Source organism: Narcine bancroftii, chromosome 3, assembly GCF_036971445.1.
Source record: "Narcine bancroftii isolate sNarBan1 chromosome 3, sNarBan1.hap1, whole genome shotgun sequence".
Lineage (NCBI taxonomy): Eukaryota > Metazoa > Chordata > Chondrichthyes > Torpediniformes > Narcinidae > Narcine > Narcine bancroftii.
This window is the reverse complement of record NC_091471.1, coordinates 239660490-239904282: the sequence shown is the minus strand read 5'-3', so window position 1 is coordinate 239904282 and position 243793 is coordinate 239660490. Positions and strand designations below refer to the sequence as shown.

Genomic DNA, 243793 nt, shown 5'->3' with positions numbered 1-243793 from the left:
GTTCATCGACACCCCGGCTGCCTGTCGCTTCTGCGGCCGGGACGAGACAGTGTACCACACGTATGTGGAGTGCGAGAGATTGCAGCCCCATGCTCCTGATCTATGGCCGCATCTGTTCATTCCCTCACCCCTCTATCCTCCCCCTCCATCATGTGCACCACACAAGTTAGCCTTTCCTGGACCTCCATGCAATGCTGCTTGGAATGGAAGGGAACGTGGAACTCTGGCAGAACTATGGTCAGGGGCTTCCCAAACACAGTGCAGATGCATTTAGCATCACAAGCCTCGCATCAGCCTAACCCGAACCCAAAACCCTAACCCAAACCCAAAACCATAACCCAAACCCTAATCCAGTGGTTTTCAACCTTTTTCTTTCCACTCACATCCCACTTTAAGTATTCCCTTCTAGATCCAATTGTCACTGAAATATTTTGCTTGAGAAAAATGGTCATTGATCCATTTCCTTTGGAGTTCTGAAACGTCCATTAGGTATGATTAAAACCCAGTGGTTTTCAAACTTTTTATTTTCGCTCACATACCACCTTAAGCAATCCCTTACCAATCACGGAGCACTAATGGCATAGGGATTACGTAAAGTGGGATGTGAGTGGAAAGAAAAAGGTTGAGAACCCTAACCTGAACCCAAACCTGAAAACATAACCCATAACCCGAACCACAACTTGAACCTTAAACTATAACCCTAACCTGAACTCCAACCCTCTGAACCCTAATTAAACCCTACTTTGACCCTGAACCCCAACCCCAACCCTCATCCTAACCCAAATCCCAACCCCCACCACACCCCTAACCTCAACCCCAACCCCCTAAGATGGGAATGACCATCTACCAGAAACATAGGATGGAAGCGTAGGGCCGGGTCTACACCTTCCCCAATTACACCCCTCGCCAAGGAGGGAGGGCAGAACCCCACCCACTGAAGATCAGAATTAAAGTATCCCACTGAACAGAGAGTAGAAACATCTGGATACATAACAACCACGGGGAGAGGAGGAAGGCAATGATTCCATTAAGAGGCAGGAATGGGTCCAGGGTAATGAAAGCCTGGGCCAACAGAAAGAGGCAGTTTCCAGCGACACGGAACCGCTGAGATGGGAGACAAGTAGCACAAGGGGGATAATTAACCTGCTCCCCGCACATTGACAACCTAACTCTCCCCCAACCCAAACCCTGATCCTGATCCTGACCCTAAACCCAACCCCAACCCAACCTCAACCCTGGCTACTAACCCAACCCCAACCCTAATCCTAACCTTAAACCTAATCCCAACCCTAATCTCAACCCCCAACCTGACCCTCACTCATTTCCAGAGGTCCAGGTCTCCAATAGCTCAGTGGTTAGAGGACTGGTCTTGTAAACCAGGGGCCGCGAGTTTGTTCCTCGCTGGGGCCTCATTTCTGTGAGGGGCACTGGACAAATTTGGCGACTCTGTCTTCCTTGCGGTGGACAAAGTTAACGAATTTTATGTGTGCTACATTCTAAATGTAGTATTATGTGACACTAATGGAACCTTTACCTTTCTGGGAGAAAGATTGTCCTCCCAGTCCTGTATGCTGCAGGAAGGAAGTTTGACCATGCTCCCCGCCTTAGGGAGGAGTCATGGACATCACATCACACCATCGACAGGCCAGCCGGGCTCTCATTAACACGAGGAATGCTGGAAAGAATCCTTTCTCTAATTCTCCACAAAAATCAACTCCCATTGCCTGGCAACCAGAATGTTGCAGGCCTGGATTTTCTTGGTGGCTCAACAGAAAGGAATTAATTTTCTGGATCATTCTTCAGTCTAAGGGGCAGGCCTGGGGGTGTGGGAGAGCAGCCAGTTAGTTAATGGGGAGGACGGGACTCGTAGTGGAGAGGAAGAGGTTGAGATCAGTAACGGCTGTGGGGGGAGGGTAGCAGTAACAAATCATTCAACTGCAGAGGGTGTCAAGAAAAGATTAGTAAAGATGCTTCCAGGATTAGAGGGCTTGACGCACGAGGAGAGGCGGGGACCTCTTCTCCCTGTTAACAGAAGGCGGGTGAGCTTAGCGAAGTTTACAAAATCATGAAGGGTACAGATCAGGTGAACAGTTAGTTTCCAAAGAAACACCTTCTAATTTAAGACTCTTCCCCAGAGCAGAGGAGTCTAAAATTAGAGGGCATAGGTTTAATTTGAGAGGGGAGAGGTTTAAGTGGGGACCTGAGGGGCAAATGTTTCACACCGAGGGAGGCAGATTCATAGGACGTGGTAGAGGTGGGCAAATTATGACACTTCAAAGGCATTTGGACTGTCGCGATGGATGGGAAAAGTTATAGCAGTGGTTCTCAACCTTCTTTTCCACCCACATACCACCTTAAATACAATGGTATTCCAGTTCCTTTCTCCACTTAGCCGAGACTCCTACCCCACTTCTTGCAGTCCTCCACCTACCATCTCCCACTCTCACCATCCCCCTCCTTCCCCTTTTGTTCAGACGTATCTCATGTTTCCCTACATCTTGATAAAGGGCTCAGGCCTGAAACATTGGTGATGTATCTTCACCTTTGCTACATAAACACACTGTTTAACATGCTGAGTTTCTCCAGCATTTGTGTTTTTTCACCTTAAATACAGTAATCCCTTAGCAACTTACTCATTGGAATTTAGAAGAATGGGAGGGGATCTTATAGAAACATGCAAAATTATGAAAGACATAGAGGTAGATGTTTTTTTCCACTGGTGGGAGAGACCAGAACTAGGGGGCATTGGCTCAAGGTTCAGGGAAGTAGATTCAGGATGGAGGTGAAGAGGTACTGTTCTTCCCAGAGGGTGGTGAAGATGGTCCCCGACATTTGTTCGAGTTCCGTTCTGACCGACTGATCGGATCTCGAAATGGACGTAAATCAGACGCATGTTACTCTGGGCTGACACGTTCTTAAACTGGAGCTGCAGCACTTGGTTGGTTCATGGCCCAGCTCGCCAGGCACTGGAAAGACCCTTTGTCCACCCCCCACCGGCACCTGGACGGCACTCACCTTCTCCACCTCGAATATATTTGGCGGCAGTGGGGTCTCGGTGCCCACCCAGCTCGTGGCCACTCTCATGTTAGTTCGTTAAAATAAACAGTCCCTGGATCTCCAGGACCTGACTTTAAAAAAAATTATACTGGATGGGACCACCTGTATATTTAAGACAAGGTTGGATAGATTTTTACATAGTAGGGGAATTAAGGGATATGGGGAAAATGTGAAGATGAGCCGATCATCAGATCAGCCATGATCTCATTGACTGGCGTAGCAGGCTCAATGGGCTGAATGGCCAACTCCTGCTCCTGTTTCTGATGTTCAAAGGCAGTAGTGTTTTACTAGTGCTGTGTGGTGGTTGTGGGGAGAGTTTTAGTAATGAAGGGGTTTTGTTTTTGGTGGTGATCGGCAGGGAGAAGGCTCCAAGAAGAGCGAAGGCTCGCAGCCATGGAGAGAAGGGTCGAATGGTCTTCGATCCATTGAGGAGTTGCAAAGTAACATTTAGTAATGGTGTCCCCAGATTTATTTTAATGTTTCTTTCCTTGTTCCTCGGATCGACAGACTTTACCCCACCCATCTGTGTCCCCTTCCCCACCCATCTACCCCCTGCCCCCTTTCACACCCATTCTGCCGTCTTCCCCTCCCTACCCACTCCCCTCTGCCCTCACCATCTATTCTCTGGCCCATCCCCACTCCACTCCTCTGCTCTCCCCCACTCAACCCCTTTCACCATGCCCCCTCCTCACCCATCTACCCCCCTCTGTTCTGTGCCCTCTTCCGCTCTACCCTCTCCGCTCTGCCCCTTCCCTTTGCTCCTTCCCCACCCTATACATTTCCTCCACCCTATCCCACATGTCTCCCCTCGCATGCTTACAACTGATGGGGCTTTGGCAGACAGGAATCTTTGTCTAGGGACCACAAGGAGGGGTGACTTTCTCTCCATGCAGATGAACACTGTTCCAAAACCCCCCTGATGACTCGTGGGAGTCTGCGGACGCTGGAATCTGGGGCAGCAAACAATCTGCTCAAGGAAGCAGTGGGATAAATGTTTGACCCTTCGCCAAAACTCTTTCCCTTGTCCAGGAGCACCATTGTTCATTACAACCCCCACCCCCACTGTTCAGACGTTTAAGGACTTACTTTTGCACTTTATGGGTTTGTTCTCTCAATTTGTTTATCTTTATTTATTTACATGGTTTTTTTTGGCACTGCCACTAAGTGGTAATTATGCATGGCCCGCAGGAGAAAAGAATCTCAGGGTTGTCAGGTATTGTGATCAGAGTCAGTGCAGAACAAATCTAATCAGGGGCACTAGGGTAAGTGTGGGGAAGGGCACAATAACTCATTTGGGAGAGGACATAGGCCACGAATAGCACCACCCCGGATCTGTGACAATAAATCTGAAATCAATGGATAGACTGCGCCCTCCCTGGGTCTGCTAGCTTCACTTGCAGGCTCATCCCACCCCACTCCCGAGGAGTGGGCTGGAGTAGGGGGGCTTGCCTGAGTGATTGTGAACCAAAAGCCACATCACAAAGGTACATCTCTGGCAGCTATTCACCGTCGCCATGGAAACTGCCAGATTTTGTCCTGGCCTCACTAGACTTTCAATCAAGTACCTCACAGCTGCAGAAAAGATTTTGAGCCCCACTGAATTCCCCTCTGTTCTGGGTCATTGTCCCAACCTACGGGTTTCAAATACCACCCGGCAGGGCTGATAGAGGAAGCAGGTCAATTCATAATTACTCCTCTTCTCCTTCCTTAATCTATCTCAGGGTTAGCTCAACCCTCACCTACCACTCCTGCCCCAAACTGTCCAAAACCCACCAGCCTGAATCTTGAGGCAATGTCCCTGCATTCTTGCCTCACCTTCCAGTCGATCTGGGCCTCCGCTGCTGACCAGATAGCTGTTCCAGATCACGGAACCTGTGCTGATGGCAGCCTGAGGGGGTTGCAAGCTCCAGCGAAGCAGAGGGTACCAGGAAATGTGGACACCACCCCCTGTTTGAGAAGGAGAAGCAGAGACGACCCACCGGACGGTGACCAGCGCGGGGCTTTGCACCTGAAGAACACACAGGTGGCGACTCGAGGGGAGGAACCCAGGCCGGCGGCGACTTACAGTCAAAGGGCTCGCACCCTGCTGCAGGCTGCTGGAGACTGGCTTGAGGGATTGGAGCTGGAATGCAAGAGGGTTGCGAGGGCGCTGAAAGTTTCCTAATCGTGTCGGACATTCGGGTCCGGAGCTTGGGTGGTCGATGGATCGTACAGGAGTCAGTGTGGCTGCAGAGGTGAATCCACAGACACTCAATGACTCCGGGGAAACTCTCTTTGCTTATCAGTCTCTGACTGTAAGGGGAGTCGGCCAATTTCTGTCGATGGTAAATCTTTGTCTGCAATTTTGTGTAACATGACAATAAAAGAAATCTGGAATCTTCATTCAGAAGCTCTGCTATTGAGACTACATTTCCTGCCTCCTGAAAGAATATGACCTCCTTGGTTTAACCTCAGAGTGTGAGACACAAGAGCCGTTCCCCCCACCCAACCCCCTCAAGACTCCATCCCTCTGCCATCACCAGGTTCAAGGCCAGTTGGAGCAACAGGCTGTTCTATGGCACCCTGCTCCCCCAGCTGGTGAGAGCTAAGAACTCAAATCAAGATTTAATGCTGGCTTCAGCTGTTGGGACATTGGCAATTACCCTCTCCAAAACCTGAGTCTCTCCTCCATCTCTCACCCCAAAAAAATCCGTGATATTCCGTGTTCAATGAAACAATCGGGAGCCAGCAATAATTCCTTTTAGCTATATTGCAATATGGGACTACAAAACTCTGATAGATATTTCTGTAAAAAGGATAATACAATACACCAAGGAAGGGTCTTGGCATCCAGAGCAAAACACCAAAGCTGGTAACATCAAGAATACAACAGGTTATGAGTAGAAGATAAAACAGAGCAGCTGCAAAGATGTCTGTAAATATCAGTGTAGGAATAAATCCATTATATTTGGTTTATATATTGGGGAAAGTGCCAAGGTGATGGGGCTGGTGTCCAACTGCGTAAGGTGCAACTCTTGACACTCTCTTGTTCTTTAACACTGGGCCCAAAGTCAAAATGGTCTCTCCACTTCCTCAAGCCCTTTAAATATTATTTAAAAAACTGTCTTAAATTAAGCTTTTTGTAATTGCTAAACCATGTGGTGAGAATGGGGTTTTGTGTGCTGGCTTTCCAGTTCCCAACCCTCCTGAATTAAAATGGAAATTGGATCCCAATGCACTCATCCCCTTCTCTCCCCCTCGCCTTTGAACATCTCCAAGCTACAAGCTGATGCAAATGGATCTCTCGTGGCTCTGTTCACCCCCAACTGTGGGCGGTATGGCGGGCATAGCGGTTTGCGTAACACCGTTCCAACGCCAGTGATTGGGACCGGGCTTCGAATCCCGCGCTGTCTGTAAGAAGACTGTACGTTCTCTCCGCGTCTGCGTGGGTTTCCTCCGGGGGCTCTGGTTTCCTCCCACCCTTCTTCCCATGTACGGGGGGGGGGGTGGGGGGGTGTAGGTTAATTGGGTGGTGTGGGGTTGTGCGCCGAAAGGGCCTGTTACCATGCTGTATGTATAAATTTAAATCAACCCCCTAACAACAGTGAAATTACTTGCTCCCCACCTACACGGCCTTTTAGTTTCCGAACAGACAGGCATTAGACCTGAGGGATATCCTGATATTTCAGCAGGTTGATCCATAGATTTCAGTCAGCGGGAGACCCCCCTCACCTCTGTTTGGGTACTCAGTTGGTCTACGCTGCCAGATTTATTATTGGTTTTTGACCTCCCTCTAAACCCTGATTTGGAAGTGATATCAAGCAGATTCATGATGAACCTGGTTTTGAATGGGAGTTGGGGTTGGGGGATGGTGAAGAAGAGCGCCTGTGAATCATCTTCATTATCAGCTGTGCATTGGTCATTCCAGCCGTTCCTTCATGGCTGCTTGTGAATCTGGCCAAGAAGGATGCGAGAGGATTTCTTGGACCCACTACACAGGCCTCGGCCATCTCCAAGCTGGGCAGCTCCAGGTGGACTGACGCACCTTGAAATGGAAGTGACAGGCTCTGGCTCACTGACTGATGGGGTCAGATGCAGCTCTCAATGTCGTGGAGTGACCCAGTGTGAGGGACTGGTCAACTGAGAAGGGAGGAAGGAAGAAAGGTGGGGAAGTTGGGTGGACCCAAAGGGAGTGGGAAAGGAGGGAAGGTGAGAGGAGGGAGGGTAGGGATGGAGGGACATGAGGAGGAAGGGAGGGGGGGGAGTGGAAGCCACTGTATGAATCCATCCAATCAGTTTGAAGACTGGCTATGTTCGAAGCAGAGTTCTTTAAACTCCTTCATATGAAAGCTGACAGAAGGACGACGAGATTGTCATGCAGGGCTGCAGCCAGACAGCGTGATGGACAGGTTTCCTTTCCACGTGCCTCTTCGTTCCGGCCTCATGTCTGGGAGTGTTGCGTTTACAGCGGCGCTCTGTTCCCCTGCGGGTTTAATGAGCACAGGTTGCGGTTGCCACAGTGACGAGTGCGCCCACGGGCCATGCCCGCCTGGAGAGCGAGCCCTCGAGCACATGCTGCTAGTTCTCCAGCGGTGAAGGCAGCTGGAGCTGCAATGGGGTGGCGTGCGGACCTAGAGATGAGCTTCAGGTGAGGAAGGAGGTGGCAGAGGCTGCGAGGGGACTGGTGGACCCTGTGAAAAAGAGAGGTGGGACACCATTACCGAATGCCCAGTACTCATTCAGCCGAACGCACAAGTGCTCCAGGAACTCAGCAAGTTACACATGGAGAGGAACAGGCAGTTAACGTTTCAGGTCTGAGCCTTTGTGTGACAACGCCTTGACAGCACAGCGTTTGGGAATGGACTGGGGTTCGAATCCCTCACTGTCTGTAAGGAATTTGTACATTCTCCCCGTGTCTGCGTGGGGTTTCCCTAGGGGCTCTGGTTTCCTCCCACCATTCAGAAATGTAATGGGGGTTATAGATTAATTGGGTGTAATTGGGTGGCGCGTGGGCCGAAATGGTCTGTAACTGTGCTGTATGTCTACATTTAAAATATGCACGGTGTATAAAACTTCCCCAAGTCTGGCACTGACCGTCGACAGATTACTGCCCCAATAGTCCTTTACCAACCATCTCATTGACCAGTGGAGTTAAGCATACTACTACGCAACATTAGCTATTCATTTCAAGTAATGGCAGAATACTGTCAATTACCGAACATAATATAACCATATAACAATTATAGTATGGAAATAGGCCATATCGGCCCTTCTAGTCCGCACCGATTTAAGTGAAACTCCACTAGTCCCACCTACCTGCTCCCTGTCCATAACCCTCCAACCCCCTCACATCCATGCACTCATCCTTCTTCTTTCTTTGGCTTGGCTTCGCGGACGAAGATTTATGGAGGGGGTAAAAGTCCACGTCAGCTGCAGGCTCGTTTGTGGCTGACAAGTCTGATGCGGGACAGGCAGACACGGTTGCAGCGGCTGCAGGGGAAAATTGGTTGGTTGGGGTTGGGTGTTGGGTTTTTCCTCCTTTGCCTTTTGTCAGTGAGGTGGGCTCTGCGGTCTTCTTCAAAGGAGGTTGCTGCCCGCCAAACTGTGAGGCGCCAAGATGCACGGTTTGAGGCGATATCAGCCCACTGCCGGTGGTCAATGTGGCAGGCACCAAGAGATTTCTTTAGGCAGTCCTTGTACCTTTTCTTTGGTGCACCTCTGTCACAGTGGCCTCCTCTTAAATGACAAAATTGACCCTGCTGCAACCACCTCTTCCGGAAGGTAATTCCACTAAGCCACCACTCTCTGAGTGAAGAAGTTTCCTCTTATGTTATTTCAAAAGTTCTGCCCCTTAACCCTTAACTTATGACCCCTCATTCCAATCTCACCTGCCCTCAAGGGGAAGAGCCTATTCACATCTACTCTGTCTATCCCCTTCTTAATTTTATATACCTCTATCAAATCCCCCCTCAACCTTCTATGCTCCAATGAAGAAAGACCCAATATACTTAATCTTTCTCCATATTCTAGATATTGCAATCCAGGCAACATTTGAGTAAATCTTCTCTGCACCCTCTCTACCTTATTGATAACTGTGCACAGTATCCCCGCCGGTGTAACGTAAATACTAGTGAGGCGCTGGTTCTTTGCAGGAACAAACATGGTGTTGAGCATAATTTTACCATTTACTTGATTCACTATATTTAAAAAAAATTAATAATTTTGTTTAGACATACAGCACGGTAACAGGCCCTTTTGACCCACGAGCCCATGCTGCCCAATTGTATCAATTGACCCACAAACCCCGGTGCGTTTCGAAGGGTGGAAGGAAACTGGAGCCCTCAAAGAAAAGCCCACCCAGACATGGGAAGAATGTACAAACTCCTTTCAGACAGCGGTGGATCCGAAGACCAGTCCCGATCGCTGGCGCTGTAGCAGTGTTACGCTAACCGCTACGCCAGATTACCTAGCAAAGGTTTAAATTTTAATCTAAAGGTTTAAAGGATTAATGTTCACCCTGAGAGGGGCTGCTGCTGTTTCCAAGAAACCCTGTCAGGTGTTGCAAATGGTGACTGGTGTATGCTGTTAGCTTCGTTAGCTTGGTAGGTTAGACCGGTTTATAATACATTTTTATTTTTTTTAATTGTGGCGTTACACCACTAGCTGACTGCAGGATATCAAGGTTCAGGTTTTATACGTGTTGTATAACATGACCCTGGTTATGGGTAACGTTTTTATATGTGGACATATACAGTAAAAAACCTACCAGCCCATCAACCTGTGCCACCCAAATGCACCAATTAACCTCCACCTTACAACGTGGGAGGAAACCCACACAGATGCAGGGAGAACGTACAAACTCCTTATAGACAGTGGCGGACTCAGAACCAGGTCGCTGGCGCTGTCATCGCGTCACACTAACCGTGCCCCCCCCCCCCCCCTTCTTCAGGTAACACCAGTTTAGGAACCCCGGAGAGAAAAGCAGCCAGGAAAATGTTTGAGAGGCTAAGTTTGGGGAAGACATCAGGGTTTTTTTTTAACCCAGAGAGTAGGTGCCTGGAAAGCTTTGCTGTGGATGGTGGTGGAGGCTGGAACATTGGGGGCATCTAAAAGACACATGGATGGAAGAAAAATAGAGGGTTACGGGGTAGGGCGGGTTTAGTTTTTTTTTAGGAATATATGGATCAACATAACATTGAGGGCCGAAGGGCCTGTACTGTGCTGTAGTGTTCTAAGTTAAACATCTCCAAAAGGGTCCTTCCCTGAATCACTGACTGGCCCAGTTCTCTCTGTGGATGCTGCCTGACATACTTCCTCGCTGCTTACATGGGATGCTAAAGAGTTTGGGTCTGTGTGCTTTGGAGTCTAGAAAAATGAACGATGACCCCTAATGAGAAATAGTAGAGACTCAAGGGGCATGATGAGAGGGTAGGCTGCGGGCTGCTGGAGACTTGAAGTGCAAGGATTCACACCAGGTGGCGGGTTCATGAGAACCTGGTATCAGAACCGGGAATTCGCAAGGATGCTGAGGGCTTCCGACAGGACCTACACACTGAAGGTTTCCTGATCGTGTCAGAGGTTCACGTCTGGGCTCGGGTTGCCGGTGATTTGGACTGAAGGCTACAGGAGTGTTGGAGATGAAGCCATGGACACTTAGTGACTCTTGCGTTAGGGGCCGGGGGGGCGGTGGGGATCCTCTTTTGCTTCTCTTTCTCTAACAGTAAGGGACGCCAGGCAATGCAAAAGCTAATGGTGAATCTTTGGGCAGACTAAAGGATATTTTGTGTAATATTTCATTTCCTTTTTATTACATGACAATAAATAGTACTTGATGGGAGAATCTGGAAGGAGGCAGTCATTTTGGTGCATAGGAGGATGATAAATTGCTAGAACTCTCGAACCCAGAGACTGAGGAGACCTGACCATTAGAAGTAGTTAAGATGGAGACAGGCAGCATTGTGAAAGATTGGGGAACTGAGGGCTTTGAGGAACTGATAAAGAAGGAGTTTTAAGGCATTTGGGAAGGAGAGATTAGAGCATCAGATGCTTAGTTAATTTTTAAAAAATATTCAGACATATAGCATAGTAACAGGCCCTTCCGGACCACGAGCCCATGCCACCAAAATACTCCAATTGCCCTACAACCTGGGTGCATTTTGAAGGGTGGGAGGGAACTGGAGCACCCGGAGGAAACCCATCCAGACATGGGGAGATCGTACAGACAGAAGTGGATTCTAACCCGGGTCGCTGTAATGGCGTTGTGCCAACCGCTCTGCTAACCATAGAAACATAGAAACATAGAAGATAGGAGCAGGAGTAGGTCATTCGACCCTTTGAGCCTGCTCCGCCATTCAACGAGATCATGGCTGATCTTAAAGTTCAGTACCCCGTCCCCGCCTTCTCTCCATGCCGCCCCAAATGCGTGAATATTCCGAATATTTAAATATTCTGCCAGATCTGCAGAAAAAAGAATCTCAGGGTTGTATGTAGTGTCATGTATGTACTCTGGCAATAAATTGGAACTTTGATAGATCATGGACAAGGAGAGCCAAAGGGCCCTTTTCCTATTTCTTCTACTGTGCTGTTATCATTCAATTTAAACTCGCGAAGGATAAGGGACAGCCTGAATGTGGTTTATAATGTTGTGATAGTACAGATCTATCACCAATGTACATAGTGTATATAGTTACTGTATCTAGACTGTGCTTACAGCGATTGGCTGAGAGCTAAGCCACACCTATTGTCTGGGCCTTAAAGGGTTGTGTCCCTAGCCAGGTCGGATCATTCCGGACTGGTCGGCCACCTGTGAAGAGCTCCTGTCTTTTGCTAATAAAAGCCTTGGTTTGGATCAACAAGTCTTTGGTTCTTTCGACGAGCTCTACAAATGTTATGAGGGCGATGCACTGCATAGTTAGTAAAAATCTTTTCACATGATGTAAGATCAGATAGAATGAGTCTTTAAGAATGTTTTCACATGGGAAGTGGTTGGAATCTGGAACATGCAGGCTGAAGAGGTGGTGGAGGCAGACACTCCCAGTCCCAGAATCACAAGGACACAGAGGGCTGCAGACTAAATGTGAGTGAATGGGACGGTAGGCACATGGTGAGTGCCGGGCCATTATTGGTGTTTGAACAGATACAACCCAGAAAACGGTTGGCTCCCAAAATGAGTTACGTGACAAAGAGTTAAATGTTTTCTGAGGGACAAAAATTGGCCAAAATAACCCTCTTCTGTTTTATAAGACATTGGGGAGGCCAAATTTGGAGATTTGTGTGCAGTTTTGCTCACCTAACTGTAGGAAAGGTATCTATAAGATAGAAAGAGGGCAGAGAAGATTGACTAGGACGTTGTCTGAACTTCAGGAACTGAGTTACAGGGAAAGGTTAAACAGTTTAGGATTTTATTCCCTGGAGCATAAAAGAATGAGGGAAGATTTGATAAGAGGAATTTAAAATTATAACCATATAACCATATAACAATTACAGTATGGAAACAAGCCATTAGGAGGGGGAGACAGAGTGAATGTAGGTCAGCTTTTTTCCACTGAGGGTCGGTGAGATACAAACCAGAGGACATAGGTTAAGGGTGAAAAGATAAAGTCGAGGGGGATGTTCTTCACACAGAGAGGGGTTGGGGTGTGGAACGAGCTGCCAGCTGAAGTGATGAATTTTCACATTTAAGAATTTGGACCAGGATCATTTTCTGCACCAGTTGTAGCTGATGCTGCAAAAATTGAACAGATTGAAATCAGAATGATCAGATCAATGTTTTAGATGTGGCGTCAAGACAGGAGCCTTTGTGCACGTGACCTGGACAGGTGAGGCCCATTTTGGTGGAGCTGGGTCAAGTCCTAGGAAAAATCGTGGGCAAGAATTCCCGCAGGACCCTGAGTTGTTCCTGTTGGGAAAGATTATGGACATAAGACTTACAATGAATCCAAATTCAATTTGTGATAATCGCATTGGCAGTGGCCAGGAAATGGATAGCGGTTTCCTGGATATCGGACTCCTGCCTGAGCGTCAGGCGTAGGAGCACGGAAATGCAAAGCCGTGTTCCCCTGGAGAAAATCACAAAACTTGAGGAAAACAATATGACACTTTCAAAAAAATTTGTCAAATATTTAAATTTCATGAGAGCACAACTGTAGATAGACCGTTGTATCTCGCCACCCCACCTTGTCTGCCTACTCCTTGGAGGGGGGGGAAATGAGGGGGGGGAAACTCATCCCGACCAGGTAAAGTCAAGAAAATGAAACAGCCTGACCGCCGTGCTGTGATAAACTCATAAAATCCTGATGTATGATTTGTCTCTTTGCTGTGAATGACTTCAGTGTCCTGTGTAATTGTGATCAGTTAAACATCTAGTGTTGAATTTGGGGGTTGGGGAGGAAGGGAGATAAAAAGATCTTCCACTCTGCAGAAAGTATATAAAATGGACAATTGTAAATTGTCGTCAATACCGACCATGTTAACATTGATACTGATAATGTTGATAACTGTGTTCGAGACTGAAAAATCATAAATAAAGTATTAAAAAAAAAGAATTTGGACAGGAACATGGATGGGAGAGATATGGAGGGCTGTGGACTGGGTGCAGGTCAGTGGGACTAGGCAAAGACTAAAAGGGCCAAAGGGCCTGTTTCTGTGCTGTAATATTCTATGGTTCCTCTAAATAATGGTGGTGAATCTGTGGAATTTGTTCCCACAGGCACTTGTGGAGGCCAGGTCATTAGATGTATTTAAAGCAGAGATTAATAGATATCTGAATAGTCCAGACATCAAAGGTTATGGGGGGCAAGGCCGGGGAGTGGGGAAAATGAATCAGCTCATCTTTAAATGGCGGGCAGACTCGATGGGCTGAGGAGCTCCTTGTGGAGTTGGCCAAGAGGACAGATGGGACCTCAGCTTCTCAGCTCATCGGAAAGGGCAGTGCCTGCAGCAACTGGTAGATTGTGGGTTCAAATCCTGACTGGAAGACAAGAGCGCAGGGTGAAAAATTGAGATGCGAGGTGGGGGAGAGTGAGATAGAGAGACAAATGAAAAGCTGGGAGCAGGTCCAAAATGTTGAATTTGTGGAGGAGGAAATGAACAACAATTTGGGATTTTAAAGTGTGGTTCTGCACCCACATTAAGCATCACTCACTGAGAGAGTGACGCTTGTCACGTACAATTGCTCGAGTTGGAAATGGGCTGAGGCACTGGGAACATTATTAACAAACAGAAATAGACGAAGGAGGTGGGTGTTTGTTGCTTGTTTCTCTGCCTGTGGAAGGTTTGGGAATGGGTGGAGGAGATAGATACTCACAGGGGACGGGCTGGAAGCCTTGGAACAATTCAGATGATCATGGAGCAAGGTAACGATGTTCCTCTGTCCAGCTTCAAGTGCGATGGAGAGAGCTGTGCTGCCATCCTGGATAGGGTCCAATGGAACAGCATCAGAACACTCATGGCCCCCCATCACTAATATACACCTGCCCACATATGCACAGAGGCTGCCCAGTGTACACACCAGCTGCTTGTATGATGTTTTGTATACCCAACAACACTGAAATGCTGGAGGAACTCAGCAGGTCTTGCAGCATCCATAGGAGGTAAACATAGGACAGTACAGCACAGTATAGGCCTTTTGGCCCACAATATTGTGCCAACCTTTAGACCCTGCCTCCCACATAACTCTCCACTTTAAACTCCTCCATGTACTTGTCCAATAGTCTCTTGAAATTTGCCAATGTACCTGCCTCCACCACTGACCCAGGTCGTGAATTCCACATACCATCCACTCTGGGTAAAAAAAAACTTCCTCTAATTTAATATAATTCCTTATATTTCCCACCCATTACCTTAAATCCGTGCCCTCTTGTATTGAGCAGTAGTGCCCTGGGAAGGATGTGCAGGCCGTCCCCTCTATCTTTTCCTCTAATATCTTGTACACCTCTATCATGTCTTCTCTCATCCTCCTTTTCTCCAAAGAGTAAAGCTCTGGCTCCCTTAATCTCTGCTCAGAATGCACACTCTCTAAACCAGGTGGCATCCTGGTCAATCTCCTCTGCAACCTTTCTAACGCTTCCACGCCTTTCCTATAATGAGTCGACCAGAATGGGACACTGAACTCCAAGTGGGGTCTAACCAGAGTTTTGGAGAGCTGCGTCACTACCTCACAGCTCTTAAACTCAATCCCTCATCCTATGAAAGCTAACACCCCATAAATTGTCTTATCTACCCTGTCTATCTGGGATGCAACGTTCAGGGATCTGTGGACATAGACCCTCTGCTCTCCCACACTGCCATTAACTTTGTTCTCTGCCTTGGAGTTTGTCCTTCCAAAGTGCACTACCTCACACTTCTCTGGATTGAACTCCATCTGCCATTTCTCTGCCCAGCTCTGCATCCTATCTGCAATCTTCTACAATACTCCACGTTATCCACAACATCACCAACCTTTGGGTCGTCAAAACTTACCAATCTACCCCCTCAAAGATATGCAACTGATGTTTCGGGCCTGAGCCCTTCTTCAAGGTAAGAACTTCTTCAGGGTGGGTATCTCCCGAAACGCCGGTTATATATTTTTAATTACTTGGGGGGCTGTGAGACTTGTTGAGTTGCTCCACCATTTCTGTGTTTTTACTACAATCACAGTGTCTGCAGACTTTCACATTTTACTACTCACCGGGTGTAAACCCATTGCAGCTATGCCATGTACACATCATCTGTATAACCACTGTAGGTATACCATGTATCCACCATCTGTATAATGCACACAGCTCTCTGTATAGATACTGTACTTGCACTATGTTTATTTTCTTTTTCTTTGGCTTGGCTTCGCAGACGAAGATTTATGGAGGGGTAATGTCCACGTCAGCTGCAGGCTCGTTTGTGGCTGACAAGTCCGATGCGGGACAGGCAGACACGGTTGCAGCGGTTGCAAAGGAAAATTGGTTGGTTGGGGTTGGGTGTTGGGTTTTTCCTCCTTTGTCTTTTGTCAGTGAGGTGGGCTCTGCGGTCTTCTTCAAAGGAGGTTGCTGCTAGCCGAACTGTGAGGCGCCAAGATGCACGATTTGAGGCGATATCAGCCCACTGGCGGTGGTCAATGTGGCAGGCACCAAGAGATTTCTTTAGGCACAAGGACTGCCTCTTCTTTGGTGCACCTCTGTCTTGGTGGCCAGTGGAGAGCTCGCCATATAACACGATCTTGGGAAGGCGATGGTCCTCCATTCTGGAGACGTGACCTACCCAGCGCAGTTTGATCTTCAGGAGCGTGGATTCGATGCTGTCGGCCTCTGCCATCTCGAGTACTTCGATGTTGGAGATGAAATCGCTCCAATGAATGTTGAGGATGGAGCGGAGACAACGCTGGTGAAAGCGTTCTAGGAGCCGTAGGTGATGCCGGTAGAGGACCCATGATTCGGAGCCGAACAGGAGTGTGGGTATGACAACGGCTCTGTATACGCTAATCTTTGTGAGGTTTTTCAGTTTATCTCGGCTGCACCATTTCATTGGATGGAAGGATCGACAACGAGATAGACAACAGACTACATAAAAGAGTCTGGAAAAACAACTAACAGCACTATGTACACATCATCTGTATACCCACAGTGGCTGTTGAATGTGCACACCATCTGTATGCAACTCATCACTTGCGGGTGTCACTTACTGCATCCAATGTGGCTTTCTCTACATCGGAGAGACTGGACGCAGACTGGGAGATCGCTGTTCTGAGCACCTTTGCTCTGTCCATATCAATGACAGGGACATCGCAGGGACCAACCACTTCAATTTTGCACCCCACTCCCACGTTGACATATCTTCCGAGGCCTCGTGCATGGTCAAACTACGGCCACCATAAATTGGAGGAGCAACACCTAGTTTACCATCTGGGCCACTCTCCAACCGGATGGCATTAACATTGACTTCTCTGGTGTCTGCTAGCCTACTCTCCATTCTCCCTCCCTTCTCACCCCTTCTGTCTTCTTTCCTCCACTCTCCACCTCCTTCTCTCTCCATTCACAGTGCCATTCCCCCTCTCCCTGATCCACCTTGCTGTGGGGCTGCGCTACCCACGCTGCTCCTTCTCCACCATTTTGCTCGGGACCCTTCCTACACTTTTCTCAGATGAAGGGCTCAAGCCTGAAATATCAGTTATGTATCTTTATCTTTGCTATATAACATACCTCCTGAGTTTCTCCAGCGTTGTGCACCTACTGCACCTCTACAATGTAAGCACTATCACCCTGGGAGAAGCCGTTCCTCTGCATCTTGGCATAAAATGTACTCCCGAATCATGAGGCCATGGGTCCTAGTTTGAGTCTCACCTTCCAGTGGAAACACCTCCCTGCTTCTATTTTATTTATTCATTTCATATTTGTATATGTCTCTATAAGATCTTACCTTCTCCATCTGAACTTCAACGAGTATAGTCCCAAGCTGCTCAATCCATTAAATTTAAAAGGGCCTTTACAGCGCCAGTGATTGGGACCAGGGTTCGAATCCCATGCTGTCTGTAAAGAGCTTGTATGTTCTCCCCATGTCTGAATGGGTTTTCTTCGGGGGCTCCAGTTTCCTCCCACTGTTCGAAACATACCGGGGCGTAGGATAATAAGGTGTAAATTGCGGGGCTGAAATGGCCTGTTTCCGTTCTTTATGTCTGAATTATTTTTTAAAAGATTTAGACATACAGCTTGGTAACTGGCCCTTTCGCCCCACGAGTCCGTGCCACCCAATTACATCCGATTGACCTACAACTCCCAGTACATTCAAACGGTGGGAAGAAACTGGAGCACCCGTTGGAATCCCATACAGACACGGGGAGGATATACAAACTCCTTACAGACAGTGTGGGTTTTGAACCACGATCTCGATCACTGGTGCAGAAACAGCACGGCACTGACCACTATACTAACCGAGCCCTCCTTCCCTCTCCGTTCCTGCACCTCTTCATCTCTTCACCAGGTTTCTGGAGTCAACCAGTACTACCAGTACAACGTTTCTCAGCCAGGAGCGTGACTTGCCGACAAGCAGTTTTACACCATCCAGGTCTAAGCTGTCCACTGGACAGGCATCCCACACACTAGCTGTTCCCTCCCACTGCTGCTGGTGTGCGGTTGGCTGCAGTGAGTGATGGCCACAACTTCCACTGTGGTGACCAATGTTCCCTCTAATTTTTAGTCATCAGTGTGCACAAAAATCTTATGTTGTGCAACTTTTTTTTCTTGACAAAAGTTTGTGCGCACTGAATGCTTGTGCAAATGTAAACTTGAACCTGTTTCAAGATCATTTTGGCACAGCTTCTCATGTCTAATCAAACTGTATTGGAAACAGTTAGCAAAGAGATTATTTTCAGTAAGTCTAATTATTAATTACTACATTATTTTAGATAACTTACCTTTTGTGTGCACGTTAATTTCCTTCGTGTGCTGGTGTGTGTGCGGGCACAGCTTCGAGGGAACAGCGGTGGTGTCTCACCCAGGCTACTCCCCAAACCAACCCAAACACAGGCCACATGCACATTGGAGCACCACCGACACTGGTTCCCCTCCCCGACGGGGTAACACATCACGAGCTCTTGATCGCTGCTGTGTCTGACCCTTGGAACTCCCTCCCCCTCCCTCCCGATGGAATTCATCAGGACGGAGTGAATCATGAAAGTCTGAAGACGCTGTGATTGTAGCATAAACACACCAAAAAAAAATTGCTGGAGGAACTCAGCCAGTCTCGCAGTATCTGTATGAGGTGAAGCCATATTGCCAATGTTTCGGGCCTGAGCCCTTCCTCAAGGGATAAGCAAAGAACAGCAAAGTCAGAATAGAAACAAAGCTGACTGGCTGAGTCCAGACCAACTAAAGATGTCATTAGATATGTCTGCAGATACCGTGACTCAGCGGGTCAAACTGGCTCCTTTATATGGGTTCTGTACCTTTATATAAAGGACACTGTTTGACCCGCTGAGTTTCTCCAGCATTTCGTGTTTTTAATTGGATATGATAAGGGGAGACGTGAGTGTTGATTTAGTCGGAGCAAAAGGAGACAGAAGGAAAAGGGAGAGAGGCAGAGCTGGGGGAAGTGGGGTGGTTTAAGAAACATCTAGGAATGAAGGTGGTCAAACAAGGTTTGGGCAATAAACGGACTCATGCTCGGACAGCGGTTCTCAAAATTTTTCCTTCCACTCACAGACCTCCTTAAGTAATCCCTACGCTATAGGTTCCCTTGCATAATCATGAACTCAACATTTTTTTTATTTTAAATTTTTTTATTTTTCACACTATGAACCGTATTAACCAAAATACACACAAACATTTCCCTCTTGAATATACACAGTGTCATTTTCTCCCCTTTTTCCTGCCTCCCTCTTTCCCTACCCACTAAACGTTCATAATCATGAACTCAACATTGACTACAGTCTCAGCTCAAAGACGGAGCCTTCACTGAAGGAGAACAGGAGAACAACTGCAATTCGGAGGGTCAGCGATCATGATGGATGGAGAGACGTGATTGCCCGCGCCGAGCGACAGGGCACCTGAAATGAAGTGCCATAGATGCTCTGATTAGTAAGATATTACTTAAGGTGATGAGTGGACAGAAAAAGTTTGAAAACCACTGTTTTAATCGTACTTAATTGACTCGTTATGTGCACAGTTTCAGAACTCCAAAGGAAATGGGCCAATGGCAATTTTTCTCAAGCCAAATATTTCAGTAACAATTGGGTCCAGAGCAGTGATTCTCAACCTTCCCTTCCCACTCACATCCCATCTTAAACAATCCCTTACTAATCACAGAGCACCGATGGCATAAGGATTACTTAAAGTGGGATGTGAGTGGAAAGAGAAAGGTTGAGATCCACTGGGCTAGGATTTAGTTCGAGGTCCTCGGCTTCCTGAGGGCAAGGATCTCACATCAGCAGAGACCCGAGTCGAGCTGAAGAACAGCCTTTACTCACTCACATTGTCTGCCAGATTGACATCGCAGCCTGGCATTGCCAGCAGGAGCTTGACGATCTCTGTGTGGCCATGCTCACAAGCGCACATCAGGGCTGTCGACCCATCGTCGTCTTGGATACTGACGTCTGCTCCACACACCAGCAGGGCCTTGACCATCTCTGTCCGTCCATGGCTGACCGCCAGCATCAGTGCTGTCTGACCCGCCTGCCCGAGGGAAGGAAGACAAAACGACACGCCGTTAACCCCTTGTGCTTAGGGCGGGACTGTGAGGGAATCCCACGACAGGTCGCTTTGTGCCACAGGCTCCTCAACTGAGCATGTGCACCCAGGGTCCACTGCACAGATTCTGCGACAGCCCCCAAGGCTGCCGGGACCGCTGTAATGGCAGTGCTGCTCCTGGTGTGGACCCATGGGGAGCAGGGAGCGGAGATGCAGTGTTTTCCTTCAGGGTCCAACCGCCCAGGCCATCTCTGTACAGGCTTTAAATGGCCTGTTAATGGAGGCAGCTGTGATTTTCCGTGATACTCAAGATGACGGCACATATGATCGGCAGAGGCTATGAGGGGTTACAGACTCCGGGCGAGTGGAGGGCTGGCCAGGGCACCAGAAAAAGGGGAGGGACGCCCCCCCCCCCATTTGAGAGAGAGAAGCAGAGGAAATGACTCATGGGACAGTGACCAAAGCAGCGGGACAGTGAGGTTTTCTGCTGCTGAACAACACACAAGCAGTGGGCTGTTGGCAGCTCGAGGCAAAATACTTGTGCAGCCTGTGGGCTGCTGGTGACTGTGGTTGAGGGATTCACACCAGGTGGCGGATGGTTGGAGGCTGGTTGAAGGGTACCAGGTATCAGAAGGGATGCGAGGGAGTGCCAAGGCGCTGAAGGGTTTCTGATCGCATCAGAGGTTCGGATCTGGAGCTCGGGCTGTTGATGATTTGGACTGGACTCTGAGTGGTTACGGGGGCTGAGGGAGCGCTGGAGGTGAATCCACGGACCCGCGGTGACTCTCTTTTGCTTCTCGTTCTCTGACTGTAAGATGTGCCTCAGGCCATTTCTGCCATGGCAAATCTGTCAACCCTACGGCAGACGAGAGCAAATTCTATAGCATATTGCGCACTGTTTTTATTACACGACAATAAAGGAATCTTTAATCTTTAATCTGCCTTTTGATCAAGTTCGAGTTCAACTTCATTATCATCTGATCACCAAACTTTTCTCTGAACCACAGTGTACCCACAACACATCTATCCCTCTTCACCCTGGGAATAAGGGAGAATGTGAAAGACTATCCACTTACCAACGACCCTCCTCTATCTCCACCCCATCCAGGATAAAGCAGCCCACGTGATTTATATTCCACCCACCATCTTACACTCTCCTCCATCCACCACTGGAATTCTCTTCTGCCCTTGAGCTAGGTCCCAGATGATCCACATCATCATTCAACCTGCCTTGTTTCTACTTCTCTCAATCCCCTCACACAACAGTTCCTGGCCTCTGTACCACATGCTGCTTAATCCCCTCCCGTACAACTGAGTTCTAATTTCAATTCTTGATCCTCTCACCCTCTCCCTCTCCTCACCTTTTCATTCTGTTCTTCATCTCCATGTCATGAGAAGAATTAATTCCTCCACATGTTTACAGCTGACAGAATATCACTCCCTCTCTCAGTGACCATCAATGTTCAGAGATGGTATTTGATAAGGACTTTGATAATTAAGGGCATGGGAAGTGTGTGTGTGTTTTTGTGTGTGTGTGTAATAAGGACTTGAAAATTAAGGGCATGGGAACTCGTGTGTGTGTGTGTGTGTGTGTGTGTGTGTGTGTGTGTGTGTGTGTGTGTGTGTGTGTGTGTGTGTGTGTGTGTGTGTGTGTGTGTGTGTGCACGCCTGTGTGTATGCATGTGATTTTTATAGAGGTTTATAAAATCACGACAAGCTTAGATGAGGCTCTTTCCCCAGGGTAGGTGAGTCAAAATCAGGAGATTTAAAGTGAGAGGGGGAAAAAATTAAAAAAGGAGAAAAAACCGACAGTCCGCAGACACTGTGGTTGGAGTAAAAACACGATGCTGGAGAAACTCAGCAGGTCAAATGAAGGCAAATGGGACCAGGTCAGGAAGCCACCTTAACTGGTTGAGCCAAAGGGCCTGTCACCCTGCTATGTAGATCCATGATTTCCGATTGATCTCCCTTTAACTAGATCACGACCAGATCTACCTCCTGCTGCTACTTCATACCTGTCCTGTGATTCCAAGTTTAGTTTAACAACAAACTACATGATGTCTCCGCTCAGACCTGCCAGAAGTTCCAAAAGCTCGAAATATAAAATTGTCCATTTGAAAGCGGGACTTAGCTGGGTAATTCAGCAGCTAATAAGGACCCTGCAAGTAAATAATGGTGGGGTGCACTCCAGTTCATTTATCAAGTACAACCCGATGAAACAGTGTTCCCAGGTTCTCAGTGCAACACTCTGAAAACACACATAGAGAGAAACGATATTTATGCACAAATATTAAAATAAATAAATATTATTGTTAAATAAATAGTAGAGTCTCGGAGGGTCAGTGTGAGCAGGTCATTCAGCATTGTCTCTGCCCATGGGGAGAAGCTGTTCCTCAGCCTGGTGGTACTGGCTCTGATCCTCCTGTATCTCTTTCACGACGGGAACAGCTGAAAGATGCTGTTTGCGGGGGTAGAAGGGGTCCTCAATGATTTGGCGAGCCCTCTTCAGACAACAATCCCAGTACATCCCATCAATGGAGGGGGGGGGGGAAGGAAGACCCCAGTGATCCCTCTCTGTTGAACTTATGGCATTTCTTTGAGGTAATGGTCTTCCACCTGCTTCAACAGGCCATACCAGGCCCTAATTTAATGTCCTACAGAGGCCCATGGTAGATGGAGTGGACCAGACATGTTGAGGGGCTTCCAGGTTTTTGGATCTGAGGGAGGGGGATTTGGTTGACCTCTGACCAGGGGGGTATTTATGCAAAACAGCACCTATGGCAAGGGCGGCCAATGCGTCAAAATGAACAGTGAAAAGGAGGTCTCGCGAGAGCTGGCCTTGGTGGCCCCCGTGCTTAGAGAGAACAGTAGGATGAGGAAGGGTGACTGGAGCATAGAAGAAACGGGTGTGTGTTCCTTGTTCATCTGGGATGGTGGCAGCGGTGGGGGTGGGGGCACGCACTGGCTCAGTGGCGCCCCCTTAAAGTGGCGCCAAGGGCATGTGACATGCCTAGATATGCCCTTGCCATGACCTACCTGGCTAGCTTTAGCATTGACGTTGCCAAGGCGAAAGAGTTGCATTGCAGTCTGCATGTCGCTGTCAGACTGCAGAGCAGCGAGCGATGCCAGCATGATGGCAGTGTAACCGGCCTTGTTCTGCTTGTCCAAATTGCAGGTGCCTAGGACAGACATGAACAAAGCACAGGTCAAGCACATAACCCTCGACAGAAGGTCTCCTGTACCACAAGGTTCAACGAACCGCCATTACACTGGGAGATTTTATGGATTTTGGGCTGCTGGTCAAGAAAATCACCTCAAAATTTTCCTATCATGTAGTGTTTTTTTAGATAAAATCAATTTTTGTGATTTCCTGTCATATTTTAAGTCTATTTCACACATATAAAACCATGAAGTGCAAAATGTCATTGAAAATCCATTTTCTGCATTCGCATTTGGACATCTTCCCTGCTGATCTTGGTGAAGTCAGTGATGAACACAGTGAAAGGTTTCACCAGGACATTGCGACCGTGGAAAAGTAGGATCAGGGTGACTGGAATCCATTAAGATGGCCGACTATTGTTGGGCACTGACACGAGAGGCATCAGATGTCAAGTACAAACAAAAATCAGCGGTAAAACATTTTGAGGTCGGTTGAACTGACGCAACATGTCAGCGTCGTAATGCGAATAAACATGCTAAATTCAATCAAAGTTGAATTAATGTTTCTCCAAATTTCTATGTGATCTGAAGTGATCTTTGTGTTCTGCTTGAAGTTGTCTAACATAATCCCCATTTTTCTTTCAGGAAGCAAACCTGAAAAACTTTGTTGTCCCATGTAATTTCTTTGCAGAAAAGGATGTGGTTATCTACACAAAGGAAGGACCTTCTGCTACCTCAGGACATTCCATCAGGGACCTGCAGCATCATCGTCAGAGTGACAGAGCCACTGCCTCACCACACCAGAGAACCTGGTTCGATCCTAATGCATGGTGTTCTCCCATCGAGTTTACCCTGGGGGCTCTGGTTTCCTCTTGCATCCCAATGACTTGCCAACAGAAGGGCAGAATCAAGGAAGAGGTAATGAGAATGTGGGGAAAATGAGCAGTTAGTGTTGAGGTTAGCGCAAAGCTATTACAGCGCCGGGCTCGAATCTGGCGCTGTGTGTGTATGGAACTTGTATGTTCTCCTCGTGACTGCGTGGGTTTTCTCCAGGAAACATGACGCTGGAGAAACTCAGCAGGTAAAACAACGTTCTTTATGTAGCAAAGATACAGAACCGACGTTTTGGGTTTCAGCCCTTCATCAAGGTATGAGAAATGTAGAGTGGAGGGGAGGGTCAGGAGGTGGAGCACAGTCCCACAGTCAGGAGGTAATAGGTGGATAAGGAAAGGAGGGCACAGCAGGGGAAGGGGGAATAGGGAAGGGATCGCAAGTTCATTTGGAGGAATTTGGGCAGCACAAGTTTAAATGGCCGGAAGTGGCTTCTACCGTGTGGTAAATAAATTTTAAAAATTAAACTGGTTAGGAACAGGATTAGTGTAAAAATGGGAGTAGCTGGTTGGCAGGGACTCAGTGGGATGTAGGGCCTGTTTCCATGCTTGATAATTTGTCCAGTTCCAAGGTTCACCTGCTCTTCCCCCTCAGTTGAGAAACAGCGAGGTGACGGGAGTAATAAGTCCACAGACACCTTGTCTGAAGTACAAACATTTTTTTTTTAAATTTTTTTATTTTTCACACTATAAACCACATTGATCAAGATACATACATTTTTCTTTTCAAATATATACAGTGTCGTTTTCTCACCCCCTCCCTCTTCCCATCCCACCCTTCCTACCTCCCCTCCCATTCATTTAAAGTACAGAATCTAAGATACATTAAACCCGTCAAACAATGTTGTCACGCAATAAAAATAAACAAGAAATTCCACTGAGTCAATTCTTTTCATTTCCTTCTCCTTCTGTCATTTTAGGTGGTAGATGTCCCCGGTAGGTTTTCTCTATTATGTTTCATGTATGGCTCCCATATTTGTTCAAATATTGTAATATTATTTCTTAAATTATATGTTATTTTTTCTAATGGAATACATTTATTCATTTCTATATACCATTGTTGTATTCTCAAGTTATCTTCTAATTTCCAGGCTGACATAATACATTTTTTTGTTACAGCTAGGGCTATCCTAACAAATCTTTTTTGTGCACCATCCAAATCAAGTCCAAATTCTTTGTTTTTTATGTTACTTGGGAGGAAGATCTCTGGGTTTTTTGGTATATTGCTTTTTGTGATTTTATTTAATATCTGGTTTAGATCTCCCCAAAATTTTTTCACTTTCTCACACGTCCAGATTGCATGAATTGTTGTTCCCATTTCCTTTTTACAACGAAAACATCTGTCAGATACTGTTGGGTCCCATTTATTTAACTTTTGAGGTGTAACGTATAGCCAGTGTATCCAGTTATATTGTATCATACGTAACCTCGTGTTTATTGTATTTCTCATAGTTCCAGAGCATAACTTCTCCCATGTTTCCTTCTTTATCTTTATGTTTAAATCTTGTTCCCATTTTTGTTTAGTTTTACCATTTGTTTCCTCATTCTCCTTTTCTTGCAGTTTAATATACATATTTGTTATAAATTTTTTGATTATCATTGTGTCTGTAATCACATATTCAAAATTACTTCCCTCTGGTAACCTCAGACTGCTTCCCAATTTGTCCTTCAAGTAGGATTTCAATTGGTAGTATGCCAACACTGTATCGTGAGTTATATTATATTTATCCTTCATTTGTTCAAAGGATAGTAATTTATTTCCTGAAAAGCAATTTTCTATTCTTTTGATCCCTTTTTTCTCCCATTCTCTAAAGGAAAGGTTATCTATTGTAAAAAGGATTAGCTGATTTTGCGTCAGTATTAGTTTTGGTAATTGGTAATTTGTTTTATTCCTTTCTACATGAATCTTCTTCCAAATATTGAGCAGATGTTGTAATACTGGAGAATTCCTACGTTGTACCAATTTTTCATCCCATTTATATAATATATGTTTAGGTATCTTCTCCCCTATTTTATCTAGTTCTAATCTAGTCCAATCTGACTTTTACCTTGTTTGATAAAAATCTGATAGGTATCTTAATTGTGTGGCTCTATAATAATTTTTAAAGTTTGGCAGTTGTAAGCCTCCTTGTTTATACCATTCTGTTAATTTATCTAGTGCTATCCTCGGTTTCCCCCCTTTCCATAAAAATTTCCTTATTATTTTCTTTAACTCCTTGAAGAATTTCTCCGTCAAGTGTATTGGCAATGCCTGAAATAGGTATTGTATCCTTGGGAAAATGTTCATTTTAATACAGTTTATCCTTCCTATTAGTGTTAGTGGTAAGTCTTTCCAATGCTCTAAGTCGTCCTGTAATTTTTTTCATTAGTGGATAATAATTGAGTTTATATAGATGGCCGAGGTTTTTATTTATTTGTATACCTAGGTATCGTATTGCTTGCATTTGCCATCTGAATGGTGATTCTTTCTTAAATTTTGAGAAATCCGCATTATTCATTGGCATTGCTTCACTTTTATTTGCATTAATCTTGTAACCCGACACTTCTCCATATTCCTTCAATTTCTTATGTAATTCTTTTATTGATATTTCTGGTTCTGTTAAGTATACTATAATGTCATCTGCAAATAAACTGATTTTATATTCCTTGTCTTTTTATCCCTTTTATTTTATTTTCTGTTCTTATCAATTCTGCTAGTGGTTCTATAGCTAACGCAAACAATAAGGGTGATAGTGGGCATCCCTGTCTTGTTGATCTGCTTAAGTTAAATTGCTTTGATATATATCCATTTACTGTCACTTTCGCCAATGGCCCCTTATATAATGCTTTAATCCAATTAATATACTTCTCTGGTAAAATGAATTTTTGTAATACTTTAAATAAATAATTCCATTCTACTCTGTCAAAGGCCTTCTCTGCGTCTAAAGCAACTGTTACTGTTGGAGCTTTATTCCCTTCTACTACATGAATTAAGTTAATAAATTTACAAATATTGTCTGTTGTTCGTCTTTTTTTAATAAATCCAGTTTGGTCTAGATTTACCATTTTTGGTACATAGTCAGCTAATCTGTTTGCTAATAGTTTAGCTATTATCTTATAATCTGTGTTAAGTAAAGATATTGGTCTATATGACGCTGGTGCGAGTGGATCTTTCCCTGTCTTTGGTATTACTGTAATTATTGCTGTTTTCCATGAATCTGGTAAGCTTTGTGTTTTATCAATCTGGTTGATTACTTCCAGGAGGGGAGGAATTAATAAATCTTTAAATGTTTTATAGAATTCTATTGGGAATCCATCCTCTCCTGGTGTTTTATTATTTGGTAGTTTTTTTATTATCTCTTGTATTTCTACTATTTCAAATGGTTCTGTTAATTTATTTTGTTCCTCTATTTGTAATTTTGGTAGTTCAATTTTAGTTAAAAATTCATCTATTTTGTCTTCTTTCCCTTTGTTTTCAGTTTGGTATAATTGTTCGTAGAATTCTCTGAAGTTTTCATTCATCTCCGTTGGATTATATGTGATTTGTTTGTCTTTTTTCCTTGATGCCAATACCATTCTCTTAGTTTGTTCTGTCTTAAGCTGCCATGCTAGAATTTTGTGCGTTTTTTCTCCTAGTTCATAATATTTCTGTTTTGTCTTCATTATGTTCTTCTCCACCTTATATGTTTGTAGTGTTTCATATTTTATTTTTTTATCTGCCAATTCTCTTCTTTTAATTGTGTCTTCCTTCATTGCTAATTCTTTTTCTATATTTACTATTTCCCTTTCCAACTGCTCTGTTTCCTGATTGTAGTCCTTCTTCATCTTGGTTACATAACTTATTATTTGCCCTCTGATGAACGCTTTCATTGCGTCCCATAGTATAAACTTATCTTCCACTGATTCCGTATTTATTTCAAAGTACATTTTAATTTGTCTTTCAATGAATTCTCTAAAATCCTGCCTTTTAAGTAGCATGGAGTTTAATCTCCATCTATACATTCTTGGAGGGATGTCCTCTAACTCTATTGTCAATATCAAGGGTGAATGGTCCGATAATATTCTAGCTTTATATTCTGTTTTTCTTACTCTGTCTTGCATATGAGCTGATAACAGAAATAGGTCTATTCTTGAGTATGTTTTATGTCCACCCAAATAATATGAATATTCCTTTTCCTTTGGGTGTTGATTCCTCCATATATCTAAAAGTTGCATTTCTTGCATAGATTTAATTATAAATTTGGTAACTTTGTTCTTTCTGTTAATTTTTTTCCCAGTTTTATCCATGTTTGAATCCAAATTAAGGTTGAAAACCCCTCCTATTAGTATGTTCCCTTGCGTATCTGCTATCTTCAAAAAAATATCTTGCATAAAATTTTGATCTTTTTCGTTAGGTGAATATACATTGAGTAAATTCCAAAACTCCGAATATATCTGACATTTTATCATTACATATCTCCCTGCTGGATCTATTATTTCCTCTTCTATTTTAATTGGTACATTTTTATTGATTAATATAGCTACTCCTCTAGGTTTTGAATTATATGACACTGCTGATACATGTCCTACCCAATCTCTCTTTAATTTCTTGTGCTCTATTTCAGTTAAATGTTTCTTGCACGAATGCTATATCAATTTTTTCTTTTTTCAGTAAATTTAGCAGTTTTTTCCTTTTGATTTGGTTATGTATTCCATTAATATTTAAAGTCATATAGTTCAACATAGCCATTTCATACTTTGTTTATCTTTCCTTTCCGTTTCCTCATCATCACCTTTACTTCTTATCCATTTCTGCTTTCTTGTTTTGAACACTTTATAAGACAACATTTCTAAAACATCAAACATTTCCATTATTCTCCTATCTAAAATTTCTTTAACCCCACTATCCCCTCCCCTTCCTGAGTTACCCTTTATCCCTTGTCGGGCAACCACATCTCCCCTCTCCATTTGGATTTGCGAATTCACTCGCAAGCCTCAACTGATTTCGCAGTGACCGTAACTCCTTTCCACCCAGCCCCCCCAGAAAAGTTTTCAATTTTCATATATAACAAAGGTCACTCTCTTAATTCCCTCCTTACTTCCTCTCTTCCCTTTCATTCCCTTATTAATTCTTATCTATACTCTATATATTTTCCTTTAAATACGGATACACTCATGTACACACATATATACATTCACACACACACACACACATATACATATATATATATATATACCCCCATATACACACAGGAGGTGTGTATAGTTCGTGGTCATTTTTACTCTTGTTACATGTCTTCATCTCTCTGCCTGTTTTGTAGTTGTTCTGCAAATTTTCGTGCTTCCTCCGGATCCGAGAATAGTCTGTTTTGCTGCCCTGGAATAACTATTTTAAGTACCGCTGGGTACTTTAGCATAAATTTATATCCTTTTTTCCATAGGATCGTTTTTGCTGTATTAAACTCCTTTCTCTTCTTCAGGAGTTCAAAACTTATGTCTGGATAGAAAAATTTTTTTTGACCTTTGTATTCCAGTGGCTTTTTGTCTTCTCTTATTTTCTTCATTGCTTTCTCCAATATTTTCTCTTGTTGTATATCTTAAGAATTTTACTAAAATGGATCTTGGTTTTTGTTGTGGCTGTGCTTTCGGGGCTAATGTTCTATGTGCCCTTTCTATTTCCATTTCTTCCTGTAATTCTGGTCTTCCTAGGACCCTGAGGATCCAATCTTTTATAAATTCTCTCATATTCTTGCCTTCTTCATCTTCCTTAAGGCCCACTATCTTTATATTATTTCTTCTATTATAATTTTCCATTATATCTATCTTCTGAGCTAACAGCTCTTGTGTCTCTTTAACTTTTTTATTAGATTCTTCTAATTTCTTTTTTAAGTCCTCTACTTCCATTTCTACGGCTGTTTCTCGTTCTTCCACCTTGTCTACTCTTTTTCCTATATCTGACATGACCATCTCTAATCTATTCATTTCTTCTTCTGCACTTTTAATTCTTCTTTTTATTTCACTAAATTCTTGTAATTGCCATTCTTTTACTGATTCCATATATTCTTTAAAAAAATATCCATTGTCTTGCCTTTCCCTTCTTCTTCCATTTCTCTATGTTCTTCTTCTTCTTCCTCTGGGTTGGTCATCTGTTGTTTCCTTGTTTTCTTTTTACTCTCTTCTTTCTTGTTCTCTTTATTTTCTATGTTCTCTTCCTGTTGTTGTGTTGCAGCTGTCATCCTCAGCTGAGGAGATCGACTCCTCAGCTGGTCCCCCCTCCCGTCAGTGTTTTTTTTTCATGCGCATCGCGCATGCGCGACTCCTCGCCCATGCGCGGTTGCGCTCTTTTACTTGGCTCCGCGAGCCATTTTTGTAGTCCCGAGCTTGGGACTTCAACTGACCTTAGGGAGCGGGCTTCTCTCTCTGCGGCGGGCCTCCTCGGACAGGTAAGGCCTTCACCTTCTTCTTCCGACGTTCTTTCTTCTTTTCTTCTTCCCGTTACTTTCGACTTTTCTTTCTTCGCTGCCATTTTCTTCCCACCTTTACTTTCACTTTGTTTTAATTTTTATGTTTGTGCCTTTGTGTTTTGTGTGTTTTTTTTAAACTTTTCCTGAGAGGGCTGGAGTTCCCTGACCGGCCACTACTCCATCACGTGACTCCCCCCCCGAATACAAACATGATGTTGGAGAAACTCAGAAAGACACACAGTGTCCTTTATAGAGCTAAGACAAAAGTACAGAACCGACGCTTTGGGCTTGAGCTCTTCATCAAGGTTAGGACAAAATGTCAGCAGGTGCCCGAACAAAAGAGTAGGGAAGGAGGGGACAGCAGCGATCAAGGGGAAGAGGGGTTGCTGGGTGAATGGAGGGGGATGTGGGGGAAGGAGAACTGGAAAGAGGAAGAGAAGGAGGAGGGGGTTAGTAGAAACCGGAAAAATTGATGTTGATGTCATCTGGTTGGAGAGGGCCCAGACAGGAAATTGGATGTTGCGGGTGGTCTTGGTGGGACAGTACTTAAGGCTATGGATAGACACATGAGTGTGACACTGAATTGAAATGGTTGGTTTCTGGGAGGTCCCTGTCACTGGTGCGGACAGAGCGAAGGTGCTCAGTGAGGCGATCTCCCAGTCTGCGCCCAGTCTCTCTGACATAGATAAGGCCACAAAGTGAGCAGCAAGTGTAGTAAATCAATCCTGCAGATACACAACTGAAATGCTGCTTCACTTGAAAGGCCTGTTTGGGACCCTGGACCGTGGTGAGGGAGGAGATGTGGGCACAAGTGTGACACCTCCTGTGGCCACAGGGGAAGGTGCCCAGGTTGTGGGGAGCATAGGTGGGAAGGGATAAGTGCATGAGGGAGTCTTGGAGAGAGCACTCCCTACAGAAGGCAGAGAGAGGAAGGGAAGGGAAGGTGTGTCTGATGGTGGGATCTTGTTGTAAGTGCTGTAAATTCCAGAGGATGATGTGCTGGATGCAGAGGCTGGTGGGGAGGTAGGTGAGGATGAGTGGGACTCTATGTTTGTTGCATCTGGGGGCAGATGAACGGGAAATTGAGGAGATGCGAGTGAGGGCTGAGTTGATGGTAGTGGAGGGGAAGCCACGTTTGTGGAATAAGGCAGACATTTCAGAAGATCTGGACTGGAAGACCTCATCTAGAGATGGAGAAATTGAGAAAAGGGGAGAGAATCCTTGCAGGAGACAAGGTGTGAGGAAGTGGAATCAAGGTAGTAGTGAGATTTAGAGGATTTATAAGCTTACCTCCAGAGATGGAGACGGACCAGGTGAGTTTGAGATCAAGGTGGAAATTGAAGGAGGAGTCACGTGATGGAGTAGTGGCCGGACGGTGAACTCCAGCCCTCTCCAGAAAAGTCGGAAAAAACAAAGGAAAACACAAAGGCACAAAAATAAAAATTAAAGAAAAGTGAATATAAAGGTGGAAAGAAGATGGCGACGAAAAAAGAAAAATCGAAATCAACGGTAAGAAGAGAGGAAGAGAAGACAACGGAAGAAGAAGGAGAAGGCCTTACCAGTTCGAAGAGGCCCACGGTGGAGAGAGAAACCCGCTCCCTCAGGTCGGTAGAAAGTGGACTACAAAAATGGCTCACTGAGCCGAGTAAAAGTGCGCAACCGCGCATGAGCGAGGAGTCGCGCATGCGCGATGCGCATGCAAAAAAACACACCGACGGGAGAGGTGACCAGCTGGGGAGTCGATCTCCACAGCCGGCAATGACAGCTGCAGCAAGAGGAGAACACAGAAGACAACGAAAACAAGAAAGAAGAGAATAAAAGGGCAACAAAGAAACAACAGATGGCCAACCCAGAGGAAGAAGAAGAGGAAGAGGAAGAGTACAGTGAAATAGAAGAAGAAGGGAAAGGCAAGATAAAGGATATACTTTCTCTTATTAAAGAATACATGGAGTCATTTAAAGAATGGCAAGCGCAAGAATTTAATGATTTAAGAAGAAGAATAAACAATACAGAAGAGAAAATGAATAAAATAGATATGACCTTAACAGAAATGGGAAAGAGAATGGACAAGATGGAAGAGCGGGAAGCAGCAGTAGAAATGGAGGTAGAGGACTTAAAAAAGAAATTAGAGGAATCTAATAAAAAAAGTTATAGAGACACAAGAACTGTTAGCTCAGAAAATAGATATAATGGAAAATTATAACAGAAGAAATAACATAAAGATAGTGGGCCTTAAGGAAGATGAAGAAGGCAAGAATATGAGAGAGTTTATAAAAGATTGGATCCCCAGGATCCTAGGATGTCCAGAACTACAGCAAGATATGGAAATAGAAAGGGCACATAGAGCATTGGCCTTTAAACCACAACCACAACAAAGGCCAAGATCTATTTTAGTAAAATTCCTAAGATATACTACAAGAGAAAAGGTACTGGAGAAGACAATGGAAAAAGTAAGAGAGGGCAACAAGCCACTGGAGTACAAAGGGCAAAAAATCTTCATTTATCCAGATATAAGTTTTGAACTCCTAAAGAAGAGAAAGGAGTTCAATACAGCAAAGGCAATTTTATGGAAGAAAGGGTATAAATTTATACTAAAGCATCCAGCGGTATTGAAAATATTTATTCCAGGACAACAAAACAGACTATTCTCAGATCCAGAGGAAGCACGAAAATTTGCAGAACAATTACAAAATAGACTGAGGGATGAAGACGTGTAACGAGAGTACAAAAGACTGAGAACTAAAAAGACACATAAGTTTTGAACTCCTGAAGAGGAGAAAGGAGTTCAATACATCGAAAACGATCTTATGGAAAAAAAAACTATTCTCGGATCCAGAGGAAGCAAGGAAATTTGCAGAACAACTACAAAACAACCAGAGAGATGAAGATATGTAATAAGAGTAAAAATGACCACAATTTATATGTATGTGGGTAAAGAGGTATATGTGTGTATATGTATAATGTGCATACATGAATGTATCCGTATTTAGAGGAAAATATAGATAGTATGGACAAGAATTAATAACGGGAAGGAAATGGAATAGAGGGAATAAGGAGGGATCTAAAAGAGTGACCTTTGTTACATATGAAAAGTGAAATCTTTTCTGGGGGGGCTGGGTGGGGAGGAGTTGCGGTCATTGCAAAATCAGCTGACGCTTGCGAGTGTATTCGCAAATCCAAATGGAGAGGGGAGATGTGGTTGTCCGACAAGGGATAAAGGACAACTCAGGAGGGGAAGGGGAGATTGGAGCTAAAGAAGTTTTAAATAGGAGAATAAGGAAAATGTTTGATGTTTTAGGAATGTTGTCTTATAAAGGGGTCAAAACAAGAAAGCAGAAATGGATAAGAAGGAAAGGTAATGATGGAGAAACGGAAAGGGAAGATAAACAAAGTATAAAATGGCTACGTTGAACTATATGACTTTAAATATTAATGGAATACATAACCAAATTAAAAGGAAGAAACTGCTAAATTTACTGAAAAAAGAAAAAATTGATATAGCATTTGTGCAAGAAACACATTTAACTGAATTGGAGCACAAGAAATTAAAGAGAGATTGGGTAGGACACGTAACAGCAGCATCGTATAATTCAAAAGCAAGAGGAGTAGCTATATTAATTAGTAAAAATGTGCCATTTAAAATAGAAGAGGAAATAATAGATCCAGCAGGGAGATATGTAATGATAAAATGTCAGATATATTTGGAGTTTTGGAATCTACTCAATGTATATTCACCTAACGAAGAAGATCAAAAGTTTATGCAAGATATCTTTTTGAAGGTAGCAGATACGCAAGGGAACATATTAATAGAAATATGGACAAAACTGGGAAAAAAATTAACAGAAAGAACAAAGTAACCAAATTTATAATTAAATCGATGGAAGAAATGCAACTTTTGGATATATGGAGGAAACAACACCCAAAGGAAAAGGAATATTCATATTACTCGGCTAGACATAAAACATACTCAAGAATAGATCTATTTTTGTTATCAGCTCGTATGCAAGATAGAGTAAGAAAAACAGAATATAAAGCTAGAATACTGTCGGACCATTCACCCTTAATATTGACAGTAAAGTTAGAAGACATCCCTCCAAGAATGTATAGATGGAGATTAAACCCCATGTTACTTAAAAGGCAGGATTTTAGAGAATTTATTGAAAAACAAATAAAAATGTATTTTGAAATAAATACGGAATCAGTGGAAGATAAGTTTATACTATGGGATGCAATGAAAGCGTTCATTAGAGGGCAAATAATAAGTTATGTAACCAAGATGAAGAAGGACTATAATCAGGAAACAGAGCAGTTGGAAAGGGAAATAGTAAATATAGAAAAAGAATTAGCAATGAAGGAAGATACAAATAAAAGAAGAGAATTGGCAGATAAAAAAATAAAATATGAAACACTACAAACATATAAGGTGGAGAAGAACATAATGAAGACAAAACAGAAATATTATGAACTAGGTGAAAAAACGCACAAAATCCTAGCATGGCAGCTTAAGACAGAACAAGCTAAGAAAATGGTATTGGCATCAAGGAAAAAAGACAAACAAATTACATATAATCCAAAAGAAATTATGGAAAACTTTAGAGAATTCTATGAACAATTATACCGAACTGAAAACGAAGGGAAAGAAGGGAAAATAGATGAATTTCTGACTAAAATTGAACTACCAAAACTACAAATAGAGGAACAAAATAAATTAACAGAGCCATTTGGAATAGTAGAAATACAAGAGATAATAAAAAAATTACCAAATAATAAGACACCAGGAGAGGATGGATTCCCAATAGAATTCTACAAAACATTTAAAGACTTATTAATTCCGCACCTCCTGGAAGTAATCAACCAGATTGATAAAACACAAAGCTTACCAGATTCATGTAAAACAGCAATAATTACAGTAATACTAAAGCAAGGGAAAGATCCACTCTTACCAGCGTCATATAGACCAATATCTTTACTTAACACAGATTATAAGATAATAGCTAAACTATTAGCAAACAGATTAGCAGAGTATGTACCGAAAATGGTAAATTTAGACCAAACTGGATTTATCAAAAAAAGATGCACAACAGACAATATTTGTAAATTTATTAACTTAATTCATGCAGTAGAAGGGAATAAAGCAACTACAGTAGCAGTTGCTTTAGACGCAGAGAAGGCCTTTGACAGAGTAGAATGGAATTATTTGTTCAAAGTATTGCAAAAATTCAGTTTACCGGAGAAGTATATTAATTGGATTAAAGCATTATATAAGGGACCATTAGCGAAAGTGACAGTAAATGGACATGTATCAAAGCAATTTAACTTAAGCAGGTCAACACGGCAGGGATGCCCACTATCACCTTTATAGTTTGCGTTAGCTATAGAACCACTATCAGAATTGATAAGAACAGATAATAATATAAAAGGAATAAAAATAAAAGACAAGGAATATAAAATCAGTTTATTTGCGGATGATGTTATAGTGTACTTAACAGAACCAGAACTATCAATAAAAGAATTATATAAGAAATTGAAGGAATATGGAGAAGTGTCGGGTTACAAGATAAATGTAAATAAAAGTGAAGCAATGCCTATGAATAATGCGGATTTCTCAAAATTTAAGAAGGAATAACAATTTAGATGGCAAATGCAAGCAATAAGATACCTAGGTGTACAAATAAACAAAAATCTCGGCCAACTATATAAACTCAATTATTATCCACTAATGAAAAAATTACAGGACGATTTAGAACATTGGAAAGATTTACCACTAACACTAATAGGAAGGATAAACTGTATTAAAATGAACATTTTTCCAAGGATATTATACTTATTTCAGGCATTGCCAATACAACTGACAGAGAAATTCTTCAAGGAGTTAAAGAAAATAATAAGGAAATTTTTATGGAGAGGGGGGAAACCGAGGATAGCACTAGATAAATTAACAGAATGATATAAACAAGGAGGCTTACAACTGCCAAACTTTAAAAATTATTATAGAGCCACACAATTAAGATACCTATCAGATTTTTATCAAACAAGGGAAAAGCCAGATTGGACGAGATTAGAATTAGATAAAATAGGGGAAAAGATACCTGAACACATATTATATAAATGGGATGAAAAATTGGTACAACATAGAAGTTCTCCAGTATTACATCATCTCCTCAATATTTGGAAGAAGATTCATGTAGAAAGAAATAAAACAAATTATCAATTACCAAAACTAATATTGATGCAAAACAAGTTACTCCCTTTTACAATAGATAACCTTTCCTTTAGAGAATTGGAAAAAAAAGGGATTAAAAGAATAGAAAATTGTTTTTCAGGAAATAGATTCTTATCCTTTGAACAAATGAAAAATAACTACAATATAACTCAAGATACAGCGCTGGCATATTACCAATTGAGATCCTACTTGAAGGATAAATAAGGAAGCAGCTTGAGTTTGCCAGAGGGAAGTAACCTTGAATATGTGATTACAGATACAATGATAATCAAAATATTTATAACAAATATGTATATTAAACTGCAAGAAAAGGAGAATGAGGAAACAAATGGTAAAACTAAACAAAAATGGGAACAAGATTTAAATATAAAGATAAAAAAGGAAACATGGGAGAAGTTATGCTCCGGAACGATGAGAAATACAATAAATACGAGATTACGTATGATACAATATAACTGGATACACAGGCTATACATTACACCTCAAAAGTTAAATAAATGGGACCCAACAGTATCTGATAGACGTTTTCGATGTAAAAAAGAAATGGGAACAACAATTCATGCAATCTGGACATGTGAGAAAGTAGAAAAATTTTGGGAAGATCTAAATCAGATATTAAATAAAATAACAAAAAACAATATAGCAAAGAATCCAGAGATCTTCCTCCTAAGTAACATAAAAAACAAAGAATTTGGAATTGATTTGGAGGATGCACAAAAAAGATTTGTTAAGATAGCTCTAGCCGTAGCAAAAAAATGTATTATGTCAACCTGGAAATTGGAAGATAATTTGAAAATACAACAATGGTATATAGAAATGAATAAATGTATTCCATTAGAAAAAATAACATATAGTTTAAGAAATAATATTGAAATATTCGAACAAGTATGGGAGCCTTACATTAAATACAATAGCGAAAACCTACCGGGAACAAACATTACCTAAGTTGATGGAAGGAGAAGAAAAGAAAAGAATGGACTCAGTAGAATTTCTGGTGTATTTTTGTTGAATGACAACATTGTCTGACTGAATTAATGCAACCTAGATTGTATACCTAAAATGGATGAGAGGTGGGGGGGGGGGTGGGGGGGTGGCTTGGGAGGAGGGAGGTGGGGGGAGAAAAAGTCACTGTAAATGTGTGAAAAAGAAAAAGTGTATATCATGGCTATTGTGATTTATGGTGTGAAAAATAAAAAAATTTTAAAAAAAAGAAATAATATTGAAATATTCGAACAAATATGGGAGCCTTACATTAAATACAATAGCGAAAACCTACCGGGGACAATCATTACCTAAGTTAACGGAAGGAAAAGGAAATGAAAAGAATGGACTCAGTAGAATTTCTGGTGTATTTTTATTGAATGACAACATTGTCTGACTGGTTTAATGTATCCTAGATTGTATACCTTAAATGGACGGGAGGGGGGAGGTAGGGAGGGTGGGATGGGAGGAGGGAGGGGGGGGGGAGAAAATGGCACTGTATATGTGTGAAAAGGAAAATGTGTGTACCATGGTTAATGTGATTTATGGTGTGAAAAATAAAAAAAATAAAAAAAATAAAGGTGGAAATTGACCATAAAGTGAATGAAATTGACAAGCTCATTGTGGGTGCATGAGGCAGCCTCGAAGTAGACATCGATATAGCAGGGGAAGAGTTGGGGGTCTTCCCTGCATAGGTTTGCAGCATTAATTACTCCACAAAGCCCACAAACAGGCAGACGTCGATGGGACCCATGCGGGGACCCACGGCTACTCCTTTGATTTGGGGGAAGTGAGACGTTAAAAGAGTTGTTTAAAGTGAGGACAAGTGCTGCCAGGAGGAGGAGAGTAGTGGTGGAGGGTGACTGGTCGGGTCTCTGGTTCAGGAAGAAGCGAAGTGCTGTAAGACCTTCAATGTAGGGGATGGATGTGTAAAGGGATCGGACATCCACCCTGAACATGAGGCGGTCCGGTTCATGGAATCTGAAGTAATTGAGTAGATGGCGGGCATATGAAATGTTGTGGCTGTCGGTGGGGAGAGATTGGATCAGGGGAGAAAAGATTGAGTCAAGGTAAGATGAAACTAGCTCGGTGGAACATGAGCTGAGAGAAACAATGGGTTCGCCTGGATGGTTGGCTTTTGGGTAAAAGGTAGAGACAAGCAATGTGAGGATGGGAGACAATGCAGGTGAAGGGGAGGGAATGACCAGAAGTGATGAGGTTGGAAATGGTGTTGGAGGCAGTGGCTTGATGCGGCCTGGTGGGGCCTTGTGGTAGATAGGAGGAGGTGTCTGTGAGATGTCAACTGGCCCCAGCACCACCTTTGTTGATGGGTTTGATGGTGAGGTTGAGGGCAGAGTGTTCTGATAAGGTGAGGTTGGAATATGAGGTGGTAAAGTTAAGATGGTTGATGTCTTGGTGGCAGTTGGAAATAAAAAGGACCAGAGCCGGCAGCTGGCCAGGATGAGGTGTCCGGGAGAAGGAAGAAGGCGTGAAGTGGGAGAAAGGGTCTTGGATGGGGGGGGGGGGGGGTGGAATAGAAGTGAGCCAAGAAACGGGGAAGAAGAGTTTGGTGTCGCAGCATGCTAATGACTGACTGCTCTGTCCCACGGACGGGAAGGTCAGAGGGGGTTGTAGGCCAAGCAGGGGTCAGGTGTTGTGGAGGGTGTTGGGGGGGATTTGGAGGTTTGGGGAGGTTGGAGGGTGAAGACAGAATGGGGGGGAGGTCAGAGGTGGAGAGTTGGAGGGGGGAGGGAAGGGTTGGGGAGGTCGGGGGGAGGAGGTGGGGGTGTTGGGTAGGTGAAGAGAGTACCTGTGTCCAGCAACAACCTGACGATTGGGAAGTTGGAGTGAGAGACGGTGTAGTGAAGGGCCGTGTTCCCGTTCCCGTCCGCCATGTTAACTATCAGCTCCAGTAAATTTGGAGACATTGCCTTGAACACAGCCAGGTACTGGCGGACCATCTCCGGATCTGCTGTCTTTGGGCTGGACACCAAAAGCCACTCCTGTTGCACCGTGAGGTAGCTCACCCTCTGCGGGGTATTTAAAGAATATTTCATTAGAAACAGATGACACTGTAACGGCACACCAGCCAAACTGCCCAGGTTGTCACTTGCTGCATCCCATGCTAGCACCCCCAGCCAACAAGTCCATACGAGGAGTTGCAGACTCCGGGAGAGCAGAAAACTTAGAGGAGGTGACCCTACAGGATGGTGAGCACATCAGCGGACCAACAAGGGGCTCAGACCCACATAGGGTGCGGGCGACTTGCGGTCGGGGGACCTGCTGCATGGGCTGCTGGGGGCCGGCTCATGGGAACCAGGAAATGGAGTCGGGATTCAAAAGGGCGCTAAGGGCAAGAAGGGCTCCCGAAGGGCCTCGGGCACTGGAGGCTTCCTGACCGTGTAGGAGGTTTGGATCTGGAGCTCGGGTGGCTGATGGATCAAACAGAAGTCTGTGTGGTAGCAGAGGCTGTGGGTGTGCTGCAGGGGAACACTTCACAACTCTCTCTTTTGCTTCTCTCACTCTTGTACCGTAAGGGGTGCCAGGCAATTCTAATGGCGACTCTTACGGCAGGCAGAAGGCAATTTCCTGTAATATTACATGTTCTGTACTATTACATAACAATAAAGTAATCAGAACACAACTCTATGGCATGGAAATAGGCCCGTCAGCCCATCCATTCCATTCTGACCACATTAGTCCACTTTGTCTGCTTTAGGCCCATTAACCCTTTCTTTTCTATGCACCTGTCTACTTGTTATAATTGTACCCACCTCCAGTTTGTTCCACACACCCACCACTTCTGCGTGAAGAAGGTCCCCCTCATCTTAAACCTATGCCCTCTGGATTTAGATGTCCTTATCCTGGGCAAAAGATTATGTCTATTTAATATATTCGTGCCACTTGTGATGTTATAAACCTCCATAAGCACCCCGCGAACCACCCCCCCCCACCTCAACCCCAGCCTCTGATGCTCCAGGGAGAAAAGTCCCAGCTTATTCAGCCTCTCCTTATAATTCATCTTGTGGCATGTTTAGTGCTACACTCTTGCAGCGTCAGTGACACAGGTTTGAATCCTGCACTGTCTGTAAGGAGTTTGTACGTTCTCCCTGTGTCTGCGTCGGTTTCCCCCAGAGGGCTCAGGTTTCCTCCCACCGTTCAAGACGTACTGGGAATTGTAGGAGAATTGGGTGTAACGGGGTGACACGGGCTTGTGGGCTGGAAGGGCCTGTTACATTTAAACAATGAAAGGATTATAAGAAAGGAAGCAAAGAAGGAGAAAAGGGCACATCAGGGACAGAGAGTGGTCGAGGCTTCACCAGGGTAGCTGCTTCCCCCACCCCCATACATCCAGCTGCCTGCTCAAGGTCAAGTTCATTATCAACTGACTACATATATGACCAAACAAGCCAGCGTTTCTCCTGACCACGGCAAATACACGCACGCACGCTCGCGTACACACACACACATACACATAGACACACACACATGCACACACACACACACACACACACACACACGCGCGTGCACACAGAGAGTCACACACACATGCGTGCACACACAGACACACACGCACACACATGCGTACATGTGCATGCACTCACGCACACACATGCATACGTGCACGCACACACTTGTACACACATACTCGGACACACATGTGCACACAAACAACACATAACAAACACATGTTCTTCAAGCTATAATAATATTAAATAAATATATTATTTTGGAATAAATCAGGAGCCTGAAGATGGGTACCCAGTGGCACAAAAACAGCTTCTTCCCCTCCGCCATCAGATTCCTGAAGAGACAATGAACCCCAGACACGGCCTCACTTTCGATTCTGCTGCACGGATTTATTCATTTCTTAAATGTGATTGTGCTATTTTGCACTTGTAATGCCCCCACAAAACAACCCCGGTCTGATTTCTCGACTGTTGATTGAGTTGAAGGATTTAACAGAGATTTAGTAGAAATGTTTGAAAATCAGAAGGGGGTAATATATGGAAGAGTTCAGGGAGTGGCAGAGATGCAATAGCAACTGTTAGATGGAAATTTGAAATATGCACAAACAATTCTGCAGGACGTAGGGAAGAAATGAGAATTGTGGACTAAATGGATGCTTTGAAGGGATATGATGGGACAAAGGGTCTTGCTTCACACTGGCATGCTGGTAACCAGCTGCCTCTCACGTTGTTTTGGTGACTATAAAATAATCCGATCCTCGAGATTTGCAGAGGAGGGAGACAGATTGTGAACTCCCTGCTTGGATGTCACATCAGCAAGAGGGGAGATTGACAAACAGAGAGAGAGCATACCACATCCTTGTTCGTGAAGCCATCTGGATCATTCAGGTGTTTCTGCAGAGTTACACAAGCCGACACCAAGCCTTCAGTCAGCTCAAACCTGAAAGCAAGATTGTCGCAGGTGAGTCTGCACCAACACACACTTTGAAACATAACAGGTGTTTTGGGATAACCTGTTCACTTTTACCTTTTATCCCCAGGCCTCTCGTTTTGGGTAAGTTTTTTTCTTTATAAAAATAAATGTATTAAAAAGAATGAACAAAACCCAAGTGAAAGGTTGTCCTTGTTTAAGATGCTCACCACTGTGGTGCCCACAGGTTCTGGAAGTCATTCGGCGAACTGGCAAACACCTTCACCAGGGATCCTTGGGCATGAAGGGGCCACTGATGGGCCTGGACTATCTGTGCTATGGGAACGTTTGATGGAGTGACGTAGATGGACTTTATTCTGCACTGCCCTGGGAGTGTGCAGAGGTAGGAATATTCTATATCAAACCTAACTTTTCCCTAAGACTTTCTTTTGTTCATATGTGCCTGGGTGTGGGCAGCTGCATGTATGTGTAAGAGCTTGTGAAAGAGCACAGGGATGTGTGTGTGTGTGTGTGTGTGTGTGTGTGTGTGTGTGTGTGTGTGTGTGTGTGTGTGTGTGTGTGTGTGTGTGTGTGTGTGTGTGTGTGTGTGTGTGTGCATGTGAGTTTTTAGTTTTTTTTGCTTTGTTTTAAAGTAATAACAAAACGTTAAATTAAAATGTTGCCTTGTTCCAGGACAGAACAGAATCCAGATGCAGATCTGGGAGTGGGTGATGGGACAGCATTGACACTTTATTCTGTATGCGCTGACTCTGCCCGGGGGGTGGGGGGAGGGAGGGTTTCTCCGACAGCACAGAGGCACCTTTACTCTACTTAGGACAGCACAGTTGTCCACCAGCTAACGGTCTTACCTCATCAGTCCAGTGGCTGGGGTTCAGCCCTTAACACTATTACTGCCCGTGTGGAGTTTGCACACTCCCCCCCTCCGATGCTCCGCTTCCTTCCGACATCCCATAAGATGTGTTAAATGGCCACAATGTATAAGAGGGTGGCGAGGAAATCGGAGAGGGAAATGATGAGTGTTTTGGAAATAGTGGATTCCAAACAGTGGCAGAATGGGATAGGATCATTCTGAGGGCAAACGTAGACACTATGGAATCATAGAACATTACAGCATAGAGGCCCTTCAGCCTTTCTGTGCCAAACTATCATTCTGCCAAGTCCCACTGACCTATACCTAGTCCTTCGCCCTCTATACCCCTCCCGTCCATGTTCCCGTCCTAATCTTTCACGATTGAGCCCACATTCACCATTTCAGCTTGTTCCACACAAGGGGATGCTTGACCTTCTTTTACGTTGCAAAGGAATGTTCTGTTTGGCTTGAGAGTGGGAGTTAGAGGTTAATCCCATGTCTAAACCAGTGAGAGGCTGAAGGTCACAATGGCAGTGGGGTATTGCTGACTCAAACTGAGGAAGTCACGCAGGCTGTGGGCAGCTGGGGGCTGGCTCGAGACTGGCTGAAGGGGGTACCAAGTATCAAAGCTGGGATGCGAGGGGGTGCTGAAGGGATCCTGATTGTGTTGGAGGTTCTGTTCTGGGCTCATTTGCCGATGCTTTGGACTGGACTCTCTGTGGCTGCGGGGGTCTGTGGGAGCACTGGAGGTGAATCCACGGACACTCAGTGACTCTGGGGGGGGGACTCTCTTTTGCTTCTCTTTCTCTGACGGTAAGAGACACGTCAGGCAATTTCTGCCGATGGTGAATCTGTCCGTCCTACTAATTTGGTGTAATATTGTACTATCTTTATTACTTGACAGTAAAGGAATCTTCAGTCTTAAACCTTGCTGTAACCAACCTGGGAATGTGTTTAATAAAAGATAATGCGTTTACCTTCTGCAAAGAGAAGATGAGATTAAGAAGGAGAATTTGTTTACGTACGTGTGGCCATCTGCTTTCTGCTCCAGGTTCACTATTTTGTGGGGTACAGTTGTCTCTGGCTGGTCTTGTCCTGCTTTGACCTTTGCTCCCATTTCTCTCTCTGTTCTCTGCTCCGTTCCCTTCACACACACCTTGCTGCTTACATTCGGCACTTGCTTCTCTTCTTCAGACCCCGGCGTGTTCTGTGCCACAGTCCGTGGGCTCTCAGCTCCCCACGTGCCTTCCGCTGGAGCCCGTGAGTCCTCAGCTTCCTGAGCAGGCTCTGCTCCAGACCCGGGCTCCTGCCCGGCCTGCCTAGGAGTGGCCTTGCTCTCTCCTTTCTCCGCCAGGTCTCCCGGAAGCTTCTCGCTGGCCTCGTGGTAATCGCTCTCGGTACTCTCACCATCTGACTCGCTCGATAAGCTCTCTGAACTGGATTCTTCAGAAGACGTTGACTCGTATCTGCAGGAAGGAAATGGACACTTGGAGACATCTTCTCAGCTGACGCTCCCCTTTGGGGTCCATGGTAAAACTCACTGCAGCCTAGAATCCCCACCTACCCAACCTGAGACCAACTGCATCAGAGCCTGGTATGGGGATACCAATACTCCCGAGTGTAAATTCCTGCAAAAGGTAGTGGATATCACAGGCAAAATCCTCCACACCATCGAGAACTTGTTCAGGGAACACTGCCATTGGAGAGCAGCAGCAATTATCAAGGATCCACACCACCCAGGAGACGCTCTGTTCTCGCTGCTGCCATCAGGAAAGAGGTGTAGGGGCAACAAGACTTGAACCCACCAGGTTCAGGAACAGCTGCTCCCCCTCCACCATCAGACTCCTCACTGACAAATTCAATCAGGGACTCATTTAAAGACTCTGACTTATGCACTTTATTGATTTTGTTTCCTCTCTGTATTGGTGTGGTGGTACACCACCAGCCTACAGCAGGGGGCAACCTCTGTACCTACAGGAGTGTAAGGGGACAGGACAACACCTGGCTGGCTGTCAATCAGTCGGCCTGAATGGATCAAGCCCCACCTGGTCGGGTGTCAATCACCCTCCGGGATATAAGCCTGCGCCGGCCTCCTGAGGCTTCACTCAGGGTTGCTGCAGCCACAGCCAGCCTGGCTCTGTGGAAGTCTTTGTGGATTAAAGCCTGTTGTACAGTCTTTACCTTGTGTGTGCCTGATTCTGTCTTACAGCGCACCACAATTGGACAGTTAGTTTACATTTATTTATTTGTTTAAATGTGTACGTTGTGCAGTTTTATTTTTGTACTTTCAATAAGTGATAATTCTACCTCGTCCACAGGGAATGGAATCTCAGGGTTGCATGTGATGACATGAACATACACTATGTTCTCTGACAATAAATCTGAAATCAGATTCCAATTCAGGGAGAATTTTGTGAAAGGTACATTTTTAGTGACAGAAATTTGGATCTGGGAATCTTGACCACGGAGTGTACCGGCAGTGCATGGGCCCTGGGTACTCACCCCCCATTCACGCCAATAAACTGGAGGCTCTTCTTCGTCGGGGGGCTATCGGAACTCGCTCCGCTCTCCTTCTTTTTCATGATGGACTTCAGCTGTGCTCCCTGTGGAGAAACTGGGAAAGGAAAATCCCTCACCTTGGAGTGCACCGTGATGGCCACACAGCGCGGCACAAACCGAACAACCAAGCAGTGCACTTGCGCCTCCCCAATTCTATCAACTCTTTGTAAAGTGCTGTCTGATTCATCTCTCTCCACAGACCTTCACCGCATCCCAATTATCTCCTCCTTTAACAAATGTAGTTCCCTTTTGAATGTTAAAATGGCTGAAACAACATTATCTTATTTACAGCCTGATAAACACTTGAAGAAAATGGAAAATGCAGAAGGACACAGCTCACCAGGGCAGAAACGACGGCAAGTAAAACAGTTAATGTTTGGGTCAAAGGTCCTTCAGCAGAATTTACTGATTATCAGAATTAATGTGATTTGTGGAAGATCCATCCATCTACAAGCATGGATTGTTTATATTCTCTACATTTTCTTCTGGGTTTATTCGTTCTTCTTTTCCATAAGCTATGGAGAGGTGGTCTTGCTCCAATCGACCATGACCTCTATGCACTGGTCTCCTCCCACTATCTCAACCTCTGCACCCCAAGAGTAATGAAGGTAAAGGGTTACCTGGTCGTGTCGAATCCTCCAATGATGCATCGGGATCTCCCCGTCTGACCAAATCCAGGCTCCCAGCCTCTGGGTGCTGGTCCTGGGCTTGCACTGTCTTCTGGGGACCCGGCTCCACACCACTCCCAACATTGGAGGCCGGATCAGCCTGAGGTGCCTCAGTGTGTTGAAAGGATTGAATGGAGGAGACAGCTGTGTGATCTTCTACAGAGGCTGCAAGCAGAAACATTAAAAAGTGAGGGTCCCGCCTCTTGACTAGGTTCCAGAACCACCACATTGCAATTTGTTCCTTGAATACAGAGTGTTAATGGTTCACTTTCCTTATTGCTCTAAAAGTCTAACAGGGAATGTTTGATTACACTGGACAATAAAGATTTTGCCTCCTGAACACTTTTGGGTGTATTTTATGGATTTTGGGCTATGGATTGCAAAAATCTTAAAATTTTTCTCACATGTATCTTTTTTTTAGATATAACCTATTTTTGTGATTTCCAGTCATATTTTGCGTCTACTTCAAGCAGACAAAACTATGAAGTGCAACGTGTCATTGAAAATTCATTTTCTGCATTCGCACATGGACGTCTTCCCTGCTGATCTTGGTGCCGTCAGTGATGGACAAGGTGAAAGGTTTCACCAGGACATTGTGACCGTGGAAAAGTGGGATCAGGGCAACTGGAATCCATCAATGCCGGCCAACTATTGTTGGACACAGACATGAGAGGCATCAGATGCCGAGTACAAAAGAAAATCAGCGGCAAAACTAACACAATGTGCCAGCTTCATGATGCGATTAAATATGCTAAATTTAATGAAAGTTAATTTAATGTTTCTCCAACTTCCTATGTGATACAGCAAATCTGAAATTATCTTTGTGTTCAGCTTGAAGTCGTCCATCATAATCCCCGATTGTTTTTTCAGGAAGCAAACTTCCTGAAAAAAGTTGTTGTCCAGTGTTACGAAGTTTCTGGAACTTAACACTGCTGTCCCTGACCCAGGGTAGTGTTTGTATTTCATACCTTTTTGAAGACCTTTATATCTGGGAATAAAACATTGAGAAAGAATCTTTATTCTCATGTAAAAGTCAGAGTTATACTCATGTAAAAGTCAGAGTTTATACTCATGTAAAAGTCAGAGTTCAAATTTTTAATGTTATATTTATGGGGTTGACTGTTACACGGATACTACTTTTGAGGGGTTGAAATTCACACTAACACATTTCAGATGAATCAGCTGAGCTGCTATCCATAGCTGCGTTTACCTCTGTAAATGGTCGGCACACCAAGACTGCGTTAACGTACCATAATTTTAAGTTAACAAGTACGCCTTAAGAGATACTGTTCTTATATGAAGTACTGTAAATGCATATCGGCCTAGCTTATCGTATATAAGGGGAAAGTGTGAGGAGGAACATGAGGGGGAAATTTCTTCACCCAGAGAGTGGTGGGAGTGTGGAATGAGCTGCCAGCTGATGTGGTAAATACAGACTCAATTTTAACATTTAAGAAGAATATGGACAGGCACATGGATGGGAGGGGTATGGAGGATTGGGAGATCTAGGTGCAGGTCAGTGGGACTAGGCAGAAAAATGGTTCAGCACAAACTAGAAGAGCTGAGGGGCCTGTCGTGTTCTGTGGTCTACCAGCAGCTCCACTCTGCTGCCCCTCTCTCAGTTCTAGACACAACCAGCTGTGTCTTTATTCTGACGCCTTCCTGTTCTTTGCTTTATGTAGCAAAGATAAAGATACAGAAGCAACATTTCGGGCTTGAGCCCTTCATCAACGTATGAGCAAAATGTCGGCAGGTGCCTGAAGGAATGTCAGCAGGTCAAACAGTGCACTTTATATAGCGAAGAGAAAGATACATCACCAACATCAAGACTCAAGCTCAAATAATTGGTTCTCTTATCTTCATCTTGGCTACATAAAGGACACTGATTGACCTGTTGATTTCTCTAGCATCGTGTTTTTACTTCAATCACGGGGTCTGCAGACTTTCATATTTTACTCTTTGCATTTCCTACCTGTGACCGTTTACATCTGCAAATGGAAAACAAACAAAAGGTTGTGTTAAGGTTTTGTAATTTTTTGGTAGTTATGGTATTAACTATCCATTCAGGGATAGAGTAATTATAGTGAAGAAAATTCCAGATTTTTTGGCCAAAAAATAGTGGGTCGACTTATACACGCCTATACACGGTAGCCTTTGTTTTATCACCCCAGGGGTTGTTTGATTGGACAATTAGAGGGATCTTTGCTCCGTATATACTCTGTCACGGCCCTGGGTTTGCACCGAGGCAACTTCCTTCTGTATCTAATGCACATTGGCCTGGGATCTCGTCAGATTTACAGCCTAGTTTTGATCTTTGACCACCTGAGTGCTGCCAGCCTGTGGTCGGTGGAAATTTGGAAATTACTGAGGTGTTCCATGCCATACATGGTGTACCTCAGTAGGGAGGGGGTGGAGGCAAGAAACTTTCACCCATGAGTCTGGATTGGATTTGTGATCTCTGGCAATCTGAGGACCATCAGCTCCGTCCCCTTCATGTTCCCATTTAATGGGAGGGTCAGAATTGATTCCAGATGAGTTCACGCTCAGTCTAAACTTGTAATTCCACAAATAAAACCACTTCCTATTCAGTTTCATCTCAGAGAATTCCTGCCCTGATAAAATCTGGTCAGTTAGGTCCTTGGGACAGCTGCATTGCTCAACGTCCAGCTGTTCAATCAATCCTGCATTCTTCTCACAGGCAAAGCGACATTGGATTCTGACGTCTGGGGTTTAAATGTTTTGGGGGAATGCAGGGCAGGAGGAAGGACCCGAGAGAGGAATGTGAGGAGTTGGGGGGGGGGGACGTGGGGCAGGATGCACTGAGGACAGTGCAGCAGGCACTGCCTCCTGTCGGAAGGACCTCTGGACCTCAGGTTCCCAGCTCCATTTGCGCACTTGGCCCTCGCATTCTCCTCAGCCTGTGGTGGGGGTGTGGAACGAGCTGCCAGCTGAAGTGGTGAATGCAGGCTCAATTTTAACATTGAAGAAGAATTTGGACAGGTACGTGGATGGGAGGGGTATAACGTTGGACAGGTAGGTACGTGGCCCACATAGTTGTGCCAACCTATATATACCTAAAAAAAATGAAACCCACCTACCTCATAACCCCCTATTTTCCTTTCATCCATGTGCCTGTCTAAGTTAATGCCCCTATTGTTTCAGTCTCCATCATCACTGCCAAGGCATTCCAGGCACTCACTTCACTGAGCAGAAAATCTTACCCCTGAAGTCTCCCCTAAACTCCCCTCCCTTCACTTTGTACAGATGTCCTCTGGAGTTTGGTACTCCCACCCTGGGAAACAGGTCCACCCTATCTATGCCTCTCATAATCCTGTAGACCTCTATTAAGTCACCTCTCATCGTTCTTCACTCGAAAGAGAGGGGTGTCTAAATCTAGGAGGCATCACTCTTGAGTGAGAGGGAGGATGCTTACAGAAGCTAAGTAGCCTCAGGCCTGGTCAGTACTTGGAGGGGACACCAGGTGCTGTAGGTTTCTGTGAGGGGCGCTGGACAAAGTGACGACTCTCTGTCGGCCTTACGGTAGAAAATGTTAAAGAATTTCATGTAGGTTACATTCAAAATGTAGTATTATGTGACAATAATGGAACCTGTACCTTTAACTTTGTTTAAAGTGGATCTGAAGGGTAAACTTTTCACCAAGAGAGTGTACGGAATGATCTGCCAGAGGACATGGCGGAGGTATAAACAATAATAACATATATGAGCCATTTGGACAGGTACCTTAATGAACAGAGCATAGAGGGAAATGGAATTAATGTAAGAAAGTGGGATTAGTAGAGATCAGCATTGTGTTCTATGGAGGGCTATGGACTGGGTGCAGGTCAGTGGGTCTGGGCAAAAAAGGTTCAGCACAGAATAGAAGGGTCAAAGGGACCTGTTTCTGTGCCGTAATGTTCTATGGGTCTCTGATGGAGTGCTTCAGAGGGCATGGAAAATCAAAAGTGGCATATCTCCACCTTGGGATCTGGGAGGTGTTGCCAAGGTGGATGGGAACAGAAAAACACTCTGCTGCAGGTCAAAGACAGTAGTGGGGGAAGGATCAACACTTTGGGACCGAAATCTTCACTGATGTTCCTGGATCAGGTAACGTCAGGTTATTTAATTTTAATTTAGACAAACAACACGGTAACAGGCTATTTCAGCCCACGAGCCCATACACCCAATTGCACCCAATTGGCCTACAACTCCCTGAACATTTTGAAGGGTGAGAGGAAACTGGAGCCCCCAGGAAAAACCCATGCAGACACGGGAAGAACGTACAAACTCCTGATAGACAGCGCCGGATTCGACCCGGGTCGTTAGTGCTGTAACGCCGTTGTGCTAACCGTGCAGCCTATGTAGAGAGAGGAGGAGTGTGAGATTGCTTGTATTGTGTGGGCATGGACTGATGGGCTGAGCGTCCTCCCCCAGGCTGTGACGTTGCTGTGATTCTGTGGGTGGGGTGTGCTTGGAGCTGCCTCCCTCTCACCAGTACCTTGTGTGAGCTGCCCCACAGCTTCCCGTAACTCTGCCCCGCTGGGTCCCGCCTTCATCCGCCTTGTGCTCTTCGCCGTGGTCATCACCGAGGTCACCTCCTCACACGTGGATGCCAGCGTGGTCACGATGGTGCAAGTCACCAGCTTGGCTGGCACCTCCTTAAAAGGGGTGTCACGGGTGGTGGGGCCCACCCTCTCCTCACCCACCACCCCTTCCCCTCCGTTCCGCTCGCTGCTACCCTCTTTATTTGCGGAGGGTGCCGTGGCTAGGCTGGGGTGGCAAATACTGCTGTGGGCCACGGCTGGGGAGGTGTCCACTTTTGAGCAGGGGATATCCCTCTTCCGGCTTGGATCCCTGCACGCCCACTCGCCGGGAAGACGACCGAACCGCACATCCGCAGATCGCTGTGGCCCCAGCTCTGGGGAGTGATGCGGAAGATCATCTCCCCCCTTGCCAACTGTCCCATCGGGGGGTGGAGGAGCCGGCGGCCCCACCCCAGTAACGTCCGCCTGCTGTCCCTTGTCGGCTGTGGGCCTCATCTTCCTCTGCTGGGTGACCTCCAGCTCTCGCGTGGCTTCCCACAGCTGCCTCTCCAGCATGGAGATCTTCTTGGTGAGGAGCTCGGCCACATGGCGATGGTGTTCCACATCCTGCTGGAGGGAGGATGGGGTGATGCCCAGGTCCTTTTCGTTCACCCAGATACCCACGCTCCTGATGCCAGCTGCACCACTCTTTGAGCCCTCCTCACTTCCGGTACTCCCCAGCCTGGAGTCTCTCCTGCCAGCGATATCTCGTGTCAGTTTCTTCAGTGTCGGACTCAAGGGCGACTCTGCTCTGCTTTGCTGAGAACCTTCATCGGGCATGTCGATAAACAGCTCTCCCTTGGGCTTGAGCGACCTCTGGGTGCCGAAGCCCTGGCTGTATCCCAGGAACTTCTGGCTCTTCAGCTGAACGCTGAGCTGCCGCTTCTCCTCCTGGAGCACGGAGATCTTCACTTGGAGCACTGGGACGATCTTCACCTGGTCCTCCAGCTCCCGCAGCCTACGGAGTGCCGCGGCCATCTGCTCCCGGATATTGTGCAGGTGGGCGGGGTTGGCGGCGGAAGGCGTGGCCACACCAGAACTCAGCGGGGTGAACTGGCCGGACGGGGCGCTCTGCGAGCCATTGTAGGACGGGAGCCTGTGCAGTGCCGTGCCAGCCAGTGAGCTGGTGGAACCTGCTGCGCTGCTGTGCAGGCTGCCCAGGCTGGTGTACCGCGGCCTCCTGCCCTCCCCGCTGCCCATTGGTTCCTCCTCCAGCCTCCTCCTGGTCTCCAGCAGAGTTTTCTCCACCCGCGCATTGTAGCCTCCCGCCAGCAGCGGGGGAGGCCTGTTGTAGCTGCATGTGGGCGTGTAGGAGCTGCGACCGCAGTAGGAGAAGGATGAATGCCTGCTGTCACCACTGGCATTGGAGCAGAGGGATTCGGTGGATGTCCACCAGGAGCCGGTGTAGCTGCAGCCCCTTGGCCTGCGGTGGATGTGCACCTTCTTAATCGTGTTCCCCTTCTCGATGTCATCCACGTACTTCACAAAGTCCAGGTCCAGGTGGAAGCCATAGGGAGTTTCCACAGAGTACGGCACATTCTGGTCTTTACCCTTCACCTCTGAACCAGCCGTGAGATCAACGTTACCTGGAAGGTCAAACGAGAGATCAATGGGTTATAATGGATGACAGGCAGAGGGGCCTTTCCGAATGTGCTACTGGGTGCTGTGCCACAGGAAAAATGTGGTTGGGCTGGAGAGGGTGCAGAGGACATTCTCTATGATGTTGGAAATCACAGGGGAGACAGCCAACACTGGAATAAACAATCTGCTGGAGGAAGGCAGCAGGTCATTCGTGGGAGGAAAAAGAATGTTTCAATTGGAGCCCTTCATCAAACCACAAAATTTAATTTTAAATTTAGACACACATCACGGTAACAGGGCCTTCCAGACCACAAGCCCATGCCGCCCATATGTATCAATTAACCTACACTTCCCGTACATTGTTAATTGTTCCACCATAGATCATTACTGCACAGAAATAGGCCCTACTGTCCTTCTAGTCTGCCTAGTCCTGCTGACCTGCACCATCCATATCAGTCCTTACCCCTCTCATCTAGGTACCTGTGCAAATTTTTTAGAATGTTAAAATTGGTCTTGCATTCACCACTTCAGCTGGCAACTCGTTCCACACCCCCCATCATCATCAACAAGGATGTAGGTGAGTAATCAGGGGAGACCGGAGACTAAAAGGTTGAGGGGTGACATTTTGGGAAATAGTAGGAGTTTTTCCCTTTTTAGGGGTGGATTAGTTTCAGGTGAGAGGTTGGAGGTTTAAGCGGAGATATCGGTGGGGGGGGGGGGTGGTGTCTGTTCATAGAGAGAGTCTGCGGTACACTGTCTAATGTGGAGTCGGAGGCAGATAGGGAGGGTTTAGAATTTTATTAGGTTTTTTTTGGACGACACACATCATAGGCCGAAGGGCCTGTTCTGTGCCGTAATGTTCTACACTCATCTAAACAAGTCCTTGAATTGCCGAGGTATTGAAGGTGGATAAAAGGCATTGGTGTGGATGGCTGCATGGGGTGGCAGAGAAACAGTGGGCTGAAGGGCCGCCTTTGTGCTGTACAGCTCCATGACTGCAGTGCACCTTCATTTGTAAACCACATGTGAGAGCAGAACTCATGTTTGGAGGCAAATTAAACCAAGCAGGGTTTTAAATTAGAATATTAACTTGGCATCAGGGGTACTGACTGTCCTGTTCTATAGTTAGCTCTGGGAACACTTCACAACAATGTGTTCTAATATATATATTCAGAGAGAATTCCCACGCATTAGTGAAATGGTGGGAGGGGGAACAATCCTTTTCATCTACAGTATACCCTGTGCCAGGGAGCAACCATTTCATGCACACAGGAAGGGAACAGTCCTTAACATAGAACACTACAGCACAATACAGACCCTTCGGCCCTCGTTGTGCTGAACTATATATTCAAACTAAAAAAACCCTTCCTACCTCATAACACTCTATTTAAGTGATTCATAAATGCCCCTAATGTTCCAGCCTCCACCACCACCCCAGGCAAGGCATTCCAGGCCTCCGCAACTCTCTAAATAAAAAGAACTTACCCCTGATGTATTCCCTAAACTTTCCTCCTTTCATTTTGTTCAGACGTCCTCTGGGGTTTGCTTCCCCCGCCCTGGGAAACAGGCGCTGGCTGTCCACCTTATCTATGCCTCTCAGAATCTTGTCGACCTCTATAAAGTCTCCTCTCATCCTTCTTTGCTCCAAAGTGAAAAGTCTCAGCTCTGCTAACCTTCTCTCATAAGACTTGTTTTCCAATCTTGGTAAATCTCCTCCGCGCCCCCCTCTCTCTCCACAGTTTCCACATCCTTCCTGTAATGAGGGTGACCAGTCTTTCAGTGGTCACATGGTGTTGCTGGGATATTGAGTTTTGTAACATTTTTGTTAGACTTCATCTAATGTATGATGGATTGAGCTATGCTCTCAACTCTCTGAAGTCCATAAATTGACCTGAATGGACCCAGCAAAGCCAAAAATTTGATTACTTTCATATTATTTTTCAGGATCTGGGTGTGTACCTGGGTGGTGGGACATTCACTGTCCGTCCCCAATTGCTCTTGAGTAGGTGGAGATCAGTGACCTGATTTGCTGCACTTTTGCCAATGAGGCGCGTGGACAAGGTGGGTGGGTGCAGGCTTCTGCCAATGAGGCGCATGGACAGGGTAGGTGGGCGCAGGCTTCTGCCAATGAGGTGCGTGGACAGGTTGGGTGGGCGCAGACTCCTTCCAGCGGTATGGGAGCCTAAAAATCGAGGGAAGCTGAGGGAATAGTTTTCCTTCTTGCCTTCGATGAGAGGGAAATAATTTTAGTTGAGGCGAAAGCGAAATGTTTCAAGTAGACTTGTGGGGAATTTGAGGAGATCTGAGATGTCACCAACGACTCTTGCAAATTTCTGCAGGGGAGAGTGTGGAGAGTGTCCTGTCTGGTTGCATCACTGCCTGGTGCCAATGCACAGAACAGGAACAGGTTACAGAGCATTGTTAACTTGGCCAGCATCATCACGGGCTTCAGTCTCCTCTCCATCAAGGACCCCCACCACCCAGGCCACGCTCCTCTTCACTCTACTACCATCGGGAAGGAGGTACAGGAGCCTGAAGACGAGCACTCAGTGGCACAAGGCCAGCTTCTTCCCCTCCGCCATCAGGTTCCTGAACGGACAATGAACCACAGATTAAACCTCATTTTCTCTTCTCTTATTTTTAAAATGTAATTTATAGCAATATTTGCACCTGTGATCTGCCCAAAGCAACGAGTTTCATGACATGTTCATGACTGTAAGTTCTGATTGAGACATTCTGATTCTGAGATTTGAGAGGTAAGTTCTGAACAGGTACATGAATAGGAAACTAATGGGCTAAAGGCAGGGAAATGGGATGAAGATAGTTAGCATCTTACTAGAATTGGGAAGTTGGGCTGAAGGACCTTTTTCCATGTGAGATAACTCTGTACAATAACATGGCAAATTATGGGCAGCACAGTTAGCTCAACGCTGTTACAGCGCCAATGACCAGGGTTTGTACATCCTCCCCACGTCTGTGTGGGTTTTCCCTGGGTCTCCTGTTTTCGCCCACCCTTCAAACCATATCGGGGATTGTAGGTCAATTGCAGCACTGTCTCGTGGGTCAGAAGGTCCTGTTACCGCGATGTACGTCTAAAATAAAATTGTGCCAGGCTGGTAAAGTGTGGTACTGGGTTTAAGCTCTCTTTGTTCAGGGAACATTGTAGGGGAGGGGAGGGAGTCACCTGTAACTCCAGCAGTGAGTTTAATTGATTTAGACGTACCAGGGTAGTTAGTTTTCATCTGAAGCACTTCTGCCATCTTGGCCTCTGATCTTCTGTCAGTCACTCCGAGATCGGCTGATCACAAAGCGATTCTGTGGGCGAGAAGAGCAAGTCAGAGTGGTGCAGAGACTGGACAGGATAGGACCATTGGGCTGTTTTGTTCCATAGTTTAGTTGCAGCTCAGTTCTCTGCAGGTACTGGAGTCAAATTTTAAATGTAAATTTAGACACAGCATGGTAACAGGCCATTTCACTCCACGAGCCCATGCCACCCATTTACACCTTACAACTCCCTGGACATTTTGAACAGTGGGAGGAAACAGGAGTTCCCTGGGGAAAACCCACGCAGGCACAGGGAGAACGTACAAATTCCTTACAGTGTGCAGGATTCGAACCCTGGTCCCGATCGTCAGCAATGTAACAGCATTGGGCTAACTACCACGCTAACCCTGCCGCCTTCTTCTTCTCAGAGTTTATTTCTCAGTGCACGACCCACCGCCACATCATTTAAGGTACTGCTTCCACTGGAGAACTAAAGGTGTGCTGCATGGTTGGGGGGTGCCTACTTTCACCTGGGCCATTTGCCCTGCCTTGTCTCGCAGGTACACATTAAAGACCATAGCCACAGTCATCCCTGATACCTTGACAAATATTTAACCCTCAATCAATGTCACCAAGGCAGATGGTCTGGTGATCACCACACTTTCACTTGTGGGCTCTCCCCTTGTACAAAATGGTGTTAACATTCCTATCAAGGACCTGCGCCTCACTGTCTTCCCTAAAATCTCACCTCTAGCCTTCTTCAGCACCACCCAGATCACAGAATCTGTGGTGTCAACAAACTGCCTCATCTTCTCCCTATTAAGTTAACTCAATTCCACCGATTATTAACCCGTTTGACTCCGGCCATTTTTAACCTTTCATAATACTGGGTCCGTGGGTAAACTACAGGGTGAACAGCTTGTGGCTGGGTATAAAACCAATCCCGGAGAACGGGAACATGGAGTCCAAAGGGTTAAGCCTCAGGAACTCGCTTCCCCTTTACCTTTTCTGTTAACATCCCTCATGATTTTAAACGACTAAATATCTCAACTGTCTTCTCTGCCCCAGGAACAACAGCCTTTTGGTACTGCAACCTGGGTTCAATCTTGACCTTGAGTGATGTCCGTGTGGAGTTTTCCCATTCTCCTTAAGGTTTACTGGGCGGCACCAGTTTCCTCCCACATCCCAAGGACCTGAGGTGTGGGGGGGGGGGGTGGTGTGGGGAGGTGGATGGGTTAGGTGACCATTGCAAACTGCCCCTCAAGTAAGTGAGCAGAAGGATATGGGGCCAATTGATGGGAATGTGGGGAGAACTGTAGGATTGGTATTGATCAATGGTTCTTCATTCCCCCCACCCCCCCCAACTCACATATTACCCAAGGTAATCCCTTGCTAACCACAGAGCACCTACGGCATCCTATGCTACTGATGTTTCGGGCCTGAGCCCTTCTTCAGGGCATGAGTATGAGTAAAAGCTAGGGAGGTAAGAAGAAGGGGCAGGGAGTGGGGTGCAGACCAACAGGCCAAAGGTGTCCAACAGGCTATGGACAGAACAAGACAGGATAGGTGATCAGGGGAGAAGGGTGCAGAGATGGAGAAAAGGAGACTTCCAGCTCTGAATGAGGCAACACATCATAGAGAGTCAAGTTCGGCCTGAAACATTTCTGGTCAATGTTACATATATAACCATCTAACCATTAACGGAGCGGAAACAGGCCATGTTGGCCTTTCGAGTCCACACCGGTTCACTGATTTTGTGCGCCCTCTTCAGGCATTGGTCCCGGTAGATCTTCACTCAATAACGATCAATGCTAATTACTCAAACTTTTGCCGTAGGTGCTCTGTAAGGGATTACTTAGGGTGGTGTGTGAGTGGGAAGAAGAAAGGTTGAGAACCACTGACTTTTGGACAGGATTATGGGAGTATGTGATTTAAGCAAAGAAACATTTCTTCAGGAGACCCAGTTTAGCCTCAGGTGCAAGGAGCTTCCTCAAAAGCTAAGGATAAATTAATTGATCTCTAAGCTTCATCTACATCATGTCACTCAAGTCTCCAGACAGGGACAGAATGGGTTATACACAGAATAAGGATCTGTCTGGGTTAAATGTCCTTTGGAGCTCGACGGCATATCATGGCTGTTACAGCGCCAAAGTTTGGTTGTGTTGGTCCAAGGTGGGTAAAATTTGCAATGTTCTACAGGTGGAGAGCATTCTGTCTGGTAACATCACTGTCTGGGCGGACATGCCGATGCACAGGGTAGAAAAAGGCTGCAGAGGGTTGTGAACTTGGCCAGCCACATCACGTAACCAGTCTTCACTCCATCAAGAACATCTGCAAGGAAGCAGCCTCTATCCTCAAGGACCCCTACCACCCAGGCCATGCCCTCTTCACCCTGCTGCCATTGGGGAAAAGGTCCAGGAGCCTGAAGATGAGCACTCAGCGGCACAAGGACAGCTTCTTCCCCTCCGCCATCAGATTCCTGAATGGACAATGAACCCCAGACACGGCCTCACTTTCTCTTCCTTTTGTATTAATTTATTTATTTTATAAAATAATTTCTAGCAATGTTTGCTCTGTGACGCTGCTGCAAAACAACACATTTTGTGACTTATTCGTGACAATAAATTCTGATTCTGAAATAGTCTTGTCTCTTTCCAGTTCTGGTTATCCCCAGCAGAGGACAGCATTTATTCAGCCCTGCGAATTTCATATGGGATTGGATTTCCGAAACATTTAGGATGTTGATGGAATTCTTCTCTGCCAGTTAATTGTTTCAGTCGGGGCGGGATACCTCAGGAGAATGGGGTTCTGCATGAGGAATGGCCTGCACTAATATTCATTGACCATTTTGAATTAGCCCTGAATTCAGTCAGTTTGGAGTGTGATCAGGAGTTGAGCATTTTGGTGGTTCTGGAGGGACAAAGAAGGAGTGAACGATGAGGTTTTTACCATCTAGCAGATTCACACTGTTACTGACAGAAAGCATTTCATTCCAATAGGAGCTGGAATCCACGCCAACAGCACACTTAAAGACTCATCCTATCCCAGTCACAGTCTCTTTGCCCTCCTCCCATTGGGAAGGAGGTGTGTGATTCAGAGCCAGTGTCTTCCTGCCATTATCAGACTTCTGAACAAACCTCGCTCTGTTTTAACTGACCTCCCTTGGTAACTGTGTTTAAAACTGCTGTACTATGTATGAGATGACTAGCTGAACTGTCTACAAAACAAACTTTTTCACTGCACAGATTTCAGATTTATTGTCAGAGAATATACATGACATCACACAAAATGATGAGATTTATTTTCCTACGGGCATGGCAGAATTACCACTTATTGGTAGTACAAAAAAATGTACACATGTAAATAAATAATGAATGTAAACAAATTGTGCAATACAGAGAGAATAAAAAAATCAAAGTGTACAAGTAAGAGTCCTTAAATAGTTTCCCTGATTGAGTTTGTCGTTGAGGGGTCTGATGCTGGAGGGGGAGTAGCTGTTCCTGAACCTGCTGGTGCGAGTCTTGTGGCCCCTACACCTCTTTCCTGATGACAGCAGCGAGAACAGAGCGTGTGCTGGGTGGTGGGGATCCCTGACGATCGCTGCTGCTCTCTGACGGCAGTGTTCCCGATGGTGGGGAGGGTTTTGCCTGTGATGCCCTGGGCTGTGTCCACTACCATTTGCAGGGCTTTACGCTCGGGGGATATTGGTGTCCCCAGACCAGAGAGTGATGCAGCCGGTCAGCACACTGTACATCTATAGAAATTTGCCAGAGTTTCTGATGTTATGCTAAACCCCTACAAATTACTGAGAAAGTATCTAGGTGACAATAGACTTGAACCCGAGAAGAAAGTTATTCACCGGGGGTGGAGGGGAAGAGGAGAGAATATGGAACTCCCCTTTTGGGAATGTTTAATGTATTTAATGATGGGTGCTTTTAAATTGAAGGGAATAGATTTAGTTTAGGACAGAGGAGGTTTGAATGGAGCATAAATACTAGCATGGACTGATCGGGCCAAATGGCCTTTTCTGTGCCGTTTATCTGAAGTGACCTGTTTTTGGTTTGATCCATCTGCCAACTGCTATGTTGTGATCCAGTCTTTCATCCCCAGAATTATCCTCCAGCCCATTGAATTCTGCAATTCAATGCAAGTAAACGTGCCTATCTTCCCACCTGAAGAACACACAGGCTGCTGGTGCCTCGAGGCGAGGTACCCAGGCAGGCTAAGGGCTGCTGGTGACTGTAGACAAGGGACATATCATGTTGCAGACCACTGGAGACTGACTAGAGATTGGCTGGAGGGGTACCAGGTATTGGGACCGGGATGTGAGAGGGTGCCGAAGGTGCTGAAGGGTTCCCGATCGTCTCAGAGGTTCGGATCAGGATCTTGGGTTGATGGCTTGGACTGGACAATGTGTGGCTGTGGAGGCTGTGGAAGTGATGGAGGCGAATCTACGGGCACTCAGTGAGGGGGAGGGTGGGGGGAGGAAATCTCTTTTGCTTCTCTTTCTCTGACTATAAGAGGTGCCAGGTAATTTATGCTGATGGCAAATCTGTATACCTTACAGCAGACTAAAGCTAATTTTGTGTAAGATTACATTGTTTTATCGCATGACAGTAAAAGAATCTTAAATCTCTGCAAGAAACAATCCTATTCTTCTGGGGACAGTCGACATTTTAATTTGAGACCCTTCATCTGAATCAATACTATGGATTTTCCAACGATTTGAGAGAAATCGCTCTTTAATTGGTTGAACAAGAAAGTCTGCAGAAGCTTGCCCGTGATTGAAAGTTAATACACAAAGGTGCTGGAGAAATTCAGCAGGTCATGCAGCGTTCTTTACCGCAAAGATACATAACCAACGTTTCAGGCCTGAGACCTTCGTCAAGGTACAAACATAAAGCAGGAAGGGTGGGAGGAGGGGCAGGGAGGAGCTCAGGCAGGTGGTCGTAGGCAGATGATGGTGGGAGGGCAGAAGAGAAAAAAGCTGAGGTGATAAAAAGGGAGGGGGTAGTGGTAAATGGAGAAGGAAGGGGGTGGAGAGCTGAAGGAAAGGAGACAGAGGGCTGAGAGAGAGAGAGATGGAAACCGGAGGTTGATGTTAATGCTGTCTAATTGGGAGTGCCCAAATGGAATATTAGGTGTTAATTAGCTCAGATTGTAGATTTGTAGGGTGAGTTTGCAAGACACCCAACATTTCGCACACAGTCTAAGAAAGAGACATTTTTGTCTTGTTTAACCCTTTCTGACAGAAACCTCCCCGAGTTGCTCTAATCCCTGAGCAACGTCACTTCTTCCATTAAACACCTGACCGAGTGAGTTTGATAACCTGCTGCTGTAATGTTCACAATCAGATTTATTGCCAGAGAACATACATGCAACCCTGAGGTTGCTTCTTCCTATGGGTAGTGCAAAAAATAAACTGTACTCAGTGCAAAACATGCAAACAAACAGAGAACTGTAAATAGACTGACTGTGCAATACAGAGAGAACAAAAAGAGGACTAGAGGATAGTATTTGGGTGCTCCTTCCTCCCATCCATTCCCCAGTTTTCCTGCTGGTTGCTGGTCTGGACGTGAGCAGCAACTCGTGCCACCAAAGATCTGCGCCAGTTTTGTGTGCCTGACATTCTTTGGTGGAAGTTTTTTAATTTCAGTTTTTACAGAAGAGAAAGGATTCAGAAACACTGGAAAAGGACAACAAAAAGATTCAGAATCAGAATTTATTGTCTTGAACATTTGCGCATTAGAGATGCAAAAATTGCATGGTTAACAACATAAATAAATGAGTGTAAAAGAAGAGAAGGTGAGGCAGTGTCTGTGGTTCATTGTCCGTTCAGAAATCTGACGGCGGAGGGGAAGGAACTGTTTCTGTGCCACTGGGTGCTCGTCTTCAGGCTCCTGTATCTGATGACATCTGGAAGAAAAGGGCATGGCCTGGGTGATGGGGATCCTTGATGACAGAGGCTGCTTTCTGGAGACATAGCCTCTTGTAGATTTTTAAATTTTCTTTACATTTAGACAAATGGCATGGTATGCGAGCCCGCGCCGCCCAATTACACAGACATACGAGCCCGCGCCACCCAATTACACAGACATAAGAGCCCGTGTTGCACAATTACACAGACTTACGAGCCCACACTACCCAATTACACAGATATACGAGCCCACATCGCCCAATTACACAGACATACGAGCCCGCGTCGCACAATTACACAGACATTCGAGCCCACATCGCACAATTACACAGACATATGAGCCCACACTACCTAATTACACAGACATATGAGCCCACACTACCTAATTACACAGACATACAAGCCCACACTGTCCAATTACACAGACATACGAGCCCGCGCTAACCAATTACATAGACATACGAGCCCACGTCGCCCAATTACACAGACATGCAAGTCCGATCTGCCCAATTACACAGACATACGAGCCCGTGCCACCCAATTACACAGAGATATGAGCCCACAATGCCCAATTACACAGACATACAAGCTCGTGCCACCCAATTACACATGTTATATGTGCCTACATCGCCCAATTACACAGACATATGAGCCTGCGTCGCCCAATTACACAGACATGCAAGTCCGAGCTGCCCAATTACACAGACATATGAGCCCATGCTACCCAATTACACAGACATACGAGCCCGTGCCACCCAATTACACAGAGATATGAGCCCACAATGCCCAATTACACAGACATACAAGCTCGTGCCACCCAATTACACATGTTATATGTGCCTACATCGCCCAATTACACAGACATATGAGCCTGCGTCGCCCAATTACACAGACATACGAGCCCAAGCTGCCCAATTACTAGACATATGAGCCCACGCTGCCCAATTACACAAACGTACGAGCCCACACCACCCAATTACACAGACATACGAGCCCATGCCACTCAGTTACACAGACATACGAGCCCACACTGCCTAATTACACAGACATACGAGCCCGCGCTACCCAATTACATAGACATATGAGCCTGGATCGCCCAATTACACAGACATACGAGCCCGTGCCACCCAATTACACCCAATTGACCTACAACCTCTGGTACGAGCACCCAGTGGAAACCCACATAGAAATGGTGAGAACGTACAAACTCCTTACAGACAGCGCGGGATTTGAACCCTGGTCCCTATCATAGTACTGTAACAGCATTGTGATAACCACTACACCAACCATGCCACCTGTTCTTAATGATGTCCTTAATGGAGGGAAGACTGCTGCCCGTGATGTCGCTGGCCAATTTCACAACGCTGTAGCCTTTGGCTTGTACAAGGCTTAACCCAGAGCAATAAAAACTCTGACATGCTGGAGGAGCTCAGCCGGTCTATTCAGTATCTAAAGGAGACAAAGATATATTGCTGACGATTCAGGCCTGAGCCTTTCTTCAAGGAAAAATAAGCAGGATGTATCAGAATTTACAGTTGATCTCAGTCTGGCAGTGCATGAGACCACGGACAGATATGTTGGCAAGGGAATGAGATGGGAATTGAAATGGGTGGCCACTGGGAGATCCTCGCTATTGTGGCGGATTGAGCCGAGGTGCTCAACAAAGTGATCACCCAGTCACCCAGTCTGTGCCCAGTCTCAGACCTTGTTTTGCTTTATCAAAGAGGATCATGGGTCAGAGTGTCACCGTACAGTTCTGTGAGAATGGTGTGACCGATTTCAAATAAACTTTCACACCATCAGTTCAAGGCAAATGCCAGAGGAAATGGCGCCACAGGGGAGTCCCTTCAGATCAGAGGAGAAAGGGTTTATTATTAACTGAGTAAGGGAACATGCAAAATGTTTCTTGGCCTGGGGAATACACTTTGCACAAATTGTCTGCTCATGGAGATGTTGGGTGGCTCCCGCCCATGGAATTCCCAGACTGTGGAAGGGGACATTACAGAAGTAGCATAGCTGTCATCAGCGATGACACACAGCAGACTGCAGACGCTGGATTCTGGAGCAACAAACCAGCTGCAGGAGGATCTCGGCCTGTCAGGCAGTGTCAGGGAGAGAAAGAATGCTTTGGTTTTCAGGTTCCAATCTACTATCATTCAATTATACGAGAACAACCGCGTTCTCTGGTCCTCGGTGCAAACCACGCAGACACACAACCAGACATAACACACATACAGACAAACAATGCAGGACAAGTATTTTACCAATACAAATAAATGTAGTTTTGTACAAATGAGACCCTCGGATAGCTAGTCTGAGTGGTTCCTTTGGTCGTTCAGCTCGAGGGAAGAAGCTGTTCCTTAGCCTGGTGGTGCTGGCTCTGATCCTCCTGTACCTCTTCCCCGACGGAATCAGCTGAATGATGCTGTGTGAAAGGTGGAAGGGGTCCTCTATGATTTTGCATGGTCTCTTCAGACATTGATCCCGGCAGACCATGTTGATGGGGGGGGGGGTGGGGGAGGGAGACCCTAGTGACCCTCTCTACCACTCTTATGATCTTATGGATAGACCTCTGATCCATTTCTCTGCAGCTACCATACCCACACTGTGATGCAGCCGGCCAGGATGCTCTCCATGGAGCTCCTGTAGAAGGGTGGCATGATGGTGCCGGTAGCCTTGCCGCTTCAGTCTTTTCAGGAAGTGCAGTTGCTGTCGTGCCTTCCTGACAAGTAAGGAGATGTTGAATGTCCACATTAGGTCACTGGTTAAGTGAACTCCAAGGAACTTGGTTCTCTCCACTCTCTCCACCACAGAGTTGTTGAGACATGTAGTGGAGGGTGGTCGTTCCTGGTGCTCCTGAATCCACCACCATCTCCTTCGTCTTGTCCACATTGAGACCCAGATTTGAAGCCTTCATCAAGACTGATTATCCTGATGGCCTGAGGTAGGATTCAGACCTGAATCACTGACCATTCTTTATCTGCCGCTCGAGCTGCCGAGTTCCTCCAGCAGATTGTTTATTGGCTGTAGTAAATGCATGGTAACTGCCTGGTGCTATGGGTGGGGATGCTGAGAAAATGAATTTACCACGAGGTTGTTCATGTTTCCACACCATATTCACACAGACATTGTGGTGTCAGGAACCCAACCACGACAATCCTGGGCTTGTGAGATTTAACCACCCCAGAAGCTGCTAGGATGTACCCATAACTTGCAGGACATTGGATCAATTTATATGGAAAAGACTGATGTCCTGGCAACTGAACAATGATCACGGCACCACTGAATGTGGAACAATGCCAGAACTTAATGGGTCAGTGTAGTGCTTAGGGCCAGATGACATGGAGTGCCTAAGACAGATAGGCACCTTCGTGATGAGCGAGGTCCTGTGGAGGTGAATGTACAGGCCTGAGCAGGTCACTGTCTGAGTTTTACTGACTGCTCATTCATTTTGCCAAGGGTCATAACCATTGGTGTTGTGGGGGTCACTGAGCTGGCCAGAGGCCATTGCTTGTTTCTAGATCAGGTGCAACTGGAACTATGAAAGATATTTTGGATTTTCATTTAGCCTTCAGCCAGATTAGATCAACGAGAAACCACGGAGCTGAGTATCACTACATGCAGATGGTGCTCGTTCGATCGACAGAGCCCACACTGGCTCACATTGGTGCATGCACAGACACACAGACACACACTGAAATGATACACTTCCACACACACCACACAGGCATGTGCGCATGTGCACTCGTGCCCATACGTATACATACACACACACACCCACACACCCCCACACCTACACCCACATGCACCCCCACCTACACCACCACCCCACACCAACCCCCACACACACCCCTACACACACACCACCCCCCCCCACACACACACACACACACACACACACACACACACACACACACACACACACACACACACACACACACACACACACACACACACACACCATGCGGCTAGAGCAGAAGACATAACAAAACCACTGTCACCTCCATGCCCTGCGATCGTTGGAGGATAGTTTCAGCTGCTCCTCTATCCTGGCTGAGAGACAGAGACTGATCTGCTGCCCTCTCCCACACTGTGCCACCCTCTATTGCAGACACTGAATGCCTTACTGCAAATGGGTCTGACATTCCGCGTCATGTGACAATGTTTACAGTTTTGGATTTAAAGTAGACTGAAGCTTCTGCTTTTCTCCCTCCAAAGACCACACACTGCTGCCTTTGTTTGATCCCGGTCTCAGTCACCCTTTGTCCTCTTTTCCATAATCCTCAGCTGATTTGTTTTTTCTCTTTCTCCCATGTTCTTTATTTTTAAACATACAGCACAGAAACAGGCCCTTCAAGCCCGTTCCGCCCAATTACACCACCCCCCCACCCCGGTCCATTTTGAATGGTGGGAGGAAACCGGAGCCCTTGGAGGAAATCCACGCAGACACAGGGAGAGAGTACAAACTCCTTACACAGAGCACAGGATTCAAACCTGGGTCGTTGGCGCTGTAACCCCTAATGTAAAATGGGGTTAACCAGGCAATTAGTGCCCCAGTTACATGGCAGTTAGAAACGGTCTGACCCTATCAGAATCCAACCTCAGAGGTAGCTGTGGAGCCCAGTTGAACTTACTCAGATGATTGGAAAATGAAAATGACCGACCCACTTATTCCGGTGACGTCAGCACTTGTGTGCGTGCGTCACCGGGCAGCCAGCATCCGAACATCTGGCAGTACTTCCGGTGAGTACGCGACACGTCATTGCAGGGGGCAAGATCCCCCCTAAAATGCTGGGTTGATGATTTAATGGGTCGATTCCCCCCCCACAGTGTTTCCAGCACCTTTACCCCAGTTATCGCAACTGGGTCCCAGGAGGGCTGCAGTTTAAAAGATGCTGGGGTTGCGCTGACCTCTACACAAATTATACCACCCTGCTCTCCTTCTGATTTCACTGGGGGATGGTTCCTTTCTCCCCAAACCATGTCACTTCACTGGAGCCCCCTGGAGCCTCGATAATAGTCCAGAGCTGGACAGAATGCCAGTTATTCCCACCCTCGGATATTTCCCTATATCCCTCAACCTTTATCTTTTTAGAAAGGTACATCTTCTATTGTACATAGATATCATTAGTTCAATTCTAAAGGACTCCTTCCACTTGAAAAGAGAGATAAAAATCAACCCCATTACTGACTCTGGATACAAGTGACATCAGTCACACAAATGACACAAATCCACATGTTCCCACCAACTTCCCATGGATTCAATTACTCACCCCTACACTGGGGGTAATCAACGGCAGCCAACTGACCTCCCGCGGGAGCAAACGCACAGAGTTGGAGGAAGAATGGACAAACTCCACACCTGGAGGGATGGGGAGGTCAGGAGCGAAGATATCAATAAGATAGAAAGAGTGCTGAGAAGATTTACTCGGATGTTGCCCGGGCTTCATGAACTGAATTACAGGGAAAGGTTAAACAGGTTACCCTGGAGGGTAGAAGAATGAGGGGAGATTTGATGGAGGTATTTAAGATTATGAGGGGGACAGAGTAAATGTAGGTTGGCTTTTTCCACTGAGGACAGGTGAGATCCAAACTAGAGGACATGGGCTAAGGGTGAAAGGGGAAATGTTTAGGGGGAAGTTCTTCCCACAGAAAGTGGTAGGAGTGTGGAACAAGCTGCCAGCTGAAATGATGAATACGGGCTCAGTTTTCACATTTAAGAAGAGTTTGGACTAGTACATGGATGGGAGGGATATTAGCTGGATGCAGGTCAGTGGGACTAGGCAAAAAATAAATGGTTCAGCACAGACTAGAAGGGCCGAAGGGGACTGTATGGTCAACCAGCAGCTCCAATCTGCAGTCCCTTTTTCAGTTCTGGACTCAATCCCCCCCACCCCTCCCCCAGCCAGTCTTGACTTTATTCTGACCCCCTTCCTTTCTTATTCCTTGAGGAAGGGCCCAGGCATGAAACATCAATGATATATCCTTACCTCCTGTGGACGCTGCAAGACCAGTTGGGTTCCCTCCAGCATTCACTGTGTGTTTTTACTACAATCACAGTCTCTGCAGACGTCAGTGTTTCACTCACTTCAGTCAGAGTCTCACAGCATGGAGACTGTCCTTCAACCTCACTGGTCCACGTTGACCAAGGTACCTTCCTAACCTCGTCCTACCTCCCTGTATTCATCCCGTTCCTTCTAAACTTTCCCTGATAATGCTTCGGCCTAAATATCATTTAAACATTACACTTGTTCTTGCCTCCCACACTTTCCAGCACCAGAAACCTTCAACAACTCTGGTGGAGAGAGTGGAGAGAACCAAGTTCCTTGGAATTCACTTAACCAGTGAACTATCATGGACACTCAACATCTCCTCACTTGTCAGGAAGGCGACTGCACTGAGATGACTTGCAGTGGGGGTACCGGCTGCCACCATGTCAACCATCCACAGGAACTCTATGGGGAGCATCCTGGCCAGCTACATCGCAGGGCAGTACGGTTACTGAAGCATTCAGCATTCCTGGTGGGGGGTGGGGGGGGGGGGGAATCAGTAGAAAGAAAAAGGGAAATTGCAAAGATCTGCTGTTAGGTGAAATGATGCAGTTGCCGTGACTACAGATGCGATAGCTGGGCTGAATGGCCAATGTCTGTGCTACCTACAGTAAAAATCCCCATTATCTGGCACCTAGGGTATTACAGATGCCAGATATGTGAATTTTCCAGTTGCATTATATACACTAACAATTCCTAACCTGAATTAAGAATAAATAGTTTAAAAGACAAAAGTCAGTACAAAATGCAAAATAATTTGAAAAAAAATCAGCATTATAGTCCTTAATTATATAAAGTTCACTTTAATCAGGCCTAATTTCCATAACTTACAAAATGTAAATTTAAATTCGAACACAGATCGCTGGCGCTGTAAAAGCGTTGCGCTAACTGTTCCTTCATCACAATTAACCCCCCACCCCCGCACCAAAGTTTACAGATAAAGCCTTACTAATATACTTAACACTAATAAAGATTATTAGTCAGGGATAGAGAGACGGTTTGGGAAAGTCGCCCCAGTAGTTCCCAAACCGGCTCTTTATCCTGGCCGCCGCCATTTTATTCAAATACAACTTTATTCAAACAACTGCTGTGGGCAGGGCACAACCGGGGCACTCCGCTGGCTCCCATCTTCACCAAGTGGTCGTGTGATGCTTCAGGGAATATTTACTTTTACAATTTCAACTTTTTAAAAAACTTTTATTTAAATTGTTATTAATTTGACATTTATCTGATTATTCATCTATTTATTTATTTGCTCAATTTCTTTTGCTGGTTACTTGAAGTTTGGATACTGGGGATTTTATTGTATTCAATAAAATTGCATTTCAGTCACAAGGTTTAAATTCAAACAGCCAGACTCAGCACTTGCATTGGCAAACAAACCGGGAACACAGTGGAGATGCAGTGGAAAAAGCTGTCAGTCTTTCCAGCATTAAACCCTGCACATGTTTCTCATTTAATCCAGTTAAACAAAATGACTCATGACCAAGTTGCAGTCAGGAGGATGTGAGGAAATAACCCTCTCGGGGCGGGCGGGGAAGGGGAGGGAGGGGCAGCCTTTATTCACAGCCCTCTTGCTGTCCACTGGAATCAGGAGAACGTCACAAAACCCAATACAGAGGAGGGGTCCCAGCAAGAACGTTGACTGACAGCACTCATTCAGACACCCAGTCTGCCTGGGGTGGGGTAGGAGGTGCTGCTGTGTGGATGTCCAGTTATATTACGAGTCCTTTTCTGTCAAATCCCTAGGCCAGTGGTTCTCAACTTTTCTTTCCCACTCATATCTTTTCTTTCTTTGGCTTGGCTTCGCGGACGAAGATTTATGGAGGGGGTAAATGTCCACGTCAGCTGCAGGCTCGTTTGTGGCTGACAAGTCCGATGCGGGACAGGCAGACACGGTTGCAGCGGTTGCAGGGGAAAATTGGTTGGTTGGGGTTGGGTTTTCCCTCCTTTGCCTTTTGTCAGTGAGGTGGGCTCTGCGGTCTTCTTCAAAGGAGGTTGCTGCCCGCCAAACTGTGAGGCGCCAAGATGCACGGTTTGAAGCGATATCAGCCCACTGGCGGTGGTCAATGTGGCAGGCACCAAGAGATTTCTTTAGGCAGTCCTTGTACCTTTTCTTTGGTGCACCTCTGTCACGGTGGCCAGTGGAGAGCTCGCCATATAACACGATCTTGGGAAGGCGATGGTCCTCCATTCTGGAGACGTGACCCACCCAGTGCAGCTGGATCTTCAGCAGCGTGGACTCGATGCTGTCGACCTCTGCCATCTCGAGTACTTCGACGTTAGGGATGAAAGCGCTCCAATGAATGTTGAGGATGGAGCGGAGACAACGCTGGTGGAAGTGTTCTAGGAGCCGTAGGTGATGCCGGTAGAGGACCCATGATTCGGAGCCGAACAGGAGTGTGGGTATGACAACGGCTCTGTATACTCTTATCTTTGTGAGGTTTTTCAGTTGGTTGTTTTTCCAGACTCTTTTCTGTAATTTTCCAAAGGCGCTATTTGCCTTAGCGAGTCTGTTGTCTATCTCGTTGTCGATCCTTGCATCTGATGAAATGGTGCAGCCGAGATAGGTAAACTGGTTGACCGTTTTGAGTTTTGTGTGCCCGATGGAGATGTGGGGGGGCTGGTAGTCATGGTGGGGAGCTGGCTGATGGAGGACCTCAGTTTTCTTCAGGCTGACTTCCAGGCCAAATAGTTTGGCAGTTTCCGCAAAACAGGAGGTCAAGCGCTGAAGAGCTGGCTCTCAATGGGCAACTAAAGCGGCATCGTCTGCAAAGAGTAGTTCACAGACAAGTTTCTCTTGTGACTTGGTGTGAGCTTGCAGGCGCCTCAGATTGAAGAGACTGCCATCCGTGCGGTACCGGATGTAAACAGCGTCTTCATTGTTGAGGTCTTTCATGGCTTGGTTCAGCATCATGCTGAAGAAGATTGAAAAGAGGGTTGGTGCGAGAACACAGCCTTGCTTCACGCCATTGTTAATGGAGAAGGGTTCAGAGAGCTCATTGCTGTATCTGACCCGACATTGGGCATCCTATCTCTATGTGCTCTGTGGTTGGTTGGGTGGTGGGGGGGGGGGGGGGATCTCTTAGTAATAAGAGATTGCTTAAAATAGTAAGTGATTAAGCTCTTTTATAGAGGGGAAAAAAGGTGAATGTGGAGACAGATTCTCCATCTTTCCATTGTTACACTGACCTCCATAAAAGATCTGAAAGCAGATGGACTGCTGGAATACGCTTCATCTCCCATCTGCCTGGGGGGGTGGGGGGTAGACTCAGAGGTGGAAAGTAGTTGCTCCTCTTCCTCCATTAAATGGATTCCACTGGAAAGGGGAGGACTGAAGACATCCCGATGACACTGTCAGCCCTGCCACCCAAGCTCGAATTTTAAAAAATTAGAGGCAATTATGTTGCCTAAAATGGCTTGCATTCTTGCCTGCTCTGCTTGCCATTGTTGAGTAGAGGCTGCTTTCCCTTCCCTTTCATGTCATTGTGGGAGGCGGCACTACTGCCCCACTCGCCCACCCACCCCCCCCCCCCCCCCCCCCCAGTTCTGGAAGCTGGCTCCCAACTCAGCTATGCATAAAGGGACCACGGGATTCGCCTTAGAGTTTGTCAGCATAAAAGGTAAAATCAGTTTTTTTTTAACTTGAGACGCCTATAATGCGGGGTTTCAGCCTAAAAAAGACCTCGTGGAAAAGATAAAGGCTGAGAACTGCCCTCATATCTCTTCAGTTGCTTGACTTGTTAATCAAAAAGGTGGGGAAGCAATGTAGCCCCCAGCTGCCATGGCGATCGATCCCTCTTGGTCCCTGAAGCCCCCAGCGTGCGAGCAATACCATGACTGGTGTACGACAAAGTGAGGCAGCATTTGCAAAAGCACCTCAGCGTGAGCGAACTGCAGAGGCTTTGGGAATACACAGTCTCAGAAGCACACCTACGGGTCTCAACACAAACAACCCAGAATGCCCATAGACGTGTGACAAAGTGTGTTCCTCACACTTAGGAAGGATAACTCCCGCACCCGCCCCGCCCCCCGCCCCCACCAACAAATGACATGTGGTAAGAATACAGAAACAGCCGCAGAAATAAAAGCATCAGAACCCCGGAAACTCGAGGAAACACCAGCTCTTTGAAATAGAGAGGCTGTCACGCAGGCACATTCCATAATGTGAAGCATCAGAAATACAGACATGGACAACCTTCTAGAACCTTTACGCATCACTCTCCCACCTTCACCAAGTTATTACAGTTGTGTGCGCCTCTGTTCTGCACCTCCTTAGCAGCTGGAACACCAGAGGGGTGGTAATGTTGCATGGGTTCAGGATGCAACAATCCCATATATATATATATAAAAGACAAAGCTGCAGTGGTGATGACCCCATTTCCTTCTGCAAAAGCTTGTCCTTCCCTTGTTTGATAAATCATGCCAGACAACCTCAGATTATGCCTGTGTGTGCAACCTCACTGAGCTCTGAGTCACTGCTTCGGAGAGCCTGAGTCACTTTTAAAAAAAAAACCAAGTCTAAATTGTCTCCTGAAATCCTTGCAGAGGGGGCTTGGCAATTACTCGTGGCAACGCCACTTCCTTCTGTCCCTGAGGGCTGTGTCTGAAACAGCTCAGCCGGCGACGTCCCTTTTGCCATCCTGCCCATTTGTAGAAGTTGTAGGAACCACATCCCATGCCTGGACTTTGCGTGATTCCCCCCCCCCCCCCACCCGCCCCACCACTTCGTCACTTCATACCCTGATGAAGGGCTCAAGCCCAAAACGTTGGTGATGTAACTTTATCTTGGCTGTATAAAAGACCAGCTGAAATTCTCCAGTGTTGTGATTTTACTTCAACCACAGTTTGCACTCTTTCGTGTTTTACTCCTGAGTGGGTTAATACAAGCATGGGTAGACAACTTGGCCAGCATGGACAAGTTGGGCCAAATGGCCTGTTTCCATGCGGTAAAACTCTATGACTCTAAAACAGCCATTCTCAACGTTCTTTTTTTTGGCTATAGCCTTAGGAATTTGCTTAGTGGGGCCCTCCCTTCCCTGTGAAGCAGTCAAGTTTAGTTGGTTTCTTCTGTACTTCTCTCCTAAAGACTACATTAAAAAAAATTTAAAATATTTTATTACTTCAGTCCCTGGCCCTTCCTTAAATGTGCTGTGACTTCCAGGGGGAATGGTACAACCCAGTGAGGATGGCTGCTCTAGAAGACCAGAACTTTAGAAATAAGATACCTCAGATCCGGACTCAAAAGACAGAATCGTAGGAAACACAGACTCTTAAAAGATGTTGCCTCAAAACACACAGGTCCTGTGATTACAGATGTGCCGTGGTTGATCACTGATGGGGCAACGTCACTGATTGAATCAATTCTGGCAAGGCAGAGTCCACCGTGGGATAGAGCTCAAGGGCATCATTAAATTTAAATTTAAAAAAATTAAGCTTAGACAGACAGAAAAAGGCCATTTCGGCCCATGAGTCCATGCCGCCCAATTTACACCAATTAAACTAAATCCCCAGTACGTTTTATGTTTTGAATGGTGGGAGAAAAACCTGTGCAGATATGGGGGGGTGGGGGAACGTTCAGCATAGGATTCGAACCCTGGTCCTGATCGCTGCCGCTCTAAAGGCATTGCGTGAATCGCTGCGCCCACCGTGCCGCCCCTTTCGGGTGACCTCTTAGTCCATGGCCTTGACCGCAGTGTTGGCTTCTATCCGGAACTGATGAAACATTGATTATCGTGGCCTCAATCTCTCTCCACAGCCCACCAACCCACTTGCTTCCAGCGCCATGCTGTGTACCCCACCTGAAATAATTAAGGCTGGAGGCTTTTCTATCCATTAACAGAGAGCTTTGGACCCCCGACTGGTCTTCTCTCACTCGATACTGTGTATCTTTGGGGATGAGACTGCGTTTCTCCCTTTGTGGGCCTGAGACAACAACGTCATCTTCACTTGATGAATGTTGGAGCTTCTGAGAGGGCTGTTGGACTGGAATCATTTTTCCTTCCACAAGATGCCAAAAATACATCACAGCCATCAACGATGTTGAGCCTCATTTCTTGGCAGCTGCCTGCAAGTCCATGTTTCACTGCTTTACAGTAACATGTTAGGAATGCAGACCTTGCAACACCAGCTTCGTCAGGGAGTCTGTTATTCCACCTTTGCCTCAAAACACCAACCCGCAGAAATGTAAACCTCAAGCTCTTGAAAATGCAGTTCTCCTGAAAAGTACTTTCAAAATCAAGTCCCTGAGAAAAGTGGCCTTAAACTCACAGAACTTTCCCCATGCAATGCTACAAACACCCTGGGCACCTCAAAATGAACCTTCAATCATTAGGAATTGCTCTAGCATGCAATCTGTTTGCATTTTCAATCATCCTCTTAACATATCTAATCTCTTTTTAAGACCTGGTAATTTGCAAGTCTTTATACTGGAAATTAACAGGATATGATTCAAAAATAATATCAACTTAGTTCCTTAGATTTAGTACTCCAGGTTCCCTGAAAATTTCTTGAAATATATATTCATTTAGCCTTCTTTATAATGAAATTTCTCTCTGAATTACAAAGGTGGATTCTCCACAGGATCTGGGGAACATTATGGATGTGGGTTTTAAACTGTCCAAGTACCAAATTCGGTTTGTGAAGGTCACCTTGTCGGTTTAGCGGTCACGTGGAAGTCAGACTCCCAACTAAATATTACACGATGGAATACGGAGACGCAGAGTTGCATTCCCCTGGAGAGAAGCATGTACAGTTTAAGGAGGAAATCTGGCACCTTCTTTAGGGTGCCATTGGTCTGCAGATATAATTCTACCCCTTCTGCATAAAGGAAAGGCAAAATTCTGTGCCAGTTGTGGAATGATTGAAATCAATGAAGTGGGTCGTGGCGCAGATGATGGGCTCGTGTATTTTGTTTCTTATCTTTTATTTTAGGTTGTTTTGAGTTTTTCTTCAGTTCATTTGAGAGTTTGTGATTTTACCGATAATTGTTTTTTTTTGGTATTTTTTTAATTTGTATCATCTTTTTCTTATACTATTAGGGTATGGAGGGAGGGGGGGGGGGTGAAAGCAGTCTCTGAATGCTAGATACCATTCTTGAGAGGGATGTTTGGATTTGTGTGTGTCTTTGAAAAGCCAAGTATTGAAAACAAGACATTCTCTCTGTGAATCTCATACTGTAAGGGGCACCGACCGGGCAATACTCATGGCGATGGTGAAAAGACAGAAGGTGCTAGAGGAACTCAGTCAGCCTCACAGCGTCCATAGCAGGCAAAGCGAGGTTTCGGGCCTGAGGCCTTCCTCAAGGTGTGAGCAAAAACGCAGGTGGGCGCTTGTATTAAAAGGCTGCGGAGAAGGGAAGAACAGGCGGGTAGGGGTACGGAATAAAAGGTGTTCATTGGATGTAGATGGGAAGATAGGAGAGAGTGATGGTGACCCTTTGTCTGTTTATGGCATATGAAAGGAAATGCTGTGTAATATTAAATTTTCTGTTTTATTACATGATAATTAAAAATTCTTGAATCTCGTCACAGATGCAATTCATAGTCAAACAGTCCCTTCAGTGTATTGAGTCTGCAATGACCATCAATCACCAAACTAACTATCCTGCTCTGATCCCATTCTGGTCTCCCCACTCTCCCCTTTACTTGCTGTGAATGCTGCCTCAAACCCACACTCCAGGGATGATTTACAGGAGCCAATGAACCTACCAGCTGGGAGGCGGGAGGACACTAGATCACCCTCTTGAAACAACAAACAATCTGCTGGAGAAACTCAGCGGATCAAGAGGCGTCGAGGGAGAAACAGGAAATGTCAAGGAGCTCTCAGAATCCACAGGAGTCCCAGGGAGAAGGTGAAAAGTCCAGACACTCAGCAACTGAGATCAGCATCAAATCCAGGTCACTGGAACAGCCAGGCATGTAATGGCCATTTCTGTTAATAATGTGGACAAATTCATTTATGGAAGAGGTAAGTGGTGGATATCCAGAGAAAATGATGGTGGTGGATGCAGTTATGTTGATTAAGAGGTGTTTGACCATGACCATCAGACATAGGAGAAGAAAAAGGTCATTCAGCCCATCGAGTCTGCCCCACCATTTAATCATGAACTAAACCATTTCTTCATCCAGCCCCACTGGCCAGCCTTCTCCCCGTAACCTTAAATGCTCTGGCTAATCAAGAACCTCTCAATCCCTGCCTTAATGACCCGGCATCGACAACTGCCTGTGGCAACACATTCCACAGATTTACCCTCTGGCTGAAGAAATTCCTCTGCATCTCCATCCTAAGTGGACACCCTTCAATCCTAAGGATATGCCCTCTTGTCCTCGACTCTCCCGCAGTGGGAAACAACAGTTCTACATCTACTCTGTATGGATAGGGGCTTGGACAGGTGTAATAGACAAGAATGTGTGGATTTAGTACTGGAGTGAAAACAGTCAGAGACAGTGACTTGGGAGAAACACGAAAGACTGAAGACATGGTGACTGAAGTAAAAACACAATACTTTATGTAGCAAAGATAAAGATACATAACCAACCTTTCGGGCTCAGTGAAGTGATCACCCAGTTTTTGTTCAGTCTCTCCGATGTAGAAAAGGCCATACCGGGAGCACCGGATACAGCAGCTTTACACAGACTGGGAGATCTCTTCACTGAGCACCTCCGCTCTGCCCGCATTAGTGACAGGAATCTCCAAGTGGCCGACTGCTTCAATTCTGCGTCCCACTCTCACCCTGACGTGTCTGCCCATGGTCTCATGTACTGTCAAACCAAGGCTACCCATAAATTGGAGGAACAACACCTAATTTTCTGTCTGGGCCCTCTTCCACCGGATGACATTAACATCGACTTTTCCAGTTCCTGCTGGGCCACTCCCCATTCTCTCTCTTCCCCATCCCCCTGTCTCCTTTCCTCCACCCCCTTCTCTCTCCATTCACAGAGCCATCCCCCCCTCCCCCTGTTTGCTGCTGTGCCCTCCCTCATAGATAACTACCTATTACCTCCTGCCTGTGGGACCGTGCTCCTCCCCTTGCCCCTCCCCCCACTTTTTTTTCAGGAACCTGCCGACATTTTGCTCACACCTTGATGAAGGCCTCAACCCTGAAATGTTGGTTCTGCATCTTTATCTTTGCTGAGTTTCTCCAGCGTCGTGTTTTCACTTAAGACGGTGACTTGGATTGAGCATTTGGTTCTGCAAATTCCAGTGACTTGAGCTTTTATAACGAGGTAGAAAGGGCTGTGATAATTCCACTGGGACTTAATCCAGCAGCAACATGGGGAAGTGGTCTGGCCAATTTGCATTGTATCTAGTGAGAGAGGGTCTGGCTCGGTTACAGGGAAAGCCTGCAGGATATTTGCAGATAATTCAATGTTCGGATCTGCGCCTGCATTTGAAGCCATGTTTGCTATCGGTGAATATAATTTGTTTGACATTTTCCTCTGCATGGAATGTACAGTGAGGCCCATGTGTGCAATCAGATGAAGGGCCAGGAGAACAGTCCGGAAAGGAGAGGCCTAGTGCTCGAGGATTTATTTCCTGTATCAATTCCCCTGGGGACCTTTCAACCCTGTGAATTAAAAACAAGAGGAGAAACTTTCCAAAAAAAACCTATTTTTAAAATGAAACCCTGCTCTTTCATTGGATGTTCTTGAAATAAGTACCAAGAATCAAGCACGTCTCACTTGAAGAGACGGTCAGCTCTGATAGCACACTTTACATTTCTTCTTCCTTTTCCAATTGAACCACACAATAAGTGTTTTTTCTCTCCATCTGAAATATTTTTAGAACAAATAAACAAAAGTGCAAAACATTTTCTGTGACGCATCAGTTTTTCTTCTGAGTTTGTTCCTTTTCCATTTCTCCACTTCCGGGGTAACCCAACCCTCCTGTGCGAACAGCAGGTCAGCAGCCAGTGCATCATTCTCCCCACCTCAGCTCTCTGCATGCATGAAGAGGCGAGGTCTGGGCTGCACAGTCGGTGGCGGCTCGACAGCTGAGAAGTGGCAGGCAGGAGGCCGCACAGCTTGCCACTCGGTCTCGCGGATCAGGTGGTTCCCTGGGTTCTGAGCCGGAGAAACGGATATCGACTGCCTTGGTTGGGGTGGGAGATGTAAACCAGGTCACTACCTGCTGATTTCCTTGCCAAGCAAGCATCTCAATGTCTGAGACATAGCGTTTTACATAATTGAAACATGTCCTGTGGTTCATTTGGCCAAGTTGTTGACCCATTTATAAACATTCAGATTTTGGATTTATTGTCAGAATTGTTTGGCTACATTTACAACCTGAGATACATTTTGTCCATTTTACGCTAAAACTATTTATATACCTAAAAACGTGATACTAGAGAAACTCAGCAGGTCAAGCAGTGTCCTTTATATAGCAAAGATAAAGATGCAGAACCAACGTTTCAGGCCACAGTCCTTCATCAAAGTATGACATTTGACGTGTGACACATACCTGTCTAAATGTCCTTTACCTTTTGTAAATATACCCACCTCTACCATATCCTCCGACAACTCATTCTACAGAGCCACCACTCCCTTTTAAATCTTTCCCCTCTGCAGTGCAAACTACAAAGGCTGTACCACAGGCTTTAATTAGCTTAAAACTGGATCCATGTGCTCGACTGCCTACCCAAGGGCCAGTGGGAGCCTTTATATGGGGCCGTTGATTGGCAGAGAGTAGGTGGACACATTCTCCCAGGTTACCTCCCTGCAGGTACAATGGGGTGCCCCCTGCAGTAGGCAGGCAGGAATGCGGACAGGCGCAGGCGGTCCCACACAGTCCAGTGGTTGTATCACCACACCCCTCTCATCTTAAAGGTGTGCCCTCTAGTTTTAGATGACCCTACTCTAGGAAAGTGACTGTGACCATTTATAAGATCACCTCCTCAGTCTCCTATGCTTGAGAACAAAATCTCAGCTTTCCAGCCTCTCCTTGTAACTCTAATCCTCCAGACCCAGTAACTTCCCAGTGAATCTTTTTTTTTAACATCCTTTCCAGCCTAAATTACATCACTCCTCCAGCTGGGAGACCAGAACTGCGTACAATACTCCAAGTGTAGTCTCGCAAAAAGTCTCTGCCACAGATCGGAGGTGAACAGTACGACAATTGGTGCATCAATTTGCAGGTGCCCGTGCTGAGAGAGGTTCTGGCAGGAAGCCTTCCATTGCCCAAGCAGTGTTGTGGGATTGTTCATGAGACCCTCAGTTTAATGCAGGCTCTGCTTGAAAGATGGGACCTCCTGTGGTTCTGCATGACCTCAGCTGAGTACTGGAGCTGTCAGGCTGGATTAGACAGCTCAAGTCTGAGGAGTGAACCTTTACCCTTCAGACACTGACATGGCGATGCAGCAAGCCAAGGATGAGAATGCTCCAGAGTTTGTCAGGTGCCCAACTCGTCTGCTGCTGGCTAGGTAGCTGTCTGGACCCTGTCCTTCTTGGGCTCAAGTCAAGTTTATTGTCATCTGATTGTACAAGTACAACCCGATGAAATAGGGTTCTCCGGTCCTCGGTGCAAAACACGCAGACACACAACCAGACATCACACACATACAGACAAACAATATACATGCAGGACGAGTATTCACAGGAATAAATATTGTTTCATAAATATGAGCGACTCCAGTGTGAGCAGTTCCTTTGGTCGTTTAGCATTCTCCATGCCTGTGGGAAGAAGCTGTTCGTCAGCCTGGTGGTGCTGGCTCTGATCCTCCTGGATCTCTTCCCCGACGGGAGCAGCTGAAAGATGCTATGTGCGGGGGGTGGGGGGGGGGTGGTAGAAGGGGTCCTCAACGATTTTGCACACCCTGTTCAGACAATGATCCTGGTAGATCACTTCGATGGAGGGGAGGGAGACCCCAGTGATCCTCTCTGCCACCTGTGGATAGACCTCCAATCCCATACTCCACAGCAATCATATGGCACTGTGATGCCGCCAGCCAGGACACTTTCAATAAAGTTCCTGTAGAACGTTGACAGAGTGGTCGGCCGGTAGCCTAAAGCGCAGCGGGCACCCACACACACACACACAAATGCGTCCTTCTGATCACCCCACGATGGGAAGGAAGTGGAGGCTTTGGAAAGGGTGTAGACGAGATATGCCAGGGTAGTGCTTGGATTATACGGTATGAGCTAAGAAAAGTTGGACAAGCCTGGGTTGTTTCCTCTGGAGCTGGAGGCTGACGGAGAGCTGGTAGAAGGTTATAATGTTATGGAAGGCACGGAGACGGTAGACAGTCAGAATCTTTCTCCCAGGGTAAAAACACCAAATATTGGAAGAGGTGTATAAATGAGAGGGGGAAGGTTTAAAGCAGATGAGCGGGGCAGGTAGTTTTACACTGAGGGGGGTAGGTTCCTGGGATAGACTGCTGGGGTCGTGGTTGAACCAGATAGAACGGGAGACTTTTCAATGAACATGGGACAAAGGGCTTATCCCTGGGATGTAACGGTCTGTGTTCTGCTGAAGAAGAGAGGGGGGAATGGGTCTTGACATTTTCTGTACCACACAGAGAAAGATGCAGATAACCCCTCAACCCAAAGATGGACGCTTTCACCATTCTTCAAGGACACTGGCTGCTCCGTCCGTGATTGGCACCTTGTAGCAGGACCTGTGGGAATGCAGGAGAAAAGCACATTCCCTTTTTTTTATGTCTGGGGTCAGCAAGCCAGCTGTCATTAATAGGGAGTTGGCAGAGTCGAGTGGATCAAAATTACCCAGGATCACCGTATATGGAATTAATTTTCAGAGAAAACAAACAAAACATTTTTCTCAGCCCTGGGCAGGATCATTTCCTCGCAGAACCAGTGCGCAGAGAGAGAGGCACCAGACTGATCCATCCAGTATGTCAGGAGTAAATAAAAGAACCCTTCAGGTGGAATCCAACTGAGAATCATTGTTGCGGGGAGTACAATCCTGGTCTACACAATGCCCGTTCCCACAACACACCAACTCTTCCACGAAACATCTCCCCCTCCATCAAATATATTCTTCCTTTGGCAAGGAGAACAAACCTTGATACAACATTCTGCTAACGTCTCACCAAACCCCTGCGTAATTGCAATTTGATTCCAGCCCTTAAATCTTCACAAATTAAAATTCCAACATCTTTTTCAACTTCCTAATCGCTTGCCTTGCCTGTGTCTTGTAAACAATGCCCCGACGCTCCTTTGAAATAAAAAGCATCGATGCTGATCAGGATTGAAGTCCAACAAAGGCCTTTCAACATGAATCGTGAACTCTGTTTCTCTTTCCACAGAAGCTACCTGATCTGATGGGTATTTCTGGCATTTGCTGTTTGATGTCAGATTTCCAGCATCTGCGTGTTTCCCATAGGGCTGCATGATCACCAGCTGCACAGTCCCAATCTGCCACGGAATACACAGCATTTCTGGATAGTTTTGAACTTTTCCACATTACATTCAATCTCTCAAGTTCCTGCCAGAACACCAGGTTAGTCCACATCTGTTTAAAGCTCGGCTCTGTCCGCCATTGTAGCGTGGATCTCCTTGAGGCTACCCATTTCAACTCCCTGCCCCATTACTGACTTGTCTGTCCATGGTCTCATGCACTGCCAGACTGAAACCACCTGTAAATTGGAGGAACTACATCTCAACTTCTGACTGGGCCCCCTCCAACTGGATGGCATTAAAATAAACTTCTCTGTATCCATTAAACCACCACCCCCTCTTCTTCCCCTATTACCTTTCCCCAGCTCTCTCTCTCTCTCAGCCCTTTTTCCAGAGCCAAAATCAATTCTCACCTTTCCTGTTATCATATCCAAATAACACCTTTTGCTGGTCTGGACCCCTATCCCTGCCAGTTTTTTTTCTGATGCCTTCCTGTTCTTTGCATCTTCCTTGAAGAAGGGCTCAGGCCCGAAGCGTCGGTGATGTATTCTTTGCGTCCTATGGACACTGCGAGACCGGCTGAGTTCCTCACTTAAAGCGACTTTAGGTCCTCCTTCCTGCTAACCCACCCCCTGGGTTTGGAGCTGAAAATAACATTCAGTTCCCTTCAGGCAAATTAGTAACATGGTGAATCGGTTCTGTTAATATGTTTATATTAAAGGTAAAAAGTTAAGGTTTCATTATTGCCACATAGTACAGGTACTACATTTCGAATGTAACCTACATGAAATTCTTTAACTTTTGTCTACCGTGAGCCAGACAGAGTTGCCACTTTGTCCAGCGCCCCTCACAGAAACCTACAGCACCTGGTGTCCCCTCCAAGTACTGACCAGTCCTGAGCCTATTTAGCTTCTGAGATCAGACAATATTCAGGCTATTAGGTGCTACTATATGGGATTCAAACTCTGCTACCCCACTACCCCACAATGGGTTTTGAGAGGGTGCTGAGGCAGAAAAGGTTCCCAAAGGACCTAATGATATCGCATATAACCCTGAGATTCTTTCTCTACAGGCCAGGCAGAATTACCACTTATTGGTAGTGCAAAAAAAACCTGTACATAACTTACACATGTAAACAAACTGCGTGATACAGAGAGAAAAAAACAATAATAAAGTGCACAAGTAAGAGTCCTTAAATGGGTCCCTGATTGAGTTTGTTGTTGAGGAATCTGACGGTGGAGGGGAAGCAACTGTTCCTGAACTTGGTGGTGCGAGTCTCATGGCACCGATACCTCTTTCCTGATGGCAGCAGTGAGAACAGAGCGTGTGCTGAGTGATGTGGATCCTCGATAATTGCTGCAGCTCTCCGACGGCAGCGTTCCCCGTAGATGTTCTCGATGGTGGGGAGGGTTTTGCCTGTGATGTCCTGGACTGTGTCCACTTCCTTTTGCAGGGATTTACACTCAGGAGAATGGGTGTTTCCCAGACCAGACTGGTATGTCCAGTGCATTTTAAGTTTACTACTCTCCAAAGGGACAATTTTAGAATAAGTAGAAGTTTGGAAGATGATCATTCTAATAGCCAATGTCTGTGATGCAGATCTTTGGATTTATTGGTTTTGAAAAATTCTCGCCTTCTCTAGTATATTTCTCTACTGATATTTACTCCCCTCATTTCCTCATTCTTCCCGCATCCTTGCTTCTCCAGCATTTCTTGTCAGTTTCTTATGCTCTGTTGTAAATGTCTCTGTCAAAAATGGACCAACGTTTGGACTTGAAGGTTTGTGTCCTTTATAAATGATTATAGAAGCCCCCTACAATCCATTTTCATGTTTCTCATGAGTTTTTCACATTTTCTTACTTTCCTCCATCGATTTCTTTGCTGAGCTCTAAACTGACTTCAATTTTCCGGCCTCTTTCTGTTTCTGCCACCTTCATTAGGGGTGCCACGGTTGGTGTAGCAGTCAGCACCCACAGTCGGGGCCAGAGTTCGAATCCCGCGTTGTACGAGTTTGTATATTCTCCCGTGTCCGAGTGGGTTTTCCCCAGGGGGCTCCCACCGATCGAAACGTTCCGGGGTGGGGGGTGTACGTCAATTGGGCATAACCGGCCGGCACAGACTCATGGGCCAAAAGGGCCTGTAACTGTGCTGTACGTCTAAAAAAAAACCTGCTTCTCGATTTAATGCTGTCCTTAATTTCTCCTGACAGATGTAGATGGATTACATTTCCTGCTGGATTTTGTGCCTAATTTCCAAATATTGTACAATTTCTCTAAATGCTTGTCCCTCAAAGCTTTCTAGTTTCTTTTGTAAGGTTTAAGGCTCTAGTTGCAGATTGAACTACAGCAGTTTCAAGTCAAGGTTAAAAAAAATCTATTAAATTACAGTCACTCTTTTCTAAAGGCTCTTTTGTTACATTATCCAATATCTACTCTTCATCACTGCACAATACTAGATCTAAAACAGGCTTACCAAAGTTAGATCCTCAACATGTTGATTAACTTACATATACTCCATAAACTTATCCTACACGTTATCACCACTGACTTGTCCAGTATGATTCTAGATGACTGAATTCTCCATTAAGTTACATTAACGATCTGGAAGAGGGGACAGGGTATACTGTATGATGACACTAAATTGAGTGGAAAAGCAAATTGTGCAGGGGATACGGAAAGTTTGCAGAGATATAGATAGGTTAAGTGACCGGGCAAGGGTCTGGCAGATGGAGTATAATGCTGGTAAACGTGAGGAAGAAAACGGGAAGATCAGATTATGTTTTAAATGGTAAGCGAATGCAACGTGTTGCCGAGCAGAAAGACCTGGGAGGGATTGTGCATGAATCACAAAAGGTTGGTTTGCAGCTGCAGCAGGTTATCAAGAATGTTGGCCTGCATTGGTAGAGGGATTGAGTTTAGGAGGAGGGAGATTCTGCTGCAACTGTACAAGGTCCTGGTGAGACCACATCTGGAGAACTGCCTGCAGTTCTGGTCTCCGTACTTGAGGAAGGATGTACTGGCTTTCGAGGGGGTGCAGAGGAGGTTCACCAGGTTGATTCCAGAGATGAGGAGGTTGGCTTATGAGGAGAGATTAAGTCATCTGGGACTGTACTCACTTGAATTTAGAAGAATGAGAGGGGATCTCATAGAAACATATAACATTATGAAAGGCATAGATAAGTTGTTTCCATTGGTGGGGGAGGCCAGACTAGGGGACATAGCCTCAAGATCCAGGGGAGTAGACTTAGGATGGAGATGAGGAGGAACTGCTTTTCCCAGAGGGAAGCAGTGGAGGCGACCTCAGTAAATATGTTTAAGACAAGGTTGGATAGATTTTTACACAGTAGAGAATTAAGGGATATGGGGAAAAGACAGGCTGGTGGAGATGAGCTCATCATCAGATTAGCCATGATCTCATTGAATGGCAGAACAGGCTCGACGGGCCAACTCCTGCTCCTTTATCTTCTGTTCTAAGCCACGACCAATGTCACAACTATGGGAAAACACAGGATTCTGTTGGCACTGGGGGTTAAGTGAAAAAACACACAAATGCTGGAGAAACTCAGCAGGTCAAACAGTGCCTCTATGTAGCAACGGTGAAGATACATCAGCAATGTTTTGGGCTCAAGCCTTTGCTACATAAAGGCACCGTTTGACTTGCTGAGTTTCTCCAGCAGTTGTGTGTGTTTTTCAATGTCACAAATATGATTTGGAGAGCAACAAAGTCATGGAATTGTACATCACAGGACCTGGCCCCATGGCCCACAATCCCCATGCCAACATTTTTGCATATCTACTAATTTGGCTGCATCAGAGTCACATTCTCTGTTGGCCTGCCACTTGCTTTGCCCAAAGTGATTCTAATTCTGCCCGATGACCTGCCCAAGCCCTACTCAGGACTGATCTTGCTGTTTATTTCCTTGGTCCTTTTTTTGTGACCAATATTGTGCTTCCTGCTTTGGTTACGCTGCAGCCCATTTTCCACATTGGCAAATAGATCACATTTATAGCTACTCATTTTGGTAATTTATAGTGAAACTATGTGGTGTGAAATTAGTCATGCAGTCATTTATAGGACAGAGCCATGAACCACAAGTTCTTGTGACCAAACATATGAATCGAAAATCCTTAAAAACTACCTCAAAGTCATCACTTGTCAAAATATGTTTCCCAACCAGTTCCCCACAGAGGCACCCACAGATGCAAAGCGTCACAGAACTGTAACACCATATATTCCTGTATAATAGTTGAGTTTTTGGACCAATTTTTCAGGTTAAACTTGGAGGGGAGGGGGTGGTGGGGACTTTTACATGGGTCACATGTTTGACCACGGTACCTGTGTCGTTCAAGGGGTCGGAACCTCAGACGGCCGGGTGGTAAGTCCACGATCGGGCGTCGGGAGCTCAGAAGGGTGGGCATTCAGGGCCAAAAATAAAGGGCGAGGAGTCGGGTTTTACATGGGTCATAAAAAATTTTTTTTCTGGGCCAAAAAAGGGGCGGGGGTTGACTATTACACAGTATCAATGAGTATATATGGTGAATTGGACATGATACATTCCGTATAAGTACATGGGGTCCAGTCTTCCAGTTTTGAACTCCTTTTTCTACTGGCCCCCTGTCCCAGGAATTAACTGGGAATTTACTGGGACGGGATCCAGTGGAAAAGGAACACTGTCCAAATGTCAGCGTCAAATGACAGCATTTGATGCCAGGGATTGATGGCCTTGACCCCTAGTCATATCCTCGACACCAGTTGACACTGGCGGGCCGATAAAACCAGTGGTAAAAAGGACAGCAGAATGACTCCTGCTTCCAGTTGAAGGTCGATTCTGTGATCCCTGGGGATGAGTCTGTTCAGTGGACAAGTAATTAGCGTCCTGGTTAAAGGTGGCCCAGTGGAAACGGCAGAAAGGGCTTCCCATCCTGGGACACTGCACGGCCAATGAACTGGGATGCCTGTGGTAAAAGGGCTTTAGTGGAGGGCTCCAGCCCAAAACGTGGACTGTTCTTTCTCTTCTATGGACACTCCTCAACCTGTTGAGTTTCTACAGCAGCTTGTGTTTAGAACATTACAGCACAGAACAATTTAAACCTTCTCTATCTCACACCCAGAACACTCAATTTTCCTAAGTCCATGTGCCTAAGTCTTTTAAATGTCCCGATTGTACCAGCCTCCAACACCACCCCTGGTGATGCATTCCATACACCCACCACCCTCTGAGTAAAAAACATACCCATGATGTCTCCCCTAAACTTTCCTCCCCTCACCTTATACAGATGTCCTCCACTATGACCCCGTTGTTACCCTTACGACATTGAAACCACCCTCTTACCTGAAAAGTAACACAACCTACAGGCAGCATAGAAACATAGAAACATAGGTGCAGGAGTAGGCCATTTGGCCCTTCAATATGATCATGGCTGATCAGTACCCGGTTCCGTCCTTCTCCCCATACCCCCTGATCCTCTTCACTACAAGGGCCAAATCTAACACACTCTTAAATATTGACAAGGAACCAGCCTCAACTACTTCCTGTGGCAAAGAATTCCACAGATCCACTACCCTCTGGGAGAAGAAATATTTCCTCATCTCAGCCCTAAAAAGCTTCGCTCTTATCCTTAAACTGTGACCCCCTGGTTCTGGTTTTTCCCAGCATTGGAAACAACCTACCTGCATCTAGTCTGTCTAAACACTTAAGAATTTTATATGTTTCTATAAGATCCCCCCCTCAATCTTCTAAATTCCAGAGAATACAAGCCTAGTCAATCCATCCTTTCTTCATATGCAAGTCCTTCCATCCCTGGTATCAGTCTAGTGAATCTTCTCTGCACACACTCCATGGCAAGGATGTCCTTCCTCAGATAAGAAGATCCAAAATTGCACGCAGTACTCTAGATGTGGTCTCACCAAGGCCCTGTACGGCTGCGGCAGCCCTCCAGCATGTTCAGGTATTCTGCCACCAGTCCTGCAGAGTGCACCAGACATTGAGCCACCTCGGCATGGTTAATCTGTTCCAATTGTTTCCCTGACATATTCTGTAACCAGATCAGGCGCAAATCCGGTGATGTCTGGTCACCTGGGGCATTTCTGCACATGAGCATCAGATTCTGGCGCCTGTGGTCTCCTTGAGTGTCTCCATGATACCAAACAGCTCCGCGTGCTCTCCTTCCATGCCTTGCGGGAGAGAGAGTGGAGGAGAGGGTGGCGGGAGAACAGGAAATAAAAAGGGAGAGCCCCTTTGCTTCACCAGTCCCTCTCTCCTCCCTCCCTTTCCCCCTCTCTCCCCATCGCCCCACCAGTCCCTCTCGTCTCCCTTCCTTTCCCCCCTCTCCCCATCGCTCCACCAGTCCTTCTCTCCTCTCTCCCCATCGCTCCACCAGTCCCTCTCTCCTCCCTCCCTTCCTCCCTCTCTCCCCATCGCCCCACCAATCCCTCTCTCCTCCCTTCCTTTCCTCCTCTCTCCCCATTGCTCCACCAGTCCCTCTCTCCTCCCTCCCTTCCCCCCCTCTCTCTACTTCCTCCAAGGGGTGCAGTGCTCATTTTCTTAGGTGTTGGAGCTCACCAAAAAGGGCCTTGGTGGCCCCCATGTTGTATTTGAGAGTGAACAGAAGAAGGTCGTGGAAGACAGGTACCTTGTTTGTCCAGAAAAGTGCTCAGCGGGGCTGCCCAATGGGGTGCCAGAGTGGTGCTCTGGAGAATTCCAGCAGCATTCCACCCCCCCCCGCTTCCTCCCCGCTCTACCCTTCCCTCTGTCTTCCCCTCCCCTTTCTTTCCTTCCCTGACCCCTCTTTCTGACCTACCTTCCCTCCTTTATTTACCTCCCTCCTTCCTTCCCACAACCTCACTCCCTCTCTCCAGGCCTCAACCCTATAAGCCATGTCACAAAAAAAATTGTTAGTATTATATGTCGAGGCCAGATTGGTGTAAGGGGCAACATAAATTCCAAGAGACAGCCTTTATTTTGGTTGAATCCCAGATAATCTGAAGGATCTGTTGTGAGGGCTGGTTACAGCCTTGTTCCTGTTTCAGTCGGCTGGTTAATTACTGTGCCATTCCTTTGCCGACATGCCTGTCCACGGTCTCATGCACTTCCTGGCTGAGACCACCCACAAATTGGAGGAACAATTCCTCATTTTCCGTCTGGGCTCCCTCCAACCGGACGGCATTCACATCCAATTCTCTGGCTTTTGTTAAACCTCCACTACACCTCCCTCCACCACCCCTTCTTCTTTCCCCCAGTTCTGGGGGTCTCTCTCTCTCTCTCTCTCTCTCTCTTCTCTTTGCCCTCTGCCTCTTCTCACAGAACCAGAATCAATTTTCACCTCTCCTCTTATCATATTCAATGAACACCTCTTGTTGGTCTAGACTCCTCCCGCTGGGCAGACTTCAGTCTTTATTCCCATGCCTTCCTGTTTTTGGCTCATTGAAGAAGGGCTCAGGCCTGAAATGTCAGTAATGTATCTTTACCTTCTGTGGACGCTGTGACCCTGCTGAGTTCCTCCAGATCTCAATCACAGTGTCTGCAGACTCTCATCACTCTGTGAGCCTAGAATCCAGGGACATTGGATCAACTTCCCTCCGACAACCTGAGATACCCAGGAAAACAAACTGATGAACAGGAATCCTTTGTAATAAGCGAGTCATTTAAGAATGAAGCCTCAACCCAGATAGAACCAGTCTCTGTCAAGGGGTTGGAATGGGGTATCATACTTAGTGAAAACAAATAAAACCCATTAAAATTATATTTAGAGCTTCAATATAAGGCAATATTTCCAGTGACTGAGTTACAGAGGGTTACAACGTTGACCCATCTCCTAAGGTTCTCCTGGTGACACTCTAACCAACTCAACAAGGGCGAGGAGCTCTTTTCTCTCCAGGGAGCTGAGTTGTACAGCATTAGTGGCCTCCTTTTCACCCCAGGATTCATGTTTGTAACCACAGATTCTGGATTGGATTCCTGAAGATTGGAGGGTGGCTAACCTAACCCCACTTTTTTAAGAAGGGAGGGAGAGAGCAGGCGGGGAATTATAGACCAGTTAGCCTGACATCGGTTGTGGGGAAAATGATAGAGTCAGTTATTAAAGATATGGTTGCAGTAATGATATCAGCGGACAGAGGCAGCATGGTTTTACCAAGGAAATTCATGTCTGATGAAACTTATAGAATTTTTTGAGGATGTAAGGGAGAACCAATGGGTGGGGGATATCTGGACTTTCGGAAGGCTTTTGATGAGGTCCTCCACCAGAGATTAAAGTACAAACTTAAAGCTCACGGTGCAGGAGGGATGGTATTGAGGGGGATAGAGAATTGACAGACAGGAAGCAAAGAGAAGGAATAAAGGGGTTATTTTCTAAATGGCAGCCAGTGAATAGTGGGGGACCACAAGGCTCAGTCCTGGGACCGCAGTTATTTACAATATATCTCAATGATTTAGATGAGGGAATAGAAAGCAGCATTTCCAAGTTTGCAGATGACATGAAGCTGGGTGGCAGGGTTAGCTGTGTAGAGGATGCAGGGTGAGATGGATAGGTTAAGTAAGTGGGCATGGCAGATCCAATATAATGTGGAAAAATGTGAGGCTATCCACTTTGGAGCCCAGAACAGGAGAGAAGATTATTCCCTAAATGGGGTCCAATTAGGAAAAGGAGAGATGGAGTGAGACCTGGGTGTCGCTGTGCATCAGTCATTGAAAGTGGGTATTCAGGTCCAGCAGGTAGTGAGGAAAGTGAATGGTCTGTGGGCATTCAAAGCATGAGGATTCAAGTATAGGAGCAGAGAGGTTCTACTGCAGCCGTACAGGCCCTTGGTGACACCACACCCGGAGTACTGTGTACAGTTTTGGTCTCCTTATCTGAGGAAAGACATCCTGGCCATAGAGGGAATGCAAAGAAGGTTCACTAGACTGATACCAGGGATGGCAGGACTTGCATATGAAGAAAGGCTGGAACAACTAGGCTTATACTCGCTGGAATTTAGAAGATTGAGGGCGGGGGGATCTTATAGAAACATATAAAATTCTTCAGTGATTGGACAGGCCAGATGCAGAAAGGTTGTTCCCAATATTGGGGAAAACCAGAACCAGGGGCCACAGTTTAAGGATAAGGGGGAAGTTTTTTAGGACTGAGATGAGAAAAAAAAAATTCTTTTAGAGAGGGGTGAATCTGCGGAATTCTTTGCTAAAGGAAGTAGTTGAACCAAGTTCCTTATCTATATTTAAGTGGGAGTTAGATTTGACCCTTGTGGCGAAGGGGATCAGGGAGCATGGGGAGATACTGGGGACTGAGCAGATGTTCAGCCATGATCAAAGTGAATGGCGGTGTAGGCTTGAAGAGCCAAATGGCCAATTCTTACACCTATTTTCTATGTTTCTGTATTGTTGTAGTTACAGTAAAAGTCCTAAAATCCAGACTGGCCGGTGATTGGGTCGGTCCAGACTGTCAGATTCTCACACAATGTACGCACGCATGCTTGCACGCAAGCACACACGCACTCACTATACGCACACATGCATGCACGCAGGCACATGAAAGCTGAGAGTTGTTGAGAAGTGCGGATTCTTGGGTGGTCCAGATTTCAGCTGAGTGGTTTCGAGAAGTCCAGATTTGTCTGAATTTCTGGTGCCCGGATTATTGAACTTTTACTGTATGAAATGCTAGTGTGTCGTTAAGAACCATGTGCATCATGTAGTTTCATCTTAGAAAATAATGTGATAAGAAATAAGAGCAGCATGGTCTATGTAGCGGTTAGTGCAACACTGTTACAGTGCCAACGACCCGGGTTCGAATCCCATGCTGTCTGTATGGAGTTTGTATGATTTTTTTAAAGAACGCAGCACGGTAACAGGTCCTTTCTGCCCACGAGCCTGTGGCGCCCAATTACCCCCAATTAACCTACAAACCCCAGTACATTTTGAACAGTGGGAGGAAGCCAGAACCCCAGGAGGAAAATCCATGCAGACACGGGGCGAACTTACAAACTCCTTACAGACAGGGTCGCTGGTGCTGTAACAGTGCAGTGCTAACCACTATACCAACCGTGCTGCCCCCCGTAACACACCTCAATGCCCCCCCTCCCCACAGGACTCTGCTCAAAGCTTCTGGGTCCCCCTCCCTGTGAAGCGGCCAGGTTTTGCTTTCTCCTGCATACCTCTCCTTCCAACTGCAATGTATGTTACACGAGGTGAAAATAAAACAAAAGTGCTGTGGGCCCTGGTGGGGGGAGGGGGGGAATGTGGGGTCTTGTAGGGCCCCGGTCAAGAATGGCTGCTCTGGAGAGTAAAATCCTGACTCCCTAATCTCTTGTTGGACTGTCCTGGTAACCAATCGCGTGAACCTTTGTTGCTCTTCCTACATTACAAGGAAACATTTATACTTTCCATAAAGGCGGTTTTGTTGGTAGCTCCCGTTCTTCTCATTTAACAGAAGCTCTGACAGCCACAGACTATAAACATATTGAATGGGCTCAAACATGGTTTGATGCTGGGAAGCCTGGATTCAGCCCCTAATGACTAATTGCTCTGGACTTTCTCGTCTTATTCACACAGTTACTTCCTGTTTCTCCATATTGGACCTCCCAACATATGGGTGCAGACAGGGCTGGCAATGTTTTCTTGGTACAGTGAACAGAACTTCTCCAAGCCCTCTGATGTAAAATGTTCAATTTTTAACATTTTTTAATGTAGACAACACAGCACGGTAACAGGCCCTTTCGGCCCACGAGCCCGTGTCGCCTAATTCACCCAGTACATTTTGAAGCACCTGTTGGAAACCCACACAGACTGGTGGGGGGGGAGAACGTCCAAACTCCTTATAGACAGGGTCGCTGGCGCTGTAACAGCGTTGCACTAACTGTGCTGCCCATGTAGGGAACTTGGAGAATTAAAGCAGTCTCACCTCCCAGCAGGTGGAATTTTTTTTTTATGAACTCAAGATGATAGACAAATGCAAGAAATCTCAGACACTGGGATCGTGAGCAACCGGAAATCAGAGGGTCTGAGTGGATCAGGAAGAGTCCATAGACCCGTGGACAGTCAGTCAACTGTTTTGTGCCAAGACCCTTCTTTAGACTATGGGCTCAGAGAAGGCATAAAATGGGCCATCTCCCCTCACGTTCCCTCGCCAAACTTTCTCTCTTTGTTTCTTGAAAGAAATTCCAGACATTCTTCATGCTGAAATATTGAGGTTTCGTACTGGCTGGGAGAATCCCTGACTCCCACCCAATTGTCCCGTGAAGCATCATTCAGCATCAATGTGGGAGTCCAGCTGCAGAACAATGTTTAAGTGCGACCTTCAACCTCAGAGAATGGGGACATTATTGCAAGCAGATGTTAAATGTAAATGAGGCTCCTGGCTTGTTGGCAACGTGCTAGATGGCTAAAGTAGTTCGGTTACTGAGTTTATTACATTTCTACTCACTCTGAAAAAAGATCGAGGAAGCAGCTTGGTCCTAGAGACGATATTTACCTGACCAACAAACACACTGCATCCAACAGTGGGCTGGCACGGTTCGTGTAGCAGTTAGTGCCACAGTGCCAATGACCGGAGATCGAATCCAGCGCTGTCTGTGAGGTGTTTGTACGTTCTCCCCGCGTCTGCGTGGGTTTCAACCGGGGGCCCTGGTTTCCTCCCACCCTTCAAAAGCGAACCAGGAAGATTGTAGGTCAATGGGGTGTAATTGGACAGCACGGGCTTGTGGGTCGGAAGGGTCTGTAACCGTGCAGTGTGTCTAAATTTAAAAAAATTTTGAAGAATGTTAAAACAGGAGGAAATGATTGTGACTTTCTCTGCCACCCATTCCCTAATGTCTGTGCCATCACTATCGCCAGCACTCACAAAAAAAAATTTGGAGTTTTTAAAGTATTTTTTCCCTGTTACCAATAAAGAGTTTGGCCTTGAATTCTGCTGGTGACCAACAACTTTGTTCATAACGCTCGTGTATGCTAGATCCACAGGGCTGCGGTGTAGTGGCAGAGAGGTTTGTTCCTCTGGACACACCCATCTCTCTCCCTCTCTCTCAGTCTGTCCATCTCTCTCTCCCTCTCTCTCTCTCAGTCTGTCCATCTCTCTTCCCCTTCCCTCTTTCTCTCCCTCAGTCTGTCCATCTCTCTCTCCCTCTCTCTTCCTCTCTCTCTCAGTCTGTCCATCCCCCTTCTCTCTTTCTCTCCCTCAGTCTGTCCATCTCTCTTTCTCCCTCCTCTTTCTCTGCCATCTCCCATTTTTCATTTTTATTTCAGACTTTACAAATAGCTCTCTCTGCCGATCTGTTGTCTCAGAAAGAATTGGACTCCAGTAAACAGTAAAATCGGGCTGACTTGACTGAAATATTTCAGGTTGCGTTCAAGTTGATGTCAGTTATTTTAAAGTGTAGATATATTGAGGATGTGATCACTTATGGGGATAGTAAAATTACAGATGATAAATGATGGGCTTTAATAAATCTAGTTGAGGAGGAACTGGGATGGGAAGAATGTGCCTCTACTGAGATGGGCCAAAGTGAACGATTTAAAATAAACACATGAGAGGTAAAGTAAATAAATGAAGACCATGTGAGATGGAAAGGAGTGGGAAGAGCGTTGTGTGGAGCACACGTACCAACACAGTCCAGGCATTTACAAATTAGCCAATAACCCTGCTTGCGATCTTACTCTGTCTTCCATCATTATTATTTTGAACATAAATCTCATTCATTCCGATAACTTGCTCAGTAGGATCTCAAACAGTGAGACCCATTCATTCCCAAACCCTCTTCCATCCATAAATCTCCCAATTCCCTATTTTTTTTCCGGATCATTTCACTCTGGCTGCTGTCAACCTTGGCTGGTCAGGTGGGCTTGGGCAGTCCCAGGTCTGAAAGCTTGTCAGGCATTTACAACAGGGGCAATAGCAGGTCAACACTGAGAAGGAGCAACTGCTGGAGGAACTCAAGGTTCAAGGTTCCTTTTATTGTCACGTAATAATACCTAAAAATGTAACATACATGATATATTAGGGTTTGGATATACATTGTATATTGGAGTTTGAGGAGATTTGGCTCTTGCAAACTTCTACAGGTGAACCGTGGAGACCATTCTGGCTGGTTGCATCACTGCCTGGTACAGAGGTGCCAACCCTCAGGACAAGAAAAGGCTACAAAATTGTAAACTCGACCTGCAACGTCACGGGGACCAGACTTCACTCCAGCAAGGACATCTACAAGAGGCGGCGTCTTAAAAAAGCAGCCTCTATCCTCAAGGAACTCCACCACCCAGGCCGTGCCCTCTTCACTCTGCTACCATCGGGAAGGAGGTTCAGGAGACAAACGCCAAACGGTACAAAATCAGCTTCTTCCCCTCCGCCATCAAATTCCTGAATGGGCAATGAACCACAGACACGGCCTCACTTTACCTCTTCTTTTGCACTAATTTATTTATTTTTAAAATGTAATTTATAGCAATTTTTGCCCCTGTGATCCTGCTGCAAAACAACAAATTTTGTGACACATGTTCTTGACAATAAATTCTGATATACTTCTACATTATCCTGCTGTACGACAAAGGGTCTCCACGAGCATCGCCCCTAACAGTACAAGAGACAGAAGTAAAAGGAGAGTCCCTTCAGAGATGCTGAGTGTCCACAGATTTGCCTCTTGGCCCTCCTGCAGACCCTGCAGCCACACAGACACCCTGGCCGAACCATCGACCACCCAAGCCCCAGATCCCAACTTTCATCACGATCGGGAAGCCTTGGGCGCCTGAGGCCCTTCAGGGTGGGTTGGGCAGCACTGCTGGGGAAAAGGACATTTCCAGTTGGATCCCTCCATCAACACTGAGATAGTTATTTTCAGCCAAGTATCTTTGGTTTTATTATTTATTAATTTCTCAGATCAGGGAATGAATGACAAGGTCAATGCTTTAATTTGATGTTGCAGGCCGAGTTTAGAATTCTGTAGCCTTTTCCTGTCCTGAGTATTGGAACCAGGCAGTGATGCAACTGGTCAGAATGCTCTCCACGGTTCACCTATTTAATTTACAGCATGGTAGAAGCCAATTCCAGCCATTTAAACCAGTGCCGCCCAATTGCATCCAAATTAACCTACAGCCCTTCTTATTTTGGAGGGTGGGAGGAAACCCCTCAAACACGGCGAGAACGTACAACCTCCTTAAAGACAGCGCCAGATTCAAACCCAGCTGCTGGCTCTGTAATAGCATCACGCTAATTGTTAGCCAAGCCTAAGAACAGACCACCAGTGGCATTCAGGAGGCTTTGTAGGTACATGTGAAGGTGCAGGGAGGGATGTGGATCGCTTGCAAGCCACAGGGATTTGGTTTCATGTTTGGGACAGAAGTCTTGAGCTGATGGGCCTGTTTCTGCGTTGTTCCGTGCTCTAGCTTCCCACGGTCTCAGTCAGCAGCTAAGGGTGAACTGCAGTGGCGGGTTCAGAGTGACATATTGGTAGGCTCTGCGAAAGGGTAGTCGTGAATCATACAAGTGGATCATTTTATAGCCATTATTATAATAACTGGCACGGTTAGCGTAACAGAAAGCACCACATTATTGTAGAGTGAGTGGCCCGGGTTCGAATCCCGCGCTGTAAGGAGTTTGCACGTTCTCCTCGTGTCTGCGTGGGTTTCCTCTGGGGGGGCTCCGGTTTATTCCCACAAACCAAAGGCTTATGAGGTTAATAGGTTAGTTGGTCACATGGGCATATTTGAGTGGAACGGGTTTGTGGGCCAGAAGGGCCCGTTTCCATGCAGATTAAAAGCAGATTAAAAGCCGCTTTAGTTGCCCATTCAGAGCCAGCTCTTCAGCGCTTGACGTCCTGTTTTGCAGAAACTGCCAAAATGTTTGGCCTGGAAGTCAGCCTGAAGAAAACTGAGGTCCTCCATCAGCCAGCTCCCCACCATGACTACCAGCACCCCCACATCTCCATCGGGCACACGAAACTCAAAACGGTCAACCAGTTTACCTATCTTGGCTGCACCATTTCATCGGATGCAAGGATCGACAACGAGATAGACAACAGACTTGCCAAGGCAAATAGCGCCTTTGGAAGACTACAGAAAAGAGTCTGGAAAAACAACCAACTGAAAAATCTCACAAAGATTAGCGTATACAGAGCCGTTGTCATACCCACACTCCTGTTCGGCTCTGAATCATGGGTCCTCTACCGGCATCACATACGGCTCCAAGAACGCTTCCACCAGCGTTGTCTCCGCTCCATCCTCACCATTCATTGGAGCGACTTCATCACCAACATCGAAGTACTCGAGATGGCAGAGGCCGACAGCATCTAATCCACGCTGCTGAAGATCAAACTGTGCTGGGTAGGTCACGTCTCCAGAATGGAGGACCATCGCCTTCCCAAGATCGTGTTATATGGTGAGCTCTCCACTGGCCACCGTGACAGAGGTGTACCAAAGAAGAGGTACAAGGAATGCCTAAAGAAATCTCTTGGTGCCTGCCACATTGATCACCGCCAGTGGGCTGATATCGCCTCAATCCGTGCATCTTGGCAACTCACAGTTCGGCGGGCAGCAACCTCCTTTGAAGAAGACCGCAGAGCCCACCTCACTGACAAAAGACAAAGGAGGAAAAACCCAACACCCAACCTCAACCAACCAATTTTCCCTTGCAACCGTTGCAACCGTGTCTGCCTGTCCCGCATCGGACTTGTCAGCCACAAACGAGCCTGCAGCTGACATGGACATTACCCCTCCATAAATCTTCGTCCGCGAAGCCAAGCCAAAGAAGAAAAGCAAAATGGGAATTCCACAGATGTCAAAGTGTGGATTTGAACTCAGTCGCAGGATGACTCCAGTAATTTAACCATTCTACCAAGCCCTGGTATGTAATGTGGAGAAGCAGAATTAGGGAGCAGGAATGAAAAGTAAATTCCTATTCTTGAATGCTCCACAGAGCTTCTCGGAGTGGGTGGGTTGGCTGACCTGCTGAGTCCTCCAGCCACAGTGCATTGTGGCTGCAACACTATGTGTGGGAGCCATGACCTGTTCCCATGGCAACAACCCCTTCTCCCACCTCCTCATTTATTGTCATCTTCAGGGTTTCTTTTAAATTGTCCTGACTTGGACATACTGTTCTTGTTGCTTCATGACAAAGGAGCTGGCTGCAGACTTCTAGAAGAGGCTCCCCGGACACATCAGCAGAGATGGATACACAGCTTGATGTCTCTCTCCATCTGACAGAGGTTTGGATCTGGTGGAAACCATCCTGGTTCATCCTCATCGATGCAATGTCCTAAAAAGTGCACCAGCACCAAGTCCCTTGGAGTCCACTTAACTAGTGACCATCTCCTCACTTGTCAGGAAGCCGCAACAGTGACTGCATTTCCTGAGAAGACTGAAGTGGGCAAGGCTACCAGCCACCGTCATGCCAACCTTCACAGGAGCTCTATCAAGAGCGTCCTGGCCGGCTGCATCACCATGTGGGTGCGGTTGCTGCAGAGAAATGGATCGGAGGTCAATCCACAGGACCCTAAGAGTGGTAGAGATGGTCACTGGGGTCTCCCTTCCCTCCATCAACATGATCCACCAGGATCATTGTCTGAACAGAGTGCGCAAAATCATTGAGGACCCCTTCCACTCCACACACAGCATCTTTCAGCTGCTCCCGTCGGGGAAGAGATCCAGGAGGATCAGAGCCAGCACCACCAGGCTGAGGAATAGCTTCTTCCCACAGGCAGTGAGAATGCTAAACGACCAAAGGAACTGATCATACTGACCCTCCAAGACTCTCATGTTTATTTATTTATTTGTATCTATGAATACTCGCCCTGCATATGTATATGTGTGGTGTATATCTGCGAGTTTTACACTGAGGACTGGAGAACGCTGTTTCATCGGGCTGTACTTGTGCAATCAGATGACAATCAACTTGATTTGACTCCGTCCTCAGAAGCCTGGGAAGTTTGGCCTGTCACCCGCATCCCTTAACAACTTTTGCACATGCACCGTTCAAAGTATCCTGTCAGGGCGCATCACTGCGTGGCACAGGAACTGCCCCCGCAACAACACAGGAAACTGCATGCCACCGCACCCCCCCCCCCCCCCACCACCCCACTCCGCTCCATCTACACTTCCTGCTGCCTTGGCAAAACAGCCAACATATTAAAAGACTCGCCCCACCCTGGCCACTCTCTCTGTATCAACTCTCTCACCTGGAAGAAAATTCCTGAGTGTGAGGTCACACACGGCCAGCTTCAAGGAAAGTTCTCTTTTTGCTGTTCTTAGGCTCCTGAATGAACCTCATCACATGATGCTGCCCTTGCTCGGACCCAACTGATTTCTTGCCGTAACCCTGCACTTTGTGCTGAGGTTTTTTTTTACTTGCTATAGCTGGACTGCTTGCAAAACAAACATTCTCACGGCACCTTGGTGTATTTGACCATATGTCTGAACTCAAACTTGAATTGGGGAGAAGAGAGAGTTGGATCCAAATCCTGGAATATCCCTTTTTAATACCATTATCTTTGTGCCCGTGATGGTGGTCCATGACTGTAACCAAAGTCCAACAAAACCTTCAAAGACTCATTAAACATGAAAATGCGCCGAAACTGTGATTGTAGTAGAAATGCTGGAAGAACTCAGCCAATTCCAGGAGGTAAAGATAGATATTCTCGCTTATTCCTTGTGGAAGGGCTCAGGCACGAAATGTTGGTGATATATCTTTACCTCACATGGGCGTTGTGAGACCAGTTAGGTTCCTCCAGCATCTCTGTATATTTTTACTTCAAATACAAGAACCAGTTAATGGTTAGTGACGGAGGCTGAAAGATTTGGGGAGGTGACAGAGATGGAGAGGGATTTGGAAACAAGCATGTTAATTCAGTGCTGTCAACATACACTGTCATTGACAAACTTGAGTTATGTAAATCCGCTGACCTAATATTTACTATTTCCACTCCCCCCCTCCCCCCACAGTAAAGCTCATGCCCTGACCCTTCAATGTTTGTACTGCGTATCTACCAGAGATGGGATCGAGCAGGGAGTTCCTTCACAGCAGATTCCAGCTTTAAATATCCTGCCAACGTGCAAGCAGGCAACAAAAAGACCATTATGCAGCAAGAGCCCAACAGCTGGAACAACTAAGCTCAGGAAAGACATGGGAACAACATTTCGGGAGATTGATGCAGTCTGCTCTGCTGAGTGTTTATCGATGAATGGGATGGGAGGCCAGTGATTGCAGGGTCAGCTCCCAGGAACTGGCCCTCCACTCACCCCCCTGGGATCTTCCTATTCCACTCCACCAGGGCAACTTTTACAAAACAACCTTAACACATTGCTTCCTGCTCCTGACGACGGAGCAACTCGTGGAACTAAAGCAAACTGCTTCTGCAATAGTCGCTTTGCAGGCAGCGCGTTGGTGCAGCAGTTAGCGCAATGCTATTACAGCGCCAGCAACCCGGGTTCGAATCCTACGCTGTCTGTAAGGAGTTTGTATGTTCTCCCTGTGGCTTTGTGGGTTTTTCCCAGAGGCTCCAGTTTCCTCCAAGCCTTCAAAACATACTGGGAGGGGGGGGGGGGGTGTCAATGGGGTGTCATTGGCCGAAAGGGCCTGTTACGGAGCTGTATGCCCAAATTCAAATATGAAAATAAATCTATGATATGAGCTACAGAAGATGTATAATCCCAAAGGAACTTTACAATACAGACACACGTGCAACACACACACACAGATACACACAAACACATGCAGACATAAACTTAAATTTTAAATTTGTGCCCTGACTCCTGACTGCACTCAAGTTCAAGTTTATTAAAATCTGATTGTACCTGACAGTGTTCTCCAGTCCTCAGTGCAAAAACATGCAAACACACATTCAGACGTTACACACAAATGATGCATATGCAGAATGGATATACATATATAAACTAAATAAATTCTGTTTAAAAAATAGTAAGGTCTCGGAGGGTTGGGATCAGCAGTTTGTCAGTTGTTCAACAGTCTCAGTGCCCGTGGGAAGAAGCTGTTCCTCAGCCTGGTGGTGCTGGCTCTGATCCTCCTGAATATCTCTTCCCCAAAGGGAGCAGCTGAAAGATGCTACGTGCAGGGTAGAAGGGATCCTCAATGATTTTGCACGCCCTCTTCAGACAATGATCCCGGTAGATCGCGTCGATGGGGGATGGGGGATGGAGGAGAGAGACCATTAATCCTCTCTGCCGCTCTTATGATCCTGTCGATTGACCTCTGATCCATTTCTCTGAACAACCGTACCAAACTGTGTTGCAGCCGGCCAGGACGCTCTCGATAGAGCTCCTATAGAAGGTTGACATGATGGTGGCCGGTGGCCTTGCCCACTTCAGGAAGTGCAGTCACTGTTGCGCCTTCCTGACAAGTGAGGAGATGTTGACTGTCCACGATAGGTCATGTGTTCTCAGCCAGACTCCAGTGCCCAGCTCTGATGGATCCCACTCCTCTCTGATGTTTACCCAGCCTTCTGTACACCCCAATGTAACTAGTGCCTAGCCATCTCTGCATTCATCTCGATGCCCATGGTTTCGCGGTTATGCTCAGGAAAGAGTGAAACAAATGTCCCTGCAGGGAGAAAGAGGGAGGACCGCTGCTGTCAGAGGACCCCCACCACTCAGCACACGCTCTGTTCTCGCTGATGCCATCAGGAAAGAGGTATCGGTGCCACAAGACTCTATCCACCAGGTTCAGGAACTGCTGCTCCCCCTCCACCATCAGACACTTCAACAACAAACTCAATCAGGGACTCATTTACGGACTCTCACTTGTGCACTTGATTGATTTTCTTTCTCTATGTATGGCACAATCAGTTTGTTTACATTCGTTATCAGTTTACATGTGTACATTGTGTACAGTTTTTTTTGCACTACTAGTAAGTGGTAATTTTGCCTCGCCCACAGGAAAAGAATCTCAGGGTTGTATGTGATATCATATACCTACTCTGGCAATAAATCTGAACTTTGAACTTTAAATGATCCTCTTTCTCAAAGAAGCTCCAATTTATTGATCAAATCTGCAGAAGATATTCAGAGATTGGTTCCAGCCAGATACAGTCATGTAAGAATGATAATGATATCCTGAGATTGGGGGTGGGGGGTGGGGGGGAGGTCAAAGCTCTAGGGAGGAGAGAGGTAGATGGCTAATGTCCCTTTTTTTGTACATTCATGGGGTTGGTTATCCCTCAGCTTTGCCTTCAGGCTCAAAATGTTCACATTACAGCCAAACCTCACAATAATAAAGAACGGAGTTTAAGTGCCAGTGTGATTCTGGAGTTTCTCTACATGGACTGGAACACTCCCTGAATGAAATGTTTTGGAAAGGAAATGTAATGGGAAGTGGCTTGGAAGAAAGAAAAGATCTTCCATGAAGCTTTTCACATTCTTGGAATATCCTTCAACACTTGGCAGACAAAGATATGAAATCAAGTCCCCTTATTTCATGGTTTGAGATGCTCCCTCCCTCCTCCTCCCTCCACATCCCCCACCGTCGATGTGATCTACTAGGATCACTGTATGAAGACTGCAGGCAAAATCATTGCAGACCCTTCCACCCTGCACACGGCATCTTTCAGCTGCTCCCGTCGGGGAAGAGATACAGGAGGATCAGAGCCAGCACCACCAGGCTGAGGAACAGCTTCTTCCCACGGGCAGTGAGAATGCTAAGTGACCAAAGGAACTGCTCACACTGACCCTCCGAGACTCTCATTTTCACCAAACAATATTCATTTATATTTATGAATACTTGTCCTGCATGTGTATTGTTTGCCTGCATGTATGTTTATATCTGGATGTGTATATATGAATACTTGTCCTGCATGTGTATTGTTTGCCTGTATGTATGTTTATGTCTGGATGTGTATATATGAATACTTATCCTGCATGTGTATTGTTTGCCTGTATGTATGTTTATGTCTGGATGTGTATATATGAATACTTGTCCTGCATGTGTATTGTTTGCCTGCATGTATGTTTATATCTGGATGTGTATATATGAATACTTGTCCTGCATGTGTATTGTTTGCCTGTATGTATGTTTATGTCTGGATGTGTATATATGAATACTTATCCTGCATGTGTATTGTTTGCCTGTATGTATGTTTATGTCTGGATGTGTATATATGAATACTTGTCCTGCATGTGTATTGTTTGCCTGTATGTATGTTTATGTCTGGATGTGTGTCTGCGTGTTTTCCACTGATTACCAGAGAACGCCGTTTCGTCAGGTTGTACTTGTATAATCAGATGACAATAAACTCGACTTATTGTTGTAAAGTGAGACCCTCTGAACAATGAGCTAATCATCAGGTCATCTCCTTTCAGTGATGTGGTTTGGAGTGGAGGAGGTCGACAGGCCACCTGATATGTGGTAAACAGAATCCTAAAGGAGAGTAGATGGAGCAGATACTCCGATGGTGGGAGGGCTCTGACACTTTCATTCGAGAGGCAGGCGGTTCAGAGTGGGGTGGTGGTCTGAAAGGGATAGTTTCTATACTGGTTGGGATCTGAAATGGCTTTGCTGTCCAAGGAGGAGTCAGACACTCTCATAACATTCAGCAAGTAGCTAGACAGCACTCGAGTTGCCACAGTGGAGATAGTTAAGATTCAAGATTCAATTTATTGTCATGTAATAGACAGAGTAATGTTACACGAAATTTGTTTTCGTCTGCTGTAAGGCAGAAATTGCCTGAAGCACCTCTTACGGTTGGAGAAAGAAGCAAAAGAGAGCTCCCCCCACCCCTAGTGTCACCGAGTGTCTGTGGATTCCTGGAGAAAGTGCGTCATTTCCCTGTTCCTAACACCATCCCAGTGAATCGGCATCAAATCAAGTCAGAAATGCTGGAGGAACTTAGCCAGACTCCTTAGGAGGTAAAGATACATTCCCAATGTTTCGGGCCTGAGCCCTTCCTCAAGGTGTGGGTAAAAAACAGGCAGGTGTCTGTATTAAAAGACTGGTGAGACGGGAATAATGGGAGAGGGGAGGAGGACAGACCAGCAGACAAGAGGTGGTTATAAGAGGAATGGTGAGAATTGAAAGGTTGGCAGAGGGTTGCTGGGGTACAGGAGAGAAAGGGGATAAGGGAAGAGAGTGAGAGACCACTTGATGAAAGGAAACAAAGGGAAAGATGGGTGGAGGAGTCTAACAAAAACTGGGCAACCTACTGTTGATTGCCATCCAGTTGGAGAGATGAGGTGTTGTTCCTCCAATTTGCGGGTGGTCTCAGTCTGGCAGAGCACGAGACCATGGACAGGCACATCAGCAAGGGAATGGGATGGGGAACCGAAGTCAATATTGGGGGAATGTTTCACTAAGATAGAGTTAGATAGGTTTACGCATATAGAGGAATTTACAAAGGAACGGCAGGTAGGTGGAGCTGAATCCTGGGGCTCGAAGGGCCTGTGGCTGACTCCTGCAGCACGGTTAGTGTAGCGGTTAGTGTGTTGACACTACAGTGCCAGCGACCAAGATTCGAATCCGGCGCTGTCTGTAAGGAGCTTGCACCCTTTCCCCAAGTCTGCGTGGGTTTCCTCCCACTTTGCAGAGGGTAAAGGGTCTTTAGGTTAATTGGGTGTATTTGCCTTGTGTCTCAATTGAATTTCATTTTAAGTTTCTTAAGTTCTGGCACTGTTCAGACTCTGTGACGATGATGCCTTCCCCGACCTTCTGACCACTTTATAACCACTCTCGGAGCAATCGAATACCATCTCCTTTGTTCGGAGAGCTGCCAGTCGGACGTACAGCTTTCATGCTGGATTTTGGCAGAATCAGTTCTTCAAGGCGGAACTCAAGGGAAGGAGATCAAGTGAGATTCAGCAATGGGCGACAGTTGACCTGTGCACTTGGAATGCTGTCGGGATGCCTACAGCACACCCAGCAGCTCAGCGCATGACCCTAATGTGGCATGGAAAACCCGAACCACACTGCACCCAATTCATTTTGAAGTTGCAGAAAACAGGGCAATCAAAACACACACAGCAAGATCCCACAACCAGCATTGGGTGTGACCAATACCCTGCTTTGGCATTGTCAGTTGTGGGAAAATATAGGTGAGATGTGAACATCCCTGTCTCACTTTATAGGCTAGTATTTTATTGATTGATATAACAGGACAGGAAAAAAATCTCCAGAGGGTTGTTAACACGGTCTGTGACATCATGGCACCAAACTTCACTCCATCGAGGACATCTACAAGAGGCGGTGCCTTAGGAAGCAGCCTCTATCCTCAAGGACCCCCCGCCACTCAGGCTGTGCCCTCTTCCCTCTGATACCATTGGGAAGGAGGTACAGGAGACTGAAGAGGAGCTCTCAGCGGGACAGCTTCTTCCCCTCTGCCATCACATTCCTGAATGATTAATGAGACTCTGCCTCACTTTCTCCTATTTTTTGTACTATTGTGGTGGCGCACTAGCTCAGGGCGAACCGGCCCCGCTTGAAATGCCATGTGGCGGGGCAGCCCTGGAAAGATGGTGCCGTTGGGGGTATCTCCCCCCAGTCGAATCACCCGCGTGGGACACACGCCAAATTAAAATAAAGCAGTCTTTAAGGGCAGCGTTGGCTCAGTCACTCTGTGTGAGATTACATCACAGAAGCCGCCTGGGGCGCGCGCCACGCGGGAAATTCGACTGGGGAAGATACCCCCGATGGCGCCATCTTTCCAGGGCTGCCCTGCCACATGGCGTTACAAGCGGGGCCAGTTCGCCCTGAGCAAATGCGCCACCACATTATTTTATTTATTTTGAAATTTAATTTATAACAGTATTTGCACTGTAGTTGTAAAACAACGAAGTTTATAACGTGTTCATGACAATAAATTCTGATTCTGGTTCTGTCTCCAACACATCCATTTAAGGGGCAGGTAGGACCCACTATTTTGACCGTCCATGATGTAAATTTAGGTAACGGGCCCTTTTGGCCCATGAGCCCGCGCCACCCAATTACAGCCATCCAGGTCATTTTGAAGGGTGGGAGGAAACTAGAGTTCCTGGAGGAAACCCACACAGATACGAGGAGGATGTACAAACTCCTTACAGACAGCGCGGGATTCGAACCCCAGTCCCAATCGTTGGCGCTGTAACTGCTACACCAGCCGTGCCACCCAATGTCAGCAAAAAGTTTCCCTTTAATTCCCTGTTGTATAATTTATTATTGTATACACAAATACCATGCACTAATGCATTGACATTTCGCAGCGACACAGGTCATACAGAAGGGAATAGGCCTTTCAGCCCAACTTGTCCATGCCCACCAACTTGCCATTCTGGGCTAGTCCCATGCCTGGATCAGTTCTTCCCTGTGTAACAGTAAACATGTCAGGAGATGTCATCTCCTTCTCCAAGCTCTGCCACATGATGCGATGGAGGAGAGCCCACTCCCCTTGATGTCAGGAATCGAAATGAACCATCATCTCAGACACCACGATGGCTCTAATCATCGCAGCCTGCCGTTTCAGTAATTGCCACCTTCCCAGACGTTCAAGTGCAAGTCATTTCTTCTTGTAGCACTTCCCTCCCCATCCACTGCCAGCTCCACGATTATGTTTACTGACAAAATAATCAGTCCTTCAGCTCGCTGGGCCGCAGCTAGAGCTCTGTGTACGGTGCTGGCCACCACATTACAGGGAGAAGGGGACTACGCAGAAGTGGGCACCGAATAGAATAACAAAGATGCTGCCAGGATTAGCTCGGGAAGGGAAGCTGGGGCTGTTATCCTTGGAAAAGAGAAGGCCGCGGGGTGACTTAATTGAGGCTTATAGAATTACGAGCTGAAATAGAGTAAATAAGTGGGGCAGGTTGGCTTGAGGAGAGAGGCAGGCAGCAGTGATTTAAGATAAGGGTGGGACAGTTAACATAGCGGACAGCGCAATGGTATTACAGTGCCGGCGACACGGGCTCGAATCCTGCTCTGTCTGTAAGGCATCTGTACTTTCTCCCTGTGACCTGCGAGGGTTTTCTCCAGATGCTCCGGTTTCCTGCCACCCTCCAAAAACGTCCAGGGGTTGGTACGTTAATTGGGCGCCATGGGTTTCATGGGCAGGAAGGGCCTTCTACGGTACTGGGTCTTTTAAATGTTATAAAGGTACTCAGCTCTGCTACTCCCTCTGGCAGCTCGTCCCAAAACCCACCACCCTTTGTGTGAAAACGGGCCTCTTCAGCTCCATTCTCAATCTTTTCCCTCTCCACAAAATAGGCCATTCAGGCCATCGAGTCTGCCCCGCCATTTAATCATGAGCTGATCCATTTCCCCACTCAGCCCCACTGTCCGGCCTTCTCCCCATCATCTTTGATGTCCTAGCTAATCAAGAACCTGTCAATCTCTGCTTTAAACACACCCAATGACCCGGCCTCCACACTGCCCGTGCCAACAAATTCCACAGATTCACTGCCCTCTGGCTGAAGAAATTCCTCTGCACTGTCGTTCTAAGCGGACAATGTTCAATCCTGAAGTCTTGTCCTAGATTCTCCCACCATGAAAACAACCTTTCTACATCCATATCTTTCAACATTCGAAATGTTTCAATGAGATCCCCCCTCATTCTCCTAAATTCCAATGAATTCAGGCAAAGAGCCGTCAAACACTCCTCATGTGACAACCCTGACCATTTTCCCTCTAGTTTTAGATTCCCCACCCTGAGAAACAGATTGACAATTTATCTTATCTGTGCCCCTCATGATTTTAAGTCCTCTTCATCCTCTTACCCTCCAGGAAGAAAAGCCTCCGCATATCCAGTCTCTCATCACCAAATACAAGAGCTGATTGTTGCCTTCAGGAAGGGAAAGCTAGAAATGAATGGTCCAGTGATCTTCAGGGATCAGAGGTGGAGAGGGTGAGCAAATTTAACATCTTGGGAGTCACTATCTGGGAGGATCTTTCATGGACCCAACACATTAATGGTATCGTGAAGAAAGCACGTCAGCAACTCTACTCCCTCAGGAGTTTGTGGAGGTTTGATATGACATCAGAAACTCTGGCAGATTTCTACAGATGTGTGGTGCCTGCATCGCAGTCTGGTACAGGGACACCAATACCTCTGAGCGTAAAGCCCTGCAAAAAGTAGAGGTCACAGTCCGGGACATCACAGGCAAAACCCTCCCCATCATCGAGAACGTCAACAGGGAACACTGCTGATGGAGAGCAGCAGCAATCATCAAGGATCCACACCACCCAGCACATGTTCTGTTCTCATTACTACCATCAGGGAAGAGGTATAGGGGCCACAAGACTCACACCACCAGGTTCAGGAATAGCTGCTCCCTCTCCACTGTCAGACTCCTCAACAACAAACTCAATCAGGGACTCATTTAAGGACTCTTACTTGTGCACTTTAGTTTTTACTCGGTTTATTTACATTTCTTTATTTCTTTACATGTGTACATTGACTCAAGTTTGTTTTGCACTGCCAATAAGTGGTAATTCTGCCTGACCCGCAGGAAAAAAGAATCTCAGGGTTGTATGTGATGTCATGACAATAAATGCGAAATCTTTAGAATTCAAGCCTTCCAGTCCCAGTGACATTCTTGTGAATCTTATCTCCACCTTTACAGCTTCATATCTTTCCTATAGCTGGCTGGCCAGGATGCACCCAATACTCCATGTGGTATCAGTAGAGCACAATGTTAGTTTTTTTTAAAAATTGCAACATGGCAGATAGTGATTCTACCCATTTAAACCCATGCCAGTTGACCTACAACCACCTGTACGTTTTGAATGGTGGGAGGAAACCAGAACACCCAGAGAAAACACACACAGGTCATGGGGAGAAGGTACAAACTCCAGTTAGACAACGCTGGATTCAAACCCGGGTCACTCTAATAGTGTCACACTAACCGCTACACTAACCGTGCACGGAGAACTGGAGGAGCCAGGAAAGGCAGGACCAGGGAGCACTTTAGCAGTGCCACATTGGGGAGTATTCGGCAGGATCAAGTGGGAAGCTGACCTATTAAAACCAGCCAGATATCTTCTCCGTCCTGTGACTAATCTCTACGCTTGTGCAGGCAGCAAGTAGATTTGCCAAATCTCAAGCCTATGTGTACATACCTGGAACACGCAATCATGGGATCCGGTGTCCGAATGGGTGGGAGGTGAGACCATTCCGACGGGGATTTGGGGAACGTAGCCCTTGTAGTCAGTCAGTGAGGCTCCCTTACTCATTTTCCATGGTTTACGGATTCGAAACAAAGCAGCAACTCGCACCAAATGACCAGGCTTCAGCGGAGTTACAAGCAGAGTGCAGGGAAGACACCAAAGTGCTGGGCAGAGCCTGGGGAAATGTGTGCGGAAAGCACTCTGCTCCCGTGGCGCTCTCCCTCCAGCTAGGAGGATTTAAGTTCTCTGGCAAAGACACCAGTGCGAGATGCCAGACCCAGTAACCCTTCGTATGAGGAAGCACCTTTTGGCTGAGGGATGGGTCTGACAAAAAGTGCACACAATCATGAGGGGCATGGTGGATATGACTTCTGAAAATGAGGTTGCTCAGCAGCATGTGAAAGATCCCGTCTGAGAAAACTTGCTTCAGAGTCAATAGTTAACCCCTCAATCATCTTAATCGAGGTCTACAAGAATCTGAGAGGCATAAATCAGGTGGATGGCCAGTGCCTGTTTCCCAGGGTGGGAGTAGCAAACACCAGAGGACGTCTTTACAAACTAAAGGTGGGGGGGGGGGGGAAGTCTAGGGGAGACATCATGGGTAGGTTTTTACCCAGAGAGTAGTAGGTGCCTGGAATTCCTTGCCGGGGTGGGGGGGGGGGGGTGGTGGTGGTGGAGACTGGAATATTAGGGGCATTTAAGAGACTCTTTGACAGGCACACGGATGGAAGAAAAATAGAGGGTTACAGGGTAGGGAGCATTTAGTATATTTTTGGTAGGAATATATGGGTTGGCACAACATCGAGGGTCGAAGGGCCTGCACTGTGTTGTAATGTTCTACGAGTCCTTTCAAAAGCAAACATTTGCAGATGCTAGAATTCTGAAATAAAGGCAGAAGGTGTCCAAAATCGGCAGCAAGCAGTCTGCGTCTGTAGAGGGAGGAATGAGTTCAAGGTCCAAGTCAGTGTTCCTTTGTGACCGCTCTTCTTCTGATTCTGCATTGTGGCATTGCTAGCGGAGGAGGGGGCCTCAGAGAGCCCCTGCAAACGAGCTTCAATCACGACCTCTGCCGCTGCCTGTGCAGAGTTTGCACGTTCTCCCTCTGACCACAGCAAGTTGTGCCAATGAATAGGAGAATTGAGGGTGGGGGCTGGGTGCAGGAGTTGATGTAAAATGGGTTGGGGAGTGCGTGAGTGTTGGGAGAGCTCAATGTTCAGTACAGACTCCTTTCCAAAGGGCCGGTTTTGGTGCTGTATCATTCTCCAATTTCAAGTACACACCCCAACTCCCACATGATTCCTTCTCTCTCCTTCCAATCTACCCAGATCCTCTCACATGGCTCCATTCTCCTCAACCTCCCTTCCCAACCCCCAGCCCACTACCCAGTTCCATTCCCCTTCCTCACATGGCACCTGTCCGACACTCATACTATCCGCCTGATCCCATCTTCCCACCACACCTCCCTTAGCTGCTTCGACTCGGCAAACCTCTGCCTTGTCCACCCTTGTTAACCGCAGCCCACATCACCCTCCTCTCCCCCCTTCTCTTCGTCACCTGGCTCCACCTGCCCATCAACCCCTCCTCATCTTCATCCACCTATCACATCAGCTCTCCCCTCTTATACCACTATTTCTTCTCTACACTCAGTGCTGGTGGGGGGGGGGGGGGGGCGGGGCTCAAGTCAAACAATGATGTACAGATGCTGCTTGAACGTGAGAATGTAAGAAATCGGAGCAGGAGTCAGCCATTCGGCCCTTCGACCCTGCTCTGTTAATCAATGCGATCATGGCCGATCTAATGATCAGCTCGTCTCCACCTCCCTGCCTTTTCCCCATATCCCTTAATTCCCCAACTATGTAAAAATCTATCCCACCTTGTCCTAAATATATTTACTGAGGTCACCTCCACTGCTTCAATGGGCAACAAAATCCACAGATTCACCAATCTCTGGGAAAAACATTTCCTCCTCATCTCCGTCCTAAATCTACTCCCCTGAATATTGAGGCTATGCCCCCGAGTTCTGGACTCCCCCACCAATGGAACAACTTACCTACCTCTAACTTATCTACGGCTTTCCTAATTTTATTCGTTTCTATAAGATCCCCTCTCATTCTTCCAAATTCCAGTGAGTACCGCCCCAGGTGACTCAATCTCTCCTCATAGGCCAACCCCCTCATCTCTGGAATCAACCCAGTGAACTTCCTCTGCTCCATCTCCAAAGCCAGTCCATCCTTCCTCAAGAAAGAGTGGCATGGTTAGCACCATGCTGGAACATCGCCAGTGACAGAGGTTCAAATCCTGCCCTGTCAGTAAGTCTGGGTGGGTTTCCTCCAGGGGCTCTGGTATCCTCCCGCCCTTTCAAAATGTGCCAGAGATTGAAGGTCAATTGGGTGCAATTGGGCAGCACAGGCTCGTGGGCTGGAAGGGCCTGTTACCATGCTGTGTTAAGGAGACCAGTACTGCACATGGCCTCACCAGCACCTTGTACAATTGCAACATAGCCTCCCTGCTCTTAAACTCAATCCCTGACCCACTAGGTTCCTCCAATTTTTTTGCTCCAGGTTCCAGAATTCGCAGTCTCCTGTGTCCCCTCAACATTGACTGAGTCTCTCTCTCCATAGATGCTGCCTGACCGATTGGGTTCATTCAATTCTGACCCAGAATTCCAACACAAAGCTCAAACATCCCAAAGAATATTACTGAACCTTACAATCAACACTGCAAACCACACAGGCAGCTGTGGACCACCCATAACCGCCTCCCATTGCTTCTGGCAGATGAACAGGAATTCACACAAACACTTACAGGATGTTGGGAGACCAGGAACAGTTTGGAGATTGAGACAGACAAGATGAATGCCAGAGTCGATTAGCATTGGAAGCCTGAGATGATTTGTGGTCTTTCAAGGATTAATACTCAGTGCTCTTCTCATCCTGGAACCCAAGGATCACTTAGTCATTGCTGGCAGTTTCTTCAAGTGCTGACCACTCTCAAAAATATATTCCAAACAGCATCATGGTTGAAAGAGCCACAATGTTAAACTCACTCAAATTCTCTCGAAAACCTCACGCCCTTCAGTGTAACCAACATCCCACTCCCCTCACTGTAAAACCATGACGCACCCCACAACCCTCACTGTAACCCTAACACACTCCACAATGTAACCCTGATGCAACCCACACCCCTCACTGTAACCCAGACACACTCCACACCCCACATTGTAACCCAGATACACCCCTCACTGTAACCCTGATACACCCCTCACTGTAACCCTGATACACCCCACACTGTAACCCCGACACACCCCACACTGTAACCCCGACACACCCCACACCGTAACCCTGATACACCCCTCACCCCACATTGTAACCCTGACACACCCCACACTGTAACCCTGATGCACCCCTCAGCCCACACTGCAACCCTTGTGGTAACATCCGACCCTTTTCACTGTGTTATGGCCAAATCTGCAACTCTGTCTAAAACACCGCACACCCTTCATTGTGAAACGGCCAAGCCCCTTCACCAAAGCATTAAACACTAACATGTTTCTCAGTTACACAGTCAAAAACATCCCACACAGGCCACTTCTGGGTAACAAGCGTTTTTTCTGGCGCCCAGAATCGATTTTGTCCGTAAGTTGAAAAATACGGGATTACAGGATCCTCCACATTATGGTAACAAACAACATCCAAAACACCAGACTGTTGATTAAGAATGGAGCGAGAGAGTAAACCACATCAGTCATTTGTAAGTACGTCAGGCTCTTGAATTTAATAATAATATGGGAGCTCACTCAGGTGTGGAGGGCTTTCGTAACCAAGGGACCTCACCGTGAAACATCCCACGTCCTTCATTCTGATAACTGTTGATGGAATTCACATCCCCCAGTAATACTCTCTTATAACCCCCTAACTCCCACCCCCCCCAACAGCCCGTACTGTAACAGACCACCCATTGCAACATTCGACGATGACGTCCTCATTGTCATTCCCTGATCTGCTCCAGGATTCAAACCCTGCTCCTGAGACAACGTCACAGGCTGTGGAAGGTCTAGTGTATTCGCCTCTGATGACACAGAAACAGTACGAAATCCTACACTGGCCCCATGTTTCCTCAGAATTAGTGGTTGGCAAAGCTTTCATACCTTAAGAAGGGTGATGTTATCCAGTTGCTGTCGGTTTAGTGAGGGCAGTGTTGCAGTGCCCTGTGCAAATGAATTAAAGATGTGCTGTAGCAGAAAGACAACTGCTTTGTAATCCACCTCTGCCATCGCTTCTTCTGAACGATACAAACCCTTCCTTGACAGGAGTTAGTGGCGGGAGGAGATGGGAGGAACAGCAGGGAGGGAAAAGCACTTCACTGCGAGCAAGTGAATGACATCCCAGGCCCACACACATACATTTGGTGTTAATTAAATGGTTTTTACGGGGCACATGCAGCTCACGTGGGCTGCTCCTTCAGTGATACCCATTGTGTACACTGCATACCACAAGCCTACAAAGACACCAGGGAAGCCACTAACATACAGACACAAGCTGATGGATGTGTCCTTTGGTGCCAGGTCTCTCCCACTTCTTATGTGGAGGTTGCATTGATAAACAAGAGGACGTGGAAAATGTTGATTACAAGATGCCTTTATTGTCGTGTAATAATACAGAACTTAATATTACAGGAAATTGCCTTCTGCCTGCTGTAAGGCAGACAAAGAGAGCCCCATCAGTGCCCCTTATGGAGTCCCTTCAGAGTCACTGAGTGTCCATGGATTCGCCTCCAGTCTTCCTGCAGCTGCATGGACCCAACCTCCAGATCCAAACAGCCCGCTGGGCTCGGAGGCGAAGAACCCGCGCAGGGTCTGGGTGGCTGAAGACTGGCTTGAGACCAAAGGGGTACCGTATCGGAACCGGGATGTGAGAGGGGACTGGAGGCTTCCTGACCAGGTTGGTGGTGCGCATCTGCAGCTCGGCTGACCGATGGTTTGGACTGAAGGCCGTGCGGCTGCAGGATCCCTGGCGGCGAATCCACGGGCACTCAGTGACCGGGGGGGAGGACTCGCTTCTGTTTCACCTTTTCTGACTGTAAGGGGCGCTGGGCAATTTTTTTGCTGATGGCGAATCTTTGCCTGCCTTACAGTCAAAATTTTGTGTAGTATCACATTTTCTGTTTTATTACGTGACAATAAAAGAATCTTGAATCAACACAAGGTCCACGGCACATCAACAAATGAGGTGAAACAAGAAGCAAGAAAGTCTGACATCAACTTCACTTTCTGTTCAACCCCCCTCCCCATCTATCCCTATAATGTCTTTCACACCAGCACCTTATCCTAGAAATTAACAGCCAATATACCAGTTAAAGGGCCAGTGTGAACGCTTGCCAATCAGTACATCAAAATCACCCAGGGGATGGACCGCCTAGAGAGGGTGTATCATCCCCAGGGTCTTGTGATGATTAGCCCAGTGTGAAAGGGTCATGGTCTATCCAGGGACAAAGTAGTGATGTGCTGAGGACGTTTTTGCGTGACTGCAGGAACGTGAAGGAAACAAAAGGTTAAAAAGGTATAAACTTTGAATTCAGTTTACTAAATCCTGATCAATGGATTATGATCTTATATTTGAACATAATTAATCATGTCTAATTATAATATAATTAAGCTTTATGAACAGCACAGTACGAGCCCTTCAGCCTGTTATTGTGGAAAAGTCACAGCAGGGATAACATACGCATGTACATGCGCACACGCACATGTACGCGCTCACACACACACACACAATGAAGTGGGTACATACAACAATCAAGGATAGATAGATAGACAGAGGGAAGGGAAAGAAGGGAAAGAGAGATCAGGAGCACATGCAATAGCAGACCTGCCCTTGCAGAATTCCATGCGGCAGAGAAAGGGCCGTATGCACGGAACATTCATAGAGGAGTTTCTCTGCCACACGGAATCCTGGGAGGCCAGAAGAGAGAAAAACAGAACTGAGGAGGCTGGGGGGGGGGTGGGGGAAGGAGGAAAGGAGACAGCGGGAGGGGGAAATGGAGAGAGACAGGAAAGGGGCCTAACAGAAACCGAAGAAGTCGATATTAATGCCATCTGGTTGGAAAGGACCCAGGCAGAATTTTAGTTGTTGTTCCTCCAATTTGGCAATGTATGGGGACATAGACCAACAGGTCGGTACAGGAACACAGTGTGGAATTGAAATGGTTGACCATCCACAATATGGAGGAATATGTAGAAGGATTAACCAAACAAAAATGAAAACAGAAAATACTAGAAACACTCAGCCAGTCAGGCTGCATCTGTGGATGGAGAAATGGAATGCAATTCCTGATTTCTGGAACGTTAGTTGTGTCTTCAATAGTGAAAAGATTCTGTGCAAAATCCTGTGTGTGTAATTCATCTGTTTTCCCCTCACTTTCCAGGATCAATTTCCAAGGGTCATTTACCAAGGGCCGGAGTTAGATCACTGGGCCAGTTTGTTGTGCATTATAACAAGCTCCAATCACAAGGTCTCTCCCCACCCATCATCGGCCCCAGTTACTTGCGTTTATGCAGCACCATGCCACCTTGCCAAACATATTTCACACCACAAATGCTCTTTTGTTTTGGAGATAACGTTATGTACTGAAAGACGACACTTTGGTGAAAGCGGAAATGTTAGCAGGCACCCAGCGTCCACCATATTCTCACGCGGGATCCCCACAAGATCTGAGAAGGAGAGTTGGTGTTCATTCTAACCACAGGCCCTCTTATTTTAAATGCCTTTCGGCCCTCAAGTCCAATTTATACCCAATTAACCTACAATGCCCGGTATGCTTTGAACAATGGAAGGAAACCGGAGCCCCCGGGAAAACCCACTCAGACATGGGGAGAGTGTACAAACTCCTTACAGACAGCATGGGATTTGAACCCCGGACCCGATCTCTGGCACTGTAACAGCGTCGGTCTAACCTCTATATTAACTGTGCTGCCCTGCTAATTTATTTTCCAGACTCTATTTACAACACTTTCAGCTTTTAATTTGATTAATTCCTTTTCAGATGGTGCAGAATGAGGCCACGTTCACCCACATTGCAGAATCTCAATTCCTAGCTCTCACTCTCAGCCTTGTGGTTTTCAACACAACAGATCTTCTTTGATCTGGAGCAGCCTTCTGCAGTGTGCTCCTGAACCCCACTAAGTCTGAAACAAATTCCTCCACTCTCCACTAATCCTTCAACCAATTAACTTAAATATTTGCCCCCTGGTTATTGACCTCTCTACTAAGGGAAACAGATCCTTCCTCTCCCTCTAACTGGGCCTCGCATAACTTTGTACACCTCGATTAAATTTTCTTTCAGCCTCCCTTGTTTTTAAGGACACAACCTTAATCCAACTGATCATTCCTTATCAGTGAACTTTTACAACCTCTGCCACATCTTTGTACATCTCCCCTGTGTCCATCTAGTACAAGCCCATCCAGTACCGTGGCAACCAGAACTGTAGGCTATATTCAAGCTGTGTCCAAACCATTAAAAAAATGTTTAAATTAAAATTAAATTTTTTTATTTTGTAATTTTGTTTAGTCGTACAGCACAGTAACAGGCCATTTCAGCCCACGAGCCCATGCTGCCCAATCACACCCAATTGACCTACACCCCTGTCACGTTTTAAAGGGTGGGAGGAAACCAGAGCCCCTGGGGAAAACCCACGCAGACACGGGAAGAGCATACAAACTCCTCACAGACAACGTGGGATTCAAACGTACAAACTCTTTACAGACAATGCGGGATTCGAACCTTGGTACTAACCACAATGCAAACCATCTGTACTCGCTGGAATTTAGAAGAATGAGAGGGGATTTTATAGACTATTATAAAACCGCTAGTCTAACCAAGCCGGCTTGTTCTATGCTTCGGCCAAGAGAATAACATGGGGGCTTTCTTAACTCTCATACTTGCCTGGGCTGATACCTTCTGGGATCAGATACCATGTGGATGTGATGCTGTTGACTACCAGACTCATTGTAACAAGGCTCTCTCCTAACCCTACAGCACATCAGCTCAAGGCTCAGGCTAAAACAGTCCTGGTTTTGATTTCCATTTAAGGTGACAGATAAACTAAACAGAATTTACAGCATAGAAACAGAAAATTCTGCTCGCTAACCACTAGCTTTTCTGTTCAACATTGTCCCACCCCCACCATAGCTCGTCTTACTCGATTTCCCTCCATTGCTTCCTTTCCTTCCCATGTATATAGAACACTACAGGACAGGGTATGCCCTTCGGCCCACAATGTTGTGCCAACCTATATATACTGAAAACCCTCCACAGGCAGTCCCCGGGTTATGAATGAGATTCGTTCCTACGACTGTCTTTATGTTGAATTTGTAGGTAAGTTGGAACAGGTACGTACGGTTCTTATTTAGCATCAGTTAGTGAAATGTCTAGAACTAAGCTTCAAAGGAGGTTTGTACAGAGATTTTCTTACATTGGATTTAGGCTTTGGAGGCATGGTTACACTAGTAAAAAAAACCATGATCCGACTTAAAATGGCAGACGGTGTGCTCCTTCCTTGAGCCGACAAACCACTAAAGCCTCGTGTAGTCTGTTCGTAAGTATGTGCTGTCCGTAAGTCGGACATTTGTAACCTGGGAACTGCCTGTATTTTTAATTCATCCATGTGCCTTTCTAAGAAACCCTTAAGTGCCCCAATTGTTCCAGCCTCCACCACCACCCCTGGAACTCACAACTGTGTGTGTAAAAAATGTACCCATGACACGTCCCCTAAACGTTCACAAGATCACAAGAAGCAGGCCACTCGGCCATCGAGTCTGTTCCGTGATGCAGCCACGGTATTCGTCTTCACATTCCAATTCTGATTTCTTACAATGGTGACTACACTTCTGAAGTATCTCACAGGTTATAGAGGACGAATACCCTTTTATTATTCAGTTACTGACTCGACACTCTGCCCCATGTGAAGATTTGTACTTGCAGATCTCCAACTTTCAAAGGCTCCTTTTATCGTCACGTACGAATACATTAAAAATGTAATCTACATGATATACTTTAACTTGTGCCTGCAAACAGCCAAATAGCCCGGTGCCCTTACCATTTGGAGAAAGAGAGAGTCCCTTCAGAGACGCCGAGTGTCAGTGGACTTCAGCGATTCCCGCAGCCTCTGCTCCCACACAGACTCCTGATCAAACCATTGGCCCACCCGAGCTCCAGATCCAAACCTCTGACACGATCAGGAAGCCTTCAAGAGCCCGAGGCCATTTGGGAGTCCTTCTTGCCCTCAGCACCCCTGTGGAATCCCTGCTCCGATACCCATGAGCCAGTCTCCGGCAGCCTGGGCGGGTCCTTTGACCGCACGTCACCAACAGCCAACTTATTCAGTACACAGTGCATTCTCACCTTCCAAATTCCCTATGGGCTCTCTTACTCTTCCAAGATACTTTTATTGTCAACACCCAAAATTTGAAAAGGCTCACAGAGTACTGCCCGGCACCCCCAACAGTAAGAGAAAGAGAGTCCCTTCAGAGACACTGTGTGTCCGAGGATTCGCCTCCAGTCCTCTCTCAATACACTCATGACCTTTGTATGTCTTTTTCCTTTCTCCAGCTGGGTGCTTGTTAAAGCTCCACACAAGGAAGTTGGTCCGAGTCCTGTTAGGGCAGAACTTGACCAATAACTGCCCCTGAAACCCCTTGGATATGAATCCCTCCCTCCTGTGGTTGAGTCAAACTTTGTAGTTTTATCTGAGATCCTTGAGACTGGAGAATTCTCAGAATATGGATTATTCCGCATTATGGAATTAAAATAGCTCTCTCCCCGCCCACTGCCTGAGCCGCATTCTCTCCTTGCACTCTCTAGAACACCTGAAAATATATCGTACATGTAATTAAAAAAAGGTTTGGTTTTCAGAATCGCAGATTAAGGGATAAGGAGCTGTGGTGCTTGCAGATAAAATTAAATGTTGACCCAAACTCAACCTGGCAATGTCTACTCCAAACTCTACCCAAGATCGTGCTCTCATAAACGTGACCAGAACTGACACAAGCATCAACATGAAATTTAACAGTCTCAAACATGCTATTGATCAGATCTATGAAGATGCAGTACGACAAAGAAAATGATCACAAGGTGATTCTGGATCCAAGCCAGGCCATCACGGTGTGGTCTAAACCAACCTCAACCCAAAGGCTTTAACAGAACATAGACCAAGAGGACCTACCCCACTGATCTTCACTAGATAGTGAAGCTTTAGTCCGACGTTGAATGTCTACATGCAAATGAAAGAAACCCACGTAAGGGTCTTGAATCCAATCCTACCAAAAATTATTGAAGGACATTTCTAAAATGTGCCCGAAATTTGGGAGAAATTCCCCATTACAGGGAAAATATTCAACTGTGATACAGGCAGTCCCCGGGTTACGAACGTCCGACTTATGAACAACTCGTACTTATGAATGGACTCCACACGGCTTCAGTGGTTTGTCTGCCATTTTAAGTCGGATCACGTTACCGTTAACACCGTGTTGAGTGTGTGACTTTGCATTTGGCTTAAATCAAAAATCTATACTATATACTCAGAAACATTTGACCAAATGACACTAAATAAAGCTGTTCCGACTCAACTACAAATTTGACATAAAGGCAGACTCGGGTATGAATTTCGTTTGTAATTCAGGGACCGCCTGTATCTTGACGAAGGGCTCAGGCCCAAAACGTGGGTTCTGTATCTTTACCCTTTGCTGTGCAAAGTTCACTGTTTTGACCTGCTGAGTTTCTCCAGCCTTGAGTTTCTATTTTATATTCTCCTCTGAATCGTTCAGGGCCTTTGGAGAAGTATCGGACCAGAGGGACAAAAGGACAGCAGTGGGTCAGAAAAGATCTGCTTGTTATAAGTACAGGAAAATAGTGTTCTCTGGGGTGGGGAGGCTGGGGGGGGGAATAAGGGTCACTACGAAATCGGTTGATGCTTGCGAATAAGTTCGCAAACCGAATGGAAAGGGGAGTTATGGTTGCCGTCAAGGGACAAGGGGCAATTCAAGGAGGGGAGGTTCATTTGGGGTTAAAGGGCTATTGCTTGTGGGGATTGTTGGGGTATTTCATGTCTTAAGTGTGCTGTCATATATTGAGATTAAAAAGGAAAACTTAAAAAGCAGTAATGGAAAAAAGGGATGGAGGTGGTGAAGAGGCAGAAAAGAAAGATATAAGATGGCCACGTTGAACTATATGTCTATAAACATTAACGGAATATATAACCAAGCTTAAGTGTATTCCACTGGGAAAAAAAATCACATATAATTTAAAAGACAAAGTTATAATGATTGGGGAAACTTGGGAACCATATATGGAACATAACAGAAAGAGCAGGCCTCGGACTTTTGTATAAAGATATTGTTTTATTGTATTTTATATGTTCAATATTTACTGTTTTTGGAGGTGGGTGGGAAGGGGAAAGGGAGGGATGGGGAAAAAAGAGAAAATGTCACTGTGAATATTTAAAGAGATGCATCTGTAAATATATTGGTTGATATGGTTCATAGTGCAATAAATAAAGAATTACAAAAGAAAATCCGCTTTTAATGTTTTAATTAGCTATAAATCCCAAGGGATTATCGGCATGGACAACTAATTGATACTTGAGATTTTGCAGGAATGTTTTGATTCTGGGATGGGTTATCAGAGCATGTGACTGAACTTATTTTATTAAAATACAATAACACAAGCAAATCCCAAGGCACATTCTCCACATTTTTAAAAATCCATGTTTCCAGGTTTTTGCCAGGACAGAGAGGTGGGAGCACATTCTCTAACTGTAAAAAAAAATCCATGTTTCCAGGTTTTTGCCAGGACAGAGAGGTGGGAGCACATTCTCTAACTTTTAAAAACAAATCCATGCTTCCAGGTTTTTGCCAGGACAGAGAGGTGGGAGCACATTCTCTAACTGTAAAAAAAAATCCATGCTTCCAGGTTTTTGAACAGGATGGGGGGGGGAGGGCCGGGGGGAAATGTGTCTGATTGGTGGGGGAATAAGGTTGAGCAGAGAGGGGCAAAGAAAGGGGGCAGAACTTTTTTGTGGGGGGAATAGAGTGGTGGAAGGGATGAAGAGAGTGGGGGCAGAGGGTTGGGGTGGGACATGGGGCAGAGGGAGGTGGATTGAGATTGTGTGTGAGTGTGTATTATTTATATATATATATATATATATATATATACTTACCAGCATGGTGACAGGCCTTTTTGGTCCACGAGCCCATGCCCCCCAATTTTTACGCAATTAACCTACAAACCGGTACGTTTTTGAAGGGTGGGAGAGAACCAAAGGCCCCAGGGAAAAATAGAGCATACAAACTCCTTAAATACAGCGCTGGATTTGAAACCCGTTCCAGTCTTCATCGCTGGCACTGTAAAGGTGTTGCGCTAACCGCTCCGCCAATCTGGCTGCCCCATCTGTGTGGGGGAGGGGGGGAATAGACAGAAAGGGAAGGTCAGAGAGAAGAGAAACAGCAAAATAGAATGGAATAAAAAGGAACTGTGACTTTCCAAAAATAACAGCATCTATTTTCTGCTTGACCAAGGAGCATTTTCAGATGGATAAATCATTTTGTCCTCCAGCCTGTGGAAATGCGGATTCCTCCCTCGCCCTGAAACATACGTCTCTCCCAGGGACAACCTTTCAGGGGGAAGGTTTTCTTTGGTGCAATTCTTGATGAAACATTTCAAACTTCTATGCCCAGATGCTCTGATTTAGGTTCTAGCTTAGAAACATGAAGGTTAAAACAGAAGATCTTGCAGCTTAGCGGTGAGGGCCCCGCTGTGGCAACGCCAGTGACCTGGTTGTTGTGGAGGGCTTTGAGGAAGTCTATCTGCACATTGCCGCATGTCCCCAGGACAGGGCCGCTACAATATCTGGTAGTTGTAGGTGGATGATTCATTTCTCCACCTCGGGATCTTGTCGTTGATTTTTCCCTGCTGTTTGTTATTAAACACATTCGTCAGCCAGGCAGTGCCCTTCTTCCACCATGGCCTGGGCCTCTGAAGTGCCAGTTGATGAAGTAGACAAAGACGATGTGGTCAAACAATAATCATGGCTTTTATTAGCAGAAACTCATGGTACAATAATGAAACACATATGAATATACAGTTATATCCAAGGGGAGTGTCCTTAACAGTAGAGATAATGCACAGCCAATGTTAATACAGTAAGGCTCGCTGGAGGGGAGACAGACAACTTGGCAGACATTATGAATGTAATTGGGAAAACCCAAAATGCTGAAAATTCTGTCAAGTGACTTAATGACAGACGCTGACGAGACGTCAAGGCACGGTATCACAAAGGGAAACCTGGAATATTCGTCAATTATAGTAAGGAAATATACATTTTTGTTGTTGGAAGGTAACAGTCCTTTAAAATCTAAGCTAATCCTTTCAAAAGGTCGGGTTGCCTTGATGAGAGTGGCCTCCGTAGCTTTGAAGTATTGCGGTTTGCATTCTGCGCTAATGGGACACCCTTTAGTCAGTTTCTTGACTTCTTCCAGAGAGTAAGGAAGGTTGTTAGCCCTTATGTAGTGGAAGAACCTTGTGACTCCTGGGTGGCACAGACTGCTATGGATCTCTTTTAGCCCCTTCAGCTGAGCACCAGCAGCAGATGTGACAATCTGTCAGAGGGATCATTTAACCTGCCCGGTAGGTACTGGATCTCATAATTATAAGTTGAGAGTTCTATTCGCCAGCGTGCCATCTTATCGTTCTTGATTTTACTTTTGTGTTTAGTACTGAACGTGTAGGCTACGGATTTCTGATCAGCTTCAATATTAGCCTGGGCTTCTTTTTCAATGGCAGGATGTTTAAGTTCAGGTCCGCGTAACATGCGGGAGAAGAATGCCACAGGTCTGCCCTTTTGATTAAGGGTTCCTGCCAAGGCACAATCTGAGGCATCAGTTTCCACTTGGAATGGGACATCCTCGTCAATGGACGAGAGTGCAGCTTTGGCAATGTCAGCTTTAATTCTCTTGAAAGCCTTCAAGACCATTGGGGAGAGAGAAAAAGATTTAGTGTCAAACAGAGGGCATGCCCTCGTGGCATAGTCCCGAACCCCCTGTGTGATAGTACAGATTCTATCACCAATGTGTATATGTACATATGTACAGATGGTAGTGTAGCATGACTGTGATTGGCTGAGAGAATAGCCACATCTACTCGCAGGTCTTAAAGGATTGCTCCTAGCCAGACCAGGTCATTCTGGACTGGTCGACCTACTTGTGATATGCTCCAGTCTTTTAGTTAATAAAAGCCTTGGTTTGGATGTTGGCGCAAGTCCCCCTGGAGAGCGCATCTGGCGTGTCGGTGAGTTTACCAGGCCAATACAGTATGTCATAATTAAAGGTGGAGAGCTTGATTCTCCACCTGCCGATTTTTGTCATTCTTGATCTTACCTCGCTGGGTATTGCTAAACATGAAGGTGACTGCGCGTTGGTCGGTCACCATCAGCGGCCATGACACAGAAGATCATGATATCAACCTTGAGAAATTTTTCAGACAGCAACTCGGCCAAACTTGACCTACAACTTCAACAAGTGTGTCTTCCAGACCACTCGGCTCACAATTCTGGGTTGTGTGGTGGAGAACGGGGTGGTCATGCCGGACACTGACCGCATGTGTCCCCTCATGGACTTGCCCCCCTCTCCCCCACACCCAGAAGGCACACAAAAGTTGCTTGAGTTTTTTCTCTTACTATGCCCAATGGGTTCCACACTATTCCGACAAGGCACGGCCACTCATCAAGACCACCTCCTTCCCCCTCTCAACTGAAGCCAGAGCGGCCTTCGACTGCATCAAATTGGACATCATTGCTGCAATGCTGCACGCCATCGACGAGTCCATTTGTTCCAAGTCAAAACCGATGCGTCTGACTTTGCACTGGCAGCCACTTTGAACCAGGCCAGCCGGCCGGTAGCCTTCTTCTCCAGAACCCTCCAAGGTCCTGAGAGCCGACACTCCTCTGTCGAGAAGGAGGCCCAGGCCATAGTCAAGGCAGTAGGTCATTGAAGACACTACCTCACTGGCAGGTGCTTTACACCGCTGACCAACCAATGCGCAGTCTCCTTCATGTTTAGCAATACCCAGTGAGGTAAGATCAAGAATGACAAAATTGCCAGGTGGAGAATCAAGCTCTCCACCTTTAATTATGACATACTGTATCGGTCAAGTAAACTCAACGACCTGCCAGATGCACTCTCCAGGGGGACTTGCACCAACATGCAACTGGACAGGCTGCAGGAACTCCACGAGGAGCTCTGTCATCCAGGGGTCACTAGGTTTGTGCACTTTGTCAAATCTCGCAACCTGCCCTACACGGTCGAGGAGATTTGCTCCATGACCCGAGCCTGCCCAGTGTGCGCTGAGTGCAAGCCCCACTTCTTCCGTCTGGAGAACACCCATATCATCAAAGCCACCCGCCCCTTTGAAAATCTCAGCGTAGACTTCAAGGGGCCCCAACCGTCGACCAACTGTAACACCTACATCCTTATAGCCATCGACGAGTACTCCCGCTTCCCGTTTGCTGTGCCCTGCTTGGACATGTCTGCCTCCTCAGTTATAGAGGACCTGCACAGCACCTTCGCCATTTTCGGGTACCCCAGTTACATCCACAGTGACAGGGGGTCCTCGTTTATGAGCGCAGAGCTGCAGCAGTACCTTCTGGAGTGTGGTACTGCTTCAAGCAGGACCACCAGCTATAACCCACACAGTAATGGACAAGTCGAAAGAGAGAATGCCACTGTCTGGAAAGTGATCACGCTTGCCCTCCGGTCCAAAGGTCTCCCCACCTCTCGCTGGCAGGATGTGCTCACTAGTGCCCTACACTCCATCCGATCCCTCCTATGCACCGCGACCAATGCCACCCCCCATGAAAGGATGTTCTCTTTCCCGAGGAAATTCGAGTCGGGTACGACCATACTGGCATGGCTCACGGTTCCCGGTCCAGTCCTTTTATGACGCCACGTCGGGTACTCAAAAAATGACCCCTTGGTTGACCAAGTAACTCTGCTTCATGTGAACCCGCATTATGCCTATGTTGAATACCTGGACGGACGGGAGGACACAGTTTTGGTAAGGGACCTAGCCAAGCCGGATCTGGCGCAGCAGTGCCTTTAACCCAACCTCCCCCTATTTCTTCTCCCCCAGGTCATGGCGCAGCAGTGCCTTTAACCCAACCTCCCCCAATTTCTTCTCCCCCAGGTCATGTGCTTGAACAGAGGGACCAGCACCAACCCACCAGCTCAGCCCAGTCTGTCGACAACGCCATTGGGGAATTGAGTGAAGCAGTGGGCGCACCCGGTGACACGACTCCGGCAACCCCAATTCCGGCACCACGGCAGTCACGCTGGATGGTCAGGCCCCCTGACCAGTACAGCCCCTAACCTCCATCCACCCTGGGGTCGGTTCTCAAAGAAGGGGTGAATGTGATAGTACAGATTCTATCACCAATGTTTATATGTACAGATAGTAGTGTAGGATGACTGTGATTGGCTGAGAGTGTAGCCACACCTATTGCAGGTCTTAAAAGATTGCTCCTAGCCAGACCAGGTCATTCTGGACTGGTCGACCTACTTGTGATATGCTCCAGTCTTTTAGTTAATAAAAGCCTTGGTTTGGATCAACAAGTCTTTGCTTCTTTCGACGCGCTTTACACCCTGGGCTTCTTTTCTTCTTATCAGTGGGAGTACTTTTAGCCTTACACGCTTTAGCCAAGTGGCCGAGTTTCCCACAATAGCTGCAGGTAGCTCCAGGCACTCCTGTCTGGGGTGTCACCTCTTATCACAGAAGTAGCATTTTTCAGGAGTTCACCTTTCTCTTTCCTTCGGGGTTCCAGCATTCCTGGATGTTTCCTTTTCGGTTTCTAGCATTTCACTGGACCACATGGCACTTCTCAGTGTTTAGGCTAGAGTGACTACCCGGTCGTAGGTTAAGGGCTCCGTCTCCAGCAGCCTCCGTGGGATGTTACTGGAGTCAATCCCGTTGACTAGAGCATCCAGCTTCAAGGCATTGCAGTGTTGTTGCACATTGACTGCCCTGACATCACATTCATTTGCCAGTGAGTCGAGAGCCAGTGCATAGGCAGCATCACTTTCCCCGGGTTTCTGGTGTCTAGTCAGCAACTGGTGTCGAGCAAACACCACATTCCGTGGCGCGGCATAGTGAGCAGTCAGACGTTCCCGGGATATAGCCAGAGTGGTAGCTCCTTGTGTTACGGCGAAAGGGACCTCACCCAGCAGAGAGTTCAGGTGGCCCCACTGTATCGCCTCATCAACCACGTTGTTTCGAGCCATATAGTAATTGAAACAACCAATCCAGTGGTTGAAATTTTCTCTGGTCCTCGGGGCAGACTGGTCGATTATCAGCCACTCTGGCTTGAGGGCTGCAACCATTTCTGCTAATAAAATTGAAGTGCCAGTTGATGAAATAGACAAAGACGATGTGGTCAAACAATAATCATGGCTTTTATTAGCAGAAACTCATGGTACAATAATGAAAGACAATAGATGCATATACAGTTATACCCAAGGGGAGTGTCCTTAACAGTAGAGATAATGCACAGCCAATGTTAGTACAGCAAGGCTTGCCAGAAGGCAGCTTGGCAGACATTCACCACAGTCTCCTTCTCAATGGCCGAGTGCCGGAGTTTGGGGCCCTGAAGGGTGCAGAACAAATGCCACGGGCCTGCCCACCTGGTTAAGTGTGGCAGCCAGGGCAAAGTTGGATGCATCACTCTCCATCTGGAGCGGGATGGATTCGTCCACAGCGTGAATTGCTGCCTTGGCGATGTCGTCTTTGATCCATGTGAAGGCAGGGGGCTGGCCTTGTCCATGTAATTAGGGGTCCACTTGGTGTAATAGGAGAAGAACCCCAGGCACCTTAGGGCAGTGGAATTTCCAGCAGGGGGCACATACGGTCAGGGTCGGGCCCAATGACTCCATTCTCCACGGTGGTTGAATAAATCCTCTTCAAAACGTAATGAGTCCAGCTATTGTACTGACTGCACGGGGGTGTGGTCCAAGGATGTGTTATTTCTGGTCTGTCCACCAAGGGCAGTGAGTCACAAGTGATCGCTGACTTCCCCTCACTCTTGCTCTTCCTCAATGGGAGAAGCAGCAGACTGAGCATGGCCTCTGCACTTGTGTGGTCAGGAGCCTAGGTCTCCCCTCATCTCTTAAGGCAGAGAAATTGTGCAAGAATGGAAAATCAGAGTATATCGGTCAGAAATGACTTGCCCGCAGAAAACAGAGAGTAGTAGTGGACAGAAAATATTTTTCCTCGGGGGTCAGTGATGAGTGGATCTGTTCTGGGACCCTGAAATTTGTGATATTTTTTAATATAAAGATCTAGACGAAGAAGTGGATGGATAGGCCAGTAAGTTTGAAAATGATACGAAGGTTGGAGGTGTTGTGGATGGTGCTGAAGGTTACAACAGGATAAAGACAAGATGCAGAGTTGGACGGAGAAGTAGCAGATGGAGTTCAATCCAGATATGTGTGTGATGATGCATTTTGGCAGGTCAAACTTGAAGGCAGAGAACATGGTTTTAATGGGTGGATTCTTAACAGTGTGGAAGAATAGAGGGACTTTGGTGGCCAAATCCACAGATCTCTCAAGGTTGCCACAGATTGAAACAGTGTCACTGGAGCTGTAAAGTTACAGGTCTGAATACTTTCAGTTTCATCTCATGCAACAAAACACTGTTCTCAAAGCTGTGCCAAGAACCAATTATCGCCAGGGTGAAATCAGCAATTTCATTCTGATTAAATGCCGATTACGGACCTGTTTTAATGAATAAGAAATGGTGGCACATTCTGTCAATATTTGCAACAAAGTGATCTGAAACTAGAACTTAGAACAGTGCTTCTCAACCTTTATCTTTCCACTCACATACCACCTGAAGTTATCCTGTACTAACTGATGGGCACTACCAGTAACCACAGAGACAAGGCATTGCCCCCCCAAATGACAATATATAGAAGAACCTTGCGGGCCTGGATCCAGGTATAGGAATGGAGGGAAGGGAGAAATGGCTCGACCTTTATGGCCCAGGACCATGGGGTGTGAGTCATCAGTGGGCGGGCCAGCTCCATATATACAGTAACCAACAATAACTATATACAATGGAGGAAGGATGTTACCACACTAACCACATAGGATGCCAGAGTAAAGGATGATTTCAGGTGGTATGTGAGTGGAACGAGAAAGCTTCCATCCATGTGCCTGTTTAAGAATCTCTTAAATGCCTCTAATGTTCCAGCCTCCACCACCATCCCTGGCAAGGCATTCCAGGACCCCACAACTCACTATGTGGAAAAAAAAACTTACCTCTCCCCTAAACTTCCCTCCCTTCACTTTGTACAGACATCCTCTGGTGTTAGCTCTTCCTGCCCTGGGCTAAAGGTACTAGCTGTCCACCTTATCTGTGGCTCATAATCTTGTCGACCTCTATTAAGTCAGCTCTCATCTTTCTTCGCTACAAAAAGAGAAGCCCCGGCTCTGCTCACCTTGCCTGGTAAGACATATTTTCCAATCTAGGCCATTGTGAGGAGGATCAGTTTAAACTTGGTCACACCCAGTTATTTGCATCTGGAATCCTGCAGTTTACCACAGAATGTCACAGGGGTTTGCAATGTTTGTGTCAGAATGGATCAGGACATAGGGAAAGCTGGCCGGAATTAGGTCTTGCAGGCAAGCACTCGACTCTCAGGGCGAGCTGTCAGAATCACACATTCGTAATGAATCAGGTAAAACCCACACAGACACACTCCTCCTCGATGCATCTTCACTGTCCAGCTTTTCAGATGTCCCCAGAGGTGCTTGGCAGCTTCCCAGGAGCAGTGCTAAGTTACAAGGCCTCCCTGGTGACAGATTAGAGTCTATCCCGGCAGCATTTAAAATATAAATAGTCTAGCCTCTCAACAGACCATGTAACAACACCAGGAGAAACATATTTTCCACTTTCTCTACTTCGAACATCATTACTGTGGTCACCATTCACAATTCTGCTTATTATTATATACACTGAAAGATTTTCCTTTGTTTACCCTGTATGCAAAGATGAATTCACTCCTCGAACTTCACCTCCACCCCTTCCTAACTCGCAATGTCCTTATTTAAGACTCTGTGCCATCTTGAGTGACGCAGAAAGTGGAAAATGAGTTGGCGCCACTGTCATTCTGTTCTGATGGGACCTCCTGGGTGGGAGAAGGGGGGGTGGGTCCCGAGTCTGAGCCAGGGAGGGAGGAAAGGTCAAGGGAGCCACTGCTAGAGGGAGCTAAGCAGAGATCCAGGAGTGACCAATAGAACATGCAATGAGGGTGCACCCCGTTTTATGAAATTAGAGCGTCTCCACGGATTCATCAGCCAAAGTGGCGTGAAGTGAGGAAACGATTACCATTGATATTGATAGGCAAATATTTTGAGCATTCCCAGACCCAAATAACCTACCCAATCATACAAAAATACACACACAAAAAAGAAAATAACTCTGACATTTATTAAAAGCAGGAATGATCTGATAAATACACAGGCCTGAAAGTAGAAATAATACCTCGAGTGTAGTTAGGCCGAGTCTACGGAGGGTGGAGTGGTGGGAGGTACTGGGATAGAGGAAAGAGAGGAAGAGTTGCCCGGGGGCCGCACGCAGCCTCTATAATGGAGTTCGCTCCTTTTGTTAGAGCAGAAATCCTTTTGTCACGGCCGGTGCTGGGGGGCGGGGGAGCACTCACGGGCATTGCCCCCCCAAATGAGTTGTCGTGCCCCTCATCCCCACCCGCAACACCAGCATCTCTAGTTTCTATGCAATATAAGCAGCATCTTTGTCTGCTATGTCGGAGCAAGGGGGAAGTGTGACAGTGGTGGCGCACAGAGGAGATTCATGGCAGGCAGGCACCATCACCATCTCCCCACCCCCCACCGCTGAGCGAGGTTTCGAACGTCAGTTCATGACCTCCTCCCCCTAATTAGACTTGCTCTGACGCCGACCCTGCCTTTCTTGGAAGCAAAATAGCCTGAACACGCTTGGGATTGTCTGATCTCAGAAGCTAGGCAGGCTCAGGCCTGATCAGTACTTGGAGGGGAGACCTGTTCTGAGATCCAGGAGTGGCCAATGGAAAGATATCATGTTGGGTATGACCTATTGAGGGAGATAGGCTGTAGTCTGTTGGAACCATTGGAGGGATGTATGCACCAAGACCACTGATGCACAAAGGAATAAGGTGAGGTAAACATGGTGGCAGTCGCTTCCCAAGTCGGAGGGCAGGCAGCACACAGGGACCTGAGCTGCTTTGTCACTGCACTACTCTGAAGCCAAAGCACAAATGGTTCCCATGAACCAGACCCAAACTTACAAACCAAGCCTGCCAGACAGGAACTTGGTCAGGTTCTCTTCTACATTATATTTCAACATGTGCCAGACAATCGTCTGCCTGTTACCCTTTGGTTTGGTGCAGTTACCTGTTACTAACCTGATGAGTTAGTATTCTCTTCTAGGGTGAGATATCAGTTTCTCATCTCTGCTGGCTTCGTTATTGGACATTTTCTAACTGTACTGATTCAGCACTTTGTTGGCACTAGACGACTGCATTCAGACCGCACCCTTCGACAGGCTAAGTTTCTTCCAAGAGAGTGTTGTTGTTGGGAAATGCATGGAGAGGAGCCTGTATAACTGACAGGGGTTAAAATGGAGGTCTTATAAAGATAATGACAGCAACTAGACATTTGTTGGTCATAATCTGGCAAACCTCTCTGCCTATCTTCCTTTCCCATCCTTTCCTCTCTATCTCTCTCCACACTCTCTCCCTCCCTCTCTCCCTACCCCTTCCCTCTCTCTCCCTCATCCTGCCTTCCCTTTCTCTACCCATCCTCTCCTCGTTCTCTCCCCTCCTCCTCCCTCTCTCCATTTCTCTCTCCCCTCTCTCTTTCCTCACATCTCTCTCCCCTTCTTTCACTCTCCTGCTCCCTCTCTATTCATCGCTCCCCTCCCCTTCTTTCTCCCCTCTCCACTCCCCCTTCCCACATCCCCTCTCTCCTCCCATTCCCTCTCCCTTTTTCTCTCTCTCCTCCCACTCCCTCCCCCTCTCTTTCACTCCCCCATTCCCTCTCTATTCATCTCTCTCTCTCCTACACCCCACCCATTCCCTCCTCCCCTCTCTCTCCCTCCTCTCTGCTTGCTCCCAGACTTTTGGCACCGCACCATTTCTGCTTTTTTTTCCCCAGAAAAAAATTAATCAAAATCAGCCTCGGATGAAACGCAAATTGAGGACGGAGGAAGGAGCTGAAGTACTAATTAGAATAATGGCGAACATCTGCCCGGTCCAAAACAACAGCAGGCAGTTCCAGCTCTCTCTTAGGCTACAGACAGTTCGAGCTGAGAAAGAAAACTCAGCGGAAATTATTGCAGAACATTGAAGTCTGAGATTGGTGCTCGGAATCCCAATAAAAATGTTAAAACAACTTTAAGTCTATTTAAAAATACTAGCGAGTTTTTTTTTCTGCAACCTTGACCAAGTATGAGAGATTATATTTCCTTAGGTGGTTTGAAAAGGATGTTGTTAAAATAGATTATAGAGCCCTGTGTTCTTAACAGCCATGTGTATGTGGCATGGGAATGTGTCACTTAATGTAACAGCCTCAAATTTAATGGGCCCGTTCACAGACTCACTTCACTTTCCAAAGCCGGGTCAATTGCCACTCTTTAACAGGGATGCACCAACACTTCCTCACTCATCACTGTTCGGGGCCCCGAACAGCCCTTCCAAGTGTTACAACACCTCACTTGTGAATCTGCAGGGGTCGTTGACTGCGTCCTGTGCTCCCGCTGTGATCTCCTCTACGTCTGAGAGACCGGGCGCAGACTGGGGGATCGCTTTGTTGAGCACCTCGGCTCTGTCCACCACAATGGCGTGGATCTCCCAGTGGACCAATTCCCCATCCCATTCCCACAACGACGTGTCTGTCCGCGGTCTCCTGCAGTCAGACTGAGACCACCTGCAAATTGGAGGAACATCTTCCGTCTGGGCACCCTCCAACCAGATGGCATGAACATCGACCTCCAGTTTCTCCAGTTCTTCCCCTCTCTCTTTTCTCTCTCCCTCTCGCTCATCCTCTTTTCCCTTTGTCTCCTTTCCACCGAGCCAGGATCAATTCTCACCTTCCCTCTTATCATATCTAATTCTGTCCATTGATATGGACCCCTCCCATTCTTCCCCCTTTCTCTCCCCAGTCTTTACTCAGAATGCTTTTTGCTTATACTTTGAAGAAGGGCTCAGGCCCGAAACATCTTTACCTCCCATGGACGCTGCGAGACTGGCTGAGTTCCTTCAGCATTTATTTTTAAATAATCACTTCAGGGGACTGAGCACACATCTCAACAATTATCTCATACTGCCTTGCTTTGTACTGACTGACCGCTCCCACTGTAACAGTGCTCTTGCCCTGCTACCTTGCGTGGCCGTATGAATGTTAGAGCTGACTTCCTTCTTGCTGCCCCAGGTATACTTGGGCTTGGCTTTTCAGTCCGGATATTGATTCTCGTCACACCCCTAATTGCAGTCCGGAGAAGGATGGACAAAACTCTGCGTTAAATATAGATCACACCTTCGGAACATGGTCACAGCATGGGAAAAAGATAATTTCATTCCATCAAATTGGAATGTGAGTTTGGTTTGGATCAAATATTATTCCAAGCTGATTCACCATTCTTTCTGAGTCTAGGGCTGTGCTCAGTGGATTAGGCATGATTCATTTCTTCCAAGTACAAGAAGAGATATTTCGATGGAGGCACGTGGCTGGAAGAGTGGAAAACTTCAGTGAGATAGAGCTTCAAATGAGTCAAGTAGAAGGCTGTCAAAATGAGGGATGCCAGCAGTGGGTTGTATATCATTGCCCAGGGTATCACGTTGAGCGACATTGTTGGCAAAGCTCACACAGTTGACACTGCAACAGCTTAAATACACACAAACACGTCCATTGCACATACCCCTTCCTCCTGCCTTGGGAAAGTAGCCAACAGCAGAAAAGACAAATCCCACCCTGGCCACACCTTCTTCCAGAGACCAGAGTGCGTGATCGCGCACCGCCAGATTCTTTCTGAATGGGCCTCAGAACAGTAAAATTCTGCTGCCTTTGCTCTGCACCAGCTCTCTCTGAAACCCTGTACTTGGGTACTGTGTATGAAAGGCTTTCTGAGCAGTTGTGGTTAGCGCAACACTATTACAGCGCCAGCGACCCCTGGGTCTGAATCCACCACTGTCTGTAAGGAGTTTGCCTGTTTTCCCCTTGACCTGCTTCCTCGGGGGTGGGATTGTAGATTAATTGGGATATCTGGATGGCATGGGCTGGAAAGGTCTGCTACTGTGCTGTACAAAAATTAATTGTTATAGCTAGATAACTTCTAGATCTTCGCAGATGTGCCAATAAATGTGCACCTTTTAGTGTGAAACATCCCTCGATGCTGTGAAAGTGCTGGCTCGTAGAAAATAGGGGAAACAGCATTGAGAGAAGGTTAAAGAAACCCTTCCTCGTCAGACAGATAAACCGTGATATTGATCAACGCATTCGAGCGGACAATTAATTATTATTAATTATTCATTAATTCAAATAGATTTCCTGCTCTGAAATTCTGCATGTGATTCCAAAATAGGAAAGTGAAAAAGGAGAGGGAGGGCGAGGTGAGAAATTAGAATAATTCTGGGCAAGTTATTTCAGTGGGAATATTCTGATGGTGGAGGGGAAGGAGCCGTCCTTGTGATGTCTTCAGGCTCCTGTACCTTTGCCCTGATGGTAGCAGAGAGAAGAGGGCATGGCCTGGGTGGTGGGGATCCTTGAGAATAGAGGGCTAGTCATACCCCTTGTTATTAGTTGCATACATTTGCAGTGTTGGCACATTCTATGTACAGGGTTTCATTGCCACTTATGTGTTTGGAGGATAACCAATTCAAGAGATTCTTTGCACAGGGTTTAACCTTTTAATTGATGATGGTGGCAGGGCTGTAGACTTTGCATTGGCTGTGCCAAGCTTCAATGCATCCTTTAGCATGTACCTCCACATCTTGGAATATGCTAGGTTGGGAAAACTCTGCTTGAACAGAACAGGGTTCTGGGCAGATCACAACTTGAACACCACGTTCAGTTCTTGTTCAAGCAGGGGATGTAGGAAAGAAAAGCTTGGTGAGTTCTCTGGCTTACAGGGAGTTACAGTGTTCCATGTGCGAGAGGGAAAAAAATCATTGGTAATGTGTTGGCTTGGCTGTGTCGCATCGGAAGGCTGTGGATTCAAACTGAGAAGACTTCAATGAGTACACTAGCCTCTGTGCCAGAACAATATTGAAGAGAGCGTTTCATACTTGGAGGTATTGGGGAACGTGATATCCAAATTTGGTTCCTATTTACTTTTCATATGGTTCAGGGGAGTTGTTAAACACAAATCAGAGGAAATGAGAGCGTCTCATCATATCTTGGTTAACATTTTGTCCTCCACAAGAACAAACTAAGTGGCTGGCTGTCTAATAATGGCTGATCACGGAATGAGACTAGATCATGTTCCCCATTGAAAAGTACAATTGCAGGGCTGCAGGGAGAGAGTTGGGGAATGGGAATGTCTACAGACACCGTGACTGAAGTAAAAACTCAGCAGGTCAAACAGTGCCCTACATCAAGCTCTTGATGAAGGGCTCAAATCCGAAACATTGGTGATGTACCTTTATCTTTGCTATATAAAGTCCACTGTATAGAAACCCTGCTGAGTTTCTCCAGCGTTGTGTCTTTATTTTTTATCTTAATGAGAATAACTAGGTTGTTCATACAGAGCTGACAAAGCTTTGATGGGCTGCATGGCCTTTTGATGAAACAACAATATCAGCCATACATTGAGTAAGGATCTGGGGAGCATTGTAGAGTTGAGGGATTGAAAACCTCTAATATACAGATACTTAATGCTTCATCCTCTACATATGCAGAAACACACCTCAATTGGCCTTTTAGGCAAGTGTAATTATAACCAGGTGCTAGATCTCTGTCCAGATAACAGAACTTTCTCAAAGTCACCAGAAAAAGCTATATACCTTTAACCCCAACAACACCAGCATTAGGAACTATCAATCTGGATTGAAGACAGGGGTGGAGGAGTCAGGAATGGGAGCAGAGGTGGATGGGGAAAGGGAGGGGCTAGGAGAAGGGAGAGAAAAGGGGGGGGAAATATGGAGGTAAATATGGAGAAATGGGGAGAGGATGACAAATAGTGCGAGAGATGAAGATCTGCACCAGAACACGATCTGCTGGAGGAACTCAGCAGGTGAAACAACATCAGTGGGAGAAATGGAACTGTCTACGTTTTGGGGCCAGACTCTTCAATATGGCTTCTTCTCACTCTATTGCTGCTCCAACCTCCCTGAGTTCCCTCAGCACCAGGCCTGGATTAGCCATGAAGCAACATAAGCACGTGCTTAGGGCACAGAGGGCAGGGGGAACCACAGAGGTTTATCCAGTGTTGGATTTACCATGGTGCAGCAGAACTAGGGCCTCACAAAAGCCCCCCCCCCCAGAATAAATGAAAAAAAAAACCTATATACAGGTTATATTTAATATAGTGGTGGGGTCCAGCCTGGAAGAAAATGGAATTTTTTATCTATTATTTCACATGCAGCACTTAATGAGTCTTAATGTCTTGTTGGTTGAGGGGGAAACTATTGTTGGGCTGGGTTGAGGGCACCAGTTGGCCTTAATCCAGCCCTGCTCAGCAGATGTTGTATGTGATGGAAATTGCTGGATGTTGGAGGCTGGTGGGGTGGTAGGTGAGGTTAAGGGGAATCCTGTTTTTGTTGTGTCTGTGGGCAGAGGGGGCCAGGGCAGATGAGCGGGAAATGGAGGAGATGCAAGTAATGGCGGGGGGAGGGGAGGCCACCTTTTTTGGAAGGAGGTGGACATCTCCGATGACCTCATCTCGGGAGCAGAAGCATCAGAGACGGAGGGATGATTAGAATCCTTGCAGGGGACTGGGGGGTGAAGAAGCATCGTTGAGGTCGTGGTGGGAATCTGTCGGCTGCAGAAATAAAAGATCTGTGGAAAGCTTGTCTCCCGAGATGGAGATGGATCTTCTTCCTTCAGCAGATTGCGTTCTTCTGCAGATTCATCAGGAATCTCCGGCGCTGACCAACTATGGACTTTCCCATCCACCCTGGGGAACCCCCTCAAAGTAAAGGAGGGACCCCAACACACCATCACCTCCATGGGCACAGAATGGGGCGAGGGGAGAATGTGAGAGTCACATCCATGAGGGTTAAATCCAAAACTCTAAACCACTTTAAGTGATCCCTATTCCATAGGTGCTCTGTGATTAGTAAGGGATTGCTTCAGGAGGGATGTGGGTGGGGTGGGAAGGTTGAGACTATGAAGCAGATACCCTCAGCCACAGGAAGCCCAGAGAATTAGAATAAAACGCGGGAGGAAGAGAAATAAGCTTCAGGCCAGCAAAGGGAGCGTTCTGCTCAAGTCTCAGCGAGGTACATTGTTCAAAGGGACATGTAAAACCGAGCTCAATATTAAGGCAGGGGTTCAAAGCCCCAAGTTTCTCCCTGGGTGGGTCCCGGTGGTTGTTTTTAACTGCTCGGGGTAAATCAGTTCCTTCCCATCCAATTCACCTTGTGATCTGACCGAGCCGAATGACTTCCGAGGATCCTGCTGGGAGTCTCGATCACATCGCGGACTGACAGCAGCAGGACGGCTTTTTACATCAACTCGCCGGGAGCCAGAGAAAGTTTCGCCTGGAGCCAAACTTTCCCCCGGAACCTCTGAAACTCCCCCGACCCCTCCCCAATCCCGACAGAACAGGCAGGAAAACTCTCTGGTGCAGAACTCACGCAGGGGGCTGATCGGTGGGCGAATCTCGACATCAGCTGAATGTTTGGGGAGCGGAAAGATTCGTTTAAAGGTGATGGGTTGTAACTTTCTCCCAGCCAATGCATCAAGGGCACAACTGCAGGCAGCGGCAAACTTTATAAACTTATGGCAAAGATCAGGGGGTTCAATACAAAAATGCATCGGTTTCGAAATGAACGGCGCTTTAAAAAACTTCCAGGACTTACATTAAAAGTTGCCTCCCCCGCTGCCGCAGCCAGACCCTTCTCCAGCTCGCTCCCCGTGTGTCGCCTTCTCATTCCAAGCAAGCGATGGGGGAGATTGTTTAAGGGACTCTCTCCAAATTGCCACATCTGGAACAAGCGCACGACGCCACCTTCAGCACCAGCTCCCAGCCGCCCGTTTTAAAGAGCTCTTTCCTGCCCAGCGGCGTTCAACGAACTCCAGATCGGAGTTTATTATCGTGGACGGGTCACGAAGTTCGTTGCTTTGCACCAGGGGGAGAAAAAAAATCGCTATAAATTTCATTTCAAAATAAATAAATAGTGCAAGGAAATAGAAGAAAGTGGGGTTCATTGTCCATTCAGGAATCTGATGGCGAGGGGTGGGGATGGGGGTGGGAAGAAGCCGTCCTTATGCCACTGGGTGTGCATCTTCAGGCTCCTGAACCTCCTTCCTGATGGCAGCAGAGTGAAGAGGGCATGGCCTGCATTCTTAAGACACTGCCTCATGTAGATGTCCTCCACGGAGTGAAGTCTGGTGCCTGTGATATTGCAGGCTGAGTGAACAACCCTCTGGAGTTTGTTCCTGACCTGAGAGTTGGCACCTCTGTACCAGAGAGTGTTGCAACCTGCCAGAATGCTCTCCGCGGTGCACTTGTAGAAATTTTCAAGTGTTCGGTGACGTACGGAATCTCCTGATAAAAAGTCTAGCCACTGGCGAGCCTTCTTCATGATGCATCGACATGGAGGTCCCAGGACCGATCCTCAGGAATTCTTGACCCTCACTGAACCCTGGATGAGGACTGATTCGTGTTCTCCTGATTTCCCCCTCCTGAAGTTCATAATCATCTCCTTGTGCTTGCTAAAGGTGAGTGCAAGGCTGTTGTTGTGACACCACTCAGCCGGCTGATTTCATTTCTGGAGTCACAGATGGGAGCAGCGCAGAAACGGCCCCTTCAGCCACTCAGTCCCACACTCTCTTCGGCTCCCCATGGATTCCACTCCCCATTTACACACCAGGGACATGTTACAGTGGCTAATTTTCCTATGCATGCCTTTGGGATGCGGGAGGAAACTGAAGCACCTGCAGGAAACCCACAGGGGTCTCAGGGTGAGGAGAACATGCCAACTCCACATAGACAGTAACTGAGGTTGGGATTAAACCTGGTTCACGGGTGCTGAGAGGCTAGCAGCTGCACCTCATGCAGAATCATGGATGATAGATATTACATGAAAGGGAAAGGTCATTCTATCCATCAAGTCTGTGCTAGCTCTGTGCAAAATACCACCATCTTGTTCTTCCCTGCATTGTCAAATTTTACTGTTTCAGTTTGACAATTTATATTCTTGCCACTTGGTCATTCCACTTTCTGCTCACAGCTTCTCGGTTACCGATTTCATTAAAAAACTCAACCAGTGATCATGGAACATAGAACACTACAGAACAGTACAGACCCTTTAGTCTACAATGTTGTGCTGATCTATATATTCCTACCAAAAAACAAAACCCTTCCAGCCTCATAACCCTCTATTTTTCTTTCATCCATGTGCCTGTCTAAGAGTTAATGCCCCTATAGCTTCAGTCTCCATCATCACTGGCAAGGCATTTCAGGTCCCCACAATTCTTTGGGTAAAAAACTTACCCCTGATGTCTCCCCTAAACTTTCCTCCATTCCCTTTGTACAGACGTCCTCTGGTGTTGGCTACTCCCACCCTGGGAAAAAAGGTGCTGGCTGTCCACCTTATCTATGCCTCTCAGAATCTTGTAGACCTCTCATCCTTCCTCGCTCCAAAGAGAAAAGTCCCAGCTCTGCTAACCTTGCCCCATAAGACTTATTTTCCAACCAGGCAACATCCTGGTAAATCTCCTCTGCCCCCCATCTCCACATCCTTCCTGTAATGAGGTGACCAGAACTGAACACAATACTCTAAGTGGGGTCTCCCCAAAGATTTGTAGAGTTGCAACTTGACCTCTCGATTCTAACTCCCCTGAATTATTCCCCTGACTAATGGAGCCCAGCATCACATATGCCTTAATTATCCTATCAACCTGTGTGGCGACCTTGAGCGATGTATGGATTTGAATCCTGTCGGATGTACAAGGATGGGACAGGGAAAACATTGTTTCATTATTACTGACCAGTGCAGTAAAGAGAAAGATACATCACCAATGATCCATAACATGATGAATTGTTCACATCAATGACTGCGCCAACCATTTCAACTGTGCGCCCCATTCCCGTGCTGACATATCTGTCCATGGCCTCATGCACGGCCAAACCAAATTGGCAGAGCAGCACGTAATCTTCCATCTGGGCCCTCTCCAACTGGACGGCATTAACATCAAATTCTCTGGTTTCTGCTGGACCACTCCCTGTTCTCTCTCTTTTCCCTATCCCTTTGTCTTCTCCCCCCCCCCCACCCCCACTTCCCTCTCCATTCACAGAATCATCCCCTCTCTCCCTGTTTGCTTCTGGGCCCTCCCTCCCTCCCTCCCTCATCCACCTATTACCTCCTGCCTGTGAGACTGTGCTCCTCCCCCCGTCCCACCATTTTACTCAGGTGCCTTTTCTGGGTGGATGAAACACTTCTCTCATATCCTGGGTGGTGAACGGGTGATAGTCGAGACTATGTATCACCATAAAGGACTGACAAAAGCAACGCTCCTCTCTTTGATGACCAGTCAGGCAGGAATGATTCAGAACAGGGACATGAACTTTATTAAAACAGCACTAGTGATGAGACCTTTCACAGCAGCATTCCTCCCACCTACACAAACTGCAAGAATGCAGATGGTATTATCTCTGATGTATAATCAGCGATGGCAGAAATAGATACTTCCATGGAAGCAAGGTGATTAAGTGATTAAATATTAAAGAGATACTGATGCTAACAATGAAGAGAGCAGCTCCCAAGACTACGATATCAACTACTATATTATCTCCAAAAGGTCATGGACACAGCCCAGGGCATCACAGACAAAACCCTCCCCACCATTGAGAACATCTATGGTGAACGCTGTCATCAAGGATCCCCACCACCCAGCACACGCTCTGTTCTCGCTGCTGCCATCAGGAAAAAGGTACTGGAGCCACAAGACTCGCACCACCAGGTTCAGGAACAGCTGCTCCCCCTCCATCAGACTCCTCAATGACAAACTCAATCAGGGACCCATTTAAAGACTTTTGCACTTTATTGATATTTTTCCTCTCTGTATTTCACAGTCAGTTTGTTTACATTCTTATTTTTTTAATGTTTACAGTTTTTTTTTGCACTAACCAGTAAGTGTTCATTCTGCCTGGCCCACAGGAAAACAAATCTCAGGGTTGTATGTTATGCTATGTATATTCTCTGACAATAAATCTGAATCTCATTGGCAGCCCTTGTGCTTTTGACCAGCCTTCCAGCTTCAATCTGGCTATGCAAAGCCTGCTTTATATTCTAACTTAATTTCACCCCATAACTAATGCATAACCAAGGTTATACTTAAGTATGAGTTGACCTGTCTGGATAGCATGCAAAACAAAGTTTTTCCACTGTATCCCAATAAACAATATAAAATAATGAATTGTTCTCTTGCCTGGTTGTGATTAGACCTCCTTCCCCTTCCAACCTTAATCCATACTGGAAACATAGGGAGTCCACATGCATCAATTATCTGGATGAGATTCATGTCTCCAGGCAAACCAGATCTCCAGAATTCTTCCCTGTTCAGCAAACTCTTCGCTAACGGTACAGAAGCTCTACTCTTGGCATCTGACCTCCTCAGTGAATTATCTAAGCTCCAAAATTGTGACAAAATGAAACAAGGATCAAATTGACAGATCTAAAAACAGAATGCTGGAAAAACTCAGCAGGTCAAGCAGCGAACTTTATACATCAAAGGTAAAGTTCAGGCTCCAGCCTCCACTTTGCTCATATCTTGATGAAGGGCTCAAGCCTGAATCATTTGTTAGGTATCTCTATCTTTTCTATAAGAAGGTCACTGTTTGACCTGCTGAGTTTCTTCAGCATCGTGTTTTTACTTCGGTCACGGTGTCTGCAGACTTTCGCGCTTTGCTCAAAATGAAAAATATCTGGAGAGGTTCTGCTTGACATTTCAGAAAGTGCACAAGCGAGAGAAATTGCCCAACACTCCGCCGCCACAGCCTAAGCATTAGGATTGCATTGTTATCTCAAGAGGCGAGATGTCACATCGGCAGTAATCATTTTTGCAATTTTTTTTCACTTGTGCTGGATGCGTGCAGATGTTAAAAGTCTTTACCCCACCACTGTGCAATGCTGCAGTTTGTTTCCTGGCTACTTTTCTGTGCTCCCACCCTGCATGTAACTGGTTGTGGTTCAGCATACATGGTTACGTATCACAGCATTCCCCTTTCAACACACTCCAATTAAACCAGAACTCTCAGCACTGTCAAGTTTCCCTGACACTCTCTGTCTTAAGCTTACAGTTCCTCACTGATCCCTGAACTCTGTTCCTGTTTCGGTGGAACTTTGCAATGTTAATGTAGTTCAATGTCTTTGGGTGATACTGTTCACCCCCATTCTTCTTTCCTCTCCGATCGCTCCAGCTCTGCTTTCTGGGACACCAGCCAAACTACTTGGCCTCTGCCCACTTCTTCAGGATCATGTATGGATAATGCATGAAAACTCTGAACTGACTTGAATTTTCCATTCCTTTTTCAATGCCCCATGTTCCTTCCTTCCCTCTACTTTTCAAACATTGCTCAGAAATGTGCCTACATAGTTCTACTGTGACAGGAGGGAATTGTTTCCTCATTTTCTTTCTCTCATTGCATTAAGTGACACAATGAACTGTAATGGGTCTTTTAGCATCCTCAGGTCTTACACTGTAGCTGATCAATGAAGTTCAAGTTCTGATAATAAAAAAGAAAATGTAATATTAAATAAAATTTATTTTAGTCGACTGTACGGCAGACATTCGCCATTCTCACAAATTGCCCGGCTCCTCTTACAGTCAGAGAAAGAGAAGCATAAGAGAGTCCCCTCAGAGTCACTGAGTGTTCTTGGATTCGCCTCCCGCAGACACACAGACTTCAGTCCAAACCATTGGCAACACAAGCTGCAGATCCAAACCGCTGACACGATCAGGAAGTCCCCGGCGCCCTCTCGCATTTTGGTTCCGAAGCCTGGTACCCCCTCCAGCTCATTTTGCCTCGAGTCACTAACAGCCCACGGGCTGTACTCCAGCCTGTGTTCTCCAGCCTGTGTTCTCCAGCCTGTGTTCTCCAGCCTTGGGAGCCCCCTCACTGGCCCGCCATCATCGTCCCTGGGCTGTTTCCTCTTCTTCGCTCTCTGGCCTCCCTGTTTTTCTGCTGCAGCCCCTGCGCAGCCACTGCCAAACACAGGCACTGCCATCATGGGTCCAGACCCTGTGGTTGCAGGGTTTTAAAATAAAACTTCCTTTAACAGGACGTTTAAAGCCTGTATGGAATCGTCAACATTCGGACTGAGTGGTTGGATCCCATGAGGGAATACTCAGCACATTAAAAAAACCACATAAATAATAAAAATATATATATTGGGAATGATTTACTTGGTTACACAATTCTATTCCTCAGTCTGCCAGTCCTGATTTTAATGCTCCTGTGTCTCCTTCTTCATGGTCATGGGTTGAAGAGACTGTGCGCTGGATGGAAAGAGTCTGCTATCATTCCTTGAGCCCTATTTAGACAGTGCTCCCAGAAAATGTCGACTATGGAGGAAAGGGAGAGTCCAGCGATCCTCTTGGTTGTTTTATAGATCTTCTGTACAGACGTCTGGCCCGATGCTTTGCAGCTCCTGTCCCACACACTGGTGCAGCCGGGTAGCATCTCAATGATGCTTCTGTAAAAGGTTGTCAAGATGGGGGTCGGTAGTTTTGCCTCCTCAACCTCCTTAGGAATTGTAGGCACTATTGTGCCTTCCTGGCTATTGAGGATGGGTTAAATTAACAGCCATTTAGGTCAGTCAGCATTTTATTGCCATTTTTAAAACCGTAAAACAGCCATAAAAACAAAATTGTGTTTCTCCAGGACAAACCATTATTTAATAACATAATATTATACATAAGACCAAGCAAAGCAGTGGGTAAAATGCCATCGAAACATTTAAGGATTTTAGTTGTGCCTTGATGATCACATCATCATTCTTTCTCTAATATGAAGTGAAGCTTGATGTGGCTGTTTGGCCAGCAGGCTCTTTTTCCTCTTTGGGGACACAACAGCCCTGAGCGTAAACCCCTGCAAGAGGTAGTGGACGTAGCCCAGGACATCATGGGCAAAACCCTCCCCCACCGCCGAGAACATCTACGGGGAACTCTGCCGTCGGGGAGCAGCAGCGATCATCAAGGATCCCCACCACCCAGCACACGCCTTGTTCTCGCTGCTGCTGTTAGGAAAGAGGGATCGGCGCCACAAAACTCGCACCCACCAGGTTTAGGAACAGCTGCTACCCCTCCACCGCCAGACTCCTCAACAATAAACTCAATCAGGAACTCGTTTAAGGACTCTGACCTGTGTACTTTATTGATTTTTTTCTCCGTGTTGCAGTTTGTTTACATTCGTTATTTGTTTACGCGTATACCTATCTTCTGGAGTACAGTTTTTTTGCAAGTGGTAATTCTGCCTGGCAGGCAGGAAGAAGTATCTCAGGGTTGTATGTTCTCTGGACCTGTGAACCAAGCCGTTGTTGCCCATTTGACAGTGGTTCATTCTTGAACTGCAGCATATTTTTCAGCCTCAGCTTAAGTTTCTCTTGCTTTGCTCCTCATAAAGGCTGGTTGCCTCAACCCCGAGCTTTCTCCAAAAATTTATACAGGATATTCATTACTGCTGAGATTTACCCTCCACCCCACCTCCCCCCAGAAGAAGGCATGAGAAGTTTGATCATGATAATCTTTGGAATATTTTTGGTAAGGATTGCACCAACTTAATCTGATGGAAGGTCACGTGCTCATTCAGCAAATCTTTTTGAAATGTTTTTTTATCTCACTGGCCCTCAGTGGAAAAAGCCTACCTGCATTTACTCTGTCTATCCCCCTCATAATTTTAAATACCTTAATCAAATCTCCTCTCTTTCTACTAAGATCCAGGGATTAAAGTCCTAACCTGTTTTAATCTTTCCCTGTAACTCATGTAGTTCATGAAGCCCGGGCAACATCCTAGTAAATATCTGCACTCTTTTAATCTTATTGCTATCTTTCCCGTAATTAGGTGATTTCTGAAGGCCAAGATGCCAAAAGTTCTCTTTACAACCATATCCACCTGTGATGCCACTTTCAGGGAATTCTGTGTCTGTATTCCCAAATCCCTCTGTTCTACCCCACTCCTCAGTGCATGACCATTTACCGTGTACGTCCTTTCTTGGTTCGTCCTTCCAAAATGCAACACCTCACACTTGTCTGCATTAAATTCCATCGGCCATTTTCCCAGCTGGTCTAGACTCCTCTGCAAGCTTTGAAAGCTTTCCTTGCCATCCACAGCACCTCCAATCAGCAAACTTCAGATCCAATTTACCACATTATCACCCTGATCATTGACATAGATGACAAACAACAACGGACCCAGGACCGATCCGAGGCACATCACGAGACACAGGCCTCAGGGATCGTAATTATTCAGTAAAGTAATTTGCTGGTGCAAAACAAAAACATCCTGCAGATGGAATTCAGTGAGCAAAACAAAAAACTGTTGATGTTTCTGGTCTGCACCCTTCATCAAGACCCGATAGGTTGACCAGTCTTTTTCTCCCACTAATGCTGCTTCACCCTGCTGATTTCTTCCAGCTGATCCTTTGTTGCTCCAGATTCTGGCGTCTGTGCCCAAAGTAACTTTCTTTTTTTGGTGATACACTTTTGAAAGAACAAGGAATGGCAGTTTTTGGGGATCAAGCACTCAGGAAGAGTTGATGGACAATGATTGGACTGAATGGTGGGGCAGGTTGAAGAGGCCAGATGACCCACTCTTGGTCCTAATTTGGGGGTCAACGCCACCATCCATTTCTCAGAACCATCTTAAAAATACGGAAAGATGCCTGCTCCTGGCAATTCAAGTGCTTTTCAAATAGCTGCTGAAGTTAAAAGTCAATCTGGTCATAGTTTGAAAAATCGGTGGCAAAATTGGGTAGAGGAAGATGTTTTACTGAGCTTTCAGTTTCGGGAATGCACAACCTGGATGAAGCGTTTATGTGGTTCAAGTCAAACACTGTTGATGTGGGACTTGACAAAAATGCCTTTCTAAAGAACCTGGCCCCAGCATTTAGGGTTGAATAGTCTCCAGATCTGCTGTAAAAAGTTATGACTTTATCTGGAGTTTGCCGACCCTTGGATCTTTCTGTTTGCACCCAGTTGCCAAGTTCATTGGAATGAAACAACCACTTCATGATATCTCACAGATCTCAAGCATGGAAACATAAAGAATTATGCACCATTTTGTGTCCACAATCTGCAATTTAATGAGATAGTTTTTGGCGTTAAATGTGGGCATGGACTGCAAATGAAGGCAAGATCTTGAACTTCAGGGAGCAATAGATCTTCAATATCCATCTTAAAAATGACCAGGTAAGTGGAGCATTCGTGAACGTTAATAAAATGTGCCACCTTTCTAGTCAAAGCTGTAACACCTTGTTATTCATTGTGTTTGAACTCACAACTTCAGAATCGGCAACAAACATTTAGTGGAAAGTTTTAACAGTTGCATGCTGTAGTTTTAAAGCTGCTACAGACTATTATCTACTGGAATGTTTTCACCATGACATTGTCAAATGCTACAATGGAGCAGGTTTAAGTCGTCCTGGAAACTAATAATCAAGATAGTGTTGGCAGTTCTGAAAATGTGGCCCACTTTCTCAAACAAAATATTGCTCAGAATTGTTGGCATTTCATCTCCAAGTTTCTAGAAGTTTAGGACTAATGCAAATGCATAGGTAGGGAACACCCTGCAACAGTGTGAATTTGCAACTGGTGTATGGCCAGGAACGATGCTCATTGCAATGGAAGCCCCTTTTCCACTGGCACCCTGTCCCAGGAATTTACTGGGACAGGATCCAGTGGAAAAGGAACACTATCCAAACGCCAGCATTAAATGACGTCATTTCATGCCAGGGATTAACCTCCTCTACCCCTACTCGTATGCCCGGTGTTTGCTGACGCCAGCGTGCTGATAAAACCAGTGGAAATGGGATACCAGAAAGTCACCCATTTCCAGTTGAAGGGAGAACACTCCGATCCCAGAGGACGAGTGTGTTCAACGGAAAAGCCATTAGTGTCCCAGTTCTTCTTTGGCTTGGCTTCACGGACGAAGATTTATGGAGGGGTAATGTCCACGTTAGCTGCAGGCTTGTTTGTGGCTGACAAGTCCGATGCGGGACAGGCAGACACGGTTGCAAGGGAAAATTGGTTGGTTGGGTTTTTCCTCCTTTGTCTTTTGTCAGTGAGATGGGCTCTGCAGTCTTCTTCAAAGGAGGTTGCTGCCCGCCGAACTGTGAGGTGCCAAGATGCACGGTTTGAGGCGATATCAGCCCACTGGCGGTGGGCAGTGTGGCAGGCACCAAGAGATTTCTTTAGGCAGTCCTTGTACCTCTTCTTTGGTGCACCTCTGTCACGGTGGCCAGTGGAGAGCTCACCATATAACACGATCTTGGGAAGGCAATGGTCCTCCATTCTGGAGACGTGACCTACCCAGCACAGTTGGATCTTCAGCAGCGTGGATTAGATGCTGTCGGCCTCTGCCATCTCGAGTACTTCGATGTTAGGGATGAAGTCGCTCCAATAAATGAATGTTGAGGATGGAGTGTCCCAGTTAAGGGTGGCCCAAAGGACTTCCTATCCCAGGACACTGCATGGCCAATTAATTGGGATGCCCGTGGAAAGGGGGCTAATGAAGAGTGAGGGATCCAGTAGTGTCAGGTAATAAACATTTTGTTGAATCAATGTAATCTTTATAAAACACAAAACAATTAAAATGATTTTCAAATCTTTAAAGTTAAAAATTTCCTTTTGTTTGTGTTTTGAAAATAATATTTGAATGTTTATATCAGAGAAGTGCAGAATATTTATCATCAATTTTGAGACTTCCTAAGGAAGAGAGTACAGGTTGTACTTCTTTAATCTGGCAACGTCAGGACCTGGCCATCACTGGACCACAGAAAATGCTGGAAGACAGAAATTGACCCCAATGGGAATCCCTATGTAAATATATCAAAGCTTAAAACAGGAAATAATACTGTGGGGCGGCACAGTTAGCAAAGCCGTTTGTACTAACGTCTCTATTGCTGGCGCTGTAAAGGCGTTGCACTAACTCCTTACAGACAGCGCGGGACTCGAACTCTGGCCGCGATCGCTGGCGCTGTAAAGGTTGAATCTGCTGTGATCAGGACCAGGTTCAAATCCCGCACTGTCTGTAAGGAGTTTTACTAACATCCCTATTGCTGGCACTGTAAAAGTTTACATTAACGGTGGCAGATTTTAATGTTGTTGGACCACAGAGTGCTGGTTAAGAGACGTACAACCTGTATAACTTTATTTTGATCGGATGCATCACTGTCTGGTACGGAGGTGCCAATGCATACGACAAGACTACAAAGTTGTGAACTCAGCCAGCGCCATCATGGGCATCAGTTGCCACTCCATCGGGGACATCTACAAGAAGGTGGTGTCTTAAGAAAACAGCCTCTATCCTCAAGGCTCCTCACCACCCAGGCCAGGCCCTCTTTACTCTGCTACCATCAGGAATGTGGTACAGAAGCCTGAGGACGAGCTCTTCCCCTCACCATCAGATATCTGAATGGACAATGAACCACAGACACATTTCTTTTCTGTTGCATTAACTTAAATATTTTTGTGATGTAATTGATAACAAATTTGCACCTGTAATGAATTTTGTGACATATGTTCATGACAATAAATTCGGAATGTGATTCAGCATTTTCAAGTATGAATCTTATTCTGTCCTGGCCATACAAAGGTTTTTGTTTGCGAGGTCCCATGCTGAACAGGGACTTGACAATGAGGTGAAGGGAATTCTAGTGAAGACATAGTATGTAGGTCAGAGGTGAGTACAAGTGGCTTGCTACTGTTGAAAACTCCATTACCTTAGTGGGACAACGAGCCACTTCCAAAAGGCACACCCAACCTGGTCTGATCTAATAATGTTTTGAATAGTGTGCAGGCATTCTCAAATCCAAGGAACAATACACAGTACAGAGATCTTTAAAAAGGTAAACTGAAACAGAAATCTAACTTTAGCGGCAAAATCTCTCAAAGATCAAAGTTTCTACTTTTTACTTTCATCCAGTTATGCTGTACAAGCTACTTGCATTGAAGAGATCAACGAAAGGAGTCACGTGATGGAGTAGTGGCCGGACGGTGAACTCCAGCCCTCTCCAGAAAAGTCGGAAAAAACAAAGGAAAACACAAAGGCACAGAAATAAAAGTTAAAGAAAAGTGAGTATAAAGGTGGAAAGAAGATGGCGACAAAAAAAGAAAAATCGAAATCAACGGTAAGAAGAGAGGAAGAGAAGACAACGGAGGAAGAAGGAGAAGGCCTTACCTGTTCGAAGAGGCCCGCGGTGGAGAGAGAAACCCGCTCCCTCAGGTCGGTAGAAATTGGACTACAAAAATGGCTCGCTGAGCCGAGTAAAAGTGCGCAACCGCGCATGAAAAAAAACACACCGACGGGAGGGGGGACCAGCTGGGGAGTCGATCTCCACAGCCGACAACGACAGCTGCAGAACACCTGCAGCAAGAAGAGAACACAGAAGACAATGGAAACAAGAAAGAAGAGAAGGTCAACAAAGAAACAACAGATGGCCAACCCAGAGGAAGAAGAGGAAGAGGAAGAGTACAGTGAAATAGAAGAAGAAGGGAAAGGCAAGATAAAGGAGGTACTTTCTCTTATTAAAGAATACATGGAGTCATTTAAAGAATGGCAAACACAGGAATTTAATGATTTAAGAAGAAGAATAAACAACACAGAAGAGAAAATGAACAAAATAGATATGACCTTAACAGAAATGGGAAAGAAAATGGACAAGATGGAAGAGCGGGCAGTAGCAGCAGAAATGGAGGTAGAGGACTTAAAAAAGAAATTGGAGGAATCTAATAAAAAAACTAAAGAGACACAAGAACTACTAGCTCAAAAAATAGATATAATGGAAAATTATAACAGAAGAAATAACAAAGATAGTGGGCCTTAAGGAAGATGAAGAAGGCAAGAATATGAGGGAGTTTATAAAAGATTGGATCCCTAGGATCCTAGGATGTCCAGAACTACAGCAAGAAATGGAAATAGAAAGGGCACATAGAGCATTGGCCTTTAAACCACAACCACAACAAAAACCAAGATCTATTTTAGTAAAATTCCTAAGATATACTACAAGAGAAAAGGTACTGAAGAAGACAATGGAAAAAGTAAGAGAGGGCAACAAGCCACTGGAGTATAAAGGGCAAAAAATCTTCATTTATCCAGATATAAGTTTTGAACTCCTAAAGAAGAGAAAGGATTTCAATACAGCAAAGGCGATTTTATGGAAGAAAGGGTATAAATTTATACTAAAGCATCCAGCGGTATTGAAAATATTTATTCCAGGACAACAAAACAGACTATTCTCGGATCCAGAAGAAGCACGAAAATTTGGAGAACAATTACAAAATAGACTGAGGGATGAAGACGTGAAATGAGAGTAAAAATGATCACGATTGATATGTATGTGGGTAAAGAGGTATAAGAGTGTATAGGTATAACGTGCATACGTGAATGTATCTGTACTTAGAGGAAAATATAGATAGCATAGACAAGAATTAATAAGGGAAGGTAATGGAATAGAGAGAATAAGGAGGGAATTAAAAGAGTGACCTTTGATACATATGAAAAGTGAAATCTTTTCTGGGGGGGTTGGGTGGGGGGGGAATAGCGGTCACTGCAAAATCAGTTGACGCTTGCGAGTGAATTCGCAAACCCAAATGGAGAGGGGAGATGTGGCTGTCCGACAAGGGATAAAGGACAACTCAGGAGGGGAAGGGGAGATTGGGGCGAAAGAAGTTATAAATAGGAGAATAAGGAAAATGTTTGATGTTTTAGGAATGTTGTCTTATAAAGGGTTTAAAATAAGAAAACAGAAATGGAAAAGGAGAAAAGGTAATGATGGAAAAACGGAAAGGGAAGATAAACAAAGTATAAAATGGCTACGTTGAACTATATGACTAAATATTAATGGAATACATAACCAAATTAAAAGGAAGAAACTGCTAAATTTACTGAAAAAAGAAAAAATTGATATAGCATTTGTCCAAGAAACACACTTAACTGAATTGAGCACAAGAAATTAAAGAGAGATTGGGTAGGACATGTAACAGCAGCATCGTATAATTGAAAAGCAAGAGGAGTGGCTATATTAATTAGTAAAAATGTGCCATTTAAAATAGAAGAGGAAATAATAGATCCAGCAGGGAGATATGTAATGATAAAATGTCAGATATATTCGGAGTTTTGGAATCTACTTAATGTATATTCACCTAACGAAGAAGATCAAAAGTTTATGCAAGATATCTTTTTGAAGGTAGCTAATACGCAAGGGAACATACTAATAGGAGGGGATTTCAACCTGAATTTGGATTCAAATATGGATAAAATTGGGAAAAAAATTAACAGAAAGAACAAAGTAACCAAATTTATAATTAAATCAATGCAAAAAATGCAACTTTTGGATATATGGAGGAAACAAAACCCAAAAGAAAAGGAATATTCATATTACTCGGCTAGACATAAAACATACTCAAGAATAGACCTATTTTTGTTATCAGCTAGTATGCAAGATAGAGTAAGAAAAACAGAATATAAAGCTAGAATACTATCGGACCATTCACCCTTAATATTGACAGTAAAGCTAGAGGACATCCCTCCAAGAATGTATAGATGGAGATTTAACCCCATGCTACTTAAAAGGCAGGATTTTAGAGAATTTATTGAAAAACAATTAAAAATGTATTTTGAAATAAATACGAAATCAGTGAAAGATAAGTTTATACTATGGGATGCAATGAAAGCATTCATTAGAGGGCAAATAATAAGTTATGTAACCAAGATGAAAAAGGACTATAATCAGGAAACAGAGCAGTTGGAAAGGGAAATAGTAAATATAGAAAAAAAATTAGAAATGAAGGAAGATACAACTAAGAGAATTGGCGGATAAAAAAATAAAATATGAAACATTACAAACATATAAGGTAGAGAAGAATATAATGAAGACAAAACAGAAATATTATGAACTGGGTGAAAAAACGCACAAAATCCTAGCATGGCAGCTTAAGACAGAACAAGCTAAGAAAATGGTATTGGCATCAAGGAAAAAAGACAAACAAATTACATATAATCCAAAAGAAATTAAGGAAAACTTTAGAGAATTCTATGAACAATTATACCGAACTGAAAATGAAGGGAAAGAAGGGAAAATAGATGAATTTTTGACTAAAATTGAACTACCAAAACTACAAACAGAGGAACAAAATAAATTAACAGAACCATTTGGAACAGTAGAAATACAAGAGATAATAAAAAAAATTACCAAATAATAAGACACCAGGAGAGGATGGATTTCCAATAGAATTCTACAAAACATTTAAAGACTTATTAATTCCGCCCCTCCTGGATGTAATCAACCAGATTGATGAAACACAAAGCTTACCAGATTCATGTAAAACAGCAATAATTACATTAATACTAAAACAAGGGAAAGATCCACTCTCACCAGCATCATATAGACCAATATCTTTACTAAACACAGATTATAAGATAATAGCTAAACTATTAGCAAACAGATTAGCAGAGCAGGTACTGAAAATGGTAAATTTAGACCAAACTGGATTTATCAAAAAAAGACGCACAACAGACAATATTTGTAAATTTATTAACTTAATTCATGCAGTAGAAGGAAATAAAGCACCTACAGTAGCAGTTGCTTTAGACGCAGAGAAGGCCTTCGACAGAGTAGAATGGAATTATTTGTTCAAAGTATTGCAAAAATTCAGTTACCGGAGAAGTATATTAATTGGATTAAAGCATTATATAAGGGACCGTTAGCGAAAGTGACAGTAAATGGACATGTATCAAAGCAATTTAACTTAAGCAGGTCAACGCGGCAGGGATGCCCACTATCACCTTTATTGTTTGCGTTAGCTATAGAACCACTAGCAGAATTGATAAGAATAGATAATAATATAAAAGGAATAAAAATAAAAAACAAGGAATATAAAATCAGTCTATTTGCGGATGATGTTATAGTGTACTTAACAGAACCAGAACTATCAATAAAAGAATTATATAAGAAATTGAAGGAATATGGAGAAGTGTCGGGTTACAAGATAAACGTAAATAAAAGTGAAGCAATGCCTATGAATAATGCGGATTTCTCAAAATTTAAGAAGGAATCTCCATTTAGATGGCAAATGCAGGCAATAAGATACCTAGGTGTACAAATAAACAAAAATCTCGGCCAATTATATAAACTCAATTATTATCCACTAATTACAGGACGATTTAGAGCATTGGAAAGATTTACCACTAACACTAATAGGAAGAATAAACTGTATTAAAATGAACATTTTTCCAAGGATATTATACTTATTTCAGGCATTGCCAATACAACTGACAGAAAAATTCTTCAAAGAGTTAAAGAAAATAATAAGGAAATTTTTATGGAGGGGGGGAAACCGAGGATAGCACTAGATAAATTAACAGAATGGTATAAACAAGGAGGCTTACAATTGCCAAACTTTAAAAATTATTATAGAGCCGCACAATTAAGATACCTATCAGATTTTTATCAAACAAGGGAAAAACCAGACTGGACGAGATTAGAATTAGATAAAATAGGGGAAAAGATACCTGAACACATATTACATAAATGGGATGAAAAATTGGTACAACATAGAAGTTCTCCAGTATTACATCATCTCCTCAATATTTGGAAGAAGATTCATGTAGAAAGAAATAAAACAAATTATCAATTACCAAAACTAATATTGACGCAAAATAAGTTACTCCCTTTTACAATAGATAACCTTTCCTTTAGAGAATGGGAAAAAAAAGGGATTAAAAGAATAGAAAATTGTTTTTCAGGAAGTAGATTCTTATCCTTTGAACAAATGAGAGATAAGTACAATATAACTGGAGATACAGCACTGGCATATTACCAATTGAGATCCTACTTGAAGGATAAATTAGGAAGCAGTTTGAGTTTGCCAGAGGGAAGTAACCTTGAATATGTGATTACAGATACAATGTTAATCAAAGGATTTATAACAAATATGTATATTAAACTACAAGAAAAGGAGAATGAGGAAACAAATGGTAAAACTAAACAAAAATGGGAACAAGATTTAAATATAAAGATAAAAAAGGAAACATGGGAGAAATTATGTTCTGGAACGATGAGAAATACAATAAATACGAGGCTACGTATGATACAATATAACTGGTTACACAGACTATACATTACACCTCAAAAGTTAAATAAATGGGACCCAACAGTATCTGATAGATGTTTTCGATGTAAAAAAGAAATGGGAACAACAATTCATGCAATCTGGACATGTGAGAAAGTAGAAAAATTTTGGGAAGATCTCAATCAGATATTAAATAAAATAACAGAAAACAATATACCAAAGAATCCAGAGATCTTTCTCCTAAGTAACATAAAAAACAAAGAATTTGGAATTGATTTGGAGGATGCACAAAAAAGATTTGTTAAGATAGTTCTAGCCGTAGCAAAAAAATGTATTATGTCAACCTGGAAATTGGAAGATAATCTGAAAATACAACAATGGTAGATAGAAATGAATAAATGTATTCCATTAGAAAAAATTACATATAGTTTAAGAAATAATATTGAAATATTCGAACAAATATGGGAGCCTTACATTAAATACAATAGCGAAAACCTACCGGGGACAATCATTTCCTAATTTGATGGAAGGAGAAGGAAAGAAAAGAATGGACTCAGTAGAATTTCTGGTGTATTTTTGTTGAATGACAACATTGTCTGACTGGTTTAATGTAACCTAGATTGTATACCTAAAATGGATGGGAGGGGGGGTGGGGGGGGGGGGGTGGCTTGGGAGGAGGGAGGGGGGGGGGGGGAGAAAAAGTCACTGTATATGTGTGAAAAAGAAAAAGTGTGTATCATGGCTAATGTGATTTATGGTGTGAAAAATAAAAAATTTAAAAAAAAAAGAAGAGACCAACAAAGAGTTGACATTTTGCAGTGTCAGTAAAGTGAATGGTGTCCATGTTTCACAGATATCCAGGGCTGGGAGTTGAAGCATCATAGATGGATCATCAACTGCGATTGCAATTGGATACGTTTTCCAAGGATCCTCGGTGTGGTAATGCTCAGTAAATTATGGGGAAAAAAATTAACAATCAGACTGACATAAATGGTTTTTTTTTTATTGACAGCACAGATTATAACAAGTTGAAAAGAAAACATCTATTTCAAAGACAGTATGCAACACCCCTCACCCTTTCAAATCCATTCTAAATCAACTCCCCTTTCACAACCAAAAAAACCAGTGCAAATGTAGACTAGGAGTGAACAAATCAACCTGAGAAATGCAAATTGAAGAGAGGTGGCCAACACACCAGAACTCGAGAACTCCCAGTGACTGGTGCTTTGGAGATGGCCTGTAGGCTCATTCCCTTTTGACAGAGGGCTTGTGTTCCATGGTGCAACAGCATTATCAACAGTGCAGAATAAAGTCTATCTGCTGTAAACAAAGAGTTCCAAGCAACTTTCATTCGATAACATATAAAAATTTGTCAACATTATGGGTGAAGTCTCTGTGTTCTCCTTCACAACTAGATAAGTTAACAGACATATATGCACATCAGTGAGACTCTGTATGCAAATACCTGTAGCCTCAGGTTTTGTTAAGACAGAAGGAGATTTATTTGAAAATTGTTGTACCAAATCTTGAATAATGCCCCCAATACACAGTGTCCATTGAGCCTTATGTCAAAGATGCCATATTAGTACTCAATTTGCAATGAGTACATAGAGTTTTCTTTATTCAGAGTTTTAGTGGTTTCAAACATCAATCAATGATGTATTTATGACACAGTTAATGATGTGTAAGAAAATCTAATATAAAAGACAATAAAAAACATTCATTACGTAGATTTAGTGTCGCTGAGTGCTGGCTACAGCTCAGGACTGCTAACTTTTCAGACACAGACCAATGCAGTGGTCTTTAAAGGTATGTCTGATCTGTATCCAATTCCTGCACAATCATACACATGTAGAAGAATTCTGCATTTCAGGGTCTCTCTTCATAAATCCCAAAGTCTAACCAGCAAGGCAGAATGGCACAATTTTGATGGACTCATCAGTGTCCAGAAATGGGGTGTTTCCACAATCTTTGTGCTGCTGTGACATTAATGGCATGAACCTAAATTCTGCCTCTCTAGTCAATGTGGCCCTCGAACACAGGCCACAAATGCTCACTGTACTTGTGGTGCATGGAGAGAACAGCAGAATCAGCAATGGTAATCCCTATTTCTACTAGCGAACTGCAAATTCACACAAGGTGGCAATTTTGCTGATGTGCTGCAATGATGCAAGCAAGAATGCTGCCATTAACTCAGGTGCTTGACCACTTTCCTCTCTCTTCTAAGAGACTATGGAATTTGGAAATCTTGCATGTCGCTACAAGTTTGGTAAATCTTTGGGAGTGGAGAAGAATCTTTGCCTAACAAACGATCAAAACCCCCAATTACTGGAATGTTCCTGTGTAAAATATTCCACATATCTTTAAATAATCTGAATAAATAAAAATAAACCATGTACAAAAAGAGTCATGGGTACAATGACACATTTTGAAATTACACGACAGGAATTAGGTTTCAAATAAGATATGACAGCAAAGGTTGCCCTTCAGAGACAAAGGGAATCTGGATCCAAAAGAAATATGGTGAGTTTTCTCAGCACTGCCTCCAAATCTGCGTTGTGCATTGAATGGGGATGTCAAGGAAAATGCCTCTAAATCTACTTCAGAATCTTTATTCAGAGTTAAGTCGAGAAGAGTTGATGGAATTTTTTGCTTTTAACGGTGAAAATTATAGACAGACAATGCAGACATTGTTTAATGTCAAGAACAAGGTAAAGAGGATGCCTGGACTGGGAAGCAGAGTGTGGGTGTTTCAGTCATAAAATATGGTAACAGAGTGAAGGATTAAACATACAAATGATTTAATATAGAGCAATATACTTGCTTAGGGTCTGAGCAGAGAAGATTCTCTAAGGATTAAGGTAAGTTTATATATTACTGCGGGCACAGCATAATTGTCTGATGTTCTTGTATTCTATTTAGACTGCCTCTTCACATCTTGCCGCCTGTCAAAACTTTACGGTCGCTGCCGGTGGATGTCAAGTGTCAAGAGTGCCCCGTATAATACTGTACAGGGCACAAATGCATTGGAAATGGAGAGGATATCAAATTAGTTTACTTTGTCAACTAAACACCCAACTACAGGCATAAGGATTAAACAACAGTTACTGTAAGATCATCGTTTATCTGATAAAAAATACTCTAAAAACTTGCAACAGCATTAACTTTGCATCACTAAATACTCTGAACACTGCTCTCAGTCATTCCCATTCTGAAATCACCACTTAGATAGAAGCAGATAGAAGATCCCAAGGAAAACAACAACTCCTTTTGCAGCTCTGTCCAATCGCTTTCTTCCTTCAGGCGTAACCTTTCCATTTAAATGAAGTTGCTGCTTGGTTTCACAAACACCCTTCACCAGCTGGCCTGATAAGTAGTGACACCATCACACACTTCCCACAGCCAGGTCTTTAGAAGGGGCGAACTGATTCATGTGTCAGTTGAGGTTGCAAAGTGAAAGACTGAATTTACATGTCCAACTCTCTCTTGAGCGTCACGGTGCCCTGTGAGCAACCCAGTCTTCTCAATTATTAAATTATGTCACCAAAAAAAATCTCCATTGAAGGAAAACAGTGCAAGAACTGAGCGGAAGAGAAACAACACCTTTCAGTAGGAGATGACTGCAGTGATGTCATTCTTCAAGAGGTTGTTTTAAACCACCCCATATTTAATCAAAGGAGTTAATGTTTGGAATGAAAGGTACTCAGTGGTTTTTAAAAGGTCATTAATATAAAATATGTGCACAAAGGAAATAGTGATCCAGTAATAAATTATAAAATAGATATTGGATGACTTAAGGCAGCGATAGGTGGGCACCAGAGTGGTCCAGTTTGCTTTGCAAGCTATTGGTATGTGATTTTTGATGAAGTAAATAGTGCTGATTGAAGATCTGTTAAGCATCATTCTGCCAACTTAAACCAGTGCCAAAGTTCATCCTTCCTGAATCTCAAAGATACATTCATGACAAGGAAAGAAAACAAAATTCTGAAAGATCAGCGACTGCCTCTTCGCGTCTTGCCGCCTGTCAAAACTTTACGGTCGCTGCCGGTGGATGTCAAGTGTCAGAGTGCCCCGTATAATACTGTACAGGGCACAAATGCATTGGAAATGGAGAGGATATCAAATTAGACGACAGCAGCCCATGTCAGCATCTGGATGCAGCAGATACGGGAGCAATGACGACAAGTTTGTTTTCAGGTTACCAAAAGGATCAAATAAAGGGCGCCATAAGTGGAACGATGTCACGTCCGCACGACAAAATCTCCTGCAAACCAAGCAGCCAGTCTCACTTGGAACTATGATTCTAATTTTGAGAATGGTCTCTTGGGAGAGGATTGTGAAGGTGAAGATGCAGTTATGCGAGGCCTGGATTCCATAAACAACCACCTTCAGTTGAACAGGTCCTGAGGAGGAGGCAAACTCTCCATCCAAAGCCCTAGGTGCTCCGACGTTTATCCTTCATACCAGGTCCTTCATAACCGAGAGATAAAACACAAAAAAACAAAAAAAGCATCCACCAGGTCTTTAGATTTCCACTTTACGCAAGCTCGATCTGCTGAAAGAATTTCTGAAATAAAGCACAAGCAAAGTTGTGGAAACGTCACAAACACTCTGCTCCCCTAATTATTCGTTGGACCTGAAAGTGCAGACTCCTTTGTGTCATACAGCAGCTTGATTTAACCACAAGGGGTGTAAGTATTGAATATCCGAAGTTGACAAGAAATAAAAGGAGTCATTGAGCCTTCTTCACTCATCAATTAGATCAAGGGTCATCTCATGTAAAGGAGCAGCCAATGAAGTTGGGAAATATCCAGTGCATGAGGGGAAAGGCTGCTGGCATGAGGGGAGAAAGAGCTGCAGAGTGCACCCTAGACAAAGAAGGCAAAGCCAGGGAAAGAGACAGATAATATTTGTAGGGGATTAATGGGAGCCCGCAGGACTGAGGAGGGGCAAGGGAGTCGGTGGTGACTGCATTGATGTTTATGGGTGCAGTGATCAAGTTGGTGAAGTGTGGGGGCAGATTACTAGTGCAGGGAATAATAAGTAATCTATCGTCGCTGGTTTAGGGGGTGCAAGCAAAGAGGGTGAAAGGAGGGGATTGGGCAGGGGAGCAAAAGGGTTGGTCGGAGGAGTGAGGGGATTGGGTCCACCCTGTGAGAGCAGTCTGGGGAGGGGGACAGTGAGTAAGCAGGTTTGAGGGAAGCGTGGGTTTCAGAGAGCAAGCAGGTCTGGGAAGGCATGGGAGAGGGTGAGCAAACAGATTCGTAGAGGGAGGAGCGAGACTCAGTGAGTGAGCAGGACTCGGAGAATGGGTGTAATGAACAGAAGAAATTTTTAAGAACATAATTTGCTGGAACTGTGTGTCGGACAGAGGTTCTCAACCTTCCCCCCCCCCCACCCCCACCAACTCACATACTACCTTATGTAATCCCTTAGTAACCACAGAACACCCATGACATTCTGTGCCATAGGTGCTCTGTGGTTAGTAAGAGATTACTTAATGTATCTGCTAAAGAAATCTCTTGGTGCCTGCCACATTGACCACCGCCAGTGGGCTGATAACGCCTCAAACCGTGCATCTTGGCGCCTCACAGTTTGGCGGGCAGCAACCTCCTTTGAAGAAGACCGCAGAGCCCACCTCACTGACAAAAGGCAAAGGAGGAAAAACCCAACACCCAACCCCAACCCACCAATTTTCCCTTGCAACCGCTGCAATCGTGTCTGCCTGTCCCGCATCGGACTTGTCAGCCACAAACGAGCCTGCAGCTGACGTGGACTTTTTACCCCCTCCATAAATCTTCGTCCGCGAAGCCAAGCCAAAGAAGACTTAATGTAGTACGTGAATGAAAAAAAATGAGAACCACTGGTGTAAGAAGAAAGGAAGGAGCAATGGTGAGTAGGGCAAGTTAAAATAATTGATGGTGGGAATGAAAAGAAACTAGGATTTAAAGAAAACTTCAGTATTTGACCTGGAGCTGACAAGGGTTGAGTGAAATTCCAATTTCAGAACAAGATCACAATTTTAATTGTCAATGGAGCCCTGTTCAAATTCCTGAGCTTCCTTACCGGTGACTTGTGCTGGGTATAAGGGTCTTGTATAGCTGGGGAATCTTCCGGCTGATCATGGGCTGCAGAGACTCTTTCAGGCGGTGATAGTTACGCTCCAGTTCTCTGTGGTATTCCTTCTGGTCTGCTCCAATCAGAGTCTTGTTCTTGCGCAAGGCGTCATCACATCTACAGACAAAACACTGCTCATTCAAGTGCATTCTTGTTTAACTTTCCACTGTTCTTCTGTTGACTCTGAAGGCACCAAGTGGCATATATTAGCTGCAGCAAAACACGAGGGAATTTTGATGCATTTTGGAAGGTCAAACGTGGGGGCTGAGTGGTCAGATACTTAATAGCGTGGAAGAACAGAGGGACCTTGGGGTCTAAATTCATACATCTCCCACGAATGCTGCAAAGGTTGACAGGAAAGCGAAGGCTGCCATAAGGAGACATCAGGGGAAAGATTTTTCTTCTATTTTTTTTAAAACACAGTGATGTGGGTGCCTGAAATACATTGTCAGGGGTGGTGGATGCTGCAACATTAGGGGCATTTAAGAGACTCCAAGATCAGCATATGGATTAGACATTAGACAGCCCCTCCACAATCAGACCCCTCAACAAACTCAATCAGGGACTCATTTCAGGACTCTTATTTTTGCACTTTATTGATTTTTTTTCTTTCCGTATTGCAGTTTATTTACATTTCTTTATTTGTTTACATGTGTATGTTGAGGACAGTTTTTTTTGCAATACCAATAAGTGATAATTCTGCCTGGCCCACAGGAAAAAGAATCACAGGGTTGTATGCAATGTCATGTATGTATTCTGACAATAAATCTGAAATCTGGACATAAGAAAAGTAAAGGGTTATGAGGTAGGAACAACATTGAAGGCCAAAGGGTCTGTAGTGTTCTATGCTCTACAATTCTCGGCCTGCAACATTTGTCAGTTGTGTTCCTGATAGAGAGCTGTACGCTGCTTCTGCGGGATGGAGGTCCATCGCTGCAGAGATTGAAGGAAGAAGACAAGGCACTACCTAATTTTCAGCCACTGTTCACCTAATGATGCTGACTCAGGACTGATCAGCTTGAGGAACAGATTCATCGAGCTTGTCCCAGGGACAGGGACACAGAACGGCGTGAGGAAGTTTAAAAGTTGTTTTACTGCAGCTGGGACTTGTGCACTGAGTGAGGTCGTGAATTGCAATGGAGAGTTAATCAGCAATGTTGCGGACACAAAGAACCTGACATACCGCTTCATAAAGTCTTTGAAGCAGAGGCGCAGCTTGTTGTGATGTCGGAAGAGTTTGGGGTCATCTGGGATGTCAGCCAGGAAAACTTGGGCCACTTCCAGAGGCCCCTGTGAGAGTTCCAAAGGGAAACCAGTATTATTTCAATGACACATCAGTTACAACTCTGCAAACCCAGGGATGGCTCATTACTTTCAACCACCAGCTGGCTTGTCAATGCCATAACTCAAAAGTGAAGGGTTACGAGGGGCTAGAAGTGAAATGCTATGAATACATAGGGCTAAAAAACACAGGGCGGCACAGTAGTGTCGTAGTTAGTGCGATGCTGTTCCAGCTCCAATGGCTGGGGTTCAAATCCTGCACTGTCTGTAAGGAGTTTGTATGTTCTTCCTGTGTCTGCGTGGGTTACCTCCGGGTACTCCAGTTTCCTCCCACCGTTCAAAACATACCAGAGTTGTAGGTCAATTGGGTGTATTGAGTGGCACAGGGCTGTGGGCTGAAAGGGCCTGTTACTGTGCTGCATGTCTACATGTAATAAAAACATTTAATAAAAGACCCATGGTTTAATTTCTTACCAGCACTCTCCTATCAAATGACTAATTCTTTCTGAATATGGCTGCATGGATACTAGTTGCTTTCGGGACATGCTTTTAAGGAAGTGGGGGGGGGGGGGGGGGGAGGGGGTCTTCTTCATATAGAAGCAAAGGAATCTGTTTGTCAAGGTACCATTGCCAAGTGCTAATCTGTGACTATCCAAGATCTACATTGGATTATAACAGAAACACAAGTAAATTTTAAATTTGCTCATACAGTGAACAGGCCTTTTTGGCCCATGAGCACAGGTTACCCAATTGACCTACACTTCCAGAGGAAACCTTCGCAGTCATGGGGAGAACGTACAAGCTCCTTGCAGACAGTGCAGGATTCAGTCGCTGGCACTGTAACAGCATTTTGCACTAACCACTGTGCTGCCCAGAATGATTGTTGCCCTCTGTCTCATGTTACTGAGCATTCCCTGCCCAACTGGAGCCTTCAAGGTCAATTATACAATGCTTATTAATGTGCAGGCTGAGATCAAAGAGCAGAGAACAGGTCGCAGACCGGAATGTGTCCGTCTGGATCTTTGCAGAGTGCAGTTTATCTCTATTGTCATTCAAACTTTATCTTTCAAGGGCCCCCAACAGTTTCTATTAAAAGATGTTCTTCAACTCACAAGCTTGGCAAGAGAGTAATACCGTATAAAACAGATTGGCACTTTAGCTGGTGCCAAAATAACATTACACAATGGAAGCTGATGTTGGGGGAGAATTCCCGTTTGTCCAAACCGCACTGCTAGAGAAGAGAGTGGATTATCCCCAGCCCAAGATTGTGTGCTGTGGATACCCAAAATTCCTCCCCCCTCTGGGACAGGTAGTTGCAAGGACAATCGGAGGCATGAAGAAGGAAAGCGAACACCTCAGTTTGCAAGCAGAAAGAAGGTAGCAGGTTCCACCGGAAGCAGCAGATTTAAAAAAAGAAAATATATCCAAACTTAATGAGCTGACATAATAGTGTTAGAAACCACTGGGGAAAAAGAAGTAGAAATATTGTGCAAATGGCAAGAATGGCTGCCGTCAGTCCGAAGAATATAGCTCAAGTCAAGTTTATTGTCATCTGATTTTACAAGTGCAACCTAACGAAACAGCGTTCTCCGGTCCTCGGTGCAAAACATGCAGACGTACAACCTGACGCAACATACTGACAGACAATACATGTGCAGAATAAATAATTCACCATGACAAATAAAAAAAGAAATAAGTATATAAATGGCGTTTGTTTTGTGAACACAAGAGTCTCAGGTGTTCAGTGTGAGCAGTTCTTTTGGCCGTTCAACCTTCTCCCTGCTTTAAAAAAGCACCACAAGGAGGTTTAAGTAGGGTCAGTGCTGTTCCAACTCACATAAACCCTTGAGTCAGTATTAGTTGCTTCACTGCGAAATCTCTTCGAGGGATGCCGTGCCTGAAGTAGTTCTCCTCCTCTTTTCAAAAGGAGTTCTGTGAGAGTCTCTCTCCCTGCTCCCCATCTGCAGCTCCCTGCTGGACTCAAGCTCTGTGATATGTACTCACCCAGACTTGCTTCCACGTAACACCTTTAGTCTATTGGACTGTGCTCTCCCCCTGCCATTTTTCCCTTTTCACCTTTTCCTGCTTTTTTCACTTGCATCTTGAGGAAGGGCTCAGGCCCAAAACATCAGTAATACATCTTTACCTCCTGTGGGTGGTGTGAGAATGCTGTTCTCCCAGCATCTCTGGGCTTCTACTACAACCACAGTTGTCTTCAGACTTCCCTGTTTTACTCAAGATTGAGAAGCTTTGTTAGTGTTAATATGACATTTGATAACACTCAGATGAAAAAAACCCACAATATAACTAATTTGGTGGTGATCCTGAAACAGTATAAAGCAGGGCAAGAACAAATGGCCCTTCACTCACGTCAACCTGAATCCATGTCTCAAGCATAGCTACGTCATGGCTACAGGCAGCTTCTAAATGAGAGAAGCTTCAGCAATTTTGAGGTGTCATTTTTAATTTATACTTCTGTACGACCTGATATGAACACTCAGTGATAATGCAAAGTTATAATAATTGCTCATGAAGGTAGTAACCTTCAAATAAACAAGGCTATTTGAAGGGGCAATCACAAATGATGAGTGATTGGGCACCTAGTCTTTCTATGAATTCAAACATGCATGTTCAGTGAAGTGAACCTCGAAAATCTGCAGATGCAGTGATTAAAGTAAAAGCACAATACTGGACAAACTCAGAAAGAAACATAAGAGTGGCAGAGAAGATCAATGGAGTCTTTCTTCCTCCCCCCCACCTCACCACCGTCAACATGATCTTCCAGGTTCCTTGATTGAAGAGGATGTGCAAAATCATTGAGAACCCCTTCCACCCTGCACAGTTTTTTTCAACCGCTCCCATTGGGAAGAAATCCAGGAAGAACAGCTTCTTCCCACCGGCAGGGAGAATGCTGAACGACCAAAGGAACTGACCCTCTGAGATTCTCATATTCATGAAACAATATTTATTTGTACAGATGAAATACTTGTCCTGCATATGTAGTGTTTGTCTGTAATGTCTGGTTGTGTGTCTGCGTGTTTTGCACCGAGGACCAGAGAATTCCATTTCGTTGGGTTGTACTTGTACAATCAGATGACAATAAAGAGAAATACATAACCAATATTTCAGACTTAAGCCCTTCATCATATGAGCAAAATGATGGAAAGGCACAGGCCCACAGGCAAGAGGTGGATGAGGGAGGGCACAAAAGAAATTGGGGATGGAGGAATAGCTCTGTGAATTGAAGGAAGGGGTGGAGAGCTGGAGAAAAGGAGACAGAGGGAGGAAAACAGGGAGAAGTCGACGTTAATGCCATACTGTTGGAGAGTGCCCAGGTGTAATATTAGGTGTTGCACTCCAGCTCCCCACCCTCTTCCCTCTCTATTTGCACAGCCATTCTCCCCTTCCTGCTTGCTGTTGTGGCCTCCCTTTATCCATCTATCACCTCCTGCCTGTGGTACCGTGCTCCTCCCCCACCCCCCCCACCCACCATTTTGTTCAGGCACCTACCCACATTCGGCTCAAAACTTGTTGAAGGGCTTAAGCCTGAAACATTGGTTATGTATCTTTATCTTTGCTATAAACTCAGTACACTGAGTTTCTCCATTATGATTAACTTTTATGTTCAGTGAAGTAACTGTTTAACAGGGATCACAGACTACTTGCAAAATGGAGCAAGAGATCTCCATCGAAACTGATGGCAATTCCATGTAAACCCCACTACATATACAGGTGTGTCAAACCCACAGTATGTGATTGAAGTGTTTCCACACTGCCCGAAAAACATTTGTTCACCGCTGAAAAATGCTGTTGTACTGATTGTACCCACACTGCAGACACTGCCCGAGCTTAATGAGTACACAATTACTTTTATCCAAAAAAAGAAAAAATAAATCTAAAAGAAAAATGACACATAAAAACACAAGAAATAGGAGCAGAAGCAGTCTTTTTGATCTGTCAGTCTGCTCCTTTGTTAAATAAGATCGTGGCTGATGTGGTCATGGTCTCGGCTCTAGTTAACCGACTGCTTCTCAGAATTCCCCTATTCTTCAAAAATCAATTGACCTGTGCTGCCAGCCATTCTCCTGGCCTCCTCCTCTCCTTGGCCATTCTCCCCACCACCCTCTCTCTCCTGGTCCCTTCCTGCCCCCCCCCCCCCCCCCCGCCACCTTCACCCTGCCCCTCGTTCTTCCTCTCCTCTCTCCTTGTCCTCTGCCCCCTCTCACCAATGATGCAGCCTCTATTACGTCCTTGGGAACCACTCTCTTGAAGAAGCAGTTCCTCCCATCTTTGCCTTAAATCTACTTCCCTGAATTTCACCTGCCCACGGAAACAACCTTCTTGTTTCTTCTATTCCTTTCATAATCTTCTATGACTCTACAAGATCTCCCATTCATCCTTCCAAACGGCATCGAGCATAGTCAAACATTAATTCAAAAGGCAAGAATATAGATGCCACTCAAACACAGGCACTTACCTGGTTGACAGTGGTTCCCACACTTCCCTGCAATACCATCTGCAACATCTTGGCATCAGCTGGATCCTGATGTGTGGCAAAAGCCAACTCCTGGGTCTTCTTTTGCATGTCCTCGATTGCAACTTCAATTGGAATTAATATAATCTGCAAATGGCAATAACAGGAAAGGGTTTTAAGAACATTTATCATGTGCTTTGCATGAAAAGACATCTAAACAGTGAGAGGATCAAGAGCTTCAAATTCCTGGGTGTCAACATCTCTGAGGATCTGTCCTGGAGCCTCCATGTTGATACAATCACAAAGAAGGCACGTCAGCAGCTATACTTTGTGAGGTGTCTGAGGAGATTTGGTATGTCACTGAAGACTCTTGTAACTTCTACAGGTGTACCGTGGAGAGCATTTTGGCTGGTTGCATCACTGCCTGGTATGGAGGCATCAAGTCTCAGGAAAAGAATAAACTCCACAGGGTTGTGAAGTCGGCCTGCGACATCACAGGCACCAGACCTCACTCCAATGAGGATGTCTACATGAGGCGTTGACTTAAAAAAGCAGCCTCTATCCTCAAAGGCCACCCAGGCCATGCCCTATTCACTATGGAGAAAAAGGTACAGGTGCCTAAAGACGAGGACTCAATGGCAGAAAGACAGCTTCTTCCCCTCCGCCATCAGATTTCTGAATAATCATTGAACCATACACGACTATTTTAATTTTTTTTATATCAATGTCGTAAGATGGTTACAATATGAATGTCTGCACCATGATGCTGCCATAAAACACCAAATTCTGAGTTATTGGGTGAGGAAGCAGGCCCTTTGGCCCAACTTTTCCACACCAACCAAAATGTCCCACTCACACCAGTGCTGCATGTCTGTGTTTTGCCCATATCTCTGAAAACCATCCTATCCATGTCCAATGTTGCAACAGTACCTGCTTGAACCACCTCCTCCAGCAGCCCATTCCAAACACCCACTGCCCTCTATGCAAAGAAGTTACTCCTCTGGTTATCTCCCCCTCACCTTAAATATATGTCCTCTGGTTACTGATACCCCTGTTCTGGCAAAAGACTCTCTTCATTCACCTGAACTATTCCTCCCATGATTTTATACACCTCTGTGAGACCATCCCCTCATCTTCCCACGCTCCAAGGAATAAAGCCCAAGCCTGCTCAACTTCCCCTGTAGCTCAAGCCCACAAGTGCTGGCAAATTCCTTGCAAGTCTTCTCTGCACTCTCTCCAGCTTGACCTCATCTTTCCTGCAGAGCAACGAATAAAACTGAACACAATATTCCAGATGGGGCCTCACCAATGTTTTATACGACTCAAATGTGATCTCCCAACGTCTATACTCTGATTGATGGAAGACCAGTGTGCCGATAACCTTTTTTGACTATCCTATCTACCCATGTTGTCACCTTCAAGGTACTACGTTAAAACACAATGCTGGAGAAACAGCGTCAAACAGCATACTTTATATAGCAAAGATAAAGATACATAACCAACGATTTGGACTTGACCCCTCATCAAGGTATGAGCAAAACAAAGGCAGACGCCTGAACAAAATGGTGGTGGGTGGGAGGGGCAGGAGAGGAGCATGGTCCCATTGGCAGAAGTAATAGGTGGATAAGGGAGAGAGGGCACACCAGCAAATGGTGGGTGGGGGGAATGGATCAGTGGATGGAGAGGGAACAGGGTGGAGAGCTGGAGGAAAGAAGACAAAGGGAAAGGGAAGGGAGGGAGAATGGAGAGTGGTCTAGCAGAAACCAGAGAAGTCAATGTTAATGTCATCTGGTGGGACTGGCCAGATGGAAAATTAGATGTTGCTCCTCCAATTTACGGGTAGTGGTCTTGGTTTGACAGTACATGAGGCCACGGACTGACATGTCAGAGTGGGAGGGATAGCCTTATCCACCTATTACTTCCTGCCTATAGGGCTATGTTCTTCCCTTTGCCTCTCCCCCCACCATTTTTTTTTGAGTGTCGACCTACATTTTGCTCTATACCTGAAACATTGATCTTTATCTTTGCTATATAAAGGACACTGTTTGACCTGATAAGTTTCTCCAGTATTGTATTTTTACTTCAATCATGGCATCTACAGGCTTATATGTTTTACTCAAAGTATTATGTACCTCTATTCCTAGATGCCTCTACTCTACAACCCTTCCTTTCTCTCTCTCTGTCCTCACATCTAGTGTGTTTAGATATTGGTTTTCTCGGGTATTGATGGATTCCACATTTTTGATCAATTTCTGAGATTGTGGACAATTCACTGTCTTCTGTAGAGCTGCACAAGTCCCATACAGTCTGCCACTGCTGCTAAATGCCCCAACTTCTCTTCCTTGTCCTGGCTCCCTCTCAATCCTTTATCATAATAACCTGTGATATCACTTTCAAGGTACTATGTAAAAACTCAATGCTGGAGAAACTCAGCAGGTCAAACAGCATTCTTTATATAGCGAAGATAAAGATACAGAATGAATGCTTCATCAAGTTATGAGCAAAATATAGACATAAGCCTGAACAAAATGATGGGGGTAGTCTACAGAAGACAGTGGATTGTCCATAATCTCAGAAACCAGTTACCTAATCCCTTTCATATCACGAGATCACTGATGTGACAATGGGTGTGGGTAAGCAGGCAGTGCAGGCAGCAAAGAGAATTACAGACATTAAACTGGCTACATCTCCTGCACCAGTGTGCGGCACAAGGGATGGTCAATATAAAGTTATTAGTCACATTATGACAAGGAGGCATTTTGAACTGTGAAAGACTAACATTAGATATACACTGCCCTCGGTCAGAACATAAATACAATAACAGGACAAAATTCAGGCATGACCTGAATGAAGCAAGCTACATTTGCACCAGACAATAACCATCTACCTACCCTGGATGTTTGGAGGCATTACTATCACTGAGACCCAACCATTAATATCCTGAGGTTCACCACTGACCCTGGATATCCTGCAACATGTCACACAACAGCATATCTTTTACATTGTACTTGTGTATAGGGCAATAAACTCTCATCACAACTCATGATATTCCAGTGCCTTTTCACTATCTACAAGGCACAGGTTAGCAATGGAATACTCTCACTTGTCTGAGTGAGTGTAGCTCCTGGAACTCTCAAGAAATTTGACAACATCCAGGGAAAAATAGTTTAAGTTTGATACCTCAGCTGCCAGCCATATGTTCACTCCATCCACTAGCGGCATGCAACGTCTACAAAATGTACTACATTTCCTCACCCACATTACCTCTGCAGAACCACACAAACTCTCAACCTCCTCAACGATAAAGGAGAAGGGCAGCAAATGCTGCAAGATGACCCTGCCTAACTTCTACACTCTGACTGAATATGACAATCTGCACGTGGCTCTTCGTCTCATATACTCCTGGTCCTTCGTTGTTGATGGGTTTAATTCATGGATATATCTACCCAATAGCCTTGCATTCACCAGAATGACTGCAGTAGTTCAAAGAGCATCTCAGTACCATCTTCTCAAGGGTAGTTAAGAATAGGTGATAAATGAATGTGACAAAAAATTCTGACAACTCGCAAGGAGTTTTCCATCAACACATCAATGGGCGGCATGGTTAGCGTTAGTGAGACATTATTACAGTGTTAGCGATCCGGGTGCAAATCTGTCTGTAAGAAATTTGTATATTTCCCCCTGTGTCTGCATGAGTTTTCCCTGGATGACCCGGTTTCCTACCACCTTCCAAAAAGTACTGGGGTTGTAGGTTAATTGGATGTAATTGGGCAGCACGGGTTTAAATGGCTGGAATCAGCTTCTACTGTGCTATAAATAAAATTAAAGAAAAATTAAATAAAAAATTAATGACCAGGAATGCTATCCAAACATACAGAGTGGATATTCAATGAAGATTATTTTTTGCAATCAGTTCTCCTCACTGATTTCAGAATTATAACAGGTCATCACTGGATAAAACTGTGATGAATAGTAAATTAAATGACAAGCTTTAGGATCAATGACAAATTAGTGTCAAGGTTACAAAACCACCTGAAATCTCTCTCAAAGATGAAACTAACATAGCAAACCCACAACGGCATTGAGGAACAAGAATCTTACCTCTTCCTTGTTAATGACATTGATCCTAGTTTTGATGTAGGGGAAAGCATGTGAAGTTGTGAGGATTGTCTTTCTTTTGTATTGCTCATGCAAGTCTCCATGAGCACGGCCATCTAACGTAAAGGGTGTGCAGTACATGAAGCAGCGCAGGTTATAATTCTTGTCAAAGTAAGTGATGCGGTCTTTCAATTCGTAGGTATCAAAGAATGGCTCAACATATGTGATCTGTATGTATGCCTGGAAAGAAAAGCAAACAGATCCCATTGGTTACAAATATAGCCAGTTAAAATGATAAGAAGGTTGCTCAGCCCAGCTAGCTGGTTTTATGTTCAGGACCAGTTGTGTGTGGAAAGAAATCATTGACCTGGGTTTGAGTTTGTCTTAGTCAGATTGGGTTCAGGTTTTTTTTTTAAACATGTGACCAGATCTCTCATCAACTCGACAATTTTTGTTTGGGGACAGAAAGATCAATTTTTCAGAAAATGACAGGTGTAGATCTTAGGTTGGCTCAGAGTTTGGAGTAGGGCACCTAGTTGGATTAATGGAAAATGAGGTTTACATTGCAGGTTACCAGAGCACATTTTCTTGGAAGTGCTTAAAATTGGCCATTAAGGATAGAAAAACTTATCTTGGCAGAACCAAACCCTCTCATCTGGACCATCTCAGTACTAACTGCGCAAATGCTGTGAACCAGACAGAGGGGTACAGCAGAAAAACAGGCCCTTAGTCTCACCATGTCCATGCTGACCATCTTGTCCATCTACACTCATCCCTTGTGCTCACATTACCCTCTGCATTTCTGTTCATGAAGTCTTCTGTGGGTAGAAGTCATTGACATATCCACGCCGGCCTCCTGAAGAATGTTTCTGATCTGTCAGACATACATTTGGGAATTTTTCTTCATTATGATGAGAATTCTTTTGCCATCAACAGTGGAGGCTTCCGTGGAACACCAGTCTCTTAGAGATTACTGAGCTCTTCTTAATAATGGTCCAAACAGTAGATTTTGGTCATCCAAAGGTTTGGGCGGTATCTGTTTTATTCATGATTTTCAGCCTCATAATGGCTTCTTTGACTTTCATTGGTAACAACTCTGATCCCTGTTAAAAATTGGCAACTCGACTCCAAAGGTGATCAAAAGCTTAAAAGCAAGCCTAGTTCTCTTATACCTGAATCAATGGAGCAATTAAACATACCTGAGTACCTGTGAGTCCCAAATATTATGGTTCCCTGAAATGATGAGACAATGTATAAAAGGTGCTGTAATTTCACACAGGAGTGACTAAAGGAAAAAAGTGTCCTTGTCCCAAACATAATGGAGGGCACTGTATGTGCATATTAAATTAACTAAACGTATTTCTATGGCCAGTACTTTTTTTTTTTAATTTTTTTTATTTTTCACACCATAAACCACATTGACCAAGATACATACATTTTCCTTTTCATATACAGTGTCATTTTCTTACCCCACCTCCTCCCATCCCACCCTCCCTCCCTACCTCCCCCCCCATTCATTTAAAGTACAAAATCTAAGACACATTAAACCAGTCAAACAATGTTGTCATTCAATAAAAATAAACAAGAAATTCCACTGAGTCAATTCTTTTCATTTCCTTCTCCTTTCGTTAATTTAGGTGGTAGATGTCCCCAGTAGGTTTTCTCTATTGTGTTTCATGTATGGCTCCCATATTTGTTCAAATATTTCAATATTATTTCTTAAATTATATGTTATTTTTTCAAATGGAATACATTTATTCATTTCTACATACCATTGTTGTATTCTCAAATTATCTTCCAATTTCCAGGTTGACATAATACATTTTTTTGCTACGGCTAGAGCTATCTTAACAAATCTTTTTTGTGCACCATCCAAATCAAGTCCAAATTCTTTGTTTTTTATGTTACTTAGGAGGAAGATCTCTGGGTTTTTTGGTATATTGTTTTCTGTAATTTTATTTAATATCTGGTTTAGATCTTCCCAAAATTTTTCTACTTTCTCACATGTCCAGATTGCATGAATTGTTGTTCCCATTTCTTTTTTACAATGAAAACATCTGTCAGATACTGTTGGGTCCCATTTATTTAACTTTTGAGGTGTAATGTATAGCCTGTGTATCCAGTTATATTGTATCATACGTAACCTCATTTTTATTGTATTTCTCATCGTTCCAGAGCATAGCTTCTCTCAATTTTCCTTCTTTATCTTTATATTTAAATCTTGTTCCCATTTTTGTTTAGTTTTACCATTTGTTTCCTCATTCTCCTTTTCTTGCAGTTTAATATACATATTTGTTATAAATCTTTTGATTGTCATTGTATCTGTAATCACATATTCAAAGTTACTTCCCTCTGGTAACCTCAGACTACTTCCTAATTTGTCCTTCAAGTAGGATCTCAATTGGTAATATGCCAACACTGTATCTTGAGTTATATTATATTTATCCTTCATTTGTTCAAAGGATAATAATCTATTTCCTGAAAAACAATTTTCTATTCCTTTGATCCCTTTTTACTCCCATTCTCTAAAGGAAAGGTTATCTATTGTAAAAGGAGTAACTGATTTTGCATCATTATTAGTTTTGGTAATTGGTAATTTGTTTTATTCCTTTCTACATGAATCTTCTTCCAAATATTGAGCAGATGATGTAATACTGGAGAACTCCTACGTTGCACCAATTTTTCAACCCATTTATATAATATATGTTCAGGTATCTTTTCCCCTATTTTATCTAGTTCTAATCTAGTCCAATCTGGCTTTTCCCTTGTTTGATAAAAATCTGATAGGTATCTTAATTGTGCGGCTCTATAATAATTTTTAAAGTTTGGCAATTGTAAGCCTTATTGTTTATACCATTCTGTTAATTTATCTAGTGCTATCCTCTAGTGGTTTCCCTCCCTTTTCATAGAAATTTCCTTATTATTTTCTTTAACTCCTTGAAGAATTTCTCTGTCAAGTGTATTGGCAATGCCTGAAATAGGTATAGTATCCTTGGGAAAATGTTCATTTTAATACAGTTTATCCTTCCTATTAGTGTTAGTGGTAAATATTTCCAATGCTCTAAATCGCCCTGTAATTTTTTCATTAGTGGATAATAATTGAGCTTATATAGATGGCCGAGATTTTTATTTATTTGTATACCTAGGTATCTTATTGCTTGCATTTGCCATCTGAATGGTGATTCCTTCTTAAATTTTGAGAAATCCGCATTATTCATTGGCATTGCTTCACTTTTATTTACGTTAATCTTGTAACCCGACACTTCTCCATATTCCTTCAATTTCTTATATACTTCTTTTATTGATAGTTCTGGTTCTGTTAAGTATACTATAACATCGTCTGCAAATAAACTGATTTTATATTCCTTGTCTTTTATTTTTATCCCTTTTATATTATTTTCTGTTCTTATCAATTCTGCTAGTGGTTCTATAGCTAATGCGAACAATAAGGGTGATAGTGGGCATCCCTGCCTTGTTGATCTGCTTAAATTAAATTGCTTTGATATATATCCATTTACTGTCACTTTCGCCAATGGCCCCTTATATAATGCTTTAATCCAATTAATATACTTCTCAGGTAAACTGAATTTTTGCAATACTTTGAATAAATAATTCCATTCTACTCTGTCAAAGGCCTTCTCTGCGTCTAAAGCAACTGCTACTGTTGGCGCTTTACTCCCTTCTACTGCATGAATTAAGTTAATAAATTTACAAATATTGTTTGTTGTGTGTCTTTTTTTAATAAATCCAGTTTGGTCTAGATTTACCATTTTAGGTACATATTCTGCTAATCTGTTTGCTAATAGTTTAGCTATTATCTTATAATCTGTTAAGTAAAGATATTGTTCTATATGACGCTGGTGCGAGTGGATCTTTCCCTTGCTTTGGTATTACTGTAATTATTGCTGTTTTACATGAATCTGGTAAGCTTTGTGTTTTGTCATTCTGGTTGATTACTTCCAGGAGGGGAGGAATTAATAAATCTTTAAATGTTTTATAGAATTCTATTGGGAATCCATCCTCTCCTGGTGTTTTATTATTTGGTAGTTTTTTTAATTATCTCTTGTATTTCTACTATTTCAAATGGTTCTGTTAATTTATTTTGTTCCTCTATTTGTAATTTTGGTAGTTCAATTTTAGTTAAAAATTCATCTATTTTCCCTTCTTTCCCTTCGTTTTCAGTTTGGTATAATTGTTCATAGAATTCTCTAAAGTTTTCATTAATCTCCGTTGGATTACATGTAATTTGTTTGTCTTTTTTCCTTGATGCCAATACCATTTTCTTAGCTTGTTCTGTCTTAAGCTGCCATGCTAGAATTTTATGCGTTTTTTCCCCTAGTTCATAATATTTCTGTTTTGTCTTCATTATGTTCTTCTCCACCTTATATGTTTGTAGTGTTTCATATTTTATTTTTTATCTGCCAATTCTCTTCTTTTAGTTGTGTCTTCCTTCATTGCTAATTCTTTTTCTATATTTACTATTTCCCTTTCCAACTGCTCTGTTTCCTGATTGTAGTCTTTCTTCATCTTGGTTACATAACTTATTATTTGCCCTCTGATGAACGCTTTCATTGCTTCCCATAGTATAAACTTATCTTTCACTGATTCCGTATTTATTTCAAAGTACATTTTAATTTGTCTTTCAATGAATTCTCTAAAATCCTGTCTTTAAGTAGCATGGAGTTTAATCTCCATCTATACATTCTCGGTGGGATGTCCTCTAACTCTATTGTCAATATCAAGGGTGAATGGTCCGATAATATTCTAGCTTTATATTCTGTTTTTCTTACTCTATCTTGCATATGAGCTGATAACAGAAATAGGTCTATTCTTGAGTATGTTTTATGTCTACCCGAATAATATGAATATTCCTTTTCTTTGGGTGTTTTTTCCTCCATATATCCAAAAGTTGCATTTCTTGCATCGATTTAATTATAAATTTGGTTACTTTGTTCTTTCTGTTAATTTTTTTCCCAGTTTTATCCATATTTGAATCCAAATTAAGGTTGAAATCCCCTCCTATTAATATGTTCCCTTGTGTATCTGCTATCTTCAAAAAAATATCTTGCATAAACTTTTGATCTTCTTCGTTAGGTGAATATACATTGAGTAGATTCCAAAACTCCGAATATATCTTACATTTTATCATTACATATCTCCCTGCTGGATCTATTATTTCCTCTTCTATTTTAATTGGCATATTTTTACTGATTAATATAGCTACTCCTCTTGCTTTTGAATTATACGACGCTGCTGTTACATGTCCTACCCAATCTCTCTTTAATTTCTTGTGCTCCAATTCAGTTAAATGTGTTTCTTGCACAAATGCTATATCAATTTTTTCTTTTTTCAGTAAATTTAGCAGTTTCTTCCTTTTGATTTGGTTATGTATTCAGTTAATATTTAAAGTCATATAGTTCAACATAGCCATTTCATACTTTGTTTATCTTCCCTTTCCGTTTCTCCATCATCACCTTTCCTTCTTATCCATTTCTGCTTTCTTGTTTTGAACACTTTATAAGACAACATTTCTAAAACATCAAACATTTTCCTTATTCTCCTATTTAAAATTTCTTTAACCCCATTCTCCCCTCCCCCTCCTGAGTTGCCCTTTATCCCTTGTCAGGCAACCACATCTCCCCTCTCCATTTGGATTTGCGAATTCACTCGCAAGCGTCAACTGATTTTGCAGTGATCGTAACTCCGCCCCACCCAGCCCCCCCCGGAAAAGATTTCAATTTTCATATATAACAAAGGTCACTCTTTTAATTCCCTCCTTATTCCCTTTCATTCCCTTATTAATTCTTATCTATACTCTATATATTTTCCTCTAAAAACGGATACACTCATATATACACATATATACATACACATCTATATATATATATAATATATATATATACACACATACACATATAATATATATATATATATATATATTATATATATATATATATACACACACACACACATTATATATATATATATTTTTTTTTACCCATATACACACATACATATAGTTCGTGGTCATTTTTACTCTCATTACATGTCTTCATCTCTCTGCCTGTTTTGTAGTTGTTCTGCAAATTTTCGTGCTTCCTCTGGATCCGAGAATAGTCTGTTTTGTTGCCCTGGAATAACTATTTTAAGTACCGCTGGGTACTTTAACATAAATTTATATCCTTTTTTCCATAAGATCGTTTTTGCTGTATTGAACTCCTTCCTCTTCTTCAGGAGTTCAAAACTTATGTCTGGATAGAAAAAAATTTTTTTGTCCTTTGTATTCCAGTGGCTTTTTGTCTTCTCTTATTTTCTTCATTGCTTTCTCCAATATATTTTCTCTTGTTGTATATCTTAAAAATTTTACTAAAATGGATCTTGGTTTTTGCTGCGGTTGTGGTTTCGGGGCTAATGTTCTATGTGCCCTCTCTATTTCCATTTCTTCCTGTAATGCTGGTCTTCCTAGGACCCTGGGAATCCAATCTTTTATAAATTCTCTCATATTCTTGCCTTCTTCATCTTCCTTAAGGCCCACTATCTTTATATTATTTCTTCTATTATAGTTTTCCATTATATCTATCTTCTGAGCTAACAGCTCATGTGCCTCTTTAACTTTTTTATTAAATTCTTCTAATTTCTCTTTTAAGTCCTCTACTTCCATTTCTACGATTATTTCTCATTCTTCCACATTATCCACTCTTTTTCCTATCTCTGATATGACCATTTCTATTTTATTCATTTTTTCTTCTGCACTCTTAATTCTTCTTTTTATCTCATTAAATTCTTATAATTGCCATTCTTTCACTGATTCCATATATTCTTTAAGATATATCCATTGTCTTGCCTTTCTCTTCTTCTTCCATTTCTTTCTGTTCTTCTTCTTCCTCTGGGTTGACCATCTGTTGTTTCCTTGTTTTCTTTTTACCCTCTTCTTTCTTGTTGTCGTTATTTTCTGTGTTCTGTATCTGTTGCTGTGTTGCAGGTGTCTCTCTCAGCTGTGGAGTTCGACTCCGCAGCTGTTCCCCCCTCCCGTCAGTGTGTTTTTTTCATGCGCGGTTGCGCACTTTTACTCGGCTCTGTGAGCCGTTTTTGTAGTCCCGAGCCCGGGACTTCCACTGACCTGAGGGAGCGGGCTTCTCTCTCCGCGGTGGGTCTCCTCGGACAGGTAAGGCCTTCACCTTTTTCTTCCGACGTTCTTTCATCTTCTCTTCTTCCCGTTGTTTTCGACTTTTCTCTCTTCGCTGCCATTTTCTTCTCACCTTTATTTTTACTTTGTTTTAATTTATACTCTTGTACCTTTGTGTTTTGTGCGTTTTTTTTCAACTTTTCTGGAGAGGGCTGGAATTCCCTGACCGGCCACTACTCCATCACGTGACTCCTATGGCCAGTACTTTTAACATCTCATTTGGCGTTACCTTGTTAGGATCCAATTTGGCTTTGTCGACTGGATTAGAATCTTTGATAATCTCAGCAGCCTCTTCTCCAAACCGGTCCCGGTAGAATTCCTGCAACATTACAGAACAGGATTATCGAAGGAGAACATGAATACAAATACCACAGCACCAATGCAACAAGGCAAGAATCAGGTGAAAACTCAACATTGGGAGTACAAGGAAATATCTCTGTAGAACCAAGCAGGAAAGTGTTAGTCAATTAGACAAATCTCCTGGTGTTACGGCCATTGATCCACGCATACTCCAATTCACTCCTTACAATCAATATTCTGCTTTCATCCCACCATCAGAAGAAGTTGACCTTCAATACTGTGAGGACATTCCCAGTGTACCTACATTTAGAGGCTCCGATAACTCAGTGGTTAGAGCACTGGTCTTGTAAACCAGGGGCCGCGAGTTTGTTCCTCGCTGGGGCCTCGTTTCTGTGAGGGCGCTGGACAAACTTGGCCACTCTGCCTTCCTTTTGTGTGTTATATTCTAAATGTAGTATTATGTGTCAATAATGGAACCTTTACCTTGCAATAATTAAAACGCTTAAAGTTCCAAGTTGTAGGAGATAGTGAAGACGTGTCTCAGTTAGAAGCACTCTCATTCTAATTAAAAGGTCATGTTGCTCAAGCCCCACCCAAAAAATGAATGTGTTGGAGGTTGATATGTCTGTGCTATAAAATTTTCAATTTACTCGTTCAGCACGGTAACAGGCCCTTTTGTCCCACGAGCCCGTGCCATACAATTACACCCAATTGACCTACAACCGAGTTGAACGGTGAGAGGAAATGGGAGCACCCGGAGGAAACCCACGCAGACACAGGGAGAATGTACAGTTTCCTTACAGACAGTGCGGGATTTGATCTCGGTCGCTGGTGCTGTAACAGCGTTGCGCTAACCACTATGCGAACCGTACTATCCCTATTTCGAGGCAATATTGTAGAGAGTTATCTCTTATTACCTGAGAAGTAAACAGAGGACCTTCTCAAATGGCTGCCATATTTCCACTGTGCTACTTTCGAAGAAAGGCAAAGGAGTTTTCCCCTACCATTTATTACTCGATCAACAGCACCTCAGCAGATTATCTTGCTGATAACTCACCGCTCTTCTATGTGCAAATTGGCTGTCATGTTTCCAATCTTACAAGAATAACTATGCAATTTGAATTATTGGTTGACTCAGAAATGATAAACATCCAGAAGCTGAATAAAAATCATGAAAATGAAAAGCTTTATTTTATAGTCATGGAATGGGAAAAAGGAGGAGTTCATACCAGTATGTAAAAAAATAATGCACTTAGTTCTACAGGCCAATCTTCTCCCCCACATCCCTGAAAATCCTTTCATTTCACATTCCTAAATTATTTTTTAAAATGTTTAAATGTTATTTACAACACAGTAGAAGTTGAATCTGGACATTTAAACCCGAGCTGCCCAATTACACCAAAATTAAGCTACAGTCCCCATATGGGAGGAACCCGGTTCAAATCCCACGCTGTCTGTATGCTCTCCCTGTGTCTGTGTGGGTTTTCTCCAGGGCCTCCGGTTTCCTCCCACCGTTCAAAACATTTAGGGGTTGTAGGTCAGTTAGGTGTAATTGGGTGGCATGGGCTTGTGAGCCAAAAGGGCCTGTTTCAGTGCTGTATGTTGAAAAGTTTTAAATGCTCAGGTTATGACCCCTTTGTTCATCTACCCTTAAGGAATAGTGCACTCTGTTATCATTCTTGCAGCAAAATTGAACACTGCATTTCTCAGCATCAATGTTCATCTGCCATTTGTCTGCCCATTTCACCAGACTGCTAATGCCTTCTACGCCTGCCGCACTAATTCCTCATTGTTCTCACCTCCAAGTACTGCATCAGCAAATTTGAAAGTCCACATCCTTAAGAAAATTAACGATTCCTGGGAAACAAACGTCCTATTGGATCTGGCAAACCCACTTACCTCAAGGCGGTAGGAAATCTCTGCCAGCTTGGTGATTGAAGGTTCCTTATAAACAAATTCTTGTTCATCCAAATCTCCAAATTTACAACCATAGAAACCCACTCGGAAGTAAGTCCCAAACATCCTCTTTGTGACCTGTGCAAAGGTTTGAGGATCGAAAGTTAACAAATCCAGCAGGAGCTTGTTCAATCCTCCACCTAACTTCTACTTTCCTTTTAATTTAAACTGGTTAGTTAAATGCTAAGGTGGTTAGACAAAAAAAATCAATCCTGAATGAATTGCTCACCATTGTACACTCTCGAGCCTCCTAAAAACATACAGATGGCAAATTAACTATGAGGTAGTATTTCTGATTTGACCACCCTTTCTTTGTAAGCCACCGTTAGATATGTTCAGTGAATAAAGACAAGATGGAGGGACTCAGTATCATCCAAAGAAATAGTCAATGTTTGGAATTGGGAAGTTGTGTGGTGAATAGAGTGGGAAGAGGAGATAACAAGTACAAAACGTTGGGGGGGGGGGGGCGGGGGAGGGGAAAGAGAAGTGATAGGACACTGGATAAATGATGGGAAAGGTGAAGTCACAGATAGGTGAAGAGAGCCCTAGGTATGTGTGGGGGGAGGAGAGAGAGAACTTGTCTGTCTGTGACTGCGTGCATAACCGTCTCTGTGTGCACCAGGTAATGGACAGATGGAAACAATTGATAATTGAACTGGACCAGGGTGGGGATTACCTAACATTTAAAAAGCCACCTCCATGCCATTTTAGTTTTGTTCATCCTTGTGAAGGAGCTCTCATCTCAGATTAATTGGTGCAGATATTAACTCTTTTACTTGGTTTGGTCATAACTTCACTCCTTAGGAAAGGTGCAACCTAATAGACCAGCACAACATTTTTACATTTTCTACACCTCCTTCTTAAGTTTCGCCCTGTGGCACAAAATTCGGAATTACTTTAATAATGTCCGGTATTCAGAAAGAAGTTGTGGATTGATGCAGGTCACAAATACCAGCTTTGGACTGTGGGAGCTAAAGACAATTTTTAACTGACTTTATATCACAGGACACACAAGGGAGCAGACAAAGAGGAGATTTTCATCACCATTCTGGGAGGATTACAAACCAGGTTTCATTAATGTAAGGTTGGTGTGTAATACAATAGGGTTGCTTCTCTCCCAAATTTCCTTAATTCTTCTCCATCAAGAGGAAAAGCTACATTTCCAGAACAAAGGCCAAATTGCAACCTTTTGGGAGAACATTTTGAAAACTGAAGAAATCTCGTGGAACTGAAAGTTGTAACATGAAGAAATTGGTGATGTGGTAGATATTTTTAATCAGTAATTTTCAGTTCATTTTAAGCAATCTTTGGAACAAATGATAAAAATCACAGTAAATTAATAATAAAATGTAGCAACTTACCGCAAGGTGTAATGAGAGGATAGTGCGATCAGCAGCAAGTGCAATAAAGGAGAAAGCAGACAGAGAGAATCATCAACTGACAGACTCAACACCAATCACTGTTTTATGTACATGTTACAGGAGGTCTCCTGTGACACCAAGGTGGTAGCACTGCTGCCAGAAAGGAAAGTGTGTAACTCATTCACCAGCAGTTTATAATACCAATGCACATCCCATTTAAGTCCATTCTTCTCACACCCACCCCAAACACCTCAACGTAATTCACCAGATATTGAATGAGCAGATGACCAAGTCCCAACCATGCTTCCTTCCTCACCACTTGAGAAGTTATAGAGTGCCCTTCAGAGACATGACATTTTAAGCACAGACCATATTTACTTTAGACCAGCAACAGTAGTTTCACTGCAGTGGGTGTCACCAGGAAACTTCCTGCCCAAGAATGAACTGGAGACAGACAGTTTGTGCTCACAAACATCAGTGAAACCTAGACTGCGACCTGGTTGCATCACAAAGCACAGACATCTGCACCTGGGTCTGAAATCATTTGTGTATGAGTGCCGATTACAATCTCAATATCTGACAGGAACCAGAGCCCAGATCCCAAGTGCGCTTAACATATCTGCAATGAAACCTTCAGACTGAAGTACAAATCAGTTGCTCCAGCCTCAACACTTCCAATTAACAAATTTCTCAGATTGGGCTCTGCTGAAGTGAAAGGCCCATCTGCATTACAAAGGCCCATCTCGATCTGCACAATGGTTATTTTATTTCAAATTTCCATAAAAGACACAAAAATACACAATCTACAACTCAAAATAAACAGAAAGGGATATTGAATCATGAGGGGCAGAGATAAGATGAATTGCTGCAGATTTCTTTCTCTAGGTAGTGAAGTCCAAAACTTGGGACCATATATTTAAAGGGAGATTTTAAAAGGGACCAGTGGGACAACCTTTTCACACAGAGGATGGTGGATATATGGAATGAGCTGACAAGCTGCAATGGGAACAATTGTGACATTGAATAGACATTTAGACAGGTACATATATTGGAAAGGTTTGAATGGATATGAGCCAAACTCAGTTCAAGGGATGGGCAATGGGCAGCATGGAGGGGTTAGGTTGAAGGGCTGGTTTTCATGCCATATCACTCTACACCATGGGTCTCCAAAGTGATCGTTGGGACTATCCAAGGGGTCAATAAATGCTGAGGGTCGGGGGGGGAGGGTGTTTTTTCGAATGAATGTTTGCGGTTGAATGCAGGGGTATATCTATGGAAAACAGCATCTACGGCAAGTGTGTCTAACCTCACACAAGAGCTGGCCTTGGTGGCTGTCATGTTGTATTTGGATTTGGCCTTCAAATAAATTGAGAGCAAATGGGAAGTCGAAGGAGGGTGGATGGAGTGGAGAAGAGAGAGGTGTGTGTTCTTTGTATGTCGGGGTGGGTGGGGGACTAGTGCCATCAAATCACCCACCCCCTGGCCAGCACTACAACACCTCCACCTCTGGATAATTCCTCCAATCCCAGGTTTGGGGGGGGGGGGGGAGATTCCATTGCTAGGGGGTCAATGAAGGATCAAGGATTCTATGAAGGGGGTCGATGGTCTAAAATGTTTGGGGGGGGGGCGGTCCCTGCTCTACACAGCAAGAGAACATCCTGAATGCATAGCTTGGACTCAATATGAGTCATTTCCCACCTGACAGTCCAGCAACCCGAAGATCAGCTGAAATGAGCTAGCATTCCACTTTATACTTGAACTCCAAACTGACATGAAACCTGTTCAATTTCCCCAATATACTGAAAATAAGACTGCAAGCTGGAAATCGCAAACAAAAACAGAAAGTGCTGGAAATTCTCAGCAGTCAGGCTGCACCTGTCAGAAGAGAGACAGAACCAAGGTTTCAGGTTGGCAGAATTCCTCAATAAACTGCAGTTTCCAGCAAGTACAACTTCACTACACCTGACAGTTCAGGTTGAAGAGTTTTGTACCCAGAGGTTACAGCTTCAATGCCCTTGTTTTGCCCAAACATTAGGGGGATTGAAGAGACTCTTAGACAGGCACATGGATGAAAGAAAAATAGAGGGTTACGAGGTAGGAAGGTTTTTTTTGGTAGGAATATATCGATCAACACAATATCATGGGCTGAAGGACCTGTACTGAGCTGTAATGTTCTATGTTCAAACAACCATAATGAAGTGAACATTTTTTCTCCATTATCTGGGTGCTGGATCAAATGTAATGAAATGTTATTTCATGGTTTAAATCAATTTAGAGTTTAATTAAACTTTTGCCCCTTTTTCAGTCAAGCTGAAGTTTCATCTGACATTTCTGACAGATTTTCGGAAGCAGAGCAAAAAAAATGTTGGCTTCTTTGTCTGTCTCACTCCCAGGAAATTCACGGAAGGACCCCTGCATTGGAAAACAAAGATTTTGCTTCCTGAACACTCTTGGGTGTATTTTATGGATTTTGGACTGCTGATCACGAAAACACCATAAAATTTTCCAATTATGTATTTTTTTTAAAAAGATATAACCTATTTTTGTGATTTCCTGTCATAGTTTAAGTCTACTTCAAACATTTAAAACCATGAAGTGAAACATGTCACTGAAAATTCATTTTCTCCATTAGCACTTGGACGTCTTCCCTGCTGATCTTGGTGCAGTCAGTGATGAACAAAGTGAAAGATTTCTCCAGGACATTGCGACCATCGAAAAATGGGATCAGGGCAACTGAAATCCATCAACGCTGGATGACTATTGTTGGACACAGACACGAGAGGCATCAGATGCCGAGTACAATTGAAAATCAGTGGCAAAACATTTTTAGGTCGGTTGAACTAATGCAATATGTCAGTACCATTATGCTATTAAATATGCTAAATTAAATACAAGTTAATTTAATGTTTCTCCAACTTCCTAAGCGATACAGCAAATCTTAAATTATTTTTGTGTTGAGCTTGAACTTGTCTATCATAATCCCAAATTTTTTTTCAGAAAGCAAAGCTTTTGAAAAAATTGTTGTCTGGTGTTATCAGGTATTCTGCAAACCCAGGATGTGCATGCCTTAATAGGTTATTTGGTTATAATATGGCTTGTGTATCAGAGTAATAAATTGTGATCTGTTGGGAAACAATCCATCAGCAAAACAGAAAGACCATGGAATAATTAGGCAATGCAATATTAACAGCCTTCAGGCAGCCTTCTGGATGAAGCAATTCTCTGAAGAATACTGAGGCACTCTCTAAGAATCATTAATGAGAGCTCATTTTTTTCCCCCCTAAAAAACATGTGGCTGGACCGCTGGCAAAAAAAAAACAACCTTGGGAATTCCCATTACAGTATTCCTGATCTGAAAGATAGGAATGGCTTGCCAGCAGATGTTTCCATCACAATATCAGGACTGTTCCTGGATCAGCCTGCTTTAGCAGTGCACAAAAGGAATTCCACTTCTTTCAATGTTTTCTCACCTCACAAACTTTCAAAAAATGCAGAAAATATGCAAACCCATTCTTTTGCAGTGCTCCAATCTTTCTCTCAATAATTCCGACAGATCAATTTAGATTCTTTTTGCCACAAGGATATGACATACTCCAATTCAGTACGCACATACAGGAGCAGAGGACACCAGCTCTTATTCACTAAACTGAGGACATACATCCAGAGTCACCTATTAGCATGCAGTTTATTTGGTAGCCTTAACCCTTTGGACTCTGTATCCCGGCTTTCTGGAACCACCAACAAGAGCATATACTCCATGTACCCATTTACCACCAGCTGGTTCGTACTGGTGTTCATATTGTAGTTTACCCATGGACTCAGTCCAGAGTATACATTATGAAAGTCAAAAAATGGCCAGAGTCCAAAGGGTTAAGAATATTGTTAAAGGATATTTTCCCACAATGGAGAAGGGGTTGGAGAGCACTTTGATCATGTGATTTTCATCTATCTCATAATTGCAAGTTAAAGATCAGTGTTGAGAAGCCAACACGCAGATTTGTAAAGGAAATGAGTGGCTACCATACAGATCAGAAGTAGGCTGGTTGGGTGTGCTTGTCTGTGTTGCATGAAGTAATCTATAGTTCTGCACTAGTGTTAGTGGGGGTCCTGACCATTGCTTGGAATGCATTGCCAGGGATGGTGGTGGAGGCTGAAACTTCAGAGACATTTAAGAGACTCTTAGGCATGTGGATGGAAGAGGGTTTTGAGGTAGGGAAGGTATAGTACATTTTAAAAGGAATATATGGGTAGGCACAACATCGAGGGCTGAAGGGCTATAGTGTTAAGTCTCCGTCCCTGTACACCAGCTTTGAAAGCTCGTTATGCATGGAGATGGCAAGTGAGGACAGCACCAAGGCCAAGCACCCCTTTTGCCACAGTGCACTGCTGACAACTATAATCTAATCTCCTATGAGAAGCACTGCAATGTGGGGTAGGCAATAGGATGTGAGTATTAGTCGGGACTAAAGATCAAGGAGTTAATACAAAGGCAGACAGCTTCTTTAAAACAGTAGGAATGACCGGAGGGCAGAATTTCCATCGACTTCAACCAAAGAATGGTATATGGACTTGCATAGACCATTGGAAGTGGGGTAAAAACTAGATGTAAATGAGCTTTCATTCATCCCTCCCACAAGGACAACAGATGGCTGCCTGAAGTGAGGCTCGATGACTTCACTGGCAGTTAGCTGATGAAACATTAGTGAAAACATGGGAGTGCTGCCCAGCTGGAGTATGCACCCATCTCCTCACGTGATTCAGCCAGTGACATGCAAAAGCTCGATCATTGCACAAACAATCCAATCCAGACTAAATCCATGCAAGCCTACCTCCCAGCCAGAACTCTGCATGTGTTCACAGAAGGGGAAGGGGAAAGATAAAGCAAAAGAGACACAAAATTTACCGACCAGTGAACGTTAAAACAGATCCAAGACCGAACACACAGTTTTGAGGTGTAGAGGATCATTGCAACAATAAAATGCAATCTGTATGTTTCTTTTCAGGGATCTGCTTCAGACAATTATTCTAATATAGAGGAGCCTTTTAAATGACATTGATAATAAAGCATTTGCCACATGTCTAGATCTAACAAACGCGATTACAAACTAACCAAAGTACACTCATTAGTCGGCGGAGGTGAGGGGTACACAGGGGTCAGCATCACGGTTCGCATCCCTCTGAGGGGTGCACAGAGGTCAGCGTCATGGTCAGGGCTACATGCTAGTCAGGATCTTAGCCAGTTAGGATCACAGTGTCAAGTACACAATTAAATACAATCATGGTCATGGGTAGAGAGTTAGTCACCATTAAAGTGTGGGGTATACACCCATTAATATCACAGTAGGATACACATTAAGTGTCATAATGAAGATACACAACATCAGTCAGTTACACAGTGAGGGGGAAAAACACAATGCTGGAGAAACTCAGTAGGTCATTGCCTGCCTACATTTTGCTCATACCTTTTTGAAGGGCTTAAGCCCAAAATGTTGATACTGCATCTTTATCTTTGCAGTATAAAGGACACTGTTTGACCTGCTGAGTTTCTCCAGCATCGTGTTTTTAACTTCAATCACGGTGTCTGCAGACTTTTGTGCCTTTCTCTGCACTGTAAGTTTCACATGGGGGAACATCCAGTCAATGTCATGGTGAGAGGTTATATGGTAGCCAGCCTTGTATCAGACAGGACAAGTGATGGTACACATCAGGGTCAGGGTGAGTGGGACATATTAAAGTCACTGTAAGGGGAAATGATCAGTACAGGAAAAGGAATACAAATTGCACACTGTAGTTTAATACCATGCAACACCACAGCAAGAGTGCTCTATAAATTATTTTTTTGAGTCTCTGTATAATTAGCATCAATTCTTTTCATCAATAGGAAATAAGTAAGCCACACTATCTGTCATTAATAAAGTCAAATCATATTATGCTTGTATCTCATGCACTTATAGCCAGATGTCAAAGCAAACACAAAGGTTTTACTTTATGGAACTTGTCTATTGTCTTTCTGATGTTGCAACCTTTAAGCTTCGAACAACTGTATATTACATAAGAAGGCAGGCTGGGATGTCAAAGGATGGGCAAAGGTACACGGCTAGGAGAAGCCCAGCTAGAGTTCGTAGCTAGCATCCAAACTTAGTGAGAAAATCCTGGCTTATTACTGACGGCTGGCATAAAGGGTGGTTGCAAACATTCAGCCAAACTACATGGAAATCAAAGTTCATAATCTTTATGGCCTGCAATAACAGGAACTCTAATTTTAAATTTAGGCATGCTGCATGGTAATAGGCCCTTTTGGCCCACAAGCCCGTGACACCCAATTACAGCCAATAGACCTACAACCCCCCCATACGTTTTGAACTCTGCAGCCAGCATACCCAGCAAAGCTGCCCCAAAGATACACTGAGCACTGAACTACCTGGAACTCTGCAACTGCTGGAATTAATCACTTTTTGTTTGGGGGGGGTTTCTAATTGAGAAAGAATTCAAACTTTGATTATGCAGGCAAAACCTTTTGGGCCAGATCACTCTGACTGCCAGCAGACAGTTTGTAGGGAACCACTGGCTAGTTGGTCTGAAATGGTTTGCATTCCAGACTGGCATTACTGGGACATGGGGCACTCCATGACAAACCAAGTTGAGGGGTTGTACACAACTTTGCATCTGGCCTCTCAGTTTTATATCAGCCACAAATGGCATGCCCAGAGTGGCCCCATGCATTCAACTAGGGACAAGAATTTCATTAAAAGGTAAATGGTTTATTTACTTCCTACTTTAATGTTATCTAATGTTCTTTTAAGTGAAAGCTTTATCACTAAATTTTTTTTTTAAATTTTATTTTATTCCATTGTTTTTAAATATTGTATCATGAGGGATCTTTGGCAAAAGTGGAACAGCCTTCAGATAGTAAGGTCATTAACGGATATGAGATTTCAATGGTTCTCGTGACCTGGCTAGTGGGGAGATGACCAGGTCGTGTGGTTCAAATCCAGCCCACCAAGAACAAATATTAATAATCAGGAATTTAAAAAAAATATTTTTTCTTTCATGAAACTTTTTCAGTGTTTGTGTTTTGAATGTTAAATTCTGAAGGGTTATTGTACAGTGCTTCAGCCACACTTCGTACAGCATTTCAGGGGTATCAAATATTACACTGGCAGGATGTTTTCAGAAACTTTCGTTGTGGCCCGCACAATACTTCTTTTACTGAAAGGGCCTCAGCACAATGCACTTTTAACTTGCAGCTAACACTAGAGGGAGTAAGATTTATGATCCACTACAGACAGCCACCCCATTGAGTTGGGCTAATTTTTCCAAGCGTGTCACATGTCAGAATGAGTCACGATGTTGAACTGGGTTTGATTGTTCATATTGAAAACCAGTTGTAAACCAACAGAGTAATTTTAAAGTAACGGAGCACTGCGGCCTCTCCACTTCTTCACTCAGCCGAACTAAACTTAAATCCTACCATAACTCTATGAGAAGAGAGTAAAGCATTGGAAATCAGCCAAGTGTGGGGTTCCTGGAATTGAGTTTTAAACAGAGCTATGCTATTTTTATAGGTCCTATTAACACTTGGGATGCTGGCTGTGAGCTTGATGGTACAGCAGCCAATGTACAATGAATGCAAAAGGCTGTGCATGTGCACCACCTCGTGGCAAGATTTGGGATCTGCAAGCACAGAGCCCCAGCATTTTAAATCTGGATATAATTTTAGATTTTTTTTTGACATTGCATGAATTTCAGTGAAGGGGTAGAAAGCTGCACCAAGCTACTGCATCTCTGGTTGCTGTCTCTACCAAAGCTCTGTAATCAAATTAATTCAAAAGTCATTTGCCACTGCTTAAACCTTCAAAGTCCTATTTGGCTTCTTTAAGCAAATCCCGGTGATCGGGATGACTTGCTCCTGCCCAGGGTTAATGGACTCTGGGGTGGCTGATGAAGCTGATGTGGGAACTCGAGATTTTTCTACAGGTGGGGCAGGAGATGCTTGACGTATAGGTGACGCACTCCTGCTATTCTGAGTATTACGTGGATTCCAGGTTCTCATCACCATCCTAAATGTTCTTTCTCACTTCCAATCATGGGCAAGGGGTTCCCAGGAATCAGGGGAGGATTGCATTTATTTAAGAGTTTTGAGACCATACTTAAATCTTCACTTCAGAGTGCTGTTTCAGAGCTCAGAATACACTTTCTTTCCGGAATCGGATATTGGGCAAGTGAATGACATGACCTGCCATACCTAATCAATGAACTGTAATCAAGGCCTCAGTGTTGGAGATGCAGGCTGAGAGAGGACATAAACTTTGATTTGTTTATTCTACCAGTAAATTTGGAGTATTTTGTGAAGGAGACACTGGTGATATTTTTTTCAGAGCTCTGAGGCTTTAATTTATTAAAACTTTAGACTACTTTAAAATTAAATTTAGACATACAGGATGGTAACAGGCCCTTTTGGCCCACAAACCTGTTCCACCCAATTAAATCCAATTGATCTACAACCCCCTGTATGTTTTGAATGGTGGGAGGAAATTGGAGCACCCAGTGGGTGACCCACGCAGACATGGGGAAGAATGTACAAACCCCAGTCATTGGCATTGTTACAGTGTTGCCTCAACTGCTACACTAACTTGAAAGCATAAAAGTAAGCAGGGACCACCACTGCCTGAAGATGATGAATTTTGTGCTAGGTTTGAGGTGTCGATATTCAAACATACTAAGGCTGTAAAGGGACCCCCCCCTGACGTGACAGCAAATTTCAGCAATGCCACCCTGCCTCCACTGAGGTGGGAAATAGGCTGCGATTTCCAGTGTCACATGGTGCCCAATACCTGGTTAGAAATTTTGCTGAAAGCATCCTGTAGTTTTCCATGCATTGTTGCTAATTTCTTACTGTCCCGGTTGGCTTCATGAATTGGAATCAGGATCTTATAGACTTCATTCACAGCTTCATACATCCCAGCCTGGTGGGGACCAAAAAGAAAAGCACAAATTCAGTGTGGGGACTGAGCAGCAAGACAGATTTTTTCCCCCATCAATAAATTCACAAGAAATTAGTTGGCCCAATGGTCCTTAATCCTCACTATCTATCCAGACATCTTGGACAGCAGACCAGCTGAGGATAAAAGTCTACTCCGAAGACAATCCAAGTTAGATCAGCACGACATGTTTAAATTTTGGTTCTATGAAGTGTAGCTCCTCCATCTCAAATTTGAAAATGTAAATTGGTAGTTCTTAAATGGTTCAGTAAATGGTCAATAAATAGGTACATGGAAAATAGAGCACTGTAGCCTCTTCTCCTTAAGGTATAATTGGGTGGGAGAACAGAGAGGTGACTGAGGAATTGTGTAAAAGAGCAGGAAGGATTTGGATATGCTTAAAATTGTTCACAGCCTGAACTACCTCTTATCAGCTTAACAAACTTTATTATGTACATAACAGCTATGTACAATATCTGCAGAGGAACTGACTGCACAGTCCGGATTTTCTGCTTGCTGAGCTGATCAAGGCTGAGGTGTTCAAGACTGAGACAGAACTTGCCTCCAGCATTAGGTAGCATTTATCTGGCTGCAATTTGCACAAGTGTACCTAACAAATGATGTATAAGAAACAGTCTTGGACTTGTTTGGAGCTCACTTGCTTATGAGTGAGACTCTGTACTTCAATGGAGCAAAGCAATTACGAATAAAAAATATATGGTTTGAAGTTCGTCGGGTCTGACGTCATTCCCTGAACCGAGAAGTGGATGGAGCTCCACACCATGACTAAGAGGACCACAGCTAGGAAGAGAGGTAAAGTGCAAGAGAAAAACGTATTTACCAAACAAACATGGTAGAGTTGGCTTTAAATGACAAATAAAGAGTATGAATGGGGCAAGGCAAGTTAAGGTACCATTGTGAAAGATGCTGCTGCCTGCTCCAGCAATCCAACCAAGCCAGCTTCTGTGAAATACTTCCCAGCACAAATTCCTTCTTCATCAGGGGAAAGAACATCATCTGATACAGCTGATTCCTCAAGAATATTTGACGATATATTCTTTAAGAAGAAAAAAATGATTTAAAACCATCGGTTCTTGTCTTGGTTAAATATGTTACACAGTTACCCACTATTTTAAATGATGCTTTGTTGACTGGTCTTCCTTATTTCAGACTCTTCAAACTGGAAGTACCTAAACCTTTTTTTTTAAATTTTTTTTATTTTTCACACTATGAACCATATTAATCAAAATACACACAAACATTTCCCTCTTGAATATACACAGTGGCATTTTCTCCCCTTTTTTCACCCCTCCCTTCCCTCCCTCCTTCCCACCCCCCTCCCTACCCACTAAACTTTCAACATATACAATACAATAAACCTGTTAAACAATGTGATCACGCAATGAAAATAAACAAGAAAACTGTGTCATTTACTTTTACACACTGGGTCAATTCATTTAGTCTTCTTCTCATTTTATCATTTTACAGGGTGCAGATCTGAGGCAAGCCCTCTCTGTTGTGTTCCATGTACAGTTCCCAAATTTGTTCAAATAATGTGACTTTATTTTTTTAAATTATATGTTATTTTTTTCCAATGGAATACATTTATTCATTTCCATGTACCATTGCTGTACTCTCAGGCTCTCTTCTGATTTCCAAGTTGACATTATACCTTTTTTTGCTACAGCTAAGGCTATCATAATAAATCTTTTTTGCGCTTCATCCAGTTTGAGGCCTAATTCTTCACTTCTTATATTACTTAGAAGAAAGATCTCTGGATTTTTTGGTATGTTGCTTTTTGTGATTTTATTTAATACCTGGTTTAGATCTTCCCAAAACTTTTTCACTTTCTCACATGCCCAAATTACATGTACTGTTGTTCCCATTTCCTTCTTACAGCGAAAACATCTATCTGATAATGTTGGATCCCATTTATTTAACTTTTGGGGCGTGATATATAGTCTGTGTAACCAATTATATTGTATCATGTGTAACCTCGTGTTTATTATATTTCTCATAGTTCCGGAGCATAACTTTTCCCATATTTCATTTTTTATCTTTTTGTTTAGATCTTTTTCCCCACTTTTGTTTGGGTTTATAGCTTATTTCATCATTTTCCTTCTCTTGCAGCTTGATGTACATGTTTGTTATAAATCTTTTTATTATCGTTGTTTCTGTAATCACATATTCAAAGCTGCTTCCTTCTGGTAACCTCAGTCTGCTTCCCAATTTGTCCTTTAAGTAGGTTTTCAGTTGGTGGTATGCAAACATTGTACTGTGAGTTATTCCATATTTGTACTTCATTTGTTCAAATGATAATAAATTATTTCCCAAAAAAAAATTTTCTATTCTTTTAATTCCTTTTCTCTCCCATTCTCTAAAGGAAAAGTTATCTATTGTGAAAGGGATTAGTTGATTTTGCATCAATAATAATTTTGGTAATTGGTAATTTTTTTTTCCTTTCTATGTTGAGTAAATGGTGCAGTACTGGTGAACTTCTATATTGCATCAGTTTTTCATCCCACTTATAAAGTACATGTTCTGGTACCTTCTCCCCTATTTTATCTAGCTCTACCTTGGTCCAATCTGGTTTTTCCCTTGTTTGATAAAAATCTGATAGATATCTTAATTGTGCTGCTCTAGAATAATTTTTAAAGTTTGGTAGCTGCAAACCACCTTGTTTGTACCATTCTGTTAATTTATCTAGTGCTATCCTCGGTTTCCCCCCCTTTCCATAAGAATTTCCTTATTATTCTCTTTAGTTCTTTGAAGAATTTCTCTGTTAAGGGAATTGGTAACGACTGAAATAGGTATTGTATCCTTGGGAAGATATTCATTTTAATGCAATTTACCCTCCCTATCAGTGTTAGTGGCAATTCTTTCCAATGTTTTAAGTCATCCTGAAATTTCTTCATTAATGGCTGATCATTTAATTTGTGCAGGTGGCCTAAATTATTATCTAATCTAATCCCTAGGTATCGGATTGCTTGTGTTTGCCATTTAAATGGTGATTCTTTTTTAAACTCTGTATAATCTGCATTATTCATTGGCATCGCTTCAGTTTTATTTGCGTTGATCTTGTACCCCGATATTTCTCCATATTCCTTCAATTTCTTATGTAATTCTTTTATTGATATTTCTGGTTCTGTTAAGTATATTATGATATCATCTGCAAATAGACTGATTTTATATTCCTTCTCTTTTATTTTTATCCCTTTTATTTTATTTTCTGTTCTTATCAGTTCTGCCAAGGGTTCTATTGCAAAAGAGAACAGTGAGGGAGATAGTAGACATCCCTGCCCAGTTGACCTGCTTAATTTAAATTGGTTCGATATATATCCATTTACTGTCACCTTCGCCAATGGTCCTGAAGTACCTAAACGTTGATCCTAACTATCCCATTCACCCATCCAACTGCTCTCCACCGAAACAATGGGTTTTAAAATCCTCGTTTTCAAATCTCTTTAGGATTTGTTTTCCTTCTCTATAATCTCCTTCAGCCCTTGAAGCATGAGCGTTGATGAACACATTCATTCCACTACTGTACTGACAATCATGTTGCTAGATACCAAGTACATTTCCTCTTTTCAGACAGACTGTGATACCTATCTCATTTATCCAGCTTTTGATCATCTGCTCTAAAATTTCCACACAGTTTGAAACATTTAGCAATGTAGACAGCATCAAAAAGAAACCGAGTTAACGTTTCAGGTCCAAGACTTTTTCCTCGTGGCTCATAACTGAAACACTGACCCCGGTTCTCTTTCCACAGATGCTGCCTGACCTAATGAGTGTTTCCCAGCACTTGGTTTTTATTTCAGGTTTCCAGCCACTGCAGCGTCTCATCCATCATTTTTTTTCTTGTGAAATGCTTGGATATCTGGTGTTATATAACTCACTTTTTTTAAAATCGAATTTCAATCAGCTGGATGGACAGATCAGAATTTTTTCATGGAAATGCATACACAACGGCTGCACGAAATTTAAAGTTGGCATCTTTAAAGTATTTCTTATTAACAGCATATTGTCAGATCATAAGCACTTTGAAAAAAACAAATGATCTAAAACATTGCTTTTCCCAATTGTAGCTGTTACTCAAAACTACAGAATGCTTACCAGCATTTTATAGAACGTTAGAGCACAGTACAGACCCTTCAGCCTATGATGTGCCAGCTAACATAAAAGCTGATCAACAATTTAAATCTTCCCTACCTCATGCCAATAATCCTCTAATTTTTTGCATCCACATATTGTACAAGCCTCCACCACCCATCCCAGCAATGCATTCCAGATCACTGCTCTGTGTTTAAAAAAAAACTTATCCCTGACATCTCCCCTAAACTTTCCTCCCCTCACCTTATACAGACGTCCTCTACTACCCCGTTATAACCCTTACGACATTGAAACCACCCCCTTACCTGAAAAGTTACGCAACCCACAGGCAAGTAGCGACAGTCCTCCAACATATTCAGGTATTCTGCCACCAGTGCTGCAGAGTGCACCAGGCATTGAGCTGCCTCGGCATGGTTAGTCCGCTCCGAGTGTTTCCCTGCCATATTCTGTAACCAGGTCAGGCGCAAATCCGGTGATGTCTGATAGCCTTTGGCAATTCTATTAAATTAAGGTAGTGTTTTTTTAATTTAAAAAAATTTAGACATACAACGCAGTAACAGGCCATTCCATCCTACTTGGTCATGCTATTCAATTACAGCCAATTGACTTTACATTTCCCCCGTATGTTTCGAATGGTGGGATGAAACTGGAGCACCCACACAGACATGGGGGAACGTACAAACTCCTTAAAGTCAGCACAGGATTCGAACTCCAGACCCGATCACTGCCACTGTAACAGCATTGTGCTAACCATTATGCCAAAGCAGACATGTTTGGGCTTGAAAAAAAGTAAATGTTCTGGACACGAGGTGTTTAAAAAAAAGACACAAAAGGTACCCTGACCTGTACATTAGATCCATCAACATTTCCGGATCCTCCTGGTGCTCCTTCATCTTCACTGTGTCTGTGAGGATCATGTGCAGATTGAACACCAAGTCTTGCACCTGCACACATATCAAAGCACACCCACATGTACAAATTATCCCACAAAAAAAACCAAAAGGAAAAAGATTTCAGACACTCTTCCATTAAAAAAATATAGTAAAACCCCTGTTATCTGGAATTCAACTGGCATAGAAATGGTGGAAATAAATAGGTCAACAATACAGAATATTAAAATTGGCAAGCCTCATCGTTAGTTCGCCAATCATGCCACACCTAATCTCAAGCAAGCATAAAGTTCTTTTATCCAGCATCTAACAATCCCCATAGGTGCTGGATACCAGGACTTTTACTGTATAAACATTTAAACCTGCAGTCAAGAGACTCATTTGGCTGGCAGTTGATATGGGAGCAGGTTAGATGTTAAAGATGTTTTCTTGTCTGTTAAATATGGTACATGTTTTGCTCACTCAACTTCTGGGATACACAAAATGGTGTAGTCTCAATATGCAGATAAGAAATAGAATGATTATTATAAATTATTATCCACGATTACAAGGATACCCCATACGAATAAAAGACTCAGTCATAGCTCCTATGGAAGATTTCAGGAGAGAGGAACCATTGCACAAGAGAGGTTTTCAAGAGCAGTATAAGATGAAGATTCAAGGAAGATAATCACACATTAAACACAGTTGTCAGAATGTTCTTCACAGGAAGATTGATTAATATTTAGGACAAATATGATTGGATGGAGATGCAGAAGAAAAGGGCATGGTGAGCTCTCTCAATAGATGAACAAAAAATTGGTTAAAGGGGTTCCTTGATTGCATACATTTCCTTTTAATTTTGGAAGTGATAAAGTTGGCATTGAATACAAATAATGCACTGATGTCAGAATGTCAAAAGAGGTGTTCAGAACTGTTTTCTAATTTTCAGGCTATTTGTGGCAACTTCACTAACATGACTATTTTATAGAGTTGGCACAATGTAAGCTAAAGAGTTTTACCTGCTCAGGAAAGGTGGTCTCTCGCAGTTCGAGGTCTTCCTCTGCATATGTCAGAATGGTTTTCAGCGAGCGCCGAAGGTATTCTTCATTGAAGTTTTGGGATGTTCCCACCAGTGAAGACAGTGACATCGTGACTTGCATTTTCACTCGGGCAAAATTCTTAAAGAAGATAAAAAGCTCGGTTTAGTTTCTTCAAATCGGAGGATAAATACAAAGTTTGCAAGACATGCGCCCAGGAAATATTATGCTACAGTGGGTGCACAACAAGACAATCACTAGGAGTGGATCATCAGGTTAGTTTCCTCTGTTAGCACTACAATTTTGGGATGTTTTTCTGCTCTTACCATAGGATTGGTCTCTGCTGTAGAATAAACATTGCTTAAGACCTCATCGCAGCCTCTGCATGACAAAACAGGGTGATAATGAACTATCAGTAGAGATGGTGGTTCCTCTGTAGACCGATGGGACTACAAGGTTCAAATTAAAACTTCCTCCTGACTCAATGAGATGAATTATTTCGAGACCAGTTCAGCAATCAGAAAAACTCTTTTTGAACACCCACTTGATCAGATTTCTGCTCATCACAAATGGAGGAATAAGGTTAGATAAAGGGGAAATGGGGCATGACTCCTCCCTAATAATATTCCTAAAATATATAATTGAAAAAACAAATGCTAGAAATCGGATACAAAATCAAAAAAAAGAACTGAAAATAGTTTGTGGGTCAGATGCATCATAGGTGAGAGTTAATATTTGAAACCGATGCCTTTCTTCAGAACTGCAATAAATGTAGTTATATAATTATGCAATGTTGTGGATACATAAATTGAACTTCTAATGCTAAAGATAAATGTGCATAGCAAATTCACACTCCTGAGCACCTCCTTAAAAGCAAAATATTGAGCACAGGATGATAGCCAGAAATATAAGAACAGGTAATGAGAGTTACAGCAGACATTTACGAAGAAAAAGTTGGAGAAGTGAATAATAGTGTCATACAAAGTGAGCATGGGGAATAATAAGAATGAAAAACAAGATGGCAATGAATTAAACAGGTATTTTGCCCCATACTTCATTTTGGAGGAAGGAAAGAACTCTGCAGAAAAAGTGCAACATTAGAAACCAAAAGGAAAAGGAACTTGGGAAAGCCACAATTTCCACAGAACTGGTCCTGAGCACATTGTTGCAGCTTCGTCCTGACAAGTTCCCAGACGTGAAAGACATCTTGTTTTGCAGTTAATGCATTTGTTGTATATGTTCCAAAGTTCCCCAGATTCAGGAAAGAAACAGGTAACTTTTTTAATTCATAGCTTACTTAACACCCATCATAAGGAAAATGTTAGAAGCAATTTTTATAGACTAGATCAGCAGGTCACTCAGAAAAGTTTATTATAGTTCTTCAAGTGCATGGGCAAGTGGAAAAAGTTATTGTGGAAAATGAATGCTTGTGAAAGGGTTGAGAGAATGGATGAAGATCTTACTGATGTACCACAATGATCAGTGCTGGATCCTCAACATTTTGCAATTTATATTAATGACATGTTCGTCAGCAGGATCGTGAGGAGTGTACAGGTGGGAGATAGATCAGCTAGTTGAGCGGTGTCACAACACAACCTTGCCCTTGACTTTAGCAAAACCAAACAGCTGATTGTAGACTTCAGGAAGGGGAAATCAGAACATAAATCAATCCTCATTGAGGAATCAGCAGTGGAAAGGATTAGGAATTTCAAACTCCAGGGTGGCAGCATCTCTGAAGATCTGTCCTGGGACCTCCTTGTCGATGCAATCACGAAGACGACTTCCCAGCAGCGATACTTTGTGAGGAGTTTGAGGAGATTTGATATGTCACCGATGACTCTTGCAAATTTCTACAGATATACCATGGAGAGCATTCTGACTGGTTGCATCACTGTCTGGTATGGAGGTGCCAATGCACAAGACAGGAAAAGATTACAGAGAGTTGTAAACTTGGCCAGTCTTCACTCCATTGAGGACATCTATGAGAGACAGTGTCTTAAGAAAATAGCCTCCGTCCTCAATGACTGCCACCTCCCAGGCCATGCCCTCTTCACATTCCTACCGTCGGGTGAAAGGTACAGGAGCCCAAAGACAAGCACTCAGCTGCACAGGGACAGCTTCTTCCCCTCCGCCATCAGATTTCTGAATGGACAATGAACCATAAAAATGACCTCACTTCCTCTTATTTCCACACTAAATTAATTTATTTTGAAGTGTAATTTTATAGCAATATTTGCACTGTGATCCTGCCACAAAACAACAAATTTTGTGGCATGTTCATGACAATATATTCTGAAGGTATAGGTTGCTAAATTTACTGATAACCAAGAGATAGATGGGAAACTAAGTTGCTAAATTGACACGCACACCAAAAATAGACTGACTGAATAAGCAAAGATCAAGCAAATGGAGCACAATGTGAAATTGTTAATTTTGGCAGGGAAAAAAATATAACACCTAATACATGATTGATGAGAATATAGAGCTTTTGAGGCCACTGGCGACACTGCATCTAGATTACAGTGATGGTCACCTTATTTAGGGAAGGATACTACTGTGCTACGAACTGTTTGCTGGATTAATACTCAGAATGGGTAGATTGTCTCGAGGCAAGGCTTGTATCTGCTGGTTTAGAATAAGAGGGATTTAATCGTAAGAGCTTGGATGGATCTAGAGAGGATGGATGTGAAGATGAAACTTGTCCTTTCTAAAGAATAAAGATGTAGGGGTGAGAGGTAATTTTACATGCTTGCATTAGAAACATTCAATTCCACACAATAACTGAAAATTTGGATTATTTTTGATTGAAAATCAGGTTTTGTTCTTCTATATTCAACATAGAAAATGACTGATGTACTTACATTGCCAATCTCAAAATTCTGCCTCATCAGGAGGTAGAGTGAAGCACTGGCGTGGGATCGGATGGTTCCTAAGCTGCTGCTGCAGTGTCGCAGGAGTCTTAAACACAGATCAGCACAAAGCTCAGTGTCCTCTTCAAACAGCGTTTCGGGAAACTGCACAAATGCATTCATAAGACACATCAAGCAGCAGGATAAAAATGATCGTCTCACCACTTTCAGACCTAATGTCCCACTATGCATAGTGGGACATTAATTCCAGTGCAGAGATTTTATTTGCTTATTTAATAGATGTCTAATAAAAAGAATGATATGTTTTTAATCAAATTATTTAGGATAACCCATCATATGGAATCCGCGTGATAAACTACATGGTGCTTCACGACGCAAAACAGAAAGCACAGCAAACATTGCTCACTTGGGTGATGACTTATAGGCTGAGTCCGGCTTACTTTAAGATCAGAAAGGTAGATCAGGAGCTTCCCTGGGACTGGCTGCTCCCAGTGGATGCTGAGGCCAGCTAAGTGCTAGCACAGAACTATTCTCACTCCCCGATTCTGCATCAGCAGTGCTGAGGTGGAGGTAGGAGATGGTTTTAAGTTCCTATCTGCAAATATCTTCAGAGATTAATGCAACGGCTGAGAAAGTGTTTCAGCACCTCAACTTCATCAGAGACTGGTGGAAATTTGGTAAGCCACCTGCTTCCCTTAACAACTTCACCAGGTGCTTCGAAGAAAGCATCCTGTCAGGTTGCATCACTGTGTGGAACAGGAGCTGCTCTGCCCAAGGTTGCTAGAAACCTCAGCAGGTAGTGAGCTTACCCTTGGCTATCACACACACCCCTCTCCCCTCCCTCTATAACTCCTGCTGCTTTGAAAAAACAGTTAATATATTAAAAGATTCATCCCACACTCTCTTTACCCCCTTCCAGCCAAGAAGATTCACAAGTGTGAGATCTCACACCTCCAAATTCAAGGACAGTTTCTTTCTTGCCATTATCAGACTCCCAAATGAACCTCAAAGCAGGAAAATGATGCTCCCTTTGATCCACATCAACCAATCTCTCTCTGCAATTCTGCATTTTTGCTGTGTCTGAAAATATTTACTGGTCTGATCACAAATGTTTAAACTTTTAAATTAAATTTCATTTACAAGATGGTGGAAGCCGATTCTGGCCATCTAAACCCTTTCCACCCAAATTAAGCTACAGCCCCAAATGTTTTGGAGGGTGGGAGGAAATTGGAGCATTTGGGGAAACCCAAGCAGACACGGGGAGAACATACAAACTCCTTACAAGCAATGCCTGATTCGAACCTGGGTTGCTTGCACTGTGATAGCGTTGGCACTAACTACTATTACGCTAACTTTTTATACTACATCTTGGGACATGAACTTGAATTTAAAGCATTAGGTTGGCAAAAGTGGGTCACTTACTTTGAAGACCAGTGCCCGTTGGGAAGCAAAGCAGTGTTGCAGGAAGAGGGCACTCTGGTTACAGGCCATGCTGTGTAAAATGACCTTCAACACTCCTGTCAGCACACTTTCTTTGGATTCTGTCACCATAACTGTCTGTAAAAGACAAAAGAGTTAGGGTTGGGAAATACTCTAAAATAGAATACATTTGTTTCAGCCAAGCTGCAATATTTCATTACTTTCAATGCAACCATTCCTATGTAATTGATTTCTATTATGTACCCATTCCTAATTTATTTCTCTTTAACCCAGTTGGACTTAAGCAAAGCTTTTGATAAATTTCTGTTCATGACATGGTACTCAAAGATCATTCCTTGTTCCTTTCCTAGAGCAGTGGCTGATCACTAGTGCTTTACAGCCAAAACCAAAAACATCCATTCTCCTGAACCAATGATACAGCAGATTCACTGCAAAGTACCATGTATTCGATCTGAGATGTCAAACTGCTTTTGAACTCCAGTGCCTCCTAAAATGACTCGGCAGATCCATTAATTGTGCGTATTTTTAAAACAACCATAAAGTTTAAGATCACGAACCATGAACTTTAAGATCAGCCATGATCTCGTTGAATGGCGGAGCAGGCTCGAAGGGTCGAGTGACCTACTCCTGCTCCTATCTTCTATGTTTCTATACGGCCATGATTCCATCAACAGTTTTACATTAACTGTACGATACATGAAACTGAGGTTGTTCTCTGCTTTACATTACTCTCATGTAACTGAAGCAGATTTCAGATTTATTGTCAGAGTACATACATGACATCACATTTAACCCTGAGATTCTTTTTCCTGCGGGCCAGGCAGAATTATCACTTAATGGTAGTGCAACAAAAACTACAAAATGTATTTGTATCAAATAAACAAACTGATTGTGTGCAATAGAGAGCGAGTTTTTTTAAAAATCAATAAAGTGCACAAGAGTCCTGAAATAAGTCCCTGATTGTGTTTGTTGTTGAGGAGTCTGACGGTGGAGGGGGAGCAGCTGTTCCTGAACCTGGTGGTGTGAGTCTTGTGGCACCGATACCTCTTTCCTGATGGCAGCAGTGAGAACAGAGCGTGTGCTGGGTGGTGTGGATCTTTGATGATTGCCGCTGCTCTCCGACAGCAGCGTTCCCTGTAGATGTTCTCCATAGTGGGGAGGATTTTGCCTGTGATGTCCTGAGCTCGGCATCTCAGTTTCTTAGTTTGACTGTGCCAAAAGCGAAGGATACAAATATCCATTTACACTCACCCTATAGCTCAGATATCAGAAACTTTAATGCTTTACCTGCACAATGATTTCAAGAGTGTCCAAGATCACAAGGTTAGCTTCAGTAACCAGGTTCCCATCCACCAAGGCATCATGTTCCATTTCAGATTTTGTCCTGGGGTTGGGGGGGTGGGAGGCAGGAGAGAGAAAAGAGAGAAGAAGAATTAAAATCAAGCAGTCAATGTAGAAAATAAACATTTTGGTACATCAGGCCTTCTCCAGGATTCTGCAATGCATTATAGTTCTTTACCAGACTGATTTATTGCTGTTTTCCATGTCCCTTAATATTAAAACCCCCAAAGATCTTCCTTTCGAAAATCTTAATTTACCTTGCATCTGGGCTGAGAAAAAGCAGGAAATGGGGAAATAATGCATAGAGCAGCAGAACCTCAGTGGATGGTCTGTTTGATGAGATAAATTGATAATTTCTGTTGCCTTTTCACTTGAGGCAAGTGGAAGGTGCATGATATAGTTGGGAGTGAAGAGCAGGCTTAAACACAAATGTAACCTTCCTACAGTGGAAGAGTAGAGGTAGAGAGTGAGGTCCCATTACATTCACACATTCAGTACCAAGTCAGATATGTTCATTTCTGTTCATGTTGAACTTGGAATAAGCAAAAGCAAACAGGGGGCCATACTATGAACGGGATGGGAACCAGATGGGAATGTTTTTAGTCACAAAAAGAAAAATGAAGAGACAATCAAAATAAAAACAGAACTCTCCGGAAAGATTCAGCAGGTCAGATGTGGAAAAAGAAGCAGTTTCACTATTGTCAGACCTGCTGAGTCTTTCCAGAATTTTCTGTTTTCATTTCAGATTTCCAGCATGTGTAGTTTTTGATTTTCATTCAGGAGTTGACCAAGATAATGATACATATTAAATGGAGTGCCAAAGGCCTTGCATAGGGCACCAGAACACAGGGACACCACCTCCTGCTTGAGAAGGAGAAGGTAAGGAGATGTCCTACAGGATGGTGATCTCGGCGGCAGACCAGTGAGGAGTTCTAAGGTTGAAAAAACACATAGGTTGCAGGCTGTTGGAGACTCGAGGCAAGGAGCCTATGCAGGCTGCGAGCTGCTGGCGACTGCGGTTGAGGGATTCACTTCAGGCTGCAGACTGCTGGAGGCTGGGTCAAGACTGGTCGAAGGGGTACCAGGAAAGCCTGCCAAGGGCGCTGAAAGATTCCTGATTGTGTTGGAGGTTCAGATCTGGAGTTCGGGCTGCTGATGGTTTGGACTGGACTCTGTGTATCTGTGGGAGGACTGGAGGCAAATCCACGGACACTCAGTTTCTCTGAGAGGACTCTCTTTTTGCTTCTCCTTATCTGTCTTGTAGGAGCCACCAGCCAATTTCTGCAGATGGTGAATCTGCCTGCCTTATGGCAGACTAAAGCAAATTTTAAGTAGTATTGCACTGTCTTTATTACATGACACTAAATTGAACCTTGCAGTTTAATTTACAAAGTCTTGTGCTTGTTCAGCCTTTCCCTTACTGGAAAATTTTTATTCCCCTTTCTGTTTATCATTCTTCTTCATGACATCAAAAGCCTCATATCCACTGCTTCTCCAGATGCAAGGACTCAAAAGTTGTTGAAGCAGACACCTACTTGTCAACCTTATCTGCATTCTGCCTCCAATGGGTTATGTTCTTCCTCCAACGAACATTTTCTTGGTTTCCATATGGGCTCCTCTCTACAACAAATTGGAAAACAATTGATTCAGATTAATTGCTCATAGGTTATTCTCTCTCTATTAAGAACATAAGTAATAGGAGGAGGAGTTGGCCATTCAGCCCATCGAGTCTGTTCAATGTGATCATGGATGATCTGATGATCGGCTCCTCTCCACCTATCTGCCCTTTCCCCATATTCCTTAATTTCCCTACTCTGCAAAAATCTATCCAATCTGGTCTTAAAATATGTTTACTACGGTTGCCTCCATTGCTTTCATGGGCAAGAGAATTTCATAGATTCACCACTCTCTGGGAAAAGCAGTTCCTCCTCATCTTCATCCTAAACCTACTACCCTGAATCTTGAGGCTATGCCTTCTAGTTCTCGTTTCACCTCCCAGTGGAAAAAACTTGCTTACTTCTATCTTATCTAATCCTTCATAATTTTATATATTTCGATAAGATTCCTTGTCATTCTTCTAAATTCCAGCAAGTAGCCCCAGACGACTCAATCTCTCCTCATAGGCTAAACCCCTTCATCTCTGGAATCAAGCTGGTGAACCTCCGCTGCACTGTCTCCAAAGCCAGTCCATCCTTCCTCAAGTCATGAGCTCAGAAATGCACACAGTTCTCCAAGTGCGGCCTCGCCAGGACCCTGTACTGTTGCAGCATAACCTCCCTGCTCCTAAATTCAACCCCCCTCACATTTGCCTTCCTGTAGCCTTCTCCACTATGGTTTTTCCACAGCTGCTGCGAACGGGAAATTATCGCAAAATTCCCACAACGCAGGCCGTGTAAGAAGTTCAGAATGGAAATAAGCGACTCATTCCCATTCCAAAATTTTTCCTGCGGCAGCCCTAGACAATTTTGCGGGCTGCCTGCAGTCTAAGCTGAACTGCAGGCAGCCCGCCACAATGGGTTAATGAATAGCGCACGTAGTTGCAAGTCTCGCCTCTTTACCTACCGCACTTCTGATATTCAGTGTAAAATCACGCTAGGGACGGGAGATTGAGTTTTGATCGTTCGTGTGTGAACGGCCACACCGGAAGGTAGGAAAAAAATTTTGAATGGAAAAATTTCTGTGTTAAAAACAAACAACTGAACAGATTTATTTTTTTTGCCACAACAGGGAACTATGAGTTGACTGATCTTGTGTTTTACTTCCCTCCACATTCCACCAGTTAAATTAACCTCAGACAATATCAGGGCCACACAATCCTTTCTACAATTTTGATTATGATCTCCAGCTGACAGGGACATTGCTGGGTGAGGTGAAAACTGCTGAACTCTGCTGCTCTCTGAACAAAGACAATGAAGACACATGGGAGACTGCAGATACTGGAATATAGATCAACAAACAATCTGCTGGAATACCTTGTGGAAGGCTCAGGCCCAAAACATTGGTAATATATCTTTTGCTCCTGACACTGGCTGAGTTCCTCCTGCATTTGTGTTTCGACTTCAATCACAGCATCTGTAGACTTTTTTTAATTTCACTCTTATCTGCTAGAGGAACTCAGCAAGTTGTGCAGCATCATGGGGGCGGGGATGTTAACATTGTGGGTGGAACCAATGAAGGAGGCGTATCCAACAAAATTAACTGGCATTCAGTTAACGTGCAGTAATCTGCATTCAGATGGCACAAATGGACACCAAACTTCACCCCCACCTTTCCATTGGTTTTATTGGTTGCTTTTTGCTGGCTGTCTTTTTCGAGGACCGGAGGAGTACAGGTGTTCGATTAAGACGCACCCAGTTCAGGCTCACGCATACAAAACATCTGCTTGAACAGAATGGGTTGAGAGAGCATTTGGCTGGTTTAGCACCTTACAGGACAGCTCTGCCTCAAACAAACAAGCACCAGACGATACTTTTGTCCAAGTCTGGGAAGTTAAATCATAAATGCTGGAAGGACCTATTTATTGGAAAGAATTCCTGCATACCTCGACTCCGCCGTACCATCTCCTGTCGAGCACTTACAGTGCCAAGAATGGCCTCTTCTAGCCGAGCTTTCATATCTTGAGATTTCTTAAACGTTAGGCTATTAATCCGTTCAAAGGCTTTCTTACCCTGAAACAAAAAAAAATACAACCACCACATGAATATTTTAAAACCCACAGTAGATTTCCTTATCTTTAGCCGAAACCTGTTTATTCTTGCCTTATTTAATTTGAAAATACGGAGGAGAAGCATTATTCTGCAGCAAGGGAGCAGGTGTGGCTGGTCATTATTGTGAGCTCCTTAGTTCTGTTTTACGATCTTCACAAATATTTTATTATCCTAGATTTAAAAATCTGTGTGGTTCAGCAACTTCGAGTCATATTTTTTAAAAATGATTCCTTTGTCCCAGATGTACTTGGAAGTTTCTTCTTGCCATAAGCTAAACACAGGACTATGGTTTAAGGAATTCAAGTGAAAAGTTACTGTATCACAGCCAGAATCAAAATTGAGAAATGTTGAGTGATGATTAGCAATGATATTCAGCTTGGAGCTTTTAAAACAAACATCGGGGGCTCAGGCACAAAAACCCATGATTCGTACTAACCCACAGAATTGTGGGATCATTACTTCAATCAGTTCTAACCAAGATCATTTACAGCATTAAAGCTCTAGCAGAAGGAAATGGAAGTATTTCACTCCGTCAGCTTCCCTAAAATGTTCACCCTATGGAGGTTCAGGTTCCAACTCAAAGTTTGACAATGAACATATCGTATCTAACTTTGGGCCTTTCAGAAACTCCTCAGACACACGTTGGCTATGGTATGAATCTTTGGAATCCAGCTCTGACCAGAACATGGCAAGATGTTGAGAATAGTGCAGAAGTTAAAAGGTTAAAGACATTACATTTTAGATCTCGTAGCAAGTCTAATTTAATATTTCTGTCTGTATAGATTATCATGTTTAACTTTAGATGGATGGGATATCAGAAAATGACATTTCATCAAAAATACCAGTTACATCTCCAAATATGACAACTGATGATGACTTTAAAACAGCCCTTATTTAATATTAACAATTTAATATTAAACTTTTGATTCCTTCTTGTGAAGGCCCCATCCTAATAATAGTATTCACACAAATTTTCTGATGACACTTATCTGAAGTTGTTTGGAATCTTTTTGGTTTAAAGGCAGGATATAAATGCAAAGATTTCCAACCTTTCACTTAGCAGCAGACAGAGGACACAGCGACATAACTTAATGGATCATCTCCTAGCCTGCCCAAAGAAAAACTGGAAAGTTATTGAAAATGAGCAAACAGAGACTTCCATCTCCAACACTGAATTTACCTTGTATTCAAAGCATGATATACAGTGATACAATAGGTCGAGCAGACGGTTTAGCTGGAACACTGAAAGGTCTGTGAACCACTTCTGCAGAATCTCTTCATCTGCATTCTTCAGGACCCAAAGGAAACAGATGAGAAGGATGCGACTAGATTCGGCAGACAGTGTGGCATACTGCCTGCTGGGCTACAAAAACACAGAGGCTGCGTTACAACTCATCCTGCCACATGGAGTTAAACAAGAAAATCTGTAGGGGCTGGGGTCAAGTGCAATACACAGATGTACTGGAGAAAGCCAAGTTTCTCCAGCACATTTGTGTAATGCAATTCATTCATCTCTATGATCACAGTTGAACTGCAAAGCAGTTCATAAAGTCTAATAAATAATGATGGATCATTATGAACTAATATTATGAACTTAGTATTATTACGACTAATTTGCTAAGCCAAGTAATCTGGATAAAAATGAACAGCTTAAAGAAAATTCTATCTTCTTAACGTACTATCCACAATCATACGTGTGTGACTTGGCAGCACAGCAGATTTTCTATGTAATGATTTTACTGTCACAAGCCCCTTCCTTGAGCCAAATGATGCAAAGAGCAAGAAACAATACAAGTAAGGGAACTCATTTTTTACGCCTGCATGTGAGAAAAAAAAATCAGCACTCATCCCATGATAAAATCTTCTACCCATCAACTAATTTCAGGGGTTATAACTTCACTATTCCATTCATAAGTCCATTCTATTTAAAATTCCTGTTCTAGTTGAAAACATATTTATGTCATACTAACTGCTCACAGTAACCTCTGAGACTCTCATATTCCCAAAACAATATTTATTTATTTGTGTATATGAATACTTTTCCTGCATATGTATTATTTGTCTGCGTGTTTTGCACTGAGGACCGGAGAACGTTGTTTCATCAGGTTGTACTTGTGCAATCAGATGACAGATGACTTGACGAGAATAATATCAAACCTACGCTGTCGTAAGGAGTTGTTGGATAAATCTATCAGCCCCCCCCCCCCCTTTTTCTGCTGTATTTCCTGACAATTTGTGCTTATTTTTTTAAACCATCCTTGGCATGCATTTGTTGTTGAATATTGGCAGCCTTGACTTTGATGTTAAATATTTGGACAAATTTACTAGAAAAATAAAGTCACCTGGGGAGAAGTACCAGAGCTAGCTATGATAATGATTCAGTAATCAGTCAGTAAAATCGGATCTTACACCAGACTTATCTGTAATGAATTAACTGGTAACTGAACGCAAATAAATAAACCAATCATCATAAATTGAAACAAGCTCATTTATCTGCTGTGCCATCACCATCTGTTATCCTACCATGACAGGGATCTGGAAAGGGGCGTTTCTGTTGGGGTGGGGTACAGGCGATCCTGCTATTGCCATGGCAACGGTCTGACTGATCATGCTGCTGTTCTCACTTTCTACTGCATCCACCGCTGAAGCAGCCAGGCGCCCCTTCTGGTTGCCATTTTCTGTGGAGGAACAGGTGCATGGTGATGAGAGTGAAGGCAATTCTTCCAGTGATCACATCACACTTCCTGTCTCGTTACATCTTTGAAGGAGGATGATAATTCCTACCACTGCAATGCCCCACACTGCTCACAAGAACACCAATCACCACAGCTTCCAACAACATTTCAACATTGTACTTTTTCCTCCTACGCTTTTATTTTGAATTCTATAATCTTCTTCCCCCTTATTCCTCCTTCACAAGCTTGGTTCAATTTCTATTGAATGATCTTCTCAAATCCCTCCAGTGCCTTTAACCCTCTTAATTTTTGGAGAATCTTCCATCTACACAGTCCTCAGACATTTGTATTTCCTTTGATTTAGACAATTTTCTTTGTTCACCATTAGAGGATTTGTCTTCAGATCCTCGACCATAAATCCTGAAATTATTTTCATAAATCTCTAAGTTCTTAAGGCATAGCTTAAGATGTGCTTCTTTGACCAAGCTTTTGCTTATATTTAGTACGTCAGTGTCAAACTTTGTTTGGTATCATTGCTGCAAATAGCTTTTGGCTGTTTCCACTGAATCTATAGAGTAAAACCCCCGTTATCCAAAATTCAAGCAACCAGCAAGAAAAAATTGTGGAAATTAAACAGGTTAAAAAAACTGAAGTTTAAAATTGGCATCCCCTGCTATTAGTTTGCCAATCATACAACACACAACCTCAAACAACCAGAAAATTCACTTAATGGCATCTACCAATCCCCACAGTTGCCGGATACCAGGGGTTTTTACTGTAAAAGTTTGATGCAAGCATTTTGCAAGGAGTGTAAGGAATAAAATGGATGAGCTTGAGGCGCAAATGGCGATGGGAGGTTATGACATTGTCGGAATAACGGAGACATGGCTGCGGGAAGGGCAGGATTGGGAAATAAATGTTCCAGGGTACACGTCCTTTAGAAAGGACAGAAAGTTAAGAAGAGGAGGTGGGGTAGCTCTGTTGGTAAGAAATGAGATTCAGGCGTTTGAAAGGAAGGACATTGAAACAGGTGAGGTAGAGTCTGTTTGGATTGAATTAAGAAATTGCAAGGGCAAGAGGAATATAATGGGGGTCATTTACAGGCCTCCGAAAAGTAGCTCAGATAACGGTAGTAGTATAAATCAGGAATTAAGAGTGGCATGTCAAAGTGGTAGCAATACGGTAGTTATGGGGGACTTCAACATGAAGGTGGACTGGGATAATCAGACAGGGGCAGGAACACAAGAGAGCGAGTTTATAGAATGTCTACGAGATACTTTCTTGGAACAGCTAGTGGAGGAACCTACCAGGGGGAAGTCGATTCTGGACTGGGTGCTGTGCAGCGACGCAGACTTAACAAGTGACCTTGATGTAGGGGAGCCATTAGGGAATAGTGACCATGGTATGGTTACTTTTAAGCTGCAATTAGAAAGGGAAATGGAAAGGAAGTCGGAAGCATCTGTACTTCAGTTAAATAAAGGGAATTTTGCAGCTATGAGGGAGGAGCTATCCAAAATAAAATGGGAAGATACACTAGCTGGGAGGACAACTGGGGAAAAATGGCAGGTTTTTATGGACATTTTTCACAGGATTCAGGACAAATTTATTCCAAAGTGGAGGAAAGGCTCGAGGAGATGCAAATGGAAGCCCTGGCTAACTAAGGAAATCAAGTGCATTATCAAGTCCAAAGGGAGTAATTATAAGATAGCGAAGCGGAGTGGGAAATTAGAGGATTGGGAAACCTTCAAAGAACATCAGAGGGTAACTAAGAAAGCCATAAGAGACGGGAAAATGAAGTATGAGAGGAAATTAGCAGATAATATTGCGGAGGATAGCAAAAGCTTTTTAAGTATGTGAAGAGGAAGAAATTGGTTCGGTCTAAAATTGGCCCTTTGAAAATGGGCAAGGGTGAAATTATTACCGGAAACAAGGAGATGGCAGAGGAATTTAACAAATACTTTGCAACTGTCTTCACCAAGAAGGATATAGGTTATAGTCAGTTAGGGGGTAGTGGTCATGCGGTACCAAGAGACTTGGAGAACTTTACTGGGGAGGTAGGGGATCTAATGGATATCCGGATCCAGAAGCAGGAGGTTATGAGTAAATTGTTGGGACTGAGGGCTGATAAATCCCCAGGGCCTGATGGGCTGCATCCTAGGGTGCTTAAAGAGGTGGCTATGGAAATTGTGGAGGCACTGGTCGACATTTTCCAAAGTTCCATAGATTCCGGGGAGGTCCCTGAGGACTGGAGAGTGGCTGATGTGGTGCCGCTTTTTAAGAAAGGAGGGAGGGAGAAAACGGGAAATTATAGACCGGTTAGCCTGGTGGGGAAGATATTGGAGTCCATCATAAAAGGAGAAATAGCAGAACACTTAGTCAGTAATAATAGTATATGGGCTAGTCAGCATGGATTCCTTAAGGGTAAGTCATGCTTGACTAACCTTCTGGAATTTTTTTGAGGATGTGACAAAGAGGGTGGACTCGGGAGAGCCAGTGGATGTGGTGTATTTGGACTTCCAGAAGGCCTTTGATAAGGTACCGCACGGGAGTCTAGTGGGCAAGATCAGGGAGCATGGTATTGGAGGTAAGGTGCTGACATGGATAGGAAATTGGTTAAGAGATAGGAAACAAAGGGTTGGAGTAAATGGGTCTTTTTCAGAATGGCAGGATGTGACGAGTGGAGTGCCTCAGGGATCGGTGTTGCGTCCTCAGTTGTTTGTAATTTATGTTAATGATTTGGATGAGGGGATTATAAATAACATGAGCAAATTTGCAGATGACACTAAACTGGGTGGCGGTGTGGGGTGTGAGGAGGATGTAAGGAAAATGCAGAGGGACTTGGACAGGCTGGAGGAGTGGGCGGCTAAATGGAAGATGAATTTCAATGTGAACAAATGTGAGGTTATTCATTTTGGGGGAAGTGATAGGAAAGCTGAGTATTATTTAAATGGAGACAAGCTAGGGAGTGGGGAAGTGCAAATGGATCTGGGTGTACTTGTTCACCGGTCACTGAATGCTAGCATGCAGGTTCAGAAAGCTGTGAAGAAGGCAAATGGAATGTTGGCTTTCATAAAGAGGGGATTGGAGTATAGGAACAGAGACGCCCTTCTGCAGTTATACAGGGCCCTGGTGAGACCCCACCTGGAGTATTGCGTCCAGTTCTGGTCTCCAAACTTGAGGAAGGACATACTAGCTATAGAGGGTGTGCAGCGCAGATTTACAAGGTTAGTTCCAGGGATGGCAGGGTTGTCATATGCAGCAAGGCTAGAAAAACTGGACTTGTATCCATTGGAGTTTAGAAGGATGAGGGGGGACATGATTGAGGTATACAAAATCATCAGGGGGATAGACAAGGTGAAGTCTGATTACTTGTTCCCAATGATGGGGGAGACGAGGACTAGAGGGCATAGTTTAAGAATACAGGGTAGGCCCTTTAGGACGGAGATGAGAAAGCATTTTTTTACCCAGAGAAGTGTGAATCTGTGGAATGCTCTGCCATAGAGGGTGGTAGAGGCGGATTCGCTGACTATGTTCAAAAGAGAGTTAGATAAGACTCTTGTGGGTAACGGAGTTAAGGGTTATGGGGATAAGGCTGGAAAGGGGTACTGATGGTAATGATCAGCCATGATCTAAAATGGCGGTGCTGGCCCGATGGGCCAAATGGCCTACTCCAGCTCCTATTGTCTATTGAGAACACACAATTCATCTGCAATGGGAGGTCAGATCCTCACGGCACTGTACTTCAATGTATTGAACCTTGAACTATGCTTAACTCTGCTCGCTAAGGAAAGCCTCTATTAGTTTTTTTTTTTCTTACCTGTGAAATCGTACAGCTGAGGCAGGGTGTCCATCACGATGCCAATCAGCGGTAAATAGAGCTTTGCAACATTGGCCTTTACCTCATAGTCGGTGTACCGAGAATCTGCATCGTGACTGCATAGCAGGTTGTGGATTGCACCAATCGCCTTTTTATGCAGAAAGAACAACCTGGAAGAAAAATGTACACACACAAGGTCAGGAACCCAAATACAAACACAAGCCTTCAACAAGGAGAAGAGGTAATGATTGCCTCAGGCTCTCTCTGAGAGAGGAGTCATTTTTGCCTCATAGCTCCAGGGGCCCAGTTTGATCTTGACCTTGGATGGTATCCATGGATGGCACATTGTCTTTGCCACTATATGAGATTCCTCTGGATGCTCCATTTTGCCTCCTCGATTCGTTGAAGGGTTAATTGCTTACTGTAAGTTTATCCTTAGTGCAGGTTAATAGCAAAGAGAATCACAGTTGATGGGCTTGTTGAAAGAAATACATGGACCGGCTGCATCATACATGGACCGGCTGCATCATACATGGACCGGCTGCATCATACATGGACCGGCTGCATCATACATGGACCGGCTGCATCATACATGGACCGGCTGCATCATACATGGACCGGCTGCATCATACATGGACCGGCTGCATCATACATGGACCGGCTGCATCATACATGGACCGGCTGCATCATACATGGACCGGCTGCATCATACATGGACCGGCTGCATCATACATGGACCGGCTGCATCATACATGGACCGGCTGCATCATACATGGACCGGCTGCATCATACATGGACCGGCTGCATCATACATGGACCGGCTGCATCATACATGGACCGGCTGCATCATACATGGACCGGCTGCATCATACATGGACCGGCTGCATCATACATGGACCGGCTGCATCATACATGGACCGGCTGCATCATACATGGACCGGCAGCATCATACATGGACCGGCAGCATCATACATGGACCGGCTGCATCATACATGGACCGGCTGCATCATACATGGACCGGCTGCATCATACATGGACCGGCTGCATCATACATGGACCGGCTGCATCATACATGGACCGGCTGCATCATACATGGAACGGCTGCATCATACATGGACCGGCTGCATCACAGTCTGGTATGAGGACACCAAGATCCCGGAGCAGAAAGCCCAGCGAAAGGTAGTGGGCACAAGCCAGGACATCACAGGCAAAACCTGCCTCACCATTGAGAACATCTACAGCACACATATCAAACTCTGGCCCGCGGGCCAAGTTTGGCCCGCGATATAATTATATTTGGCCCGCGATATAATTATATTTGGCCCGCGATATAATTATATTTGGCCCGCGATATAATTATATTTGGCCCGCGATATAATTATATTTGGCCCGCAAGATCATTTCAAAAATGTATTAGAGGTGGCCCGCCCTGCAGCGAGAGCCGATGCTGTTTTTTGGTAATGTCACCCCGACCATCCTCCCCCTTAATTGCACATCCTTCCCCATTGTAACACGAGAAATTGTAACACGAGAAGTCTGTCGATGTCATCAGCCGGCAAGCCAGTTGGAAGGCTCCCCGCACAACCAGTCACTTCTCCCACCTGTCGAGCGGTGCGGCGGATTGGCGAGCGCCTGTGATTTCCTGTCGGCGCGACGGGCATGGCAGGCTGCGCACGGCCCCCGGGCAGTGCGAGCCGCGCGCGACTGGCACCGGACGGCCCTTCCACAGCGCGAGCGCACTTCTCCCGGTCGCCATGGCCTTCAGCGCTTGCACCCGCGCAGACCCCAGGGACGGCTGGTTCAGCCCTGCACGTGAAGAGAGAGATGGTGGCTGTCCGCAAAGGCTGATCAGCAGCGCGCTGGGCCTGAGTGGGTGGGTAAGCAGGGGTGGGCAGAGGGTGTAGGTGAGGAATAATGGGCAGGGGCAGTTATGGTGGTGCGAGGGGCAGTTATAGGGAGGGATGAGTAGAAGGAGGGGTGGATAGGGAAGAGGTAAAAGGGGAGGGGCAAGGCGAGTAGGGGAGGGGAGATTAGAGGGTGAGAGACGGGTAGAGGGAGGAACAGGTTGAGGGGAGAGGCAGTAGAGGGGCGTGTATAGGATGTGGTGGGTAGAGGCAGAGCGAGTGGAGTGAGGGGTGAGTAGAGGTTGGGTAAAGGACTGGTCAGGTAGAGGGATGGTGAATAGAGGCCTAGAGCCTGAGGAGTGAGCAGGAAATGCTGAGTCCTGATGCAGGCCAAAATGGACACAGCCTGTGAATGCTGACTACATCTCCACAGGGACCAAATATGTTTCCCTCAGGTCAAGCAAAGGGTGAACTTGAGCTACCTACTCCTGACCTGTAACATTATCCTCCTAAAGTTATATCCTAAAGTTTAACATTACATATGTTGAAAGAAGAGAAAACATGCAGATGTTGTTGAAAATTTTCAATAAATATTTAGTTCGGCCCTTGACTTAGTCCAAGTTTTTAATTTTGGCCCTCCGTGAATTTGAGTTTGACACCCCTGATCTACAGGGATCACTGCCATCGAAGAACAGCAGCAATCATCAAGGATCCACATCATCTAGCACACGCTCTGTTCTTGCTGCTACCATCAGGAAAGAGGTATTGGGGCCACAAGATGTGCATAACCAGGTTCAGGAACAGCTGCTCCCCCTCTACCATCAGACTCCTCAATGACAAACTCAATCAGGGGCTCATTTAAAGACTCTTACTTTTGATTTTTTTTCCCCTCTCTGTTTTGCACAGCTTGTTTACATTTTTTTAACTGCTTACATGTATGTGTACAGTTTTTTTTGCACGACTAATAAGTGGTCATTTTACCTTGCCCACAGGAAAAAGAACCTCATTGTTGTATTTGGTGTCATGTATGTAACTCTGACAACAATCTGAAAACTGAAATAAAGAAAGGGGATATGGAACTGATGGGATGGCTGCATGGCAGCTGACATGGACACAATGAGCCAAATGGTCTCCTTCGGTGCCTTTACAAGAATAAGATAAAACATACTGGAGAAAAACATGCAAGTTTGTATTTTTTTCAAATTGTTCTACCAATTAACAATACAAAGCTTTGTGTCAATAGCATCTTACAAACAGCAACAAAATTATTGTCCAGATGCTGCTTTGAAAATTAAGCCAGCCATGGGCAAAGTGTTCAAGACCATTGCCATGGCAATAACAGGATCACCAGTACCCCATCCAAACACTCTCTTCCAGCTCCCTGGGATATCAAGCAGTGATGAAGAGCAGCTGTTCCGATTCTTGCTGACCTAGGACATGATAGGGTTCCTCACAGGTTAGTCCAATTCTACCCTCAAACTGCTGGTTATGCAGTGGGGACAGATCTTAAGCAAATTGTTTGGCCTTTACTTGTAACACTATGCTGATTATTTGACCTTTACACAGTTAGTGTAGCAGTTAGCGCATTGCTGTTACAGTGCCAGGTACATGGGTTCAAATCTGGCGCTGTCTGTAAGGAGTTTGTACATTCTCCCCATGGCCTGCATGAGTTTCCTCTGGGTGCTCCAATTTCCTCTCACCCTCAAAACATACTGGGTTGTAGGTCAATTGGGTGGCATGGGCTCGAGGGCTGAAAGGACCTGTTACCGTGCTGTATGTCTACATTTAATTTAATTTTAAAGATCACACAATCAGGGATTGAATACATGCACCAGAATGAGTCTGTGGCTCCATGTAATGAACACTTTGTAAGGAAATGAGAATTGGGAGTTATTACCCTTCAGTATCTGGTTCTAGGATCAAGGCCAGCTCGGTCAGTAGCAACCCCACCAGAAAATGCTGCTGTCGAAAAGGTACCGACATCTCAAACATGTTGGCTATCTTCTGGTCTTGAATGAGAGTGGAAAAGCCTGAACTCTGAAAATTGAAGTACAATGTCAGTGTCAGCTGCAAATCAATCATAGTTCACAGTAAAAACACACAGTAATTGCTGGAGGAACTCATCTGATCTTGAAGCATTCATAGGAGGTAAAGATATATTTCTGAAATTTCAGGCCTGAGCCCTTCTTCAAGGTATAAGCAAAAAGCAGGCAGGCATCGGAATAAAGACTGTGAGAGAAAGGGGGGAAAAATGGGAGGGGTAGAAATCCAGACCAACAAACTAAAGGTGTTAATTAGTTATGATAAGAGAAATGGTGAGAATTGATTTTGGCTCTGTGAAAGGAGGTGGGGAAAAGGGAAGAGAGAGTGAGAGAGACAGAACTAGAGGAAAGGAGATAGGGGAATGAGGGGTTTAACGGAAACGGAAGAAGGTATTAATACAATCCCGTTAGAAGGTGCTTAAACAGAAGATGAGGCATTCTCCAATTTGTGTACAGTCTCAGTCGAGCAATGCATGAAACCATGGGCAGACATGGGAATGTGATGGGAATTGAAATGAGTGGCTACTGGGAGATCCACGCTATTGCGGTGGAGAGACAAGGTGCTCAACGAAGAGACCTCCCAGTTTACAAACCAATAAACTCACACAGGATCATTTTAATTTCTCACATTATTTATATAAAAACATGCACTGTGAAAATAAGTCCAAATGTTGAAACTAGCAGTTCCAAAAGATTTAATTTGCACTTCAAATTAGCTGTTAAATGAGGCAAGGCTGTCTGCATTGCCATTAAAATAGCCACCAAAGCATCAGAGGATCACACAACATTCAATTAGCAGATCAAAATCAGAAACTCATGCCTATGGGGTAGGGACATGGAAGAGTGCAAGCTATTGCAAAATAAAGCCCTAAGTTCATGTTATTTTAAATACAACAATTTAAAGTAACTCTCCAAAAAGGACATGCATCCAACCCTACCAATGTACATTCAACACCAAGATATTGGAAGTGATGTCTTTCCCCAAATTAACTCAGATTACAGAATAGCTCCCTTCACCCAAAACAGGTGCAGATTGATGCTGCAGGGGCCGTTGTTCCTGTGCTGACTCTTTTCAAATGGTTATTCAATTTGTTGTACTTCCTGACCCTTCCCCAATAGCTCTCTAATTTTCTCCTCTTTAATCCAACTCCTCTTTGAATGTTGTTTTTGAAAACATTTCCAGCATTCTTCCCAGCAAAGTATTCCAGATTGCAATAACTTGCTGTTTAAAATATCTTCTTATTTTGTGACTTGCTTGATATTTAGGAGTTAATAGTTCACTTAACTAGTGACCTAGCACCAAGGACCAGAGAACACTGTTTCGTTAGGCTGTATTTTTTTTTAATGTAGACATAGGTAAAAAGGTCCTTTTGTCCCACGAGCCTGTGCCGCCCAATTATACCCAATTGTCCTACAACCCCCAGTACAGTTTGAAGGATGGGAGGAAACCCCACACAGACACAGGGAGAACGTACAAACTCCTTAAAGACAGCGGCAGATTCGAATCCGGGTCACTGGCACTGCAATAGCAACACACTAACCAATATACTAACCGTGCCGTCCCTTGTACTTGTATAATCAGATCACAATCAGCTTGACTTAATCCTCTCTCAGCATCACTCTGCTCTGCACAACATGATTTGAAAGGGCAGCATCAGAAATATGCTTACCTGGGAGGTAGCTGAGGAAACCGACGGGGATGGGGATGCAGGCGGTGACAGTGTGCTGCACGGGAGGTTTAGTGTGATGTAGTGTTCGTGACTGCAGATAATGCGAATGAAGTCCAGTCTTAGAGCAATAAGGGCGTTTGGGTTTTGTGCTGTCTGCAGCTTATTGCTGACCTTAGGATAAGAGAAAACACAGAATGCATTAATGGTGGCTTCCAGTATAACAGTGCACCATTAATAGCGCAGCATCAGAGTTATGTACATGCTGAAGTCCTTCTGATATCATTGCAGTGGCCAACAAAGACTGTGGTGCTTAAATCAGACCGAGTCAGAGAAAATCACATCCTCATCCTTTCCACAAGGTTCAGCTTGGGTCATAGCAGAAGAAAGAAGTGTAGAAATAAAAAAGATGCTTTGTGAAGGGACATCTAGAACTTGAGCCTTGACACCTGAAGGTGTAGGTGCCTATAGTGAAATTACTGTTTGGGAATTATTAAAAAGTTAAAACTGAAGAATTGCAGATTTCCTGGGGTATTCCAGGGCTACAGGCAATTTGGATGGGTCAAGAAAAAGGAAAGATAAGAAAACATTATAAGAGAATATTAAAATTAAAATATTGTTTAACCAACATCAAAAATAGATCAGTAAGCTCAGTGAGTTAGGCCATTTAAAGGGGAGCCTCCTGTTTACGGAGGACAGAACAAGAGAAATGCCAGAACATCCACAAGTTACATTGGGGTGAGTGTGGGATTCAGAAACACTCGAGCGAAGATGTAAGTAGCATGAGTTGATGTTATGACAATACGTGAGGAGGTTCTTCATTCTGATAAAAGCTGGCCATTGTATTAACTCAGGTTTTATGCATCTTCAACATTTTCTGTTTTGGATCTTAGAATGTTCATAGTTTCCATATTTTGCCTTAAATATTTAATCAAATCACTTCACAAACCTAACCTTCAAATGCATTATTACTATAGAAGGCATGAATTTATAGCCCGCGCTTTGAATCAAATTACAAGTAACCCAGAGATAACACTACACAATTGAGAGTCTCCTGTCTGGCTGCATCATTGGGTCATACTGATGAACAGATCCTGTAACCAAGTAAATCATCCGAGAATATTTATACTTATTTAACATATATGTCGACATATAAGACGACCCCAGAATTTCCACTTAAAATTTCAGTTTTGAGCTCTATTCGTTATATATGACTATCCCTTCTGCTGAGAGCTTACTGCCCCAATAATCCTTTACCAACCATCCCATTGACCAGTGGAGTGATGCTGTCACAATATTTTAAAAGCAAGTTACCCAGTAAAGGTTAAAATTTTATTAGCACATTTTAAAATAAACCAGCTCCTTTAAGGGGCTGTTTAAAGCCTGTACAGCAGTTGGACTGGGCGGATGGACCTGGCAAGGGAGTGCTGAGAATTTGCTGTTTGACAGCTGTTGCAAATGGTGACTGGTGTAGGCTGTTAGCTCCCTTTGCTGTGCTGTTAAGATATGTTAGTCAGGTTTTTATTGTTTTACTATAAAATTACTATTATTCCAGGTTCCCAAATGCAAGTTTCAGTATAGAAATATTAGTGGGAGGGCTGTAGGAGTAATTCGAGTGTTTTATGTTCTTCACTGCTCCATTGCCATGGTGGGGGGTGGGGGAGGAAGGAAACACTGAATCACAGGACATTAAGGTTCAGATTTCATACTTGGCATTCAAGATGGCCCCCGGTTTTGGGGTGACATTTTTATGATTCAAATACCATCTTATACACCAAAATACACGGTATTTTAAATTATATCTTTGTGCACATTATGTGATTATTATGAACCGTGCATTGTGTGTGCACCGTGGTCTGGAGAAAAGCTGTTTCGTCAGGTTGTATATGTACAATCAGATGAATAAACTTGAACAAGAGCATAATTTGGAACTGCTTTGTATTCTTCTGGGTGCTTACCACCATAGGTCTCCAAAAACGTAACAAAATACCTGTTTATAGTACATGCGAATGAGGCTGAAAATATATCCTCGATCCATCAGGGAGAGCAAGTCATTGAGAAAGAATGCCAAGCTGGTATTCAGCCGCTCCACCAACTCAACATCCTGGAAAAGATGGACACACATACACAAGGAACATCACAAATAATGAACACCCAGGGCAAAATGCTCAAAACATCCACAGTGTCGATGCTATCACAAAGAAGGCTCGCCAGCAGTGATACTTTGTGAGGAGTTTGAGGAGATTCAGTCTGTCACCCAAGACTCTCGAAAACGTCTACAGGTGGACCAAGGAGAGCATTCTGGCTGGTATAGAGGTGCTATCGCTCAGGACAGGAAAAAAAAACTCCAGAGGGTTGTTAACTTGGTCTGCAACAACTCAAGCACCAGATTTCACTCCAGCGAGGATATCTACATGAGGTGGTGTCTTAAGAAAGCAGCCTCTATCCTCAAGTATCCCCACAATCCAGGCCCTGCTCTCTTCACTCTGCTACCATCGGGGAAAAAGGAACAGGAGCCTGAAGACGAGCTCTCAGCGGCACAAGGACAGCTTCTTCCCCTCTGCCATCAGCTTTTTGAATGAACAATAAACCAGAGACATATTTACTTTGTCTTTTTCTTGCACTATTTTTTATTTATTTTGAAATCTGGTTTAAGGAAATGTTTGCACCGTGATGCTGCTTTAAAACAACACAGACATGCCCGTGATAATACATTCTGATTCTGGTGCTAAGCTCTGCTTTCCAAAATAAAAGGCCGAGTGTTAATTGAACTCTGGGATTACATTCGCAGGACCAAAGTTGTGGGCTGTGGAGTGCTGTTAGGGATGCCACTCTTATCTGCTGGTAAACTATTAAAGTACTTCAACAATACCTTCTGGAACCTGCTGACAATGTCTGCAGTGACCATGTTGGTTAAAGCTGTTATATCATCCACAAATCTCTCTGGGAATCTCAGTTTCCGTAGGGTCTCAAACTTGTCTGAAAGATGAAGGTGATGGCCCATACTTTTCACCTATTTCAAAACATGAAGAACAAAAATTAACGTGTTTTATATGGCAGTCTGCAGAACCATTCTTACCTAATGAGGAAGATAGGGATTTATTAATTGAAGAACCACTGTAGTATTTTTTAGGTTAATGTCTATCTGTGAAAATTGCTAAAATCAACAGAATTAGTCAACCATTTATAAACTGTGCATGGCATTAAAACAATTTCCCAAGCTCCTTTATAAACTGCGCATGTGCTTTATTCCCGTAACATTTTCCCACGCTCCTTTATCAATTGTGCTCATGTGTGCTTTATTGCAGTTAATATTTTCCCATGCTCTTCTATAATTGTTATGTTAATAAAAGCTATGTGTGATTGAAAACCCTTGTGTCTAGACCCACGGAATCTGACTGATTATTTTCTCATACTAGGACGCTGCTGTGCTAAACGTCCCACCTCTTTTGCTTCTGGAAGGTGGCTTGCTGTGCAAAAGGACAAACAGAGCCAGCTTTTTCTGTTCTGTGTGAACAAGCATGGCGGCTTTCAAAGACGGGTCATATATATGTCAACACCGCGGCTTTTCGGTGTAAAAGGGGCTAGTGACACTTTCAGTGTGACAGTAAAATGGGAGTGGGAAATGTGAAGTGGGGCACTGTGACAACGTGGCAGTCTCCTTTTCAGAGTGCAGTCATTAGGATCTTTCATCCTTCTGGAGGCTAGCTATAAGCATGGAGGGAAAAATATAAACTTATCTTTCATGGAACAGCCCTAAAAGGGTGCTCTTGCATCGCATTCACATTGAGCGGTGCCATGTAGCACCCTCCGAAACCAAAGGAGGCCAGGGTAACTGTTGCCATAGCACTGCCCACCAAGTCAATGTCATTCATGTGTGCCATGTAGCACCCTCCGAAACCAAAGGAGGCCAGGGTAACTGTTGCCATAGCACTGCCCACCAAGTCAACGTCATTCATGTGCGCTGAACTGTTGGCATTTTAAAAATCCCACTCCTGCATGTCAGGTTGACGATGTCATCGCAACATCATCAACCTGCCCCTAGTCAGCCGCTTGCAGAGGCATTACATTCATGCTCAATGGTGGAGCGCAGTGCTCCGCCGCTGACCCTTCCCCCAAGAGGGATTGTAGTCGGTGCCTTGGAGCTGCCCACTGCACATTCATGGAGGTAAGTCTCTGCCTTAACACTTGGGCATTTTGACTGTATGAAAGGGCCTAGTGATAGTCTCTGTGTTATTGGTGATACTGGCAGCTACTGATAGTCGTTGCGTTAGTGATGTGAAATAATAAGTAATCTGGCTGAAGATGCAGTCAAATATCATCATTTGTACCAGGAAGAAAGAATGGAGTGGAGAAGAGTGCCTGACTCAAAGTTGCAGAATCTATTTTTTTTAACTCCTTGTCAGATGGTAAGGGTCTGCTGCAGATTGTGTTTTTAAAACAAGCAGGATGTTAATAAATGTCAATAAATCTGTCTAAAAATCTACAATTCTCTTATACTGTTTACTGAATTAGATGCACTTTGATGTCCTTGAATAGTCAAGATTTGTCACCTTCAACACCTCCACTTTAGACTAATTGAAGGAGCGAGTACAAGAATGGTGGATAATTAACTCCACTTACCATCAGCTGAAAGAAAAACCAAGCCTGCTGCAAAGCTGCCTCCCGCACAGTGCTGGTGCTCACGACCCATTGCAAGCCCAATTCCTCATGGAGAAGCTGTATAACACAAACACCAGTCACTAAAAGGCAGAGGACAATTGAAATTGCAAACACCTGCATATAATTGAAAAATAAAAGATATTTAACTCAAAGGCCATACTTTAGTACCAATCTAAAACAGTTTATATCATTCGAGGGTGTCTGCATAATTAAGATGAAAACCACAACACTGCATAACTTTAACAATTTAGACTTTATGGGCTTAAGTGGGGCAAGTCATTTTACACAAAGATCCAAACAATACTTCAGTTGGCTTGATATTATCAGAACAGTTTCTGATTTTTTTTAATCAATGCTCAGGAAAGAAGCAAGCATCTTTTGCTTTTACTGGATTTGTGTGAAGTCCTGTCACTGAGACAGATCAGAGATCTGAGCAAGTGTTTTTGGAAAATGGTGTTCCTGTGCCTTATGGTTGCATTTGTTCTAACAGACTCACCACTGAGGTTGGTGTTGTTACAAAGGTTTCTTTTGAAAATTAGCCATACAGCACCGTAACAGGTCAATTCAGCCTATGAGTGGAAAACATGGGGAGAACATACAAACTCCTTGCAGATAGCGTGGGATTCGAATCCAGGTCCGATCCTGATCGCTGGAGCTGTAAAGGTGTTGCGCTGACCACTACACCAACTGTGACGCCCATAAGGTTCTCAGAAGTGTGCCTGCAAACACTGATGCAGAGCAGTTGGACCTAGATTACTGAAATAGGAGAACAGTCACATGTACATAAAATGTGACTGCTTATTAAGTAATTCATTTTCTTGAATATGTTTGTAAGCAATTATTAATCCAATAGGAAGAATAAGGAACCTATGGTGGAAGTGTGGCACTCACCTGCAAATTTTATAATAGGACAGTAACTTCCACTTTAGGTGCATGGTTTGAGTTTAAATTTCAACAGATCTCTGATCTCCGGTGAGTGCCACTCTTACAGTAACATTGTGTGGTCATTTTCTTGTATATTTGTAACTGATCAATGGCAAATTTTGATGGGATTTGAATGCCCATTTAAAGACCAGTAAAGCTCCATGTGAGACCATCATCATGAGAAAAGCTGTGACTAAAGTAGTCAGGAGTCCTTTTCCACAAGTGGTTCTCTTCATAAATCTACAGGGAACCAATGGCTAAATGTTCAAAATGTACTTCACATGTAAACATCACCATCCTTTGCCTCACCAGGCTTGGATCATTTTAATGCAAACCGTTTGTTTTACTTCTACCTTTTTTGTTGAAAATCTTGGCTGACTGTGCTGTGAATGAATGAAGCCGTCCAAAAATGAGGACATGCGGTTGGGACTCCGCTCAGTTGCCTGGGAAATGAGGGACAGGAGCAAGATGGTGTAGAAAAGATATTAGTGATGGGGAAAAAAATGAGATGGTGAGTACAAGATAAACAGTCAGTATGAAACAAGGTAGAGGGATGAAGGTAACCAAGGCACATTATATTGGGCCTTCGGATGGCTTAACGCCTATGGAATTCCAAAACAGATGAGCTGGGAAAGATATAGATTCTCTAACAGAGTGCCCTCACTCTGTATACACATTAAACATTACATAGGATTAATGGCAAAGAAACAGACCAGTTGGCCTAACTATTCAATGCCACAATTACCCTACACTAGAACCTCCTCTCAGCCTATTCTTCTCCATCAATTTGACCTACTGGGTATGTCTGTCTGCTCTCCATTTCATATTCTTCTGTCTATGCTCTCACTCTCTAATAAACCTCAAACATTATTCATTGAGGAACATTGAGCAACTGCTGAACTCGGTTATGATCCCAGTTTTTAGATGTTCATGCTTATGCTTTCTCTCATTCTAACCATAGGCTTGTAACCTTAACCGCATGTGCACCCCGTTTGCCTGACAAAGCCAAATCTAGATCACGACTCTGTTTTGGTTTGTATAGTTGAATGATTTGGCAAATGATACATCACAGAAAGATGGTGAGGTTAAACTGATGCATGTGGAGCTGTACCAGATTAACCTCAAGTTGATGAACAGAAGAAAGACTTAGGGTTGGAATCAGAGCATTTTTTCCTTGAAGCTGCTGCTCCATTACCTATCAGTAGAACAGAGAGAATGAAATAAGATAAATGAATCAGATGTGGTTTTGGACTGCACTTGTTTGTCCTGGTAGAAAATGGCAAAAATGAGAAAGCAATCAATGCGTAGACCGATGATGATGCTTTGATGAATGTTTTAAGACGAAAACACCAGTTCTGCACCTGCTTGAGATCACAGCTTGAATTGGGATGGTTTCTCCGCAAGACAGCCTTTGGCCCACCGGGAGCGTAAGCAGAATTAACCCAGGAGTGTGAACGATCGATCCCCTGGCAGGTAAAGGAGGCAGGACAAGGAGGAAACACAAAGTGAAATCGCGTCGAGCTATAACACAATCATTCACAGTGCGAACAGAGTTGCAGCCGGGAGGTCAATATGATATAAACCCCATCATGGATGTACTTAAAACTGGCAGTCTAATTTTGGTTTACTCTGACAAATCTTCCACATTCATCTCTTCTGAACCAACTTGCATGCAATCGTTTGCCACATAATAAACAACTGGATAACCATTGCCACAACATTCCAGCCACAAAACATGATAAAAAATACGGCTCTCCACTAACTTGAGGAATTTTGCTGGAATGTAATAGCAGAACCTTGCAAGAGCTAATGCATTTTAAAATCATGTTAATCCATTTAAGAGAAAAATTCTGTGGAATGCCAAAACCATTGAGGTAAGCAAGCCAATTCATGATCAAACATTTATCTCATTTACCTATCTTCATTTTTCTCTTTACACAAAGACAACAAATTATCTCTTGTCAAATTAATGTTCAGATTCTTTATCCTTTTGCAAGTTTCACTCCAAATTTTGACTTCCCTTTGCATGAAAATATTTGCCTGATTTTACATGATTAAAAGCATAACAAGTTTTAGGGTTACAGTCATAGTCGTATAGCACAGTAGCGGGCCCTTGTGCCCGACTTGTACATGCTGACTGTGATGCCTACTGTAATCCCATTTGCCCACAATAGACTCTAATCCTTCCACTCCTTTCCTATCCAAATATCTGTCCAGATGTCTTTTGAACATTTTAATTGTATTTCTCCCGATCAGTTTCTCGAGCAGCGTGTTCCATACATCACCATGTCCGATTTCTGGGATCTGTCGATTTAACTGCAGTCCTCAATTTGTTAATTTTCCTTTGACCCAAGATTGGACATTATAATATCTCCCACAATAATCAGCTACTAAGCTTGGTAACCATAATTTGACTGGCATGAAAACGGATATCCCATCATTGTAAAAACGTTTATTAGCAACTTCAATATTTTACATATTCCTCCCAATTGCCCTCACCTCAAAAGAGAGAACCTGGCTCAACTACAAACTTTTTTGGCAGCTCTGCAAGACGGATTATCTGTTTTACTTTCCAAACCCTTGTTAAAAAACCTCAGCACCTTTCAGTCAAAAGACGGGAGCTAAATTAGGTTGCTCATATCTTAAGAAAACATGGTCAATTTTACAGACTATGTGGCCTATTTTGTATTGTATACTAACCTTATAGTACTAACAATAACATTTTAAAAAACTAAATGTTTTTATAACCTCATTTTTACATAAATTCCTGTTTCAAGCTCATAATTTAAACATGAAGCAATAACTGAATGACGTTCATGCCCGGAACAGATCATGCCCGGAACAGATCATGCCCGGAACAGATCATGCCCGGAACAGATCATGCCCACCATTCCTTGTTTGGATGGACTTGGGCACCCAGATAATGTTAGAAAAAAGATCCTAACTCTTTTCTGTGAGCAGTGTTGTCATTTCATTGCCATAGAACATAATGCAACAGTTAACACCCAATCTTGATTGTTGGCAAGTGAGAGAAAGAAGTCAGAATTAAGCATTATTCTCAAATCTTATTGTAGGTACTGTACTCCATTGTTACTGCTCACAAGGATGTTGCCCATTCTTTATCATTATATTCAATTATCATCTCTCATGTGAGCACCTGGTAAAAGAGATGGCAAAAATCCCTCAGTAAATAAAAGCTAACAACCAACATTTGGCCTGTAACTGGAGAAAATTAACACCAACTGTCTTTTTCATACTCCACAGTTGCTTTAATGTCAAGGAGGAACCACCAATGTGCTCCTGCAGATTACAATTTTACTGCATTTTATTTCCAAACCAGCCCAATAACTAGACATTTGCAATGCCACAAACCAAGAATTCAACCTGGAAACATGAAATTACATGTGACATTTCACATACAGCTTTACAGATCAATAATCCCTTTTCTATTTTTTCAAGTGAGAAAAGCTGTCAGTGATTCAGTTCAATCAACTTGATTTAATTTAGACATACAGCATGTTAACAGGCCCTTCTGGCCCATAAGCCCGTGCCACCCAATTACTCCAATCAACCTACAAGCCCCATCCATACCTTTTGAAGGGTTGGAGGAAACCAGAGCACCTGGAGAAAACCCACGCAGACTCGGGGAGAACATATAAACTCCTTACAGAGAGTGCTGGATCCAAACCTGGGTCATTGGCACTGTAACAGCATTGCCCTAACTGTGCCACCCAAGAATTAGTTAGGATTTATCTGACAATTCCAAATTATTTTGCAATATATTATCCGATTGGTAATTTTTCCATGACCCCAAAATCTTTTACTTTTTGATGTTGAAAAATGCCTTGCTAGTTTTTTTTTTCTAAATATCTGAAACGTTACACTCCATGGTTATCAGCGACCTATGTACAGACTCTAAAAGAATATCCACATGCTGGCTTTCATTAACCTTTTTTCTAATCACTTTCAGAACTCCAGAATGTTTACTCGCGCAAAACCTGGCCATGATGTCCAAGATTAAAATGCAATACAGCTCATTTTCAGAACTCAATTTCTACTAATGACCTGTGAAAAAATCCATTTCCTTTAAGTACAAACAATTTGGCATTATTAAGTGTTCTGAAACAAAAAAAAGCACTACATCACTAATCTCTCCTTTCTGGATCATTCAAATATTATACTGTAATTGAAATAAAACATGAAGCAAATTGTCTGGATTTTACAATAAAATACCCACAATTGTCCAGTCGTTCTCTCATGTAGTAATTCCCTACTACCAAAGCTGATAAAAATATTTATTGCATTTGCATCCAATAGTTGTGGGAATGAATAGAAAACTGGTGCCCAGGATCATTTACATTTGGACATCTGTGCCAGGGAATCCTATTAATGGTTCTAGTCATTTTATTGACGTTGGGAGCTTCAACTTCATTAAACAAGGTGTAAAATACAGTAAAACCCATGGTACCTGGCACCTAGGGGTAGATGCCGGAGAAGTGAATTTCTGGTTGCTTGAGATTGTGTGGATTGGCGAACTAATGGTGAGACACACCAATTTTAAACTTTCCTTATTTTTTACCTATTTAATTTCCACAATATTTTGCCAGTTGCTTGAGGCTGCTGGTTGCTTAAGTTCTGGATACCAGGGATTTTATTTGAACTTTTTTTTTAATTTGGCCAAATCAGCATCCACACAAAGTTGCTGAAAACTTTCCAGTTCCCAGGAATTTAAACAGGAAGAAACAAACCAATCCTTAATACAGAAAGCATCACAAGGCATTTAAAAATCAAAGGTTTATAGGAACATAGCATTTTCACATATCTTTCTTGCTCTGCAATTAGTAATCTATAGAAAAAGACAATGACACAGTTGGGGCAGAAACTGTGGATGGTTGCTTTTCGACCCCCCCCCCCCCCCCCCTACTCCCTTCCAATCCAGGTCCTGCTCTTTTCCTCAGCAAACATACTGTAAGAGGACTCAGGCCACTTTAGTTTCCTCTTTACTACACAGAAGCTTGGCGGGAGGTCCATCACTCCCATAGGGGATTCAAGAGTTCCTCGAACATACAAATGCATGGGTTTAAATTCTCCAATGCTAACTGACATTAACCAATCGAAAAACAATTGCCTTCTGGGCAGCAAGCATTATCCCATCAGCATTAAGTAATGCAATGTCCATCTACAAGATACACCATATTGTAGACCAATCACACAGTTGTTCCCACTCCTCCTCAGGTATTTTTACAGCTTTGATTCCCCCAAATCTTGTAAATCATGTGACACTAGAGGGAAATAAGACTGTTGGAAATTTATCAAGTCAGGTTACCGTTACCAAGCAACCCACATTCCAGAGCCTCTCGCTGTCCTTCGTCAGGACTAATGGAATTTCATATTGGCTATCATTGCCGGGCAATACACATCTTAGACCCCTTCACTGTCTTTAGTTATTTGCAACTGTCCCAGCATAAGCATTAACCAAGTTGTATTTATATATATATATATTAATATTTTGGTTAATTACTTAATGTGCTAAAATGTATTTGATGTATTAATTAACACCAATTTAAACTAGAAACAAAACACAAAAATGCACATCCTCTTGTTAGTACAGCTTCACCCTGAACCATACATAGACCTACGGAATCTGTGAGGCACTGGTGCAAGCTCATTTAACTACCAACAAAAGCAGTAAGGTTAGTTGTATCAATACTCTCCTGGCTAACATGTTGATATTTGCATCAACAGGATAAAATCCATTTCTTTAAAAGAGTCCCACTGCAAAATCATTCAGACTTACTTTGCAACTCATGATTTTTTTCACCTCATCATCTGGTGGAGTTGGCGTGGTGGCGAGGTCTGGATTGCTGTTGCTAATGCTCTTTGAACGAGACAGATTCAGGCTGGTAGGCCTAGTAGCAGCACGAGACAAGGTGGCATATTGAATGGGGCCTGCATATGGTGAACTGCTCAATCCTGCAGCAGCAGAATATATCAAAATAAGTGACTGGCCAGTTATTTTTTTCAGTATACAGGTACCCCACACTATCCAAAAGTAGAGCATTCCTTTCGTAAGCCAAAATGGCATAAAGCCAAGAAGCAATTGCCATTAATTTATATGGGAAAAATCTTTTGAGCGTTCCCAACAGCCCACTATCAAGTCTCCACACTGATCCCACTGCCCCACGCTCTCCCGAGAGCACGCTATCAGTCCCCACACTGATCCCACGCTCTCCTGACAACCCGCTATCAGTCCCCACATTGATCCCATTGCCCCACACTCTCCCGACAGCACGCTATCAGTCTCCACACTGATCCCACTGCCCCACGCTCTCCTGACAGCAGGCTATCAGTCCCCACATTGATCTCACTGCCCCACGCTCTCCCGACAGCACGCTATCATTCTCCACACTGATCCCACTGTCCCACGCTCTCCCGACAGCAGGCTATCAGTCACCACACTGATCCCACTGCCCCACGCTCTCCCGACAGCACGTTATCAGTCCCCACACTGATCCCACTGCCCCACGCTCTCCTCACAACCCGCTATCAGTCCCCACAAGGATCCCACTTCCCCACGCTCTCCTGACAACCCGCTATCAGTCCCCACATTGATCCCATTGCCCCACGCTCACCTGACAGCACGCTCAGTCCCCACACTGATCCCACTGCCCCACGCTCTCCCAACAGCACGTCATCAGTCCCCACACTGATCCCACTGCCCCACGCTCTCTTGACAACTCGCTATCAGTCCCCACAAGGATCCCACTGCCTCACGCTCTCCTGACAACCCGCTATCAGTCCCCACATTGATCCCATTTCCCCACGTTCTCTCGACAGCACACTATCAGTCCCCACACTGATCCCATTGTCCCACGCTTTCCTGACAACCCACTATCAGTCCCCACACTGATCCTACTGCCTGTGCTCTCCCGACAGTCCGCTGAATGCTATTTTCAGTTTTTCTGTGAAAGGGAAAATCCTCCGTATTTCTTTCAGTTAGCGAGAAAAAGTACTAATATAGGTCTTTCATAAAAACGAAGTAGCGTAAAGCGAACTTTCAAAAAGTGGGGGATACCTGTATGTCTGAAAACTCAGTGTAATAAATTAAAAATAAAACAATACATCTTAATATGTAACTTACTACAACATCATCCACTACTGAGATTGAGTGCAAAGTTATGTTAATCCCACAATTTATTTTGATGGAGGCTGACAGATGGCATTTTTGTTCATTGGGCATTTAACTGAGGACACCTTTATTTAAGGAATAAAACAAGAACATTGTGTAATTTAGAACACTGTGTAATTTGCTGATGAATCATTGAGCTGAAGTTTACACAATCAGCTAACTATGTAACAGCATTCCAAGAAAATTATCATTAACAAAGAACTTTTAAAAAAAATCATGAAGTTAATTCATGAAGAATGTGGATCTTTAGGGTACCCTAGATTAAGGGGAGTGTGACCATGAAAGTACTGGCTGGCTAATTTATATATATATATATAGTAAAATCCTGGTATCTGGCACCTACAGGGATTGGACGTGAATTTTCTGGTTGCTTGAGATTGCATGTCGTGAGATTGGTGATCTAACATCGAGGCTCACCAATTTTAATCGTATTTTGTTACATATTTATTTTCTGCAATTTTTTTTTTGCCGGTTGCTTGAGGCTGTTGATTGCTTGAATTGTGGATAACAGGGTTTTACTGAACCACAGAGGTTTTCTACCGATCAATGCAATTTATAATGTTAAGTTCTAAAAATTCAAGGCATTATTTATTATGCTCCATGGAAAACAAGTCTCTTCCACAATGGAACACAGATATGACCTCACTTTCTCTTATTTTTGCACTAATTTATTTATTTTAAATGCCATTTTATAACAGTGTTTGCACTGTAATGGTGCCGCAAAACAACAAATTTCGTGATATGTTCAAGACAATAAATTAAGATTCTGATTCTAACTAAAGTCCTCTAAAGCTAGACAATAGCCTGGTGAAACTTCTCTGTACTCTCTCCAGCACGTCAAATCAAATCCAAAAATTTAGTCCAAACTCTGTGCATTAAATACATTGATAAAATAGATTTGTGCACTTTAGCTGAAGTGATAGTTAGAGGCCATAGGTTATTGTCATACTGTATATAATTACCTTCAATTCAAAGTCAAACATCTTGCCTTTTTTTAATATTTCCAAGATAAATTCTGAACTCATATTTAATAATGGACATGACATCAGGTTTTTACATTGGACTAAAGTGTCATTCTGACTAAGTTTTTTGTAGTAATCCTGTATTGTCCGAAGATAAGTTCAGCTTTATACATACCAGGGAATTGAGGACAGTGGTCAGTGTCTGGAAGATGAAACATATAATATATATAGGATGCCAGCAGATTGTTGTGTCCATGCTGGTCTTGATTTCCTTCAAGGTTTTTATGGATCTGATTGACGAGCTGAGCCATTGCTTCAAAAGCAGCTCGGCCCAGATTTACTGAAATATAAAAATTCAAGACATTATCTTATTCTGTTTCCTGCGGGTAAAATTAAACTACAATTACAACTCTGATTATCTGAAATAGGATTCTCCAAAATCCTCATTTAACCACAATTTTTTTTTTTTTTAAATTCAGATAAATGAGGATATTCGAAACAAATCAGAATTCCTCATTTATCTGAAATTTTTTCGGAGCGAACTGACCTCATAGGTAACTCCATCCCCTCTTTCCTTTACCTTCCCCTATTGACTTTTCTCTCCCACTCTCCCTCTCAAACTGCATGCCATTGTCTCCCAGCTGCAAGTGGTCGGAAGAATCCCTTGTTCCCCGGGGCAGAAGCGGGTAACCTCGGCCTCCCAGGCTGAAGTTTCTACTGGACTGTTTTTTTAAAAAAAAGTCTATTTGACATAGGCCCCGACCATTTTGAATAATCAGAGTTGTACTGTATTTGATAACATTGCAAAATATCAATATATTGATTTGAGATTCTTCTGCTAATGGTGGGTGGAAACCAGAGCACCCGGAGGAAACACACGCAGACATAGGGAGAACATACAAACACCAAACAGCGCTGGATTCAACCTCGGGTCACTGGCACTGTAACAGCATTACGCTAACCATGCCACCACAAAGTGTGACTTTGTCTTTCTGAACTCTCAGGTCATATCCAGCAGGAATACAATTTGGCAAATTTGAATTTCCAGATTTATAATATCTCATGTTTATTGCAAAGTTTGTGTCAGTGTGACCATCATTTGCGAGACCAAATTGTGGCCACCTATGGTCACTGATTTAGAATTCAGTGGTGGTACTTCAAACGTCTGCCAAAGATCTATCTAAAAGCATATTATACATGAGAAATGTGACAGCTAGGAGGCAAGCAAAACAGCTGGGGAAATCCTGTTCCTGGCAAGCTAATAACACAGCTAGAGCCAAAGCTAAGGATGCTGCCAGTCACCTTAAAGTAGGTGACTTGCATGAGCTTGCTTCACAATGATTGGTAATGTGGTGACAAGTATTGCAAATCAAATTGGAGTTTGGGTGATATCCATATTCCAATAGAGTTCTCCTACAGTGATATTCTTAACATAATTTGCTGGGAAAGATAAGCTCCTAAATATGAGGAGGTAGGAATAAAGAAAACTCAAGAGCCCCACCACAGTTGTGCTTCAAGACATAGAATCAGGAGGAGTCACGTGATGGAGTAGTAGCCGGACGGTGAACTCCAGCCCTCTCCAGAAAAGTCGGGAAAAACAAGAGAAAATACAAAGGCAAAGAAATAAAAGTTAAAGAAAAGTGAGTATAAAGGTGGAAAGAAGATGGCGACAAAAAAAGAAAAATCAAAATCAACGGTAAGAAGAGAGGAAGAGAAGACAACGGAGGAAGAAAGAGAAGGCCTTACCTGTCCGAAGAGGCCCGCTGTGGAGAGAGAAGCCCGCTTCCTCAGGTCGGTAGAAATAGAACTACAACAATGGCTCGTAGAGCCGAGTAAAAGTGCGCAACCGCGCATGCGCGATGCGCATGAAAAAAAACACACCGACGGGAGGGGGGACCAGCTGGGGAGTCGATCTCCACAGCCGGCAACGACAGCTGCAGAACACCTGCAGCAAGAAGAGACCACAGAAAACAATGAAAACAAGAAAGAAGAGAAGGAAAGGGCAACAAAGAAACAACAGATGGCCAACCCAGAGGAAGAAGAGGAAGAATACAGTGAAATAGATGAAGGGAAAGGCAAGGTAAATGATATACTTTCTCTTGTTAGAGGATACATGGAGTCATTTAAAGAATGGCAAACACAGGAATTCAATGATTTAAGAAGAAGAATAAACAACACAGAAGAGAAAGTGAATAAAATAGATATGACCTTAACAGAAATGGGGAAAAAAATGGACAAGATGGAAGAACGGGCAGTAGCAGCAGAAATGGAGGTAGAAGACTTAAAAAAGAAATTGGAGGAATCTAATAAAAAAACTAAAGAGACACAAGAACTACTAGCTCAAAAAATAGATATAATGGAAAATTATAACAGAAGAAATAACATAAAGATAGTGGGCCTTAAGGAAGATGAAGAAGGCAAGAATATGAGGGAGTTTATAAAATAGGATGTCCAGAACTACAGCAAGAAATGGAAATAGAAAGGGCACATAGAGCATTGGCCTCTAAACCACAACCACAACAAAAACCAAGATCTATTGTAGTAAAATTCCTAAGATATACTACAAGAGAAAAGGTTCTGGAGAAGACAATGGAAAAAGTAAGAGAGGGCAACAAACCACTGGAGTATAAAGGGCAAAAAATCTTCATTTATCCAGATATAAGTTTTGAACTCCTAAAGAAGAGAAAAGAGTTCAATACAGCAAAGGCGATTTTATGGAAGAAAGGGTATAAATTTATACTGAAGCATCCAGCGGTATTGAAAATATTTATTCCAGGACAACAAAACAGACTATTCTCGGATCCAGAAGAAGCACGAAAATTTGCAGAACAATTACAAAAATAGACTGAGGGATGAAGACGGGTAATGAGAGTAAAAATGATCATGATTGATATGTATGTGGGTAAAGACAAAAATAGACTGAGGGATGAAGACGGGTAATGAGAGTAAAAATGACCACGATTGATATGTATGCGGGTAAAGAGGTATAAGAGTGAATAGAGACAATGTGCATACGTGAATGTATCTGTAATTAGAGGAAAATATAGATAGTATAGACAAGAATTAATAAGGGAAGGTAATGGAATAGAGAGAATAAGGAGGGAATTAAAAGAGTGACCTTTGTGACATATGAAAAGTGAAATCTTTTCTGGGGGGGGCTGGGTGGGGGAAAATAGCGGTCACTGCAAAATCAATTGACGCTTGCGAGTGGATTCGCAAATCCAAATGGAGAGGGGAGATGTGGTTGTCCGACAAGGGATAAAGGACAATTCAGGAGGGGAAGGGGAGATTGGGGATAAAGAAGATAGAAATAGGAGAATAAGGAAAATGTTGGATGTTGTAGGAATGTTGTCGTATAAAGAGTTGAAAATAAGAAAACAGAAATGGAAAAGGAGGAAAGGTAATGATGGAAAAACGGAAAGAGAAGATAAACAAAATATAAAATGGCTACGCTGAACTATATGACTTTAAATATTAATGGAATACATAACCAAATTAAAAGGAAGAAACTACTAAATTTACTGAAAAAGGAAAAAATTGATATAGCATTTGTCCAAGAAACACACTTAACTGAATTGGAGCACAAGAAATTAAAGAGATATTGGGTAGGACATGTAACAGCAGCATTGTATAATTCAAAAGCAAGAGGAGTGGCTATATTAATTAGCAAAAATGTGCCATTTAAAATAGAAGAGGAAATAATAGATCCAGCAGGGAGATATGTTATGATAAAATATCAGATATATTCGGAGCTTTGGAATCTACTTAATATATATTCACCTAACGAAGAAGATCAAAAGTTTATGCAAGATATCTTTTTGAAGGTAGCTAATACGCAAGGGAACATACTAATAGGAGGGGATTTCAATCTGAATTTGGATCCAAATATGGATAAAACGGGGAAAAAAATTAACAGGAAGAACAAAGTAACCAAATTTATAATTAAATCAATGCAAGAAATGAAACTTGTGGATATATGGAGGAAACAAAACCCAAAAGAAAAGGAATACTCATACCTCTCGACTAGACATAAAACATACTCAAGAATAGACCTATTTTTGTTATCAGCTAGTATGCAGGATAGACTAAGAAAAACAGAATATAAAGCGAGAATGCTATCAGACCATTCACCCTTAATACTGACAGTAAAGCTAGAGGACATCCCTCCAAGAATGTATAGATGGAGATTAAACCCCATGCTACTTAAAAGACAGGATTTTAGAGAATTTATTGAAAAACAATTAAAAATGTATTTTGAAGTAAATACGGAATCAGTGGAAGATAAGTTTATACTATGGGACGCAATGAAAGCATTCATTAGAGGGCAAATAATAAGTTATGTAACCAAGATGAAGAAGGACTATAATCAGGAAACAGAGCAGTTGGAAAGGGAAATAGTAAACATAGAAAAAAAATTAGCAATGAAGGAAGATACAACTAAAAGAAGAGAATTGGCGGATAAAAAAATAAAATATGAAACATTACAAACATATAAGGTAGAGAAGAATATAATGAAGACATAACAGAAATATTATGAACTAGGTGAAAAAACACACAAAATCTTAGCATGGCAGCTTAAGACAGAGCAAACTAAGAAAATGGTATTGGCAACAAGGAAAAAAGACAAACAAATTACATATAATCCAAAAGAAATTAAGGAAAACTTTAGAGAATTCTATGAACAATTATACCGAACTGAAAACGAAGGGAAAGAAGGGAAAATAGATGAATTTTTGACTGAAATTGAACTACCAAAACTACAAATAGAGGAACAAAATAAATTAACAGAACCATTTGGAACAGTAGAAATACAAGAGATAATAAAAAAATTACCAAATAATAAGACACCAGGAGAGGATGGACTCCCAATAGAATTCTACAAAACATTTAAAGACTTATTAATACCGCCCCTCCTGGATGTAATCAACCAGATTGATGAGACACAAAACTTACCAGATTCATGTAAAACAGCAATAATTACAGTAATACTAAAACAAGGGAAAGATCCACTCTCACCAGCGTCATATAGACCAATATCTTTGCTAAACACAGATTATAAGATAATAGCTAAACTATTGGCAAACAGATTAGCAGAACAGGTACCGAAAATGGTAAATTTAGACCAAACTGGATTTATCAAAAAAAGACGCACAACAGACAATATTTGTAAATTTATTAACTTAATTCATGCAGTAGAAGGAAATAAAGCACCGGCAGTAGCAGTTGCTTTAGACGCAGAGAAGGCCTTCGACAGAGTAGAATGGAATTATTTGTTCAAAGTATTGCAAAAATTCAGTTTACCGGAGAAGTATATTAATTGGATTAAAGCATTATATAAGGGATCGTTAGCGAAAGTGACAGTAAATGGACATGTATCAAAGCAATTTAACTTAAGCAGGTCAACGCGGCAGGGATGCCCACTATCACCGTTATTGTTTGCGCTAGCTATAGAACCACTAGCAGAATTGATAAGAATAGATAATAATATAAAAGGAATAAAAATAAAAGACAGGGAATATAAAATCAGTCTATTTGCGGATGATGTGATAGTGTACTTAACAGAACCAGAACTATCAATAAAAGAATTATATAAGAAATTGAAGGAATATGGAGAAGTGTCGGGATACAAGATAAACGTAAATAAAAGTGAAGCAATGCCTATGAATAACGCAGATTTCTCAAAATTTAAGAAGGAATCCCCATTCAGATGGCAAATGCAGGCAATAAGATACCTAGGTGTACAAAAAAACAAAAATCTAGGCCAATTATATAAACTCAATTACAATCCACTAATGAAAAAATTACAGGACGATTTAGAGCATTGGAAAGAGCTACCACTAACACTGATAGGAAGGATAAACTGTATTAAAATGAACATTTTTCCAAGGATACTATACTTATTCCAGGCATTGCCAATACATCTGACAGAAAAATTCTTCAAAGAGTTAAAGAAAATAATAAGGAAATTTTTATGGAGAGGGGGGAAACCGAGGATAGCACTAGATAAATTAACAGAATGGTATAAACAAGGAGGCTTACAATTGCCAAACTTCAAAAATTATTATAGAGCCGCACAATTAAGATACCTATCAGATTTTTATCAAACAAGGGAAAAACCAGACTGGACGAGATTAGAATTAGATAAAATAGGGGAAAAGATACCTGAACACATATTATATAAATGGGACGAAAAATTGGTACAACATAGAACTTCTCCAGTATTACATCATCTCCTCAATATTTGGAAGAAGATTCATGTAGAAAGAAATAAAACAAATTATCAATTACCAAAACTAATATTGACGCAAAATAAGCTACTCCCTTTTACAATAGACAACCTTTCCTTTAGAAAATGGGGAAAAAAAGGGATTAAAAGAATAGAAAATTGTTTTTCAGGAAGTAGATTCTTATCCTTTGAACAAATGAGAGATAAGTACAATATAACTGGAGATACAGCGCTGGCATATTACCAACTGAGATCCTACTTGAAAGAGAAATTAGGAAGCAATTTGAGTTTACCAGAGGGAAGTAACCTTGAATATGTGATTACAGATACAATGTTAATCAAAAGATTTATAACAAATATGTATATTAAACTGCAAGAAAAGGAGAATGAGGAAACAAATGGTAAAACTAAACAAAAATGGGAACAAGATTTAAATATGAAGATAAAAAAGGAAACATGGGAGAAATTATGTTCTGGAACGATGAGAAATACAATAAATACGAGGCTACGTATGATACAATATAATTGGTTATACAGACTATACATTACACCGCAAAAGTTAAATAAATGGGACCCAACAGTATCTGATAGATGTTTTCGATGTAAAAAAGAAATGGGAACAACAATTCATGCAATCTGGGCATGTGAGAGAGTAGAAAAATTTTGGGATGATCTCAATCAGATATTAAATAAAATAACAGAAAACAATATACCAAAGAATCCAGAGATCTTTCTCCTAAGTAACATAAAAAATAAAGAATTTGGAATTGAATTGGAGGATGCACAAAAAAGATTTGTTAAGATAGCCCTAGCCGTAGCAAAAAAATGTATTATGTCAACCTGGAAATTGGAAGATAATTTGAAAATACAACAATGGTATATAGAAATGAATAAATGTATTCCATTAGAAAAAATAACATATAGTTTAAGAAATAATATTGAAATATTCGAACAAGTATGGGAGCCTTACATTAAATACAATAGCGAAAACCTACCGGGGACAAACATTACCTAAGTTGATGGAAGGAGAAGAAAAGAAAAGAATGGACTCAGTAGAATTTCTGGTGTATTTTTGTTGAATGACAACATTGTCTGACTGGCTTAATGCAACCTAGATTGTATACCTAAAATGGATGAGAGGGGGGGTGGGGGGGTGGCTTGGGAGGAGGGAGGGGGGGGGGAGAAAAAGACACTATATATGTGTGAAAAAGAAAAAGTGTATATCATGGCTAACGTGATTTATGGTGTGAAAAATAAAAAATTTAAATAAAAAAAAGACATAGAATCAGAAGAATAGACAATAATAAAATTGCCCAGGGGAATGGGCCTGGTTTGATTTCAGGTAGGAAGTTAAAAACTGAAGGTGCAATATACAATATTCCCTCAAAGAAAATTCTCCACTTGGAAATAGTTGGACCCTTGGTGTGTTTTCTAATTGCTTTTCCAGAAATGTCACTGAGCTGGGCTATTGGCTCCAGTCTCCTACCATCTGCAATTAGACCCTAAAAGCCCTTTTGTTTCATTGGTTAGTAATTAATGGACCACAAAGATTTTGCTTCCTGAACACTTTTGAACACTATTGTTGGACACTGACACGAGAGGCATCAGGTGAAGTACAAACGAAAATTGGTGGCAAAACATTTTTAGGTCAGTTGAACTAATGCAACGTGTCAGCATCATTATTCGATTAAACATGGTAAATTCAATAAAAGTTAATTTAATGTTTCTCCAACTTTCTGTGTGATACAAATCTGAAATTATTCAGTTTGAAGTTGTCTATCATAGTCTACTGTTTTTTTTTTCAGGAAGCAAACCTTTTGAAAAAAATTACTGTCCAGTGTGATTGATAAAATATTAACCATATTTTAACAGAAGGGTAAATGAGGAGCTGTAATGGCATACGTGAACTTCAGGAGAAAGCCGGCTCATACCTATCTGCCCATTGATGACTGGAGGCCGGACTATTAGGAGGATGAGTTTGTTGAGAACATGATGGACGAATCGAAGAAGTGGTTCCATTTTCGCTGACCGCAAGTTGTTAATACTGGCCTTCAACTCCGTCTCCACGTTATTTTCTGTGATGATCACATCCTTCAGTGGAAAAGGGAATGAATATTCTTCTAGAACGTGCACTAGAGTAAAAAACTTATCCAGAAATTGGTCCTTAGGGTTAAAAGCAGAATCAGTGATTAATTAAACAAATGTGCACAGATTGCTAAATGATTCCCCACTTACAACCCAGCCTGTGTTTTTTTTTAATTCCTGACCACAACAATCTCCCAATAATGAAAATACCTCTTGATTGAAGGCTAACTGGAAGTGAACAACAAATACACTGACCTCTGAATAGATCATTTTTTTAAAAACTGTTAACAAAAGACAGAGCCTTTCGAAAACAACTTTAGAGAAAATTTCAGGGTTCTATTTAATTGCACGCAAGAACGTTAACAGAGCGTAAATTAAGAACAGTTCCCAGGTTTCAGTACATAATACTTATTTATAAGAATGTTGCAGTTCATATGCAACCAATTCAGAGGAGTTTTGTTTTTAAACATTTCCCCACTTTTCTCTTTCAAGTATTTATCTATTTCTTTTCGAGAGGATATATTGAATCATAATGCCCTATTATTTCACCAATATATTCCAGATCACAACCAATCTCTGGTGTTCAGCTTTTTAACTTGAATCTGTTTGCAATTATGTAAAATTATCCCAAGAGGAAGGTTTTATCTCTCCATTTAGTCCAATGCCTATATTTCTGGGAGATGCTTGCAAACATTTGGAGACAAGGTTATTATGTTGTATGTCTGCCGCAGAGTTTGCTGTGTTACAAGACCCAGCTGGAGGTTAAAGGATGGGTGGGGTGGGGGGAGCCATAAAACTGTGTTGGCTCTTAATGGGGTGTGTGGATTATACGCCATTACAGTCACCAAGAGCAGAAAGATTGTAATCTTCATTCAAAGTTTTTTGAGTGACTGCACAACTCTTCAATGAAAATATTACGAAGACCACAGTGGAGGGGTTGGACACTCAAGTACAAGCATTTACAAACTCTCAGTCTATTTTTCTAGCCTGAAATTTCTGAGTAAAATTATTCTTCTGAAAGAGACCAATGTTTTGATAGCAAGCTGAGAACTTTCAAGTGGCATCTACCTGCGTGTGGACTGATGATGCTGCCAAGACCTCCACATTAAAAACTCCTTTGTGGTTGTCGACCCATTTCATACCTGGCAACTGGACCTTTTCAAACACAAGAGCAAAGCATTATAAATATAAATGTGAACTGAGATGGTCATGGTAAGAAATGATCATTTAAAATGAGTGTGGCACATTTTAATTGTTAACCAACAATCCTGTACATTTTGGAGATTGGGAGGAACCCAGAGCACTTGGAGAAATCTCACGCAGACATGGGGAGAACGTTCTTATAGACAGGGCCAGATTTGAACCTGGTTCGCCGGTGATGTAATAGCATCACGCTAACCGCACCAAATCAACAGATCTAAATACTGGAACGGTTCATTCAATAGCACTGTGAACACATCTTCAGCACAAGAACTGAACTTGTAAGAGTCCATGGCTTATAACTAGCTTCCAGGGCAATTTGAGACCAATTGCTTTAACTAAACACATCTCAGTCATGAGTAATATAAACTCAACACTTAGGTGGTACCTAATCTCCCTCGAACAGATTTTGATTATCCTACAAACCATTAATTCCTCAGTTTCCTGTGTAAATCAAAGCGTACTTAGGTGGACAATAATGACATAGGATGCAAATAAGCAAATTCCTCAAAATAAAAATCTGTGGGCATTTAAAGAATAGAACATGCTTCCTCTCTCCCACAGCTTTGTCCTCCTCTCATTGAAAGAGGACAAAAAAAGCATGCCAGTTGGAAGATATTAGCTCAAAGCTGACAGCTGGTTGATGAACACAATGAAATGTAACGTCGTCTGGCGGAAGTAAAACTGAAAACAAGTGGCCAAGTTTAACGTGCGTTAACAAAAATGTTTGTGTTTCAGCACCATTTATATTAAATGTGGCCAATAACATGCAAAATGTCTTTAAGAAAACCATTGCCTGCATGATGTTCATGTTACCATGCCGTAGAATTGAAATGCTGTAAATCAAGACTTCCGGAAAAATGAAAGTAAAGTTTTAGAATGGTATACTTTTAACCCTGCTCAGTTCCATTCGGTTTTTAATCATTGTTAGACAAGTTCCCAATTACAAATTGATCCAGCCTTCAGAATGTCTATTGCATATATGCCGCAAGAATTGAAAACTCATTTTTATTTCTTCTACCCTAAAGCTGTGAACTTAATTTCACTTCACAACAGGAGATTCAAAGCATTCTGCCATGAGTCAATATTACCTAAACTGTAGTTTCATTAAACTTCCCCAAATGGTTTCACAGCATAATTTTATTGAGAAAAAAGTCAATTGCCAAGCTGTACATTGCCAAGTTTAAGACAAGCAAAATCAGACATCAAACTCACATTTGAAAGAAATCAGATAATAAGGACAAGAGCTTGAGACCGAAGGAAACCAGGAATTATTATCTCAGCACAAAATGGAAGGATAAGGAATGAGGAGAAAGAAGTTAACCACCCAGAGGGATGAAGTAATGCAGTATTTGATCACACTTACATCAGGAGTAAGGACTGAGTAACTGGGAGGTGGCTTATCTACTGACACTGGAAGGCTGAATTGTCCTGTTCGAAGACGGCCATGCTGCATCAAAGGGATCCACTGAATGAGTGAGAAATAAAGTTTGGAATTACCAACCACACCAATATTGGTATCACCTACTCTTCATCTCAATATTTTTCATGCTGAACTACTGTAAGCAAATTATCAGCAATAGGAGTAAAACTGAAAGAAACAGCAGGACTGAACTGAATTGTCTGAAACATGACTGCAATAACTCTAGTATAAATGTATTTATTTCCAAAACAACAGATGTTAGGAAACGTCACTCCCTGTTTTGTTGAATACTGAAGAGTGAATCGGTTCCCCAGGAAGCACTTGCTGTGGCCAGGCAAGTTCCAAAACCTAAAGGAGATGGCCATCCTATTGCAAAAAAATGGAGTCACTCTTGGGAACATGGACTTCCTTCCTTTCACATAGCAAGAAATGAGGAACCCAGGCAAGAGATGCTGAAAAAACCTGTATTTTTCTCTAAATAACCAAACAATGTTTTTAATAGGGAGCTATGAACACACACCAGGGAATAAATACTTGAATCAAAACATATGCCAATCAACTCCATTTCCCATTTGAGCAACAATAAATTGTTGCAACCAGCAGTTTTAGCTGTCACCTTGAATCTCTAGTGTAACAATCATGGCTACAATTCTTACTGAACGTTCAAATTTATCTGTGGTTGATGTTTGCCTTTTATCCCACCCACTGACTCATGCATGGATGGCATCAAAGTTATAGAGAATTTTTTTTATATTAAAGTACTATAATAGAAGTCCACCCTTAAGGAATTTACATGTTAAATCGAAGTAAAACTCCAATAATTCGCTATCAGACTAATCCCAATGGATTAGCATTTGCTCACCACCTCAAATCCTGATGGTTCATCATTTGGCTCCAGTGAAGTAATGGAATAAGGTAAATGGGCAGCAGAAGCTGCCCAGCCTTATGGTTTTTAAAATGCACCATTGATTACCTATGATCCTCCCGTGTTCCAACACTCCCCAAACCAGGGCCCCAGTTCCCACACTCCCCATCCTCTCACTTTAGTAAAAACACAGAAATGCTGAAGGTCTTGCGGTGTCAGTAGGAGGTAAAGATATATAATTGCCTTTTAGGGCTTGATCCCTAAATGTCGGCTACCTCCTCTGAATGCTGCAAAACCTGTTGAGTTATAATTTTTTTAAAAATATAACAAAAAATTCTGGATTTTAAGATAATTTAGACATACAGCATAGTAACAAGCCATTTCAGCCCACAAGTGCATGTCGCCCAATTACACCCAAATGACTTAAAACCCCAAGTACATATTTCTATTACTGTGAGTACTTGATGTTCTTAACTCCACGGTGTTAAAACTAAAAGCAAAATAAATGACATAAAATCCCAATAAGATCATTCAGCTATAGGAACTTTTTCAATTAGTTGTATGGGTGAATTTGTCTCTCGACATCCTGTGTTTTTAACCAAGTTTATTTTGGAAATGATGAAAAAAGGGCACAATTCTAATCCACCATCTTAAACATTAAATCCCAATATTTAATTAACACAAGAAACATAAACTAAGGTCTTAATTATCACTCTTGACTGGAAAACCATGCCTTGAATTTCGCTGGCCACTTTAACTATTCATAGCCACTTACTGTGTATCCCACAGGTGTCTCCAGTGACGAACTGGGTTTCTGCTGACAGCTGATGTGGTAAAAGGTGAAGAGCAGGTGATGATTGTCCGTTAAGTTAGCTGGGATTTTCATTTTAATTTCCTCATAAAACTCTGGACATCTGCAAAGAATACACAATATGTCAAATTCTGTTTAATGCTCTGGCAAACATGAGGCTGCTGGATGCTTGAATTCACTTTCAGCCCTCCAGTTTGAAAAATTCCTTTTTCTACCATCTATCTCTTTCAAAGGAGGTACATAAATCTTTCATTGGGTGAATGAAATCATTTCTGTAATCAGTGCAATACTGAACTCACAGTTAACTCATCAAGCTAAGACCATGAGAAATAGGAACAAGGGAAGGCCCATTTGACTCCTTCAGTTTGGTCCACCATTCAATAAGATCATGACACAAAATAACATATTACAGTTTAGTTATATTGTACAAGTTGCATGCAATTTCTTTCGGATCGTTAATTTTATTGATTTATCTTGCAGTCCCGTGTCTCTGTGCTGACTACTTTTCACGTTTACAGATTAGATTCTCATGGCCCAAAGATTGACTCAGCTGAGGGTTTGGTTGTCATGGTTGGCTGCTGAGTCAGCCCTTTGCAGACTTCAAACAACTGGCAGTTTCTAGCAGGAATGCTGCTGAGGTGCAAGGACAACACTCTCCATTTTTTAGATGCACCGCACAAGGGATGCCTCAAGTGTAGATCTTTGCCCTTCTGTGGATACAAATGACTGAAGATCTTCCATGAATTGCTGACAAAGTGACACTGAAAAAAGGGAACGCCTCCTTTCAATGCAGTAGCAAATCAGTAAGCTTAAGAATCATCGGCATAGCCCCTTAAAACCCAGAAAGGACTTAAAGTTTAAGAACTCACTTGTTGTGATACACCACAGCAGAATATGCTTCTTTTGAAAATTCAGCGCAGCTGGACTTCCCAAAGATAACCTGCATTGGTACAGAAGGCAGCAACACATTGTTAGGTAGCACTAGGCAGGAGAAACACTCCAATTGATGCAGGTTAGATCACAGAATTCAAGCCCATTGTGGCAAGTAACAAAATTGTGCCCTTGGATCTGAAAACAAAATTAAGAAAAACTACTGGGATGACATAATCAAGAGGAGGTAAATGTAGAAGTCAGCTCAGATAGTTTCAGGTAAGACTTTTAAAGCTAAGGGTAGCTTAAGTATCCGGGGAAGGTTAGCTGTATGGATATTCAAAGCTAACGTTGGACAGGAAAGAAAGGAATGAAAAGTCTGCAGATGCTGATATTTGGAGCAAAAAATACAAACTGCTGGATAAACAATAGATTGAGCAGCAACTGTGGTTGCTAAGAAATGATCAAGGTTTGACTCCATAAACACATTTGTTTTCCTCCTTTCCCAGCTCTGATAAGGGATCTTCGATCAGACACCATAAGCTTCTTTTTCCAAAGACGTTGTCTGACATGTTGATTTTTTTTCCAGCCTTTTCTGCTTGTGAAAGAAATGAGGTTGGTGAGGGCAGAAACAGAAAAAAACTTTAGTTCCAGCTGTGAAGAAGATACTGGGTGCCTGCTCCTTACTTCTTGGGGTCTTGTGACAAAACAACCATGCTT

At 43.8% G+C, this 243793-nt stretch overlaps 2 protein-coding genes across 13 annotated transcripts in view; both read right to left on the bottom strand.

Moving 5' to 3' along the window:
* Positions 1 to 5788: 5788 nt before the first annotated feature.
* LOC138758390 (KN motif and ankyrin repeat domain-containing protein 2-like) lies at positions 5789 to 136473 on the bottom strand. 4 transcript variants are annotated; one of them, XM_069927232.1, is made up of 13 exons: positions 136243 to 136473; positions 88551 to 88669; positions 55724 to 55815; positions 50835 to 52505; positions 46292 to 46504; positions 45615 to 45726; positions 44138 to 44578; positions 42184 to 42271; positions 39672 to 39891; positions 23223 to 23365; positions 19971 to 20171; positions 14342 to 14446; positions 5789 to 7727 (listed from the first exon to the last, which is right to left on the bottom strand). In XM_069927232.1, exons 3-13 carry the CDS (start codon positions 55758 to 55760, stop codon positions 7668 to 7670), a joined length of 3291 nt encoding a protein of 1096 aa, XP_069783333.1. In that variant the 5' UTR covers positions 55761 to 55815; positions 88551 to 88669; positions 136243 to 136473; the 3' UTR covers positions 5789 to 7667. The 4 variants fall into 4 exon arrangements, with proteins under 4 accessions (XP_069783333.1, XP_069783334.1, XP_069783335.1 ...); XM_069927233.1 differs by lacking the exon at positions 88551 to 88669; XM_069927234.1 differs by lacking the exons at positions 88551 to 88669; positions 136243 to 136473 and adding an exon at positions 65683 to 65889.
* A 17186-nt stretch (positions 136474 to 153659) lies between these two features.
* The window catches only part of LOC138758389 (dedicator of cytokinesis protein 7-like), a 158981-nt gene continuing 68847 nt past the window's right edge, over positions 153660 to 243793 (bottom strand). Inside the window, exons 16-49 of one of the 9 annotated variants that reach the window (XM_069927221.1) lie at positions 243073 to 243143; positions 242168 to 242306; positions 240471 to 240572; positions 238973 to 239059; positions 237751 to 237982; positions 229769 to 229933; positions 227240 to 227415; positions 222804 to 222908; positions 221796 to 221885; positions 220480 to 220575; positions 218729 to 218869; positions 217847 to 217960; positions 215860 to 216030; positions 214045 to 214184; positions 210304 to 210473; positions 206335 to 206489; positions 204992 to 205174; positions 203646 to 203772; positions 201640 to 201724; positions 200051 to 200147; positions 198746 to 198880; positions 197315 to 197467; positions 194436 to 194594; positions 193388 to 193488; positions 192850 to 193042; positions 189345 to 189488; positions 188285 to 188416; positions 178033 to 178167; positions 176063 to 176152; positions 168651 to 168887; positions 164553 to 164696; positions 159978 to 160084; positions 158744 to 158911; positions 153660 to 157244 (exon numbers count right to left, since the gene is read on the bottom strand). In XM_069927221.1, the coding sequence (XP_069783322.1) occupies positions 157202 to 157244; positions 158744 to 158911; positions 159978 to 160084; positions 164553 to 164696; positions 168651 to 168887; positions 176063 to 176152; positions 178033 to 178167; positions 188285 to 188416; positions 189345 to 189488; positions 192850 to 193042; positions 193388 to 193488; positions 194436 to 194594; positions 197315 to 197467; positions 198746 to 198880; positions 200051 to 200147; positions 201640 to 201724; positions 203646 to 203772; positions 204992 to 205174; positions 206335 to 206489; positions 210304 to 210473; positions 214045 to 214184; positions 215860 to 216030; positions 217847 to 217960; positions 218729 to 218869; positions 220480 to 220575; positions 221796 to 221885; positions 222804 to 222908; positions 227240 to 227415; positions 229769 to 229933; positions 237751 to 237982; positions 238973 to 239059; positions 240471 to 240572; positions 242168 to 242306; positions 243073 to 243143 (4587 nt within the window). In that variant the 3' untranslated portion in view covers positions 153660 to 157201. The other 8 variants (XM_069927222.1, XM_069927223.1, XM_069927227.1 and 5 more) reach the window with 8 other exon arrangements.

Excerpts from the sequence above, each read along its gene's own strand:
- LOC138758390 (XM_069927231.1), bottom strand. The coding sequence starts at position 54,133 with ATGAGAGGAGACTTTATAGAGGTCGACAAGATTCTGAGAGGCATAGAT. Across the intron at positions 46,505-50,834 it reads TGTGGGGCAGCTCACACAAG|CCTCTGTAGAAGATCACACA; the intron begins GTACTGGTGAGA and ends TTCTGCTTGCAG. Across the intron at positions 42,272-44,137 it reads CAGAAAGCAGATGGCCACAC|GTTTGAGCTGACTGAAGGCT; the intron begins GTACGTAAACAA and ends TCTTGCTTTCAG.